Source organism: Mustelus asterias, chromosome 20, assembly GCF_964213995.1.
Source record: "Mustelus asterias chromosome 20, sMusAst1.hap1.1, whole genome shotgun sequence".
NCBI lineage: Eukaryota > Metazoa > Chordata > Chondrichthyes > Carcharhiniformes > Triakidae > Mustelus > Mustelus asterias.
Window position 1 is genome coordinate 22,208,506 of NC_135820.1, and position 288,358 is coordinate 22,496,863.

The 288,358-nt window shown below is 46.8% G+C and overlaps 1 protein-coding gene across 1 annotated transcript; it reads left to right on the forward strand.

Moving 5' to 3' along the window:
• Positions 1-89,793: 89,793 nt before the first annotated feature.
• LOC144508237 (endothelin-3-like) lies at positions 89,794-215,116 on the forward strand. Its single transcript, XM_078236051.1, has 4 exons — positions 89,794-89,929; positions 102,388-102,595; positions 153,036-153,188; positions 211,875-215,116. Exons 1-4 carry the CDS (start codon positions 89,794-89,796, stop codon positions 211,903-211,905), a joined length of 528 nt encoding a protein of 175 aa, XP_078092177.1. The 3' UTR covers positions 211,906-215,116.
• The last annotated feature ends 73,242 nt before the right edge of the window (positions 215,117-288,358 follow it).

Below are 288,358 nucleotides of genomic sequence, written 5' to 3' on the forward strand. Positions count from 1 at the left end.
GTTGGGAGATGTTTGGATTGTGAATGGGTTGAGTGATGTTTGGAATGTGATGGGGTTGGTGATATTTGGATTGTGAATGGGTTGAGTGATGTTTCGATTGTGAATGGCTTGGGTGATGTTTGGATTCTGAATGCGTTGGGTGATGTTTGGGTTGTGAATGGGTTGGGTGATGTTTGTATTGTGAATGGGTTGGGTGACATTTGGATTGTGAATGGGTTGGGTGATGTTTGGATTGTGAATGGGTTGGGTGATGTTTCGATTGTGAATGGGTTGGGTGATGTTTGGGTTGTGAATGGGTTGGGTAACATTTGGATTGTGAATGGGCTGGATGATGTTTTGATTGTGAATGGGTTGGGTGATGTTTGGATTGCGAATGGGTTGGGTGATGTTTGGATTCTGAATGGGTTCCGTGATGTTTCGATTGTGAATGGGTTGGTTGATGTTTGTATTGTGAATGGGTTGGGTGACATTTGGATTGTGAATGGGTTGGGTGATGTTTGGATTGTGAATGGGTTGGGTGATGTTTCGATTGTGAATGGGTTGATTGATGTTTGGATTGTGAATGGGTTGGGCGATGATTGCTTTGTGAATGGGTTGGGTGATGTTTCGATTGTGAATGGGTTGAGTGATGTTTGTATTGTGAATGGGTTGGGTGACATTTGGATTGTGAATGGGTTGGGTGATGTTTGGATTGTGAATGGGTTGGGTGATGTTTCGATTGTGAATGGGTTGGGTGATGTTTGGGTTGCGAATGGGTTGGGTGATGTTTGGATTCTGAATGGGTTGGGTGATGTTTCGATTGTGAATGGGTTGAGTGATGTTTGGATTGTGAATGGGTTCGGTGATGTTTCGATTGTGCATGGGTTAATTGATGTTTGGATTGCGAATAGTTTGGGTGATGTTTGGGTTGTAAATGGGTTGGGTGACATTTGGATTGTGAATAGGTTGTGTGACGTTTGGATTCTGAATGGGTTGTGTGATGTTTCGATTGTGAATGGGTTGAGTGATGTTTGGAGTGTGAATGGGTTGGGTGATGTTTCGATTGTGAATGTGTTGGGTGACGTTTGGATTCTGAATGTGTTGGGTGATGTTTGGATTCTGAATGGGTTGGGTGATGTTTGGATTCTGAATGGGTTGGGTGATGTTTGGATTGTGAATGGGTTGGGTGATGTTTGGATTGTGAATGGGTTGGGTGATGTTTGGATTGCGAATGGGTTGGGTGATGTTTGGATTCTGAATGGGTTCGGTGATGTTTGGATTCTGAATGGGTTGGGTGATGTTTGGATTGTGAATGGGTTGGGTGATGTTTGGATTGTGAATGGGTTGGGTGATGTTTGGATTGTGAATGGGTTGGGTGATGTTTGGATTGTGAATGGGTTGGGTGATGTTTGGATTGTGAATGGGTTGGGTGATGTTTCGATTGTGCATGGGTTGGTTGATGTTTGGATTGCGAATAGGTTGGGTGATGTTTGGGTTGTAAATGGGTTGGGTGACGTTTGGATTGCGAGTAGGTTGGGTGACGATTGGATTGTGAATGGGTTGGTTGATGTTTGGATTGCGAATGGGTTGAGTGATGTTTGGGTTGTGAATGGGTTGGTGGTGTTTTGAATGTGAATGGGTTGGGCGATGATTGGTTTCTGAATGGGTTGGGTGATATTTGGGTTGTGAATGGGTTGGGTGATGTTTGGGTTGTGAATGGGTTGGGTGACATTTGGATTGTGAATGGGTTGGATGATGTTTGGATTGTGAATGGGTTGGGTGATGTTTCGATTGTGAATGGGTTGAGTGATGTTTGGATTGTGAATGGGTTGGGCGATGATTGCTTTGTGAATAGGTTGTGTGATGTTTGGATTGTGAAAGGATTGGGTGATGTTTTGATTGCGAATGGGTTGAGTGATGTTTGGAATGTGATGGGGTTGGTGATATTTGCATTGTGAATGCGTTGGGTGATGTTTATTTGGATTGTGAATGGGTTGGGTGATGTTTGGATTGTGAATGGGTTGAGTGATGTTTTGATTGTGAATGGGTTGGGTGATTTTTGGATTGTGAATGGGTTGGGAGATGTTTGGATTGTGAATGGGTTGAGTGATGTTTGGATTGTGAATGGGTTGAGTGATGTTTGGTTTGTGAATGGGTTGGGCGATGTTTGGATTGTGAATGGGTTGGTGATATTTCGATTGTGAATGGGTTGAGTGATGTTTGGATTGTGAATGGGTTGGGTGATGTTTGGGTTGTGAATGGGTTGGGTAACATTTGGATTGTGAATGGGTTGGGTGATGTTTTGATTGTGAATGGGTTGGGTGATGTTTGGATTGCGAATGGGTTGGGTGATGTTTGGATTCTGAATGGGTTGGGTGATGTTTCGATTGTGAATGGGTTGAGTGATGTTTGGATTGTGAATGGGTTGGGTGATGTTTCGATTGTGAATGGGTTGGGTGATGTTTGGATTCTGAATGGGTTGGGTGATTTTTGGATTGTGAATGGGTTGGGTGATGTTTGGATTGTGAATGGGTCGAGTGATGTTTGGATTGTGAATGGGTTGGGTGATGTTTGGATTGTGAATGGTTTGGGTAATGTTTGGATTGTGAATGGTTTGGGTGACGTTTCGATTGTGAATGGGTTGGGTGATGTTTCGATTGTGAATGGGTTGGGTGATGTTTGGATTGTGAATGGGTTGGGCGATGATTGCTTTGTGAATAGGTTGTGTGATGTTTGGATTGTGAAAGGATTGGGTGATGTTTTGATTGCGAATGGGTTGAGTGATGTTTGGAATGTGATGGGGTTGGTGATATTTGGATTGTGAATGGGTTGAGTGATGTTTCGATTGTGAATGGCTTGGGTGATGTTTGGATTCTGAATGCGTTGGGTGATGTTTGGGTTGTGAATGGGTTGGGTGATGTTTGTACTGTGAATGGGTTGGGTGACATTTGGATTGTGAATGGGTTGGGTGATGTTTGGATTGTGAATGGGTTGGGTGATGTTTCGATTGTGAATGGGTTGGGCGATGTTTGGATTGTTAATGGGTTGGTGATATTTCGATTGTGAATGGGTTGAGTGATGTTTGGATTGTGAATGGGTTGGGTGATGTTTGGGTTGTGAATGGGTTGGGTAACATTTGGATTGTGAATGGGTTGGGTGATGTTTCGATTGTGCATGGGTTGGTTGATGTTTGGATTGCGAATAGGTTGGGTGATGTTTGGGTTGTAAATGGGTTGGGTGACGTTTGGATTGCGAGTAGGTTGGGTGACGATTGGATTGTGAATGGGTTGGTTGATGTTTGGATTGCGAATGGGTTGAGTGATGTTTGGGTTGTGAATGGGTTGGTGGTGTTTTGAATGTGAATGGGTTGGGCGATGATTGGTTTCTGAATGGGTTGGGTGATATTTGGGTTGTGAATGGGTTGGGTGATGTTTGTGTTGTGAATGGGTTGGGTGACATTTGGATTGTGAATGGGTTGGATGATGTTTGGATTGTGAATGGGTTGGGTGATGTTTCGATTGTGAATGGGTTGAGTGATGTTTGGATTGTGAATGGGTTGGGCGATGATTGCTTTGTGAATAGGTTGTGTGCTGTTTGGATTGTGAAAGGATTGGGTGATGTTTTGATTGCGAATGGGTTGAGTGATGTTTGGAATGTGATGGGGTTGGTGATATTTGGATTGTGAATGGGTTGGGTGATGTTTCGATTGTGAATGGGTTGATTGATGTTTGGATTGTGAATGGGTTGGGCGATGATTGCTTTGTGAATAGGTTGTGTGATGTTTGGATTGTGAAAGGATTGGGTGATGTTTTGATTGCGAATGGGTTGAGTGATGTTTGGATCGTGAATGGGTTGGGTGATGTTTGGATTGTGAATGGGTTGGGTGATGTTTTGATTGTGAATGGGTTGGGTGATTTTTGGATTGTGAATGGGTTGGGTGATGTTTGGATTGTGAATGGGTTGAGTGATGTTTGGATTGTGAATGGGTTGGGTGATGTTTGGATCGTGAATGGGTTGGGTGATGTTTGGATTGTGAATGGGTTGAGTGATGTTTGGATTGTGAATGGGTTGAGTGATGTTTGGTTTGTGAATGGGTTGGGCGATGTTTGGATTGTTAATGGGTTGGTGATATTTCGATTGTGAATGGGTTGAGTGATGTTTGGATTGTGAATGGGTTGGGTGATGTTTGGGTTGTGAATGGGTTCGGTAACATTTGGATTATGAATGGGTTGGGTGATGTTTTGATTGTGAATGGGTTGGGTGATGTTTGGATTGCGAATGGGTTGGGTGATGTTTGGATTCTGAATGGGTTGGGTGATGTTTCGATTGTGAATGGGTTGAGTGATGTTTGGATTGTGAATGGGTTGGGTGATGTTTCGATTGTGCATAGGTTGGTTGATGCTTGGATTGCGAATAGGTTGGGTGATGTTTGGGTTGTAAATGGCTTGGGTGACGTTTGGATTGTGAATGGGTTGGGTGATGTTCTGATTGTGAATGGGTTGGGCGATGATTGGTTTCTGAGTGGGTTGAGTGATGTTTGGGTTGTGAATGGGTTGGGTGACGTTTGGATTGTGAATGGGTTGGGTGATGTTTTGATTGTGAATGGGTTGGGTGATGTTTTGATTGCGAATGGGTTGAGTGATGTTTGTAATGTGATGGGGCTGGTGATATTTGGATTGTGAATGGGTTGAGTGATGTTTGGATCGTGAATGGGTTGGGTGATGTTTGGATTGTGAATGGGTTGGGTGATGTTTTGATTGTGAATGGGTTGGGTGATGTTTGGATTGTGAATGGGTTGGGTGATGTTTGGATTGTAAATGGGTTGGGTGACGTTTGGATCGTGAATGGGTTGGGTGATGTTTGGATTGCGAATGGGTTGAGTGATGTTTGAATTGTGAATGGGTTGAGTGATGTTTGGTTTGTGAATGGGTTGGGCGGTGTTTGGATTGTTAATGGCTTGGTGATATTTCGATTGTGAATGGGTTGAGCGATGTTTGGATTGTGAATGGGTTCGGTGATGTTTGAGTTGTGAATGGGTTGGGTAACATTTGGATTATGAATGGGTTGGGTGATGTTTTGATTTTGAATGGGTTGGGTGATATTTGGATTGCGAATGGGTTGGGTGATGTTTGGATTCTGAATGGGTGGGGTGATGTTTCGATTGTGAATGGGTTGAGTGATGTTTGGAGTGTGAATGGGTTGGGTGATGTTTCGATTGTGAATGGGTTGGGTGACGTTTGGATTCTGAATGGGTTGGGTGATGTTTGGATTGTGAATGGGTTGGGTGATGTTTGGATTGTGAATGGGTTGGGTGATGTTTGGATTGTGAATGGGTTGGGTGATGTTTGGATTGCGAATGGGTTGGGTGATGTTTGGATTCTGAATGGGTGGGGTGATGTTTCGATTGTGAATGGGTTGAGTGATGTTTGGATTGTGAATGGGTTGGGTGATGTTTCGATTGTGAATGGGTTGGGTGATGTTTGGATTGTGAATGGGTTGGGTGATGTTTGGATTGTGAATGGGTTGGGTGATGTTTGGATTGTGAATGGGTTGGGTGATGTTTGGATTGTGAATGGGTTCGGTGATGTTTGGATTGTGAATGGGTTGGGTGATGTTTGTATTGTGAATCGTTTGGGTGACGTTTCGATTGTGAATGGGTTGGGTGATGTTTCGATTGTGAATGGGTTGGGTGATGTTTGGATTGTGAATGGGTTGGGCGATGATTGCTTTGTGAATAGGTTGTGTGATGTTTGGATTGTGAAAGGATTGGGTGATGTTTTGATTGCGAATGGGTTGAGTGATGTTTGGAATGTGATGGGGTTGGTGATATTTGGATTGTGAATGGGTTGAGTGATGTTTCGATTGTGAATGGCTTGGGTGATGTTTGGATTCTGAATGCGTTGGGTGATGTTTGGGTTGTGAATGGGTTGGGTGATGTTTGTATTGTGAATGGGTTGGGTGACATTTGGATTGTGAATGGGTTGGGTGATGTTTGGATTGTGAATGGGTTGGGTGATGTTTCGATTGTGAATGGGTTGGGCGATGTTTGGATTGTTAATGGGTTGGTGATATTTCGATTGTGAATGGGTTGAGTGATGTTTGGATTGTGAATGGGTTGGGTGATGTTTGGGTTGTGAATGGGTTGGGTAACATTTGGGTTGTGAATGGGTTGGGTGATGTTTCGATTGTGCATGGGTTGGTTGATGTTTGGATTGCGAATAGGTTGGGTGATGTTTGGGTTGTAAATGGGTTGGGTGACGTTTGGATTGCGAGTAGGTTGGGTGACGATTGGATTGTGAATGGGTTGGTTGATGTTTGGATTGCGAATGGGTTGAGTGATGTTTGGGTTGTGAATGGGTTGGTGGTGTTTTGAATGTGAATGGGTTGGGCGATGATTGGTTTCTGACTGGGTTGGGTGATATTTGGGTTGTGAATGGGTTGGGTGATGTTTGTGTTGTGAATGGGTTGGGTGACATTTGAATTGTGAATGGGTTGGATGATGTTTGGATTGTGAATGGGTTGGGTGATGTTTCGATTGTGAATGGGTTGATTGATGTTTGGATTGTGAATTGGTTGGGCGATGATTGCTTTGTGAATAGGTTGTGTGATGTTTGGATTGTGAAAGGATTGGGTGATGTTTTGATTGCGAATGGGTTGAGTGATGTTTGGAATGTGATGGGGTTGGAGTTATTTGGATTGTGAATGGGTTGTTTGATGTTTCGATTGTGAATGGGCTGATTGATGTTTGGATTGTGAATGGGTTGGGCGATGATTGCTTTGTGAATAGGTTGTGTGATGTTTGGATTGTGAAAGGATTGGGTGATGTTTTGATTGCGAATGGGTTGAGTGATGATTGTAATGTGATGGGGTTGGTGATATTTGGATCGTGAATGGGTTGAGTGATGTTTGGATCGTGAATGGGTTGGGTGATGTTTGGATTGTGAATGGGTTGGGTGATGTTTTGATTGTGAATGGGTTGGGTGATTTTTGGATTGTGAATGGGTTGGGTGATGTTTGGATTGTGAATGGGTTGAGTGATGTTTGGATTGTGAATGGGTTGGGTGATGTTTGGATCGTGAATGGGTTGGGTGATGTTTGGATTGTGAATGGGTTGAGTGATGTTTGGATTGTGAATGGGTTGAGTGATGTTTGGTTTGTGAATGGGTTGGGCGATGTTTGGATTGTTAATGGGTTGGTGATATTTCGATTGTGAATGGGTTGAGTGATGTTTGGATTGTGAATGGGTTGGGTGATGTTTGGGTTGTGAATGGGTTGGGTAACATTTGGATTATGAATGGGTTGGGTGATGTTTTGATTGTGAATGGGTTGGGTGATGTTTGGATTGCGAATGGGTTGGGTGATGTTTGGATTCTGAATGGGTTGGGTGATGTTTCGATTGTGAATGGGTTGAGTGATGTTTGGATTGTGAATGGGTTGGGTGATGTTTCGATTGTGCATAGGTTGGTTGATGTTTGGATTGCGAATAGGTTGGGTGATGTTTGGGTTGTAAATGGCTTGGGTGACGTTTGGATTGTGAATGGGTTGGGTCATGTTTTGATTGTGAATGGGTTGGGTGATGATTGGTTTCTGAGTGGGTTGAGTGATGTTTGGGTTGTGAATGGGTTGGGTGACGTTTGGATTGTGAATGGGTTGGGTGATGTTTTGATTGTGAATGGGTTGGGTGATGTTTTGATTGCGAATGGGTTGAGTGATGTTTGTAATGTGCTGGGGCTGGTGATATTTGGATTGTGAATGGGTTGAGTGATGTTTGGATCGTGAATGGGTTGGGTGATGTTTGGATTGTGAATGGGTTTGGTGATGTTTTGATTGTGAATGCGTTGGGTGATGTTTGGATTGTGAATGGGTTGGGTGATGTTTGGATTGTGAATGGGTTGAGTGATGTTTGGATTGTAAATGGGTTGGGTGACGTTTGGATCGTGAATGGGTTGGGTGATGTTTGGATTGCGAATGGGTTGAGTGATGTTTGGTTTGTGAATGGGTTGGGCGGTGTTTGGATTGTTAATGGCTTGGTGATATTTCGATTGTGAATGGGTTGAGCGATGTTTGGATTGTGAATGGGTTCGGTGATGTTTGGGTTGTGAATGGGTTGGGTAACATTTGGATTATGAATGGGTTGGGTGATGTTTTGATTGGAATGGGTTGGGTGATGTTTGGATTGCGAATGGGTTGGGTGATGTTTGGATTGTGAATGGGTTGGGTGATGTTTGGATTGCGAATGGGTTGGGTGATGTTTGGATTCTGAATGGGTGGGGTGATGTTTCGATTGTGAATGGGTTGGGTGACGTTTGGATTGTGAATGGGTTGAGTGATGTTTGGATCGTGAATGGGTTGGGTGATGTTTGGATTGTGAATGGGTTGGGTGATGTTTGTATTGTGAATGGGTTGGGTGATGTTTGGATTGTGAATGGGTTGGGTGATGTTTGGATTGTGAATGGGTTGGGTGATGTTTGGATTGTGAATGGGTTGGGTGATGTTTGGATTGTGAATGGGTTGAGTGATGTTTGGATTGTGAATTGGTTGGGTGATGTTTGGATTGTGAATGGGTTGGGTGATGTTTCGATTGTGAATGGGTTGAGTGATGTTTGGATTGTGAATTGGTTGGGCGATGATTGCTTTGTGAATAGGTTGTGTGATGTTTGGATTGTGAATGGGTGGGTGATGTTTTGATTGCGAATGGGTTGAGTGATGATTGTAATGTGATGGGGTTGGTGATATTTGGATCGTGAATGGGTTGAGTGATGTTTGGATCGTGAATGGGTTGGGTGATGTTTGGATTGTGAATGGGTTGGGTGATGTTTTGATTGTGAATGGGTTGGGTGATTTTTGGATTGTGAATGGGTTGGGTGATGTTTGGATTGTGAATGGGTTGAGTGATGTTTGGATTGTGAATGGGTTGGGTGATGTTTGGATCGTGAATGCGTTGGGTGATGTTTGGATTGTGAATGGGTTGAGTGATGTTTGGATTGTGAATGGGTTGAGTGATGTTTGGTTTGTGAATGGGTTGGGCGATGTTTGGATTGTTAATGGGTTGGTGATATTTCGATTGTGAATGGGTTGAGTGATGTTTGGATTGTGAATGGGTTGGGTGATGTTTGGGTTGTGAATGGGTTGGGTAACATTTGGATTATGAATGGGTTGGGTGATGTTTTGATTGTGAATGGGTTGGGTGATGTTTGGATTGCGAATGGGTTGGGTGATGTTTGGATTCTGAATGGGTTGGGTGATGTTTCGATTGTGAATGGGTTGAGTGATGTTTGGATTGTGAATGGGTTGGGTGATGTTTCGATTGTGCATAGGTTGGTTGATGTTTGGATTGCGAATAGGTTGGGTGATGTTTGGGTTGTAAATGGCTTGGGTGACGTTTGGATTGTGAATGGGTTGGGTCATGTTTTGATTGTGAATGGGTTGGGTGATGTTTTGATTGTGAATGGGTTGGGTGATGTTTTGATTGCGAATGGGTTGAGTGATGTTTGTAATGTGATGGGGCTGGTGATATTTGGATTGTGAATGGGTTGAGTGATGTTTGGATCGTGAATGGGTTGGGTGATGTTTGGATTGTGAATGGGTTGGGTGATGTTTGGATTGTGAATGGGTTGGGTGATGTTTGGATTGTGAATGGGTTGAGTGATGTTTGGATTGTGAATGCGTTGAGTGATGTTTGGATTGTAAATGGGTTGGGTGATGTTTGGATTGTGAATGGGTTGAGTGATGTTTGGATTGTGAATGGGTTGAGTGATGTTTGGATTGTGAATGGGTTGGGTGATGTTTGGATTGTGAATGGGTTGAGTGATGTTTGGATTGTGAATGGGTTGGGTGACGTTTGGATCGTGAATGGGTTGGGTGATGTTTGGATTGCGAATGGGTTGAGTGATGTTTGAATTGTGAATGGGTTGAGTGATGTTTGGTTTGTGAATGGGTTGGGCGGTGTTTGGATTGTTAATGGCTTGGTGATATTTCGATTGTGAATGGGTTGAGCGATGTTTGGATTGTGAATGGGTTCGGTGATGTTTGGGTTGTGAATGGGTTGGGTAACATTTGGATTGTGAATGGGTTGGGTGATGTTTTGATTGTGAATGGGTTGGGTGATGTTTGGATTGCGAATGGGTTGGGTGATGTTTGGATTCTGAATGGGTTGGGTGATGTTTCGATTGTGAATGGGTTGAGTGATGTTTGGATTGTGAATGGGTTGGGTGATGTTTCGATTGTGAATGGGTTGGGTGATGTTTGGATTCTGAATGGGTTGGGTGATTTTTGGATTGTGAATGGGTTGGGTGATGTTTGGATTGTGAATGGGTCGAGTGATGTTTGGATTGTGAATGGGTTGGGTGATGTTTGGATTGTGAATGGTTTGGGTAATGTTTGGATTGTGAATGGTTTGGGTGACGTTTCGATTGTGAATGGGTTGGGTGATGTTTCGATTGTGAATGGGTTGGGTGATGTTTGGATTGTGAATGGGTTGGGCGATGATTGCTTTGTGAATAGGTTGTGTGATGTTTGGATTGTGAAAGGATTGGGTGATGTTTTGATTGCGAATGGGTTGAGTGATGTTTGGAATGTGATGGGGTTGGTGATATTTGGATTGTGAATGGGTTGAGTGATGTTTCGATTGTGAATGGCTTGGGTGATGTTTGGATTCTGAATGCGTTGGGTGATGTTTGGGTTGTGAATGGGTTGGGTGATGTTTGTACTGTGAATGGGTTGGGTGACATTTGGATTGTGAATGGGTTGGGTGATGTTTGGATTGTGAATGGGTTGGGTGATGTTTCGATTGTGAATGGGTTGGGCGATGTTTGGATTGTTAATGGGTTGGTGATATTTCGATTGTGAATGGGTTGAGTGATGTTTGGATTGTGAATGGGTTGGGTGATGTTTGGGTTGTGAATGGGTTGGGTAACATTTGGATTGTGAATGGGTTGGGTGATGTTTCGATTGTGCATGGGTTGGTTGATGTTTGGATTGCGAATAGGTTGGGTGATGTTTGGGTTGTAAATGGGTTGGGTGACGTTTGGATTGCGAGTAGGTTGGGTGACGATTGGATTGTGAATGGGTTGGTTGATGTTTGGATTGCGAATGGGTTGAGTGATGTTTGGGTTGTGAATGGGTTGGTGGTGTTTTGAATGTGAATGGGTTGGGCGATGATTGGTTTCTGAATGGGTTGGGTGATATTTGGGTTGTGAATGGGTTGGGTGATGTTTGTGTTGTGAATGGGTTGGGTGACATTTGGATTGTGAATGGGTTGGATGATGTTTGGATTGTGAATGGGTTGGGTGATGTTTCGATTGTGAATGGGTTGAGTGATGTTTGGATTGTGAATGGGTTGGGCGATGATTGCTTTGTGAATAGGTTGTGTGCTGTTTGGATTGTGAAAGGATTGGGTGATGTTTTGATTGCGAATGGGTTGAGTGATGTTTGGAATGTGATGGGGTTGGTGATATTTGGATTGTGAATGGGTTGGGTGATGTTTCGATTGTGAATGGGTTGATTGATGTTTGGATTGTGAATGGGTTGGGCGATGATTGCTTTGTGAATAGGTTGTGTGATGTTTGGATTGTGAAAGGATTGGGTGATGTTTTGATTGCGAATGGGTTGAGTGATGTTTGGATCGTGAATGGGTTGGGTGATGTTTGGATTGTGAATGGGTTGGGTGATGTTTTGATTGTGAATGGGTTGGGTGATTTTTGGATTGTGAATGGGTTGGGTGATGTTTGGATTGTGAATGGGTTGAATGATGTTTGGATTGTGAATGGGTTGGGTGATGTTTGGATCGTGAATGGGTTGGGTGATGTTTGGATTGTGAATGGGTTGAGTGATGTTTGGATTGTGAATGGGTTGAGTGATGTTTGGTTTGTGAATGGGTTGGGCGATGTTTGGATTGTTAATGGGTTGGTGATATTTCGATTGTGAATGGGTTGAGTGATGTTTGGATTGTGAATGGGTTGGGTGATGTTTGGGTTGTGAATGGGTTGGGTAACATTTGGATTATGAATGGGTTGGGTGATGTTTTGATTGTGAATGGGTTGGGTGATGTTTGGATTGCGAATGGGTTGGGTGATGTTTGGATTCTGAATGGGTTGGGTGATGTTTCGATTGTGAATGGGTTGAGTGATGTTTGGATTATGAATGGGTTGGGTGATGTTTCGATTGTGCATAGGTTGGTTGATGTTTGGATTGCGAATAGGTTGGGTGATGTTTGGGTTGTAAATGGCTTGGGTGACGTTTGGATTGTGAATGGGTTGGGTCATGTTTTGATTGTGAATGGGTTGGGTGATGATTGGTTTCTGAGTGGGTTGAGTGATGTTTGGGTTGTGAATGGGTTGGGTGACGTTTGGATTGTGAATGGGTTGGGTGATGTTTTGATTGTGAATGGGTTGGGTGATGTTTTGATTGCGAATGGGTTGAGTGATGTTTGTAATGTGCTGGGGCTGGTGATATTTGGATTGTGAATGGGTTGAGTGATGTTTGGATCGTGAATGGGTTGGGTGATGTTTGGATTGTGAATGGGTTTGGTGATGTTTTGATTGTGAATGCGTTGGGTGATGTTTGGATTGTGAATGGGTTGGGTGATGTTTGGATTGTGAATGGGTTGAGTGATGTTTGGATTGTAAATGGGTTGGGTGACGTTTGGATCGTGAATGGGTTGGGTGATGTTTGGATTGCGAATGGGTTGAGTGATGTTTGGTTTGTGAATGGGTTGGGCGGTGTTTGGATTGTTAATGGCTTGGTGATATTTCGATTGTGAATGGGTTGAGCGATGTTTGGATTGTGAATGGGTTCGGTGATGTTTGGGTTGTGAATGGGTTGGGTAACATTTGGATTATGAATGGGTTGGGTGATGTTTTGATTGGAATGGGTTGGGTGATGTTTGGATTGCGAATGGGTTGGGTGATGTTTGGATTGTGAATGGGTTGGGTGATGTTTGGATTGCGAATGGGTTGGGTGATGTTTGGATTCTGAATGGGTGGGGTGATGTTTCGATTGTGAATGGGTTGGGTGACGTTTGGATTGTGAATGGGTTGAGTGATGTTTGGATCGTGAATGGGTTGGGTGATGTTTGGATTGTGAATGGGTTGGGTGATGTTTGTATTGTGAATGGGTTGGGTGATGTTTGGATTGTGAATGGGTTGGGTGATGTTTGGATTGTGAATGGGTTGGGTGATGTTTGGATTGTGAATGGGTTGGGTGATGTTTGGATTGTGAATGGGTTGAGTGATGTTTGGATTGTGAATTGGTTGGGTGATGTTTAGATTGTGAATGGGTTGGGTGATGTTTCGATTGTGAATGGGTTGAGTGATGTTTGGATTGTGAATTGGTTGGGCGATGATTGCTTTGTGAATAGGTTGTGTGATGTTTGGATTGTGAATGGGTGGGTGATGTTTTGATTGCGAATGGGTTGAGTGATGATTGTAATGTGATGGGGTTGGTGATATTTGGATCGTGAATGGGTTGAGTGATGTTTGGATCGTGAATGGGTTGGGTGATGTTTGGATTGTGAATGGGTTGGGTGATGTTTTGATTGTGAATGGGTTGGGTGATTTTTGGATTGTGAATGGGTTGGGTGATGTTTGGATTGTGAATGGGTTGAGTGATGTTTGGATTGTGAATGGGTTGGGTGATGTTTGGATCGTGAATGGGTTGGGTGATGTTTGGATTGTGAATGGGTTGAGTGATGTTTGGATTGTGAATGGGTTGAGTGATGTTTGGTTTGTGAATGGGTTGGGCGATGTTTGGATTGTTAATGGGTTGGTGATATTTCGATTGTGAATGGGTTGAGTGATGTTTGGATTGTGAATGGGTTGGGTGATGTTTGGGTTGTGAATGGGTTGGGTAACATTTGGATTATGAATGGGTTGGGTGATGTTTTGATTGTGAATGGGTTGGGTGATGTTTGGATTGCGAATGGGTTGGGTGATGTTTGGATTCTGAATGGGTTGGGTGATGTTTCGATTGTGAATGGGTTGAGTGATGTTTGGATTGTGAATGGGTTGGGTGATGTTTCGATTGTGCATAGGTTGGTTGATGTTTGGATTGCGAATAGGTTGGGTGATGTTTGGGTTGTAAATGGCTTGGGTGACGTTTGGATTGTGAATGGGTTGGGTCATGTTTTGATTGTGAATGGGTTGGGTGATGTTTTGATTGTGAATGGGTTGGGTGATGTTTTGATTGCGAATGGGTTGAGTGATGTTTGTAATGTGATGGGGCTGGTGATATTTGGATTGTGAATGGGTTGAGTGATGTTTGGATCGTGAATGGGTTGGGTGATGTTTGGATTGTGAATGGGTTGGGTGATGTTTGGATTGTGAATGGGTTGGGTGATGTTTGGATTGTGAATGGGTTGAGTGATGTTTGGATTGTGAATGCGTTGAGTGATGTTTGGATTGTAAATGGGTTGGGTGATGTTTGGATTGTGAATGGGTTGAGTGATGTTTGGATTGTGAATGGGTTGAGTGATGTTTGGATTGTGAATGGGTTGGGTGATGTTTGGATTGTGAATGGGTTGAGTGATGTTTGGATTGTGAATGGGTTGGGTGACGTTTGGATCGTGAATGGGTTGGGTGATGTTTGGATTGCGAATGGGTTGAGTGATGTTTGAATTGTGAATGGGTTGAGTGATGTTTGGTTTGTGAATGGGTTGGGCGGTGTTTGGATTGTTAATGGCTTGGTGATATTTCGATTGTGAATGGGTTGAGCGATGTTTGGATTGTGAATGGGTTCGGTGATGTTTGGGTTGTGAATGGGTTGGGTAACATTTGGATTATGAATGGGTTGGGTGATGTTTTGATTTTGAATGGGTTGGGTGATGTTTGGATTGCGAATGGGTTGGGTGATGTTTGGATTGTGAATGGGTTGGGTGATGTTTGGATTGCGAATGGGTTGGGTGATGTTTGGATTCTGAATGGGTGGGGTGATGTTTCGATTGTGAATGGGTTGGGTGATGTTTGGATTGTGAATGGGTTGGGTGATGTTTCGATTGTGAATGGGTTGGGTGATGTTTGGATTGTGAATGGGTTGGGTGATGTTTGGATTGTGAATGGGTTGGGTGATGTTTGGATTGTGAATGGGTTGGGTGATGTTTGGATTGTGAATGGGTTGGGTGATGTTTGGATTGTGAATGGGTTGGGTGATGTTTCGATTGTGCATGGGTTGGTTGATGTTTGGATTGCGAATAGGTTGGGTGATGTTTGGGTTATAAATGGGTTGGTTGATGTTTGGATTGCGAATGGGTTGAGTGATGTTTGGGTTGTGAATGGGTTGGGTGATGTTTGTAATGTGAATGGGTTGGGTGACATTTGTATTGTGAATGGGTTGGGTGATGTTTGGATTGTGAATGGGTTGGGTGATGTTTCGATTGTGAATGGGTTGAGTGATGTTTGAATTGTGAATGGGTTGGGCGATGATTCCTTTGTGAATAGGTTGTGTGATGTTTGGATTGTGAAAGGATTGGGTGATGTTTGGATTGCGAATGGGTTGAGTGATGTTTGGAATGTGATGGGGTTGGTGATATTTGGATTGTGAATGGGTTGGGTGATGTTTGGATTGTGAATGGGTTGGGTGATGTTTGGATTGTGAATGGTTTGGGTGATGTTTTGATTGTGAATGGGTTGGGTGATTTTTGGATTGTGAATGGGTTGGGTGATGTTTGGATTGTGAATGGGTTGAGTGATGTTTGGATTGTGAATGGGTTGGGTGATGTTTGGATTGTGAATGGGTTGGGTGATGTTTGGATTGTGAATGGGTTGGGTGATGTTTTGATTGTTAATGGGTTGGGTGATTTTTGGATTGTGAATGGGTTGGGTGATGTTTGGTTTGTGAATGGGTTAGTGATATTTCGATTGTGAATGGCATGAGTGATGTTTGGATTTTGAATGGGTTGGGTGATGTTTGAGTTGTGAATGGGTTGGGTAACATTTGGATTGTGAATGGGTTGGGTGATGTTTGGATTGTGAATGGGTTGGGTGATGTTTGGATTCTGAATGGGTTGGGTGATGTTTCGATTGTGAATGGGTTGAGTGATGTTTGGATTGTGAATGGGTTGGGTAATGTTTCGATTGTGAATGGGTTGGGTGATGTTTGGATTCTGAATGCGTTGGGTGACGTTTGGATTGTGAATGGGTTGGGTGGTGTTTGGATTGTGAATGGGTTGGGTGATGTTTGGATTGTGAATGGGTTGTGTGATGTTTGGATTGTGAATGGGTTGGGTGATTTTTGGATTGTGAATGGGTTGGGTGATGTTTGGATTGTGAATGGTTTGAGTGATGTTTGGATTGTGAATGGGTTGAGTGATGTTTGGTTTGTGACTGGGTTGGGCGGTGTTTGGATTGTTAATGGGTTGGTGATATTTCGATTGTGAATGGGTTGAGCGATGTTTGGATTGTGAATGGGTTCGGTGATGTTTGGGTTGTGAATGGGTTGGGTAACATTTGGATTATGAATGGGTTGGGTGATGTTTTGAATTTGAATGGGTTGGGTGATGTTTGGATTGCGAATGGGTTGGGTGATGTTTGGATTCTGAATGGGTTGGGTGATGTTTGGATTGTGAATGGGTTGAGTGATGTTTGGAGTGTGAATGGGTTGGGTGATGTTTCGATTGTGAATGGGTTGGGTGACGTTTGGATTCTGAATGGGTTGGGTGATGTTTGGATTGTGAATGGGTTGGGTGATGTTTGGATTGTGATGGGTTGGGTGATGTTTGGATTGTGAATGGGTTGGGTGATGTTTGGATTGCGAATGGGTTGGGTGATGTTTGGATTCTGAATGGGTTGGGTGATGTTTCGATTGTGAATGGGTTGGGTGATGTTTGGATTGTGAATGGGTTGGGTGATGTTTCGATTGTGAATGGGTTGGGTGATGTTTGGATTGTGAATGGGTTGGGTGATGTTTGGATTGTGAATGGGTTGGGTGATGTTTGGATTGTGAATGGGTTGGGTGATGTTTGGATTGTGAATGGGTTGGGTGATGTTTGGATTGTGAATCGTTTGGGTGACGTTTCGATTGTGAATGCGTTGGGTGATGTTTCGATTGTGAATGGGTTGGGTGATGTTTGGATTGTGAATGGGTTGGGTGATGTTTCGATTGTGAATGGGTTGGGTGATGTTTGGATTGTGAATGGGTTGGGTGATGTTTGGATTGTGAATGGGTTGGGTGATGTTTGGATTGTGAATGGGTTGGGTGACGTTTGGATTGCGAATGGGTTGGTTGATGTTTGGATTGCGAATGGGTTGAGTGATGTTTGGGTTGTGAATGGGTTGGTGATGTTTTGATTGTGAATGGGTTGGGCGATGATTGGTTTCTGAATGGGTTGGGTGATATTTGAGTTGTGAATGGGTTGGGTGATGTTTGGATTGTGAATGGGTTGGGTGATGTTTCGATTGTGAATGGGTTGAGTGATGTTTGGATTGTGAATGGGTTGAGTGATGTTTGGTTTGTGAATGGGTTGGGCGATGTTTGGATTGTGAATGGGTTAGTGATATTTCGATTGTGAATGGCTTGAGTGATGTTTGGATTGTGAATGGGTTGGGTGATGTTTGAGTTGTGAATGGGTTGGGTAACATTTGGATTGTGAATGGGTTGGGTGATGTTTTGATTGTGAATGGGTTGGGTGATGTTTGGATTGTGAATAGGTTGGGTGATGTTTGGATTCTGAATGGGTTGGGTGATGTTTTGATTGTGAATGGGTTGGGTGATTTTTGGATTGTGAATGGGTTGGGTGATGTTTGGATTGTGAATGGGTTGAGTGATGTTTGGATTGTGAATGGGTTGGGTGATGTTTTGATTGTGAATGGGTTGGGTGATTTTTGGATTGTGAATGGGTTGGGTGATGTTTGGATTGTGAATGGGTTGAGTGATGTTTGGATTGTGAATGGGTTGAGTGATGTTTTGATTGCGAATGGGTTGAGTGATGTTTGGAATGTGATGGGGTTGGTGATATTTGGATTGTGAATGGGTTGGGTGATGTTTGGATTGTGAATTGGTTGGGTGATGTTTGGATTGTGAATGGGTTGGGTGATGTTTTGATTGTGAATGGGTTGGGTGATTTTTGGATTGTGAATGGGTTGGGTGATGTTTGGATTGTGAATGGGTTGAGTGATGTTTGGATTGTGAATGGGTTGAGTGATGTTTGGTTTGTGAATGGGTTGGGCGATGTTTGGATTGTGAATGGGTTAGTGATATTTCGATTGTGAATGGCTTGAGTGATGTTTGGATTGTGAATGGGTTGGGTGATGTTTGAGTTGTGAATGGGTTGGGTAACATTTGGATTGTGAATGGGTTGGGTGATGTTTTGATTGTGAATGGGTTGGGTGATGTTTGGATTGTGAAAGGATTGGGTGATGTTTTGATTGCGAATGGGTTGAGTGATGTTTGGAATGTGATGGGGTTGGTGATATTTGGATTGTGAATGGGTTGGGTGATGTTTGGATTGTGAATGGGTTGGGTGATGTTTGGATTGTGAATGGGTTGGGTGATGTTTTGATTGTGAATGGGTTGGGTGATTTTTGGATTGTGAATAGGTTGGGTGATGTTTGGATTGTGAATGGGTTGAGTGATGTTTGGATTGTGAATGGGTTGAGTGATGTTTGGTTTGTGAATGGGTTGGGCGATGTTTGGATTGTGAATGGGTTAGTGATATTTCGATTGTGAATGGCTTGAGTGATGTTTGGATTGTGAATGGGTTGGGTGATGTTTGAGTTGTGAATGGGTTGGGTAACATTTGGATTGTGAATGGGTTGGGTGATGTTTTGATTGTGAATGGGTTGGGTGATGTTTGGATTGTGAATGGGTTGGGTGATGTTTGGATTCTGAATGGGTTGGGTGATGTTTCGATTGTGAATGGGTTGAGTGATGTTTGGATTGTGAATGGGTTGGGTGATGTTTCGATTGTGAATGGGTTGGGTGATGTTTGGATTCTGAATGCGTTGGGTGATGTTTCGATTGTGAATGGGTTGGGTGATGTTTGGATTGTGAATGGGTTGGGTGATGTTTTGATTGTGAATGGGTTGGGTGATTTTTGGATTGTGAATGGGTTGTGTGATGTTTGGATTGTGAATGGGTTGAGTGATGTTTGGTTTGTGAATGGGTTGGGCGATGTGTGGATTGTTAATGGGTTGGTGATATTTCGATTGTGAATGGGTTGAGTGATGTTTGGATTGTGAATGGGTTGGGTGATGTTTGGATTGTGAATGGGTTGGTTGATGTTTGGATTGTGAATGGTTTGGTTGATGTTTGGATTGCGAATGCGTTGGGTGATGTTTGGATTGCGAATGGGTTGGGTGATGTTTGGTTTGTGAATGGGTTGGTTGATGTTTGGATTCTGAATGGGTTGGGTCATGTTTGGATTGTGAATGGGTTGGGTGATGTTTGCATTGTGAATGGGTTGTGTGGTGTTTGGATTGTGAATGGGTTGGGTGATGTTTGGATTGTGAATGGGTTGGGTGATGTTTGGATTGTGAATGGGTTGGGTGATTTTTGGATTGTGAATGGGTTGGGTGATGTTTGGATTGTGAATGGGTTGAGTGATGTTTGGATTGTGAATGGGTTGAGTGATGTTTGGTTTGTGAATGGGTTGGGCGATGTGTGGATTGTTAATGGGTTGGTGATATTTCGATTGTGAATGGGTTGAGTGATGTTTGGATTGTGAATGGGTTGGGTGATGTTTGGGTTGTGAATGGGTTGGGTAACATTTGGATTGTGAATGGGTTGGGTGATGTTTTGATTGTGAATGGGTTGGGTGATGTTTGGATTGTGAATGGGTTGGGTGATGTTTGGATTCTGAATGGGTTGGGTGATGTTTGGATTCTGAATGGGTTGAGTGATGTTTAGATTGTGAATGGGTTGGGTGATGTTTCGATTGTGAATGGGTTGGGTGATGTTTGGATTGTGAATGGGTTGGGTGATGTTTGGATTGTGAATGGGTTGAGTGATGTTTGGATTCTAAATAGGTTGAGTGATGTTTGGATTGTGAATGGGTTGGGTGATGTTTGGATTGTGAATGGGTTGGGTGATGTTTGGATTCTAAATGGGTTGAGTGATATTTGGAATGTGAATGGGTTCGGGTCATGTTTGGATTGTGAATGGGTTGGGTGATGTTTGCATTGTGAATGGGTTGTGTGGTGTTTCGATTGTAAATGCGTTGGGTGATGTTTGGATTGTGAATGGGTTGGGTGATGTTTCGATTGTGAATGGGTTGGTTGATGTTTGGATTGTGAATGGGTTGGTTGATGTTTGGATTGTGAATGGTTTGGTTGATGTTTGGATTGCGAATGCGTTGGGTGATGTTTGGATTACGAATGGGTTGGGTGATGTTTGGTTTGTGAATGGGTTGGTTGATGTTTGGATTGTGAATGGGTTGGGTCATGTTTCGATTGTGAATGGGGTGGGTGATGTTTGCATTGTGAATGGGTTGGTTGATGTTTGGATTGTGAATGCTTTGGTTGATGTTTGGATTGCGAATGCGTTGGGTGATGTTTGGATTGCGAATGGGTTGGGTGATGTTTGGATTGTGAATGGGTTGGGTGATGTTTGCATTGTGAATGGGTTGGTTGATGTTTGGATTGTGAATGGGTTGGGTGATGTTTGGATTGTGAATGGGTTGGGTGATGTTTGGATTGTGAATGGGTTGGGTGATGTTTGGGTTGTGAATGGGTTGGGTAACATTTGGATTGTGAATGGGTTGGGTGATGTTTTGATTGTGAATGGGTTGGGTGATGTTTGGATTGTGAATGGGTTGGGTGATGTTTGGATTCTGAATGGGTTGAGTGATGTTTAGATTGTGAATGGGTTGGGTGATGTTTCGATTGTGAATGGGTTGGGTGATGTTTGGATTGTGAATGGGTTGGGTGATGTTTGGATTGTGAATGGGTTGGGTGATGTTTGGATTCTGAATGGGTTGAGTGATGTTTAGATTGTGAATGGGTTGGGTGATGTTTCGATTGTGAATTGGTTGGGTGATGTTTGGATTGTGAATGGGTTGGGTGATGTTTCGATTGTGAATAGGTTGGGTGATGTTTCGATTGTGAATGGGTTGGGTGACGTTTATTTGGATTGTCAATGGGGTGAGTGTTGTTTATTAGTCATCTGTTTTTCCTTGCTCATCCGATTCTCTTTTCAGAGTCCAACTGGATGAGAGGGATCATGGCCAAGGGAAGTACATGTGCACAGAATGTGGCATCTGCTGTAAGAAACCCAGCACCTTGAAGATCCACTTTCAGACTCATACCAACATTCGGCCCTATCATTGCAAACTGTGTGATCAATCCTTCAAAACAAAAGGTATGGACAAACACCGAGAGGCAGAGGGCAGCACTGAGATAAAATTCTCCATCTCTCAATTGGGAGAAGGTGACTCCTGAGCCTGAGGGAAGCTCAGGAAGAGAAACTGAGAGACAGAGTGCGAGCGAAAGAGAGAGAGAGAGACTCATGAAGACAGAATAAGAGTGTGTGATATAGAGAGAGAGAGAGAGACTGAGAAAGAGACCGATGGCGAGAGAGAGAGATAAACTCAAGATTTTGAAGACAGAGAGAGACAGATAGAGACTCACAGTTAGAAATAGAGATAGAGAGAGAGAAAGAAAACGAATCACTGAGATGGAAGGTGTGCAATTGAAGGACAGAGATACACAGTAAGACTCAGAGGAAGGAAATGAGAATGACAGAGTGTGAGAGAGAAGGACAGAGAAAATGGACATTAGAGAGAGACAGAGTGACTCAGTGAGAGAGGGGAAGAGAGACAGGGAGAGTTGGAGCAAACCCATCCTTGGGAGGGATCACTTTTTCTATGAGCTGGAACTTAGTCAGGGTTAGGGCCAGGGCCAGTGTCACGGCCTGAGTCAGGGCCCGCGTCACTGTCAAGGTGTGGATCAGGATCCAGGTCAGTGTTAGGGTCAGGGTCACGTGCAGGTCAAGGTCATGACAAGTGTCAAGTTCATGGGCAGGGTCAGTTTCAGGGCCATGGTCAGAGTCACAGGCAGTGTCAGAGCACCCAACTACCCCAGTCATTACCACCCCCACTGCACCCTGAGCACCCAACTACCCAACTCAATACCGCACCCACTTCCCCCCCCCCCAAACATCCAATTACCCCAATCAACACCATCCCACCTTCACCTCCGAGCAGTCAACTACCTCACCCTGACTTGACTACATTCCTGACCAAGAATGTCCCCTGATTTAGAATCATAGAATCCTTACAGTGCCATGCGGCTCATTGGGTCTGCACCAACCCCCTGCCAGAGCACACTACCCAGGCCCGCCTTAACCTCGTCATCCCACACATTTACACTGCTAATCCCCCTAACCTATACATCTTGGGACACTACGGGCAATTTAGCATGGCCAATCCACCTAACCTGCACATCTATGGACTGTGGGAGGAAACTGGAACACCTGAAGGAAACCCACGAAGACACAGGAAGAACATGCAAACACCACACAGACCCAAAGCCAGAATTGAACACGGGTCCCTGGCGCTGTGAGGCAGCAGCGCTAACCACATTGCCACCGTGCAGCCCAGTGATTCAGAGATTGAGAAAGTGAGAGATTGAGTGCAGTCTAATTGAGTTGTAATTGAAAAGTGAATGTGTGGCAGGGTAACTATCTGTGCAACAAATTGTTAACTTGATTAAATCTGTCATTCTCTCAGGGAATCTCACAAAGCACACCAAGTCCAAGATACACAGTAAAAAGCATACGAAGCCACATGCCTGCACAAGTTCAGAGAGGCAGGAGCTGGCTGAAAAAGGTACAGTATGTGCTGACACATTTCAAACAGATGAGCAAAGTGTGCTAGATAATTATTGATGGCAAGAGTTAGTTTATGTTCTTTAAGTGGAAAGGTTCATGTATCGACATGTTTGAATTAACATTGACTTAGAGACGGGACAAAATCTTTTCTTTTGTACAAAAAACATAGAAACTCGGAGCAGGAGCAATCAATTCGGCCCATCGAGCCTGCTCTGCCATTCAATACAATCGTGGCTAATCCTCCATCTCAACACCATATCCCTGCTCTCTCCCCGTACCCTTCAGAGTCTAGAAATCTATTACCTTCTTAAATATATTCAGTGACTTGACCTCCACACATTCTGTGGTAGAGAATTCCACAGATTCACCACCCTCTGAGTGAAGAAGGTAGTATGTGCTGACATATTTCAAAGCGATGATCCAAGTGTGGTGGATAATTATTGATGGCAAGAGTTAGTCCTAATTGGCCTATCCTGACACTGTGGCCCTTTGCTCTAGACCCCCAGTTAGAGGAAACAACATCTCTGTACCCCATCTGCCCAGCCCTGCCAGAAGTTTGTACACAGGACAAGGCCCCTCATGGTAGGCTCACCTAGAAGATGAAGATGCATGGTATCCACGGTGACTTGGCCACTTGGATTCAGAATTGCTTGCCCATAGAAGTCAGAGAGTAGTGTTGGAAAAGTGCTTTTCTGAATGGAGGTCCATTTTCTGCAGGGATCCGTACGTACTGGGACCTCTGCTGTTTGTGATATATATAAATGACTTGGATGAAAACGTAGATGGGTGGGTTAGTAAGTTTGCAGATGACACAAAGATAGGTGGTGTTGTGGATAGTGTAGAAAGTTGTCAAAGGATACAGCGGGATATTTGCAGGTATGGGCGGAGAAATGCAGATGGAGTTTAATCCGAGCAAGTGTGAGGTGCTGCACTTTGGGAGATCAAATTTTAACGGTAAGTATACAGTTAATGGCAGAACCCTGAATAGCACTGATGTACAGAGGGATCTTTGGGTTCAAGCCCATAGCTTCCTGAAAGTGGCCACACAAGTAGATAGGGTGGTAAAGAAGGCGTATGGCATGCTTGACTTTATTGGTTGGGGCACTGAGTACAAGAGTCAAGGTGTCATGTTGCAGCTTTATAAAACTTTGGTTAGGCCACACTTAGAGTATTGCGTTCAAATCTGGTTGCCACATTACAGGAAGGATGTGGAGGCTTTGGAGTGAATGCAGAAATGGTTTACCAGGATGCTGCCTGGATTAGAGGGTATGAGTTATCAGGAGAGGCTGGACAAACGAGGGTTGTTTTCTCTAGAGAGGTGGAGGCTGAGGGGAGACCTGACGTACGTCTATGAAATTATGAGAGATAGGGTTTACAGTCAGAATCTTTTTCCCAGAGTTGAAATGTCTAATACCAGGGGACACGCACTTAAGGTGAGAGGGTAAAGTCCAAAGGAGATGTGAGGGGCAAGTTACAGAGAGGTAGGTGTCTGGAATGCACTGCCAGGGGTGGTGGTGGAGGCAGATATGATGGGGTGTTTAAGGGGCTTTTAGAGAAGCACCTGAATATGCAAGGAATAGAGGGATATGGACCAAGGGCAGGCAGAAAGAATTAGTTTGCTTTGGCGTCATGTTCGGCACAACACGATGGGCTGAAGAGCCTGTTCCTGTGCTGTACTGTTCTATGTTCAATGAGTTCTCCTCTCATCTTTCTAAACTCCGGAGAATACTGGCTCAATCGACCCAATCTCGCTTCATACTACTATCTTGCCATCGCAGGAATCAGTCTGATAAACCTTTGGTGCACTCCCTTTGTGGCAAGTATATCTTTTCTTGGGTAAGGAGACCAAAACAGCACACAATATTCCAAGTGTGGTCTCACCAAGGCCCTGTACAGCTGCAATAAGATATCATTGCTCCTGTATTCAAGTCCTTTTGCAATGAAGGCCAATGTACCGTGTGGAATTTTCCCTCCAAAAAGCTAAGTGACATAACGGCGAGAATAACAGAGCGATCTGCACCAGCCCTCCTGGCGCGCTCTGCATCGTAATCATCTCACACTTGAAACACGTCATTATGGAGTCCCCAGGCGTGTGACTCGCCTGAACTGGCCACAGCTGTGAACCGTTAACCAGGAGAGCTGCATTTAAAATGCTCCCTCTACACTCACAGCCAGTCACACCAGGAGGATGGCAGTGTGTAGACCAGCCCCATGTTTCATGGAGGGAGACCTGGAATGGCTTCTGGATGCCGTGGAGGAGACACAGGCATTCCTGTACCCCCGAGAGGGCAGACAGCCAGGAGCAAGGACACCAATGCGGACTGGAATACAGTGGATACGGCAGTCAGTGCAGCAGTGGAAGGCATTAGCAGGCAAGCTTTGGGGTCATTATCTAGTGAGCCCCACACAGCTGCTGATGCACATCAGGTGGAGGGGGAATGTCCAAGGGATTGGGCAGGATGAGGTCTCCTGGAGCCAAGGAGTCAGCTGGCTGCATGTGGCAGAGTGGGCTCAGTGCTCGGGCACTTACACAGAGCATAAGGGTGGCTGTGAGAAGGTCTTCATTGAGGAACCCTTGCAGTATAAACATGCATGCACCCAGCTGGACAAGGTATGGAGCAACTAGCTTCCTGACATGGTTCAGTTGGATGGTAGAAAAGCAACCTCTTGACGCTCATGCCCATTGTAAGGAGCACTGCAGAGTTTATGTAGTGTGGAGAGCTGAGTTAACACCTCCCTTGATTGGAGCAACAGCTGCCAGAGCTGATTCTTGCGACTGTTAAATGGGGCTTGGGATGGAATATCAGCAATAAACCACAGAGCCTGTCCAGGTGTCCACTCATCAGGTGAGTCAAGGAGCAGTGGTCCGAAAGTTTGTGCTACCATACAATCCTGTTGGACTTTAACCTGGTGTTGTGAGACTTCTTACTGTGCTTACCCCAGTCCAACACCGGCATCTCCACATCACAGCAGGCAGATGGCAGGCTAACCAGTACAACATCAATAGGATTTGAACTGGACCTCATATGAAATGCCTCGGAGGTCTTTCAGCAGTCAGAGAGAATGCTTGTCACATGGCAGACATATTTAAAATGTCAGTATTCACGGGGGAGGTGCCGGATGATTGGAGGGTGGCTCATGTTGTTCCGTTGTTTAAAAAAGGTTCCAAAAGAAATCCGGGAAATTATAGGCCAGTAAGTTTGACGTCGGTGGTGGGCAAGTTATTGGAAGGTGTGATAAGGGATAGGATCTACAAATATTTGGATAGACAGGGACTTAATAGGGAGAGTCAACATGGCTTTGTGCATGGTAGGTCATGTTTGACCAATCTATTAGAGTTTTTCGAGGAGGTTACCAGGAAAGTGGATGAAGGGAAGGCAGTGGATGTTGTCTATCTGGATTTCAGCAAGGCCGTTGACAAGGTCCCTCATGGGAGGTTAGTTAGGAAGGTTCAGTCGCTGGGTATACATAGGGAGGTAGTAAATTGGATTAGACACTGGCTCAATGGAAGAAATGATGTTGAGATGCCGGTGTTGGACTGGGGTGAACACAGTAAGAAGTCTCACAACACCAGGTTAAAGTCCAACAGGTTTATTTGGTAGCAAACACCATGATATTTGTTGGTATTTGCTACCAAATAAACCTGTTGGACTTTAACCTGGTGTTGTGAGACTCCTTTCAATGGAAGAAGCCAGAGAGTGGTTGTGGAGGATTGCTTCTCTGAGTGGAGGCCTGTGACTAGTGGTGTGCTGCAGGGATCGGTGTTGGGTCCATTGTTGTTTGTCATCTATATCAATGATCTGGATGATAATGTGGTAAATTGGATCAGCAAATTTGCTGATGATACAAAGATTGGAGGTGTAGTGGACAGTGAGGAAGGTTTTCAAAGCTTGCAGAGGGATTTGGACCAACTAGAAAAATGGGCTGAAAAATGGCAAATGGAATTTAACGCAGACAAGTGTGAGATATTGCACTTTGGAAGGACAAACCAAAGTTGAACATACAGGGTAAATGGTAAGACTCTGAAGAGTGCAGTTGAACAGAGGGATCTAGGAATACAGGTACAGAATTCCCTAAAACTGAGCTCACAGGTGGATAGGGTCGTAAAGAGTGCCTTTGGTACATTGGCCTTTATAAATCAGAGTATCGAGTATAAAAGTTGGAGTGTTATGGTAAGGTTATATAAGGCATTGGTGAGGCCGAATTTGGAGTATTGTGTACAGTTTTGGTCACCTAGTTACAGGAAGGATGTAAATAAGGTTGAAAGAGTGCAGAGAAGGTTCACAAGGATGTTGCCGGGACTTGAGAAGCTGAGTTACAGAGAGAGATTGAATAGGTTGGGACTTTATTCCCTGGAGCGTAGAAGAATGAGGGGAGATTTGATAGAGGTGTATAAGATTTTGATGGGTATAGATAGTGAATGCAAGCAGGCTTTTTGCACTGAGGCTAGGGGAGAAAAAAACCAGAGGGCATGGGTTAAGGGTGAAAGGAGAAAAGTTTAAAGGGAATATTAGGGGGGGCTTCTTCATGCAGAGAGTGGTGGGAGTGTGGAATGAGCTGCCGGATAAAGTGGTAAATGCGGGGTCACTTTTAACATTTAAGAAAAACTTGGACGGGTTCATGGATGAGAGGGGTGTGGAGGGATATGGTCCAAGTGCAGGTCAGTGGGACTAGGCATAAAATGGTTCGGCACAGACAAGAAGGGCCAAAAGGCCTGTTTCTGAGCTGTCATTTTCTATGGTTCTATGAGCTCCAACCCAGCGGCGGCCCTGATCTGACCCCCCATCCCGCACCAAGGCAGCGGCTGACCCACCCTCTTGCACCCTGGAAGTTGGTGCACTGCTGTACTCACCTCCTCGCTCACCCTCGCAACTGTTGCACCGGAACCACATGGGCGGCATGGTGGCACTTTGGTTGGCATTGCTGCTTCACAGTGCCAGGGACCCCGGTTCAATTCCCAGCTTGGGTCACTGTCTGTGTGGAGTTTGCATGTTCTCCCTATGTCTGCGTGGGTTTCCTCCCACATTCTGAAAGATGTGCTGGTTAGGTACATTGACCCAATGGACTGTGGTGACAAGGGGAATTTCACAGTAACTTCATTGCAGTGTTAACGTAAGCCTTACTTGTGATTAATAATAATAATAAGCACCCCTGTGATGCCCCTCCGGAGATGTGGGAACATCCTGGGAGGGGGATGATCGCATACTGAACTTGCTTCTCAGATTGATTGGCCAAAGATGTGCGGGTTAGGTTGATTGGCCATGCTAAAATTGCCCCTTCGTGTCCTGAAATGCATAGGTTAGAGGGATTAGCGGGTAAATATGTTGGGATATGGGGTTAGGGCATGGGTGGGATTGTAGTTGGTTCAGACTCGATGGGCCAAATGGCCTCTTTCTGCACTGTAGGGTTTCTATGATTCTATGATTGAAATCAACTCAATCTCATGCTAATCAGCCTCGCCCCCTTTCTGGCCATGATATGGTGTACGGCAGTAGAAAGGGACTCGGACAATTGCAAACTGTTTGGCGCCGGGCGCAGAACCGGTTTTTAGGCTCACATGCTATTTTCTCAGACTGGTGCGGTCTGCTCCAGGCACAGCGAGGCTGGAAAATCACCCCCACCATTTGCTGTACCTGCATGCTTGCTTTCAGTGCCTGCTGTACAAGGCCACTCAGGTCCCTTTGTACATTAACATTTCCCAATCTAATAATACTCTGCCATTCTGTTTCTCTGCCCAAAGTGGATAGCTTCACACTTACCAATGTTGTACTGCACCTGCCGTGTACTTGTCCACTTGCTCATGGGCGGAACTTTCCCGGAATTTTCTCTGGTCCCACTGCAATGAACAGAAATTTGGCTGAGCACCAAATTTCCTGTCCTCACTTGCAGCAGCGGCGAGAAGTGAACAGCCGTAAAATTCCAGCTAAGGTGTCTAAATCACCTTGAAGCCTCTAAACATTCTCCTCACCACTCACATTTCCACCAACACACCCACTCTCATTCCATACACTGTTACGACAGAGAGGCTAATCCCCTTTACCTTGTGTCGTAATCTGCTACAATTATTTGGGAAGGTGTTAATTGTTCCTAATCATTAACGTAAAGGCCTGATACTCGCCTTAAATGAATAATTAGCAAGGTATTTTATTTACATAACCAGGAACTTTAAACAAGTAACATTCAACTGAAATGCTGTTCAGATAATACGAGGAACATTCATTACTAAAGTAGTAATAACAGAATTTTAGTCACGCTCAAAACAAATATACAACCAGGTCTGATAGCCTTCGGAAGCTCTGAAGTTCTTCAGTAATTGTCTGCTGTCTGATTTGGTACTTTTCGTTGGTTAGAGGGTTATTTATCTCAGGATCTGTTTGAAGCTGGCAGAGTCAACAACTAACTGCTCCAGTTGATTGAACTGCCCTTCACTGCTTCAAGTGGTCTGGCCCTGCTACCGTGCAAAGGGACCTGGAGGTCCTTGTGCATGAGACGCAAAAGCCCAGTCTGCAGGTACAACAGGTGATCAAGAAGGCAAATGGGATGTTGGCCTATATTGCGAAGGGCATAGAATATAAAAGCAGGGATGTCTTGATGCACCTGTACAGGGCATTGGTGAGGCCGCAGCTGGAATACTGTGTGCAGTATTGGTCCCCTTATATGAGGAAGGATATATTGGCATTGGAGGGAGTGCAGAGAAGGTTCACCAGGTTGATACCGGAGATGAGGGGTTTGGATTATGAGGAGAGGCTGAGGAGATTGGGTTTGTACTCGTTGGAGTTTAGAAGGATGAGGGGGGATCTTATGGAGACTTATAAGATAATGCGGGGGCTGGATAGGGTGGAGGCGGAGAGATTCTTTCCACTTAGTAAGGGAGTTAAAACTAGAGGACACAGCCTCAAAATAAAGGGGGGTCGGTTTAAGACAGAGTTGAGGAGGAACTTCTTCTCCCAGAGGGTGGTGAATCTCTGGAATTCTCTGCCCACTGAGGTGGTGGAGGCTACCTCGCTGAATATGTTTAAAGCGCGGATGGATGGATTAGGGGGGTAAGGGAATTAGGGGTTATGGGGATCAGGCGGGTAAGTGGTACTGATCCACGTCAGATCAGCCATGATCTTATTGAATGGCGGGGCAGGCTCGAGGGGCTAGATGGCCTACTCCTGCTCCTATTTCTTATGTTCTTATGTTCTTATGTTCTGGTTGACCTCCCGGCTCAACCCCTGGTAGAACTGAACTCAAGGCAGTTGAGTTCCTCTGTTATAACCTTTATGACCCGTCAACATTCCGATACTCAGATTGACCTGAGGTTGGCAACAACCATAAATTCAAATCTGATAGGTTCCTTTTAGCTGAGTGTTTTCTTCAAACTCATAGGCTAACAAAAATGCAAATACCCGCAGAGCCGGTTACCAAGGCAACCCTGATGCTTGGTCCTTTTGAAACAAATGTTGCAACCTGGAGTCTGTGTGTATCCTGCATTTTAGTACAGGACTCAAAAAAGGGACCATGCACTATCTTCATTCTCAATAAAACATTCTCATCCTCTCATTCCACACACACACCAACCCATTCCACACACACACACACACACACTTACATATACACACACACACATATACACTCTTATCACATGCACTCATTACACGCACACACATTCTCATTACACACACACACACACACACACACACACACTCTCATTCCACACAAACATACTCGTTCTACACACACACTTTTTCCACACACTTATTCCACACACTCATTCCACACACACAGACACACACATTCCACACACACACACACACACTGACATATACACACACATACATATACACTCTCATCACATGCACTCATTACATGCACACATAGAACATAGAACATAGAACATTACAGCGCAGAACAGGCCCTTCGGCCCACGATGTTGCACCGACCAGTTAAAAAAAAAAACTGTGACCCTCCAACCTAAACCAATTTCTTTTCGTCCATGAACCTATCTACGGATCTCTTAAACGCCCCCAAACTAGGCGCATTTACTACTGATGCTGGCAGGGCATTCCAATCCCTCACCACCCTCTGGGTAAAGAACCTACCCCTGACATCGGTTCTATAACTACCCCCCCTCAATTTAAAGCCATGCCCCCTCGTGCTGGATTTCTCCATCAGAGGAAAAAGGCTATCACTATCCACCCTATCTAAACCTCTAATCATCTTATATGTTTCAATAAGATCCCCTCTTAGCCGCCGCCTTTCCAGCGAAAACAATCCCAAATCCCTCAGCCTCTCCTCATAGGATCTCCCCTCCATACCAGGCAACATCCTGGTAAACCTCCTCTGCACCCTCTCCAAAGCCTCCACATCCTTCCTGTAATGTGGGGACCAGAACTGCACACAGTACTCCAAGTGCGGCCGCACCAGAGTTGTGTACAGTTGCAACATAACGCTACGACTCCTAAATTCAATCCCCCTACCAATAAACGCCAAGACACCATATGCCTTCTTAACAACCTTATCTACTTGATTCCCAACTTTCAGGGATCTATGCACACATACACCTAGATCCCTCTGCTCCTCCACACTATTCAAAGTCCTCCCGTTAGCCCTATACTCAACACATCTGTTATTCCTACCAAAGTGAATTACCTCACACTTCTCCGCATTAAACTCCATCCGCCACCTCTCGGCCCAACTTTGCAACCTGTCTAAGTCTTCCTGCAAACTACGACACCCTTCCTCACTGTCTACCACACCACCGACTTTGGTGTCATCAGCAAATTTGCTAATCCACCCAACTATACCCTCATCCAGATCATTAATAAATATTACAAACAGCAGTGGCCCCAAAACAGATCCCTGAGGTACACCACTTGTAACCGCACTCCATGATGAATATTTACTATCAACCACCACCCTCTGTTTCCTATCCGCTAGCCAATTCCTGATCCAATTTCCTAGATCACCCCCAATCCCATACATCTGCATTTTCTGCAGAAGCCTACCATGGTGAACCTTATCAAACGCCTTACTAAAATCCATATATACCACGTCCACTGCCTTGCCCCCATCCACCTCCTTGGTCACTTTCTCAAAAACTCAATAAGGTTAGTAAGGCACGACCTACCTGCCACAAAACCATGCTGACTATCACCTATCAATTCATTACTCTCCAAATAACTATAAATCCTATCCCTTATAATTTTTTCCAACATCTTGCCGACAACAGAAGTGAGACTCACCGGTCTATAATTCCCGGGGAAGTCTCTGTTCCCCTTCTTAAACAATGGGACAACATTCGCTAACCTCCAATCTTCTGGTACTATACCAGAGGCCAACGACGACCTGAAGATCAGAGCCAGAGGCTCTGCAATCACTTCTCTTGCCTCCCAGAGAATCCTTGGATAAATCCCATCCGGACCAGGGGATTTATCTATTTTCAGACCCTCCAGAATATCCTGCACATCCTCCTTATCAACTGTAATACTGTCTATTCTACTCCCTTGCAACCCAGTGTCCTCCTCAGCTATATTCATGTCCCCTTGCGTGAACACCGAAGAGAAATATTGGTTCAATGCTTCACCAATCTCCTCCGGTTCCACACATAACTTCCCTCTGCCATCTATAACTGGCCCTAAACTTGCCCTAACCAACCTTCTGTTCTTGACATACCTATAGAACGCCTTAGGATTCTCTTTAACCCTATCCGCCAAAGTCTTCTCATGTCCCCTTTTAGCCCTTCTAAGCTCGCTCTTCAACTCCCTCTTAGCCAATCTAAAGCTTTCTAGTGCACTACCCGAGTGCTCACGTCTCATCCGAACATAAGCCTCCTTTTTCTTTTTAACCAACAAAGAAACTTTTTTGGTGCACCACGGTTCCCTAGCCCTACCAATTCCTCCTTGCCTGACAGGGACATACCTATCACAGACTCGCAGTAGCTGCTCCTTGAAAAAACTCCACATGTCGGACGTTCCCAGTCCCTGTAATCTCCTAGTCCAACCTATGTTTCCTAATTCTCTCCTAATAGCCTCATAATTACCCTTCCCCCAGCTAAACCCACTGGCCCGAGGTTCATGCCTATCCCTTTCCATCACTAAGGTGAACGTAACCGAATTGTGGTCACTATCACCAAAATGCACACCAACTTCCAAGTCTAGCACCTGGTCTGGCTCATTTCCCAGCACCAGATCCAATATAGCCTCACCTCTAGTTGGCCTGTCTACATACTGAGTCAAAAAAACTTCCTGCACGCTTTGAACAAAAACTGACCCCTCTAACGAGCTAGAGCTATAACAATTCCAGTCAATATTAGTCAAGTTAAAATCCCCCATAACAATTGCCCTATTACTTTCACTCCTAAGCAGGATTGACTCCGCAATCCTTTCCTCAACCTCTCTAGAACTTTTAGGAGGTCTATAAAAGACTCCCAACAGGGTGACCTCTCCTCTCCTATTTCTAATCTCCGCCCATACTACCTCAACAGATAAGTCCTCATCAAACCTCCTCTCTGACACTGTGATACAATCTCTGACCAATAATGCTACCCCTCCCCCTCTTCTACCTCCTTCCCTACTTCGACTAAAACATTTGAACCCCGGGACCTGCAGCATCCATTCCTGCCCCTGCTCTATCCATGTCTCTGAAATAGCCACAACATCGAAGTCCCAGGTACTGATCCACGCTGCAAGTTCACCCACTTTATTGCGAATACTCCTGGCATTGAAGTATACACATTTCAAACCCTGCTCCACCCCACCTCTGCAATGCCGTGCATTGCAGTCCCCATCCATGCATCCCTCACTTTCAGCCCCACTACTCAGGATCCCTCCCCCCCCCCGAATCAGTTTAAACCTCCCTGCATGGCCTTAGCAAATTTACCCCCCAGGATATTGGTCCCCTTCTGATTAAGGTGTAGACCATCCTTCTCATAGAGGTCACACCTTCCCCAGTACGAGCCCCAATTGCTTAAGTACCTGAACCCCTCCCTCCTGCACCATCCCCTCAGCCATGAATTCAAACCTTCCCTCTCCCTATTCCTCTCTAAACTATCCCGTGGTACAGGCAAGAGTCCAGAGATAACCACTCTGTCAGTCTTGGCCTTTAGTTTCCACCCCAACTCCATAAATCCCTGCCTAATATCCCCTTCCCCTATCCTCCCTATGTCGTGTGTCCCCACATGTACAATAACTTGTGGTTTATCTCCCTCCCCCCTAAGAGTCCTGAATACCCTGTCAGACACATCCCGGACCCCAGCCCCTGGTAGGCAACACACCAACCCTGAGTCCCTACCTTTAGTTCCGACCCTCCTATCTGTCCCCTTAATTGTGGAGTCCCCAATCACAAGGCCCAGTCTTTTACAGCCCCTAACCACCTGAGCTTTCTCACTCGGCTCACCCCCAGAGATCTGCTCTCTATGCTCAGTTGATTCCTCCTCAACTGTAGCCTCCAGCACCGAAAACCTATTATGGAGGGGAACCGCCCAGGGGATTGTCTTCCCGATTGCTTCTTACCCCTCCTCCTGGCATTGACCCAAGCCTCATTTCTAGGAGTTACTATTTCTCTATAACTCCTATCAACTTCCACCTCCGCCTCCCGAATTATGCGGAGTTCCTCTACCTCCCCCTCCAGCTCCTTTACACGCTCCTCCAGAAGCTGCAATCTAATGCACTTCTTACAACTAAAATCTCCTGAAACACTACTGGATTTCCTCACCACATACATCCCACAGGAGATGCAGCATACTGCCTGAACTGCCATCCCTGAAGCCATTACCAGCAAGAAAAAAAGAAAACAAAAAACTTCCCCACACTTATAATTAGGTTAGAGGAGGATGGAAGGGTGGGATCCTCTACCAGTGTAGAGGATCGGGTATCTCCTCTGCACCAATTTATAGGGCTAGGGGCCCGAGAGAAAAAAAAACTACTACTGAGGGGGAACCACCCAGGTAACTGACTTTTAAAGTTAAAATAAAAACCCTTCCCAGACTCCTTTGCTGCCCACTTCTAGTTTTCACTTTAAACTTGAAAAACTGCTGTTAAAGTAAAGGCCAAAAAAATACACACACTCGCTGACTAATTAAATAAATAAACAATTCAATTAATCCAATTAATCTCTTACCAGCACTGCTGCTTTTCAATCACCCCTCTCATTACACACAGACACACACTCTCATTCCACACAAACATTCTTGTTCTGCACACACACTCATTCCACACACACACACTCGCTACACACGCTCATTCCACACACACACACTCGCTACACACACTCGCTACAGACACACACAAATGCACACATTCCACACACACACACTCTCATTCCACACACACACACACACACATATACACTCTCATTCCACACACACACACCAACCCATTCCACACACACACACACTTACATATACACACACACACATATACACTCTTATCACATGCACTCATTACACGCACACACATTCTCATTACACACACACACACTCTCTCATTCCACACAAACATACTCGTTCTACACACACACATTTTTCCACACACTCATTCCACACACTCATTCCACACACACAGACACACACATTCCACACACACACGCACTCATTACACGCACACACACACACTCATTCCACACACACACACTCACATATACACTCTCATTCCACGCACACTCTCATTCCACACACACGCACACACACACACACACATATACACTCTCATCACATGCACTCATTACATGCACACACATTCTCATTACACACAGACACACACTCTCATTCCACACAAACATTCTTGTTCTGCACACACACTCATTCCACACACACACACTCGCTACACACGCTCATTCCACACACACACACTCGCTACACACACTCGCTACAGACACACACAAATGCACACATTCCACACACACACACTCTCATTCCACACACACACACACACACATATACACTCTCATTCCACACACACACACCAACCCATTCCACACACACACACACTTACATATACACACACACACATATACACTCTTATCACATGCACTCATTACACGCACACACATTCTCATTACACACACACACACTCTCTCATTCCACACAAACATACTCGTTCTACACACACACATTTTTCCACACACTCATTCCACACACTCATTCCACACACACAGACACACACATTCCACACACACACGCACTCATTACACGCACACACACACACTCATTCCACACACACACACTCACATATACACTCTCATTCCACGCACACTCTCATTCCACACACACGCACACACACACACACACATATACACTCTCATCACATGCACTCATTACATGCACACACATTCTCATTACACACAGACACACACTCTCATTCCACACAAACATTCTTGTTCTGCACACACACTCATTCCACACACACACACTCGCTACACACGCTCATTCCACACACACACACTCGCTACACACACTCGCTACAGACACACACAAATGCACACATTCCACACACACACACTCTCATTCCACACACACACACACACACACACATATACACTCTCATTCCACACACACACACCAACCCATTCCACACACACACACACTTACATATACACACACACACATATACACTCTTATCACATGCACTCATTACACGCACACACATTCTCATTACACACACACACACTCTCTCATTCCACACAAACATACTCGTTCTACACACACACATTTTTCCACACACTCATTCCACACACTCATTCCACACACACAGACACACACATTCCACACACACACGCACTCATTACACGCACACACACACACTCATTCCACACACACACACTCACATATACACTCTCATTCCACGCACACTCTCATTCCACACACACGCACACACACACACACACATATACACTCTCATCACATGCACTCATTACATGCACACACATTCTCATTACACACAGACACACACTCTCATTCCACACAAACATTCTTGTTCTGCACACACACTCATTCCACACACACACACTCGCTACACACGCTCATTCCACACACACACACTCGCTACACACACTCGCTACAGACACACACAAATGCACACATTCCACACACACACACTCTCATTCCACACACACACACACACACACATATACACTCTCATTCCACACACACACACCAACCCATTCCACACACACACACACTTACATATACACACACACACATATACACTCTTATCACATGCACTCATTACACGCACACACATTCTCATTACACACACACACACTCTCTCATTCCACACAAACATACTCGTTCTACACACACACATTTTTCCACACACTCATTCCACACACTCATTCCACACACACAGACACACACATTCCACACACACACGCACTCATTACACGCACACACACACACTCATTCCACACACACACACTCACATATACACTCTCATTCCACGCACACTCTCATTCCACACACACGCACACACACACACACACATATACACTCTCATCACATGCACTCATTACATGCACACACATTCTCATTACACACAGACACACACTCTCATTCCACACAAACATTCTTGTTCTGCACACACACTCATTCCACACACACACACTCGCTACACACGCTCATTCCACACACACACACTCGCTACACACACTCGCTACAGACACACACAAATGCACACATTCCACACACACACACTCTCATTCCACACACACACACACACACATATACACTCTCATTCCACACACACACACCAACCCATTCCACACACACACACACTTACATATACACACACACACATATACACTCTTATCACATGCACTCATTACACGCACACACATTCTCATTACACACACACACACTCTCTCATTCCACACAAACATACTCGTTCTACACACACACATTTTTCCACACACTCATTCCACACACTCATTCCACACACACAGACACACACATTCCACACACACACGCACTCATTACACGCACACACACACACTCATTCCACACACACACACTCACATATACACTCTCATTCCACGCACACTCTCATTCCACACACACGCACACACACACACACACATATACACTCTCATCACATGCACTCATTACATGCACACACATTCTCATTACACACAGACACACACTCTCATTCCACACAAACATTCTTGTTCTGCACACACACTCATTCCACACACACACACTCGCTACACACGCTCATTCCACACACACACACTCGCTACACACACTCGCTACAGACACACACAAATGCACACATTCCACACACACACAATCTCATTCCACACACACACACACACACATATACACTCTCATTCCACACACACACACCAACCCATTCCACACACACACACACTTACATACATATACACACACACACATATACACTCTTATCACATGCACTCATTACACGCACACACATTCTCATTACACACACACACACTCTCTCATTCCACACAAACATACTCGTTCTACACACACACATTTTTCCACACACTCATTCCACACACACAGACACACACATTCCACACACACACGCACTCATTACACGCACACACACACACTCATTCCACACACACACACTCACATATACACTCTCATTCCACGCACACTCTCATTCCACACACACGCACACACACACACACACACATATACACTCTCATCACATGCACTCATTACATGCACACACATTCTCATTACACACAGACACACACTCTCATTCCACACAAACATTCTTGTTCTGCACACACACTCATTCCACACACACACACTCGCTACACACGCTCATTCCACACACACACACTCGCTACACACACTCGCTACAGACACACACAAATGCACACATTCCACACACACACACTCTCATTCCACACACACACACACACACATATACACTCTCATTCCACACACACACACCAACCCATTCCACACACACACACACTTACATATACACACACACTCTTATCACATGCACTCATTACACGCACACACATTCTCATTACACACACACACACTCTCTCATTCCACACAAACATACTCGTTCTACACACACACATTTTTCCACACACTCATTCCACACACTCATTCCACACACACAGACACACACATTCCACACACACACGCACTCATTACACGCACACACACACACTCATTCCACACACACACACTCACATATACACTCTCATTCCATGCACACTCTCATTCCACACACACGCACACACACACACACACATATACACTCTCATCACATGCACTCATTACATGCACACACATTCTCATTACACACAGACACACACTCTCATTCCACACAAACATTCTTGTTCTGCACACACACTCATTCCACACACACACACTCGCTACACACGCTCATTCCACACACACACACTCGCTACACACACTCGCTACAGACACACACAAATGCACACATTCCACACACACACACTCTCATTCCACACACACACACACACACATATACACTCTCATTCCACACACACACACCAACCCATTCCACACACACACACACTTACATATACACACACACACATATACACTCTTATCACATGCACTCATTACACGCACACACATTCTCATTACACACACACACACTCTCTCATTCCACACAAACATACTCGTTCTACACACACACATTTTTCCACACACTCATTCCACACACTCATTCCACACACACAGACACACACATTCCACACACACACGCACTCATTACACGCACACACACACACTCATTCCACACACACACACTCACATATACACTCTCATTCCACGCACACTCTCATTCCACACACACGCACACACACACACACACATATACACTCTCATCACATGCACTCATTACATGCACACACATTCTCATTCCACACAGACACACACTCTCATTCCACACAAACATTCTTGTTCTGCACACACACTCATTCCACACACACACACTCGCTACACACGCTCATTCCACACACACACACTCGCTACACACACTCGCTACAGACACACACAAATGCACACATTCCACACACACACACTCTCATTCCACACACACACACACACACATATACACTCTCATTCCACACACACACACCAACCCATTCCACACACACACACACTTACATACATATACACACACACACATATACACTCTTATCACATGCACTCATTACACGCACACACATTCTCATTACACACACACACACTCTCTCATTCCACACAAACATACTCGTTCTACACACACACATTTTTCCACACACTCATTCCACACACTCATTCCACACACACAGACACACACATTCCACACACACACGCACTCATTACACGCACACACACACACTCATTCCACACACACACACTCACATATACACTCTCATTCCACGCACACTCTCATTCCACACACACGCACACACACACACACACATATACACTCTCATCACATGCACTCATTACATGCACACACATTCTCATTACACACAGACACACACTCTCATTCCACACAAACATTCTTGTTCTGCACACACACTCATTCCACACACACACACTCGCTACACACGCTCATTCCACACACACACACTCGCTACACACACTCGCTACAGACACACACAAATGCACACATTCCACACACACACACTCTCATTCCACACACACACACACACACATATACACTCTCATTCCACACACACACACCAACCCATTCCACACACACACACACTTACATATACACACACACACATATACACTCTTATCACATGCACTCATTACACGCACACACATTCTCATTACACACACACACACTCTCTCATTCCACACAAACATACTCGTTCTACACACACACATTTTTCCACACACTCATTCCACACACTCATTCCACACACACAGACACACACATTCCACACACACACGCACTCGTTACACGCACACACACACTCATTCCACACACACACACTCACATATACACTCTCATTCCACGCACACTCTCATTCCACACACACACACACACACACACACACACATATACACTCTCATCACATGCACTCATTACACGTGCTCACATTCTCATTACACACACACACACTCTCTCATTCCACACACAAACAAACACGCACACACACACTCCAGACACACACACTCCAGACACACACACACTCCAGACACACACACACTCATTACACACACACACATTATACACACATACACACACTCATTCCACACACACATGAACACACACACACTCATTCCACACACACACTCACTCTCATTACATACACACACACAAATACCCATCTCTCACACACACACACACACACACATATACACTCTCATCACATGCACTCATTACACGTGCTCACATTCTCATTACACACACACACACACACTCTCTCATTCACAAACAAATATGCACACACACACACTCCAGACACACACACACTCATTACACACACACACTCATTACACACACACACATTATACACACATACACACACTCATTCCACACACACATGAACACACACAAACGCACACATTCCACACACACACACTCTCATTCCACACACACACACACACACATATACACTCTCATCACATGCACTTATTACACGTGCTCACATTCTCATTACACGCACACACACACACTCCCATTACACACACACACACAAATACCCATCTCTCACACAGACACACACACACATACACACTCTCATCACATGCACTCATTACACGTGCTCACATTCTCATTACACACACACACTCTCTCATTCCACACACAAACAAACACGCACACACACACACTCCAGACACACACACACTCCAGACACACACACACTCCAGACACACACACACTCATTACACACACACACATTATACACACATACACACACTCATTCCACACACACACACACACACACTCACTCTCATTACATACACACACACAAATACCCATCTCTCTCACACACACACACACACACATATACACTCTCATCACATGCACTCATTACACGTGCTCACATTCTCATTACACACACACACACACACTCTCTCTCATTCACAAATACGCACACACACACACTCCAGACACACACACTCATTACACACACACACACATTACACACACACACATTATACACACATACACACACTCATTCCACACACACATGAACACACACAAACGCACACATTCCACACACACACACACACACTCTCATTCCACACACACACACTCTCTCATTCCACACACACACACTCTCATTCTACACACACTCTCATTACACACACACACACTCATTCCACACTCACACACACTCATTATACAGACACACACTCATTCCACACAAACATGAACACACGCACACTCATTCCACACACACGCACACGCTCATTCCACACACACACACACACGCTCATTCCAGACACACATACGCACACACACACTCATTATTCACACGCACACACACACACACACATTATGCACGCACACACACCCACTCATTACACACGCACACATGCACACACACAAACATGCCACACACATTCATTCCACACACAGGCTTATTATACACACACACACTCATTTCATACACACACACACACACACACACACACACACACACACTCATTATACACACACACACACTCATTCCACACAAACATGAACACACACACTCATTCCACACACACGCACACGCACTCATTACACACATACACACACCCACACTCATTATACACACACACACACACACTCATTCCACACACACACACACACACTCATTACACACACACACACACACTCATTATACACACACACACACACTCATTCCACACACACACACAGACACTCATTGCACATGTGCACATGCACACACACAAACATGCCCCACACACACGCACACACACACACACACACTCATTACGCACACACATGCACACACACTCTCATTATACACACCACACACTCTCATTCCACACGCACACACACACTCATTACACACACACACACACTCATTCCACACACACACACACACACACTCATTCCACATAAACATGAACACACACACACTCATTACACACACACACACGCTCATTCCACACACACCCACACACACACAGACACTCATTGCACATGCACACACTCATTACACACACACACACTCATTGCATGCACACACACACGCTCATGACACACACACACACGCACGTAAACACACTCTCATTCCAAACATTCACATGTGCGCACGCACACGTGCACGCACACGCACACTCACATACACACACACACCCATTTCCCACACACAGACACACACACTCATTACACACACACACACACACATTCCCCACACACGCACTCATTTCCCACACACACACTCACTCCACACACACACACTCACTCCACACACACACTCATTACACACACACACTCATTACACACACACACTCATTACACACACATGCACAAACACACACATGCATAAACACACTCTCATTCCAAACATACTCACGCGTGCATACACGCGCGCACACACACACATGCACACACACATGCACACACACGCGCGTGCACACGCACACACACACACTCTCATTCCAAACATTCACACGTGTGCCTCCACACACACACACACACTCCCATAAAGACACACACACACTCACATATATACACACACACACACATTCCACACTCACACACATTCCACTCACACACCCATTCCCCCCACACACACACTCATTCCACACACACATTCATTCCACACACACACACACTCATTCCACACACACATTCATTCCACACACACACTCATTCCACACACACATTCATTCCACACACACACACACTCATTCCACACACACACACACACACACACTCATTCCACACACACACACTCATTCCACACACACACACACGCACACACTCATTCCACACACACATTCATTCCACACACGCACACACTCATTCCACACACACACACACACTCATTCCACACACACATTCATTCCACACACGCACACACTCATTCCACACACACACACACTCATTCCACACACACACACACACACACACTCATTCCACACACACACACACTCATTCCACACACACACACACACTCATTCCACACACACACACACACACACACTCATTCCACACACACACGCACACACTCATTCCACACACACACTCATTCCACACACACACACACTCATTCCACACACACACACACACACTCATTCCACACACACACGCACACACTCATTCCACACACACACACACTCATTCCACACACACACACACACACACACACTCATTCCACACACACACACGCACACACTCATTCCACACACACACACACTCATTCCACACACACACACACTCATTCCACACACACACACACACACTCATTCCACACACACATTCATTCCACACACACACACTCATTCCACACACACACACACACTCATTCCACACACACACACACACACACACACACTCATTCCACACACACACACGCACACACTCATTCCACACACACGCACACACTCATTCCACACACACACACACGCACACACTCATTCCACACACACACACACACACTCATTCCACACACACACACACACGCACACACTCATTCCACACACACATTCATTCCACACACACACGCACACACTCATTCCACACACACACACACACTCATTCCACACACACACACACACACACACACACACACACTCATTCCACACACACACACGCACACACTCATTCCACACACACACACACTCATTCCACACACACACACACTCATTCCACACACACACACGCACACACTCATTCCACACACACACACACACTCATTCCACACACACACACACTCATTCCACACACACACACACGCACACACTCATTCCACACACACACACTCATTCCACACACACACACACACTCATTCCACACACACACACGCACACACTCATTCCACACACACACTCATTCCACACACACACACACACACACTCATTCCACACACACATTCATTCCACACACACACAGACTCATTCCACACACACACACACACTCATTCCACACACACACACATACACTCATTCCACACACACACACGCACACACTCATTCCACACACACACACACTCATTCCACACACACACACTCATTCCACACACACACACACACGCACACACTCATTCCACACACACATTCATTCCACACACGCACACACTCATTCCACACACACACACACACTCATTCCACACACACACACACACACTCATTCCACACACACACACACTCATTCCACACACACGCACACTCATTCCACACACACACACACACACTCATTCCACACACACACACGCACACACTCATTCCACACACACACACACACTCATTCCACACACACACACACTCATTCCACACACACACACGCACACACTCATTCCACACACACACACTCATTCCACACACACACACACACACTCATTCCACACACACACACGCACACACTCATTCCACACACACACACACACACTCATTCCACACACACACACACTCATTCCACACACACACACACACACACACACTCATTCCACACACACACTCATTCCACACACACACACGCACACACTCATTCCACACACACATTCATTCCACACACACATTCCACACACGTACGCACGCACACACACACTCCACAAACACACACACACACTCATTACACACACATACTCATTCCACACACACACACACACCCTCATTCCACACACACACACGCCAACACTCATTCCACACACACACACGCACACACTCATTCCACACACACATTCATTCCACACACACACAGTCATTCTACACACACATTCCACACACGCACGCACACACACACTCCACAAGCACACACACACACACACTCATTACACACACACACACACTCATTACACACACACACAACACTCTACACACACATACTCATTCCACACACACACACACACTCTCATTCCCCACACACACAAACACACACACTCATTATACACACACATGCACACCTACACATACACACTCATTCCATACACACACACACTCTGTCATTCCACACAGACACTCATTCCACACACACACACACATACTCATTATACACACACACACACACACACACATACTCATTACACACATACTCATTACACACACACTCATTACACACACACTCATTACACACACACACTTGCACAAACACACCCTCAATCCAAACACTCACACACATGCATACACATGCACACACACACACACACACATTACACACGCACACTCTCATTACACACACACGCACTCATTACACACACATGCACTCATCACACACACACTCATTGCACACTCTCATTCCAAAGACTCATACGTGTGCATACACACACGCACACACACGCTCACTCACTCACACACACACACACTCATTACACACACACAGTCACTCCACACACTCATTACACACACACACACACACACGCTCGCACACATTCATTACACACACACTCATTCCAACACACACACACACACTCTCATTCCACACACACACTCTCATTCCATACACACACTCTCATTCCACACACACGCACACCCATTATACACACAAACACTCATTACACACACATGCGCGCACACACACAAACATTCCACACACACATTCATTCCACACACACACGCGCACACGCAGTCATTCCACACAAACACACACTCGCATTCTACACACATACACACACGCACTCATTCCACTCACACTCATTATGTATGCACACACACACACACGCACTCACACACTCATCACACACACACATACTCTGTCATTCCACACAGACATACTTGTTCTACACACACACACACATTCGTTCCACGCACTCATTCCACACACACACCACACACATATACACTCTCATCACGTGCACTCATTACACGCACACACATTCTCATTACACACATGCACACACACACTCATTACACACTCATTCCAAACACTCACACGCATGCATACACTTACGCACACACATGCTCACTCACATACACACACACATACTCATTACACACGCACACTCTCTCTCATTCCACACAGACATACTCGTTCCACACAAACACACACACACTTGTTCCACGCACACAGACACACACAAACGCACACATTCCACACACACACACTCTCATTCCACACACACACACTCTCATTCCACACACACACACACTCTCATTCCACACACACACACACACTCTCATTCCACACACACACACACTCTCATTCCACACACACATATACACTCTCATCACGTGCACTCATTACACGCGCTCACATTCTCATACACGCACCCACACACTCTCATCACACACACACACATACTCATTACACACACACTCTCTCATTCCACACACAAACAAACATGCACGCACACACTCCAGACACACACACTCATTACACACACATACATACACACATTATATACACACACACACTCATTCCACACACACTCATTCCACACACACACTCCCTTCACACACACACACTCCCTCCACACACACGCACACACACACTCATTCCACACACACTCATTCCACACACACACTCCCTTCACACACACACACTCCCTCCACACACACGCACACACACACTCATTCCACACACACTCATTCCACACACACACTCCCTTCACACACACACACTCCCTCCACACACACGCACACACACACTCATTACACACACACACTCATTACACACACGCACACTCATTACGCACACACACTCATTGCACACACTCATCACACACACACCCATTACACACACTCTTTACACACACACACTCATTACACACACACACTCATTACACACACACACTCATTACACACACACACTCATTCCACACTCATACACATTCCACTCACACACCCATTCCCTCCACACACACACTCATTCCACACACACACACACTCATTCCATATACACACATACACACACATTCATTCCACACACACACACTCATTCCACACTCACACATTCATTCCACACACACACACATACACACATTCCACGCACGCACGCACACACTCATTCCACACACACACACACACACACACAGTCATTCTACACACACACTCTCATTCTACACACACATTCCACACACGCACGCACACTCCACGCACATACACACACTCATTACACACACACACTCATTACACACACACACTCTCATTCCCCACACACACAAACACACACACTCATTATACACACACACACTCATTCCACACACACTCATTCCACACACACACACACACACACTCTCATTCCACACTCACTTTTATTCTACACTCACACATACACACACACACCCTGCCACACACACACCCCCTGCCACACACACACACACACACTCTCACACACACTCTCCCGTTCCACACACACACGCACGCACACACACGTGTGCACACACTCACTCTTCCGTTCCACACACACATACGCATGCAGACACTGACACAAAACATACACAGAATGAATATTTGGCTGAGCACTAAATTACTCCATTCTCGCTGGCAGTGGGATCGGGGCATGCGAGACTGGAGAATTCCAGCCGAGGCCTAACTAGATCTTTGTAGAACAGAGGTTAACTTCCACCTGTCTGTATTCCAGCCCTTGACATACTGATCCAGCAATGAGCAATTCAGGATCTCACAGAGTAGGCAACCATATTATAATTGAATTTTACATTCAGTTTGAGGGTGAGAGGAGTGGGTCCGAGACTATGTTTTTAAACTTGTATTAGGGCAATTATGAGGGCATGAAAGCAGAGCTAGCTAAAGTGAACTGGGAAATGTGCTTAAAAGGATAGGTCAATAGAGATGCAGTGGCATATATTTAGAGGGATATTTCAGAACACAGAATAGATACATTAAAGTGATAAAGAAAAAGTCTAAGGGACTGGCCCACCATGCATGGTAACTAGAAAAGTTAAAGACAGTATCAGACTTGCAGAAAAAACATATAATTGTGCAAGACAGGTGGACGGTCAGAAGATTGGATATACAGAAAAGCAAAGGATGGCTAGAAGATCAATAATGAGGAAAAACATAGAGTATGAGAGAAAGATGGCCAAAAATAGTTAGAGTTTTTATAAATACTTAAAGAGAAATCAACACCATGAGAGTTGGTCCCATAGAAATTGAGTCCAGGGAATTAATAAAGGAAAACATGGAATAGCAGCTGAATTAAACAGCTATTTGCACCTGTCTTCACTATAGAGGACACAACATACAGGACAGAAACAGCTCAATACCAGGAAATGGAAGGGAGGGACTCAGGAAATCATAATCACCAGGAAAGTGGTACTCAGCAAATTGTTAGAGTTGCAGCTGACAAGAGCCAGGGTCTGGATGGATTTCATCCGAGAGCCCTAAAAGAAGTGGCCGGTGGGATAATTGATGTATTGGTTTTAATTTTCCAAAACTCCAGTCAGTTAGGAAGGTGGAAAAGGTGACTCCTTTATTCAAAAAGGGAGTCAGAAAGCAGGAAACTAGAGGCCTGTTGAGGGAGCTGCGGATAGTGAGGAGGATTGTCAGAGGATACAGCAGGATATAGATAGGCTGGAAAATTGGGCGGAGAAATGGCAGATGATTCTCCCATTCCGCTGCACTAATGTTTTATTGCAGAGGGCCGGGAGAATCGCGCAGTGGGCGATTCATGAGATTTGCGCATGCATTCCCACCCTGATAACATTTCCCAGAGCTGGATTTCTGGTGACGTCTGCTCTGTGCCGGAAATCGGTGGGGAATTGCGGATGCAATTTAAACACTTATTTAAATATATTTTAAGTGTGATTAGTGGGCCCAGGACTGAAGTCTCCAGGCCCGCTCGCCTTTCACTCCAGCAGGGTTTACACTTGCTGGGAACTAGCGGCCCAACCCCACTGGAGTGAAGAGGGGTCAATAATGGCCCCCAGATGGTTGGGCAGGAGGGGTGCCCCCTGCAATGCCAGCCTGTGCCCCTGGCACTGCCTAAGGGTCAAGGTGCCAATGCCCAGGGGGCACCTTGGCACTGCCCATTGGGCATGGGGCAGTGCCAAGGGGCAGGGCATATTGGGACGTGGCCTGGGGGGCCTGATGTGGATTAGGGACTAGGGGTGATCGGTGGGAGGGGGGGGGGGCGGTCCTGCTATCACTCTGCATAGGGATCGGTAAGGGAAGGAAGGAGACCAGTGATTGGGGTGGGCTGGGGATGGGGGGTCAGCCATTGGCAGGGCTGGGGGGGGGGGTGGGGGTGGGGGGGGGGGTCGGGATGGTGGGGTGCCAGGTGGGTTGGGACTGCGGGATAGGGGGGTAACTGTCGGTGAGGGGGGGTTGCTGGAGATCGCGGCAGGTCGGGGGCGGTGGTTGGGGCTGGGTCCGGGAATGGTTGGGGCGTCCAGCGATTGGGCCATGGAGGGGTCAGAGGGCCAGCATTGCGGGGCTGGCCAGCAATCGGGACGCCATCAGTACAGGGCCACTGCACATGTGCTGATCTTGGCACTGACAGGCCTTATATGGTTGCCTTCATCGGTCAGGGCACAGAGTATAAAAATTGGCAAGTCATATTTCAGCCACATTTGGAATATTGCATACAATTCTGGTTGCCGGTTTACCAAGAGGATGTGGAGGCTTTGGAAAAGGTACAGGAAAGGTTTACCATGATGTTGCTTGGTTTGGAGCGTATTAGCTATGAGGAGAGATCGGTCAACTTGGTTTGTTTTCACTGGAGCGTGCCTGTTCAGCATTCCCGGCTTCTGACCATTTAGAAAATATTTTGCTCTACCTTCCTTACATAGAATCATAGAAACCCTAGAGTGGAGGAAGAGGCCATTTGGCCCATCGAGTCTGCACCGACCACAATCCCACCCAGGCCCTACCCCCATATCCCTACATATTTTACCCGTTAATCCCTCCAACCTACACATCTCAGGACACGAAGGGCAATTTTAGCATGGCCAATCAACCTAACCCGCACATCTTTGGACTGCGGGAGGAAACCGGAGCACCCGGAGGAAACCCACGCAGGCACTAGGAGAATGTGCAAACTCCACACAGACAGTGACCCGAGCCGGGAGTCGAACCCAGGTCCCTGAAGCTGTGAAGCAGCAGTGCTAACCACTGTGCTACCGTGCCGCCCAAACTCCAAAAAGATGACCTCACACAATCTCACAGCAAACTCCATCTTCTGCAGTTTGATCCATGCAATATATCAATGTCTGTTTGCAAATTGCTCAACGCTCTGAACTACTTGCTGTGCTACTGAACTTTATGGCACCAACTCCTATTGACAAATGTGGTTAAAAATCTTCAGGTCTGTGCAACTATCCAGCAGAAATCATTAGTCACAGTCAGAAATTCAGGGAATTAGTTCTTTGTATCCTCTCCTATCTCCCAGCTGCCATTCACCAAACAATTTCCTTCAAAGTGAAGATGTTACATGTAGTCTCTCCTAGACTGGGTCAGAGGGGGACAGACAGACTGGGTCAGATTGAGACAGATGGGGATAGACAGATGGTGACGGACAGACTGAGGCAGGCTGGGCCAGACTAGCAGTGACAGTGAGCTGTGGATGCTCTTGCCTGCTCTCACTGCCGCACAATATTGGGGTGTGGTTGGATTGGTTGTTTGTTTTGTTGACGGGATGATTGTTAACTGTTTTCATCAATTTCTCTAGATCAAGGGAATGAGCAATTCTCAAAGTGGACTCAGTCTCAGGCAGCTTCTCTGGCTCTACGATCCAGCGGCCGACACTCCCAGCTCCTCACTGAATCCATTCCTCTTTTAACTGGAGGGTTTCTCCTTAATCAACCCAGAGCAGCTCCTGTTAGCTCGGATGGCTCCTGCACTTCAATATCAGTAATCTCTTCCCCTCTGGATACATTCCAAAACCTATCCAATTCCTCATCCTGTAAACTGCCAGTGTCGGAAGGTCCAGCCCGGATGCTGCCAGTGTCGGAAGGTCCAGCCCGGATGCTGCCAGTGTCGGAAGGTCCAGCCCGGATGCTGCCAGTGTCGGAAGGTCCAGCCCGGATGCTGCCAGTGTCGGAAGGTCCAGCCCGGATGCTGCCAGTGTCGGAAGGTCCAGCCCGGATGCTGCCAGTGTCGGAAGGTCCAGCCCGGATGCTGCCAGTGTCGGAAGGTCCAGCCCGGACGCTGCCAGTGTCGGAAGGTCCAGCTGTCTCACTCTACCCTCAGATCTCTGTGCGGTCACTTCCTCAAATCTCAAGCCTATCTCAGTTTCAGGAATTCTCATTGGCCAATGTTGGTGTGACCGAGGGAAGCAGCTCAAACAACTCCACTCTCTGTGTGTTGCCAGTTCCTGACCAATCAAATAATGAAGCCTTGCCTGATTTCCAAACCTTGTTGACTTCTAATATTACAAACACCAAAGTTCCACAAACTCTGCCCTCAGCAACGAATAGAAGTCCTGTCAGCCTGTTGTCTGGTGGCTGTGTCTTATCCACTGCTGCCGCAGTCTTGTCACTAACAATGGAAGCACAGAGGAGATCTAGTGGGTTAATCAAAGACCAAGCCCAAAAATCAAAAGAAACTCTTCCAAGCCAGTCTTCACATGAGAAAGAGGTGAGTTTGTACAGTGTGTGGTGTTGATCAACAGTGCAGACACTGTAACTCAGTGCACCTCAGGGTTAGAATGTTCTGGATTTAAGAGCAGAAACTTGACAGATTCGGGGCTGATGCTCTATTGCGGTACTGGGGGAGTATTACACTGTCAGACATACCACCTTTTGGATAGATTTCTGCTCAGGCTGCTCTCTTAGGTGGACATAACAGATCCTGTGAGACTAACTGAAAGATAAATAGAAGTGTTCTTCCCTAGGTCCTGGTCAGAGAATCTCGCACCAAATGGAGACCATTTGGCCCATCATATCTCTGCTAGCTCTTTGACAAAGCTGTTCAGTTAGTCCCACTCCAGTGCTCAGTCTCCTATTACTCTGTAATTTTATTCCCTTTGTGGATTAACAAACCCTTCCTAAAGTTCATAATTCATTTGAATTAAAAACTTCTCCTCAACTCCAGAGGGACTCTTAAATTAATTATTTTAAACCAATATTGCTAAAACACGTTATCCCCATATCTGATTATTCATTGAGATCTTGCTGTGCTTAAATTAGCTGCTCAGTTTCCTATGTTAAACGGAGATGACTGATCAAACATATGTCATCTTAATTGGCTGCAAAGTAGGTTGGGATTTCCTTCACTGCTACCCCAGTCTCCAGGAACATTTTGAAAGTCTCCAAAAGGGTTTGCAACAATGATCAGTCTTTGCTCATTCCTCCGAATATTGGCATCTTGCAAACCTCAGACTGAGCTGCCAATCTAAATGATTACAGAGTGCTGCCCGCCACCAGCAAAGATGGGTTGTTGAATAGCTGCATGCCTGAGCAGTATGACAAACCCGGCTGATGTTAACTGTGAGGATATGGATTTCATGATGGTGGTGCGTAGTTTTGTTGACAAACAGTATAAGGGGGCACATGTGATACCTAGTGAGAACAGTAGCTAGCCTAGTCATAGTATAACACTTATTAAAGACTATTTATTACAATACAGAAAAGATGCATTTGGACAATTATGTATATGACTAGGAAATAGTAGTTTAAGTAAGAATTACCCTTTTGATCCAAAGTACATTTCCAAGATCTAAACTTTTTCAGTACTTCCCTCTGCCCAAACAATATCCAATCCATAGATCTATAAGTAAAGGCCAGTTTATAGTTACCACACAATACAATTGAATATTTATTCTGGGGAATGTCTCTTCTTGGTTCAGTGAAGATATGGGTTTTAACTGCCTCCACAAAAGTACTCTGCAGGGTCAAAGGTAGGGTTCTGAAGACTGTGGAGGAACAGAGAGATCTTGGGGTTCATATCTCAGATCTCTAAAGGTTGCCACTCAAGTGGATAGAGCTGTGAAGAAGGCCTATAGTGTGTTAGCTTTTATTAACAGGGGGTTGGAGTTTAAGAGCCGTGGGGTTATGCTGCAACTGTACAGGACCTTGGTGAGACCACATTTGGAATATTGTGTGCAGTTCTGGTCACCTCACTATAAGAAGGATGTGGAAGCGCTGGAAAGAGTGCAGAGGAGATTTACCAGGATGCTGCCTGGTTTGGAGGGTAGGCCTTATGAGGAAAGGTTGAGGGAGCTAGGGCTGTTCTCTCTGGAGCGGAGGAGGCTGAGGGGAGACCTAATAGAGGTTTATAAAATGATGAAGGGGATAGATAGAGTGAACGTTCAAAGACTATTTCCTCGGGTGGATGGAGCTATTACAAGGGGGCATAACTATAGGGTTCATGGTGGGAGATATAGGATGGATATCAGAGGTAGGTTCTTTACGCAGAGAGTGGTTGGGGTGTGGAATGGACTGCCTGCTGTGATAGTGGAGTCAGACACTTTAGGAATATTTAAGCGGTTATTGGATAAGCACATGGAGCACACCAGGATGATAGGGAGTGGGATAGCTTGATCTTGGTTTCAGATAAAGCTCGGCACAACATCGTGGGCCGAAGGGCCTGTCCTGTGCTGTACTGTTCTATGTTCTATGCTTGCTTCTGGTCTGCTAACCAGCACTGGCTTACAAGTTGCTAACTGGACTCTGCACCTCTGGCTGCCTCTCTGCTACTGCAAAACTAGTGCCAATTATGTCACTGTTTCCCTTTGAAGATACTCTGTGTATTTGCCTGTCTGTCCCCTCGGCTTCTGTTAATTCTGACATTAGCAGATCTTCCCTGAATGGTACAATCATCTCCCTAAAGCATTTCCTATTAGCAGAATGATGTATTTTTTTTCAGTCTGTCTACACCTGCTAATTTCATTACTGGGATTCACATTCTGTGAAATACCTTTTGAAATGCTGTTGGTTTCCAACTTGCTGGCATTTTCATGAGAGTAGGGAGCCCAAAATGGTGAGACGTTAGCACAAGTTGGCAGTGGCACGGTGACACAGTGGTCAGCACTTCTGCCTCACAGCGCCAGGAACCCGGGTTGAATTCTGGCCTTGGGTCACTGTCTGTGTGGAGTTTGCATGTTCTCCCCATGTCTACGTGGGTTTCCTCCCACACTCCAAAGATGTGCTGGTTAGGTGGATTAGCCATGGGAAATGTGTGAGGATACAGGGATAGGTTGGGAGAGGGCCTGAGTAAGATAGTCTGTCAGAGAGCTGGTGCAGATACATTGGGCCGAATGGCCTCGTTTGCATTATAGGGATTCTATGAAGTTCAAACTAACCTACACACATATGTATCTTTGAAATGGAGCTAGATTGTGGTTGGAACCAGGTGCTAGGATTCATTCAACAATTGATTCTGACCTAGAAAAAACAATGCATGGGACAGAGAGCACTGGAGACTAATGAAGAAAACTATCTCAGTCAATAATACATATTCCAAAACCCAAACATAATATTTGCAATTTACAACTCAAAGCTGTGATGAGATTTTTGTGATATTTGCTGTATTTTTGATTCACAGTCAGTGCTTCTGACCACGGGGATGGAGCCAGCAGTGAACACTGGGATGGTTCGATTACTACAGTTACCTGCAGGTCATTCACTGAGTTCTTCTCCTGCTTACAGTGCTCACCTCCAGACCAGTGGATTCCAGTATAAAGTGATGTCAAGCTTTGAGACGGTGCAGCCTCATGTTCTGCTCCTGCCTGCAGGAGAGTCCCCTGTAATCCTACACTGGCCATTCACAGTGCCGACAGTCCCTGCTGTCCCCGGCGAGTCTGCACTTCCTGCTGTCCCCGGCGAGTCCGCAGTTCCTGCTGTCCCCGGCGAGTCCGCACTTCCTGCTGTCCCCAGTGAGTCCACAGTTCCTGCTGTCCCCAGTGAGTCCGCACTTCCTGCTGTCCCCAGTGAGTCCGCACTTCCCGCTGTCCCCAGTGAGTCCACAGTTCCCGCTGTCCCCGGTGAGTCCGCACTTCCTGCTGTCCCCAGCGAGTCCGCACTTCCTGCTGTCCCCGGTGAGTCCGCACTTCCCGCTGTCCCCGGTGAGTCCGCACTTCCCGCTGTCCCCAGCGAGTCTGCACTTCCTGCTGTCCCCGGTGAGTCCGCACTTCCCTCTGTCCCCAGCGAGTCCGCAGTTCCTGCTGTCCCCAGCGAGTCCGCAGTTCCTGCTGTCCGCAGCGAGTCCGCAGTTCCTGCTGTCCCCAGTGAGTCCGCACTTCCCTCTGTCCCCAGCGAGTCCGCAGTTTCTGCTGTCCCCAGTGAGTCCGCAGTTCCCGCTGTCCCCAGCGAGTCCACAGTTCCCGCTGTCCCCAGTGAGTCCACAGTTCCTGCTGTCCCCAGTGAGTCCACACTTCCTGCTGTCCCCAGCGAGTCCGCAGTTCCCGCTGTCCCCAGCGAGTCCGCAGTTCCTGCTGTCCCCAGTGAGTCCACAGTTCCTGCTGTCCCCAGTGAGTCCGCAGTTCCTGCTGTCCCCGGCGAGTCCGCAGTTCCTGCTGTCCCCGGCGAGTCCGCAGTTCCTGCTGTCCCCGGCGAGTCCGCAGTTCCTGCTGTCCCCGGCGAGTCCGCAGTTCCTGCTGTCCCCAGTGAGTCCGCAGTTCCTGCTGTCCCCAGTGAGTCCGCAGTTCCTGCTGTCCCCAGCGAGTCCGCAGTTCCTGCTGTCCCCAGCGAGTCCGCAGTTCCTGCTGTCCCCAGCGAGTCCGCAGTTCCTGCTGTCCCCAGCGAGTCCGCAGTTCCTGCTGTCCCCAGCGAGTCCGCAGTTCCTGCTGTCCCCAGTGAGTCCGCAGTTCCTGCTGTCCCCAGTGAGTCCGCAGTTCCTGCTGTCCCCAGTGAGTCCGCAGTTCCTGCTGTCCCCAGTGAGTCCGCAGTTCCTGCTGTCCCCAGTGAGTCCGCAGTTCCTGCTGTCCCCAGTGAGTCCGCAGTTCCTGCTGTCCCCAGTGAGTCCGCAGTTCCTGCTGTCCCCGGCGAGTCCGCAGTTCCTGCTGTCCCCAGTGAGTCCGCAGTTCCTGCTGTCCCCAGTGAGTCCGCAGTTCCTGCTGTCCCCAGCGAGTCCGCAGTTCCTGCTGTCCCCAGCGAGTCCGCAGTTCCTGCTGTCCCCAGCGAGTCCGCAGTTCCTGCTGTCCCCGGCGAGTCCACAGTTCCTGCTGTCCCCAGTGAGTCCGTACTTCTCGCTGTCCCCGGCGAGTCCGCACTTCCCGCTGTCCCCAGCAAGTCCGCACTTCCCGCTGTCCCCAGCGAGTCCGCAGTTCCTGCTGTCCCCAGCGAGTCCGCACTTCCCGCTGTCCCCAGCGAGTCCGCAGTTCCTGCTGTCCCCAGCGAGTCCGCACTTCCCGCTGTCCCCAGCGAGTCCGCACTTCCTGCTGTCCCCAGTGAGTCCGCACTTCCTGCTGTCCCCGGTGAGTCTGCAGTTCCTGCTGTCCCAGGCGAGTCCGCACTTCCTGCTGTCCCCGGCGAGTCCGCACTTCCTGCTGTCCCCGGCGAGTCCGCAGTTCCTGCTGTCCCCATCGAGTCCGCAGTTCCCGCTGTCCCCAGCGAGTCCGCAGTTCCCGCTGTCCCCGGTGAGTCTGCAGTTCCTGCCGTCCCCGGTGACTCTGCAGTTCCTGCTGTCCCCGGCGAGTCTGCAGTTCCTGCTGTCCCCAGTGAGTCCGCAGTTCCCCCTGTCCCCAGCGAGTCTGCAGTTCCCGCTATTCCCACAGTGAAAATTAGCTTACAGGAGCCATGTGTGTCCTTAACTGCTTCTGATGTTGCTGAAGGTCGGGATTGCATCTTTCGAGAGATCCTTGCTACAGAGAATGCTTGGAGTACACATTGTACCAATTTTGCTCTGGGAAACATTAGCCTGGACAGTACTGAGACTGCTGTCAAAGTTCCTACTGCAGAACAGAAACTTTCGGAATTTCTGGAGAGTCATAAGCAGAACTCCCAGCAGCAAATGGACCTTGTGACTGGTTCCTGCAGTCAGCTCTCTCCCCTGCCTTCACCTTCCTGGGGCTCCATGTCGGAGGACAGAGCTTGGTTTTGGAACAATCTGTCCCACTGCATCGATGGGAAGAAGTGTGAGGGGATTTCTGGAAGCCAGGATCTTCCCAATGCTGCACCTCTAAACAGTCAGCGTCGGGTCAACTCTCTGGACGTGACAATGAGACAGCAGCGAGAGGAGAATGATGACAGCAGCAGTGATGAGGACAGACTCATCATAGAGACGGAATAGATGTAAGAGATATGAGTGGCTTCTCAGGATGTGAATGGACATCGATGCCTAATATTAGGATGTATAGAGACTGCAACTTGTAACTGAAGGAATATTTTGCCATACTGATGGTAAAGCTCTTTAAACCTGTTATGTAAATCAACTACTGCATGTGATCATTTTATGTAGCCACTTGGTGAGATGTTTTTTCCAGTTTTTGTGGAGTGAAGGCAATGGAAATGGAAAAGGTCAGTGTTTTCACTTTATACATTTCAAATATTATAGAGGGTTTATGTTTCTCATACGCCTCATGTGGAGAGTGGACTCAGTATTCAGCTGTAATTATAACCACTGCTCAAGTCCCTTAACTTCAGAACAGAGTTCCACTAACTCCCAACAACACACAACAACCTCTCACTACATCAAGCTAATATTCCTAATGAAAGTGACAACTGTCTGGGATTGGAGCTGATTGGAAATCCCAGGGTGGGTACAGTATGAAAGAGATAGGTAATCTCTATACTGAAAAACCCAAAGCTCTCAGGGTATTTACAGATGCGTTTGGTAAGTACCATGCAAACCCAATCCTAGAGGGAAACCTGGGAAGCTATCACAACTTTTTTCTATTTGTATTTTGCTACAAGAAGATACATGAACTGAAGTTGAGCAAAAAATTCCAGTAACAATTTTGCAGTCCTTAAATAATAAATTAAAACATTTATTAAGAAAAGAAAATGTAGACACACAATATTACATTTACACAGTTAGATTAGCCTTGCAGAACAGTCTCCCCAAAAGATTTCTATTTGGTTAGACTGACAATTAAACAGTCTTTAGGCAACAGTCCTTACAGATATTTAACCTATTTTTAAAATCTAGTAATATTACCACAAGGCACAACCCACTGTTGCTGTCAGGAAGATATGCCAAAGGTTCAAACTATCCCACTCTGCTGTGGAAAATTCCAAGAACTTTAAAACAAAACCCTGCTTTCTGAAATAAATGGATAGACACTTTTCTGCGTTGGCTTTTTTTCACTTGCTTCTATTCACCGCTCTGTCCGAGCCCAGAGCACACACCAGGAGGCCTTACACGGCCAGTCCCCAACACAGCCCCCAACCCCTCTAAATTTGTGTTTATTCTCTTTTGTCTTTTCCATTGTCCTTATCCTTCTTTGAAATTTACCTTTCCCAGGATATAAAAATCTTTAATGTCCTCCTTATGGCCATCACTTTCGGGTAAAACAAAATCTTAATAATCTTACACTTTTTATTTACGACATTTTCCCAGTTGTAAATGCTGTTTACTTCCATTTGAAATTTCACAATTAAACACAACTTTCGTTATCTCCCAATGCAAATTTTTAATGTCTTATTTTCCTGCAGAACATCCAACTCAGCCCTATGCATTTCAAAGCTGTGATTCTCCCATCCCGACCCGCTAATTTTTGGCAGGTCAGGCCAGGAGAATCGTGTGTGCGCCAATTTGCGGGATTTGTGCATGCACTCCCAATGCGTACGCATCTCCCAGTGACAGATATCCGGCACGGTTGGGACCACACTGGAAACCGGCGGTAACAGCAGATAAGTAATTTTAATCTTATGAATATTATTTGAATGTGATTATCGGGCCCGGGACTGAAGTCTCGGGTCTGATAATATCTCAGACCCCACCAGTACAATTTCACTCCGGCGGGGTTCAGAGTAGCTCCCCACATTCGGGGAACTAGCGGCATCACCCCGTTGGAGTGAAGGGGGGCAATCAGGGGCCCCACAGGGAGTTGGACGACAGGGGAGGGGTGGTGCCCCCTGGGCATGTGCACCCTGGCAGTGCCAGCCTGTGCCCCCAGCAGTGCCCAAAGGGCAAAGTGCCCATGCCCATGGGGGCACCTCGGCACTGCCCACTAGGCATCGGGCAGTGCCAAGGAGATGCCGCCCGGGGGAAGTGCCTAGGGGGTGGAGCCTAGAGGGCAGGGCTTAGGTGGGATCAGTGGGGGTGGGTGGCCCCGCTGCCACTCTGCATGGGGATCAGTCAGGACTGGAGGGAGGCCAGTGATCGGGGTGGCTGGGGGGGTGTCTGCCGGCGGGAGTCTGCCGGGGTGAGGGAGGGTCTGCCTCCTGCGAGGGGGGGGTCTGCAGGGGTGGGGGGTGGAGGGGGATCGTCACTAGTGGAGGTGGTGCTGGAGATCGGGGTGCTGTTGGGGACCATGATCAGGCCCTGGGGGGGGGAGGGGCAGCGCAGCGGGGGTCCCGGGCTGGCCAGCTCAATTGCTGGCCAGCAAATGGGAGGCTGACAGTTCGGGGCCACTGCGCATGCGCAGAGTTCTGGTACTGTCAAACTCCAGCGTGAATAACCTTGCCCCCGAGCTTTTAATGATATTCATAATTGTGACCTCTGCATTGCATAGACTGTGGGAGATTTGAGTCTGAACTCCCACTGAAAAAACAATCATGATTTACACCAGTTTTCCCACGAACGTTTTTGGGAGAATTGCCCCCACATGTCTGCCTTTCACACCAAGACCCTTTGAGCTTCTAAACCTTGCAACCCAACTGTCTTTGTTTGAATTAAATTAGTCACGGGCACGCATACATCAGGTATACACACACACACTCTCTCACACTCTCTCTCACACTCTCTCTCACACACTCTCTCACATACACTCTCTCACACACTCTCTCACACTCTCTCTCACTCTCTCTCACTCTCTCACACATCACTTACGCACTCACACATACATATACAAAGGTATACACATACAAACGCACACACATACACACACACCACATACGTATACACATCCAAATACGCATACATATGCACACATACAACACACATCACATACAAACACACACAGGCACACACATCACATACACACAGACATATACATGCACACATATATCACATACATACACATGCAGGCTCACACATACATACACACAAACACAGTCATACAGATGCACACGCACACACAAACATAACACACATGCAGGCACACACCACAAATGTACACAAAGATCACACACACATACACACACACACACATACAAGCAAACAGACATACACATGCATACATACACACACATCACATACATACACCAACACATATATACACATGCATACACAAACACCCCATACGTACACATGCAGGCACACACATCACATGCATACAAACCAAGATCACATACACACACGCACACACATACACATCACATTCATACACACACAGATCACACACATACATACATGCACATACACACATTACATACATACACACATCTATCATATATATACACACACACACACACACACACAGATCCCATACATAGGGATCACATACACACACACCCAGAATCCCCACAGCCCTGACTCACAGAATACCACTGTAGACCTCAGAAATGTTAAAACAATGTTTTCTTCACATTATTCAGGCTTATCGTACAAGTATGTCAATGCACAGAGTGTGCATTGACATACTTGTACGATAAGCCTGCAGATTCCAATAAATATTTGGGAATATGATGTTGTGGTGATAACAGAGATCTGTCTGGCTCAAAAAGGGGCAGGACTGGGTGTCAAATATTCCTGGATACAGGGTGTTCCAGAAAGAGAGGGAAGGAAATAAAGTGGGGGCGGGGGTGGTGGTGGAATGGTGGATGCTCAAGGACAGAATCAATTTTGTTAGACTAAACAATGAACTAAGGCACTGTTACACTAATAGTGGGAAAGATATACAGGACCAAATTTGCAAGGAAATTATTGAGAGATGCAAGATTATAGAATAGTGAAAATGTCTGACATAGATTAGCATAGTAATAGTGTAAAGGACAGAGAGGGTGAAGAGTTTCTACAGTGTGGTCAGGATAATTTTCTACATCAGTATCTTTCCAGGCCAACAAGGAAGGAGATATCACTGGGAGGTAGTAAATTGGATTAGACACTGGCTCAATGGAAGAAGCCAGAGAGTGGTTGTGGAGGATTGCTTCTCTGAGTGGAGGCCTGTGACTAGTGGTGTGCCGCAGGGATCGGTGTTGGATCCATTGTTGTTTGTCATCTATATCAATGATCTGGATGATAATGTGGTAAATTGGATCAGCAAATTTGCTGATGATACAAAGATTGGAGGTGTAGTGGACAGTGAGGAAGGTTTTCAAAGCTTGCAGAGGGATTTGGACCAACTAGAAAAATGGGCTGAAAAATGGCAAATGGAATTTAACGCAGACAAGTGTGAGATATTGCACATTGGAAGGACAAACCAAAGAAGAACGTACAGGGTAAATGGTAGGACTCTGAAGAGTGCAGTTGAACAGAGGGATCTGGGAATACAGGTACAGAATTCCCTAAAAGTGACGTCACAGGTGGATAGGGTCATAAAGAGTGCCTTTGGTACATTGGCCTTTATAAATCGGAGTATCGAGTATAAAAGTTGGAGTGTTATGGTAAGGTTATATAAGGCATTGGTGAGGCCGAATTTGGAGTATTGTGTACAGTTTTGGTCACCTAGTTACAGGAAGGATATAAATAAGGTTGAAAGAGTGCAGAGAAGGTTCACACGGATGTTGCCGGGACTTGAGAAGCTGAGTTACAGAGAGAGATTGAATAGGTTGGGACTTTATTCCCTGGAGCATAGAAGATTGAGGGGAGATTTGATAGAGGTGTATAAGATTTTGATGGGTATAGATAGAGCAAGCAGACTTTTTCCGCTGAGGCTAGGGGAGAAAAAAACCAGAGGGCATGGGTTAAGGATGAAAGGAGAAAAGTTTAAAGGGAATATTAGCGGGGGCTTCTTCATGCAGAGAGTGGTGGGAGTGTGGAATGAGCTGCTCGATAAAGTGGTAAAATTTTAACTTTTTAAAATTTTTAACATTTAAGAAAAACTTGGACGGGTTCATGGATGAGAGGGTGTGGAGGGATATGGTCCAAGTGCAGGTCAGTGGGACTAGGCAAAAAATGGTTCGGCACAGACAAGAAGGGCCAAAAGGCCTGTTTCTGAGCTGTAATTTTCTATGGTTCTATGGATCTGGTTCTGGGAATGAGGTGGATCAAGTGCCATTGGGAGAACATTTAGGAAACAGCGACCATTGTATCATAAGGTTTAGGTTCACTGTGGAAAAAACAAGCAACAATCCAGAATAAAAATCTTTTTTGGGGGAGTGACAATGTCAGTCGGGTGAAATTGAATCCAGAAATTGTGGCGGGGGGGGGGGGGGGTTGGAGAGCACACAGTTAAACACTACTGTTGCTGATCAGCTGAAAGGTGTGGGGAACCAGTCGCACATTCCCAAGATAATCCCTCTGGCCCCATAAAGAGGTCAGTGGGGTGACAGGAAACTCAGCATTTGGTAAGGGCTGTAAAGGGGCTGAGGAGCATGAGCATTGGGTATCCACTGGCATCACAGAGTTAGAAGTGGCCACCTATCCACCAGAACCAATAGCAATGGGGGTCATCTATCAGAATTTGGGCTCAGTGCGAGGTCACCCCTGCCACAGGAAGGATGGAGCCCCAAAAAACAGGTACCGAATGGAAAAGAGGTGTAGAGAGATCACAGAGGTCAAAACTTCAACACAGGATCTGCTGATCAAGATGAAACTCACTGGAGATGACAGGGACCCAGTGCCAACAGACTACAACTCTCCCAGGTGGTTGGGCGCTGGCATCTGTGCTGTCATTACCAAAGACATTTCACCTCATCACATGAGCCACCGTGACCTGCCAGTGGCCATCAAACTCACTGTATGGATTAGCTGTGGACCTGACAGGCAGCTTGTAAATGGCAGCACATCACAGTATCTCCATGCTCACTGATGCCCCCTTGGTCAGATTTGGGCACCACATTCATTTAATGGTGGGCACAGCCTTGCAGAAGCAGAGGGCATCGGGATTCACTGCCATTGCTGGATTCCCACAGGTGAAGGGCACATTGATTGCAGCCATCTGGCCATCAAGGTACCAGTGACCAGCCATTTAGATCCATCAACAGGCAGGGTATCCATTCCCTCAATGCCCAACTTGTCTGTGACCACAGCAAGACCTTCCACCATCTATGTGATAACTTTGCTAACAGCTGCCATGACCCCTTTAGCCACCACTAGTCCAGGCTGCCCCAGACCCTCACTCCAACTCCCCAAGAGATGCAACCGACTCTTGTAGGGGAACCCCAGACAGAATTCGTTACAAAGCCATCTTCACAATTGGACAAGGATTGAGAAGGCTATGCATCTTCTGAACTTGCATTCCCAGTACCTTCGTACAAGACTCTTGGTCAGTGGGATGTTCTGCCATGCTCTCCGTAACATGGCTCCCTGGAAGGCTCTGCACCTGGACGACTGTGAAACCATGGAAGGAGATAGCTTATTGGAGGAAGAGTAGGAGATGGGAGTGGAGGGAAAATTGGAGGTGGAGAGAGATGACAGTGAACAAGGAGGCAGTAACTGCACAAACAGATGGACAGGACATGCAGAGCTGATAGGAATGTCAAGAATCCCAGAATGTTCACCCAGCCTCTCTTAGTTAGATTGACATGGGAGGGAGATTGTGATCCTGTGCTGAATTCAAGCCTCGTTCTCGAGGATCCTGTTATTGCTCTCATTCCTTCAGTTCACTTTCCCATCATGGAGGCAAAGAGTTCCAAACATCGGGATGAAAATATCATTATTTATACAATTTACAGAGAGGAAAAGATTTGTCACAGACAGAAAGAATACACAACAGTGCCACACTCAGAACTTGTCCATTTATACACAGTTCACCCCTCAGGACCTCAAAGGAAGTGAAGGCAGCTTACTCACATCAGGGTATGTGGCTGAACATAGGACATAGGAGCAAGAGTAGGCCATTCGGCCCTTCAGGTCTGCTCCATCATTCAATAAGATTTTGGTTGATATAACTGTGGTCTCAACTCCGCTTTGTCATCTGCCCCCTTGACCTTTGTCTAAGTCTGCCTTGAATAAATTCTGGGACCCAGCCTCCATTGCTTTCAGGGGAACAAAATTCAAAATAGTAACCACCTTTTCGAATCATAGAATGTACAGAATGGAGACAGGCCTTTTGGCGCAAACTGGTCCATGCTGACCAAAATGCCCATCTTAGCTAACTCCATTTGCCTTCATTTGATCCATATTCCTCTAAACCTTTCTTATCCATATATCTGTTCAAATGCCTTTTAAATGTTGTCAATGTCCCTGCCTCAACCACTCCCTCCAGCAGCTCATTCCACATAGGTACCACCCTCTGTGTAAAAAAAGTTGCTCCTCAGGTTCCCATTAATTCTTTCTCCTCTTAACTTAAACTTTTCCCCTCTAGTTCCCGATTCCCCAACCCTGGGAAAAAGACTGAGTGCATTCACCCTATCCATGCCTCTCATGATCTTATACACCTTTTCTTGAGAGAAAAAAATTCTCCTCATCTCTGTCTCAGTTTGTAGATCCTTATTCTTATAATGCATCCCCCACCTCTAGTCCCCACATCAAGAGGAAACATTCTCCCAGTATCCACTATCATACCCATTGGACATGAAATAAACCAAAACTGTGTCCTTTAACTTTGACTCCTTTTGGCTGTTTTTAAAATGGATCTCAAGTTAGCTACATGTCAACTGATCACAAGATTGACCACAGTTTTTGGAAAGTTCCAAAGCAGTTAATAGAACAAAATAATGTCTCCCTCAGCCTGTGGAATTTCATACTTCATTGTACTTGGAATTAACAGGGCCAGGGGACTTATCAACTTTCAGTTTATTCAAAATTGCTAGTACATCTTCCCTCCGAACATCTACTTCCTCCAGCCTTTCAGCCTGTGACACCCTCTCTTCCTGGCAGGGACGTACCTATCAAGGACACGCAGTATTTGTTCCTTGAAAAGGTTCCATTTATCATTAGTGCCTTTGCCTGACAATTTTTGTTCCCATCCTATGCTTCCTAATTCCCGCCTGATTGCATCATAATTACCTCTCCCCCAATTGTAAACTATGCCCTGCCGCATGGCCCTCTCCCTCTCCATTGCAATAACAAAAGACACCGAATTGTGGTCACTATCTCCAAAGTGCTCTCCCACAACCAAATCCAACACTTGGCCCGGTTCATTTCCCATTACCGAATCCAATGTGGCCCCACCTCTTGTCGGCTTATCCACATATTGTGTTAGGAACCCCTCCTGCACACACTGCACAAAAACTGCCCCATCCGAACTATTTGACCTATAAAGGTTCCAATCAATATTTGGAAGGTTAAAGTCCCCCATGACAACTACCCTGTGACCTCCACACCTATCCATAATCTGCTTAGCAATTTCTTGCTCCACATCTCTATTACTATTTGGGGGCCTATAGTAAACTCCTAACAACGTGACCGCTCCTTTCCTATTTCTAACCTCAGCCCATACGCAGAGGGACCTGGGTGTGCAAGTCCACAGATCCTTGAAGGTGACGTCACAGGTGGAGAAGGTGGTGAAGAAGGCATATGGCATGCTTGCCTTTATAGGATGGGGCATAGAGTATAAAAGTTGGGGTCTGATGTTGCAGATGTATAGAACGTTGGTTCGGCCGCATTTGGAATACTGCGTCCAGTTCTGGTCGCCACACTACCAGAAGGACGTGGAGGCTTTGGAGAGAGTACAGAGGAGGTTTACCAGGATGTTGCCTGGTATGGAGGGGCTTAGTTATGAGGAGAGATTGGGTAAACTGGGGTTGTTCTCCCTGGAAAGACGGAGGATGAGGGGAGACTTAATAGAGGTGTATAAAATTATGAAAGACATAGATAGGGTGAACAGTGGGAAGCTTTTCCCCAGGTCGGTGGTGACGTTCACGAGGGGTCATAGGTTCAAGGTGAAGGGGGGGAGGTTTAACACAGATATCAGAAGGACATATTTTACACAGAGGGTGGTGGGGGCCTGGAATGCGCTGCCAGGCAAGGTGTTGGAGGCGGACACACTGGGAACGTTTAAGACTTATCTAGACAGCCATATGAACGGAGTGGGAAAGGAGGGATACAAAAGAATGGTCTAGTTTGGACCAGGGAGCGGCGCGGGCTTGGAGGGCCGAAGGGCCTGTTCCTGTGCTGTATTGTTCTTTGTTGTTCTTTATATTACCTCTGTAGGCAGATCCCCTTCGAAATGCCTTTCTGCAGCCGTTACACTCTCCTTGATTAACAGTGCCACTCCTCCACCTCTTTTACCAGCTACCCTACACTTACTGAAACATCTATACCCCGGAACTTCCAACAACCATTCCTGTCCTTGTTCTACCCATGTCTCCGTAATGGCCACAACATCGTAGTCCTAAGTGCCAATCCCACGCCCCAAGTTCACCTACCTTATTTCGGATGCTCCTTGCATTGAAGTAGACACACTTCAACCCACCTTCTTGTCTGCTGGTACCCACCTTTGACCATGATACCCTTTCCCGGCTTGGGTCACTGTCTGTGTGGAGTTTGCACATTCTCCTCGTGTCTGCGTGGGTTTCCTCCGGGCGCTCCGGTTTCCTCCCACAGTCCAAAGATGTGCGGGTTAGGTTGATTGGCCATGCTAAAATTGTCCCTTAGTGTCCTGAGATGCGTAGGTTAGAGGAATTAGCGGGTAAATATGTCGGGATAGGGGGATAGGGCCTGGGTGGGATTGTGGTCGGTGCAGACTCGATGGGCCAAATGGCCTCTTTCTGCGCTGTAGGGTTTCTATGATTTCTATGATTTCCCAGTACCTCACTACACTCACTGACCTCCGGACTACAACTCCTTTTCCCATCCCCCTGACAAATTAGTTTAAACCCCCCCCGAAGAGCCGTAGCAAATTTCCCTCCCAGGATATTGGTGCCCCTCTGGTTCAGGTGCACCCCATCCTGTTGGTACAGGTCCCACCTTCCCCAGAAAGTGTTCCAATTATCCACATAGCTGAAACCCTCCCTCCTACACCATCCCTGCATCCATGTGTTTAACTGCACTCTCTCCCTGTTCCTCGACTCGCTATCCCGTGGCACCGGCAACATACCAGTGATGACAACCTGTTTTGTCCTGGCTCTCAGCTTCCACCCTAGCTCCCTGAATTCCTGTTTTAAATCCCCGTCCCCTCTCTTACCTATGTCTTTGGTGCCGACATGCACCACGACTTGTGACTGTTCCCCCTCCCCCTTTAGAATCCTGAAGACACGGTCGGAGATGTCACGGACCCTGGCATCCGGGAGGCAACATACCATCCGTGAGTCTCTCTTGTTGCCACAGAACCTCCCATCTATCCCTGTAACAAACAAGTCCCCAATAACTATAGCTCTACCGCTCTCCCCCTTTCCCTTCTGAGCCACAGGGACGGACTCAGCTCTGGTGATCTGGTCACTGCGGCTTACCACTAGTAGGTCGCCCCCCTCACCTGTATCCAAAGTGGAATACTTGTTGCTAAGGGGAACGACCACAGGGGATCCCCGCACCGACTGCTTCCTCCCAGCCCTTCTCACCGTCACCCATCTATTTTCATTCCCTGGAGCAACTATATCCCTGAAGCTTGTGTCTATGGCCCTCTCTGCCTCCCTGATGACCCTAAGCTCATCCAACTCCAGCTCCAGCTCCCTAACGCGGTCCTGGAGGAGCTGCAGATGGGTGCACCTCCCACAGGTGTAATCAGCAGGGACTGATTGTTGCAGCCCACTACCGGCGTGCGCGCCTTTTGCATTCAGAGGTTTCTGGGCACGCACTTTAAGGCCTCACAGAACGAAGTGCAACCCAAGGGAACTTGGCATCTGTGCCGTTTCAAAGCGCCGGCACTCCCTACCACCGAGTGCCACTTTTAAAAAAAACTCAGACTTTGTACTTTGCAGGCCGTTTACAAAGTGCCGTCAATTCCGTTGTCTGGTTTTTTTGCACAAGTGTTTCTCACACTTTGATACATATATAGAAAAGCCGTAATAAATATATATATATGTATCTGCCAGAGTCACCACCGGCCAGGCAACTCTGTCCGTTTTCCTTAGTCACTGACCACTTCCCTCGGTATGCACAAACATTCCCAACCAAGGATCAGAGAGCCATAACGGTTGCCAGAACTCTGTGGGAGAAATACTTCATTCACTACGGCCTACCAACTCGCATACATTCAGACCAGGGTCGGGATTTTGAAAGCCAGTTGGTGAGAGAGATGTTGACCATGTTGGGTGTGAGGAAATCAAGAACTTCACCATACCACCCACAAGGTGACCCTCAACCAGAGAGGTTCAATAGAACCCTGTTGAACATGCTAGGAACTCTTGAGCCCAGTCAAAAGTCCAAATGGAGTCAGCACATTGCACATCTGGTCCACGCGTACAACTGTACCCCAAATGAAGTTACCGGGTATTCGCCCTACTTTTTAATGTTCGGGAGGGAAGCCAGACTTCCTGTGGACGTTTGCTTTGGCGTGTCAGCGGATGGGACCTCAACAACTTCCCACTTGCAGTATGTGTCTAAGATGAAGAAAGAGCTGCAAGCAGCCTATCAGTTGGCCCAAGCCACTTCCGCTAAAATGAACCAAAGTAACAAAGAGAGGTATGACCAGAGAGTGCGCTACCATTGCTTGAAGCCTGGGAATAGAGTCCTCATTCGAAACCTTGGCCTGAAAGGGAAACAGAAGCTTGCTGATCGGTGGAGTGCAAATCCTTATGTGGTTGAGAACCAAATGTCTGATCATCCTGTTTATCGTCTAAAGCCTGCAGATGGTTCGGGACCCATTAAGGTCATGCACCGAAATCATATTTTGCCCCTGGGACAAGAGGTCCAATTGAGCACTGAGGTTGACTCAAAGCCTACTCCCTCTCCAAGAGCCCTCAGGTGCAGAAAAGCAAAAGAAAGGAATCAAACTCTTGAGGTTCACAAAGATGACTCCGCAGCTGATGTGCCCCTGGGAGATCAAAACTCTTCAGACTCAGAGTGATGTGTGATTGATTCACACGGGAGGCTAGGACGTACCCGGGAATAAAGGCTTTTATTCACAACAAGATTGGAGCACACTACTTAACAATATTATCCCAGACTAAGGGCTACTAGGAAGTAGCAGTGACCTTTATACTCCTGTAAGAAGGCGGAGCCAAACAGAGTGTACCACATAAACAATAATAACAGGTGGAACACCCAAACCCTAACCCCAACAGTAACAAGAGTAACATATGTACAAGTACCCATAGTCATTCACCCCTCCTTTAAAAACAAAGGCCGGTGGGGTAAGGAGACAATACGAACTGTCCACATGTTCACAAGTTCAGCCGTATCGGGGGTCCGCACCGTCTCTGCGACCTCCGCAGCACTGGCTCCAGTGCCGGTTCTGGTGACCGTGGTGACGACCCTCTCTCCGAGGTGGTGTCCACTGACTCCTCCAGTTCCTCACACGCCTGTCGACCTCGAGGTGGTGACAATCTCCTGGACTCAGGCAAGCTGTACTTGGGAGTAAGAGGATTAAGTTGAGGTCCCGATGCTGCCCGCGCCGTGTCAGGAGGGGAGAGAATGGGCAAAGGAATCCTAACCAGGGGTGCAGGAGTGACGGGGGTTTCCAGGTCCCCTGCAGGCGCTAGATCTCGGATAGAGACAGTGTCCTCTCGCCAGTCAGGATATGCTACATAGGCATATAGAGGGTTGGCGTGGAGGAGATGGACCTGTTCAACCAAAGGGTCGGACTTGCGGGTCCGAACATGCCGCCACAGGAGGACAGGTCCTGAGTACGTCAACCAAGACGGCAGTGAGGTCCCAGAGGAAGACTTCCTAGGGAAGGTAAACATCCGCTCATGTGGGGTAGCGTTGGTTGCCGTACACAGGAGGGACCGGATTGAATGGAGCGCATCAGAAAGTACCTCTTACCAACGGGTGACTGGAAGACCCCTAGACCTTAGTGCCAGTAAAACAGCCTTCCAGACTGTAGCGTTTTCTCTCTCAACCTGTCCGTTGTAACTCGTAGTCCTACTTGAGGCAATTCCCTTAGAGAGCAGGTATTGCCTCAAGTCGTCGCTCATAAACGACGAACCCCTATCACTGTGGATATAACTGGGGTAGCCGAACAGGGTAAAGAGACTCCGCAGGGCTTTGATGACCGTGGCAGAGGACATGTCAGAACAGGAGATGGCAAAAGGGAATCGGGAGTATTCGTCAATCACGTTGAGGAAATACACATTCCGATCTGTCGAAGGAAGGGGCCCCTTGAAGTCGACACTCAGTCGTTCAAAAGGGCGAGTGGCCTTAATGAGGTGTGCCCTGCCAGGCCGGTAGAAGTGCGGCTTGCACTCTGCACAAACCTGGCAGCTTCGAGTTATCGACCTGACATCCTCTATGGAGTAGGGCAGATTCCAAGCCTTTACAAAATGGAAAAACCGAGTGATCCCCGGATGGCAGAGATCATTGTGGAGGGCCTGTAACCGGTTCTCCTGCACACTGGCACATGTTCCACGCGACAGGGCATCTGAGGGCTCATTGAGCTTCCCCGGACGGTACATGATATCATAGTTGTAGGTGGAGAGTTCGATTCTCCACCTCAAGATTTTATCATTCTTAATTTTTCCCTTTAACGTGTTGTTGAACATGAAGGCCACGGACCGCTGGTCCGTGAGCAGGGTAAACCGTTTGCCAGCCAAATAATGGCGCCAATGCCGTACGGCCTCCACAATGGCCTGAGCCTCTTTCTCCACAGAGGAGTGCTGAATTTCAGGGCCTTGGAGAGTGCGAGAGAAAAAGGCGACGGGCCTGCCCGCCTGGTTAAGTGTGGCGGCCAGGGCGAAATCAGATGCATCACTCTCCACTTGAAAAGGGATGGACTCATCAACAGCGTGCATCGTGGCTTTCGTGATGTCAGCTTTTATCGGCGAGCCTCTGCTGTCAGGGGAAAAGAGGTAGATTTTATGAGCGGACGGGCTTTGTCCGCGTAATTGGGGACCCACTGTGCATAGTACGAGAAGAAGCCTAAACATCTTCTCAGTGCTTTGATGCTAGTGGGTAGGGGGAGTTCAAGGAGGGGATGCATGCAGTCTGGATCGGGGCCGATGACCCCGTTTTCCACCACGTATCCGAGGATTGCTAGGCGGTGCTTGCTAAATACGCACTTCTCCTTGTTATAGGTCAGGTTCAGGAGAGACGCAGTGCGTAAAAACTTCTGGAGGTTTGCGTCGTGGTCCTGCTGGTCATGGCCGCAGATAGTGACATTGTCCAGGTACGGGAAGGTAGCCCATAGCCCGTTTTGGTCCACTATTCGGTCCATCTCACGCTGGAAGACCGAGACCCCATTAGTGACGCCGAAAGGAACTCTTAAAAAGTGGTAGAGATGGCCATCCGCCTCAAAGGCCATGTATTTGTAGTCCTCTGGGCGAATGGGGAGCTGGTGGTAGGCTGACTTCAAGTCGATGGCGGAGAACACCTGGTACTGCGCAATCTGGTTGACCATGTCAGATATGCGCGGGAGAGGGTACGCGTCCAGCTGTGTGTACCTATTAATGGTCTGACTATAGTCTATGACCATCCGGGGCTTGTCTCCAGTCTTAACCACCACGACCTGCGCTCTCCATGGGCTAGTGCTAGGTTGAATGACCCCTTCCGTGAGGAGCCGCTGAACTTCAGATCGAATAAAGATCCGATCCTCAGCGCTGTAATGCCTGCTCTTAGTCGCGATGGACTTGCAGCCTGGCACGAGATTTTCGAATAGGGAAAGCGGGGTAATTCTGAGTGTTGAGAGGCCGCATGTGGAGCGCGCTGGACAATTTGGAGGCTGCTGTTCTCCCACTGAAAGTGGAGGTAGTGGCCCATCGTACTGCAGGGTCACACTCCTCAGATGGACCATAAAGTCTAGCCCCAGGAGTACCGGAGCGCAAAGGTGCGGTAACACGAGGAGCCTGAAGTTCTCGTAGACTGTGCCCCGCACCGTTAAGGTTACCACACAGCTCCCAAGAACGAGGACAGATCGGGACCTCGACGCCATGGAGATTGTCTGCCTGACAGTTTGCACACGGAGAGCGCACCGTTTTACTGTATCCGGATGGATGAAGCTCTCCGTGCTCCCGCTGTCAAACAGGCAATGCGCCAGGCGCCCGTTTACCTCTATGTCCATCATGGACTTGTCAAGTCTGTGAGGCTTGGCCTGGTCCAGGATGATTGACGCCACTGTTGGATCCCGAGCGTAACTGCAGGCAGCTGAGATAGCCGATGACGAGGACCCCTGCTGGTCTTCTGCGGCCGGTGTCGACCAAAGTGGCTGCGCCCATGAATCGCACGTGGTCGATGATGTTGAAAACGGCGGCACCCGCAGGTCGCACGTGGCTTGCGTCGTCATCATAGGAAATGGCGGCGCCCGTGGATCGCACGTGGCTGAAGACATCGACGAGGCCGGAGACGAGGAGATGGATCCTGGGGAGTCGCACGCAGCACTGCTGGGCTTGGAAGGGGTCTTTGCTCGGCACACTTTTGCAGAGTGCCCTTTCTTTCCACAGGCGGAGCAAAACACCATCCTGGCTGGACATCTCTGGCGAGGATGCTTCGTCAATCCGCATGAATAGCACTGTGGGCCTCCAGGGGCTGCCGCAGCCGTCAGGTCTGAAGTTGGGAGCATTATCGCGCAGTTCCGAGGAGCCGCCGAGTACAGTTGAGGCGGTGGCTGTGCTTGCCACGCTGTTCCCACGTGGTTGGTGGGGTAGGTTTCAAGACTTCTGGAGGCCGTTTCCATTGCATCGGCCAATTCTACCGTCTTAGCCAGGTCCAGGTTACCCTGCTCTAGCAGCCGCAGGCGAATATAGGATGAGTCGATTCCCGCCACGAACGCGTCCCGAATAAGGTCGTTGGTGTATTGAGTAGCCGACACCTCCTTGCAGTTGCAGGCTCTGGCTAGCTGTTGAAGTTTGCGCAGGTACTGTCCCGTAGTTTCGGCGGGCTGCCGCCGTCGAGTGGCTAATAGATGACGAGCATGAATTTCGTTTGGCTGTTTATTATACAGCTTCTTGAGTAATTTGATAGCATCTTTGTAATTTTGGGAATCGCGAATTGTTGCATACACAGTCTCGCTCACCCTGGCGTGGAGGACCCGCAATCTGTCGGCGTCGGACTGGACAGCTGTCGAGGCCTCAACGTAATCCTCGAAGCACTTCAACCAATGGTCGAAAGTATTCGATGCCCCAGCGGCACGGGGATCCAAGGTTAGCCGATTGGACTTTAGCATCCGCTCCATTTTTTTTTCGAACAAAATTTTCAGTATTTTGTTGTGAATAAAATTGATGCGCGATTGATTCATACGGGAGGCTAGGACGTACCCGGGAATAAAGGCTTTTATTCACAACAAGATTGGAGCACACTACTTAACAATATGGTGGGTGGAGATAAGGAATAGTAGGGGGAGAAAGACACTGGTAGGCGTGGTCTATAGGCCCCCAAATAATAACTTAGAGGTGGGGAGGGCTATAAACAAGCAAAATAATGGATGCGTGCAAAAGTGGAACGGCAATAATCATGGGGGATTTTAACCTACATATTGATTGGTCGACTCAAATTGGACGTGGAGGGCTTGAGGAAGAGTTCTTGGAATGCTGTCGGGATTGTTTCATTGAACAGTATGTTACAGAACCTACGAGAGAGCGAGCTATCTTGGATCTGGTTCTGTGCAATGAGACAGGTAGGATTAAGGATCTTCTTGTGAAGGATCCTCTTGGGATGAGTGATCATAATATGGTGGAATTTCTGATACAGATGGAGGGTGAGAAAGTAGGGTCCCAAACCAGTGTCCTCTGCTTGAACAGAGGGGAGTACGATAGGATGAGGGTGGAATTGGCGAATGTAGACTGGGCGAGCAGACTGGTAGGTAGGACAGCTGAGGAACAGTGGAGGATTTTTAAGGAGATTTTTTTAAGTACTCAGCAAAAATATATTCCGGTGATAAAGAAGGACTGTAAGAAAAAGGATAACCGGACATGGATAACGAAGGAAATAAAGGAGAGTATTAAAATAAAATCAGATGCGTACAGAGTGGCCAAAAATAGTGGAGAATTAGTGGATTGGGAAAGCTTTAAAGAAAAACAAAGAACGACTAAGAAAGCGATTAAGAAAGGAAAGATAGATTATGAAACTAAACTAGCTCAAAATATAAAAAATGATAGTAAAAGTTTTTACAAGTATATAAAAAGGAATAGAGTGGCTAGAGTGAATGTTGGACCCTTGGAAGATGAGAGGGGGGATTTAATAGTGGAAAATGAGGAAATGGCTGAGACTTTAAATAAGTTCTTTGTGTCGGTCTTCACGGTGGAAGACACAAATAGTTTGCCGAATATTAGAGATCGAGAGTTGGTGGGAGGGGAGGTCCTTAATACAATTACTGTTACTAAGGAGGTGGTGCTTGGTAGACTAATAGGACTGAAGGTAGACAAGTCCCCGGGCCCGGATGGAATGCATCCCAGGGTACTGAAAGGAATGGCTGAGGTAATAGCAGATGCGTTAGTAGTAATTTATCAAAATTCGCTGGACTCTGGGGTAGTGCCGGCTGACTGGAAAACAGCTACTGTTACGCCGCTGTTTAAAAAAGGAAGTAGACAAAAGGCGGGTAACTACAGGCCGGTTAGCTTAACGTCCGTAGTTGGAAAGATGCTAGAGTCCATTATTAAAGAGGAAATAACAGAGCACCTGAATAAGAATGGTTCGATCAGGCAGACGCAGCATGGATTCATGAAGGGAAAGTCGTGTTTGACGAATCTACTGGACTTTTATGAAGATGTCACTAGTGTGGTTGACAGAGGGGAACCGGTGGATGTGGTGTTTTTAGATTTCCAGAAGGCGTTCGATAAGGTGCCTCACAAAAGGTTGCTGCAGAAGATTGGGGTACACGGAGTGAGGGGTAAGGTGTTGGCATGGATTGGGGATTGGCTATCTAACAGGAAGCAGAGAGTTGGGATAAATGGGTGCTTTTCTGGTTGGCAGTTGGTGACCAGTGGCGTGCCGCAGGGATCGGTGCTGGGGCCTCAATTGTTTACCATTTACACAGATGATCTGGAGGAGGGGACTGAATGTAGGGTATTCAAGTTTGCTGATGACACGAAGGTGAGTGGGAAAGCGAATTGCGTGGAGGACGCGGAAAGTCTGCAGAGAGATTTGGATAGGCTGAGCGAGTGGGCGAGGATCTGGCAGATGGAATATAACGTTAGCAAATGTGAGGTTATCCACTTTGGAAGAAATAATAGTAAATTGGAATATTATTTAAATAGAGAAAAATTACATTGTGCGACTGTGCAGAGGGACCTGGGGGTCCTTGTGCACGAATTGCAAAAACTCAGTCTGCAGGTGCAGCAGGTGATCAAGAAGGCGAATGGAATGTTGGCCTTTATCGCGAGGGGGATAGAATATAAAAGCAGGGAGGTCTTGCTGTAACTGTACAGGGCACTGGTGAGGCCGCAACTGGAGTACTGTGTGCAGTTTTGGTCCCCTTATTTGTGAAAGGATATATTGGCCTTGGAGGGAGTGCAGAGAAGGTTCACCAGGTTGATACCGGAGATGAGGGGTGTAGCTTATGAGGAGAGATTAAACAGATTGGGTCTGTACTCGTTGGAGTTTAGAAGGATGAGGGGTGATCTTATAGAGACATCTAAGATAATGAAGGGGCTGGATAGGGTAGAGGTGGAGAGATTCTTTCCACTTAGAAGGGAAACCAGAACTAGAGGGCACAGCCTCAAAATAAGGGGGGGCCGGTTCAGGACAGAGTTGAGGGGGAACTTCTTCTCTCAGAGGGTAGTGAATCTCTGGAATTCTCTGCCCATTGAAGTGGTGGAGGCTTCCTCGTTGAATATGTTTAAATCACGGGTAGATAGTTTTCTGATTGATAAGGGAATTAGAGGTTATGGGGAGCAGGCGGGTAAGTGGAACTGATTCGCTTCAGATCAGCCATGATCTTGTTGAATGGCGGGGCAGGCTCGAAGGGCCAGATGGCCTACTCCTGCTCCTATTTCTTATGTTCTTATGTTATCCCAGACTAAGGGCTACTAGGAAGTAGCAGTGACCTTTATACTCCTGTAAGAAGGCGGAGCCGAACAGAGTGTACCACATAAACAATAATAACAGGTGGAACACCCAAACCCTAACCCCAACAGTAACAAGAGTAACATATGTACAAGTACCCATAGTGGTAACCATCTATGGTCCACCACACAGAGTATGGACATTACCCAGAGGACTTGATCATTGACAATCCGGAGGGAATCTGTGAACAACCGGAACAGGATGTCATGCGCATAGAGTCCAATCCTCCCACAAATGCTACAGAAGTGACAGAAGTCGCAGCGAGCTCAGAACCTTCAGAAGGGCTACCTGTTGTGATAGAAGAGGTAGTAACTGAGCAAAGGGAAGTAGAATCAGACCGTTCTGTTGAGGGCACTTACACTACAGACACATCTAACATAGCCAATCCAGAACCAGAGATAAGGAGATCACAGAGAGAGAGAAAGCCAGCAGACCATTTCCATTATACAAAGCTGGGAGAGCCGTGCGCAAAGTCTGTAGTAGTAGGACATACAAGTGTTCACTCAGCTACACCACCCACTACGCATTTTCCTGAACACTGCAATAGTTGTCATACCTGGTGGTGTAACTCCTTTGCTCAGTGCTTGTCATGTATAAATAAGGTACCACTCTTTTCACCCACTATTATACCAGTCATCACACTATAAGGTACATGGTGTAATTGGTTAACTGGGTCCTATGTCATGTAGCTCAGCATGGGGGCATGCTGTATTTTTGGTGGGGAGAGAATGTAAGGGACTGAGGAAAATTTGTGGGGAAGACATTTACCAGTGTTCTTTGTCCCTTGTGGGTTTCAGTGTCCTGTTTGCCAGGCGGGTGCTGTGAACAGGATGCTGTTTGTTGAGTGATGTGGGCTGGGCCAATGGGATTGCTCTGGGGGCGGGAGGAAAAAAAGGCACCAGGAAGTGAAGCAGCTGCAGAGCTGAGGAGGGAGTGTGCAGAAGAGGGACAGCCACGTTTTTGGAGAGAAGCTTTTCAGAGGCAGTAAAAACTCAGTTTGAAGTGAATCTTTCTCAGGTAGAACTGCTTGGTTTTTCATGACTGCCGAGGAGGACAGCCTTCAGCGCACAGGATCTGCGTTACTACACAGATAGCTCGCGGCACCTCTGCCTCGTGTGCTTGCTCCACCATCTTCCCTCTCGTAGACCCGTCTGGACTGTGTGTGTGCCGGGGTTATGTGAGTACTATCAGACAGGAACGGTAACAGAATGTGGTTTTCTTCAGATGTGCACCAACGGATGGGCCCCAACGTTTAAAATTCAAAGTGCTTGGTGATATTCTGAACATTTCTCAGGTTGAAACTGTTCATTGGAAAATCTTCAGTTGGGATTCTTTACTTGTTTATATCTGCTAATTATATTTGTTATTAAATTTTTTTGTTATTCCATTTACCTTGTTGTTCCAAACCTTTTCTCATTATAAGGTTTATCTCAATAACATTTTTGGAGGCACCGCGCTAAACATACTCAAATCCTTTTCATGCAAGCCTGTACTGGCATTTATGGGTAAACAGGAAATTTAGCCAGCTCACCATCAACTGCTAGGAATTCAGGATCCTGTAAATCGAACAGTTAAATAGCAGCCCCATATAGTGATCAGCAGGGGGTTACATATATAGTAGATCCATTTAAAAGTCTGATGGAAGCAGGGAAGAAGCTGTTCTCGAGTCAGTTGGTACGTGACCTCAGACTTTTGTATCTTTTTCCTGATGGAAGAAAGTGGAAGGGAGTATGGTCGGCATGCGTGGGGTCCTTGATTATGCTGGCTGCTTTTACGAGACAGCAGGAAGTGTAGATGGAGTCAATGGATGGGAGACTTGTTAGGTGGATGATGTATGTGAGATGCATGCTGAATGTAAAAAGTGTAGAGAGGAAATGATAAAAGAAATTAAAGGATACAATATAAGAGACTGGTAACCAACGTAAGAGGGAATCCAAAATTAGTAAAAGAGCAGAAAATGAGGAGTGAGGGCAATTAGAGAGATCAAATAGGAGGTGGAGGGCATGACTGAGGTTTGAAGTTTATACTTTGCATCTGTACTTACCAAGGAAGAAAATGTTACTCAAATCACATTAAAAATGAGCTACTGGAGACACTAGATAGGATGACAATTGATAAAGAGAATGTATTGGATAGGTTGCTTGTACTTAAAGTTAATAAGGCATCGGGACCCTGGGTGGGATGCAGTTAAGGATAATTAGGGAAATGAGGGTGGAAATTGCAGCAGTCTTGACCATAACTTTCCCATTAAATTTTCACAATTGGATGCCAGAGGACTGTCAAATTGCAAATATTACAAACCGCTTCACAAAATGGTGGAAGGACAACTAGCGGTCAATCAGTTAAACTGGTGTGGGGAAGATTTCACAAACAATAATCCAGTCACTTGCTGCAGGAATTTGTTCAATTTGTCCTTTGTTAACTTGATTGAGGTTTTGGTGAGGGTGATAGGGAGGGTTAATGAGGGTGACAGGGAGGGTTAATGAGGGTGACAGGGAGGGTTAATGAGGGTGACAGGGAGGGTTAATGAGGGTGACAGGGAGGGTTAATGAGGGTGACAGGGAGGGTTAATGAGGGTGATAGGGAGGGTTAATGAGGGTGATAGGGAGAGTTAATGAGGGTGCCAGGGAGGGTTAATGAGGGTGACAGGGAGGTTTAATGAGGGTGATAGGGAGGGTTAATGAGGGTGATAGGGAGAGTTAATGAGGGTGACAGGGAGGGTTAATGAGGGTGACGGGGAGGGTTAATGAGGGTGATAGGGAGGGTTAATGAGGGTGATAGAACAAAGAACAAAGAACAATACAGCACAGGAACAGGCCCTTCAGCCCTCCAAGCCCGTGCCGCTCCCTGGTCCAAACTAGACCATTCTTTTGTATCCCTCCATTCCCACTCCATTCATGTGGCTATCTAGATAAGTCTTAAACGTTCCCAGTGTGTCCGCCTCCACCACCTTGCCTGGCAGCGCATTCCAGGCATATGTCCTTCTGATATCTTTGTTAAACCTCCCCCCTTCACCTTGAACCTATGACCCCTCGTGAACGTCACCACCGACCTGGGGAAAAGCTTCCCACCGTTCACCCTATCTATGCCTTTCATAATTTTATACACCTCTATTAAGTCTCCCCTCATCCTCCGTCTTTCCAGGGAGAACAACCCCAGTTTACCCAATCTCTCCTCATAACTAAGCCCTTCCATACCAGGCAACATCCTGGTAAACCTCCTCTGTACTCTCTCCAAAGCCTCCACGTCCTTCTGGTAGTGTGGCGACCAGAACTGGACGCAGTATTCCAAATGCGGCCGAACCAACGTTCTATACATCTGCAACATCAGACCCCAACTTTTATACTCTATGCCCCGTCCTATAAAGGCAAGCATGCCATATGCCTTCTTCACCACCTTCTCCACCTGTGACGTCACCTTCAAGGATCTGTGGACTTGCACACCCAGGTCCCTCTGCGTATCTACACCCTTTATGGTTCTGCCATTTATCGTATAGCTCCTCCCTACATTATTTCTACCAAAATGCATCACTTCGCATTCATCAGGATTGAACTCCATCTGCCATTTCTTTGCCCAAATTTCCAGCCTATCTATATCCTTCTTAGCTTCTGACAATGCTCCTCACTATCTGCAAGCCCTGCCAATTTTGTGTCGTCTGCAAACTTACTGATCACCCCAGTTACACCTTCTTCCAGATCGTTTATATAAATCACAAACAGCAGAGTTCCCAATACAGAGCCTTGCGGAACACCACTAGTCACAGGCCTCCAGCCGGAAAAAGACCCTTCCACTACCACCCTCTGTCTTCTGTGACCAAGCCAGTTCTCCACCCATCTAGCCACCTCCCCCTTTATCCCATGAGATCCAACCTTTTTCACCAGCCTACCATGAGAGACTTTGTCAAACGCTTTACTAAAGTCCATATAGACGACATCCACGGCCCTTCCCTCGTCAACCATTCTGGTCACTTCTTCAAAAAACTCCACCAGGTTAGTGAGGCATGACCTCCCTCTCACAAAACCATGCTGACTATCGTTAATGAGTTTATTCCTTTCTAAATGCGCATACATCCTATCTCTAAGAATCTTCTCCAACAACTTCCCCACCACGGACGTCAAGCTCACCGGCCTATAATTACCCGGGTTATCCTTCCTACCCCTCTTAAATAACGGGACCACATTAGCTATCCTCCAATCCTCTGGGACCTCACCTGCGTCTGTGACGAGACAAAGATTTGTGTCAGATGCCCAGCGATTTCATCTCTCGTCTCCCTGAGCAGCCTTGGATAGATTCCATCAGGCCCTGGGGATTTGTCAGTCTTTATATTCTCTAACAAACCTAACACGTCCTCCCTTGTAATGGAGATTTTCTCCAACGGTTCAACACTCCCTTCCGAGACACTCCCAGTCAACACATCCCTCTCCTTTGTGAATACCGACGCAAAGTATTCATTTAGGATCTCCCCTACTTCTTTGGGCTCCAAGCATAATTCCCCACTTTTGTCCCTGATTGGGAGGGTGACGGGGAGGGTTAATGAGGGTGACAGGGCGGGTTAATGAGGGTGACAGGGAGGGTTAATGAGGGTGACAGGGATGGTTAATGAGGGTGACAGGGAGGGTTAATGAGGGTGATAGGGAGCGTTAATGAAGGTGATAGGGAGGGTTAATGAGGGTGATAGGGAGGGTTAATGAGGGTGACAGGGAGGTTTAATGAAGGTGACAGGGAGGGTTAATGAGGGTGACAGGGAGGGTTAATGAGGGTGACAGGGAGGGTTAATGAGGGTGACAGGGATGGTTAATGAGGGTGACAGGGAGGGTTAATGAGGGTGATAGGGAGCGTTAATGAAGGTGATAGGGAGGGTTAATGAGGGTGACAGGGAGGGTTAATGAGGGTGACAGGGAGGGTTAATGAGGGTGACAGGGATGGTTAATGAGGGTGACAGGGAGGGTTAATGAGGGTGATAGGGAGCGTTAATGAAGGTGATAGGGAGGGTTAATGAGGGTGATAGGAAGGGTTAATGAGGGTGACAGGGAGGTTTAATGAGGGTGACAGGGAGGGTTAATGAGGGTGACAGGGAGGGTTAATGAGGGTGACAGGGAGGGTTAATGAGGATGACAGGGAGGGTTAATGAGGGTGACAGGGAGGGTTAGTGAGGGTGGCAGGGAGGGTTAGTGAGGGTGACGGGGAGGGTTAGTGAGGGTGACGGGGAGGGTTAATGAGGGTGACGGGGAGGGTTAATGAGGGTGACAGGGAAGGTTAATGAGGGTGAGAGGGAAGGTTAATGAGGGTGAGAGGGAAGATTAATGAGGGTGATACAGAGGGTTAATGAGGGAGTACTTAAGGGAGTGGCACTGGAAATAGTAGATTCATTTGTGTTTATTTTCCAAAATTCTTTGGACTGGTTCCTCCAGATTGGAGGGTAGCTGATGTAAGAAGTAGTAGTGATTTTGAAGCTGTTGTGATTTCTGGGCTGAAGAAGGAATTCAGGGTTGGAAGTCAGTCTTCGGGGGATTTCAAATATATTGGGCTGGAAATTGGACAGATTGAGTCAGGGGTCACTTTACATCTGCAAACTTATTTGGAGAGTGTCAGCCCAATAGCAATTAGTTACAGTAAGGCTTCACAAAAGGACATGTTGGTTTCTAAGACAGAAAAAGAGGAACTCTGAAGTTTGATTGGGCAACTGATTTGGCTAGGCAGACAGACCAGATCCGGCGCTAGTTTTGATGTCCTAGAGTTGAGTACAAAAATGAATAATCCTACGGTGGAAGACATCATGAGAGCAAACAAAATGTTGGTCAAATTAAAAATGCAGTGTGGTGGGTTTTCAAGTGCAGGAGGTTTTATAATCTTTCTTTTGGGGGAAAATGTTAAATGTTGTCCACTGTATGGGAAACAAAGAAAATGAAGAGAGTGGTAAAGAGCATATTGGCCACTGAGACACTAAGTCTTGTAGAGGCAGTGGATATGGCCTTTTTCATATCCCAGATATTGACAGAAATTTTGGGGTGAGGGGATTTGGGTAAAATGCCTATTGAGTGTCACATTGACAATAATTCTCTTTGGGAAAATGTGCACTCCACAAAAGAATGTAAATGAGAAAAGGTTGAGGATAGACACAGCCAGCTTAAAGCAAATATAGGACAACAGTGAAATATCAAAAACAAAGTGGGTTGATAGTAGTTATCAATTGTCTGATTGCTTTACAAAAAGAGGGGCTAGTTCAAATAAACTTTTGGACATTATCAAGGAAGGTTGTATCTTTCTATGAATGTATGTTTTTTTCTCTTCAAGAGATGTATATGAAAAAAGGGGCAAGGGGAGATAGAGTGTGTTTTGTGTGGAAACAATATCAATTTTTTTTAAAGAAGGGGAGACTGTCAGGAATGAGTTAACAGTTACCTTCTACTTAAGTACTAAATTGGATGTTAATCATTTAATAGAAGTGTATATAAAGAAGTTACAGGTGGCACTAGTTGTTGATGTGAATGTGGAGTTGAATTGGAGAATAAAGGGAGTTTATGAAGAAGCAGTACTTGCATTTCGTTTACTGGACTGCAACTGAGAGGCTCAAACATCCCACTCCCTGCTTTCTCTCCATACCCCTTGATTCCTTCAGCCACAAGGCCACATCCAGCTCCCTCTTGAACATATCTAACACACTGGCCTCAACAGCTTTCTGTGGTAGAGAATTCCATAGGTTCACAACTCTCTGAGTGAATAAATTCTTTCTCATCTCTGTCCTGAATGGCTTACCCCTTATTCTTAGACTGTGACCCCTAGTTCTGCACTTCCCCAACATTGGGAAAATTCTTCCCGCATCTAGCCTGTCCAGTCCCATCAGGATTTTATATGTTTCTATGAGATCCATAAGACCATAAGACCATAAAATATAGGAACAGAATTAGGCCACTCGGCCTATCGAGTTTGCTCCGCCATTCAATCATGGCTGATTTTTTTCTCATCCCCATTCTCCTGCCTTTTCCCTATGACCCCTCATCCTCTTATTAATCAAGAACCTCTCTATCTCTGTCTTAAAGACACTCCTGGCCTCCACAGCCTTCTGTGGCAAAGAGTTCCACAGATTCACCACTCCCTGGCTGAAGAAATTCCTCCTCATCTCTGTTTTAAAGGATCGTCCCTTTAGCCTGAGGTTGTGCCCTCTGGTTCTAGTTTTTCTAGTGGAAACATCCTCTCCACATCCACTCTACCCAGGCCTCGCAGTATCCTGTAAGCTTCAATAAGATCCCCCTTCATCCTTTTAAACTCCAACGAGTACAGACCCAGAGACCTCAACCGTTCCTCATACGACAAGCTCTTCATTCCAGGGATTATTCTTGTGAACCTCCTCTGGACCCTTTCCAAGGCCAGCACATCCTTCTTTAGATGTGGGGCCCAAAACTGTTCACAATTCTCCAAATGGGGTCTGACCAGAGCCTTATACAGCCTCAGAAGTACATCCCTGCTCTTGTATTCTAGCCCTCTCTACATGAATGCTAACATTGCATTTGCCTTCCGAACTGTCAACTGAACCTGCACATTAACCTGAAGAGAATCTTGTACAGTGACTCCCACAAAGTCCCTTTGTGTTTCTGATTTCCTAAGCATTTTCCCATTTAGAAAATAGTCTATGCCTCCATTCTTCCTTTCAAAGTGTATAACCTCACACTTTTCCGCATTGTATTCCATCTGCCACGTCTTTGCCCACTTTCCTAACCTGTCCAAGTCCTTCTGCAGCCCCCCTGCTTCCTCAATACTACCTGTCCCTCTACATATCTTTGTAGTGGGACAGGTAGTATTTACATATCCCCTATCATTCTTCTAAATTCCAATGAGTACAAGTCTAGTCGATCCAGTCTCTCTTCAAATGTCAGTCCTGCCATTCAATAGCATATTGAATTCAATATTTAATCACCCTCAATAGCAAGAATTTCCTTCCTTAGACTAGGAGACCAAAACTACACACAATACTCAAGGTGTGTAGCCCTGTATACCAAAGCCCTGTATAACTGCAGCAAGACATGCTTACTCCTATACTCAAATCCTCTTGCTATGAAGGCCAACATGCCATTAGCTTTCCTCATTGCCTGCTGTACCTGCATGCCAAACTTCAGTGACTGTTCCACCATGACACCCGTTCAGACAATAATCTTCCTTCCTGTCTTTACCATCAAAGTAGATAACCTCACATTTATCCACGTTATATTGCATTTCCCACTCAACCAGCCTGTCCAAGTCACTCTGCAGCCTCTTAGCATCCTCCTCACAGCACACACTGCTATCAGCTTAGTGTCATCAGCAAATTTGAAGACATTACATTCAATTCCTTTGTCCAAATCATTAATGTATATTGTGAATAGCTGTGGTCCTACACTGAACCCTGTGATACTTCACTAGTCACTGCCTGCCATTCTGAAAAGGACCCGTTTATTGCCACTCTCTTCTCCCTGTCTGTAAATCACTTCTCTATCCACGTCAATACATTACCCCCAATACCATGAGCTTTAATTTTGCTCACTAATCTCTTGTGTGGGACGTTGTTAAAAGCCTTTTGAAAATCCAGATTCACAACATCCACCGATTCACCCTTGTCCACTCTACTGGTCACATCCTCAAAAAATTCCAGAAGATTTGTCAAGCATAATTTCCCTTTAGTGAATCCATGCTGACTTGGACTGATCCTGTCACCACTTTCCAAATGCTCAGTTATTACTTCCTGCATGGAAAAGCCTGGTGAGCTGGTGAGCCTAATGTCTGTAGTGGGTAAGTTGTTAGAAGGTATTCTGAGAGATAGGATCTACAGGCATTTTGTGAGGCAAAGACTGATTGGGAACAGTCAACATGGCTTTGTGAGTAGAAAATAATTTCTCATAAAGTTGATTAAGTTTTTTGAAGGGGTAACCAAGAAAGTAGATGAGGGCTGTACAGTGACATTGTCTACATGGATTTTAGCAAGGCCTTTGACAAGGTACCGCATGGTAGGTTATTACATAAGATTAAATCTCATGGGATCCAGGGTGAAGTAGCCAATTGGATACAAAATTGCTTGATGACAGAAGACACAGGGTGGTTGTAGAGAGTTGTTTTTCAAACTGGAGGCCTGTGACCAGCGGGGTGCCTCAGGGATCGGTGCTGGGTCCACTGTTATTTGTCATTTATGTGAATGATTTTGATGGGAATTTAGGAGGCATCGTCAGTAAGTTTGCAGATGACACGAAGGCTGGTGGCATAGTGGAAAATGAAGATGTTATCTAGGATTGTAACGGGATCTTAATCAATTGGGCTAATGGGCTGATGAATGGCAGGTGGAGTTTAATTTAGGTAAATGCGAGGTGATGCATTTTGGTCAATCGAACCAGGGCAGGACTTACTCAGTTAACGGTAGGGCGTTGGGGAGAATTACAGAATAAAGAGATCTAGGGGTATAGGTTCATAGCTCCTTGAAAGTGGAGTCATAGTTGGACAGGGTGGTGAAGAAGGCATTCAGCATGCTTGGTTTCATTAATCAGAGCATTGAATGCAAGAGTTGGGATGTCTTGTTGAAGTTGTACAAGACATTGGTAAGGCCACACTTGGAATACTGTGCACAGTTCTGGTCACCCTATTATAGAAAGGATATTATTAAACTAGAAAGAATGCAGAAAATATTTACTAGGATGTTACTGGGACTTGATGGTTTGAGTTATAAGTAGAGGTTGGACAGACTGGGACTTTTTTCCCTCAAGCATAGGAGACTTGGTGATCTTACAGAGATCTATAAAATGATAAGATCAACATCTTTTCCCAATGGTAGGGGAGTCTAAAATTAGAGGGCATAGGTTTAAGGTGAGAGGGGAGAGATACAAAATGGTCCAGAGGGGCAATTTTTTCACACAGAGGGTTGTGAGTTGTGAGGTAGTAGTAGAGGCAGGCACAATTATGACTTTTAAAAAGCATTTAGACAGATACATGGGTAAGATTGATATGGAGGGATATGGGCCAAATGCCAGCAAATGGGACTAGCTTAATGATAAAAACTACGTGGCATGGACAAGTTAGGCCGAAGGGCCTATTTCCATGCTGTAAACCTCTATGACTCTAATAATTGATTCCAGCATTTCCCCACCACCGATGTCAGGCCAACGGGCCTATAATTCCCAGTTTTCTCTCTCCCTCCACATGCATCAATCGCTGAGAGTAAGCGCACAGGTACAGCAGGCAGTAAAGAAGGCAAATGGCCTTGATAGTGAACAGATTTGAGTATAGGGATAGGGATGTTTTGCTGCAATTGTATAGGAAGTTGATGAGGCCACACCTCGAGTACTATGTGCAGTTTTGGTGTTCTTATCTGAGGAAGGATGTCCTTGCTATAAAGGGAATACAGTGAAGGTTTACCAGGCTGATTCCTGGGATGGCAGGTCTGTCATATGAGGATAGACTAAGTTGGTTTGGTTTATATTCACTGGAGTTTCAAAGAGTGAGAGGGGATCTCATAGAAACCTATAAAACTCTAACAGGGTAGATTCAGAAAGAATGTTCCGGGCAGTCTAGAACTAGGGGTCATAGTTTGGAAGATAAGGGGCAATCCTTTTAAAACTGAGGTGAGGAGAAATTTCTTCACCCAGATGGTGGTGAATGTGTGGAATTCACTACCACATAATATAGTTGAGGACAAAGTATTGTGTGATTTCAAGAAAAAAATAGATATAGCTCTTAGCGCTAAAGGGATCAAGGGATATGGGGGGAAGGGGGAATCAGGATATTGAATTTGATGATCAGCCATGATCAAGTTGAATGGTGGAGCAGGCTCGAAGGGCCGAATGGCCTACTCCTGCTTCTTGTTTCTATGTGACAGGAAGAGATTAATGAGGATGATACAGTGGGTTAATGAGGGTGACATGGAGGGTCTGAGGATTTCACTTGGGTCTGGGTGTATTTTGTTTATTCATTCGTGGGACATGGGCATCACTGGCTGGCTAGCATTTATTGCCCATCCCTAGTTGCCCTTGAGAAGGGCTTCTTGAGGCAGCTCACCACCACCCATGTGCTGTGTGTTGACCCACAATTCCAAGATTTTGACCCAGCCATTGCGAAGGAACTGCGATATATTTCCAAGTCAGGATGGTGAGTGACTTGGAGGGGACCTTGCAGGTGGTGGTGTTCTTATGTATCTGCTGCCCTTGTCCTTCTAGATGGAAGTGGTCATGGGTTTGGAAGGTGCTGTCTAAGGATCTTTGGTGAATTGCTGTAGTACATCTTGTGGACAGTACACACTGCAGATACTGAGCGTCGGTGATGGAGGGAGTGGATGTTTGTGGATGTGGTGCCAATCAAGCTGCTCTGTCCTGGATGGTGTTGAGCTTCTTGAGTGTTGTTAGAGCTACACCCATCCAGGCAAGTGGGGAGTATTCCATCACACACCTGACTTGTGCCTTGTAGATGGTGAATAGACTTTGGGGAGTCAGGAGGTGGGTTGCTCGCTGCAGTATTCCTAGCCTCTGACCTGCTCTTGTAGCCACTGCCTGAGGGTATCTCTCAGGTCTGGGGGTATATTTCTGCCTCTGTGTGTCTCCTCAGGTCTCGGGGCAATCCCATGGCCTTGGGAATATCTCCTGGGTCTGGACATATCCCCCTGGAGACTGGATGTATCTCCCTGGACACTGGGGCATCTCCATCTCCCTGAGGTCCCTTCTGGGGTATCTCTCGGGTTTCTGTGTATCTCCCCAGATCTGGTAGTAACCCCGTGGATTCGGAAATATCTCCCTGGGTCTGGGGTTATCTCCCCAGCGGCCTGGTGGGTTCTTGACCTGGGGCTAGGATATCTCACCGGGTCTGGTGGTTCTCCCCTTGTCTCCCTGTGAAACCCACTGTGTTTGGGGGTTTCTCCCTTTGTATTGTGGTATCTCCTGGATCTGTGAATATCTCCTGGATCTGGGGATATGTCTTCTGTCTGGGGGCTTGGTTTGGTGGTACCTCCCCTGGTCAGGGGGTATCTCCCCAGGTCTAGGTGTATCGCTCTGGGGTTTGGGGGAAAAACTTAGTTTTAAGGGTATCTCCCGGATCTGGGCATTTTTCCCTGGGTTGGGGCTTCCACTTCTGGAGGTGTCGGCCCCGGGATCTAGGGGTGTCGGCCCTGGGGTCTGGGGGTGTGAGCTCCAGAGTCTGGGGGTGTCGGTCTTGGGGTTTGAACCCCGAGGTCTAGGGGTGTCGGCCCCGGGGTCTAGCGGTGTGTGTTTGGGGGTGTGAGCCCCGGGGCCTGGGGGTGTGAGCCCCGGGGTCTGGGGATGTGAGCCCCAGGGTCTGGGGATGTCGGTCTCGGGGTGTGAGTCTAGTGGTGTGAGCTCCGGGATCTGGGGGTGTCGGTCGGGGGTGTGAGTCTGGGGGTGTGAGCTCCGGGGTCTGGGGGTGTGAGCCCCAGGGTCGGGGTATTGGTCCTGGGGTCTTGGGGTATCATCTGGGGTCTGGGGGTATCTTCCCATGTTTAGAGGCTTTTCCTGGCTCTGGGGTCTCTCTCCAACTCTGGGGGTCTCTCCCCAGCTCTGGGGGTCTCTCCGCACCTCTGGGGTCTCTTTCCGGCTCTGGGGCTCTCTCTCCGGCTCTGGGGGTCTCTCTCCAGCTCTGGGGGTCTTCGGCTCTGGGGTCTCTCCCCGTCTCTGGGGGTCTCTCCCTCGCCTTGGGGGATCTCTCCCGGTCCTGGGGGGTCTGTCCCTGGCTCTTGGGGTCTGTCCCCGGCTCTGGGGGTCTCTCCCCGGCCTTGGGGGATCTCTTCCTGTCCTGGGGGGTCTCTCCCCGGCCTTGGGGGGTCTCTCCCCGGCTCTGGGGGTCTCTCCCCGGCCCTGGAGGGTCTCTCCCCGGCTCGGATTGGGCCGGGGGGGGGGGGGGGGGTGGTCTCTCTGGAACCCTCCCCGCTCAGCTCCGGCTTTGGGGGCGGCGCCTCCTGAATGTTTAGGAAGAGAAACTGGAGACGGAGCAAAGACAGAGAGAGCGAGACTGAGATCCGCATCGGGACCAGGACCATCTCTCCGCCCATGTGGATTCTGCTGCTGCTGCTGCTGCTCGGGGCTCTTCCACGGGCCGGTAAGGAGCGGGATTCTCCAGAGATAGGAGTCCTCCCGGGATAGGGACAGGAATTCCCCGGGACAGGGAATCCCCCCGGGACAGGGAATCCCCCCGGGACAGGAACCCCCCGGGACAGGCAATCCCCCCGGGATAGGAATCCCCCCGGGACAGGAATCCCCCCGGAATGGGCAATCTCCCCTGGATAGGGAATCCCCCCGGGACAGGAACCCCCCCGGGACAGGCAATCCCCCCGGGATAGGAATCCCCCCGGGATAGGCAATCCCCCCGGGACAGGGAATCCCCCCGGGACAGGGAATCCCCCCGGGACAGGGAATCCCTCCAGGACAGGGAACCCCCCCCCCCCCCCGGGACAGGGAATCCCCCCGGGATGGGCAATCTCCCCTGGATAGGGAATCCCCCCCGGGATAGACAATCCCCCGGGACAGGGAACCCCTCTCCCCCGGGACAGTGACCCCCCGGGACAGGGAACCCCCCCCCCCCCCCCGGATAGGCAATCTCCCCGGGGCAGGAACCCCCCCCCCCCATAACAGGGAACCCCCCGGGATAGACAAGCCCGCCGGGACAGGAATTTCCCCGGGATCGGGATAGGGACAGGGGGGAAATGGTGTGAGAGAATTATGCTTCTGATAGAGCGAGAGAAAAAAGGAAAAACGAGAGAGTGAAAGGGACAGGAGTGAGCGAGATGGCGGCAGGGGGCGAGGGGCGGGGGGCTGCGGTAGGGGAATGAGATTGAGTTGAATCAATGACTGGGGAATGTTCACTGTCCAGACAGAGTGTCGGAGCGAATGGGAGAGAGGAAGAGAGAATGGAGAGATAGAGCAAGAGAGATCTGAAGCCGGAATGGGAGGCAAAGGAAAGTTGCAAGCGATCGAGAGAGAGGAGGAAGAGAAATAAGGAATGAGAGTGCAAGAGGGGAAAGGGATTGAGAGGAAAAATGTGGTGAGAAAATGTGGAAAGGGCTAAGTGAGATAGTGAGTGAGAAAACAAGAGCGAAAGGAGGACGGTGAGAGAGTGAGTGAGCAAAGATCTCATTAAATGATAGAGGAATGTGTCTGTCACCGCCCTTCTCTGCACTTTACTGCCCTGGACACTTTGCATTTCAGTATACAGCCAATTCTCTTTTTAAAATGACTGTTGAATCTGCTTCCACCACTTTTTCAGACAGAACATTCCAGAATATGTTACCCGTCTGATTCTTTTCCTATTTCAATAACACTGAAAATACCCCCTCCAGTGAAATCTTCATCATTTTGAACACCTTGATCAGATTTCCCCTGAACCACTGCTGTACTTTCTATACAGCATTTATAAAACCAAACAGCCCTGTGCATTCTAAATAATCCTCAAATTATCCCAACAACTTCAAACGTACACCCCCCCCCCCCCCCCCCACCTCTCTGTTCCCGAGCCCTCGTTAAACTTCTCCGAATCATTCATATTCCCACAGGGAGAGTGAGCATAAACAGAAAACGTGCGTTGTTTTTTGATGGTGGCAGGGTACATTGACAGAGTGGACAGTGAAGTATTTGAGATCTTGGGCTTCATAAACAAAGGTAGTGAGTATGTTGAATCTTTATAGAGCAGGTCCCAGTGTATTGGTTCCAGTTCTGGTCACCGCACTTTAGGAAGGACGTAGAATCATAGAAATAGAATCATAGAAATAGAATCATAGAAACCCTCCAGTGCAGAAGGAGGCCATTCGGCCCATCGAGTCTACACCGACCACAATCCCACCCAGGCCCTACCCCCACATATTTTACCCGCTAATCCCTCTAACCGACACATCCCAGGACTCGAAGGGGCAATTTTTTAACCTGGCCAATCAACCTAACCCGCACATCTTTGGACGTGAGGGCCATTGAGAGGCTGCAGAGGAGATTTAACAGACTGGCTCCAGGGATGAGGGATTTTAGCTCTAAGGTTAGGCTGGAGAAGCTGGGGTTGTTCTCTTTGGAGCAAAGGAGATTGAGGAGAGATTTAAACGAGGTGGACAAGATTAGAACAGGTTTGGTTCAGGTAGACAAGGAAAAGCTATTCCTATTGGCTGATGGTACAAGGACAAGGGAGCACAGGGTTAAGGTTTTGGATCAGAGATACAGGGGGGAATGTGAATAAGTGATATTGAACTGGAACTCACTGCCCACCAGAGAGTGGAAACAATGGCCGCGATTCTCCCAAAAGTGCTGAATTGACAGGAAAACTGTTCTAAATGCCGACTGTTTTGTCAGTTCAGCTTCTCACCTGAATCTCCGCACTCTGTGCACTGCAGAGGTCCCAATTGTGAATAGAACATAGAACATTACAGCGCAGTACAGACCCTTTGGCCCTCGATGTTGCGCCGACCAGTGAAACCAATCTAAAGCCCATCTAACCTACACTATTCCAATATCATCCATATGTTTATCCAATAACCATTTGAATGCTCTTAATGTTGATGAGTCCACTACTGCTGCAGGCAGGGCATTCCATGCCCTTACTACTCTCTGAGTAAAGAACCTACCTCTGACATCTGTCCTATATCTATCACCCCTCAATTTAAAGCTATGTCCCCTCGTGCTGGCCAACACCATCCGAGGAAAAAGGCTCTCACTATCCACCCTATCTAATCCTCTGATCATCTTGTATGCCTCTATTAAGTCACCTCTTAACCTTCTCTCTAACGAAAACAACCTCAAGCCCCTCAGTCTTTCCTCATACGATTTTCCCACCATACCAGGCAACATCCTGGTAAACCTCCTCTGCACCCTTTCCAACACTTCCACATCCTTCCTATAATGCGGCGACCAGAACTGTACGCAATACTCCAAGTGTGGCCGCACCAGAGTTTTGTACAGTTGCAACATGACCTCCTGGCTCCGAAACTCAATCCCTCTATCAATAAAAGCTAACACACCGTACGCCTTCTTAACAACCCTATCAACCTGGGTGCCAACTTTCAGGGATCTATGCACATGGACACCCAGAACCCTCTGTTCATCCACACTACCAAGTATCTTACCATTAGCCCAGTACTCTGCATTCCTGTTACTCCTTCCAAAGTGAATCACTTCGCACTTTTCCGCATTAAACTCCATTTGCCACCTCTCAGCCCAGTTCTGCAGCTTATCTATGTCCCTCTGTAACCTGCCACTTCCCTCCGCACTCTCTACAACTCCACCTACTTTAGTGTCATCCGCAAATTTACTAACCCATCCTTCTACGCCCTCATCCAGGTCATTAATAAAAATGACAAACAGCAGTGGCCCCAAAACAGATCCTTGCGGTACACCACTAGTAACTGAACTCCAGGATGAATATTTCCCATCAACTACCACCCTCTGTTTTCTTCCAGCTAGCCAATTCCTGATCCAAACCACTAAATCACCTTCAATCCCATGTGTCCGTATTTTCTGCAAAAGCTTACCATGGGGAACCTTATCAAACGCTTTGCTGAAATCCATATACACCACATCAACCGCTTTACCCTCATCCACCTCTTTGGTCACCTTCTCAAAGAACTCAATAAGGTTTGTGAGGCACGACCTACCCTTCACAAAACTGTGCTGTCTATCCCTAATCAAATTATTCCTTTCCAGGTGATTATAAATCCTATCTCTTGTAATCCTTTCCAATACTTTGCCCACAACAGAAGTAAGGCTCACCGGTCTATAATTACCATGGTTGTCCTGACTCCCCTTTTTGAACAAGGGGACAACATTTGCTATCCTCCAGTCTTCTGGCACTGTTCCAGTAGACAATGACGACCCAAAGATCAAAGCCAAAGGCTTGCAATCTCCTCTCTAGCCTCCCAGAGAATCCTAGGATAAATCCCATCTGGCCCAGGGGACTTATCTATTTTTACCCTTTTCAGAATTGCTAACACCTCCTCCTTATGAACTTCTATCCCATCCAGTCCAACAGCCTGCATCTCAGTACTCCCCTCAACAACACTGTCCCTCTCCAGTGTGAATACTGACGAAAAATATTCATTTAGTGCCTCTCCTATCTCTTCAGACTCCACACACAACTTCCCACTCCTGTCCTTGACTGGCCCTAATCTTACCCTCGTCATTCTTTTACTCCTGACATACCTGTAGAAAGCTTTAGGGTTTTCCTTGATCCTACCTGCCAAAGACTTCTCATGTCCCCTCCTGGCTCTTCTTAACTCTTTCTTTAGGTCCTTCCTGGCTAACTCGTAACTCTCAAGCTCCCTAACTGAGCCTTCACGTCTCATCTTTACATAAGTCTCCTTCTTATGAATCTCATTAAAAACCCAGGGGAGCGGGGCCTATTCACGCTGGAGTTTGACAGTTCTGGAACTCTGCGCATGCGCAGTTGTCCTGATCTGTCAGACTCCCCGTTTGCTGGCTAGCCCAGGACCACCGCAGTGCTGCCCCTTCAGCCCCTCCCATGGCCCGATCGCAGCCCCCACAGCAATTCCCGGGCCAGCCCTGATGCCCCCCCCCCTCCCGGAGCGCCACGATGCACAGCCCACCCCGCTCAACTGTGGCGATCCCCCCACCCCCCTCATCCCAGCAGACCCACCCCCTGCTGACCCCCCCCCCCCCCCAGGGTCAGATGCTGCCCCGGGAGGCAGGTCCCCCCCCCTCTCCGCAGACCACCCTGCCCTCAGCCCGCTCCAATCACTGCCCTCCCTCCAGCCCAGACCAATCCTGTCAGCAGAGTGGTAGCGGGAACTCCCATCTCCACCGATTGCCGCAAGGCCTTGCCCATAATAGGCCCCACCCCCATTAGCACTGCCCAATGCCTGGTGGGCAGTGTCAAGGTTGCCCAGGCTGGCACTGCCAGGGTGCCTATGCCCAGGGGGCACCATCCCCCGTCGCCCGACCCCCTGGGGGCCCCAATTGCCACCCTTTCATTCTGGTGGGGTCTACAGATAGTTCCCCGAACATGGGGAGCTAGCCTGAACCCTGCTGGAATGACGTACTCTTGGCGGGGTTGGAGATTCGATCGGGACGTGAAAGTTCCTGATAATGACCTGCTAAGTATATTTAAAATACATTTGAAAAAGATTCAAATTACTTACCTGCCTCCCCGCCGGTTTCCAGTGTGGTCTGACCGGGGACTGTTCGCCAGCTCTGGGAGATGCGCATGCATTCCTGGCGCATGCTCAAATCCCGGTACAAGGCCGGCGATGCGTATCTCCCACCACAACCTGCCAGAAAAGTTGCAGGTTTCGATGGAAGAATCGCGGCCAATGATTTCAAAGGAAATTAGACGAGCATCAGTAGGAAATTAAGTTGCAGGGTTGGGGAAATCGAGCAGTGCAGTGGGTCTGACTGGATTTCTCTGCTGGCTAGAGTCGATGGGCTGAATGGCCTTCCATGCTCAAATAGAACTATGGTTCCTCATACTCCATGCCTAAATGGATCAATTCACACTTCTCTGCATTAAATTGGATCTGTCTGCCCAATCGATCCCTTTATTGTACCTCAATTACACCTTCTATACACAAATCTAAAAATTAATCCTCATACTGACCCCTGGAAACCAGCACTGTGTGCATCATTCACTGGATACTTCATTCACTGGATAATTCATTCACTGGCTACTTCCTTTACTGGATAATTCCTTTCCTGGATGTTTCGTTCACTGGATACCTCATTCATGCAATATCTCATTCACTTCATACTTCATTCACTGTATTTTTGTTTCACTGGATGTTTCATTCACTGGTTACTTTCCTCACTGGATACTTCATTCACTAGATACATGATTCTCTGGATACTTTCTTCATTGTATACATCCTTCACTGGATGTTTCACTCACTGGATACTTTCTTCCCTAGATAATTTATTCACCGTATGCTTCATTCACTAGATACATCCTTCAATGGATACCTTCCTCACTGGATTCTTCATTCACTGGATACTTCATTTACTAGAGACTTAGTTCCCTGGATACTTTCTTCATTGGATATGTGCTTCACTGGATGCTTCCTTCACTGGATGCTTCCTTCGCTGGATGCTTCCTTCACTGGATGCTTCCTTCACTGGATGCTTCCTTCACTGGATACTTCATTCACTAGATGCTTCCTTCACTGGATATTTCCTTCACTGGATATTTCCTTCACTGGATATTTCCTTCACTGGATATTTCCTTCACTGGATGCTTCCTTCACTGGATGCTTCCTTCACTGGATGCTTCCTTCACTGGATGCTTCTTTCTCTGGAGACACAATTCCCTGGATACTTCATTGTTTGGCTACATCCTTCACTGGATACTTCCTTCACTAGATACTTGATTCCCTGGATACATCCTTCACTGGATGCTTAATTCACTGGGTGCTTTAATTACTGCAAAATTCCTTCACTGGTTACTTGATTCACTGGATCCTTGATTCACTGGATTCTTCTTTCGCTGGATGCTTCACTCACTGAATTCAGAGCTAGAAATTATCAATGCGAAATTTTCAGGTGACACTAAAATAGATGGGACAGTAAGTGACAATGAAATATGAAATAAGAAATTTACAAATGGAGATGGAGTTTGGCAGATGGAGTTTAACATGAATAAGTGCAAAGTTATCCATTTTGGTAGGAAAAATACACAAGCAAATTATTATCTAAATGGAGATAAGCTTTAGACTGCTTCAGTGCAAAGGGATCTGGGTGTCCTGGGTGAATCACAGAAATCTATTAGGCAGGTACAGCAGGTAATAAGGAAGGCAAATGGACAAATAGATTCTTGACATGCCTTGTTCAAGGAATAGGGGCGGCACGGTAGCACAGTGGTTAGCACTGCTGCTTCACAGCTCCAGGGTCCCGGGTTCGATTCCCGGCTCGGGTCACTGTCTGTGTGGAGTTTGCACATTCTCCTCGTGTCTGCGTGGGTTTCCTCCGGGTGCTCCGGTTTCCTCCCACAGTCCAAAGATGTGCGGGTTAGGTTGATTGGCCAGGTTAAAAAAAAAAAAAATTGCCCCTTAGAGTCCTGGGATGCGTAGGTTAGAGGGATTAGTGGGTAAAATATGTGGGGGTAGGGCCTGGGTGGGATTGTGGTCGGTGCAGACTCGATGGGCCGAATGGCCTCCTTCTGCACTGTAGGGTTTCTATGATTCTATGATTTAGAACATAAAAGTAGTGACGTGTTGCTGCTACTGCAGAATTAGTGGGACTGCACTTAGAATATTGTGTCCAGTTTTAGTCCCCTTACTTGAGGAGTTGTAACTTGTAGTTGCATTGGAGGTGGTTCAGAGGAGGTTCATTATGTTGATTCCAGAGATGAGGAGGTTTGTCTTACAAAGTGAGATTGGGCAGTTTAGACCTATACTCCCTGTAGTTTAGAAGAATGAGAGGAGATCTAATTGAGATGTACAGGATGCTAAGGGGGATTGACAAAGTAGATGTGAAGAGGATACTTCTTCTTGTAGGGCAGTCCAGAACAACAGGTCATAGTTTTAGGATAAGGGGTGGCTGATTTAAAGTTTATTTATTAGTCACAAGTAGGCTTACATTGACACGGCAATGAAAATCATTCATTGGACTTTTCCTTTACTGGATGCTTCCCTCACTGGCTGCGTCCTTAACTGGATTCTTCCTTCACTGCATGCTCTCTTCACTGATTACTTCCTTCACTGGATACTTTGCTCTCTGAATACTTCATTCACCAAGGACACAATTCCCTGGATACTTCATTGATTGGCTACATCCTTCACTGGATACTTCCTTCACTGGATACTTCCTTCACTGGATACTTCCTTCACTGGATACTTCCTTCAAACAGAGATGAGGAGAAATTACTGCTCTTAAAAGGGTCTGTGGAATTCACTACCCCAGAGTGTGGTGGATGTTGGGACATTAAGTAAATTTAAGGAAGAGGTGGACAGATTTTTAATTAGTAAGGGTTTGAAAGGCTATGGTGAGTAGACAGGAAAGTGCATTTGAGGCCGATATGAGATAAGCCATGATTGTATTAAATGGCTGAGGGGTTGAATTGCCTACTCCTGCTCCTAGTTCTTACTTGATTCACTGGATGCTTCATTCACTGGATGCTTCATTCACTGGATACTTCATTCACTGGATACTTCATTCACTGGATACTTCATTCACTGGATGCTTCATTCATTGGATGCTTCATTCACTGGACGCTTTATTCACTGGATGCTTCATTCATTGGATGCTTCATTCACTGGATACTTCATTCACTGGATGCTTCATTCACTGGATGCTTCATTCACTGGACGCTTCATTCATTGGATGCTTCATTCACTGGATGCTTCATTCACTGGATACTTCATTCACTGGATGCTTCATTCACTGGATGCTTCATTCACTGGATACTTCATTCACTGGATACTTCATTCACTGGACGCTTCATTCACTGGATGCTTCATTCACTGGACGCTTCATTCACTGGATGCTTCATTCACTGGATGCTTCATTCACTGGATGCTTCATTCACTGGATGCTTCATTCACTGGATGCTTCATTCACTGGATGCTTCATTCACTGGATGCTTCATTCATTGGATGTTTTATTCACTGGACACTTCATTCACTGGATGCTTCATTCATTGGATGTTTTATTCACTGGACACTTCATTCACTGGATGCTTCATTCACTGGATACTTCATTCACTGGATGCTTCATTCACTGGATGCTTCATTCATTGGATGTTTCATTCACTGGATACTTCATTCACTGGATACTTCATTCACTGGATACTTCATTCACTGGATGCTTCATTCACTGGATGCTTCATTTGCTGGATGCATCTATTGCTGGATACTTAAGTCACTGGATATTTCTTTCATTTAATACTCTTTCAGTGGATACTTTCTCCCCTTGATACTTCGTTCATTGGATGCTTAATTCACTGCATACTTGCATACTTGGTGGCACGGTAGCACAGTGGTTAGCACTGCAGCTTCACAGCTCCAGGGACCTGGGTTTGATTCCCGGCTTGAGTCACTGTCTGTGTGGAGTTTGCACATTCTCCTTGTGTCTGCGTGGGTTTCCTCCGGGTGCTCCGGTTTCCTCCCACAGTCCAAAGATGTGCGGGTTAGGTTGATTGGCCATGCTAAAATTGCCCCTTAGTGTCCTGAGATGTGGAGGTTAGAGGGATTAGCGGGTAAATATGTAGGGATATGGGGGTAGGGCCTGGGTGGGATTGTGGTCGGTGCAGACTCGATGATTCTATGATACTTCATTCACTAGATTGCTAATTCACTGGATACTAACTTCAATGGGTACTTCATTTTCTTGATACTTAACTCACAGGATGCTTCCTTCATTGCATGCTTTATTCACTGGAAGTTTCATTGATTGAATACTTCATTCACTGTATATTTCCTTCACTGGATGTTTTGTTGATTGGATGCTTTACTCACGAGATACTCTCTTCACTGGATATTCCCTTCACTGGGTACTTCTTTCATTGGATATTTCATTCACAATCAGTCATTGTTACTTTCTGCTTTCTTTCTTTTAGCCAGGTTTGTATCTAATCCCACAAATTATTATGTAGACCTTTGTCAAATAGCTTTAGAAATCATAAACACAAGATTGTTGGATGAAATATACACCACCACAAATAGCCTTGAGACGAAACATCCCGAAGCCTTGCTCATCATGGCCGGGGAGTTCAACCAGGCCAAGTTCAAGAGTGTCCGACCAACACATCTTCTGTCTCACCAGAGACCCAAACATCCTCGACCACTGCCAAGCAGAATCAAATATGTCTAGCTCTCTATCGCCCATCCGCACTTTGACAAATCAGACACAAGGCTGTGCGCCTGCTCCTGGCTTACAAGCAGAGAAAGGGGTGGGAGATAGAGAGAGGGAGGGTGAGAGAGTGAGTGAGAGAAAGGGGGAGAGAGAGAGGGAAGGAGAGTGGGGGAGGGAGAGACAGAGAAAGGCGGGACGAATAGAGAGACATAGGGAGCAACGGAAGTTGAGGGGAGACCTGATAGAAGTCTACAAGATTATGAGAGGCATGGACAGAGTGGATAGTCAGAAGCTTTTTCCCAGGGTGGAAGAGTCAATTACTAGGGGGCATAGGTTTAAGGTGCGAGGGGCAAGGTTTAAAGGAGATGTACGAGGCAGAGTTTTTACACAGAGAGTAGTGGGTGCCTGGACCTCGTTGCCGGGGGAGGTAGTGGAAGCGGATATGGTAGTGACTTTTAAGGGGCGTCTTGACAAGTACATGAATAGGATGGGAATAGAGGGATATGATCCCCGGAAGGGTAGGGGGTTTTAGTTAAGTCAGGCAGCATGGTCGGTGCAGGCCTGGAGGGCCGAAGGGCCTGTTCATGTGCTGTAATTTTCTTTGTTCTTTGAGAGAGAGAAAGACAAGAGAGAGAGAAAGAGAGGGAGGGTGAAAAAGAGAGAGAGAGACAAAGTGAGATGGAGAGAGACAAAGAACAAAGAACAGTACAGCACAGGAAACAGGCCCTTCGGCCCTCCAAGCCTGTGCCGCTCCTTGGTCCAACTAGACCAATCGTTTGTATCCCTCCATTCCCAGGCTGCTCATGTGACTATCCAGGTAAGTCTTAAACGATGTCAGCGTGCCTGCCTCCACCACCCTACTTGGCAGCGCATTCCAGGCCCCCACCACCCTCTGTGTAAAAAACATCCCTCTGATATCTGAGTTATACTTTGCCCCTCTCACCTTGAGCCCGTGACCCCTCGTGATCGTCACCTCCGACCTGGGAAAAAGCTTCCCACTGTTCACCCTATCTATCCCCTTCATAATCTTGTACACCTCTATTAGATCTCCCCTCATTCTCCGTCTTTCCAGGGAGGACAACCCCAGTTTACCCAATCTCTCCTCATAGCTAAGACCCTCCATACCAGGCAACATCCTGGTAAACCTTCTCTGCACTCTCTCTAACGCCTCCATGTTAGACATGTATTGTAAGAAAATTAGCAAGAACTTTTATCAATTAGACAAAGAGAAAAGGGAGAGGGAGAAAGACAGAGAGAAAGAGAGGGAAGAGAGAGATGGAGAGAGAGAGAAAAAGAGACAGAGCCTAAAAGGGAAAATAAGAGCACAGAGAGAGAGAGAGAAAGAAGGAACAGAAAAGCAGAAAGAGAGAGAATATAGATGACAGAAACAGAGAGACAAGAATAAAGAAGAAAATGGAAGAGAGTAACAACAAAGAGAAAGGGTGATCACTGTATTCCTCCAGTTCTTGCCCCTCCACTAAAGTCAGAGAATGAGGATGATTGAGAGAAAGGAAGGACCAAAGCAAGAGAGAGAGAAATGAATAATGAAATAATAAACTGAAAGAAGGAGGTAAGAGTTTGAGATTGGAGCAAAGCAGCTGTGTGAGAGAGGGAAAGTGAGAATTAGAGAGATAGAAAGAAACGCAGAATGAATGAGTGAGTGAGAGTCAGAGAGAAAAGCAGAATGCTACAGTCAGTAAAAGAGATAAGAGAAAATCGAACAAGATACAAAGAGGAAGAGGGGTTGAGAGGGGGAGAGGGATCAATGAGGGAATAAGGGAATTTTGGGTGATTGGACTGGGATGCAGTGAAGCAGCATCTTGTGTATGGGTTTAGTACAGGCATTTACTGAACCAGTAGGTGAGAGAGATAGTATTTAGTGAATAGAGTGAGGGGTAATGAATGAATGATGCAGTGAGGGGATTTAGTGAATGGATGAAGAATCATAGAATCCCTACAGTGCAGGAAGAGGCCATTTGGCCCATCGAACCTGCACTGACATCAATCCCACCCACGCCCTATATCTGTAACACCATGTATTTATCCTGCTATCCCCTTGACACTAAGGGACAATTTACAATGGCCAATCCACTTATCCTGCACATCTTTGGTGTGAGGGAGGAAACCCACGCAGACACGGGGAGAATGTACAAACTGCATGCCTCCTTTTTAAAATTCTCTTGCTTGCTTTCAGCTCTGTTCACTGCCTCGTCCCTCCCTATGACTGTACCTTCCTCCAGCCCTTGACCCCTCTGACATCACTGTATTCCTCCAGTTCTTGCCCCTTGCATACGCCTGGTAAACACTGCACCAATGGTGGCTGTGGTTTCAGAGGGGGGCATTTAGTGGATCTCTCTCACTGTCTCCATCATCCCTTCATCCTTGCTGTGCTTCCTTCTCTCCCGCTCTCTCTTGCAATTGCTCCATTATTTCTTTATCTTTGCTTCCCAACTCTTCCTCTCACTCACTCTATCATTCTTTTATCCTCAGTTCTTTCTGCGCTCTCTCAGTTTCTCTCTCACTCATTCCATCATCCCTTTATCCTCACTGTGCTCTCCTCTCTCTCGCTCTTTCTCAGTCTCTCCATCATCCCTTTATCTTCACTGTATTCTCCTCTCTCTTAGATCACAGTGGATCTATTATTGATGGAATCAGGAGGTTATTTACTGAATGGATTTTGAGGTTATTTAGTGGGCTGGGATGATGTTTGTTGATTCATTCTTGGTGTGTTACACAGCTGATGCTTCCTGTCTAAGTGGTTGACCCCCACCCCATGGTTTGTCTTTGCAGGAGTCCGTGGTGGAGGGCCCTTCCGGCATGCCCAAGTTACGGAGGCAGTTCCACATGCACCTGCTCATCCAGGGATTAACGCTTTGGAAGTCGCTGATTTGGTAGTGCCAGCCAGGCCACGGGTTAAACGTTGCTCCTGCTACTCGTTCAAGGACAAGGAATGTGTGTACTACTGTCACCTGGATGTCATCTGGATGAATTCGCCACAGTAAGTGGATCAGCTTGAGCTGATTGTGTGCAGGTTTTCCTGCACACAATCCTTTCCATTGATCATGAGTTGTAAGATTCCAGCCAGTTGATGGCTATTGTCAGCCCACCCTCTTTGCTACTTTAATGTGACTCCCGCCCCAATTACATGGATACCTCCATGGATACAATGTTGATAAATGTGAAATCATCCATTTTGGTAGGAATAACAGCAAAATGGACTATTATCATGATTATTTGTTTCTTGTTTGTAATTGATAAAAGTTCTTGCTAATTTTCTTACAATACATGTTAACTATATTCTTAAATGAACTTTGTTTGATAAAAGCTCCCGAGTGGGTCACTTGAATCATGCCTGAAGTGAAACATCTCATGCTTATCCTCGCCAAATTCAAGATGCAAAACGTATAATCCGGATGGGCCCCATAGAACACCTTGGAGTTTCTGACTTGAACCATAACTTTTTGGAAAAACAGTGATATACAGAGGAGAGTCAGAAGAAAACCTATAAACTCAACAACTCCCGGACTCCAACTGCCAATCGCTTTACCTCAATTGGCCCGATGGATCCTGAGATCCCCGAAAACCCCCTCCACAAAGGGGCATGTCACCACCCACCTTCAATTTTTTAAATGATGTTTTCCCATACAATAAAGCTATTTACAATATTACACAGTAAAGGGGGGAAAGGGGGAAAGTTATCACAGTGTCTCAACAAGCAAGTTTTTCTAATTCGCTCAGAGCATCACAATTCTTTAATGGGTGCTTCAACAGTCAATGTAGTTTAAACAACATCAAGAAGGTTTCCTGTTTGCAAAGGTGCTCTCGTGCTGGCAACCTCAATTCCCACCACAATGTTACTCAACTCCTCCTCAGGGTGGTTGGATTCAGTTGCACTTGTAAGAGCTGGAGCCACACTAACAGGCATAGCTGGGACAGACTGCTCACTTGATCTGTACGCATTTCTCTTCTCCTCAGGCGGTCCACATGCTTCTTCATTCTTCAATAACTCCAAAAGTTGTCTATTCCTGTTTGGTGCAAGAGTAGAAAGGGAACTGTAGCCAAACCATGGCTTACAAGGGAAATTAGAGATATTATTAGATTCAAGGAAGAAGCATACAAATTGGCAAGAAAAAGCAATAAACACAAGGATTGAGAGTAATTTAAAATTCAGCAAAGGAGGACCAAAGGATTGATTCAGAAGGGTGAAATAGAGCATGAACGTAAGCTAGTGGGGAACATGAAAACTGATTATAAAAGTTTCTACAGGTATGTAAAGAGAAAAAAATTGACAAAAATGAATGGAAGTTGCTGTTACTAGGGGGCATAACTATAAGGTTTGTGGTGGAAGATATAGGAGGGATGTATGAGGTAGGTTCTTTACTCAGAGAGTGGTTGGGGTGTGGAATGGACTGCCTGCTGTGATAGTGGAGTCGGACACTTTAGGAACTTTCAAGCAGTTATTGGATAGGCACATGGAGCACACCAGAATGATAGGGAGTGGGATAGCTTGATCTTGGTTTCGGAAAAGGTTCGGCACAACATCGTGGGCTGAAGGGCCTGTACTGTGCTGTACTGTTCTATGTTCTATGGAAGCCCTTTACAGTTAGAAATGGGAGATATCATAACGGGGAACAAAGAAATGGCTAAGGAACTAAATTCATAATTTGCTTCTGTCTTCACAAAGGAAGATATGAATAATGTCCAAAATGTTGGGAAATACAGGGCTTAGTGAAAGGGAGAAACTGAAGGAAATCAGCATTAATAGAGAAATGGTTTTGGGGAAATTGATGAGATTGAAGGTGGATATATCTCCAGATCCTGATAATCTTCATCCTAGAGTGCTTAGGAAAGTGGCCCCAGAAATAGTAGATTCATTGGCAGTCATTTTCCAAAATACTTTGGACTCTGGATTGGTCCCTACAGGTTGGAGGGTAGCTAATACAGAGAACTATTCAAAAAGGAAGGTGGAGAGAAAACAGTGATTGGCACATTGAGCCCCATAATTCTCTCCTCACGGTTCAGTGCTGGGACCTTTGCTGTTTGTAATATATATAAATGATTTGGGAGAAAAAGTAGCTGGTACGATTATTATGTTTGCGGACACAAAGATTGGTGGAATTGTGGATAGCGATGAGGACCATCAGAGGATACAGCAGGATATAGATCGATTGGAAACTTGGGCGGTGAGAAGGCAGATGGCGCTTAATCCGGACAAATGTGAGGTAATGCATTTTGGAAGGTCTAATATAGATAGGAAATATACAGTAAATGGCAGAACCCTTGAGAGTATTGCTAGGCAGAGGAATCTGGGTGTACAGGTACACAGGTTACTGAAAGTGGCAACACAGGTGGAGTAGATAGCTAAGAAGGCATACAGCATGCTTGCCTTTATCGGCTGGGGCATTGAGAGTTTAAAAATTGGCAAGTCATGTTGCAGCTTTATAGAACCTTAGTTAAGCCACACTTGGAATATAGTGTTCAATTCTGATCACCACACTACCAGAAGGATGTGGAGGCTTTGGAGAGGGTACAGAAAAGATTTACTAGGATGTTGCCTGGTATGAAGGGCATTAGCTATGAGGAGAGGTTGTAAAAACTTGGTTTGCTCTCACTGGAATGACGGAGGTTGAGGGGCGACCTGATAGAAGTCTACAAGATTATGAGGGGCATGGACAGAGTGGATAGTTAGAAGCTTTTCCTGGGGCCAGGAGGCATAGGTTTAAGGTGCAAGGGGCAAGGTTTTAAAGGAGATGTACAAGGAAAGTTTTTTACACAGAGGATGATAGGTGCCTGGAACTCGCTGCCTGAGGAGGTAGTGGAAGCAGATACGATAGTGACTTTTAAGGGGCATCTTGACAAATACATGAATAGGATGGGAATAGAGGGATTTGGTCCCCTGAAGCGTAAGGGATTTTAGTTCAGTCAGGCAGCATGGTCGGTGCAGGCTTGGAGGGCCGAAGGGCCTGTTCCTGTGCCGTAATTTTTTTTGTTCTTTGGAACTATAGACCAGTGAGCCTAATGTTAGTAGTAGGGAAGTTGCTAGAATTTATTATTAAGGATTTCATACCACATCATTTGGAAGGCAGTGGTATAATCAGACAAAGTCAACAGTTTTATGGGTCAAAAAGTTTTATGGAAGGGAATTCATCCTTGAGAAATCTATTGCAATTCTCTGAGCATGGAACTAGTAGAGTTGACCAGGGAGAACCAGTGGATATGATTTATTTAGACTCTTAGAAGGCTTTGACAAGGTCTCACATAGCGATTACTATGTGAAGTTAAAGTCTGTGGAAGTGAGGGTCGTGTCTTGAGATGGATAGAAAGCTGGTTAGCAGACAGGAAGCCAAGAGTTGGAATAAGTAGATCTTTTTCCGATTGGTAGGCAGTGACTACTAGGGTACCGCAGGGATCTGTGCTGGGACCCTCACTGTTCACATTATATATTAATGATTTAGATGAGGAAGCTGAATGCATTATCTCCAAATTTGCAGATGATACAAAGTTGGGTGGGAGGGTGAACCGCGAGAAGGATGCAGAAATGCTTCAGCGTGATTTGGACAGGCTTGGCAGATGGAATATAATATGGATAAATGTGAGGTTATTCACTTTGGTAGCCAAACTAGGAAAGCAGATTATTTGAATGGATGGACACAGCGAGACCTTGGTGTCCTCGTGCATCAGTTATTGAAAGTAAGTGTGCAGGTACAGCAGGAAGTAAAGAAGGCAAATGGTATGTTGACCTTCGTTGTGAAAGGATTAGGGATGTTTTATTGCAATTGTATAGGGCATTGGTGAGGCCGCACCTGGAGTGTTGTGTGTAGTTTTGGTGTCGTTATCTGAGGAAGGATTTCCTTACTATAGAGGGAGTGCAGTGAAGGTTTACCAGGCTGATTCCTGGAATGGCAGGTCTGTCATATGAGGAGAGTCTATGTTGGTTAGAATTATATTCATTGGAGTTTAGAAGTGTGAGAGGGGATCTCATAGAAACTTATAAAATTCCAACAGGGTTAGACAGGATAGATTCAGAAAGCATGTTCCCGATGGGGAATCCAGAACTAAGAGTTATGGTTTGAGAATAATGGGTAAACCTTTTGCGACTGAGGTGAGGAGAAGTTTCTTCACCCAGAGAATGGGTGAACTACAGAGAACCACAGAGTATAGTTGAGGCTAAAACATTGTGTGATTTCAAGAAGAAATTAGATATAGCTCTTGGGGCTAAAGTATTCAAGGGATGGGGGGATCAAGATATTGAATTTGATGATCGGACATGGTCAAAATGAATGGCAGAACAGGCTTGAAGGGCCGAATGGCCTACTTCTATTTTCTGTGTATGTTTCTCTTCCCTTCTATGTCAGTTATACATGACACTGGACCTGCTTTGGCAACAGCCATCCCAGGGATCCAATTCAGACCAGATTTGAAATTTCTTATGTAAACCTAATTGTTTTTTGCTGAAAACCCCTCTCAACCTGGAGTCATGATATCGCTTCTGTACATTCTGTTTGCCTCCACCCTCCCTGTCAAATTTGGAAATATTAGATTGAGTCTTGTCCAAAGATGTCTTCCCATGAGTAATTCAGCAAGACTAACTTCTGGTGTAGCACGAGGAACTGTTCTGTACATTAATAGAAAATGGGCCAGTTGAAGTTGTAAAGGTGCAGAGGACTGTTTTTCATGGTAGACCTCTTAGCCAGTGATGCGCGACAATCAAGCACGAGGTACAAGGCTTCAGCGATTGAAGGCTTTTATTGACAAACAATGGAACTATCTAACACGAGTACACCAATCCAGACTGGAGGGGTCCCGCCTGAGCAGAGGGTCTTATACCTCTCCCCAGGAGGCGGGGCCCGACCGGGATGTGCCATAACAGCATCCACCACAGGTATATTAATCCCACAGTGTAAACACCCTAACCCAACAACAACATTATAACAACCCCCACAGTGGCAACACCCTAACCCAACAGTAACATTGGAATAACCCCACAGTGGTAACCAACGATGGTTCACCACATTCACCCCTCCTTTGAAAACAAAGGCCGGCGGGGTGCGAAAACAGATTACATATATACAAAATTTACAAGTCCAGACGGTCTGGAGGACCGCACCGTCACTGTGATCTCCTCAACACTGGTTGCGACACCGGAGCAGGTGCTTGCGGTGGCGTTCTCTCCAAAACAGCGTCCGGCTGTCCCCTCGAGGACTCACGGGCCGGTTGACCCTGGTGAAGCGGTGGTGCAGGGGACCCTGGTACCTTCTGTGGTGGCGCCTATCTCCGAGTCTCAGGCAAGCTGTACATGGGAGTATAACTGTTATGCACTGGTCCCGGTGCTGACCGCGCCACGTCTGGGGAAGAAAGAAGTGAAAGGGGGTTCGTGACAGGGGGTATAGGAGCGACAGGAGTTGCTACGTCCCCTGCGGGCGCCAGGTCTCGAATCGAGACTGTGTCCTCTCGCCTGTCAGGATATGCCACATAGGCATACTGAGGGTTGGCGTGGAGGAGTTGGACTGGTTCGACCAAGGGGTCGGACTTGCGGGCCCTCACATGTCGCCGCAGAAGGACGGGTCCTGGGTACATCAACCAGGCTGGTAAGGAGATCCCCGAGGACGACTTCCGAGGGAATGAGAACATCCTCTCGTGGGGAGTAGCATTGGTTGCCGTACACAGGAGGGAGCGAATGGAATGAAGCGCATTTGGAAGGACCTCCTGCCACCGGGAGACTGGAAGGCCCCTGGACTTCAGCGCCAATAGGACAGCCTTCCAGACTGTAGCATTCTCTCTCTCCACCTGTCCGTTACCCCTAGGGTTGTAGCTCGTGGTTCTACTAGAGGCAATCCCGTATGAGAGCAGGAATTGCCTCAAGTCGTTACTCATGAACGACGAGCCCCTGTCGCTATGTATGTAGCAGGGGTACCCGAACAGGGTAAAAAGATCACTGAATGCCTTAATCACTGTGGCAGTCGACGTGTCCGCACAGGGGACAACAAACGGGAACCGGGAGTATTCATCTATGATATTGAGAAAATACACATTCCGGTCCGTTGAGGGAAGGGGGCCCTTAAAATCCACACTCAGCCTCTCGAAGGGGCGAGTGGCCTTGACCAATTGTGCCCGGTCAGGTCGATAAAAGTGCGGTTTGCATTCCGCGCAAATCCGACAGCTTCTCGTTACAGACCTGACATCCTCCACCGAGTAGGGCAGGTTACGGGCTTTTATGAAGTGGTAGAGCCGAGTGACCCCAGGATGGCACAGGTCATTATGGAGGGCGTTCAAGCGGTCCTCCTGCATGATAGCGCATGTTCCGCGTGAGAGGGCATCCGAGGGCTCATTGAGTTTCCCTGGACGATACATAATATCGTAATTATAGGTGGAGAGCTCAATTCTCCACCGCAAGATCTTATCATTCTTGATCTTGCCCCTCTGCGTATTACTGAACATAAACGCCACGGATCGTTGATCCGTGATCAGGGTGAACCGCTTCCCCGCCAGGTAATGGCGCCAGTGTCTGATGGCCTCCACAATGGCCTGAGCCTCCTTCTCCACCGCTGAATGCCGAATTTCGGGACCTTGAAGGGTGCGGGAAAAAAACGCGACGGGCCTGCCTGCCTGGTTTAGTGTGGCGGCCAGGGCGAACTCCGATGCATCACTTTCCACCTGAAAAGGGATGGATTCATCCACCGCGTGCATCGTGGCTTTCGCAATGTCGCTTTTCAAAGCCTTGAAGGCCAATTGGGCCTCCGGCGTGAGTGGGAAAGTCGTGGACTTGATGAGCGGACGGGCTTTGTCCGCGTAGTTGGGGACCCACTGCGCATAATAAGAAAAGAAGCCGAGGCATCTCCTCAGTGCTTTTGCGCTAGCGGGCAAGGGAAGTTCAGTAAGGGGGCGCATACGGTCTGGATCAGGGCCGATGACCCCATTTTCCACCACGTATCCAAGGATAGCTAACCTGCGCGTACGGAATACACACTTCTCCCTGTTATAGGTCAGATTCAGGCGAGATGCAGTGCGCAGAAAGTTCTGGAGGTTCGTGTCATGGTCCTGCTGGTCATGGCCGCAGATGGTGACGTTATCCAGGTACGGAAAGGTAGCCCGCAACCCGTTCTGGTCCACCATTCGGTCCATAGCACGCTGGAAGACCGAGACCCCATTGGTGACACCAAATGGAACCCTAAGAAACTGATATAGACGACCATCCGCCTCAAAAGCCGTGTATTGTCGGTCCTCTGGGCGGATGGGGAGTTGGTGGTAGGCGGACTTAAGGTCTATGGTGGAGAACACCCGGTACTGCGCAATCTGATTGACCATATCAGATATGCGCGGGAGAGGATACGCATCCAGCTGCGTATAACGGTTAATGGTCTGACTGTAGTCGATGACCATCCGGGGTTTGCTCCCGCTTTTAACCACCACGATCTGCGCTCTCCACGGACTAGCACTGTGCTGTATGATCCCTTCTTTGAGGAGCCGCTGAACCTCAGATCTGATAAAGATCCGGTCTTCAGCGCTGTAACGCCTACTTTTAGTAGCGATGGGCTTGCAGCCTGGTACCAGATTCTTAAATAAAGAAGGTGTGGTGATCTTTAGTGTGGAAAGATTGCATGCGGGGCGCTTTGGGCAATTTGGAGGCTGCGGCTGATTCCCTACTGCCAGCGAAGGGAGTGGCCCACCGTACTGTAGGATCACACTCTTCATGTGGACCATAAAGTTTAGACCGAGGAGAATTGGCGCGCAAAGGTGCGGCAACACAAGGAGCCTGTATCGCTCGTAAATTGTGCCCTGCACCTCTAGGGTTACCATACAACGTCCTTGGATCGGTACAGACCGGGACCGTGATGCCATAGAAATTGTCTGTTTGGCAGGTAGAACCCGGAGTCCACACCTTTTTGCAGTGTCAGGGTGAATAAAACTCTCGGTGCTCCCACTGTCAAACAGACAATACACAGTACGACCATTTACCTTGATGTTCATCATCGAACAGTCAAGCCTGTGATGCTTTGTCTGGTCCAGAGAGATCGACGCCACCGTTGGCCCTTGGGCGTCACTGCATGCAGCCGAGGTTGATACTGAGGACCCCTGCTGGTCGCTCCTGGTCGTCGTCGACCATGTTGGCCGCCCCCATGAATCGCACGTGGGTGAGGGTGCCAAGCGTAGCGACTCCTGGTGGTCATCCTCCTCCTCCGTCAGCCACGATGGCGCCGTCCTGGATTCGCACGTGGTCGGGCCTCGCGGGTACTGCGCCAAGCTTTTCGACGCCGCCTCCAGCATCTCAGCCATCTCCATCGCTTGGGTCAAGTTGAGGTTCCCTTTCTCCAATAGCTTAAGCCGGATGTACGAGGACCCTACCCCTGCTACAAACGCATCTCGGGCGAGGTCGTACATGTACTGCTCAGCCGACACAGCTTTGCAGTCGCAGCCCCTGGCAAGCTGCAAGAGCTCATTGGCGTAGTCCTCCATGGTTTCGCCCGACTGCCAACGTCGCGTAGCGAGGAGGTAACGAGCGTGAATCTCGTTGGGTGGTCTCGTGTATCGTTTTTTTAAGAGCTCGATGGCCCTCGGGTAAGTGGTGGCCGCACGAATCGCGAGGTAGACCGTGTCGCTTACCCTCGCGTGGAGGACCTGGAGTCTGTCGTCGTCCGTAGTAACTGCTGCAGAGGCCGCCAGGTAGTCCTCGAAACACTTCAGCCAGTGGTCGAAGGTGTTAGAGGCACCGACCGCACGTGGGTCCAGCGTCAGACGCTCTGGTTTCAGCATTTGCTCCATACTCTCTTTACTGTCGAGAGTTTTATGTTTGTCAATAAAATTGATGCGCGACAATCAAGCACGAGGTACAAGGCTTCAGCGATTGAAGGCTTTTATTGACAAACAATGGAACTATCTAACACGAGTACACCAATCCAGACTGGAGGGGTCCCGCCTGAGCAGAGGGTCTTATACCTCTCCCCAGGAGGCGGGGCCCGACCGGGATGTGCCATAACAGCATCCACCACAGGTATATTAATCCCACAGTGTAAACACCCTAACCCAACAACAACATTATAACAACCCCCACAGTGGCAACACCCTAACCCAACAGTAACATTGGAATAACCCCACAGTGGTAACCAACGATGGTTCACCACAGCCAGCTAACCTGTTTCAGTGGCAAAGGACTGTCCTAACATGCTGAATCCCATTAGTTTGCATGAATTGTTGAAACTACTCGCTCGTGAATGCAGTCCCATTGTCAGAGACCAGCACTTCAGGCACCACATGTCTACTCTATGTATGATATGCTTTGTCTGTATAGCGTGCAAAAAACAATGCTTTTCACAGTATACCAATACATGTGACAATAAATCAAATGAAATCCGAGGCTGGGGGTGGGTTGGGTGTGGGCTGTATCCGAGACAGAGGGAGGGCTGTATCTGAGGCTGGGGGAGGGCTGTATCTGAGGCTGGGGGAGGGCTGTATCTGAGGCTGGAGGAGGGCTGTATCTGAGGCTGGAGGAGGGCTGTATCCGAGACAGAGGGAGGGCTGTATCTGAGGCTGGGGGAGGGCTGTATCTGAGGCTGGGGGAGGGCTGTATCTGAGGCTGGGGGAGGGCTGTATCTGAGGCTGGAGGAGGGCTGTATCTGAGGCTGGAGGAGGGCTGTATCTGAGGCTGGAGGAGGGCTGTATCTGAGGCTGGAGGAGGGCTGTATCTGAGGCTGGGGGAGGGCTGTATCTGAGGCTGGAGGAGGGCTGTATCTGAGGCTGGAGGAGGGCTGTATCTGAGGCTGGAGGAGGGCTGTATCTGAGGCTGGAGGAGGGCTGTATCCGAGACAGAGGGAGGGCTGTATCTGAGGCTGGGGGAGGGCTGTATCTGAGGCTGGAGGAGGGCTGTATCCGAGACAGAGGGAGGGCTGTATCTGAGGCTGGAGGAGGGCTGTATCTGAGACTGGAGGAGGGCTGTATCTGAGGCTGGGGGAGGGCTGTATCTGAGGCTGGGGGAGGGCTGTATCTGAGGCTGGAGGAGGGCTGTATCCGAGACAGAGGGAGGGCTGTATCTGAGGCTGGGGGAGGGCTATATCTGAGGCTGGAGGAGGGCTGTATCCGAGACAGAGGGAGGGCTGTATCTGAGGCTGGGGGAGGGCTGTATCTGAGGCTGGGGGAGGGCTGTATCCGAGGCTGGGGGAGGGCTGTATCTGAAGCTGGAGGAGGGCTGTATCGGAGGCTGGAGGAGGGCTGTATCTGAGGCTGGGGGAGGGCTGTATCTGAGGCTGGAGGAGGGCTATATCTGAGGCTGGAGGAGGGCTGTATCCGAGACAGAGGGAGGGCTGTATCTGAGGCTGGAGGAGGGCTATATCTGAGGCTGGAGGAGGGCTGTATCTGAAGCTGGAGGAGGGCTGTATCTGAGGCTGGAGGAGGGCTGTATCTGAAGCTGGAGGAGGGCTGTATCGGAGGCTGGAGGAGGGCTGTATCTGAGGCTGGAGGAGGGCTGTATCTGAGGCTGGGGGAGGGCTGTATCTGAAGCTGGAGGAGGGCTGTATCGGAGGCTGGAGGAGGGCTGTATCTGAGGCTGGAGGAGGGCTGTATCTGAGGTTGGGGGAGGGCTGTATCCGAGACAGAGGGAGGGCTGTATCGGAGGCTGGGGGAGGGCTGTATCGGAGGCTGGAGGAGGGCTGTATCTGAGGCTGGGGGAGGGCTGTATCTGAGGTTGGGGGAGGGCTGTATCGGAGGTTGGGGGAGGGCTGTATCGGAGGCTGGAGGAGGGCTGTATCTGAGGCTGGAGGAGGGCTGTATCGGAGGCTGGAGGAGGGCTGTATCTGAGGCTGGGGGAGGGCTGTATCGGAGGCTGGAGGAGGGCTGTATCGGAGGTTGGGGGAGGGCTGTATCTGAGGTTGGGGGAGGGCTGTATCTGAGTAAAAAGCAAGTCTGTGTGCCTCTGGCCAATCACACAGCAATCCAAACAGGGCTAAAACAGTAATTGAATCTTTCAATTTCCCAGCTAAGAACTGGATTGGGTTTACATCGGGAATTTTAACAATTACCATGTGCATCTGGCAGGGTACCTCCATCTAACCAAACACCAACAATGACAGTTATTGTTCTCTCTGTTCTGGCAACAAAAAACTCACTCCATGTCCTACACAGATACAATCTGCCAGAAGTAAGCCTATCTGTGACTGAGAATCTCTCACCCCCACTGCCTCATTCAATCCAGTGGCCCTCACACTCACTATTCGTCATTGGTCCCTAACTCACCATCAATCTATTTAACCGTCACACACACACACTCTCTCTCTCTCTCTCATTCTATCTCTCTCTGTCACTCACTCCATCTCTCTCATTCTATCCCTCTGCCCCACTTCTCTCTCTCTCTCTACTTCTCTCTCTTATTCTACACCTCTGCCCCCTCCCTCTCTCTCTCTTTCTTTCTCTCTCATATTCTATCCCTCTGGCCCCCTCTCTTATTTTATCCCTCTATCCCTCTCACTCCACCTCATTCTAATTCTATCCCTGTATGTCATTCACTCTCTCTCATTCTATCTTTCTGCCCCCCTCTCTCATTCTTTTTCTCTGTCCCACTCTCTATCTCTCGGACACTCTCATTCTATCCCTCTGCCCACTCACTTTTTGTCTCCTTCATTCTTTCCTTCAGCCCCACTGACTCTCTCATTCTATCTACTCCATTGTTTCTCTCTCTCTCTCATTCAATCCCTTAGCCCCATTCACAGAGTCATAGGGCGGTATTTTACGACCATCATAAAGTGGCTGCGACATAAAGCAAATAGTGCGATTGGTGCCAGTTTTCACGACTGGCGCCATTTTACGAGCGCAGGATTTCTGGCGCAGTCAGCCTTTCGCCGGAAATGGGAGAGAGGCTGATTCATTTATTTAAATTTATTAAAATGATGTTTTGAATGTGTTTAGCGAGCTCAGCACTCAATCGTCCAGGCCTGCCTGCCTTTATGGTCTCACTGGGAGAGGTTCTCACCGGTGAGGAATAAATGGGGAGCACTCGACTTGGCCTCACTGGTGGAACTGGAGGCCATTGAGGCCTCCTGGGGAGGCCAAGGGCAAGGCAGTGCCCTGGCATCTTGGCAATGCCAGCCTGGCACCTGGGCAATACCCATTAGGTAGTGCCAGGGGGTGGGACAATTGGGGGCAGAGCCAATGGTGAGGGGCCAATGGGGTGGGGCTAATGGGGAGAGGAGGCCCACTGCCACTCTGCAGCAATCGGTGGGGGGAGGGCAGCGGGATTGTGATCGGTGGGGGAAGGGAGGGAGAGGGATGTGTTGACTGGGAGTGTCTCGGAGGGGAGTGTTGACCCGTTAGAGAAAATCTTCATTACAAGGGAGGAAATGTTATGTTTTTTAGGGAATATAAAGACTGACAAATCCCCAGAGCCTGATGGAATCTATCCCAGGCTGCTCAGGGAGATGAGAGATGAAATCGCTGGGCCCCTGACACAAATCTTTGTCTCGTCACTGGACACAGGTGAGGTCCCAGAGGATTGGAGGACAGGAAGGATAACCCGGGTAATTATAGGCCGGTGAGCTTGACATCAGTGGTAGGGAAGTTGTTGGAGAGGATTAACATAGAACATAGAACATAGAACAGTACAGCACAGAACAGGCCCTTCGGCCCACGTTGTTGTGCCGAGCTTTGTCTGAAACCCAGATCAAGCTATTTCCTCCCTATCATCCCAAAGTACTCCATGTGCCTATCCAATAGCTTCTTAAATGTTCCTAAAGTTTCTGACTCCACTATCACTGCAGGCAGTCCATTCCACACCACAACCACTCTCTGAGTTAAAAAACCTACCTCGGACATCCTTCCTATATCTCCCACCATGAACCCTATAGTTATGCCCCCTAGTTACCACTCCATTCACCCAAGGAAATAGTCTTTGAACGTTCACTCTATCTATCCCCCTCATCATCTTATAAACCTCTATCAAGTCTCCTCTCAACCTCCTCCGCTCCAAAGAGAAAAGCTCAAGTTCCCTCAACCTTTCCTCATAAGACCTACCCTCCAAACCAGGCAGCATCCTGGTAAATCTCCTTTGCACTCTTTCCAATGTCTCCACATCCTTCTTATAGTGAGGTGACCAGAACTGCACACAATGTTCCAAATGTGGTCTCACCAAGGTCCTGTACAGTTGCATCATAACCCCACGGCTCTTAAACTCAAACCCCCTGTTAATGAACGCCAACACACTATAGGCCTTCTTCACGGCTCTATCCACTTGAGTGGCAACCTTCAGAGATCTATGGATATGAACCCCAAGATCTCTCTGTTCCTCCACATTCTTCAGAACCCTACCTTTGACCCTGTAATCCACATTTAAATTTGTCCTACCAAAATGAATCACCTCGCATTTGTCAGGGTTAAACTCCATTTGCCATTTTTCAGCCCAGCTCTGCATCCTATCTATATCTCTTTGCAGCCTACAACAGCCCTCCATCTCATCCACTACTCCACCAATCTTGGTGTCAACAGCAAATTTACTGATCCACCCTTCAGCCCCCTCCTCCAAGTCATTTATAAAAATGACAAATAGCAGAGGACCAAGCACTGATCCCTGTGGCACTCTGCTGGTAACCGGTTTCCAGTCCGAAAATTTTCCATCCACCACCACCCTCTGTCTTCTGTTAGATAGCCAGTTACTTATCCAATCGGCCAAACTTCCCTCTATCCCACACATCCTTACTTTCTTCATAAGCCGACCATGGGGGACTTTATCAAACGCCTTACTAAAATCCATGTATATGACATCAACTGCACTACCTTCATCTACACACTTAGTTACCTCCTCAAAAAATTCTATCAAATTTGTGAGGCAAGACTTGCCCTTCACAAACCCGTGCTGACTATCCCGGATTAAGCTGCATCTTTCTAAATGGTCGTAAATCCTATCCCTGAGGACCTTTTCCATCAACTTACCGACCACCGAAGAAAGACTAACCGGCCTATAATTACCAGGGTCATTTCTATTTCCTTTCTTAAACAGAGGAACCACATTCGCCACTCTCCAGTCCTCTGGCACCACCCCCGTGGACAGTGAGGACGCAAAGATCAATGCCAAAGGCTCTGCTATCTCATCCCTTGCCTCCCAAAGACTCCTAGGATATATTTCATCAGGCCCAGGGGACTTATCAACTTTCAGTTTATTCAAAATTGCTAGTACATCTTCCCTCCGAACATCTACTTCCTCCAGCCTATCAGCCTGTGACACCCTCTCTTCCTCAAAAACATGGCCCCTCTCCTTGGTGAACACCGAAGAAAAGTATTCATTCATCACCTCTCCTATCTCTTCTGACTCCATGCACAAATTCCCACTGCCGTCCTTGACCGGCCCCAACCTCACCCTGGTCATTCTTTTATTCCTCACATAAGAGTAAAAAGCCTTGGGGTTTTCCTTGATCCGACCCGCCAAGGACTTCTCATGCCCCCTCCTAGCTCTCCTAAGCCCCTTTTTCAGCTCATTTCTTGCTAACTTGTAACCCACCATCGAGCCAACTGAACCTTGTTTTCTCAACCTTACATATGCTTCCTTCTTCCTCTTGACAAGACATTCCACCTCTCTGGTGAACCATGGTTCCCTCACTCGGCCATTTCCTCTCTGCCTGGCAGGGACACGCAGGATTCTTAGAGATAGGATGTATGCGCATTTAGAAAGGAATAAACTCATTAACGATAGTCAGCATGGTTTTGTGAGAGGGAGGTCATGCCTCACTAACCTGGTGGAGTTTTTTTGAAGAAGTGACTAGAATGGTTGACGAGGGAAGGGCCGTGGATGTCATCTATATGGACTTCAGTAAAACGTTTGACAAAGTCCCTCATGGTAGGCTGGTGCAAAAGGTTGGATCTCATGGGATAAAGGGGGAGGTGGCTAGATGGGTGGAGAACTGGCTTGGTCACAGAAGACAGAGGGTGGTAGTGGAAGGGTCTTTTTCCGGCTGGATGCCTGTGACTAGTGGTGTTCCGCAGGGCTCTGTATTGGGACCTCTGCTGTTTGTGATTTATATAAACGATCTGGAAGAAGGTGTAACTGGGGTGATCAGTAAGTTTGCGGACGACACGAAAATGGCTGGACTTGCAGATAGTGAGGAACATTGTCAGAGGCTACAGAAGGATATAGATAGGCTGGAAATTTGGGCAAAGAAATGGCAGATGGAGTTCAATCCAGATAAATGCGAAGTGATGCATTTTGGTAGAACTAACGTAGGGGGGAGCTATACGATAAATGGCAGAACCATAAAAGGTGTAGAAAGGGAGAGGGACCTGGGTGTGCAAGTCCACAGATCCTTGAAGGTGACGTCACAGGTGGAGAAGGTAGTGAATAAGGCATATGGCATGCTTGCCTTTATAGGACGGGGCATAGAGTATAAAAGTTGGGGTCTGATGTTGCAGTTGTATAGAACGTTGGTTCGGCCGCATCTGGAATACTGCGCCCAGTTCTGGTCGCCACACTACCAGAAGGACGTGGAGGCTTTAGAGAGAGTGCAGAGGAGGTTTACCAGGATGTTGCCTGGTATGAAACGGCTTAGTTATGAGGAGAGATTGGGTAAATTTGGGTTGTTCTCACTGGAAAGACGGAGGATGAGGGGTGACCTAATAGAGGTGTATAAAATTATGAAAGGCATAGATAGGGTGAACGGTGGGAAGCTTTTCCCCAGATCATGGTGACATTCACGAGGGGTCATAGGTTCAAGGTGAGGGGGGAGGTTTAACACGGATATCAGAAGGACGTATTTTACACAGAGGGTGGTGGGGGCCTGGAATGCACTGCCGGGCAAGGTGGTGGAGGCGGACACACTGGGAACGTTTAAGACTTATCTAGACAGCCATATGAACGGAGTGGGAATGGAGGGATACAAAAGAATGGTCTAGTTTGGACCAGGGAGCGGCGCGGGCTTGGAGGGCCGAAGGGCCTGTTCCTGCGCTGTATTGTTCTTTATTCTTTGAGAGGGGGCCTGATGCCACTCTGCAGCGATCAGTTGGGGGAGAGCAGCGGGTCCGTGACTGGTGGGGAAAGAGAGCCCGTGATCAGTCTGGGCGTTGGGAGGGGTCAGCGGGGGTTGCATTTTGGGCCACGGGCCCCCACAATTGCAGGGGGGTGAGCTGCTTCAGGCTGCCTGCAGTATTGGAGGCCTGACAGCCCTCTCTTTGTCTGTCAGACCCTTGCTACTGCTAATGCACATATGCAGCAACAGAGGCCTGCACTACCTCCCTCTGCAGGGTTTCGGGCTTGTTAAGCCCCGCCCACAGCCTACTGCAATGAGCAACAGACTTGGTCAAAATATTGCAGCCAGAGTGCATATGGGGAGGCCTGAAAACGCATCCAAAAAATGGATTTGAAACTCTACCAGTTCCATGCCCACCCGGTACTTAGAAATAAAATGGTAAAATTCCAGTCATAGAGTCATACAGTGCAGAAAAGACCCTTCGGCCCCTCGAGTCTGCACTGATAATAACTGTAAGAAGTTTAACAACACCAGGTTAAAGTCCAACAGGTTTATTTGGTAGCAAAAGCCACACAAGCTTTCGAGGCTCTGAGCCCCTTCTTCAGGTGAGTGGGAATTCTGTTCACAAACAGAACTTATAAGACACAGACTCAATTTACATGAATAATGGTTGGAATGCGAATACTTACAACTAATCCAGTCTTTAAGAAACAAAACAATGGGAGTGGAGAGAGCATCAAGACAGGCTAAAAAGATGTGTATTGTCTCCAGACAAGACAGCCAGTGAAACTCTGCAGGTCCACGCAACTGTGGGATAATAACTACCACTAAAGGCATGCTAATCCCATTTTCCAGCACTTGTCTCATATCCTTGAAATTTATGCTGTTTCAAGTGCTCATCCAAATACTTTTTAAAGGTTGTAAGGTTTTCAGCTTCCACCACCTTCCCAGGCAGTGCATTCCAGATTCTCACCACTCTCTGAGTGAAAAAATGTTTCTCAAATCCTCTCTCAATGTCCTGCGCCTTGCCCTAAAACTACGTCCCTCATGATTGAACCCTCAACCAAGAGGAACAGTTGCTTCCTATTTACTATCCAAACCCCTCATAATCTTACACCCCTTAGTCTTCTCTGTTCCAAAGAAAACAATCCAAGCCTATCCAGTCTCTCCTTATAGCTGAAATGCTCCATCCCAGACACCATCCCGGTGAATCTCCTCTGCACCCTTTCCAGTGCGATGACATTCTTTCTACAGTGAGGTGACCAGACCTGCACACAGTACTCCAGCTGTGGCGTAACCAACGCTCTGTACAGCTCCAACATTATCTCCTTGCTCTTACATTCTCTGCCAGGACTGATAAAAGCAAGTGCCTTATTAACTATCCTGTTCATCTGCTCTGCCTCCTTCGGGGATCTGTGAATAAGTGCCCCAAAATCCATTTGTTCCTCTAAGCTTCCTAGTGTCCTGCCATTCATTGAATACTCCCTTGTCTTGTTACTTCTTCCAAAGTGCATCACCACGCACTTATCTGGGCTAAATACCATTTGCCACTGCTCTGCCCATCTGAGCAACCCATCTATATCTTCCTGTAACCTACGACCTTGTTCTTCACTATTAACCACCCTACCAATCTTAGTGTCATCTGCAAACTTGCTTAACATTCCCCCACATTATCATTCATATAATTTATGTATGTAACAAATAAGGGACTCAGCACTGAACCATGCAGACACTGGCCTCCAGTCACTCGAACAGCCTTTGTGTCCTATTACGAAGCCAGTTTCAGATTTACCTTGCCTAGGGACCTTTGCCAAAGACTTTGCTAAAATCCATATGAACTATAGAACATAGAACATTACAGCGCAGTACAGGCCCTTCGGCCCTTGATGTTGCGCCGACCAGTGAAACCAATCTAAAGCCCATCTAACCTACACTATTCCAATATCATCCATATGTTTATCCAATAACCATTTGAATGCTCTTAATGTTGATGAGTCCACTACTGCTGCAGGCAGGGCATTCCATGCCCTTACTACTCTCTGAGTAAAGAACCTACCTCTGACATCTGTCCTATATCTATCACCCCTCAATTTAAAGCTATGTCCCCTCGTGCTGGCCAACACCATCCGAGAAAAAAGGCTCTCACTATCCACCCTATCTATATCCTCTGATCATCTTGTATGCCTCTATTAACCTTCTCTCTAACGAAAACAACCTCAAGTCCCTCAGCCTTTCCTCATACGATCTTCCCACCATACCAGGCAACATCCTGGTAAATCTCCTCTGCACCCTTTCCAACACTTCCACATCTTTCCTGAAATACGGCGACCAGAACTGTATGCAATACTCCAATTCAGCCGCACCAGAGTTTTGTACAGTTGCAGCATGGCCCCATGGCTCCGAAATTCAATCCCTCTACCAATAAAAGCTAACACACCGTATGCCTTCTTAACAACCCTATCAACCTGGGTGCCAACTTTCAGGGATCTATGCACATGGACACCCAGATCCCTCTGTTCATCCACACTACCAAGTATCTTACCATTAGCCCAGTACTCTGTATTCCTGTTACTCCTTCCAAAGTGAATCACCTCACACTTTTCCGCATTAAACTCCATTTGCCACATCTCAGCCCAGCTCTGCAGCTTATCTATGTCCCTCTGTAAACTGCCACTTCCCTCCGCACTCTCTACAACTCCACTGACTTTAGTTTCATCTGCAAATTTACTAATCCATCCTTCTACGCCCTCATCCAAGTCATTTATAAACATGACAAACAGCAGTGGCCCCAAAACAGATCCTTGCAGTACACCACTAGTAACTGAACTCCGGGATGAATATTTCCCATCAACCACCACCCTCTGTTTTCTTCCAGCTAGCCAATTCCTGATCCAAACCACTAAATCACCCTCAATCCCATGTGTCCGTATTTTCTGCAAAAGCTTACCATGGAGAACCTTATCAAACGCTTTGCTGAAATCCATATACACCACATCAACCGCTTTACCCTCATCCACCTCTTTGGTCACCTTCTCAAAGAACTCAATAAGGTTTAGAACCATAGAACCATAGAAAATTACAGCTCTGAAACAGGCCTTTTGGCCCCTCTTGTCTGTGCCGAACCATTTTATGCCTAGTCCCACTGACCTGCACTTGGACCATATCCCTCCACACCCCTCTCATCATTTGTGAGGCACGACCTACCCTTCACAAAACCGTGCTGACTATCCCTAATCAAATTATTCCTTTCTAGATGATTATAAATCCTATCTCTTGTAATCCTTTCCAAAACTTTGCCCACAACAGAAGTAAGGCTCACCGGTCTATAATTACCATGGTTGTCCCTACTCCCCTTCTTGAACAAGGGGACGACATTTGCTATCCTCCAGTCTTCTGGCACTGTTCCTGTAGACAATGACGACCCAAAGATCAAAGCCAAAGGCTCTGCAATCTCCTTTCTAGCCTCCCAGAGAATCCTAGGATAAATCCCATCTGGCCCAGGGGACTTATCTATTTTTACCCTTTCCAGAATTGCTAACACCTCCTCCTTATGAACCTCAATCCCGTCCAGTCCAACAGCCTGCATCTCAGTACTCCCCTCGACAACACTGTCCCTCCCCTGTGTGAATACCGACAAAAAATATTCTTTTAGTGCCTCTGCTACCTCTTCAGACCCCATGCATAACTTCCCACTACTGTCCTTGACTGGCCCTAATCTTACCCTAGTCATTCTTTTACTCCTGACATACCTTTAGAAAGCTTTAGGGTTTTCCTTGATCCTACCTGCCAAAGACTTCTCATGTCCCCTCCTGGCTCTTCTTAACTCTTTCTTTAGGTCTTCCTGGCTAACTTGTAACTCTCAAGCGCCCTAACTGAGCCTTCATGTCTCATCTTAACATAAGTCTCCTTCTTCCTCTTCACAAGAGATTCAACCTCCTTAGTAAACCACGGTTCCCTCACACGTCTGCTTCCTCCCTGCCTGACAGGTACATATTTATTGAGGACGCGTAGTAGCTATTCCTTGAACAAGCTCCACATTACAACTGTGCCCATCCCCTGCAGTTTCCTTCCCCAACCTATGCCAGCTAAATCTCGCCTAATCGCATCATAATTTCCTTTCCCCCAGCTATAACTCTTGCCCTTCGGTATATACCTATCCCTTTCCATTGCTAAGGTAAACGTAATCGAATTGTGGTCACTGTCACCAAAGTGCTCACCTACCTCCAAATCTAACACCTGGCCTGGTTCATTACCCAGTACCAAATCCAATGTGGCCTCGCCTCTTGTTGGTCTATCTACATACTGTGTCAGGAAGCCTTCCTGCACACATTGGACAAAAACTGACCCCTCTAAAGTACTCAAACTATAGCTTTTCCAGTCAATATTTGTAAAGTTAAAGTCCCCCATAACAACTACCCTGTTACTTTCGCTTCTATCCAGAATCATCTTTGCAATCTTTTCCTCTACATCTCTGGAACTTTTCGGAGGTCTATAAAAAACTCCCAACAGGGTGACCTCTCCTTCCCTGTTTCTAACCTCAGCCCAAACTACCTCAGTAGACTAATCGTCATCAAATATCCTTCCTGCCACCGTAATACTGTCCTTGACTAACAATGCCACACCTCCCCCTCTTTTAACACCTTCTCTGCACTTACTGAAACATCTAAACCCTGGAACCTGCAACAACCATTCCTGTCCCTGCTCTATCCATGTCTCCGAGATGGCCACAACATCGAAATCCCAGGTACCAACTCATGCTGCAAGCTCACCCACCTTATTCTGGATGCTCCTGGCGTTGAAGTATCCACACTTCAAACCACCTTCCTGCCTGCCAGTACACTCCTGCGACCCTGAAACCTCATCCATGACCTCACTACTCTCAACCTCCTGTACACTGGAGCTACAATTCAGGTACCCACCCCCCTGCTGAATTAGTTTAAACCCTCCCGAAGAGCATTAGCAAATTTCCCCCCCAAGATATTGGTACTCCTCTGGTTCAGGTGCAGACCATCCTGTTTGTAGAGGTCCCACCTACCCCAGAAAGAGCCCCAATTGTCCAGGTATCTGAATCCCTCCCTCCTGCACCATCTCTGTAACCACGTGTTCAACTGCTCTCTCTCCCTATTCCTCTCCTCACTATCACATGGCATGGGTAACAAACCAGAGATAACAACTTTGCTTGTTCTAGCCCTAAGCTTCCACCCTAACTCCCTGAATTTCTGCCTTACATCCCCACCCCTTTTCCTACCTGTGTCTTGAGTGCCTATGTGAACCACAACTTGGGGCTGGTCCCCCTCCCCCTTAAGGATTTCGAAAACACGATCCAAGACATCGCGGACTCTGGCTCCTGGGAGGCAACACACCAACCGCGAGTCTCTCTCGTTCCCGCAGAATCTCCTATCCGTCCCTTTAACTATGGAGTCCCCAATGACTAATCCTCTACACCTCTCCCCCCTTCCCTTCTGAGCAACAAGGACAGTCTCTGAGCCAGTGACCTGTACACCATGGCTTACCCCTGCTAAGTCCCCCCCCCCCCCCCCAACAGCATCCAAAAGTGTACTATCCCCAATTTCTACTACATTTTTTGTTTCTCCCCCTGCTTGAATGGCTCCCTGTACCCTGGTGCTGTGGTCAGTTTGCTCATCCTCCCTTTCCCTCCCCTTCTGAGCTGCCGGGCCGGACTCTGCGCCGGAGGCACGGCCACTGTTGCTTCCCCCAGGTAGGCTGCTCCCTCCAACAGCACTCAAACAGGAGTACTTATTTTTAAGGGGCACAGCCACTGGGGTACTCTCTAGTACCTGACCTTTCCCCTTCCTAACTGTGACCCACGTGTCTTCCTCCCGTGACCCCGGTGTGACCACCTGCCTGTAACTCCTATCTATCAGCTCCTCATTTTCCCTGACCAGATGAAGGTCATCGAGCCGCAGCTCCAGTACCGTAACGCGGTCCCTTAGGAGCTGCAGTTCAATGCAACTGGCACAGATATGGACGTCCGGGAGGCTAGCTGACTCCAGGAACTCCCACATCCGACACCGAGAACAACAAACTGGACTTTCACTCATAATTCCCCTTTCTTCAAGTACACTGGTAAAACTACGAGATGAACCTAACATGCCTCGCCCGTTTCCGCCCACGCCCGTTGAGCCAAAGCCCTTCAGCCTTCACTCTGCTCCCTCTCACTCCGCCGCCCGCTCACAACGCTGCCCGCTGGATAGAGTGTTCTGCTTTTTAAACCACTTATTAAAAAAGTTGGGGTTTTTTTCTTCCCAGGTCACCCCGCGCCTGGGCTACTTCCGCTTTCCCCTTAAACTCGTAAAAAAGAAACCCTGCGAAAAAGTAATGAAAATAAAGTTAATCCCTTACACTTTTCACTGCAGCCACAAATTGCTCCTCTCTCCCTTGCTCCAGTTGAACAAATCTTCTACATTTCTAAACTATATCAACTGCACTTCCCTCATCCTCACACTCAATCATATTTTCAAAAACTTGCATCAAATCTTTTTAAGCATGACTCCCTCTGACAAAGCCACACTGATTATCCCTAATAAAGCCATGCCTTTCCAAGTATATATTAATTCTCTCCTTCGGAATTTTCTCCAATAGTTTCCCTACCACTGATGTGAGTCTCAACAATCTGTAATTTCTTAGTTCATTTCCACAACCCTTCTTGAAAAGTGCAACCACATTAGCCATTCTCCAGTCCTCTAGCACTTCCTCCGTGGCCAGAGAGGAATTAAAAATTTGTGTCAGCGCCCCTACAATTTCCTGCTTTGCCTCCTACAGCAGCCTGAGATGCAATTCATCTGGGTCTGGGAATTTGTCCATTTTTAAACCTGTAAAAACCTCCAATTCCTCCTCATTTCCTATGTGAAACTGTTCAAGGTCCTCACAGTCCCTTTTCCTGAATTCTGTACCTATGTACTTCTTATCCTGAGTGAAGACCGATGAGAAGTATTCATTTAACACCCTTCCAATGTCCTGCAGCTTCACACACAGACTGCCCCCTTGGTCCCTAATGGGCCATCCTCTATCCCTGGTTAACCTCTTCCTCTTAATTTATAGGATATTTTAAGATTCACCCTAATCTAGTTCACACATCCTATTTCATGCCCCCTTTTCGCTCTTCTCAATAATTTCTAACTTTCCTCTTGCACTTCCTATATTTCTCTCTGGCCGCAGCTGAATTGTTCCCTTTGGACTTGCCGAAAGTCTTTCTTCCTTATCCAGTCAGATGGAGTTTCCACTCCATCTGACGAAGGAGCAGCGCTCTGAAAGCTAGTGGTATTTGCTACCAAATAAACCTGTTGGACTTTAACCTGGTGTTGTTAAAACTCTTACCAAGGAAAGCAACCCAAGCCTAACCAGTCTCTCCTCATAGCTGAAACACTTCAGCCCAAGTAACATCCTGGTGCATCTCCTTTGAACCCTCTCGAGTGCAAATATATCCTTCCTATAATGTGGTGACCAGAACAGCACACAAAACTCTAGCTGTGGCCTCATGAGCATTTTATAAAGCTCCATCATAATCTCCCTGCTCTTATATTCTACGCCTCAGATAATAAAGGCAAGTATCCCATATGCCTTCCTAATCACCTTATCCACCTGTCCTGCTACCTGGTCATTGTGTACAGAAAGGTCAGGGGCATCTATAAAAGCAATGCAAGTAACTTGTCACACCACAGTCTCTCATTACTGTTGAGTAGTGGAGAACAGAGCTCTGTGAATGCTTGTAGGTGGAACTCTGCCCAGCATTGACCTCTGAATGTGATTGAAATTTAGGATGATTATAAGATGTTGGGTCTGGAATAGTTAAGTTTTGAATATTTGAAAATAGATAGTATGGTAGGCTGCCTGAGGGATTTTAAATCCTTCAGTAAAGCAGCATGTTCCTCAGTGTGCAGATAGTGCCTTGGGTTTAGCAATGTTGTGACAGTACATTTATACTGTTAGTCTATGCTGATTTAACTTTCTAGCAAACCTTGTTCCTTTCAGTTATTGACATCGAGTGTGTTTCAGTGGACCACCCATTGTGTTTACTTTATTTTGGTATAGTACTGTTAGAAATTTGTTTCCAAAATATAGATGAATTTTAAACTTATTTTTCCACCTGTCTTTTCCAATCAGTCATTTATACATTGCTAGAAATCAAACCCTGTCATTTACATTCAGACCGTGGCACTGTTAGCTCGTAGAACAGAAAGACTGCAGATTAACAGTTGTAAATGGAAGCTAAATGGCTTAACTTCTAAAAATAAGCTGTGGGTCTTCCATTCGACAATAGATGTGACTGGTGAGTAACAGGAGAGTGAGTTTATCATGGGCCATCCACTGGTGAAAAGGTTCTAAATGCTTTGAATTCCCACATAGCAGACTGGATTTAATGCAGTCTATCGTGGTGGGACCATTGTGGCTGGGCCCACTTATTCACAGGAGAGGGTCAGTCTTCCTGCAAGCGGAGAGCATTCCCAGGATAAGTTGGAGGGTAAAAGGGGTTGATGTGGGATTCCCAACCACCAGCGATGGGATGTCAATCAGGATCATTAATGAGCCAACTGACACCCTTTATCCGTGAGGACACTGCAATTTAGCCACAGGATACACATGGCTTTCCCATCCGTTTAGACGGCCACCAGAAAATTCTGTATCTGTACAGAGGACCCAATATTGGGAAGGGTGGAGAAAGTGGGGGAGTTGGGCTCTGAAAGCCATGCCCCGGCCCTTGCTTCTGATCCTTCTGCCCTCCATCTCTCTAGACCCTGATGTGCATTCACTCAGCTTTGGTCTGGAGTTCCACAGCTGGGTTTCTGATAGGTGCGCTGCCATCTGCAACCACTGCTCGCACTGGCGCTCGCGGGACAAGTAGCTGCCGGCCTCTGATTGGCCAGAAGCCCGCAGTGGGAGAACTTTCACTGCCAACCACGGGGAGGTCTACCAGTGGCAACCCGAGGGGCACTTGGTCCCATTTGGTCACCCCCACATTACTGACCGGGCTGCAACCCGGTCATCATATACACCACAGTATTCCATTACCTCTTACATTTACAGTTAAAGCGCCTGAATCATCCTAAGGAATCTCACAGTGGAGCAATCTGACAGAGATGGACAATCCTGAGTAGTGGGGCTGAAAGTGAGGGATGCATGGAGGGATCCTGAGTAGTGGGGCTGAAAGTGAGGGATGCATGGATGGGGACTGCAATGCACGGCATTGCAGAGGTGGGGTGGAGCAGGGTTTGAAATGTGTATACTTCAATGCCAGGAGTATTCGCAATAAAGTGGGTGAACTTGCAGCGTGGATCAGTACCTGGGACTTCGATGTTGTGGCTATTTCAGAGACATGGATAGAGCAGGGGCAGGAATGGATGCTGCAGGTCCCGGGGTTCAAATGTTTTAGTCGAAGTAGGGAAGGAGGTAGAAGAGGGGGAGGGGTAGCATTATTGGTCAGAGATTGTATCACAGTGTCAGAGAGGAGGTTTGATGAGGACTTATCTGTTGAGGTAGTATGGGCGGAGATTAGAAATAGGAGAGGAGAGGTCACCCTGTTGGGAGTCTTTTATAGACCTCCTAAAAGTTCTAGAGAGGTTGAGGAAAGGATTGCGGAGTCAATCCTGCTTAGGAGTGAAAGTAATAGGGCAATTGTTATGGGGGATTTTAACTTGACTAATATTGACTGGAATTGTTATAGCTCTAGCTCGTTAGAGGGGTCAGTTTTTGTTCAAAGCGTGCAGGAAGGTTTTTTGACTCAGTATGTAGACAGGCCAACTAGAGGTGAGGCTATATTGGATCTGGTGCTGGGAAATGAGCCAGACCAGGTGCTAGACTTGGAAGTTGGTGTGCATTTTGGTGATAGTGACCACAATTCGGTTACGTTCACCTTAGTGATGGAAAGGGATAGGCATGAACCTCGGGCCAGTGGTTTTAGCTGGGGGAAGGGTAATTATGAGGCTATTAGGAGAGAATTAGGAAACATAGGTTGGACTAGGAGATTACAGGGACTGGGAACGTCCGACATGTGGAGTTTTTTCAAGGAGCAGCTACTGCGAGTCTGTGATAGGTATGTCCCTGTCAGGCAAGGAGGAATTGGTAGGGCTAGGGAACCGTGGTGCACCAAAAAAGTTTCTTTGTTGGTTAAAAAGAAAAAGGAGGCTTATGTTCGGATGAGACGTGAGCACTCGGGTAGTGCACTAGAAAGCTTTAGATTGGCTAAGAGGGAGTTGAAGAGCGAGCTTAGAAGGGCTAAAAGGGGACATGAGAAGACTTTGGCGGATAGGGTTAAAGAGAACCCTAAGGCGTTCTATAGGTATGTCAAGAACAGAAGGTTGGTTAGGGCAAGTTTAGGGCCAGTTATAGAACATAGAACATAGAAAGTCACAGCACAAACAGGCCCTTCGGCCCACAAGTTGCGCCGATCACATCCCCACCTCTAGGCCTATCTATAGCCCTCAATCCCATTAAATCCCATGTACTCATCCAGAAGTCTCTTAAAAGACCCCAACGAGTTTGCCTCCACCACCACCGACGTCAGCCGATTCCACTCACCCACCACCCTCTGAGTGAAAAACTTACCCCTGACATCCCCCCTGTACCTACCCCCCAGCACCTTAAACCTGTGTCCTCTCGTAGCAACCATTTCAGCCCTTGGAAATAGCCTCTGAGAGTCCACCCTATCCAGACCCCTCAACATCTTGTAAACCTCTATCAGGTCACCTCTCATCCTTCGTCTCTCCAGGGAGAAGAGACCAAGCTCCCTCAACCTATCCTCATAAGGCATGCCCCCCAATCCAGGCAACATCCTTGTAAATCTCCTCTGCACCCTTTCAATGGCTTCAACATCTTTCCTGTAATGAGGTGACCAGAACTGCGCGCAGTACTCCAAGTGGGGTCTAACCAGGGTCCTATAAAGCTGCAGCATTATCTCCCGACTCCTAAACTCAATCCCTCGATTAATGAAGGCTAGTACGCCATACGCCTTCTTGACCGCATCCTCCACCTGCGAGGCCGATTTAAGAGTCCTATGGACCCGGACCCCAAGGTCCTTCTGATCCTCTACACTGCTAAGAATGGTACCCTTCATTTTATACTGCTGCTCCATCCCATTGGATCTGCCAAAATGGATCACTACACACTTATCCGGGTTGAAGTCCATCTGCCACTTCTCCGCCCAGTCTTGCATTCTATCTATGTCTCGCTGCAACTTCTGACATCCCTCCAAACTATCCACAACACCACCTACCTTGGTGTCGTCAGCAAACTTACCAACCCATCCCTCCACTTCCTCATCCAGGTCATTTATGAAAATGACAAACAGCAAGGGTCCCTTATAGATGGCAGAGGGAAGTTATGTGTGGAACCGGAGGAGATTGGTGAAGCATTGAACCAATATTTCTCTTCGGTGTTCACGCAAGGGGACATGAATATAGCTGAGGAGGACACTGGGTTGCAAGGGAGTAGAATAGACAGTATTACAGTTGATAAGGAGGATGTGCAGGATATTCTGGAGGGTCTGAAAATAGATAAATCCCCTGGTCCGGATGGGATTTATCCAAGGATTCTCTGGGAGGCAAGAGAAGTGATTGCAGAGCCTCTGGCTCTGATCTTCAGGTCGTCGTTGGCCTCTGGTATAGTACCAGAAGATTGGAGGTTAGCGAATGTTGTCCCATTGTTTAAGAAGGGGAACAGAGACTTCCCCGGGAATTATAGACCGGTGAGTCTCACTTCTGTTGTCGGCAAGATGTTGGAAAAAATTATAAGGGATAGGATTTATAGTTATTTGGAGAGTAATGAATTGATAGGTGATAGTCAGCATGGTTTTGTGGCAGGTAGGTCGTGCCTTACTAACCTTATTGAGTTTTTTGAGAAAGTGACCAAGGAGGTGGATGGGGGCAAGGCAGTGGACGTGGTATATATGGATTTTAGTAAGGCGTTTGATAAGGTTCACCATGGTAGGCTTCTGCAGAAAATGCAGATGTATGGGATTGGGGGTGATCTAGGAAATTGGATCAGGAATTGGCTAGCGGATAGGAAACAGAGGGTGGTGGTTGATAGTAAATATTCATCATGGAGTGCGGTTACAAGTGGTGTACCTCAGGGATCTGTTTTGGGGCCACTGCTGTTTGTAATATTTATTAATGATCTGGATGAGGGTATAGTTGGGTGGATTAGCAAATTTGCTGATGACACCAAAGTCGGTGGTGTGGTAGACAGTGAGGAAGGGTGTCGTAGTTTGCAGGAAGACTTAGACAGGTTGCAAAGTTGGGCCGAGAGGTGGCGGATGGAGTTTAATGCGGAGAAGTGTGAGGTAATTCACTTTGGTAGGAATAACAGATGTGTTGAGTATAGGGCTAACGGGAGGACTTTGAATAGTGTGGAGGAGCAGAGGGATCTAGGTGTATGTGTGCATAGATCCCTGAAAGTTGGGAATCAAGTAGATAAGGTTGTTAAGAAGGCATATGGTGTCTTGGCGTTTATTGGTAGGGGGATTGAATTTAGGAGTCGTAGCGTTATGTTGCAACTGTACACAACTCTGGTGCGGCCGCACTTGGAGTACTGTGTGCAGTTCTGGTCCCCACATTACAGGAAGGATGTGGAGGCTTTGGAGAGGGTGCAGAGGAGGTTTACCAGGATGTTGCCTGGTATGGAGGGGAGATCCTATGAGGAGAGGCTGAGGGATTTGGGATTGTTTTCGCTGGAAAGGCGGCGGCTAAGAGGGGATCTTATTGAAACATATAAGATGATTAGAGGTTTAGATAGGGTGGATAGTGATAGCCTTTTTCCTCTGATGGAGAAATCCAGCACGAGGGGGCATGGCTTTAAATTGAGGGGGGGTAGTTATAGAACCGATGTCAGGGGTAGGTTCTTTACCCAGAGGGTGGTGAGGGATTGGAATGCCCTGCCAGCATCAGTAGTAAATGCGCCTAGTTTGGGGGCGTTTAAGAGATCCGTAGATAGGTTCATGGACGAAAAGAAATTGGTTTAGGTTGGAGGGTCACAGTTTTTTTTTTAACTGGTCGGTGCAACATCGTGGGCCGAAGGGCCTGTTCTGCGCTGTAATGTTCTATGTTCTATGTTCTAATCGGCCAAAGAAGGAGATAAAAGAAGGTCTAACTCAAATCTTGGTCAAAATGTGCATCTTAAGGATGGTCTTTAAAAAAGGTGGAGAGGTAGAGAGATTTGGAGACAAAACTTCAGAGTGCGGGATCTGGGCACATCCACCAACATCAGGGTGAAGTGAGGGTGGATGTACAACAGGCCAGAGTGAGAGGAAGGCAGCATTGGGTGAGAGGAGAGTGTAGGGCTGATAACATAGAGGGAGGAAGCAGCAAGGCATTAAAGACATTTAAATATGGGGATGGTCATTTCAGATTGGCAGATTTGGAGTCTTTGTGGGCCAACAAGGACATGTGGGGGAGAAGGGCCTCGTGTAGGAGAGGAGCCAGGAATACAGGGCCAAACTTTGCACATTTTAACACCAATTGAGGACTTGTAGAATTAACTCAAGAGCTTCATTTCTGTGGAAGGCTCATCCTAAAGGAAAACAGGCAACTTAATTGCCTTTGGCAATGGGAATTATTCAAAAAGGAAATGGGGAGAGTGCAGGTCCAACATGTTCCCTATAGGAAGAAATGTAGGAGGAATAAGTTCAGGGAACCCTGGATGTCCAGGACAATTCAGGACTGGATAAGGAAGAAGGCGGTAGCACAGTTGTTAGCACTGCTGCCTAACAGTGCCAGGGACCTGGCTTCAATTCCAGCATCGGGTGACTGTCGTGGCATTTGCATGTTCTCCCTGTGTCTGCGTGGGTTTCCTCTGGGTGCTCCGGTTTTCTCCCACAGTCCAAAGATGTGGGCAAATGAATTGGCCATGCTAAATTGCCCATTAGTGTCCCAAGATGCGTAGGTTAAGTGGATGAGCCATGGTAAGTGTGCAGAGTTACAGGGGTAAGGCAGGGTAAAGGCCTAGGTAAAATACTTTGTAAGAGATTCAGTGCAGACTCGATGAGCCAAATGGCCTCTTCTTCACTGTAGGGATTCTATGATTCGATGAACTTGCTTTTAGCAAGTCCAAAGGGAGCAATTCAGCTGTGGACCTAGAGGAATATTGGAAGTGCAAAAGGAAACCTAAGAAAGCAATTATTAGAAGAGTAAAAAGGGGGTATGAAAAATGACTTGCAAACAGAATTAGGGAGAATCCTAAAATATTCCATAAATACATTATCCAGGGAAAGCATATAGAGGGTGGCCCATTAGGGAGCAATCTGTGTCTGAAGCCGCAGGACATTGAAAGGGTGTTAAATGAATACTTCTCATCAGTCTTCACTCTGGAAAAGGGGAACATAGGTACAGAATTCAGGAAAAGGGACTGTGAGGACTTTGAACAGTTTGACGTTGGAAATGGGGAGGTATTGGAGGCTCTGACGGACCTAAAAATGGACAAGCCCCCTGTCCTGGTTGAATTGCATCCCAAGCTGCTGTGGGAGGTGAGGCAGAAAGTTGCAGGGGTCTGACACAAATTTTTAATTCCTCCCTGGCCACCGGGGAAGTTCCAGAGGACTGGAGGACGGCTAATGTAGTTCCACTTTTCAAGAAGGGTGGTAGAGATAAACCAGGAAATTACAGACCGGTGATTCTCACATCAGTGATATGGAAACTATTGGAGAAAATTCTGAAGGAGAGAATTAATCTCTACTTGGAATGGCATGGGTTTATTAGGGATAATCAGCATGTCTTTGTCAGCTGGAACGAGGGACATCATGCCAAACAAATCTGATATAATGTTTTGAAAATGTGATCAGTCTGGATGCGGGAAGTTCTGTTGATGTAGTTTATCTGGATTTTAGCAAAGCTTTTGACAAGGTCCCACGTAGGACATGGATTGAGGTGATTGAAGCACATGGAATTCAGCAAAACTTAGTGAGATGAATCCGAAATTGGCTTAGTAATAGGACGCAAAGGGTGGTGGTTGAAGACTGTTTGAGTGACTGGAGGCCGGTGTCCAGTGGAGTATCAGAAGGTTTAGTGCTGAGTCCCTTATTACTTGTTATATACATAAGTGATATAGATAATGCAGGGGAATGCTAAGCAAGTTTGTGGATGACAGCAAGATTGGTCAGCTGGTTTATAGTGAAGAAGTTCATGGGTTACAGGAAGATATAGATGGGTTGGTGAAATGGGCAGAGCAGTGGCAGATGGTGCTTAACACTGATAAGTGTGAGGTGAGGCACATGGAAGAAGTAACAAGAACAGAGGAATCTTGGGGTACTTATTCACAGATCCCTGAAGGCGGCAGAGCAGATGAATAGGATAGTTAAGAAGGCACATGGGACACTTGCTTTCATCAGTTGTAGCATAGAGTACAAGAGCCGGAAAAGTATGTTGGAGTTGTATCAAACTTTGGTTAGGCAATAGCTGGAGTACTGTGTGCAGTTCTGGTCACCTCACTGTAGGAAGGATGTGATTGACCAGATGGGGTACAGAGGAGATTCACCACAGGATGTTGTCTGGGATGGAGCATTTGAGCTACAAGGTCAGACTGGATAGGTTTGAATTGTTTTCTTTAGAGCAGAGAAGGCTCAGTAGGGATGATTGAGGTGTATAAGATTATGAGAGGTATGGACAGGGTGAGTCGGAAGCAGCTGTTCCCCTTGGTTGTGGGGTCAATCATGAGGGAGCATAGCTTCGGGGTAAGTGGCAGGAGATTCGGAGGGGATTTGAGAAAAAGTGTTTTCACTCAGAGTGTGGTGAGAATCTGGAATTCACTGCCTGGGAAGATAGTGGAGGCCAGAAACCTTTAAGAAGTATTTTGATTTGATTTGATTTATTATTGTCACATGTATTAGTATACAGTGAAAAGTATTGTTTCTTGCGCGCTATACAGACAAAGCACACCGTATATCGAGAAGGAAAGGAGAGGATGCAGAATGTAGTGTTACAGTCATAGCTGGGGTGTAGAGAAAGAACAAACTAGTACAAGGTAGGTCCATTCAAAAGTCTGACGGCAACAGGGAAGAAGTTGTTCTTGAGTCGGTTGGTACATGTCCTCAGACTTTTGTATCTTTTTTCTGACGGAAGAAGGTGGAAGAAAGTATGTCCACAGTGCATGGGTCTTTAATTATGCTGACTGCTTTTCCGAGGCAGCGCAAAGTGTAGACAGAGTCAATGGATGGGAGGCTGGTTTGCGTGATGGACTGGGCTTCATTGTAGTTTTTTGCGGTTTTGGACAGAGCAAGAACCATACAAAGCTGTGATACAACCGGAAAGAATACTTTTTATGGTCCATGTGTAAAAGTTAGTGAGATTCGTAGCACATGTGCCAAATTTCCTTAGCTTCCTGAGAAAGTAGAGGCATTGGTGGGCTTTCTTAACTATAGCGTCGACATGGGGGACCAGGGTAGGTTGTTTGCGATCTGGACACCTGGAAACATGAAGCTCTTGACCATTTCCACTTTGTTACTGTTAATTTAGACAGAAGCTTGTCCTCTGCTACACTTCCTGAAGTCCTTTGTTTGTTGACATTGAGGGAGAGATTATTGTTGTCGCACCGGTTCACCAGATTCTCTAACTCGTTCCTATACTCTGAGTCATCATTGTTTGAGATCTATGGTGGTGTCATCAGCAAACTTGAAAATCAAGTTGGAGGGAATCTGGCCACACAGTCATAGGTGTATAAGAAGTATAATAAGGGGCTGAGAACACAGCCTTGTGGAGCACCGGTGTTGAGGATGATCATGGAGGAAATGTTTTGCCTACCCTTACTAATTGCAGTCTGTGGGTTAGGAAGCCCGGTCACAGAGGGAGGAAGGAGGAACCAAGCCCGAGGCCACGGAGTTTGGAGGTGAGTTCTGTAGGAATAAAGGTGTTGAAGGCTAAGCTGTAGTCAATAAATAAGAGTCTGACATGGGTGTCTTTGTTATCCAGGTGTTCTAAGGTTGAGTGTAGGGCCAGGGAGATGACATTTGCTGTGGACCTGTTGTGGTGATAGATTAGTGGACCAAGGCAATCTGGGAGGCTGGAATTGATTCGTGCCACGACTAACCTTTCGAAGTACTTCATAATGATGGATGTCAGAGCCACCGAACGATAGTCATTAAGGCATGCTGCCTGACTTTTCCTTGGTACCGGGACGATGGTCGTCTTCTTGAAGCAGATAGGGACATCAGATTGGTGTAAAGAGAGGTTGAAGGTGTCTGCGAATACCCCTGCCAACTGGTCTGTGCTCGTCCGGGTACCCCATCCGGGCCAGTCACTTTCCATGGGTTGACTTTCGAGAAAGCTGCTCTGTCATCTGCGATGGTGACCTTGGATACAGGTTTGGCCGAGGCTTCCAGGGTGGAGAGCATGTTCTCGCTGACCTTTTAATCAAAACGGGCATAGAATGGATTGAGTTCATCGGGGAGGGGTGCCTTCGTCTTGAAATGTATGTAGTAATTTGAATGAGCACTTGAAACATCGTAACATTCAAGTGCAGGAAAATGGGATTTGTGCGATTTTAGTGGTAATTATTGTTGGTGCGGACTCAATGGGCCAAAGGGCCTTTTCTGCACTGTATGACTCTAAGGGGGCAATTTCCCGTTCTGCCCGCCACGGGAATCGTAGCTGGTGGGGGGATGACCACGCAAACGTCTGTTGACCTTGTGTGGGATTTTCCGGTTTGGGGTGAGCACGGCTGGAAAATCTCACACTATGACTCTCGTCTCTTGAAATAATATTTTACATACAATTTGCTTGTTGTTCTTGCATGTGAACTTTCTGTGATTCTTGTACAAGGACATCCAAATCCCTCAGAAAACCACAATTTCTCACTGTTCATAAAGGATTTTGGGGGTGATCTTACGAGAAAAATTATAAGTGCTAAACGAGTGGTAAAACTAGAGTTTCAGACTCATTTTTTCAGCAAGAGAAAAAATTCAATCTTATGACACTTAGTTGAAAAAAAAGAGCCACAATCTGATTCTCACCAGCGGGGGGAGGGGTTAGGGACTAAGTTCAACTGGCAAGTTGATTGATTAGCTTGAAGGGTGCCAAACTCCCAGTGTAACGTAAGCGTTCCTGCCAGCAACCCTACCCCCGCCGTGGGGGACGTAGGCACCTCCTGCCCCTCCACAGACATCGGCACCCCTCACGGATATCCTCCCCCCCCCCCCCCCCATGTAATGCCCTCCCCATGGACATAGCCCTGCCCCAACACGCCACCCCTGCAGAGTTCCTCCCGTTCACCCCCCTTCGCCCAATCACCCGCCTGATAACCACCAATGCAGATCTCCCCTCTCACCCCCCTCTCTCCAGTTGCAGAGTTCTCCTCTCACCCCCCCCTCCCGATTACCCCGTTCACACCCATCCACCCCAATCACCACAGTTGCAGAATCCTCCCCCACCCCCAACATCAGTACCCCTGCAAAGCTCCTCTTGCCTCTCCCACTTATTACAACGAAGCAGCCAATCTCATTGGAATAACACCATCCAAACTGCCTGCAGCTCAACTCCCTTTACAAGGGAGAACTCCATGTAAGTTCTAACGGTGGACACACAGGCAGTCATGCCAGGAAGATGGCATCTCGGGCAGCATGGTGGCACAGTGTTTAGCACTGCTGCCTCACAGCACCAGGGATAGAGGTTCGATTCCCGCTTGGGTCACTGTCTGTGTGGAGTCTGACGTTCTATCCTTGTCTCTGTGGGTTTCCTCCAGGTGCTCCAGTTTTCTCCCACAGTCTGAAAGGCATGCTGGTTAGTTGCATTGGCCATGCTAAATACTCCCTCCGTGTACCCGAACAGGTGCCGGAGTGACTAGGGGATTTTCACAGTAACTTCATTGCAGTGTTAATGTAAGCCTACTTGTGACACTAATAAATAATAAACAAAGTGCTGGGCCGTCCCCTAGACATGGTGGAGGAGACGAGCGTCAAGCCAGGGGTCGGGAAGGCAGAGCAGCCTGAGAGGCAGTGGTGGTGGCAGTCAGTGCCCATGCACTGGAACATAGGACCCAATACCAGTGCTGCAAGGTGATTAGTGACCTAATGCCGGCAGCAAGTGTGAGTGTCAATCTTGACATTGGTCCCATGTGTCACATCTGCAATGTCCAGCTTTCCCCCCACCACCCCCCCCTCACCACCCACCCGACACCTCGTGGCCTTCTAGCCCTTGATTGCTAGCACCTGTCTCCAGCCTCTATGGCAACTCCCCCCACTCCCTCATAACCCTTGCCCACTGAGACCCAGCCCTGACATACCCCAAACAACCATTCCCATACCCACACTCCTGAAAGAACCCCCCCGCCCCACCAGACAACCTGTGCCCTTCCAGCCATCAGGCTTTCAATGACTCCTTCAGTCCCCGCAGGAGAAGATGGCCCATGGCCGCCGGGAGTGGGGTGAGATACCTGACCTGAGAATCTTTACTCCCTTTGAGGAGAGAACCCTGGATTTGGTGGGTGAGGAGGACAGGACCGTGGCTGACAGCCAGGTCGGGCTGCAACATAGAAGTGAGCATCCGTCAATCCTTCATTCGTCTGACCTATCCCAGGTATCTGTTCCCTCCTTGCACTCAACCTTGTGTCCTTTGTTGCAGGAAACAACACCAATGCCCCCAGGCTGTTCGGCATCGCCATCCTCCCCCTGCTGCTCCTGCCAAAACAACCCATGGCAGCTTGGAGGAAACCTCAGAGGAAGGGCCTGAGGAAACCTCTGAGGCCAGCACCAGTCAGTCAACATAGGCTTCCACCACACAATCCACCAGTGCAATCACTGCAGTGGAACAGGTTAGTGGTGAGGCTTCGGGGTCACTGTCTGGTGCGCAGGATACAGCCTTTCATGTACATCGGCTGGAGGCAGGAATGTCTGAGGCCTATGGCAAGCAGAGGCCTGCCAGAGATGAGGATTCAGCTGGCTCCAGGCCAGATGCTGGGTCTCTCCAGGCCAGATGCTGGGTCTCTGCTGGGTCTCTCCAGGCCAGATGCTGGTTCTCCCTCAGCTGTTGGAGATGCAGCAGCAGAGTCGGAGAATGCAGGAAGGGATATCAGCAACACTGTAGCAACTGCGAGGCTGTTGGGAGGAGTCCCCCAGCCTTCAGGTGCAGGAGGTGATGCCAGTATTGCATGGTACCCAGGCCAACAAAGCAAGAGTGGTATCCGCAGTGGAAAACCTGGAGAAGAAAATGGTCACCGTGGGTGGCAGGCTCCAAGTCATGGCCAAGTCACAGCAAGTCATGGTCACCTGTGGACCACAGCTGAAGGCCTCGTACACTTCTCGAGTCACAGCAGTCCATGGCTCGGGGTGCAGGAGCAACGGGCCATGGCTGAGACACAGCAGGCTATGGCTATGGGCCTCGAGAGAGTGGCCCACTCACAGCGGGACATGGCTGCGGGGCCGCAGAGCTTGGTCCAGTCTCAGGGGGAATTTGCTGTGGGCATCAAGAGCCTTGCTCAGACTCCGAAGGCCATCGCCGAGGGCTCACACACTGTGGGGTGAATGCAGTTGGGCCTCCAGGACTGGCAGGGCCAGGTGACGGACGCTAGGGCTTCTGGAGCTCCGTCCAACTTCTCTGCTGTCCAATGGAGTGACCCAGGTGTCCATTGGCACCCAGAGGTAGGAGGAAGGGCTGGAGCCCAAGCTGGTGTCTTCCACCCGGGAGACTCCGACATGACTTTCTGACTCCCCCTTCATGACACTGGTGTATCTCAAGGAGAGCAGGATAAACAGGGTGGCATGGATAAAGTCATCTGAACTCTTCAGGTACCGGCCCTCAAATGGACGCCCGCCATGAGCATCCCGGTGGAGCACGGAATGCAGCTAACTGTCTCCACCTCTGATGTACCTCCTGGGGGGACAGGTCGACGTAGCGCGAGGCCACGCAAGAAGTTGTAGGGTCACCAAGAGGGAACATGTGAAGGACTGCACGAGTTAGGTTTTGGGAATTAGACAGTATCGACGATCACATCCACCTGTCATATAGCACTGTTAAGTATCAACACTTCACGTTATTGCGCTGTTGCTTTCAGCAATAAATGTTATTGCATCCCACAGCTGTGCCTAATATGTCTGTGATTATCCTCCAACAAGGATGACTGCATCCCGACCTGACTCAGGGAGGCACCGAATGTCGTTCTGCGCGGGGGAGGCCCTATGGCCCTCCGATAATGTGATCCCCATATCCAAACACCTATGGTATACCAGTGACTACTATAGCAATCCAAGTGCTCAGACAAACAATGCCAGCTGTGGGTGCCCTGCGGGGCCACTGGGTCACACAAGCTGCCATGGCATTCCCAGAACCCAGCGGACCCTGGGCAAGCCCACCCCTGCCCTCCGAAGCCCTGTAGCGGAAGGTTGTGTCCCTGACCCCCACTTAGATATGAGCCCAGATGCCATTGTGCATGCAGAGATCAAGTAGGAGTCAGAATTGTTTTGCACCAGGGCAGCATCACAGTGTGCTACAGAGCAAGTCATAATCACCCTACCGCCTGGACCAATAACTTACTAACAGAGGCCAACCAGGCCCATCACCCTGGTGGTACCATGGCACGGAAGAGTGAAAAGGGTTGGAGGGGGTATTTGGACCTGTAGCACCACGTGCCCTGTAGTCCAAGAACCTTGTGGTGATAAGGGCCTCCTTCGCCGCGCTACCCTGCTGGACCCTGGTTGCCGCCTGTCTTCCATCCCCTGGTTCCTCCTCGGCCTCTTCCTCCTCGCTGTCCTGTTCCTCTTCTTCCACATCCTCCTGGGCTGCCTCCTTCACTGGGGCAAGCAGCTGGCTGCCCTCCTCGTCCTTCTCCTCGAAGTCTCCCCACTGCTGCGCCAGGTTGTGGAGTGTACAGCAGACCACCACAATGCCGTTAGGGGGCAGTACTGGAAGGCCCTGTCAGAGCGGTCCAGGCAGTGGAACCACATCTTTAGGTGTCCAATGCACCATTCCACAATGAGCTGGTTGGTTGCGTGGGCCTCATTATAACGGATATCCGCTTCGGTCTGTGGCCTCTGCACTGGCATCATCAGCCAGGTCCTAAGCGGGTGTCTCTTTTCTCCCAGGAGCCATCCCAGCAGCTTGGGCTGGCGTTCAAAGACTTTGGGGATCTCAGAGCTCCTGAGGATGAAGCTATCATGCATACTGCCTATGTGTGGTGCACATAAGTGCATGACATGCATCGTGTGATTGCACACCAACTGAACGTTCAGGGAGTGGAAACCCTTCCTGTTCACAAACTGTGGTGCCGGCATTGTGGGGACCACAGGGTGATGTGCGTATGATTGATAGACCCCCTGCACGTTTGGCATCCCAACAATGGCAGCAAATCCAGCAGCCTGGGCTTCCTGCCGGACCTGGTCCAGATTGAAGTTTATGTAGTGGCCAGCCCGGGCGTACAGGGTATCCGTTACCTCAGGGACACACTTGTGCACCGAGGACTGGGAGATCTCACAAAGATCTCCGCTGGCAGCCTGCAAGGACTCGGTGGCATAAAAATTGAGGGCTGCTGTGACCCTCACCGTCACTGGGAGTTGGTGTCCCCTGTGTCCCGAAGTGCCATCACAGGATGGACTCTCATAGAGGGCAGCACTGGCATATGTTGTGTGAGAAGCTATGTTAACACCTGTGCTCCCTTGCTTGGAGCAATAGGTCTGAGACCTGCTTGTTGTTTCTATCAGTAGGGTTACAGGGATGGAATATCAGCAGTCAGCCAGATAGCCTGTGAAACTGACAGATAGAAAGGCACCATGGCGACTGCACAGGTGTTGGTGTCTGCACTAATAAAGAGTGCCCTCGGGGGATTGCTCAGCCAGCACTGAGCCCCGAGCTTTGCACCCCACCCCAACCCGAGCTCCCCATCCCCAAGATCTGCCCCCGAGCTCTGCTCCCGTCCCATACCCCCAAACTTAGAAACATAGAAAAACTACAGCACAAAACAGGCCCTTCGGCCCCACAAGTTGTGCCGAACATATCCCTACCTTTTAGGCCTACCTATAACCCTCCATCCTATTAAGTCCCATGTACTCATCCAGGAGTCTCTTAAAAGACCCTATTGAGTTCGCCTCCACCACCACTGACGGCAGCCGATTCCACTCGCCCACCACCCTCTGTGTGAAAAACTTCCCCCTAACATCTCCCCTGTACCTACCCCCCAGCACCTTAAACCTGTGTCCTCTCGTAGCAGCCATTTCCACCCTGGGAAAAAGCCTCTGAGAGTCCACCCGATCTATGCCTCTCAACATCTTATATACCTCTAAAAGGTCTCCTCTCATCCTACGTCTCTCCAAGGAGAAAAGACCGAGCTCCCTCAGCCTATCCTCATAAGGCATGCCACTCAATCCAGGCAACATCCTTGTAAATCTCCTCTGCATCCTTTCAATCTTTTCCACATCCTTCCTGTAATGAGGCGACCAGAACTGAGCACAGTACTCCAAGTGGGGTCTGACGAGGGTCTTATATAACTGCATCATTATCTCCCGACTCCTAAACTCAATCCCTCAAGTGATAAAGGCCAGCACACCATACGCCTTCTTAACCATCTCCTCCACCTGCGGGGCCGATTTTAGAGTCCTATGGACCCAGACCCCAACTTGTGCAACTCCTCCAACCCTGAGCTGTGTACCCCCCCAACTGCTGCTGCCCCCCATCGCCTCACTGCTGGCCCCAGTGAATTCCAAGCCCTGAGCTCGGAAGCTCATGATCGGTGTCATCCCCCCACCCCACTCTCAGGCTCCCCCCACTCCAATACGCAACATGGCCACTTCAGTGACCCGCACCCAGCCCCAGCCCTGCAAGACGGAGGCCAGTGCTCAGAGCGACTTATCTCCTCGCTTCCCTTCGATACTGCTGTACCTGCGAGAATACCGCATTAATGATATTGAGATGCATTGCTAATGCACACAAATTGATGTCTCGCCCGTACTGGATGCACTCCTCATTGCGCCCCGGAAAGCAATGTGGCAAGATAGGAACCGGTGGGAAAATGGGCATAATTCCTGTTCTTTCCCTCTTTCGTGAAAAACCGGCTGGATGAGGTTGTTAGATCACCCCCTTTGTTTTTATTTCTTCCTACCAAAGTAGATGATTTCATATTTCCCCACATGGTACATTACCTGCTATCGCCTTATCCATTCAGTTTACGTGTTCAGATCCCTTTACTGTCTTGTTGCATTGGTCTCACAGCTTCATTTCCCATCTTGTTATATATCATCAGTAAAACTTGATGTATCACACTCACTCCCCTCATCTACATCATTGCAAATAGCTGAGGGCCTAATTCCAATTCCCTGTGGCATTCCACTAGATACATGCCGTCATCCCAGAGATTACCTATTTCTTCATGTTCTCTGTTTTCTGTTCTGCAACAAAACCACATTTCATAATGTTACATTGTGCTCAGGGCTCTCATATTTCTAGATGGAGACATCATGGTAATGTCACTGGACTCTGCATAGTCCAGAAGCCCAGGCTCATGCTTGGGACATGGGTTCAAATCCCACCATGGCAGTCCAGGGGAATGTAAATTGCATATGTTTTTAAAAATCTGTAATTAAAAGCTAATCTCACAAATGGTGACCACGAAGCTCTCATTGATCAGCACAAATTTGCAATTCACCAAGAATCCTTAGACAGCATCTTCCAAACTCATGACCACTTCCATCGAGAAGGACAAGGACGGCAGATACATGGGAACACCGCCACCTGCAAGTCTCCCTCCAAGCGACTCACCATCCTGACTTGGAAATATATTGCCGTTCCTTTGCAGTTGCTGGATCAAAATCCTAGAGTTCTCTCCCTAACAGCATTGTGGGTCAACCCACAGCACATGGACTGCAGCGATTCAAGACGGCAGCTCACCACTACCTTCTCAAGGGCAACAAGTGATGGGCAATAAATGCTGGCCAGCCAGAGACGCCCATGTCCCATGAATGATTAAAAAAAAACAACTAACTGCTTCATTCATGTCCTTTAGGGAAGGAAATCAGCCATTCCTACCAACTCTGCCCTACATGTGACTTTAGTCTGATGCTGTTGACTTTTAAGAGCAATTAGCAATGGGAAACAACTGCCAGCCCATATCCCACAAATGCTTCAAAAAACTTCTGCAGTGGAGTTGGAAAATGTGCGTCAAAAAATCAAGCCCGGATCTGCTGCCGTCTATGTCAGCATTCTTCCTGAGTTCCTCAAATATCTTGTCCCACATGCCTGCTGGTGGTTAGCTCAATTCCTAATATGGGCTATCTGTGAAGGAAGACTGCCTAAATCCTGGTGCATGTCCAATGTGATCAGCCTTCCCAAAGCAGATAAAGTCCCAAACTTACCTTTAAGGTACCAAACAATATCTCCGCTCTCTGTGTGCTACAAGGTGTTAGAGCATCTCATCTCACAGCAGATAGAGCCAGAGGTGGAGAAAATATTGAAAGCTGAATAAGCTAGCTTTTGGCTAAGGTGATGCATATGCCATCATCTACTGGACTGCAGAATACTCTGCACCAGTGCTTTTCTTAACCACTTTCATTGAAAATGGCTGTGAAATTAACCTCAAAACAGGCACTGTCTTTCTCAATATCACTGCAGCATACTACATGGTGTGGCACACTGGTCTTGTTGTCAAAATCTCAAGAGTCCTCCCTCTGTGGGTTACTGTTACCATCAAACTATTACTCTGAGATAGACGGTACAGGCTGCACATGGGTGATGAGAAAAGTGCCTGGATGAATCAGTCCAATGGGCTTCCCTAAGGATCTGTTGTAACCCCAACCGTTTTCAATTTTTATATCAACCATCTGCCTCCAATCCTGTCTCAAAAATTGATCGATGCTTACGATATCTCTCAGGCTTGGACATTTTCTAAACTATTGCCAACACTAAAAAACAATGTAGAAAGCTGGCAAACTACTGTAAGACATGATGCCTTCAACCCATCAGAACAAAGAACGGTACCTCACAGGAACAGGCCCTTCAGCCCATCAAACCTGCGCGAACACATGATGCCTTTCTAACCAAAGACCTTTTGCCTCTTTGTGGTCCGTATCCCTCTATTTGTTGCCTATTCACATATCTGTCAAAATGCGTCTTTAACAAAAACAGCAACAAAAAAAATTAGCAACAAAACAGTAAGTATATTCGACCTCCCCATGCTAGTGCCAAGCAGGAACTCAACGGACAACACTGTCTATCTTGGTATCTCCACATCATATCTTGGTATTACCCTTGATCGAATACCAACATTCAAAAAACATCTAAACAAGACAGTGGCAAAAGTCAAAATGCGAAATAATCTCAACAAACTGGCTGGCTCTTCATGCGGTGCCAATGTTCAAACCTTAAGGACCTCAGCTCTGACCATCATCTACTCGACTGCAGAATATTGTGCACCAGTATGGTACAACTCATCCCATTCCAGTCTTGTAGATACCCAGCTCAACACAACAATATGTATAATCTTGGATACCCGCTGATCAACTCAACTCCCCTAACTCACAGCCTGGCAACATCCTGTCCCCTCACATAACTAGGGAGATTGCAACAAGAAAGCTCCTAGATGATTTACATCAACCTAAGCCGCCGCTATACCAATCCACCTGCTGTTCACCTTCAATCATGGCAACCTGTATGGCTAAGACCACAGTGCCAAGGAATAACAGCAGTTGCCATGTGGCCAGAGGAATGGAACCAACACACCACCATTAAAAAACACTTTCTCATCACAGATCCCATAGCCCGTCCATGTGGCTTCAACCTGCCACACCAACACTGGGCATTCTTCAACCATTTCAGTACTGGTCAAAGACATTGTGCAGCAAATCGGCACAAATGGGGTCTTGCAAGAACCTGGACTGCAGCTGTGGTGCACCTCAATCAATGACTCACATCATTGAAGATTGCCCCCTGACAAACTTCAGCAACTTTTACAGATGCACCATAGACAACTTGGTATGGCTCCTGCTCTGCCCAAGACCGCAAGGAACTACAAAAGGTTGTGAATGTAGCCCAGTCCATTACGCAAACTAGCCTCCCATCCATTGACTCTGTCTACACTTCCCGCTGCCTCGGCAAAGCAAATAATTAAGGACCCCACGCACCCCGAACATTCTCTCTCCCACCTTCTTCCGTTGGGAAAAAGATACAAAAGTCTGAGGTCACGTACCAACCGACCCAAGAATAGCTTCTTCCCTGCTGCTGTCAGACTTTTGAATAGACTTACCTTGCATTAAGTTGATCTTTCTCTCCACCCTAACTATGACTGTAACACTACATTCTGCACTCTCTTGTTTTCTTCTCTATGAACGGTATGCTTTGTCTGTATAGCACGCAAGAAACAATAGTTTTCACTGTATGTTAATACATGTGACAATAATAAATCAAATCAAAATCAAAGGAATCAGAGAGCTCCTTTTAGCCACTGTGGAAGCTATTGTTTGACTTGGTGATTACTGCAAATGGTAATTATAAACACTCCAATGTTCACATATGTGTACAATAACTTGAATTAGACTTTGTAACGTACTTCCTTACTCTGACACACCTATTAACTTCCTGTTCCCCAGTCTAATGCTATCTACGTCTCCCAGTATTCTATTCACCGTATATTCCTCTCTGATATTATCCCTAGGATCCTGCACCCCTCCCTGGTTAGTTTAAACCTTCCCCAATAACACTAACACCCCGTGAAGAACTCAGTCTCAGTTTAGTTCAGCTGTAACCCATCCATCCTGTATCATTCCCATCTCTCCCAGGGGCCATCTCAATGTCCCAAGAATCTAATTTCCTCTCTTCTCATAAGGATCCCACTCAGAATCAGAGTTGGACTTTTCTGTTTCAGAATCTGTCCATTGAATGAAACATTTTGCATTTTTTGAACATTTGATACAATCATTTTATCATGCAAAATATTTTTATTGCTGAGACAAGAGACATGTTGCCAATGTTTTCATCTTCTACTCATCAGGACAGATGCAAGAATACCAAATTTCAAACAATCATAACAATTTATACTAAGGGTGCTGATTGGTTAGCAAGTAAACCTTGATTGGCCAAGCTGTTGCTATGAAGAAAGCAATAGGCTCCACAAGTTCCTGGATAATTCAAATTTGGTACGAGACTTGAACAGATTCCTCTTGTTTGCAGAGGATGAATTGCTGTATATGATGGATATCACTTTGAGCAAGTATAAATGAACCACAATAAGAGTTTGACTGAAAAGCATGGACTTGTCAGGGATGGTCAGCATATGCTGTTTAAGGAACAAATTTGATTGAATTCTTTGAGGAAGTGACAAGAAGGGTTGATGAAGGTAATGCAGTGGATGTTGTGTACATGGATTTTAACAAGGCGTTTAACAAAGTCCAACATGGCAGACTGGTCATAAAGCCCATGGGATACAGGGTAATATGACAACTTGGATAAAAAGTAGGCTTAGTAACAGGAAACAAGAGGTAATTGTTGATGGATGCCGTTGCGAATAGAAAGTTGTTTCAAGTGGTGCCCCGCAGAGCTCGGTGTTGGAACCCTTACTGTTTGTATTATATCTTAACGATTTGGACGTGAACATGGGGGCACAAATGGGAAACACAAAGATTGGCTGAGGGTGGATAGTGTAGAGGATAGCTATAATCTCTAAAATTGATGGGTTGGTGGAGTGGGCGGTAAAGTGGCAGATTGATTTTAACATAGAGGAGTGTGAGATAATGCATTTATGGAGGTCAGACAATAAAAAAGAATATGCAATAAATGGGAATATAATAAGAGCGGTAGATGAAGTGAGAGATCTTGGTGTACAAGTACACAGGTCCCTAAAGGCAGCAGTTCAGGTAGACAAGTTGGAAAGAAGGCACATGGAATACTGTCCTTCATTAGCAGAGGTATAAAATATGAAAGTAAGAATATAATTTTGGAATTGTATAAAACACTGGTGAGGCCATAACTGGAGTATTGTGTGCAGTTCTAGTCACCACATTACAGCAAGGAGTAATTGTTCTGGAGAGAGTGCAGAGTAGATTTACAAGAATGTTGCCAGGGCTCGATAAGTGTAGCTATGAGGAGCAATTGGATAGGTTGGCGTTATTTTCCTTGGAAGAAAGAAGGCTGAGGGGTGACTTGATTGAGGTGTACAAAATTATGAGGGGAAGAGATAGAGTGGACCGGATGAAGTTGTTTCCCTTGGTGGAAAGTTCGAGAAATAGGGGACATAGATATGGGGGGAAGGGGAGATCAGAATATTGAATTTGATGATCAGCCATCATCAAACTGATGGCTCAAAGGGCTGGATGGCCTACTTCTGCTTCTCTCTTTCTATGTTTCTATCTGTCAGTCATCACCACTGGTCTCCATGGCTGATTTCCACCACCACCACCGCCCCCCCCTCCCCCCCCCCCCCCCGCACCCTATGCATGGACCAGCCGATTTCTCACACATCTCCCACACAGGCCATTCGATCCTACTTGCTCCGCATGGGCCAATTGCTCTCTCCCCGTGCATGGGCCAATCCCGCCCCCCCACCCCCCTCCCCACCCTGCATGGACTGACCAATCACCGGTTGCAGAACATGAAGCCTTAACTCCCCAATCCTATTTGCAGAGAGCGCAGCGTTCCCCCCCCCCCCCCCCCCCCCCCGCCGGCCACCTTCACCTTACACCCTGCACCCTTCAGGCTCCACACCCTCCTAGTAGGGGAGGCACCTCAATGGCCTCCAATCATACCGATGCAGCCATCATGACAGGTCCCCATTGATGGGGACCATATACGATCCTTGACGGTGAAAACCTTCACCAGCGAGGCCGTAAAGGCGAGTAAGCCCAAACGATAGCATCCCAGACTCACTTGTAATATTTAAAATCTATTTTCAGGCACAAGGCTGATCTCGCCAGATATCTGATGCCAATAAGATCACAAGAGGCAAGAGATCAGGTGCAAACCTGATTTTCTGGCTCTCTTGCAGTCTTACCTGTTCGCCCTGTCCTTAGACCGGTGGGGCGAGGATGTAAGATTGCCTCCATGATGTGTATCAGAGAATGAAGACCAGGATTTTCAATTAGAACATAGAACATAGAACAGTACAGCACAGAACAGGCCCTTCGGCCCACCATGTTGTGCCGAGCTTTATCTGAAACCAAGATCAAGCTATCCCACTCCCTATCATCCTGGTGTGCTCCATGTGCCTATCCAATAACCGCTTAAATGTTCCTAAAGTGTCTGACTCCACTATCACTGCAGGCAGTCCATTTCACACCCCAACCACTCTCTGCGTAAAGAACCTACCTCTGATATCCGTCCTGTATCTCCCACCATGAACCCTATAGTTATGCCCCCTTGTAATAGCTCCATCCACCCGAGGAAATAGTCTTTGAACGTTCACTCTATCTATCCCCTTCATCATTTTATAAACCTCTATTAAGTCTCCCCTCAGCCTCCTCTGCTCCAGAGAGAACAGCCCTAGCTCCCTCAACCTTTCCTCATATGACCTACCCTCCAAACCAGGCAGCATCCTGGTAAATCTCCTCTGCACTCTTTCCAGTGCTTCCACATCCTTCTTATAGTGAGGTGACCAGAACTGCACACAATATTCCAAATGTGGTCTCACCAAGGTCCTGTACAGTTGCAGCATAACCCCACGGCTCTTAAACTCCAACCCCCTGTTAATAAAAGCTAACACACTATAGGCCTTCTTCACAGCTCTATCCACTTGACTGGCAACCTTTAGAGATCTGTGGATATGGACCCCAAGATCTCTCTGTTCCTCCACAGTCTTCAGAACCCTACCTTTGACCCTGTAATCCACATTTAAATTTGTCCTACCAAAATGAATCACCTCACATTTATCAGGGTTAAACTCCATTTGCCATTTTTCAGCCCAGCTTTGCATCCTATCTATGTCTCTTTGCAGCCTACAACAGCCCTCCACCTCATCCACTACTCCACCAATCTTGGTGTCATCAGCAAATTTACTGATCCACCCTTCAGCCCCCTCCTCTAAGTCATTAATAAAAATCACAAAGAGCAGAGGACCAAGCACTGATCCCTGCGGCACACCGCTAGCAACCTGCCTCCAATCCGAAAATTTTCCATCAACCACCACCCTCTGTCTTCGGTCAGACAGCCAGTTACCTATCCAATCGGCCAACTTTCCCTCTATCCCACACCTCCTCACTTTCATCATAAGCCGACCATGGGGGACCTTATCAAACGCCTTACTAAAATCCATGTATATGACATCAACTGCCCTACCTTCATCAACACACTTAGTTACCTCCTCAAAAAATTCAATCAAATTTGTGAGGCACGACTTGCCCTTCACGAATCCGTGCTGACTATCTCGGATTAATCCGCATCTTTCTAAATGGTCGTAAATCCCATCCCTAAGGACCCTTTCCATCAATTTACTAACCACCGAAGTAAGACTAACCGGTCTATAATTACCAGGGTCATTTCTATTCCCTTTCTTAAACAGAGGAACAACATTCGCCATTCTCCAGTCCTCTGGCACCATCCCCGTGGACAGCGAGGACCCAAAGATCAACGACAAAGGCTCTGCAATCTCATCCCTTGCCTCCCACAGAATCCTAGGATACATTTCATCAGGCCCAGGGGACTTATCGACCTTCAGTTTATTCAAAACTGCCAAGACATCCTCCCTCCGAACATCTATTTCCTCCAGCCTATTAGCCTGTAACACCTTCTCTTCCTCAAAAACATGGCCCCTCTCCTTGGTGAACACTGAAGAAAAGTATTCATTCATCACCTCGCCTATCTCTACTGACTCCATACACAAGTTCCCACTACTGTCCTTGACCGGCCCTAACCTCACCCTGGTCATTCTTTTATTCCTCACATAAGAGTAAAAAGCCTTGGGGTTTTCCTTGATCCGACCCGCCAAGGACTTCTCATGTCCCCTCCTAGCTCTCCTAAGCCCCTTTTTCAGCTCATTCCTTGCTAACTTGTAACCCTCAATCGAGCCATCTGAACCTTGTTTCCTCATCCCTACATAAGCTTCCCTCTTCCTTTTCACAAGACATTCCACCTCTTTTGTGAACCATGGTTCCCTCACTCGGCCATTTCCTCCCTGCCTGACAGGAACATACCTATCAAGGACATCCAGTATTTGTTCCTTGAAAAAGTTCCACTTTTCATTAGTTCCTTTCTCTGACAGTTTCTGTTCCCAACTTATGCCCCCTAATTCTTGCCTAATCGCATCATAATTACCCCTCCCCCAATTGTAAACCTTGCCCTGCCGTACGGCCCTATCCCTCTCCATTGCAATTATAAAAGACACCGAATTGTGGTCACTATCTCCAAATTGCTCTCCCACAACCAAATCTAACACTTGGCCTGGTTCATTTCCCAGTACCAAATCCAATGTGGCCTCACCTCTAGTCGGCCCATCCACATATTGTGTCAGGAAACCCTCCCGCACACACTGCACAAAAACTGCCCCATCCAAACTATTTGACCTACAAAGGTTCCAATCAATATTTGGAAAGTTAAAGTCCCCCATGACAATTACCCTGTGACCCCCACACATATCCATAATCTGCTTAGCAATTTCTTCCTCCACATCTCTATTACTATTTGGGGGCCTATAGTAAACTCCTAGCAACGTGACCGCTCCTTTCCTATTTCTAACTTCAGCCCATATTACCTCAGTGTGCAGATCCCCCACGAAGTGCCTTTCCGCAGCCGTTAAACTATCCTTGATTAACAATGCCACTCCTCCACCTCTTTTACCAGCTTCCCTACACTTAGTGAAACATCTATACCCCGGAACGTCCAACAACCATTCCTGTCCTTGTTCTACCCACGTCTCCGTAATGGCCACAACATCGTAGTCCCAAGTACCAATCCACGCCCCAAGTTCATCTATCTTGTTCCGGATGCTCCTTGCATTGAAGTAGACACACTTCAACCCACCTTCCTGTCTACCAGTACCCACCCTTGACCCTGATACCTTCCCCAATACCTCACCACCCTCACTGACTTCTGGACTACAACTCCCTTTCCCACTCCCCTGACAAATTAGTTTAAACCCCCCTGAAGAGCCGTAACAAATTTCCCTCCGAGGATATTGGTGCCCCTCTGGTTCAGGTGCACCCCGTCCTGTTTGTACAGGTCCCACCTTCCCCAGAACGTGTTCCAATTATCCACGTATCTGAAACCCTCCCTCCTACACCATCCCTGCAACCACATATTTAACTGCACTCTCTCCCTGTTCCTCAACTCGCTATCACGTGGTACCGGCAACGTACCAGAGATGACCACATGTTTCGTCTTGGCTCTCAGCTTCCAGCCCAGCTCCAGAAATTCCTGCTTTAAATCCCCGTCCCTTCTCTTACCTATGTCATTGGTACCAATGTGCACCACGACTTGTGACTGTTTCCCCTCCCCCTTCAGAATCTGGAAAACACGGTCTGAGACATCACGGACCTTGGCATCCGGTAGGCAACATACCATCCGTGAGTCTCTTTTGCTGCCACAGAACCTCCTATCTATCCCTCTAACTAACGAGTCCCCAATAACTATCGCCCTCCCGCTCTCCCCCTTTCCCTCCGAGAAAAGAAAGATGACAAGGTATTAGGATGAAAAATGCTGGAAAATCTCAGCAGGTCTGACAGCATCTGCGGAGAGATGCAGCTGATCCTTCGTCAGAAATCCAGCTTATCGAAACGTTGGCTCTACTCTCTCTCCACATGCTGTCAGACCAGTTGAGATTTTCCTGCATTTTTCTGTTTTTGTTTCAGATTCCAGCATCTGCAGTATTTTGTGTTTATCAAGGTATTGGGAGGCTAAGTTTAAGGGACTCGTGTGCTTGTTCAGTACTTGAAGCAGCAATGAGTATATATGATTTTGGGTATCTCAGGGAGAGATTGAGTTGGGTGTGAAGTATCAAGTGATTGCTGGAGAACTAACTAGGAGCAAAACCATTTCTGCATGTGCCAATCACAAGCAAGGAGCCTTTAAGTCAAGCTAGTGGTAACTCTTCATTGGATTTATGAGTCTGTAAATATATTGATCAGTAAACAAATATTGCGAAATTGAACCATCTTCTTGTGTTTGGATTGAGATCATGCCACCCTTTTTTGCTGGTGTCATGTTGTTCATTTTTATATCTTCATGACTATTTTATCAGCAGACTCCTGTGAATTTGTTCAGGAACATTCCTCCATAAATTCTAAACAAAGTTCAGATCTATCAAGCCAGGTTTCACTCTGGGATCTGATTTGTTCAATATTAACAGCAGCTGTGATCGCAATAGGGGGATGGGTAGGAGACATAATGAGCAGAGGGAGAGGGAAGGAGGGTAGATGGTGAATGAAGAGGAAGAGGAGGAGAGCAAAAGGGGGACACGGAGGAGCTGGACAGGAGGAGGAGTGGAGGGAAGAGAATAGAGATGGAGTTATTTGAAGACAGGTGATGTTAACTGAGGATTTAAAACCTTTTGTACAGTGACCTATCTACATCTTCGATCCAGCCATTTTGGGGATTTTGTTGTTTGCTCAGAGTTCAGCATGTTGGTATCGCGAATATATTCTTCATCCTTAATGCTGTGTTATCTTAATTCCAGACGGATTGTCCCATATGGACTAACGAATGTGCAAAGACATAAACGCTCAAACAACAAGGAAGCAATTGATTCTTTGGGTGCACCAAGAGTTCGATGTGTCTGTACAGAGGAGAGTGACGAAGATTGTGGACGATTCTGCAGGCATAACAGAAGGTGCACAGAGATCGACAGAACCCAGAGTATAAATGTTTGTGAAAGTGGGTGGAAATAGAATAGCCAAATGCATTTTTGTTGTTAAAAGATTAGTTTAAATCCTGATCGACTGCGGTTTGTCTGGGCAGGGATCCACTCTGAATCTGTTCCGATAGGGATCTACTCTGAATCTGTCTGACAGGGATCCACTCAAAATATCTCCTGGCAGGGATCCATTCTGAATCTATCCTGACAGGGATCCACCCTGAATCTTTCCTAACAGGGATCCACTCTGAATCTCTCCTGGCAGGATCCACTCACAGACTGACCAATAGTAACTTGTGCAACAATACTATCTCAGACGAATGGTGGGATCATTGATAGCCAGCCAGCTATCCAGTGGGAAAGCAGATCATAGAAATCATTGAAACCCTACAGTGCAGAAGGAGGCCATTCGGCCCATCGAGTCTGCACCGACCACAATCCCACCCAGGCCCCACATATTTTACCCGCTAATCCCTCTAACCTACGCATCTCAGGGGCAATTTTAACCTGGCCAATCAACCTAACCCGCACATCTTTGGACTGTGGGAGGAAACCGGAGCCCCCGGAGGAAACCCACGCAAACACGAGGAGAATGTGCAAACTCCACACAGACAGTGACCCAAGCCGGGAATCGAACTCTGGACCCTGGAGCTGTGAAGCAGCAGTGCTAACCACTGTGCTACCGTGCTGCCCTGTGTGAGATGTGATGAGGAATGGGTTTAAGGTGCTCAGGGGCTCTTTTTGTAGCTTTTGATACGTTATTTTTAATCAAAAAAGCCAATTGAATCCAATCAGAGTCCCCACATGAGGGTCAAACTAATCCAAGCTGACGAGACAAGAATATACATCCCATCTTGGGCTCAACAAAATCCAAGCTGACAGGATGAGGCACTGCACCCCCTCCCAGGCTTGATCTAATGCTTCATCTAAGCCAAAAGGCTCAGATCGCTTGAAAAAATTGCACCAAGTAAAGCCTCAGTTTGACCTCATTGGCTATCATAGAAACATAGAAAAATGACAGCACAAACAGGCCCTTCGGCCCACAAGTTGTGCCGAACACATCCCTACCTTCTAGACCTACCTATAACCCTCCATCCTATTAAGTCCCATGTACTCATCCAGGAGTCTCTTAAAAGACCCTATTGAGTTTGCCTCCACCACCACTGACGGCAGCCGATTCCACTCGCCCACCACCCTCAGTGTGAAAAACTTCCCCCTAACATCTCCCCTGTACCTACCCCCCAGCACCTTAAACCTGTGTCCTCTCGTAGCAGCCATTTCCACCCTGGGAAAAAGCCTCTGAGAGTCCACCCGATCTATGCCTCTCAACATCTTATATACCTCTAAAAGGTCTCCTCTCATCCTACGTCTCTCCAAGGAGAAAAGACTGAGCTCCCTCAGCCTATCCTCATAAGGCATGCCACTCAATCCAGGCAACATCCTTGTAAATCTCCTCTGCACCCTTTCAATCTTTTCCACATCCTTCCTATAGTGAGGCGACCAGAACTGAGCACAGTACTCCAAGTGGGGTCTGACGAGGGTCTTATATAGCTGCATCATTATCCCCGGACTCCTAAACTCAATCCCTCGATTGATAAAGGCCAGCACACCATACGCCTTCTTGACCACCTCCTCCACCTGCGGGGCCGATTTTAGAGTCCTATGGACCCGGACCCCAAGGTCCTTCTGATCCTCTACAGTACTAAGAGTCTTTCCCTTTATATTGTACTCCTTCATCCCATTTGACCTACCAAAATGGACCACTACGCATTTATCTGGGTTGAAGTCCATCTGCCACATGTCCGCCCAGTCTTGCATCCTATCTATGTCCCTCTGTAACTTCTGACATCCCCCAGACTATCCACAACCCCACCAACCTTTGTGTCGTCGGCAAACGTACCAGCCCATCCCTCCGCTTCCTCATCCAGGTCATTTATGAAAATGACAAACAGCAAGGGTCCCAGAACAGATCCCTGGGGCACACCACTGGTGACCGACCTCCATTTAGAAAAAGACCCCTCCATACCCACTCTGCCTCCTTTGGGCAAGCCAGTTCTGGATCCACCGGGCAGCAGCCCCTTGGATCCCATGCCCTCTCACTTTTTCTAGAAGCCTTGCATGGGGGACCTTATCGAACGCCTTGCTAAAATCCATATAAACCACATCTACCGCCTTTCCTTTGTCAATGTGTTTAGTCACATTTTCGAAGAACTCCACCAGGCTCGTAAGGCATGATCTGCCCTTGACAAAGCCATGCTGAGTATTCTTGAGCATACTAAACCTCTCTAAATGCTCATATATCCTGTCCCTCAGAATCTTCTCCATCAGTTTACCAACCACTGAGGTTAGACTCACCGGTCGATAATTACCTGGGCTATCCCTAATCCCCTTCTTGAAAATAGGAACCACATCCGCAATCCTCTAATCCTCCGGCACCTCTCCCGTCTCCATCGACGATGCAAAGATCATCGCCAGAGGCTCTGCAATCTCTTCCCTCGCCTCCCACAGTAACCTGGGGTACATCCCATCCGGACCCGGCGACTTATCTATCTTGATGCCATTCAAAGATTCCAGCACAACCTCTTTCTTAAAGTCCACATACTCAATCCTTTCAGTCCACCGCACACCCGCAGTACATCTACCCAGGTCCTTCTCCTCTGTGAAAACTGAGGCAAAACATTCGTTGAGCACCTCTGCCATTTCTACTGGTTCCGTACAGACTTTCCCGCCTTCACCTTTTATAGGCCCTATTCCGTCACGTCTCATCCTTTTACTCTTCACATATTTATAGAACGCCTTAGGGTTCTTCTTAATCCTACCTGCCAGGGCCTTCTCGTGACTCCTTCTGGCTCTCCTAATTTCCTTCTTTAGTCCCTTCCTACAAGCCGTATACTCTTTTAAATCCCTATCTTCGCCAAGCCCTCTGAGCCTTTAGTACGCTATCCTGATTGCTTATTCCAGTCTAGCTCAGGGAAACCATGATCACAGGCGTCAGCACAGCCCCAGTGCAGTGGGCTAGCTTCGTCCCTGCCTGATTATGGTTTCACCCTGCCAGGTAAGTATCAGTGCTCAGTGCTGCTGGACAAGAACTTGGACTGAAGGAGAAGCATAGAATGGAATAAAGAAGCAAATTGAGGTCCATTTGTTATGAACAACAGGGTTCCAATGATATGGGTGGAACTAAGAAAGACGTTTACTGAGGGAGGGTGAACAATTAAAGGCTAAATCAAAAAGCAGAACCATAAAATCAATATTCTCTGGATGATTTCCTGAGCTGTGAACATTCCTCTGGAATTAAACAATAATCATGTTGTTTTATAGAAGATTTTTCCAAATCCACATCATGCACGGGGTAAATAAGATTAGAGAGTTGAATGTCTGGTTTGAAAATGGTGTTTCATTCCTAACGGGTGGAGGCATGTGAAGATCCCACTATCAGAAAAATCAGAACGACAGTGAATTTTGTCCTTGTCCAAGGTAAATTATTTGCACTTTTGCAAACTCATTCTTGGGAAGGGTTATTAAGAGACCTGCTGGCTGTAATTGTTTAAAAAGGACTATGTGATCTTTCCAACTGTGTTTGAAATCAATACATTCTCCAGGTAAAGCACACAGTCTCAGGAAAGTGACTGGAGCATGTTTTAATCTGAATGGCAGCACCCGACACTGCTGTAGCCCATTTGGTGTCACAAAAGCCGATATTTTCTTATCTCATACTGATAAATGTACTTCGAGTAAAAAGGTAAAGTATCCTTTCAATAAATCCATCTTAGTCAGGAGCAAAGCACTGGAAACCCTGTCTATACAATCTTTGAGATGAGGGATTGTGCTGGAGTCTGTTTTTGTTACTGCATTAATCTGTTGTAATCCACACAGCCTGTTCCTCTGGAGTTAAACAATAATCATGTTGTTTTATAGAAGATTTTTCCAAATGCACATCATGTTTGGCTAACACTGGTACTCCCTGGTTATCCCATTTAACTACCAGAATATCTCAGAATCAGCGAACTGCATAGCAGGAGGTTTAATTGATGAACTGTCAAAATCTCCTTCTGCCTCACTCTCCTTACCACCTTACATAGCTGCTCCTTCTTACTCGCCTCCCGACAATGGTATTGTTTTAGGATACAGTCAAATCTTTTTTCCACAATCTGGGATGTCTATCAGATGATTTACTTTACCAACTCTTTTAATTAGCATGAATGGACTACTTTCTCTAAAGGTAAGAAGACAAACATTCCATTTGTCATTTATATTAATGATTTGGATGAGAATATAGGAGGCATGGTTAGTAAGTTTGCAGATGACACCAAGATTGGTGGCATAGTGGACAGTGAACAAAGTTATCATCGATTGCAATGGGATTTTGATCAATTGGGCCAGTGGGCTGACGAATGGCAGATGGAGTTTAATTTACATAAATACGAGGTGATGCATTTTGGTAGATTGAACCAGAGCAGGACTTACTCAGTTAATGCTAGGACGTTGGGGAGAGTTACAGGACAAAGAGATCTAGGGGTACATGTTCATAGCTCCTTGAAAGTGGAGTCACAGGTGGCCAGAGTGGTGAAGAAGGCATTCGGCATGCTTGGTTTCATCGGTCAGAACATTGAATACAGGAATTGGGACGTCTTGTTGAAGTTGTACAAGACATTGGTAAGGCCACACTTGGAATACTGTGTACAGTTCTGGTCACCCTATTATAGAAAGGATATTATTAAACTAGAAAGAGTGCAGAAAAGATTTACTAGGATGCTACCGGGACTTGATGGTTTGGGTTATAAGGAGAGGCTGGATAGACTGGGACTTTTTTCTCTGGAGCGTAGGAGGCTGAGGGGTGATTTTACAGAGGTCTATAAAATAATGGGGGGCTCAGATCAGCTAGATAGTCAATATCTTTTTCCAAAGGTAGGGGAGTCTAAAACTAGATGGCATAGGTTTAAGGTGAGAGGGTAGAGACACAAAAGTGTCCAGAGGGGCATTTTTTCACACAGAGGGTGGTGAGTATCTGGAACAAGCTGCCAGAGGTAGTAGTAGAGGCGGGTACAATTTTATCTTTTAAAAAGCATTTAGATAGTTATATGGGTATGATGGGTATAGAGGGATATGGGCCAAATGCAGGCAATTGGGATTAGCTTAGGGGTTTAAAAAAAAGGGTGGCATGGACAAGTTGGGCCGAAGGGCCTGTTTCCATGCTGTAAACCTCTATGACTCTATGACTCCATCCTCTTATTGAAGTGTTCAGGTCTCAGCTTGCTGATCTGCCATGACCATTGTTTTGCAAAACAGATCACTGGCCTATTTCTCTCTTCCTTTTTAATCTTTTTGGCCCTCCATGGACTGTTTTTATTTCAGTGAATCTGTCTTTGGCCCTCTTACCTAGCTGCAGAGTCACTTGAAGTTATGTGAGGTTACTTGTAGCTGAATTTCCAGGAAGTTATTCTTCAGATGAACTTGAATTTAGGGCGAGCTGAGTGAGGTGGGGTGGGAGGGAATCCATCTCTCTGTTAGGATATTACTGTTAGTTACCTTGCCTGCTAATGGCTTGCAACTAATTCAATGGCTTTTGAACAAAGAACAAAGAAAATTACAGCACAGGAATGGGGCCTTCGGCCCTCCAAACCTGCACCAACTATGCTGCCCGACTGAACTAAAAACCCCTGCTCTTCTGGGGACCATGTCCCTCTATTCCCAACCTATTCATGTATTTGTCCAGATGTCCCTTAAAAGTCACTATTGTATCCGCTTCCACTACCTCCCCAGGCACCCACCACCCTCTGTGTAAAAAACTTGCCTTGTACATCTACTTTAAACCTTGCCCCTCGCACCTTAAACCTATGCCCCCTAGTAACTGACTCTTTCACCCTGGGAAAAAGCTTCTGACTATCCACTCTGTCCATGCCCCTCATAATCTTGTAGACTTCTATCAGGTCATCCCTCAACCTCCGTCGTTCCAGTGAGAACAAACCAAGTTTCTCAAAGCTCTCCTCATAGCTAATGCCCTCCATACATAGAAATCATAGGAACCATAGAAACCCTACAGTACAGAAAGAGGCCATTCGGCCCATCGAGTCTGCACCGACCACAATCCCACCAGACCCTACTCCCACATCCCTACATATTTTACCCACTAATCCCCCCAACCTACGCATCTCAGGACACCAAGGGGCAATTTTAACATGGCCAATCAACCTAACCCACACATCTTTGGACTGTGGGTGGAAACCGGAGCACCCGGAGGAAACCCACGCAGACACGAGGAGAATGTGCAGACTCCACACAGACATACCTGACAACATTTTGGTACATCTTGTCTGTACCCTCCCCAAAGCCTCCACATCCTTCTGGTAGTGTGGCGACCAGAATTAAACACTATATTCCAAGTGTGGCCTAACTAAGGTTCTATAAAGCTGCAACATGACTTGCCAATTTTTAAACTCAGTGCCTTGGCCAATGAAGGCAAGCATGCCATATGCCTTCTTGACTACCTTTGCCACCTGCATTGCCACTTTCAGTAAGCTGTGTACCTGTACACCCAGATCCCTCTGCCTTTCAATACCCTTAAGGGTTCTGCCATTTACTGTATATTTCCTATCTGTATTAGACCTTCCAAAATGCATTACCTCACATTTGTCCGGATTAAACTCCATCTGCCATCTCTCCGCCCAAGTCTCCAACTGATCTATATCCTGCTGTATCCTTTGATGCTCCTCAATGCTATCCACAAATCCACCAACCTTTGTGTCACCCGCAAGCTTACTAATTAATCCAGTTACATTTTCCTCCAAATCATTTATATATATTACAAACAGCAAAGGTCCCAGCACTGATCCCTGAGGAACACTACTTGTCACAGCCCTCCAATTGGTCTGCAAGAAGCTAGTTGCTGGTTTTTAAATGCATATAACCTAAATGGTACCCTCAACATGTGATTCCACAAGCTCAAAGTACTTTTTCCAAACAAAGGCTGGCATTTATGTTGATTCCAATCATCCGGTGTTGTTGACACCTTGAGATTTACCCAGCCTAGTTTGGAACCACAGTATAAAATGGAAGGTTGCTAGGAGCCATTCAAATCCATGTTGCACATATTAACTTCTGATGTTCCCTTCTGTCCAAAGTCAAAAGGGCAACAGTCTGGCCACAATGCTGTTGTTCTGTCATGTTGATCCATCCTTAAACAAAGGGATGTGTAAATTCCCCAGATGGAGGTGAATGTACGTATTTGAATAAGTATTCACTCTGTCTGAAGCCAAAATGCCAAAGGTCACATGATTTTCAGTGGGCATTTTAATAATCTGAAGCAAATGTTCAAGAATGGATGAAGATAAGGAATGGCGTTTTGATGAAGAATTCAATTACATAAGGAGTTGAATAACAGTGAAGAATTTTGTTACAGTGTGGAATAGCATTGTAACCAGGATTGAGCTAAAGTTGAAGAATGTAGTTAGGTGTGGAACGGGATAGGCAGAGGAACGTGGTTACAGTGAAAAATTGGTTACAGTGAGGAACTGGTTACAGCGAGGAATCGGTTACGGCGAGGACGAGGTTACGGTGAGGAATTGGGTACAGCGAGGAATTGGGTACGGCGAGGAATTGGTTACGGCGAGGAATTGGTTACGGTGAGGAATTGGGTACGGCGAGGAATTGGGTACGGTGAGGGATCGGTTATGGTGAGGAATCGGGTACTGCGAGGAATTGGTTACAGCGAGGAAATGGGTACGGTGAGGAATTGGGTATGGCGAGGAATTGGTTGTTGTGAGGAATTGGTTACTGTGAGGAATTAGTTGTGGTGAGGAATTGGTTACGGTGAGGAATTGGGTACGGCGAGGAATTGGGTACGACGAGGCATTGGGTATGGTGAGGAATTGGGTACGGTGAGGAATCGGGTACGGCAAGGAATTGGGTACGGTGAGGAATTGGTTACAGCGATGAATTGGTTATGGTGAGGAATTAGGTACGGCGAGGAATTGGTTACGGTGAAGAATTGGGTACGGCGAGGAATTGGCTACGGCGAGGAATTGATTACGGTGAGGAATTGGTTACGGTGAGGAATTGGGTACGGTGAGGAATTGGGTACGGTGAGGAATCGGTTATGGCGAGGAATCGGGTACTGCGAGGAATTGGGTACGGTGAGGAAATGGGTACGGTGAGGAATTGGGTGCGGTGAGGAATTGGTTGTTTTGAGGAATTGGCTACTGTGAGGAATTAGTTGTGGTGAGGAATTGGTTACGGTGAGGAATTGGTTACAGCGAGGAATCAGGTACGGCGAGGAATTGGGTATGGTGAGGAATCGGTTATGGCGAGGAATCGGGTACTGCGAGGAATTGGTTACAGCGAGGAAATGGGTACGGTGAGGAATTGGGTACGGTGAGGAATTGGTTGTTTTGAGGAATTGGTTACTGTGAGGAATTAGTTGTGGTGAGGAATTGGTTACGGTGAGGAATTGGGTATGGCGAGGCATTGGGTATGGTGAGGAATTGGGTACATAGAAAATCATAGAAATCATAGAAACCCTACAGTGCAGAAGGAGGCCATTCAGCCCATCGAGTCTGCACCGACCACAATCCCACCCAGGCCCTACCCCCACATATTTACCCACTAATCCCTCTAACCTACGCATCTCAGGACTCTAAGGGGCAATTTTTAACCTGGCCAATCAACCTAACCCGCACATCTTTGGACTGTGGGAGGAAACCGGAGCACCCGGAGGAAACCCACGCAAACACGAAGAGAATGTGCAAACTCCACACAGACAGTGACCCAAGCCGGGAATCGAACCCAGGTGAGGAATCGGGTACGGTGAGGAATTGGTTACGGCGAGGAATTGGGTACGGTGAGGAATTGGTTACAGCGATGAATTGGTTATGGTGAGGAATTAGGTACGGCGAGGAATTGGTTACGGTGAAGAATTGGGTACGGCGAGGAATTGGCTACGGCGAGGAATTGGTTACGGTGAAGAATTGGGTACGGCGAGGAATTGGCTACAGCGAGGAATTGGTTACGGTGAGGAATTGGTTACGGTGAGGAATTGGTTATGGTGAGGAATTGGGTACGGTGAGGAATTGGGTACGGTGAGGAATTGGGTATGGTGAGGAATTGGGTTCGATGAGGAATTGGGTACGGCGAGGAATTGGGTACGGCGAGGAATTGGGTACGGTGAGGAATCGGTTATGGCGAGGAATCGGGTACAAAGAACAAAGAGAACAAAGAACAGTTCAGCACAGGAAACAGGCCCTTCGGCTCTCCAAGCCTGTGCCACTCCTTGGTCCAACTAGACCAATCGTTTGTATCCCGCCATTCCCAGGCTGCTCATGTGACTATCCAGGTAAGTCTTAAACGATGTCAGCGTGCCTGCCTCCACCACCCTACTTGGCAGCGCATTCCAGGCCCCCACCACCCTCTGTGTAAAAAACATCCCTCTGATGTCTGAGTTATACTTCGCCCCTCTCAGCTTGAGCCCGTGACCCCTCGTGATCGTCACCTCCGACCTGGGAAAAAGCTTCCCACTGTTCACCCTATCTATACCCTTCATAATCTTGTATACCTCTATTAGATCTCCCCTCATTCTCCGTCTTTCCAAGGAGAACAACCCCAGTCTACCCAATCTCTCCTCATAGCTAAGACCCTCCATACCAGGCAACATCCTGGTAAACCTTCTCTGCACTCTCTCCAATGCCTCCACATCCTTCTGGTAGTGCGGCGACCAGAACTGGACGCAGTACTCCAAATGTGGCCTAACCAGCGTTCTACACAGCTGCATCATCAGACTCCAGCTTTTATAGAACATAGAACATAGAACATTACAGCGCAGAACAGGCCCTTCGGCCAACGATGTTGCACCGACCAGTTAAAAAAAAAAAAAACTGTGACCCTCCAACCTAAACCAATTTCTTTTCGTCCATGAACCTATCTACGGATCTCTTAAACGCCCCCAAACTAGGCGCATTTACTACTGATGCTGGCAGGGCATTCCAATCCCTCACCACCCTCTGGGTAAAGAACCTACCCCTGACATCGGTTCTATAACAACCCCCCCTCAATTTAAAGCCATGCCCCCTCGTGCTGGATTTCTCCATCAGAGGAAAAAGGCTATCACTATCCACCCTATCTAAACCTCTAATCATCTTATATGTTTCAATAAGATCCCCTCTTAGCCGCCGCCTTTCCAGCGAAAACAATCCCAAATCCCTCAGCCTCTCCTCATAGGATCTCCCCTCCATACCAGGCAACATCCTGGTAAACCTCCTCTGCACCCTCTCCAAAGCCTCCACATCCTTCCTGTAATGTGGGGACCAGAACTGCACACAGTACTCCAAGTGCGGCCGCACCAGAGTTGTGTACAGTTGCAACATAACGCTACGACTCCTAAATTCAATCCCCCTACCAATAAACGCCAAGACACCATATGCCTTCTTAACAACCTTATCTACTTGATTCCCAACTTTCAGGGATCTATGCACACATACACCTAGATCCCTCTGCTCCTCCACACTATTCAAAGTCCTCCCGTTAGCCCTATACTCAACACATATACTCTATACCCCGTCCTCTAAAGGCAAGCATACCATATGCCTTCTTCACCACCTTCTCCACCTGTGTTGCCACCTTCAAGGATTTGTGGACTTGCACACCTAGGTCCCTCTGTGTTTCTATACTCCTGATGACTCTGCCATTTATTGTATAACTCCTCCCTACATTATTTCTTCCAAAATGCATCACTTTGCATTTATCCGGATTAAATTCCATCTGCCACCTCTCCGCCCAATTTTCCAGCCTATCTATATCCTGCTGTATTGCCCGACAATGCTCTTCGCGATCCGCAATTCCAGCCATCTTCGTGTCATCTGCAAACTTGCTGATTACACCAGTTACACCTTCTTCCAAATCATTTATATATATCACAAATAGCAGAGGTCCCAGTACAGAGCCCTGCGGAACACCACTGGTCACAGACCTCCAGCCGGAAAAAGACCCTTCGACCACTACCCTCTGTCTCCTATGGCCAAGCCAGTTCTCCACCCATCTAGCCACTTCTCCTTGTATCCCATGAGCCTTAACCTTCTTAACCAACCTGCCATGTGGGACTTTGTCAAATGCCTTACTGAAATCCATATAGACGACATCCACGGCCCTTCCTTCGTCAACCGTTTTTGTCACTTCCTCAAAAAACTCCACCAAATTTGTAAGGCACGAGCTCCCTCTTACAAAACCATGCTGTCTGTCACTACTGCGAGGAATTGGTTACAGCGAGGAAATGGGTACGGTGAGGAATTGGGTATGGTGAGGAATTGGTTGTTGTGAGGAACTGGTTACTGTGAGGAATTAGTTGTGGTGAGGAATTGGTTACGGTGAGGAATTGGGTACGGCGAGGAATTGGGTATGGCGAGGCATTGGGTATGGTGAGGAATTGGGTACGGTGAGGAATCGGGTACGGTGAGGAATTGGTTACGGCGAGGAATTGGGTACGGTGAGGAATTGGTTACAGCGATGAATTGGTTATAGTGAGGAATTAGGTACGGCGAGGAATTGGTTACGGTGAAGAATTGGGTACGGCGAGGAATTGGCTATGGTGAGGAATTGGTTACGGTGAGGAATTGGTTACGGTGAGGAATTGTGTACAGTGAGGAATTGGTTATGGTGAGGAATTGGTTATGGTGAGGAATTGGGTATGGTGAGGAATTGGGTATGGTGAGGAATTGGGTATGGTGAGGAATTGGTTACGGTGAGGAATTGGTTACGGTGAGGAAGTGGTTACGGCGAGGAATTGGGTACGGCGAGGAATTGGTTACGTCGAGGAATTGGTTACGGTGAGGAATTGGTTACGGCGAAGAATTGGGTACGGCGAGGAATTGGGTACGGTGAGGAATTGGGTACGGCGAAGAATTGGGTACTGTGAGGAATTGGGTACGGTGAGGAATTGGGTACGGTGAGGAATTGGGTACGGCGAAGAATTGGGTACTGTGAGGAATTGGGTATGGTGAGGAATTGGTTATGGTGAGGAATTGGTTATGGTGAGGCATTGGTTACGGTGAGGAATTGGGTACGGTGAGGATTTGGGTACGGTGAAGAATTGGGTACGGTGAGGAATTGGGTACGGTGAGGAATTGGGTACGGTGAGGAATTGGGTACGGTGAAGAATTGGGTACTGTGAGGAATTGGGTACGGTGAGGAATTGGTTATGGTGAGGAATTGGTTACGGTGAGGAATTGGGTACGGTGAGGATTTGGGTACGGTGAAGAATTGGGTACGGTGAGGAATTGGGTACGGTGAGGAATTGGTTACGGCGATGAATTGGGTACGGTGAGGAATTGGTTACGGTGAAGAATTGGGTACGGTGAGGAATTGGGTATGGTGAGGAATTGGTTATTCTAAGGAATTGGTTATGATGAGGAATTGATTAAGGTGAGGAATCGGTTAAGGCGAGGAATCGGTTAAGGCGAGTAATCGGGTACGGCGAGGAATCGGTTACTGTGAGGAATTGGTTACGGCGAGGAATTGGTAATGGTGAGGAATTGGGTGCGGTGAGGAATTGGGTACGGTGAGGAATTGGTTACGGCGAGGAATTGGTTACGGTGAGGAATTGGGTACGGCGAGGAATTGGGTACGGTGAGGGATCGGTTATGGTGAGGAATCGGGTACTGCGAGGAATTGGTTACAGCGAGGAAATGGGTACGGTGAGGAATTGGGTATGGCGAGGAATTGGTTGTTGTGAGGAATTGGTTACTGTGAGGAATTAGTTGTGGTGAGGAATTGGTTACGGTGAGGAATTGGGTACGGCGAGGAATTGGGTACGACGAGGCATTGGGTATGGTGAGGAATTGGGTACGGTGAGGAATCGGGTACGGCAAGGAATTGGGTACGGTGAGGAATTGGTTACAGCGATGAATTGGTTATGGTGAGGAATTAGGTACGGCGAGGAATTGGTTACGGTGAAGAATTGGGTACGGCGAGGAATTGGCTACGGCGAGGAATTGATTACGGTGAGGAATTGGTTACGGTGAGGAATTGGGTACGGTGAGGAATTGGGTACGGTGAGGAATCGGTTATGGCGAGGAATCGGGTACTGCGAGGAATTGGGTACGGTGAGGAAATGGGTACGGTGAGGAATTGGGTGCGGTGAGGAATTGGTTGTTTTGAGGAATTGGCTACTGTGAGGAATTAGTTGTGGTGAGGAATTGGTTACGGTGAGGAATTGGTTACAGCGAGGAATCAGGTACGGCGAGGAATTGGGTATGGTGAGGAATCGGTTATGGCGAGGAATCGGGTACTGCGAGGAATTGGGTACGGTGAGGAATTGGTTGTTTTGAGGAATTGGTTACTGTGAGGAATTAGTTGTGGTGAGGAATTGGTTACGGTGAGGAATTGGGTATGGCGAGGCATTGGGTATGGTGAGGAATTGGGTACATAGAAAATCATAGAAATCATAGAAACCCTACAGTGCAGAAGGAGGCCATTCAGCCCATCGAGTCTGCACCGACCACAATCCCACCCAGGCCCTATCCCCACATATTTACCCACTAATCCCTCTAACCTACGCATCTCAGGACTCTAAGGGGCAATTTTTAACCTGGCCAATCAACCTAACCCGCACATCTTTGGACTGTGGGAGGAAACCGGAGCACCCGGAGGAAACCCACGCAAACACGAAGAGAATGTGCAAACTCCACACAGACAGTGACCCAAGCCGGGAATCGAACCCAGGTGAGGAATCGGGTACGGTGAGGAATTGGTTACGGCGAGGAATTGGGTACGGTGAGGAATTGGTTACAGTGATGAATTGGTTATGGTGAGGAATTAGGTACGGCGAGGAATTGGTTACGGTTAAGAATTGGGTACGGCGAGGAATTGGCTACGGCGAGGAATTGGTTACGGTGAAGAATTGGGTACGGCGAGGAATTGGCTACGGCGAGGAATTGGTTACGGTGAGGAATTGGTTATGGTGAGGAATTGGGTACGGTGAGGAATTGGGTACGGTGAGGAATTGGGTATGGTGAGGAATTGGTTATTCTAAGGAATTGGTTATGATGAGGAATTGATTAAGGTGAGGAATCGGTTAAGGCGAGGAATCGGTTAAGGCGAGTAATCGGGTACGGCGAGGAATCGGTTACTGTGAGGAATTGGTTACGGCGAGGAATTGGTAATGGTGAGGAATTGGGTGCGGTGAGGAATTGGGTACGGTGAGGAATTGGTTATTGTGAGGAATTGGTTCTGGTGAGGAATTGGTTATGGTGAGGAATTGGTTATTGTGAGGAATTGGTTACAGTGAGGAATTGGTTACGGTGAGGAATTGGTTGCGGTGAGGAATTGGTTGCGGTGAGGAATTGGTTACAGTGAGGAATTTGTTGCGGTGAGGAATTGGTTACGGTGAGGAATTGGTTATGGTGAGGAATTGGTTATGGTGAGGAATTGGTTGCGGTGAGGAATTGATTATGGTGAGGAATTGATTACGGTGAGTAATTGGTTACGGTGAGAAATTGGTTACGGCGTGGAATTGAGTATGGTGAGGAATTTGTTGCGGTGAGGAATTGGGTACGGTGAGTAATTGGTTACGGTGAGGAATTGGTTACGGTGAGGAATTTGTTGCGGTGAGGAATTGGTTACGGTGAGGAATTTGTTGCGGTGAGGAATTGGTTACGGTGAGGAATTGGTTACGGTGAGGAATTGGTTATGGTGAGGAATTGGTTGCGGTGAGGAATTGATTATGGTGAGGAATTGATTATGGTGAGTAATTGATTACGGTGAAGAATTGGTTACGGTGAGAAATTGGTTACGGCATGGAATTGGGTATGGTGAGGAATATGTTGCGGTGAGGAATTGGTTACGGTGAGGAATTGGGTACGGTGAGGAATTTGTTGTGGTGAGGAATTGATTACGGCGAGGAAGTGGTTACGGCGAGGAATTGGTTACGGCGAGGAATTGGTTACGGTGAGGAATTGGTTACGGTGAAGAATTCGGTACGGTGAGGAATTGGGTACGGTGAGGAATTGGGTACGGTGAAGAATTGGGTACTGTGAGGAATTGGGTACGATGAGGAATTGGGTACGGTGAGGAATTGGGTACGGCGAAGAATTGGGTACTGTGAGGAATTGGGTACGGTGAAGAATTGGTTATGGAGAGGAATTGGTTATGGTGAGGAATTGGTTACGGTGAGGAATTGGGTACGGTGAGGATTTGGGTACGGTGAAGAATTGGGTACGGTGAGGAATTGGGTACGGTGAGGAATTGGGTACGGTGAGGAATTGGGTACGGTGAAGAATTGGGTACTGTGAGGAATTGGGTACGGTGAGGAATTGGTTATGGTGAGGAATTGGTTACGGTGAGGAATTGGGTACGGAGAGGATTTGGGTACGGTGAAGAATTGGTTACGGTGAGGAATTGGGTACGGTGAGGAATTGGTTACGGCGATGAATTGGGTACGGTGAGGAATTGGTTACGGTGAAGAATTGGGTACGGTGAGGAATTGGGTATGGTGAGGAATTGGTTATTCTAAGGAATTGGTTATGATGAGGAATTGATTAAGGTGAGGAATCGGTTAAGGCGAGGAATCGGTTAAGGCGAGTAATCGGGTACGGCGAGGAATCGGTTACTGTGAGGAATTGGTTACGGCGAGAAATTGGTAATGGTGAGGAATTGGGTGCGGTGAGGAATTGGGTACGGTGAGGAATTGGTTATTGTGAGGAATTGGTTCTGGTGAGGAATTGGTTATGGTGAGGAATTGGTTATGGTGAGGAATTGGTTACGGTGAGGAATTGGTTACGGTGAGGAATTGGTTACGGTGAGGAATTGGTTACGGTGAGGACTTGGTTACGGTGAGGAATTTGTTGCGGTGAGGAATTGGGTACGGTGAGGAATTGGGTACTGTGAGGAATTGGGTATGGTGAGGAATTGGTTATGGTGAGGAATTGGTTATGGTGAGGCATTGGTTACGGTGAGGAATTGGGTACGGTGAGGATTTGGGTACGGTGAAGAATTGGGTACGGTGAGGAATTGGGTACGGTGAGGAATTGGGTACGGTGAGGAATTGGGTACGGTGAAGAATTGGGTACTGTGAGGAATTGGGTACGGTGAGGAATTGGTTATGGTGCGGAATTGGTTACGGTGAGGAATTGGGTACGGTGAGGATTTGGGTACGGTGAAGAATTGGGTACGGTGAGGAATTGGGTACGGTGAGGAATTGGTTACGGCGATGAATTGGGTACGGTGAGGAATTGGTTACGGTGAAGAATTGGGTACGGTGAGGAATTGGGTATGGTGAGGAATTGGTTATTCTAAGGAATTGGTTATGATGAGGAATTGATTAAGGTGAGGAATCGGTTAAGGCGAGGAATCGGTTAAGGCGAGTAATCGGGTACGGCGAGGAATCGGTTACTGTGAGGAATTGGTTACGGCGAGGAATTGGTAATGGTGAGGAATTGGGTGCGGTGAGGAATTGGGTACGGTGAGGAATTGGTTACGGCGAGGAATTGGTTACGGTGAGGAATTGGGTACGGCGAGGAATTGGGTACGGTGAGGGATCGGTTATGGTGAGGAATCGGGTACTGCGAGGAATTGGTTACAGCGAGGAAATGGGTACGGTGAGGAATTGGGTATGGCGAGGAATTGGTTACGGTGAGGAATTGGTTACGGTGAAGAATTCGGTACGGTGAGGAATTGGGTACGGTGAGGAATTGGGTACGGTGAAGAATTGGGTACTGTGAGGAATTGGGTACGATGAGGAATTGGGTACGGTGAGGAATTGGGTACGGCGAAGAATTGGGTACTGTGAGGAATTGGGTACGGTGAAGAATTGGTTATGGAGAGGAATTGGTTATGGTGAGGAATTGGTTACGGTGAGGAATTGGGTACGGTGAGGATTTGGGTACGGTGAAGAATTGGGTACGGTGAGGAATTGGGTACGGTGAGGAATTGGGTACGGTGAGGAATTGGGTACGGTGAAGAATTGGGTACTGTGAGGAATTGGGTACGGTGAGGAATTGGTTATGGTGAGGAATTGGTTACGGTGAGGAATTGGGTACGGAGAGGATTTGGGTACGGTGAAGAATTGGTTACGGTGAGGAATTGGGTACGGTGAGGAATTGGTTACGGCGATGAATTGGGTACGGTGAGGAATTGGTTACGGTGAAGAATTGGGTACGGTGAGGAATTGGGTATGGTGAGGAATTGGTTATTCTAAGGAATTGGTTATGATGAGGAATTGATTAAGGTGAGGAATCGGTTAAGGCGAGGAATCGGTTAAGGCGAGTAATCGGGTACGGCGAGGAATCGGTTACTGTGAGGAATTGGTTACGGCGAGAAATTGGTAATGGTGAGGAATTGGGTGCGGTGAGGAATTGGGTACGGTGAGGAATTGGTTATTGTGAGGAATTGGTTCTGGTGAGGAATTGGTTATGGTGAGGAATTGGTTACGGTGAGGAATTGGTTACGGTGAGGAATTGGTTACGGTGAGGAATTGGTTACGGTGAGGAATTGGTTACGGTGAGGAATTTGTTGCGGTGAGGAATTGGGTACGGTGAGGAATTGGGTACTGTGAGGAATTGGGTATGGTGAGGAATTGGTTATGGTGAGGAATTGGTTATGGTGAGGCATTGGTTACGGTGAGGAATTGGGTACGGTGAGGATTTGGGTACGGTGAAGAATTGGGTACGGTGAGGAATTGGGTACGGTGAGGAATTGGGTACGGTGAGGAATTGGGTACGGTGAAGAATTGGGTACTGTGAGGAATTGGGTACGGTGAGGAATTGGTTATGGTGAGGAATTGGTTACGGTGAGGAATTGGGTACGGTGAGGATTTGGGTACGGTGAAGAATTGGGTACGGTGAGGAATTGGGTACGGTGAGGAATTGGTTACGGCGATGAATTGGGTACGGTGAGGAATTGGTTACGGTGAAGAATTGGGTACGGTGAGGAATTGGGTATGGTGAGGAATTGGTTATTCTAAGGAATTGGTTATGATGAGGAATTGATTAAGGTGAGGAATCGGTTAAGGCGAGGAATCGGTTAAGGCGAGTAATCGGGTACGGCGAGGAATCGGTTACTGTGAGGAATTGGTTACGGCGAGGAATTGGTAATGGTGAGGAATTGGGTGCGGTGAGGAATTGGGTACGGTGAGGAATTGGTTACGGCGAGGAATTGGTTACGGTGAGGAATTGGGTACGGCGAGGAATTGGGTACGGTGAGGGATCGGTTATGGTGAGGAATCGGGTACTGCGAGGAATTGGTTACAGCGAGGAAATGGGTACGGTGAGGAATTGGGTATGGCGAGGAATTGGTTGTTGTGAGGAATTGGTTACTGTGAGGAATTAGTTGTGGTGAGGAATTGGTTACGGTGAGGAATTGGGTACGGCGAGGAATTGGGTACGACGAGGCATTGGGTATGGTGAGGAATTGGGTACGGTGAGGAATCGGGTACGGCAAGGAATTGGGTACGGTGAGGAATTGGTTACAGCGATGAATTGGTTATGGTGAGGAATTAGGTACGGCGAGGAATTGGTTACGGTGAAGAATTGGGTACGGCGAGGAATTGGCTACGGCGAGGAATTGATTACGGTGAGGAATTGGTTACGGTGAGGAATTGGGTACGGTGAGGAATTGGGTACGGTGAGGAATCGGTTATGGCGAGGAATCGGGTACTGCGAGGAATTGGGTACGGTGAGGAAATGGGTACGGTGAGGAATTGGGTGCGGTGAGGAATTGGTTGTTTTGAGGAATTGGCTACTGTGAGGAATTAGTTGTGGTGAGGAATTGGTTACGGTGAGGAATTGGTTACAGCGAGGAATCAGGTACGGCGAGGAATTGGGTATGGTGAGGAATCGGTTATGGCGAGGAATCGGGTACTGCGAGGAATTGGGTACGGTGAGGAATTGGTTGTTTTGAGGAATTGGTTACTGTGAGGAATTAGTTGTGGTGAGGAATTGGTTACGGTGAGGAATTGGGTATGGCGAGGCATTGGGTATGGTGAGGAATTGGGTACATAGAAAATCATAGAAATCATAGAAACCCTACAGTGCAGAAGGAGGCCATTCAGCCCATCGAGTCTGCACCGACCACAATCCCACCCAGGCCCTACCCCCACATATTTACCCACTAATCCCTCTAACCTACGCATCTCAGGACTCTAAGGGGCAATTTTTAACCTGGCCAATCAACCTAACCCGCACATCTTTGGACTGTGGGAGGAAACCGGAGCACCCGGAGGAAACCCACGCAAACACGAAGAGAATGTGCAAACTCCACACAGACAGTGACCCAAGCCGGGAATCGAACCCAGGTGAGGAATCGGGTACGGTGAGGAATTGGTTACGGCGAGGAATTGGGTACGGTGAGGAATTGGTTACAGCGATGAATTGGTTATGGTGAGGAATTAGGTACGGCGAGGAATTGGTTACGGTTAAGAATTGGGTACGGCGAGGAATTGGCTACGGCGAGGAATTGGTTACGGTGAAGAATTGGGTACGGCGAGGAATTGGCTACGGCGAGGAATTGGTTACGGTGAGGAATTGGTTATGGTGAGGAATTGGGTACGGTGAGGAATTGGGTACGGTGAGGAATTGGGTATGGTGAGGAATTGGTTATTCTAAGGAATTGGTTATGATGAGGAATTGATTAAGGTGAGGAATCGGTTAAGGCGAGGAATCGGTTAAGGCGAGTAATCGGGTACGGCGAGGAATCGGTTACTGTGAGGAATTGGTTACGGCGAGGAATTGGTAATGGTGAGGAATTGGGTGCGGTGAGGAATTGGGTACGGTGAGGAATTGGTTATTGTGAGGAATTGGTTCTGGTGAGGAATTGGTTATGGTGAGGAATTGGTTATTGTGAGGAATTGGTTACAGTGAGGAATTGGTTACGGTGAGGAATTGGTTGCGGTGAGGAATTGGTTGCGGTGAGGAATTGGTTACAGTGAGGAATTTGTTGCGGTGAGGAATTGGTTACGGTGAGGAATTGGTTATGGTGAGGAATTGGTTATGGTGAGGAATTGGTTGCGGTGAGGAATTGATTATGGTGAGGAATTGATTACGGTGAGTAATTGGTTACGGTGAGAAATTGGTTACGGCGTGGAATTGAGTATGGTGAGGAATTTGTTGCGGTGAGGAATTGGGTACGGTGAGTAATTGGTTACGGTGAGGAATTGGTTACGGTGAGGAATTTGTTGCGGTGAGGAATTGGTTACGGTGAGGAATTTGTTGCGGTGAGGAATTGGTTACGGTGAGGAATTGGTTACGGTGAGGAATTGGTTATGGTGAGGAATTGGTTGCGGTGAGGAATTGATTATGGTGAGGAATTGATTATGGTGAGTAATTGATTACGGTGAAGAATTGGTTACGGTGAGAAATTGGTTACGGCATGGAATTGGGTATGGTGAGGAATATGTTGCGGTGAGGAATTGGTTACGGTGAGGAATTGGGTACGGTGAGGAATTTGTTGTGGTGAGGAATTGATTACGGCGAGGAAGTGGTTACGGCGAGGAATTGGTTACGGCGAGGAATTGGTTACGGTGAGGAATTGGTTACGGTGAAGAATTCGGTACGGTGAGGAATTGGGTACGGTGAGGAATTGGGTACGGTGAAGAATTGGGTACTGTGAGGAATTGGGTACGATGAGGAATTGGGTACGGTGAGGAATTGGGTACGGCGAAGAATTGGGTACTGTGAGGAATTGGGTACGGTGAAGAATTGGTTATGGAGAGGAATTGGTTATGGTGAGGAATTGGTTACGGTGAGGAATTGGGTACGGTGAGGATTTGGGTACGGTGAAGAATTGGGTACGGTGAGGAATTGGGTACGGTGAGGAATTGGGTACGGTGAGGAATTGGGTACGGTGAAGAATTGGGTACTGTGAGGAATTGGGTACGGTGAGGAATTGGTTATGGTGAGGAATTGGTTACGGTGAGGAATTGGGTACGGAGAGGATTTGGGTACGGTGAAGAATTGGTTACGGTGAGGAATTGGGTACGGTGAGGAATTGGTTACGGCGATGAATTGGGTACGGTGAGGAATTGGTTACGGTGAAGAATTGGGTACGGTGAGGAATTGGGTATGGTGAGGAATTGGTTATTCTAAGGAATTGGTTATGATGAGGAATTGATTAAGGTGAGGAATCGGTTAAGGCGAGGAATCGGTTAAGGCGAGTAATCGGGTACGGCGAGGAATCGGTTACTGTGAGGAATTGGTTACGGCGAGAAATTGGTAATGGTGAGGAATTGGGTGCGGTGAGGAATTGGGTACGGTGAGGAATTGGTTATTGTGAGGAATTGGTTCTGGTGAGGAATTGGTTATGGTGAGGAATTGGTTATGGTGAGGAATTGGTTACGGTGAGGAATTGGTTACGGTGAGGAATTGGTTACGGTGAGGAATTGGTTACGGTGAGGACTTGGTTACGGTGAGGAATTTGTTGCGGTGAGGAATTGGGTACGGTGAGGAATTGGTTACGGTGAGGAATTGGTTACGGTGAGGAATTTGTTGCGGTGAGGAATTGGTTACGGTGAGGAATTTGTTGCGGTGAGGAATTGGTTATGGTGAGGAATTGGTTATGGTGAGGAATTGGTTACGGTGAGGAATTGGTTATGGTGAGGAATTGGTTGCGGTGAGGAATTGATTATGGTGAGGAATTGGTTACGGTGAGATATTGGTTACGGCGTGGAATTGGGTATGGTGAGGAATTTGTTGCGGTCAGGAATTGGTTACGGTGAGGAATTGGGTACGGTGAGGAATTGGTTATGGCGAGGAATTGGTTACGGTGAGGAATTGGTTACGGCGAGGACTTGGTTACGGCGAGGAATCGGTTATGGCGAGGAATTGGGTATGGCGAGGAATTGGTTACGGCGAGGAATTGGGTACGGCAAGGAATTGGTTACGGCGATGAATTGGTTATGGAGAGGAATTGGGTATGGTGAGGAATTGGGTACGGCGAGGAATTAGTTACGGCGAAGCATTAGTTAAGGCGAGGAATTGGGTACGGCAAGGAACCGGTTAAGGTGAGGAATCGGGTACAGCGAGGAATCGGTTACTGTGAGGAATTGGTTACGGTGAGGAATTGGTTACGGTGAGGAATTGGTTACGGTGAGGAATTGGTTACGGTGAGGAATTGGTTACAGTGAGGAATTGGTTACAGTGAGGAATTGGTTCCGGTGAGGAATTGGGTACGGCCAGGAATTGGGTACGGCGAGGCATTGGTTACAGTGAGGAATTGGTTACGGTGAGGAATTGGGTACGGCGAGGCATTGGGTACGGCGAGGAATTGGTTACGGTGAGGAATTGGGTACGGTGAGGAATTGGGTACGGTGAGGAATTGGGTACGGCGAGGAATTGGTTACGGTGAGGAATTGGGTACGGTGAGGAATTGGGTACGGTGAGGAATTGATTACGGTGAGGAATTGGGTACGGTGAGGAACTGGGTACTGTGAGGAATTGGTTACGGTGAGGAATTGGTTACGGTGAGGAATTGGTTACGGCGAGGAATTGGGTACGGCGAGGAATTGGTTACGGTGAGGAATTGGTTACGGTGATGAACTGGGTACGGTGAGGAATTGGGTACAGTGAGGAATTGGTTACGGCGATGAATTGGGTACGGTGAGGAATTGGTTACGGCGAAGAATTGGGTACGGTGAGGAATTGGTTATTGTGAGGAATTGATTAAGGCGAGTAATCGGGTACGGCGAGGAATCGGTTACTGTGAGGAATTGGTTACGGCGAGGAATTGGTAATGGTGAGGAATTGGGTGCGGTGAGGAATTGGGTACGGTGGGGAATTGGTTATTGTGAGGAATTGGTTCTGGTGAGGAATTGGTTATTGTGAGGAATTGGTTATTGTGAGGAATTGGTTATTTTGAGGAATTGGTTACGGTGAGGAATTGGTTACGGTGAGGGATTGGTTATGGTGAGGAATTGGTTACGGTGAGGAATTTGTTGCCGTGAGGAATTGGTTACGGTGAGGAATTGGTTATGGTGAGGAACTGATTACGGTGAGTAATTGATTACGGTGAAGAATTGGTTACGGTGAGGAATTAGTTACGGCGTGGAATTGGGTATGGTGAGGAAATTGTTGCGGTGAGGAATTGGTTACGGTGAGGAATTGGGTACGGTGAGGAATTTGTTACGGCGATGAATTGGTTATGGCGAGGAATTGGTTACGGTGAGGAATTGGGTATGGTGAGGAATTGGGTACGGTGAGGAATTGGTTACGGTGAAGCATTAGTTAAGGCGAGGAATTGGGTACGGCGAGGAACCGGTTAAGGCGAGGAATCGGGTACAGCGAGGAATCGTGTACGGCGAGGAATCGGTTACTGTGAGGAATTGGTTACGGTGAGGAATTGGTTACAGTGAGGAATTGGTTCCGGCGAGGAATTGGGTACGGCCAGGAATTGTGTACGGCCAGGAATTGGGTACGGCAAGGAATTGGGTACGGCAAGGAATTGGGTACGGCGAGGCATTGGTTACGGCGAGGAATTGGGTACGGCGAGGCATTGGTTACGGCGAGGAATTGGTTACGGTGAGGAATTGGGTACGGCGAGGCATTGGGTACGGCGAGGAATTGGTCACCGTGAGGAATTGGGTACGGTGAGGAACTGGGTACGGTGAGGAATTGTGTACAGTGAGGAATTGGTTACGGCGATGAATTGGGTACAGTGAGGAATTGGTTACGGCGAAGAATTGGGTACGGTGACGAATTGGTTATTGTGAGGAATTGGTTATGGTGAGGAATTGATTAAGGCGAGTAATCGCGTTCGGCGAGGAATCGGTTACTGTGAGGAATTGGTTACGGCGAGGAACTGGGTACGGTGAGGAATTGTGTACAGTGAGGAATTGGTTACGGCGATGAATTGGGTACAGTGAGGAATTGGTTACGGCGAAGAATTGGGTACGGTGACGAATTGGTTATTGTGAGGAATTGGTTATGGTGAGGAATTGATTAAGGCGAGTAATCGCGTTCGGCGAGGAATCGGTTACTGTGAGGAATTGTTTACAGCGAGGAATTGGTAATGGTGAGGAATTTGGTGCGGTGAGGAATTGGGTACGGTGAGGAATTGGTTATTGTGAAGAATTGGTTATGGTGAGGAATTGGTTATGGTGAGGAATTGTTTATTGTGAGGAATTGGTTATGGTGAGGAATTGGTTGCGGTGAGGAATTGATTATGGTGAGGAATTGATTACGGTGAGTAATTGATTACGGTGAAGAATTGGTTACGGTGAGAAATTGGTTACGGCGTGGAATTGGGTATGGTGAGGAATTTGTTGTGGTGAGGAATTGGGTACGGTGAGGAATTGATTACGGTGAGGAATTTGTTGCGGTGAGGAATTTGTTGCGGTGAGGAATTGGTTACGGTGAGGAATTTGTTGCGGTGAGGAATTGGTTACGGTGAGGAATTGGTTACGGTGAGGAATTGGTTACGGTGAGGAATTGGTTGCGGTGAGGAATTGATTATGGTGAGGAATTGATTACGGTGAGTAATTGATTACGGTGAAGAATTGGTTACGGTGAGAAATTGGTTACGGCGTGGAATTGGGTATGGTGAGGAATTTGTTGTGGTGAGGAATTGGTTACGGCGAGGAATTGGTTACAGCGAGGAATTGGTTACGGCGAGGAATTGGTTACGGCGAGGAATTGGTTACGGTGAGGAATTGGTTACGGCGAGGAATTGGTTACGGCGAGGAATCGGTTATGGCGAGGAATTGGGTATGGCGAGGAATTGGGTATGGCGAGGAATTGGTTACGGCAAGGAATTGGGTACGGAAAGGCATTGGTTACGGCGATGAATTGGTTATGGCGAGGAATTGGGTATGGTGAGGAATTGGGTACGGCGAGGAATTAGTTACGGCGAAGCATTAGTTAAGGCGAGGAATTGGGTACGGCGAGGAACCGGTTAAGGCGAGGAATCGGGTACAGCGAGGAATCGGTTACTGTGAGGAATTGGTTACGGTGAGGAATTGGTTACGGTGAGGAATTGGTTACGGTGAGGAATTGGTTACAGTGAGGAATTGGTTCCGGTGAGGAATTGGGTACGGCGAGGAATTGGGTACGGCGAGGCATTGGTTACGGCGAGGAATTGGTTACGGCGAGGAATTGGTTACGGCGAGGAATTGGTTACGGTGAGGAATTGGGTACGGTGAGGAATGGGGTACGGTGAGGAATTGGGTACGGTGAGGAATTGATTACGGTGAGGAATTGGGTACGGTGAGGAACTGGGTACTGTGAGGAATTGGTTACGGTGAGGAATTGGTTACGGCGAGGAATTGGGTACGGCGAGGAACCGGTTAAGGCGAGGAATCGGGTACAGCGAGGAATCGTGTACGGCGAGGAATTGGTTACAGTGAGGAATTGGTTATGGTGAGGAATTGGTTACGGCGAGGAATTGGTTACGGCGACGAATTGGGTACAGCGAGGCATTGGGTACGGCGAGGAATTGGTTATGGTGAGGAATTGGGTACGGTGAGGAATTGGGTACGGTGAGGAATTGATTACGGTGAGGAATTGGGTATGGTGAGGAATTGGGTACGGCGCGGAATTGGTTACGGCGAAGCATTGGTTACGGCGAGGAATTGGGTACGGCGAGGAACCGGTTAAGGCGAGGAATTGGTTATGGCGAGGAATTGGTTACGGTGAGGAATTGGTTACGGCAAGGAATTGGTTACGGCAAGGAATTGGTTACTGCGATGAATTGGTTACGGCGAGGAATTGGTTACGGTGAGGAATTGGGTATGGTGAGGAATTGGTTACGGTGAAGCATTGGTTACAGCGAGGAATTGCATACGGCGAGGAATTGCGTACGGCGAGGAATCGGGTACGACGACGAATTGGTTCCGGTGAGGAATGGGGTACGGCGAGGAATCGGTTACGGTGAGAAATTGGTTCCGGTGAGGAATTGGGTACGGCGAGGAATTGGGTACGGTGAGGCATTGGTTACGGCGAGGAATTGGGTACGGCGAGGAATTGGGTACGGTGAGGAATTGGTTACGGTGAGGAATTGGGTACGGTGAGGAACTGGGTACGGTGAGGAATTGGTTATGGTGAGGAATTGGTTACGGTGAGAAATTTGGTACGGCGAGGAATTGGGTACGGCGAGGAATTGGGTACGGTGAGGTATTGGGTACGGCGAGGAATTGGGTACGGTGAGGAATTGGTTACGGCGAAGCATTGGTTACGGCGAGGAATTGGGTACGGCGAGGAATTGGGTACGGCGAGGAATCGGTTAAGGCGAGGACTCGGGTACGGCGAGGAAACGTGTACGGCGAGGAATTGGTTCCGGTGAGGAATTGGTTACGGTGAGAAATTGGTTCCGGCGAGGAATTGGTAAGGGTGAGGAATTGGGTGCGGTGAGGAATTGGTTATTGTGAGGAATTGGTTATGGCAAGGAATTGGTTACGCTGAGGAATTGGGTATGGTGAGGAATTGGGTACGGCGATGAATTGGTTACGGCGAAGCATTGGTTACGGCGAGGAATTGGGTACGGCGAGGAACCGGTTAAGGTGAGGAATCGGGTACAGCGAGGAATCGTGTACGGCGAGGAATCGGTTACTGTGAGGAATTGGTTAAGGTGAGGAATTGGTTACAGCAAGGAATTGGTTCCGGTGAGGAATTGGGTACGGCCAGGAATTGGGTACGGCCAGAAAATGGGTACGGCGAGGCATTGGTTACGGCGAGGAATTGGGTACGGCGAGGCATTGGTTACGGTGAGGAATTGGTTACGGTGAGGAATTGGGTACGGCGAGGCATTGGGTACGGCGAGGAATTGGTTACGGTGAGGAATTGGGTACGGTGAGGAATTGGGTACGGCGTGGAACTGGGTACGGCGAGGCATTGGTTATGGCGAGGAATTGGTTACGGTGAGGAATTGGGTACGGTGAGGAATTGGTTACGGTGAGGAATTGGTTACGGTGAGGAACTGGGTATGGTGAGGAATTGGGTACAGTGAGGAATTGGTTACGGCGATGAATTGGGTAGGGTGAGGAATTGGTTACAGCGAAGAATTGGGTACGGTGAGGAATTGGTTATTGTGAGGAATTGGTTATGGTGAGGAATTGATTAAGGCGAGGAATCGGTTAAGGCGAGTAATCGGGTACAGCGAGGAATCGGTTACTGTGAGGAATTGGTTACGGCGAGGAATTGGTAATGGTGAGGAATTGGTGCGGTGAGGAATTGTGTACGGTGAGGAATTCGTTATTGTGAGGAATTGGTTCTGGTGAGGAATTGGTTATCGTGAGGAATTGGTTACGGCGAGGAATTGGGTACGGCGAGGAACCGGTTAAGGCGAGGAATCGGGTACAGCGAGGAATCGTGTACGGCGAGGAATTGGTTACAGTGAGGAATTGGTTATGGTGAGGAATTGGTTACGGCGAGGAATTGGTTACGGCGACGAATTGGGTACAGCGAGGCATTGGGTACGGCGAGGAATTGGTTATGGTGAGGAATTGGGTACGGTGAGGAATTGGGTACGGTGAGGAATTGATTACGGTGAGGAATTGGGTATGGTGAGGAATTGGGTACGGCGCGGAATTGGTTACGGCGAAGCATTGGTTACGGCGAGGAATTGGGTACGGCGAGGAACCGGTTAAGGCGAGGAATTGGTTATGGCGAGGAATTGGTTACGGTGAGGAATTGGTTACGGCAAGGAATTGGTTACGGCAAGGAATTGGTTACTGCGATGAATTGGTTACGGCGAGGAATTGGTTACGGTGAGGAATTGGGTATGGTGAGGAATTGGTTACGGTGAAGCATTGGTTACAGCGAGGAATTGCATACGGCGAGGAATTGCGTACGGCGAGGAATCGGGTACGACGACGAATTGGTTCCGGTGAGGAATGGGGTACGGCGAGGAATCGGTTACGGTGAGAAATTGGTTCCGGTGAGGAATTGGGTACGGCGAGGAATTGGGTACGGTGAGGCATTGGTTACGGCGAGGAATTGGGTACGGCGAGGAATTGGGTACGGTGAGGAATTGGTTACGGTGAGGAATTGGGTACGGTGAGGAACTGGGTACGGTGAGGAATTGGTTATGGTGAGGAATTGGTTACGGTGAGAAATTTGGTACGGCGAGGAATTGGGTACGGCGAGGAATTGGGTACGGTGAGGTATTGGGTACGGCGAGGAATTGGGTACGGTGAGGAATTGGTTACGGCGAAGCATTGGTTACGGCGAGGAATTGGGTACGGCGAGGAATTGGGTACGGCGAGGAATCGGTTAAGGCGAGGACTCGGGTACGGCGAGGAAACGTGTACGGCGAGGAATTGGTTCCGGTGAGGAATTGGTTACGGTGAGAAATTGGTTCCGGCGAGGAATTGGTAAGGGTGAGGAATTGGGTGCGGTGAGGAATTGGTTATTGTGAGGAATTGGTTATGGCAAGGAATTGGTTACGCTGAGGAATTGGGTATGGTGAGGAATTGGGTACGGCGATGAATTGGTTACGGCGAAGCATTGGTTACGGCGAGGAATTGGGTACGGCGAGGAACCGGTTAAGGTGAGGAATCGGGTACAGCGAGGAATCGTGTACGGCGAGGAATCGGTTACTGTGAGGAATTGGTTAAGGTGAGGAATTGGTTACAGCAAGGAATTGGTTCCGGTGAGGAATTGGGTACGGCCAGGAATTGGGTACGGCCAGAAAATGGGTACGGCGAGGCATTGGTTACGGCGAGGAATTGGGTACGGCGAGGCATTGGTTACGGTGAGGAATTGGTTACGGTGAGGAATTGGGTACGGCGAGGCATTGGGTACGGCGAGGAATTGGTTACGGTGAGGAATTGGGTACGGTGAGGAATTGGGTACGGCGTGGAACTGGGTACATAGAACATAGAACATAGAACATTACAGCGCAGAACAGGCCCTTCGGCCCACGATGTTGCACCGACCAGTTAAAAAAAAAAACTGTGACCCTCCAACCTAAACCAATTTCTTTTCGTCCATGAACCTATCTACGGATCTCTTAAACGCCCCCAAACTAGGCGCATTTACTACTGATGCTGGCAGGGCATTCCAATCCCTCACCACCCTCTGGGTAAAGAACCTACCCCTGACATCGGTTCTATAACTACCCCCCCTCAATTTAAAGCCATGCCCCCTCGTGCTGGATTTCTCCATCAGAGGAAAAAGGCTATCACTATCCACCCTATCTAAACCTCTAATCATCTTATATGTTTCAATAAGATCCCCTCTTAGCCGCCGCCTTTCCAGCGAAAACAATCCCAAATCCCTCAGCCTCTCCTCATAGGATCTCCCCTCCATACCAGGCAACATCCTGGTAAACCTCCTCTGCACCCTCTCCAAAGCCTCCACATCCTTCCTGTAATGTGGGGACCAGAACTGCACACAGTACTCCAAGTGCGGCCGCACCAGAGTTGTGTACAGTTGCAACATAACGCTACGACTCCTAAATTCAATCCCCCTACCAATAAACGCCAAGACACCATATGCCTTCTTAACAACCTTATCTACTTGATTCCCAACTTTCAGGGATCTATGCACACATACACCTAGATCCCTCTGCTCCTCCACACTATTCAAAGTCCTCCCGTTAGCCCTATACTCAACACATCTGTTATTCCTACCAAAGTGAATTACCTCACACTTCTCCGCATTAAACTCCATCCGCCACCTCTCGGCCCAACTTTGCAACCTGTCTAAGTCTTCCTGCAGACTACGACACCCTTCCTCACTGTCTACCACACCACCGACTTTGGTGTCATCAGCAAATTTGCTAATCCACCCAACTATACCCTCATCCAGATCATTAATAAATATTACAAACAGCAGTGGCCCCAAAACAGATCCCTGAGGTACACCACTTGTAACCGCACTCCATGATGAATATTTACTATCAACCACCACCCTCTGTTTCCTATCCGCTAGCCAATTCCTGATCCAATTTCCTAGATCACCCCCAATCCCATACATCTGCATTTTCTGCAGAAGCCTACCATGGTGAACCTTATCAAACGCCTTACTAAAATCCATATATACCACGTCCACTGCCTTGCCCCCATCCACCTCCTTGGTCACTTTCTCAAAAAACTCAATAAGGTTAGTAAGGCACGACCTACCTGCCACAAAACCATGCTGACTATCACCTATCAATTCATTACTCTCCAAATAACTATAAATCCTATCCCTTATAATTTTTTCCAACATCTTGCCGACAACAGAAGTGAGACTCACCGGTCTATAATTCCCGGGGAAGTCTCTGTTCCCCTTCTTAAACAATGGGACAACATTCGCTAACCTCCAATCTTCTGGTACTATACCAGAGGCCAACGACGACCTGAAGATCAGAGCCAGAGGCTCTGCAATCACTTCTCTTGCCTCCCAGAGAATCCTTGGATAAATCCCATCCGGACCAGGGGATTTATCTATTTTCAGACCCTCCAGAATATCCTGCACATCCTCCTTATCAACTGTAATACTGTCTATTCTACTCCCTTGCAACCCAGTGTCCTCCTCAGCTATATTCATGTCCCCTTGCGTGAACACCGAAGAGAAATATTGGTTCAATGCTTCACCAATCTCCTCCGGTTCCACACATAACTTCCCTCTGCCATCTATAACTGGCCCTAAACTTGCCCTAACCAACCTTCTGTTCTTGACATACCTATAGAACGCCTTAGGATTCTCTTTAACCCTATCCGCCAAAGTCTTCTCATGTCCCCTTTTAGCCCTTCTAAGCTCGCTCTTCAACTCCCTCTTAGCCAATCTAAAGCTTTCTAGTGCACTACCCGAGTGCTCACGTCTCATCCGAACATAAGCCTCCTTTTTCTTTTTAACCAACAAAGAAACTTTTTTGGTGCACCACGGTTCCCTAGCCCTACCAATTCCTCCTTGCCTGACAGGGACATACCTATCACAGACTCGCAGTAGCTGCTCCTTGAAAAAACTCCACATGTCGGACGTTCCCAGTCCCTGTAATCTCCTAGTCCAACCTATGTTTCCTAATTCTCTCCTAATAGCCTCATAATTACCCTTCCCCCAGCTAAAACCACTGGCCCGAGGTTCATGCCTATCCCTTTCCATCACTAAGGTGAACGTAACCGAATTGTGGTCACTATCACCAAAATGCACACCAACTTCCAAGTCTAGCACCTGGTCTGGCTCATTTCCCAGCACCAGATCCAATATAGCCTCACCTCTAGTTGGCCTGTCTACATACTGAGTCAAAAAACCTTCCTGCACGCTTTGAACAAAAACTGACCCCTCTAACGAGCTAGAGCTATAACAATTCCAGTCAATATTAGTCAAGTTAAAATCCCCCATAACAATTGCCCTATTACTTTCACTCCTAAGCAGGATTGACTCCGCAATCCTTTCCTCAACCTCTCTAGAACTTTTAGGAGGTCTATAAAAGACTCCCAACAGGGTGACCTCTCCTCTCCTATTTCTAATCTCCGCCCATACTACCTCAACAGATAAGTCCTCATCAAACCTCCTCTCTGACACTGTGATACAATCTCTGACCAATAATGCTACCCCTCCCCCTCTTCTACCTCCTTCCCTACTTCGACTAAAACATTTGAACCCCGGGACCTGCAGCATCCATTCCTGCCCCTGCTCTATCCATGTCTCTGAAATAGCCACAACATCGAAGTCCCAGGTACTGATCCACGCTGCAAGTTCACCCACTTTATTGCGAATACTCCTGGCATTGAAGTATACACATTTCAAACCCTGCTCCACCCCACCTCTGCAATGCCGTGCATTGCAGTCCCCATCCATGCATCCCTCACTTTCAGCCCCACTACTCAGGATCCCTCCCCCCCCCCGAATCAGTTTAAACCTCCCTGCATGGCCTTAGCAAATTTACCCCCCAGGATATTGGTCCCCTTCTGATTAAGGTGTAGACCATCCTTCTCATAGAGGTCACACCTTCCCCAGTACGAGCCCCAATTGCTTAAGTACCTGAACCCCTCCCTCCTGCACCATCCCCTCAGCCATGAATTCAAACCTTCCCTCTCCCTATTCCTCTCTAAACTATCCCGTGGTACAGGCAAGAGTCCAGAGATAACCACTCTGTCAGTCTTGGCCTTTAGTTTCCACCCCAACTCCATAAATCCCTGCCTAATATCCCCTTCCCCTATCCTCCCTATGTCGTGTGTCCCCACATGTACAATAACTTGTGGTTTATCTCCCTCCCCCCTAAGAGTCCTGAATACCCTGTCAGACACATCCCGGACCCCAGCCCCTGGTAGGCAACACACCAACCCTGAGTCCCTACCTTTAGTTCCGACCCTCCTATCTGTCCCCTTAATTGTGGAGTCCCCAATCACAAGGCCCAGTCTTTTACAGCCCCTAACCACCTGAGCTTTCTCACTCGGCTCACCCCCAGAGATCTGCTCTCTATGCTCAGTTGATTCCTCCTCAACTGTAGCCTCCAGCACCGAAAACCTATTATGGAGGGGAACCGCCCCAGGGGATTGTCTTCCCGATTGCTTCTTACCCCTCCTCCTGGCATTGACCCAAGCCTCATTTCTAGGAGTTACTATTTCTCTATAACTCCTATCAACTTCCACCTCCGCCTCCCGAATTATGCGGAGTTCCTCTACCTCCCCCTCCAGCTCCTTTACACGCTCCTCCAGAAGCTGCAATCTAATGCACTTCTTACAACTAAAATCTCCTGAAACACTACTGGATTTCCTCACCACATACATCCCACAGGAGATGCAGCATACTGCCTGAACTGCCATCCCTGAAGCCATTACCAGCAAGAAAAAAAGAAAACAAAAAACTTCCCCACACTTCCCCAACTGTCACTCTCCACTGCAGCCCGAGCAGCACTCCCTCACTGAGACAGCAACTGTCACTCTCTACTGCAGCCCGAGCAGCACTCCCACAGTGAGACACCAACTGTCACACTCTACTGCAGCCCGAGCAGCACTCCCTCACTGAGACACCAACTGTCACACTCACAACTAAAATCTCCTGAAACACTACTGGATTTCCTCACCACATACATCCCACAGGAGATGCAGCATACTGCCTGAACTGCCATCCCTGAAGCCATTACCAGCAAGAAAAAAAGAAAACAAAAAACTTCCCCACACTTCCCCAACTGTCACTGGGTACGGCGAGGCATTGGTTATGGCGAGGAATTGGTTACGGTGAGGAATTGGGTACGGTGAGGAATTGGTTACGGTGAGGAATTGGTTACGGTGAGGAACTGGGTATGGTGAGGAATTGGGTACAGTGAGGAATTGGTTACGGCGATGAATTGGGTAGGGTGAGGAATTGGTTACAGCGAAGAATTGGGTACGGTGAGGAATTGGTTATTGTGAGGAATTGGTTATGGTGAGGAATTGATTAAGGCGAGGAATCGGTTAAGGCGAGTAATCGGGTACAGCGAGGAATCGGTTACTGTGAGGAATTGGTTACGGCGAGGAATTGGTAATGGTGAGGAATTGGTGCGGTGAGGAATTGTGTACGGTGAGGAATTCGTTATTGTGAGGAATTGGTTCTGGTGAGGAATTGGTTATCGTGAGGAATTGGTTATTGTGAGGAATTGGTTATTGTGAGGAATTGGTTATTGTGAGGAATTGGTTACAGTGAGGAATTGGTTACGGTGAGGGATTGGGTACGGTGAGGAATTGGTTACGGTGAGGAATTTGTTGCGGTGAGGAATTGGTTACGGTGAGGAATTTGTTGCGGTGAGGAATTGGTTACGGTGAGGAATTTGTTGCGGTGAGGAATTGGTTACGGTGAGGAATTGGTTATGGTGAGGAATTAGAACATAGAACATAGAACATTACAGCGCAGAACAGGCCCTTCGGCCCACGATGTTGCACCGACCAGTTAAAAAAAATCTGTGACCCTCCAACCTAAACCAATTTCTTTTCGTCCATGAACCTATCTACGGATCTCTTAAACGCCCCCAAACTAGGCGCATTTACTACTGATGCTGGCAGGGCATTCCAATCCCTCACCACCCTCTGGGTAAAGAACCTACCCCTGACATCGGTTCTATAACTACCCCCCCTCAATTTAAAGCCATGCCCCCTCGTGCTGGATTTCTCCATCAGAGGAAAAAGGCTATCACTATCCACCCTATCTAAACCTCTAATCATCTTATATGTTTCAATAAGATCCCCTCTTAGCCGCCGCCTTTCCAGCGAAAACAATCCCAAATCCCTCAGCCTCTCCTCATAGGATCTCCCCTCCATACCAGGCAACATCCTGGTAAACCTCCTCTGCACCCTCTCCAAAGCCTCCACATCCTTCCTGTAATGTGGGGACCAGAACTGCACACAGTACTCCAAGTGCGGCCGCACCAGAGTTGTGTACAGTTGCAACATAACGCTACGACTCCTAAATTCAATCCCCCTACCAATAAACGCCAAGACACCATATGCCTTCTTAACAACCTTATCTACTTGATTCCCAACTTTCAGGGATCTATGCACACATACACCTAGATCCCTCTGCTCCTCCACACTATTCAAAGTCCTCCCGTTAGCCCTATACTCAACACATCTGTTATTCCTACCAAAGTGAATTACCTCACACTTCTCCGCATTAAACTCCATCCGCCACCTCTCGGCCCAACTTTGCAACCTGTCTAAGTCTTCCTGCAAACTACGACACCCTTCCTCACTGTCTACCACACCACCGACTTTGGTGTCATCAGCAAATTTGCTAATCCACCCAACTATACCCTCATCCAGATCATTAATAAATATTACAAACAGCAGTGGCCCCAAAACAGATCCCTGAGGTACACCACTTGTAACCGCACTCCATGATGAATATTTACTATCAACCACCACCCTCTGTTTCCTATCCGCTAGCCAATTCCTGATCCAATTTCCTAGATCACCCCCAATCCCATACATCTGCATTTTCTGCAGAAGCCTACCATGGTGAACCTTATCAAACGCCTTACTAAAATCCATATATACCACGTCCACTGCCTTGCCCCCATCCACCTCCTTGGTCACTTTCTCAAAAAACTCAATAAGGTTAGTAAGGCACGACCTACCTGCCACAAAACCATGCTGACTATCACCTATCAATTCATTACTCTCCAAATAACTATAAATCCTATCCCTTATAATTTTTTCCAACATCTTGCCGACAACAGAAGTGAGACTCACCGGTCTATAATTCCCGGGGAAGTCTCTGTTCCCCTTCTTAAACAATGGGACAACATTCGCTAACCTCCAATCTTCTGGTACTATACCAGAGGCCAACGACGACCTGAAGATCAGAGCCAGAGGCTCTGCAATCACTTCTCTTGCCTCCCAGAGAATCCTTGGATAAATCCCATCCGGACCAGGGGATTTATCTATTTTCAGACCCTCCAGAATATCCTGCACATCCTCCTTATCAACTGTAATACTGTCTATTCTACTCCCTTGCAACCCAGTGTCCTCCTCAGCTATATTCATGTCCCCTTGCGTGAACACCGAAGAGAAATATTGGTTCAATGCTTCACCAATCTCCTCCGGTTCCACACATAACTTCCCTCTGCCATCTATAACTGGCCCTAAACTTGCCCTAACCAACCTTCTGTTCTTGACATACCTATAGAACGCCTTAGGATTCTCTTTAACCCTATCCGCCAAAGTCTTCTCATGTCCCCTTTTAGCCCTTCTAAGCTCGCTCTTCAACTCCCTCTTAGCCAATCTAAAGCTTTCTAGTGCACTACCCGAGTGCTCACGTCTCATCCGAACATAAGCCTCCTTTTTCTTTTTAACCAACAAAGAAACTTTTTTGGTGCACCACGGTTCCCTAGCCCTACCAATTCCTCCTTGCCTGACAGGGACATACCTATCACAGACTCGCAGTAGCTGCTCCTTGAAAAAACTCCACATGTCGGACGTTCCCAGTCCCTGTAATCTCCTAGTCCAACCTATGTTTCCTAATTCTCTCCTAATAGCCTCATAATTACCCTTCCCCCAGCTAAAACCACTGGCCCGAGGTTCATGCCTATCCCTTTCCATCACTAAGGTGAACGTAACCGAATTGTGGTCACTATCACCAAAATGCACACCAACTTCCAAGTCTAGCACCTGGTCTGGCTCATTTCCCAGCACCAGATCCAATATAGCCTCACCTCTAGTTGGCCTGTCTACATACTGAGTCAAAAAACCTTCCTGCACGCTTTGAACAAAAACTGACCCCTCTAACGAGCTAGAGCTATAACAATTCCAGTCAATATTAGTCAAGTTAAAATCCCCCATAACAATTGCCCTATTACTTTCACTCCTAAGCAGGATTGACTCCGCAATCCTTTCCTCAACCTCTCTAGAACTTTTAGGAGGTCTATAAAAGACTCCCAACAGGGTGACCTCTCCTCTCCTATTTCTAATCTCCGCCCATACTACCTCAACAGATAAGTCCTCATCAAACCTCCTCTCTGACACTGTGATACAATCTCTGACCAATAATGCTACCCCTCCCCCTCTTCTACCTCCTTCCCTACTTCGACTAAAACATTTGAACCCCGGGACCTGCAGCATCCATTCCTGCCCCTGCTCTATCCATGTCTCTGAAATAGCCACAACATCGAAGTCCCAGGTACTGATCCACGCTGCAAGTTCACCCACTTTATTGCGAATACTCCTGGCATTGAAGTATACACATTTCAAACCCTGCTCCACCCCACCTCTGCAATGCCGTGCATTGCAGTCCCCATCCATGCATCCCTCACTTTCAGCCCCACTACTCAGGATCCCTCCCCCCCCCGAATCAGTTTAAACATCCCTGCATGGCCTTAGCAAATTTGCCCCCCAGGATATTGGTCCCCTTCTGATTAAGGTGTAGACCATCCTTCTCATAGAGGTCACACCTTCCCCAGTACGAGCCCCAATTGCTTAAGTACCTGAATTGGTTGCGGTGAGGAATTGATTACGGTGAGGAATTGATTACGGTGAGTAATTGATTACGGTGAAGAATTGGTTACGGTGAGGAATTGGTTCCGGCGAGGAATTAGGTACGGCGAGGAATTGGGTACGGCGAGGAATTGGGTACGGTGAGGAATTGGGTACGGCGAGGAATTGGGTACGGCAGGCATTGGTTACGGCGAGGAATTGGTTACGGTGAGGAATTGGGTACGGTGAGGAATTGGTTATTGTGAGGAATTGGTTATGGTGAGGAATTGATTAAGGCGAGGAATCGGTTAAGGCGAGTAATCGGGTACGGCGAGGAATCGGTTACTGTGAGGAATTGGTTACGGCGAGGATTTGGTAATGGTGAGGAATTGGGTGCGGTGAGGAATTGGGTACGGTGAGGAATTGGTTATTGTGAGGAATTGGTTATTGTGAGGAATTGGTTACGGCGAGGAATTGGTTACGGTGAGGAATTGGGTATGGTGAGGAATTGGGTAGGGCGAGGAATTGGTTACGGCGAAGCATTGGTTACGGCGAGGAATTGGGTACGGCGAGGAACCGGTTAAGGTGAGGAATCGGATACAGCGAGGAATCGTGTACGGCGAGGAATCGGTTACTGTGAGGAATTGGTTACGGTGAGGAATTGGTTACGGTGAGGAATTGGTTACAGCGAGGAATTGGTTCCAGCCAGGAATTGGGTACGGCGAGGAATTGGGTACGGCGAGGAATTGGGTACGGCGAGGCATTGGTTACGGCGAGGAATTGGTTATGGTGAGGAATTGGGTATGGCGAGGCATTGGGTACGGCGAGGAATTGTTTACGGTGAGGAATTGGGTACGGTGAGGAATTGATTACGGTGAGGAATTGGGTACGGTGAGGAACTGGGTACTGTGAGGAACTGGTTACGGTGAGGAATTGGTTACGGCGAGGAATTGGGTACAGCGAGGAATTGGGTACGGCGAGGAATTGGGTACGGCGAGGCATTGGGTACGGCGAGGCATTGGTTACAGCGAGGAATTGGTTATGGTGAGGAATTGGGTATGGTGAGGAATTGGTTACGGTGAGGAATTGGTTACGGTGAGGAATTGGTTACGGTGAGGAACTGGGTATGGTGAGGAATTGGGTACAGTGAGGAATTGGTTACGGCGATGAATTGGGTAGGGTGAGGAATTGGTTACGGCGAAGAATTGGGTACGGTGAGGAATTGGTTATTGTGAGGAATTGGTTATGGTGAGGAATCGATTAAGGCGAGGAATCGGTTAAGGCGAGTAATCGGGTACGGCGAGGAATCGGGTACGGCGAGGAATCGGTTACTGTGAGGAATTGGTTACGGCGAGGAATTGGTAATGGTGAGGAATTGGGTGAGGTGAGGAATTGGGTACGGTGAGGAATTGGTTATTGTGAGGAATTGGTTCTGGTGAGGAATTGGTTATGGTGAGGAATTGGTTATTGTGAGGAATTGGTTATTGTGAGGAATAGGTTATTGTGAGGAATTGGTTACAGTGAGGAATTGGTTATTGTGAGGAATTGGTTATTGTGAGGAATTGGTTACAGTGAGGAATTGGTTACGGTGAGGGATTGGGTACGGTGAGGAATTGGTTACGGTGAGGAATTTGTTGCGGTGAGGAATTGGTTACGTGAGGAATTTGTTGCGGTGAGGAATTGGTTATGGTGAGGAATTTGTTGCGGTGAGGAATTCGTTACGGTGAGGAATTGGTTATGGTGAGGAATTGGTTGCGGTGAGGAATTGATTACGGTGAGGAATTCATTACGGTGAGTAATTGAATCCGGTGAAGAATTGGTTACGGTGAGGAATTGGTTACGGCGTGGAATTGGGTATGGTGAGGAATTTGTTGCGGTGAGGAATTGGTTACGGTGAGGAATTGGGTACGGTGAGGAATTTGTTGCGGTGAGGAATTGTTTACGGTGAGGAATTGGTTACGGCGAGGAATTTGTTATGGCGAGGAATTGGTTATGGTGAGGAATTAGGTACGGCGAGGAATTGGGTACGGCGAGGCATTGGGTACGGCGCGGAATTGGTTACGGGGAGCAATTGGGTACGGTGAGCAATTGATTACGGTGAGGAACTGGGTACGGTGAGGAACTGGTTACGGTGAGGAATTGGTTACGGTGAGGAATTGGTTACGGTGAGAAATTGGTTCCGGCGAGGAATTAGGTACGGCGAGGAATTGGGTACGGCGAGGAATTGGGTACGGCGAGGCATTGGGTACGGCGAGGAATTGGGTACGGCGAGGCATTGGTTACGGCGAGGAATTGGTTACGGTGAGGAATTGGTTACAGCGAGGAATTGGTTCCGGCCAGGAATTGGGTACGGCCAGGAATTGGGTACGGCCAGGAATTGGGTACGGCGAGGCATTGGTTACGGCGAGGAATTGGGTACGGCGAGGCATTGGTTACGGCGAGGAATTGGTTACGGTGAGGAATTGGGTATGGCGAGGCTTTGGGTACAGCGAGGAATTGGTTACGGTGAGGAATTGGGTACGGTGAGGAATTGGGTACGGTGAGGAATTGATTACGGTGAGGAATTGGGTACGGTGAGGAACTGGGTACTGTGAGGAATTGGTTACGGTGAGGAATTGGTTACGGCGATGAATTGGGTAGGGTGAGGAATTGGTTACGGCGAAGAATTGGGTACGGTGAGGAATTGGTTATTGTGAGGAATTGATTAGGGCGAGGAATCGGTTAAGGCGAGTAATCGGGTACGGCGAGGAATCGGTTACCGTGAGGAATTGGTTACGGCGAGGAATTGGTAATGGTGAGGAATTGGGTGCGGTGAGGAATTGGGTACGGTGAGGAATTGGTTATTGTGAGGAATTGGTTATTGTGAGGAATTGGTACTGGTGAGGAATTGGTTATTGTGATGAATTGGTTATTGTGAGGAATTGGTTATTGTGAGGAATTGGTTATTGTGAGGAATTGGTTACAGTGAGGAATTGGTTACGGTGAGGGATTGGGTACGGTGAGGAATTGGTTACGGTGAGGAATTTGTTGCGGTGAGGAATTGGTTACGTGTGGAATTTGTTGCGGTGAGGAATTGGTTACGATGAGGAATTTGTTGCGGTGAGGAATTGGTTACGGTGAGGAATTGGTTACGGTGAGGAATTGGTTGCGGTGAGGAATTGATTACGGTGAGGAATTGATTACGGTGAGTAATTGATTACGGTGAAGAATTGGTTACGGTGAGGAATTGGGTACGGTGAGGAATTTGTTGCGGTGAGGAATTGTTTACGGTGAGGAATTGGTTACGGCGAGGAATTTGTAATGGCGAGGAATTGGTTATGGTGAGGAATTGGTTACGGCGAGGAATTGGTTACGGCGAGGAATTGGTTATGGCGAGGAATTGGTTACGGTGCGGAATTGGGTATGGTGAGGAATTGGGTACGTTGAGGAATTGGGTACGGCGAGGAATTGGTTACGGTGAAGCATTGGTTAGGGCGAGGAATTGTGTGTGGCGAGGAATCGGTTAAGGCGAGGAATCGGGTACAGCGAGGAATCGTGTACGGCGTGGAATCGGTTACTGTGAGGAATTGGTTACGGTGAGGAATTGGGTACGGCGAGGAATTGGGTACGGCGAGGAATTGGATACGGCGAGGCATTGGGTACGGCGAGGAATTGGTTACGGTGAGGAATTGGGTACGGTGAGGAATTGGGTACGGTGAGGAATTGATTACGGTGAGGAATTGGGTACGGTGAGGAATTGGTTAAGGTGAGGAATTGGTTACGGTGTGAAATTGGGTACGGCGAGGAATTGGGTACGGTGAGGAATTGGGTACTGCGAGGAATTGGGTACGGCGAGGCATTGGTTACGGTGAGGAACTGGGTACGGTGAGGAATTGGTTACGGCGAAGCATTGGTTACGGCGAGGAATTGGGTACGGCGAGGAATCGGTTAAGGCGAGGACTCGGGTATGGCGAGGAATCGTGTATGGCGAGGAATCGTGTACGGCGAGGAATTGGTTACGGCGAGGAATTGGGTACGGCGAGGAATTGGTTACGGCGAGGAATTGGGTACGGCGAGGAATTGGGTACGGCGAGGAATTGGTTACGGCGAGGAATTGGGTACGGCGAGGAATTGGGTACGGCGCGGAATTGGTTACGGGGAGCAATTGGGTACGGTGAGCAATTGATTACGGTGAGGAACTGGGTACGGTGAGGAACTGGTTACGGTGAGGAATTGGTTACGGTGAGGAATTGGTTACGGTGAGAAATTGGTTCCGGCGAGGAATTAGGTACGGCGAGGAATTGGGTACGGCGAGGAATTGGGTACGGCGAGGCATTGGGTACGGCGAGGAATTGGGTACGGCGAGGCATTGGTTACGGCGAGGAATTGGTTACGGTGAGGAATTGGTTACAGCGAGGAATTGGTTCCGGCCAGGAATTGGGTACGGCCAGGAATTGGGTACGGCCAGGAATTGGGTACGGCGAGGCATTGGTTACGGCGAGGAATTGGGTACGGCGAGGCATTGGTTACGGCGAGGAATTGGTTACGGTGAGGAATTGGGTATGGCGAGGCTTTGGGTACAGCGAGGAATTGGTTACGGTGAGGAATTGGGTACGGTGAGGAATTGGGTACGGTGAGGAATTGATTATGGTGAGGAATTGGGTACGGTGAGGAACTGGGTACTGTGAGGAATTGGTTACGGTGAGGAATTGGTTACGGCGATGAATTGGGTAGGGTGAGGAATTGGTTACGGCGAAGAATTGGGTACGGTGAGGAATTGGTTATTGTGAGGAATTGATTAAGGCGAGGAATCGGTTAAGGCGAGTAATCGGGTACGGCGAGGAATCGGTTACCGTGAGGAATTGGTTACGGCGAGGAATTGGTAATGGTGAGGAATTGGGTGCGGTGAGGAATTGGGTACGGTGAGGAATTGGTTATTGTGAGGAATTGGTTATTGTGAGGAATTGGTACTGGTGAGGAATTGGTTATTGTGATGAATTGGTTATTGTGAGGAATTGGTTATTGTGAGGAATTGGTTATTGTGAGGAATTGGTTACAGTGAGGAATTGGTTACGGTGAGGGATTGGGTACGGTGAGGAATTGGTTACGGTGAGGAATTTGTTGCGGTGAGGAATTGGTTACGTGTGGAATTTGTTGCGGTGAGGAATTGGTTACGATGAGGAATTTGTTGCGGTGAGGAATTGGTTACGGTGAGGAATTGGTTACGGTGAGGAATTGGTTGCGGTGAGGAATTGATTACGGTGAGGAATTGATTACGGTGAGTAATTGATTACGGTGAAGAATTGGTTACGGTGAGGAATTGGGTACGGTGAGGAATTTGTTGCGGTGAGGAATTGTTTACGGTGAGGAATTGGTTACGGCGAGGAATTTGTAATGGCGAGGAATTGGTTATGGTGAGGAATTGGTTACGGCGAGGAATTGGTTACGGCGAGGAATTGGTTATGGCGAGGAATTGGTTACGGTGCGGAATTGGGTATGGTGAGGAATTGGGTACGTTGAGGAATTGGGTACGGCGAGGAATTGGTTACGGTGAAGCATTGGTTAGGGCGAGGAATTGTGTACGGCGAGGAATCGGTTAAGGCGAGGAATCGGGTACAGCGAGGAATCGTGTACGGCGTGGAATCGGTTACTGTGAGGAATTGGTTACGGTGAGGAATTGGGTACGGCGAGGAATTGGGTACGGCGAGGAATTGGGTACGGTGAGGCATTGGTTACGGCGAGGAATTGGATACGGCGAGGCATTGGGTACGGCGAGGAATTGGTTACGGTGAGGAATTGGGTACGGTGAGGAATTGGGTACGGTGAGGAATTGATTACGGTGAGGAATTGGGTACGGTGAGGAATTGGTTAAGGTGAGGAATTGGTTACGGTGTGAAATTGGGTACGGCGAGGAATTGGGTACGGTGAGGAATTGGGTACTGCGAGGAATTGGGTACGGCGAGGCATTGGTTACGGTGATGAACTGGGTACGGTGAGGAATTGGTTACGGCGAAGCATTGGTTACGGCGAGGAATTGGGTACGGCGAGGAATCGGTTAAGGCGAGGACTCGGGTATGGCGAGGAATCGTGTATGGCGAGGAATCGTGTACGGCGAGGAATTGGTTACGGCGAGGAATTGGGTACGGCGAGGAATTGGTTACGGCGAGGAATTGGGTACGGCGAGGAATTGGGTACGGCGAGGAATTGGTTACGGCGAGGAATTGGGTACGGCGAGGAATTGGTTACGGCGAGGAATTGGGTACGGCGAGGAATTGGGTACGTCGAGGAATTGGTTATGGTGAGGAATTGGGTATGGTGAGGAATTGGGTACGGCGAGGAATTGGGTACGGTGAGGAATTGGTTACGGTGAGGAATTGGTTACGGCGAGGAATTAGGTACGGCGAGGAATTGGGTACGGCGAGGAATTAGGTACGGCGAGGAATTAGGTACGGCGAGGAATTGGTTACGGTGAGGAATTGGGTATGGTGAGGAATTGGGTACGGCGAGGAATTGGGTACGGTGAGGAATTGGTTACGGTGAGGAATTGGGTATGGTGAGGAATTGGGTACGGCGAGGAATTAGGTACGGCGAGGAGTTGGTTACGGTGAGGAATTGGGTATGGTACGGCGAGGAATTGGGTACGGTGAGGAATTGGTTACGGTGAGGAATTGGTTACGGCGAGGAATTAGGTACGGCGAGGAATTGGGTACGGCGAGGAATTGGTTACGGCGAGGAATTGGTTATGGTGAGGAATTGGGTATGGTGAGGAATTGGTTACGGTGAGGAATTGGGTACGGTGAGGAATTGGTTACGGTGAGGAATTGGTTACGGCGAGGAATTAGGTACGGCGAGGAATTGGGTACGGCGAGGAATTGGTTACGGCGAGGAATTGGTTACGGTGAGGAATTGGGTACGGCGAGGAATTGGGTACGGTGAGGAATTGGGTACGGTGAGGAATTGGTTACGGTGAGGAATTGGTTACGGCGAGGAATTAGGTACGGCGAGGAATTGGGTACGGCGAGGAATTGGTTACGGCGAGGAATTGGTTACGTTGAGGAATTGGGTATGGTGAGGAATTGGGTACGGCGAGGAATTGGTTACGGTGAAGCATTGGTTAGGGCGAGGAATTGCGTACAGCGAGGAATCGGTTAAGGCGAGGAATCGGGTACAGCGAGGAATCGTGTACGGCGAGGAATCGGTTACTGTGAGGAATTGGTTACGGTGAGGAATTGGGTACGGCGAGGAATTGGGTACGGTGAGGCATTGGTTACGGCGAGGAATTGGATACGGCGAGGCATTGGGTACGGCGAGGAATTGGTTACGGTGAGGAATTGGGTACGGTGAGGAATTGGTTAAGGTGAGGAATTGGTTACGGTGTGAAATTGGGTACGGCGAGGAATTGGGTACGGCGAGGAATTGGGTACGGTGAGGAATTGGGTACTGCGAGGAATTGGGTACGGCGAGGCATTGGTTACGGTGAGGAACTGGGTACGGTGAGGAATTGGTTACGGCGAAGCATTGGTTACGGCGAGGAATTGGGTACGGCGAGGAATCGGTTAAGGCGAGGAATCGGGTACGGCGAGGAATCGTGTACGGCGAGGAATTGGTTACGGTGAGGAATTGGTCCGGCGAGGAATTGGGTACGGTGAGAAATTGGTTACGGCGAGGCATTGGGTACGGCGAGGAATTGGTACGGCGAGGCATTGGTTACGGCGAGGAATTGGTTACGGTGAGGAATTGGGTACGGCGAGGCATTGGGTACGCCGAGGAATTGGTTACGGTGAGCAATTGGGTACGGTGAGGAATTGATTACGGTGAGGAACTGGGTACGGTGAGGAATTGGTTACGGTGAGAAATTGGTTCCGGCGAGGAATTGGGTACGGCGAGGAATTGGGTACGGTGAGGAATTGGGTACTGTGAGGAATTGGGTACGGTGAGGAATTGGTTACGGTGAGGAATTGGGTACGGCGAGGCATTGGGTACGGCGAGGAATTGGTTAAGGTGAGGAATTGGGTACGGCGAGGCATTGGGTACGGCGAGGCATTGGGTACGGCGAGGAATTGGTTACGGTGAGGAATTGGTTACGGTGAGAAATTGGTTCCGGCGAGGAATTGGGTACGGCGAGGAATTGGGTACGGTGAGGAATTGGCTCCGGCGAGGAATTGGGTACGGCGAGGCATTGGGTACGGCGAGGCATTGGTTACGGCGAGGAATTGGTTCTGGTGAGGAATTGATTACGGTGAGGAATTGGGTACGGTGAGGAACTGGGTACGGTGAGGAATTGGTTATGGTGAGGAATTGGTTACGGTGTGAAATTGGGTACGGCGAGGAATTGGGTACGGCGAGGAATTGGGTACGGTGAGGAACTGGGTACAGTGAGGAATTGGTTACGGCGAAGCATTGGTTACGGCGAGGAATTGGGTACGGCGAGGAATCGGTTAAGGCGAGGACTCGGGTACGGCGAGGAATTGGTTACGGTGAGGAATTGGTTACGGTGAGAAATTGGTTCCGGCGAGGAATTGGGTACGGCGAGGAATTGGGTACGGCGAGGCATTGGTTACGGCGAGGAATTGGTTACGGTGAGGAATTGGGTACGGCGCGGCATTGGGTACGGCGAGGAATTGGTTACCGTGAGCAATTGGGTACGGTGACGAATTGATTACGGTGAGGAACTGGGTACGGTGAGGAATTGGTTACGGTGAGGAATTGGTTATGGTGAGAAATTGGTTCCGGCGAGGAATCGGGTACGGCGAGGAATTGGTTACGGTGAGGAATTGGTTATGGTGAGAAATTGGTTCCGGCGAGGAATCGGGTACGGTGAGGAATTGGGTACGGCGAGGAATTGGTTACGGCGAGGAATTGGGTATGGTGAGGAATTGGTTATGGTGAGGAATTGGGTACGGTGAGGAACTGGGTACGGTGAGGAACTGGGTACAGTGAGGAACTGGGTACAGTGAGGAATTGGGTACAGTGAGGAATTGGTTATGGTGAGGAATTGGGTACGGTGAGGAACTGGGTACGGTGAGGAACTGGGTACAGTGAGGAACTGGGTACAGTGAGGAATTGGGTACAGTGAGGAATTGGGTACAGTGAGGAATTGGGTACGGCTAAGATGAGGAATTTGTTACGGTGAGGAACTGGTTTCACTGACAATGGTATTGAGTGAAATTGTGTGAACTTTGTTTAAATTTTGTTAAGTTTAAAGTTTATTTATTAGTGTCACAAGTAGGCTTACTTGTAAACTGCAATTAAGTTCTTGTGAATATCCCCTAGTCGCCACATTCTAGTGCCTGTTTGCGACACTGAGGGTCTGTTTCGCATTGTCAATGCACCTAACCAGCATGTCTTTCAGACGTGGAAACCAGAGCATAGAATCAGTGCAGATGAAGGCCATTCATCCCATTGAGTCTGCACTGACAACAGTTCCACCTAGACACTATCCCCAACCCCACATATTTACCCCGCTGGTCCCTTTAACTTATGCATCCCGGGAGACTAAGGGGTAAATTAGCATGGCCAAGCACATAACCCACAAATCTTTTGGACTGTGGGAGAAAACCAGAGCACCCAGAGGAAACCCCTGCATACACCTGTAGAACGTGCGGGAATAGAACCCCGGTCCCTGGCACTGTGTGAGGCAGTGGTGCTAACCACTGTGCCACCGTGCTACTGTGCCACCATGAGTGGAGGGGCTAATGAGGGGAGGGGGCCCGCTGCCACTCTGCAGGGATCAGTGGGGGAAGGGAGAGAGAGGGGGCCCACTGCCTTTTCTGTCAGACCCCTGCTACTGCTAATGCACATGTGCAGAATCAGAGGTCTGCACATGCGCACTACCTCCCTCTGCAGGCTTTTGGGCTCATTAAGCCCCACCCACAGGCTTCTGCAGCGAGTAACAGACTTGCTCAAAATTCTGTAAAGTGTGTATGGATGGGGGCCTGAAAACACACAGTTTCAAGTTCACCCAGCACTTAGGAAAAAAATGGTAAAATCGCCCCCTTCAAGCGGGTAACAAATGGCAATACAAGCGGCCAAGATGATTCAGTAGGTATACGGCATGCTTGCCTTCATCAGCCGGGGCATTGAATACAAGAGTTGGGAAATTATGTTGCAACTATATAAAACCTTGGTTAGAACACATTTGGAGTATTGCATGCAGTTTTGGACACCACACTACCAGAAGGACGTGGAAGCTTTGGAGAGAGTGCAAAGAAGGTTCACCAGGATGTTGCCTGGTTTTGACGGTGTTGACTGAGAGGTTGAAAAGTTTGTTTCCAGTGGAAAGTAGGAGGCTGAGGGGAGACCTGATAGTGGCCTACAAAATTAAGAGAGGCATAGACAGGGGAGGATATTCAGAAGCTGTTTCCTAGGGTGCAAGTGCCAATTACAAGGGGGCACAGGTTCAAGGTGAGAGGGGGAAAGTTTAAGGGAGATGTGCGGGGCAAGTTTTTCATGCAGAGAGTGGTGGGTGCCTGGAATGCGCTGCCAGAGGAGGTGGTGGAAGCCGGCACATTAACACCATTTAAGAGGCATCTGGATGGGTTCATGAATAGGAGGGAATAAAGGGATTGGGCCAAAAAAGGGAGTAAGGAGAAGGTTGTTTTTAGTTTAGTTAGGGCATCATGATCAGCACGGGCTTGGAGGGTCGAAGGGCCTGTTCCTGTGCTGTACTTTTCTTTGTTCTTTGCAACAGCGACCTTGGCGGGGCCGGGAGGAGGGGGGTTGGTTTTTGTGGGGGCTGGACATATGCTGCACATTCTGCAACCGGCGATTGTGTGCTCCATGTGCAAGGGGTGGGAGGGTGAGGGAGGGGGGGGGGGGGGGATGTTGGTGGGGGGGGGGGGGGTTGGTGCGGGTGGGCATCTGTCATGAATCCTTGCAGTAACAGGGGTGGAGGGATTGGACTGCCTGTGTGGGAGAAGGGTGATTGCTCCACGTGGAGGGGGAGTGGAATCGGCCGCGGAAGCCCACAGTAGTTGGAGGGGAGGGGGCGATCGGCCACAGAGGTCAGCAGTAGCTGGGGTCTGCTGTAAATATCAGCACACGGAGATCCGAGCATGCACAATGGTACCATCTACTGCTATCTGCCAGCTTTCAGCGAGCTTAGGCCCCTCCACTGCTGGCAGGAACCAAACTTTGCTTCATTTTTTTTCACAGAGTAAGATTCCACATTTAACACCCAAAAATACAATGTGATTCTCTCCTGTTTTCAAGCTCGGTTGGAAATTAGAACTGTTTTGGTTAGATCACCCCTGCATGTCTTCAAGAAGAAGCTCGGTGTAGCTCTTCAGGCTAAAGGGATTGAAGGATAGGTGGAGGGCATCATCATAGATCATAGAAACCCTACAGTACAGAAAGAGGCCATTCGGCCCATCGAGTCTGCACCGAGCACAATCCCACCCAGGCCCTACCCCCATATCCGTACATATTTGCCACTAATCCCTCTAACCTACACATCTCAGGACACTAAGGGCAATTTTTTAGCATGGCCAATCAACCTAACCCGCACATCTTTGGACTGTGGGAGGAAACCGGAGCACCCGGAGGAAACCCACGCAGACACGAGGAGAATGTGCAAACTCCACACAGACAGTGACCCAAGCCGGGAATCGAACCCAGGTCCCTGGAGCTGTGAAGCAGCAGTGCTAACCACTGTGCTACTGTGCAGGATGAGACTATGAAGTTGGATACCAGCCATGATAATAATGAATGGCGGAATAGGCTAAAAGGACCAAATAGCCTACCCCTACTGCTATTTTCTATCTTTAAGTGAGAAATTGGTTAAGGTGAGATGTTAATTGGTTAATCTTAATTGGTTAAGATGAGGAATTCAGTTACGGTGAGGAACGTGATCACAATAAGAAACACAGTTCCTGTTAAGTCCCAGACCAGAAACTCCAAAGTGTATTATGAAGTTAGCCTGGACCCTAAGTTTTATATTTAATTTTTGGTATTAGTGTGGGCATAAGGTGTTTCACTCCAGGTATGATTCAAGTGACTCACTAGGAAACTTTTATCAAACAAACGTTATTTATCAACACAGTTATAGTATAACAAAAAAACTAGCATAACTTTTACCAATTAAATCACTTAAATATGACAAAAAATAATTCTTAACAGCTAGCTATCTCTATTGTTCCAGTTTAGCTGTATCCCCACATTAACATAAATCCCTTCTTTAGAACCAGTTAGCAAGAAAACTTAATATGCTTCCATGACTACTCAATTTCGGCTCTTTTAACACCTCTGGAGAGTGATCCAGTGACACCTGACTTCTAATTCTCATGTACCAACTTCCAGAGAAAGTTCCACCCTCAAATAGTAGAATCTCAGAGAAAAAAGGCTAATTTCCTGGCAGACTCCATTCTCCACTTCAGACAAAGCAAGTGATACATAGAAAGCAAACTCTCTCTAAAGATCCCAAAATGCAGCCTGCCTTGAGTTCTCTGTGAAAGCATGGCTGTACCCAGTCATGTAACCTTAGCTGTCAATCAACCTAGTCAATTGGAGACTATGAGGAGAGGTTAAGTAAATTAGGATTGTTAGCACTGGAAATATGGAGGCTGAGGGGAGACCTGATAGTGGTCTACAAAATTAAGAGAGGCATAGACAGGGGTAGATAGTCAGAGGCTTTTTCCCAGGGTGGAAATATCAATTTGAAGGGGGAACAGGTTCAAAGTGAGAAGGGGTAAGTTTAAGAGATGCTTTGGGGGGTTATGAGTTGGGGGTTGTGTATCGGGGGGTGAGTCAGATGTAATCGGTTGTGGGATATGGTTCAGGGTTATGAGTCCAGGGGGTTATTGGTCAGGGTTAAGGGTCAGGGGTTATGTGCCAGGGCATGGTTCGGGCAGTATGGGTTGGGGGAATATGTCGGGGATTATGGGTCCGGGAATGGGTTGGGGGTTAAGGGTCAAGGGTTATGTGTTGGGATTATGGATCGGGAGTATGGCTTGGGGGGGACCTGGGTTGGGTCTGGGTAAGGGTCTGGCATTATAAGTCAGGGGCTATGGGTCAGGGTGTATGTGTCGGGGGATATGGGTTGAGGTATTATGAGTCGGGGGTATTCGTCAGGCATATGAGTCGGGGGCGCGTTGGTCGAAGAGTATAGATCCTCGAGTATAGGATCTCTGTCTCCAATACCAACTCGGGCGGTGAATTCAAAGCACCCACTAACTCTGCATGAGTTCTTCCTCATGTCCCCACTACACCTTCTGCCACTTATCTTGAATCTGTGTTCCCTGGTTCTGGAATTCTCTGCCAAGGGAAATAACTTCAAACTGTCCGCTCTATCTCTTCCCTTCATAATTCTGTACATCTCAATCTACAGCCTAGTCTGGGGAAAGGGACAAGGACCCACTCTGCGGCCCAAGGCATTTGTCTGCCGTGGAGTTTAGTGGGATCAGTGGAGGTGATGGAAATAGATTGGGAACAAAGGGAAAAATTTGGGGGAATTTATGTTTTATTCCCAAAGGTCTGGGCCAAACATAAGAGAGACTGTGAGTATCTAAAAATTCAACCAATTAAAATACTGGAGTCACAGCACCCAGTAGCATCCTAGTAAATCTTTTCTGCACTCTTTCTAGTTTAATAATATCCTTTGCATAATAAAGTAACTAGAATTGCACACAGTATTCCAAGGATATTATTAAACTAGAAAGAGTGCAGAGAAGATTTACTAGGATGCTACTGGGACTTGATGGATTGAGTTATAAAGAGAGGCTGGATAGACTGGGACTTTTTTCTCTGGAGCATAGGAAGCTGAGGGGTGATCTTATAGAGGTCTATAAAATAATGAGGGGCATAGATCAGCTAGATAGTCAATATCTTTTCCCGAAGGTAAGGGAGTCTAAAACTAGATGGCATAGGTTTAAGGTGAGAGGGGAGAGATACAAAAGTGTCCAGAGGGGCAATTTTTTATCACAGAGGGTGGTGAGTGTCTGGAACAAGCTGCCAGAAGTAGTAGTAGAGGCGGGTACAATTTTGTCTTTTAAAAAGCATTTAGATAGTTACATGGGTACGATGGGTATAGAGGGATATGGGCCAAATGCGGGCAATTGGGATTAGCTTAGGGGTTTTTAAAAAATAAGGGCGGCATGGACAAGTTGGGCCGAAGGACCTGTTTCCATGCTATAAACCTCTATGACTCTATGAGTCTATGACCCAAGACATAAGCTTATGATAGTAATAATGGGTTTTGGACAATACCCCTCAATCAAGAATCCAAATCCAAATTTGCATTTACAGTGGCAGTACACCTGGACCCAAGTACCACAGGAATCTGACAACAGGTGTATTGCTAAAGTCAGAAAGGAAACCATGGTTGAAGCCAAAGAGGTGAAAATAATACAATGCCTGGTCAGGAGTTGGTTGATAAGCAAGTGCCAGATCTTTTTAAAGAAATTACTTATGTGGGTAAGGTTTACTTGTCTACCAAGGGGAGTTGGTAAAGAAGCTAAGATCATAAGAGATATAGGAGAAGTCAATCTTTAGTGATGAGAGATGGGGAGATATGTAATTCAGAAGGAGTATTGCCAGAAATGTTGTTGTATGTGGAATTTATGGTGAAAAAAATTAATGTTCCATAGTATAAGATAAGGTTGGAGAGTCTGGTGAAAAGTGGTGGTAGGAGTAATAGAGAAATGATCTTTTCCAAGGATACAGTTTATTTTGGGTGAGAATATAGCTGGATCACAGGTGGAAGATGGCCAGTGGAAAAACTGCTATGGCCAGTGGAAAATCAGGTTTATTTGGTAGCAAATACCATAAGCTTTCGGAGCACTGCTCCTTCGTCAGATGGAGTGGAAATCTGCTCTCAAACAGTGCTACCAAATAAACCTGTTGGACTTTAACCTGGTGTTGTGAGACTTCTTACTGTGTTCACCCCAGTCCAACACCGGCATCTCCACATCAGTGGAAAATCAAACAGCTGAGGTGTTGCAGGAGGAATATCCTGGGATTTTTTCAGACTGTGTGGTAACAAGATCACAAAGCCACAGGTTGAGACAGGAGAAGAAATCAAAGAGTAAAGGAAGGAGCCAGAAGTTCAGTTATCAGAAACCATTTTTGACCAGATGGTTGAGAAAGAACAAGAATAGGTGGAGGACAAAGCGGATATCTATTGTTCAAGAAAGTTGGTAGAATTACAACAGAAAGATTTGTTGGCCATAATAGATGTGTCTACTAGGTATCCAGAGGCCATTAGAGTCATAGATTCATAGAGGTTTACAGCATGGAAACAGGCCCTTCGGCCCAACTTGTCCATGTTGCCCTTTTTTTAAACCACTAAGCTAGTCACAATTGCCCACATTTGGCCCATATCCCTCTATACCCATTCTGTTACGTAATATTTCAGCTAAATGGATTGTTGAGGTGTTACTTGAATTTTTTACCAGATATGAACTACCCACAAAAATACAATCAGATCAATAATCAAATTTTATGTTGAAGTTATTCAGGGAAGTTATGGATAACATGGGAGTAAAGCTATTTAAATCAACTGCGTACCATCCAGAATCTCGGGCAGCGTTGGAATGGTGGCATCAAACTTTAAAGACACTGTTGAGGGCCTATAGTCAAGATTATCCAGAGGATTGAGATAAAGGAATTCCATTTGTACATTTTGCAATTAGGAATGCACCGAATGAGTCAACTATATTCAGCCCCTTTGAATTAATTTTTGGTCATGAGATAAGAGGACAATTTAAATTAATCAAGAAATTGGTGAGTCAGCATTCGGATCATTGTTGGACTATGTGTCAAACTTTAGGGAGATTAACTAGGGCTAGTGAGGTGACTAGACTGCATTTAAAAGTGGCACAACGTGTGATGAAATAAAGAAGTGGATAAGAAATCAAGTATTTGTAGTTTTGTTAGTGGGTTGAAGTATTTATACCAATGGTATGTGAACCATTAAAAAACAAGGTTTTAGTGGGCCTTATCAAATCAAAAGAAAATTGAGTGAGGTGAATTATTTGATAAGAACTGCAGATAGAAGAAAAACTCAAGTGTGTCTCATGTGAATATGCACAAATGATATTTTGATACAGAAGGAAAGCAGAAGTAAAATATGTTAGTTGTTGCAACTCAGTGAAGAAACAAAGCCAGATGATTCTGAATTTAACATTCCTTAAATTAGATTGGATAATGAGGAAGTTATCAGAAATTGGAATATATTGTTGAGTTACCTTCTGGACGAAAATCAGAATGACCTGAAAATGACTCAAGTGGATAGAGCCGTGAAGAAGGCCTATAGTGTGTTGGCGTTCATTAACAGGGGGTTTGAGTTTAAGAGCCGTGGAGTTATGCTGCAACTGTACAGGACCTTGGTGAGACCACATTTGGAATATTGTGTGCAGTTCTGGTCACCTCACTATAAGAAGGATGTGGAGACACTGGAAAGAGTGCAAAGGAGATTTACCAAGATGCTGCCTGGTTTGGAGGGTAGGTCTTATGAGGAAAGGTTGAGGGAACTTGGGCTTTTCTCTTTGGAGCGGAGGAGGTTGAAAGGAGACTTGATAGAGGTTTATAAGATGATGAGGGGGATAGATAGAGTGAACATTCAAAGACTATTTCCTTGGGTGAATGGAGTGGTAACTAGGGGGCATAACTATAGGGTTCATGGTGGGAGATATAGGAAGGATGTCCGAGGTAGGTTTTTTACTCAGAGAGTGGTTGGGGTTTGGAATGGACTGCCTGCAGTGATAGTGGAGTCAGAAACTTTAGGAACATTTAAGAAGCTATTGGATAGGCACATGGAGTACTTTGGGATGATAGGGAGGAAATAGCTTGATTTGGGTTTCAGACAAAGCTCAGCACAACATCGTGGGCCGAAGGGCCTGTTCTGTGCTGTACTGTTCTATGTTCTATGTTATTACAATCACATGGAAAGATATGTGGGAATAAAATGAGAAGTACTAAGGTAATTGTGCATGAGGTAGCTATAGAAAATGGTGTTCCTGGCGGCACGGTAGCACAGTGGTTAGCACTGCTGCTTCACAGCTCCAGGGTCCCGGGTTCGATTCCCGGCTCGGGTCACTGTCTGTGTGGAGTTTGCACATTCTCCTCGTGTCTGCGTGGGTTTCCTCCGGGTGCTCCGGTTTCCTCCCACAGTCCAAAGATGTGCGGGTTAGGTTGATTGGCCAGGTTAAAAAATTGCCCCTTAGAGTCCTGGGATGTGTAGGTTAGAGGGATTAGCGGGTAAAATATGTGGGGGTAGGGCCTGGGTGGGATTGTGGTCGGTGCAGACTCGATGGGCCGAATGGCACTGTAGGGTTTCTATGATTTCTATGATTTCCAATTGATCAATATTCGTAAAGACTTAATCCACTCAAGTTGGCTCAGGTTTAGAAGGAGAAGCTGACATTTGTTCAGTCTGAGATGCAGCAGCCGAAAGTCTCAATCAAACACTATGAAGCTGGTGGATAGTTCCAAATCTTAGATACTGAAGACACCAATGGAGGCAAATGAATGCAATATAAAACTTGTGAAGGCAGAAAAGGGTAACAAATTACTGGACAATTATGTGAATAAGGAAAGTGAGCAGGTCCAGAGACAGATGCAAGAATAGTTGACTCATTTGGAGTCTGTTCCTGAGTTGATGAAATCAACTGAACATAAATTGCAGGACTGTCAACAATAGCTTGTCATCTATTTGTTCTATCGAAAAGAAATTGGTTTAGGTTGGAGGGTCACAGTTTTTTTTTTAACTGGTCGGTGCAACATCGTGGGCCGAAGGGCCTGTTCTGCGCTGTAATGTTCTATGTTCTATGTTCTATCTATGAGAGGAAAAATGTAGATCAATCAGCAATCATGTGTGATTGCAAGATGGAGATTGAAGAGCAGAAGTATTGTACTACTGAAGACAAAAGAATAGGACAATGATGTGTAGTGACACTGTTGATGAAACTGTAGCATCATCAAAGTGAACAGTTGGAATAATGAATCCATACAGCTTGCACAGACATGGATACCCAGAGAAACATTATTGTTCTTAGCTGAATTTCGAGTAAATTAATATGGTTTTTTCAATAGCATAACTGCCACAATGATCCCTAAAACCAAAATTACAACAAACATTCACACCAAAGAAGCTAATCTGCTATATACCTTCGCCAAATAATATACAGAATATTAGAATCATAGGATAATAGAATCCCTACAGTGCAGAAGTAGGCCATTCGGCTCACTGAACCAACACCAACAACAATCTCACCCAGATTCAGTCCCCGCAACCCCACACATTTACCCTCTTGTCCCTCTGACACTAAGAGGCAATGTAGCATGGCTAACCCACACATCTTTGGAGTGTGGGAGGAAACCGGAGCACCCAGAGGAAACCCATGCAGACACAGGGAGAATGTGCAAACTCCACATAGATAGTCACCTGAGGCCGGAATTGAACCTGGGTCCCTGGCACTGTGAGAGAATGGTTAACTAACAGAAAGCAAAGAATGGGGATAAATAGGTGTTTTTCTGGTTGGTGATCAGTGACTAGTGATGTGCCTCAGGGATCAATGTTGGGACTGCAATTGGTTACAATTTCCATAGATGATTTGGAGTTGGGGACCAAGTGTAGTGCGTTAAAGTTTGCAGAAGACACTAAAATGAGTGGCAGAGCAAAGCGTGCAGAGGACACTGAACGTTTGCAAAGGAACAGCCCGGGAAATTACCGACCGGTGAGTCTAACCTCAGTGGTTGGTAAGTTGATGGAGAGGATCCTGAGAGACAGGATTTATGATCATCTAGAGAAGTTTAGTATGATCAAAAGTAGTCAGCACGGCTTTGTCAGGGGCAGGTCGTGCCTTACGAGCCTGGTTGAGTTCTTTGAAAATGTGACCAAGCACATTGACGAAGGAAGAGCGGTGGATGTGGTCTATATGGACTTCAGCAAAGCGTTCGATAAGGTCCCCCATGCAAGACTTCTTGAGAAAGTGAGAGGGCATGGGATCCAAGGGGCTGTTGCCTTGTGGATCCAGAACTGGCTTGCCTGCAGAAGGCAGAGAGTGGCTGTGGAGGGGTCTTTCTCTGCATGGAGGTCAGTGACCAGTGGAGTGCCCCAGGGATCTGTTCTGGGACCCTTGCTGTTTGTCATTTTCATAAATGACCTGGATGAGGAAGTGGAGGGATGGGTTGGTAAGTTTGCTGACGACACCAAGGTAGGTGGTGTTGTGGATAGTTTGGAGGGATGTCAGAAGTTGCAGCGAGACATAGATAGAATGCAAGACTGGGCGGAGAAGTGGCAGATGGACTTCAACCCGGATAAGTGTGTAGTGATCCATTTTGGCAGATCCAATGGGATGGAGCAGCAGTATAAAATGAAGGGTGCCATTCTTAGCAGTGTAGAGGATCAGAAGGACCTTGGGGTCCGGGTCCATAGGACTCTTAAATCGGCCTCGCAGGTGGAGGATGCGGTCAAGAAGGCGTATGGCGTACTAGCCTTCATTAATCGAGGGATTGAGTTTAGGAGTCGGGAGATAATGCTGCAGCTTTATAGGACCCTGGTTAGACCCCACTTGGAGTACTGCGCGCAGTTCTGGTCACCTCATTACAGGAAAGATGTTGAAGCCATTGAAAGGGTGCAGAGGAGATTTACAAGGATGTTGCCTGGATTGGGGGGCATGCCTTATGAGGATAGGTTGAGGGAGCTTGGTCTCTTCTCCCTGGAGAGACGAAGGATGAGAGGTGACCTGATAGAGGTTTACAAGATGTTGAGGGGTCTGGATAGGGTGGACTCTCAGAGGCTATTTCCAAGGGCTGAAATGGTTGCTACGAGAGGACACAGGTTTAAGGTGCTGGGGGGTAGGTACAGGGGGGATGTCAGGGGTAAGTTTTTCACTCAGAGGGTGGTGGGTGAGTGGAATCGGCTGACGTCGGTGGTGGTGGAGGCAAACTCGTTGGGGTCTTTTAAGAGACTTCTGGATGAGTACATGGGATTTAATGGGATTGAGGGCTATAGATAGGCCTAGAGGTGGGGATGTGATCGGCGCAACTTGTGGGCCGAAGGGCCTGTTTGTGCTGTGGCTTTCTATGTTCTATGTTCTAAAGGGTTATAGATAGTTTAAATGAGTGGGCAAGAGTCTGCCAGATGGAGTACAATGTTGGTAAATGTGAGGTCATCCTTTTTGGTAGGAATAACAGCAGAATGAACTATTATTTAAATAGTAAAAAATTGCAGCATGCTGCTCTGCAGAGGGACCTGCGTGTCCTTGTGCAAGAATCAATGATTTGCAGGTGCAATAGGAAGGCAAATGGAATTTTGTCCTTCATTGCTTGAGGGATGGAGTTTAAAAGCAGGGAAGTTATGTTGCAGCTGTATAGGGTGCTAGTGAGGCCACACCTGGAGTACTGTGTACAGTTTTGGTCTCCTTACTTGAGAAAGGATATACTCGCACTGGAGAGGGTGCAGAGGAGATTATTAGGTTGATTCCAGAGTTGAGAGGGTTGGCTTATGAGGAAAGACTAAGTAGATTGGGACTATACTCATTGGAATTTAGAAAATTTAGGAGTGATCTCATAGAAACATATAAACTTTTGAAGGGAATAGGTAAGGTAGAAGTGGGGAGGTTGTTTCCACTGGCGGGTGAATCCAGAACTAGGGATCATAGCCTCAAAATAAGGGGGAGCAGATTGAGGACTGAGTTGAGGAGGAACTTCTTCACCCAAAGTGTTGCGAATTTGTGGAATTCCCTGCCCAGTGAAGCAGTTGAGGCTACCTGATTGAATGTTTTTAAAGCAAAGATAGATAGATTTTTGAACAGTAAAGGAATTAAGGGTTATAGTGAGCGGGTGAGTAAGTGGAGCTGAGTCCATGAAGTGATCAGCCATGATCTTATTGAATGGCGGAGCAGGCTCGAGGGGCCAAATGGCCTTACTCCTGCTCCTAGTTCTTATGTTCTTCAATGTAGTCAATTGTTTCATTACGCTTGTCCAATATTTTATCCACTTTATTTGGTCCAGATCTACCCTCACCCCATTGGGTTAACTCCAATTAATGATTTTTTCTGGATTATGCCTTGTCATTTTCCATAGCAAGCCTGAACCTTATAATAAAATGATCACTGTTTCCTAAATGTTTCCATCATGTGGCCCATCTTATTCCTCAGATACAGAAATACTTCCTTCCTCTGAAGAAGAGACGTATGGACTTGAAATGTCCATACGTGTTATGGAATGTCTGTTTCTGTCTCCACAGACCTGCTTAGTCTTTCCTGAATTTTCTGTTTTTATTTCATATTTCCAGCATCTGCAATATTTTGCTTTGATACCTCCTTCTTTGTTGGACTCGAAACATACTGATCAAGCAAATTCTCCCGAACACACTCTCTGCCCTTTCCACTATTACTTCCCCAACCTACATAGAATAATTGAAGCCCCTATTACAACTATTCTACAGGTTTTTTTTGCATTCTCTGTTCCTCTCTACCTTTTCAACTAGTTGCTGGCCTATAGAATATATCTGATAGTGTAGTGGCACCTCTGTTGTTTCTTATTTCTAACCAAAGAAACTCTGTCCTTCACACCCTCTCTCTGCAGCTGTTGGACTTGTGTAAGCTCTTCTTACGCAAGTCCAACAGATTTATTTGGAATCACAGCACTCTGAAAGCTCATGATTTCAAATAAACCTGTTGGATTTTAACCTGATGTTGTGAGACTTCTTACTGTGCCCACCTCAGTCCAATGCTGGCATCTCCACATCATGATTACACAATACTGTCAGCCCTCCTCCTCTAGACTAGCGGAGATAATTATGGCTGGGATTCTCTGGCCATTGCCACTGCCAGTGAGAATAGAGAAATTGGCACTCAGCCAAATCTTGGTGAACTGGAGAATCCAGCCCTATATGTTTACATGGAAATGGAATGAGACTTTTATTGTTTTACAATTTTGGTTAAAATTTTTGTCTCTTCTCACAGCCTTCCTGACAAGACAAAGAACTTGAGCTGACAGAAGGTCCAGTTTTTTTGCCCCCATTGAGACACAGAGGAAATGAGACACTTTGCAACAGGAAGTTGTGTGGCAATGGACTGTGATTGATGGAGATAGCAACGAAGATTGTGTTTGATGCGGAGAGACTGTGGAGTGACACTTCCTCTGTATTCCTTTCAGCTGAGATTCTCAGCTTGCTGTAGACAGAGGCAATGTGGAACAATGTGCCTCATCTCTCAGTTTACATTTACAACTTGCATATTACACAGCTCGGTTATACACTTACCATCTGAAAGACCCCAGCGGACTAACACTTGAACCTGTATTCTAGTGTGTGTATTATTTCACAACCCAGCACCCTGCAAGTCTGTGTCTGCAATCATTGAAGGGCTAAAAGCTTTTCTTGTGGGTGGTGTAAAGTGTTAATTCTTTGGTGTTAGGTGTAGTTGGATATTGTTTTTGCCAATCATATGGCTAACACACAGTGATAGTACAGCTCTTCCAATGCCAATGTATGTGCCAATACAATCCACCTTGTCAGTTACCCAGTGTAGGGTTTACTATTGGGTTCCTGCACATTTTGTGCATTGATGAACCATAACTGGACAGAAACTGCTGGAACGAAACATCAGTGAATGCTGAGAGAGCAGGTGTGTGCAAGACTGCATGTTGGAGGGAGTATGGCAGGGCAGTGGGGAGAGGAATATGAAAGGGGGAGAAGGCATTGAGTATGGGCAGGAGGGTAAGATGAATGTGTAAGGGATAGAATAGAGAGGGGATATATGTATGTGTGTGTGATGGGGGCAGAAAGTAGATGAGTGGAGGTCAGTGACCATCGTCTTTGTGATGGCTACAATGGGTTGGAAACCACTTTGAATCATTGATAGCTTCAATGTGGTCCATAAAGAGAGAGAGAGAGAGACCACTGGGCTCATTGTGTCTACATTGGCTCTACAAACGAGCACCATGACTTGGTGACTTTCCCTGTACCCCTGCACATTGATTATTTGAAAAGAAACATCTAAAGCCCTCTTGAATAACTCAATTGCACTTATCTCCACCACACTTCCAGACAGTGCATTCCAGACCCAACCATTCGCTGTGTGAAAAACTTCTCACATCACATTTGCTTCTTTTTCAAAATCACTTTGAATCTGCACCCTCATGTTCTTGATCCTTTCACGAGGGGGAGAAGTTTCTCCCTATCTACCTGTCCATACCCCCTCATGATTTTGAACATCTTTACCAAATCTCCTCTTAGCCCCCTTCTCTCCAAGGGGAACAACCTCTTCAATCTATCCTCATAACTGAAGTTTCTCATCCCTGGAACCATTCTTGTAAATCTCTTCTGCACTCTCTCCAATGGCTTCATATCCTTCCTGTAGTGTGGTGCCCAGAACTAAACACAAAGATAACCAGCGTCTTGAATAAGTTCAGAATAAACTCCTTGCTCTTGTACTCTATGCCTCTATGAATAAAGCCCAGAATACTATATGCTTTATTAACTGCTGTCCTGCGACTTTCAATCATAGAACCCTACAGCACAGAAAGAGGCCATTCGGCCCATTGAGTCTGCACCGACCACAATCCCACCCAGGCCCTACCCCCATATTCCTACATATTTACCCACTAATCCCTCTAACCTATGCATCCCAGGACACCAAGGGGCAATTTTAGCATGGCCAATCAACCTAACCAGCACATCTTTGGACTGTGGGAGGAAACCGGAGCACCCGGAGGAAACCCACGCAGACACGAGGAGAATGTGCAAACTCCACACAGACAGTGACCCAAGCCGGGAATCAAACCCAGGTCCCTGGAGCTGTGAAGCAGCAGTGCTAACCATTGTGCTACCGTGCCGCCCAATGATCTATGTACATATAGAAAATGAAAACTAGGAGCAGGAGTAAGCTATTTGACCCTTTGAACCTGCTCTGCCATTCAGTATGATCATGGCCGATCCTCTATCTCAATGCCTTATTCCTGCTTTCTCCCCATAGTCCTTGATGCCATTAAAATTAAACATTTATCTGAAAGTATGCACCCAGGTTCCTCTGCTCCTGCACCCCTTTAGGAACTTTACCCCTTATTTTATATTCTATCTCAATGTTCTTTCTAGTAAAATAAATCACTTCACACTTCTCCCCATTGAATGTCATCTCCCATCTATCTGCCCACTGCACCAACTTGCACATTTCCTTATGAAGATCTACACTGTCCTCTTCACAATTTACAATGTTTCCAAGGTTTGTATCATTACAAACTTTGAAATTGCCCCCTGCACACCAAGATTTAGATCATTAATATATATCAGGAAAAGCAACGGTCCCAATACTGACCCCTGGGGAACAACACTACAAACCTTCCTCCAGCTTGAAAAATATCCATTCACTGTTACTCTCCATTTTCTGTATTCAACCAATTTTGTATCTGCATTGGTACTGTCTCTTTTATTCTCTGAGCTATAACTTTTCTCACAGGTTTATTGTGTGGCACTGTATCAAATGTCTTCTGAAATTCCATGTACACCACATCAACAACACGACCCTCATTGTCCCTTTCTGTTACCTCCTCAAAAAATTCCAGTAAGTTAGTTAAACATGATTTCTCCTTCTCCCTGCTAGTTCTTCCTAATAAAACATTTACTGTGGCTAAACCCATCTAACCTACACATCTCTAGACACTAAGGGGCAATTTAGCATGGCAAATCCACCTAACTGGTGCATCTTTGGACTACCAGAGCACCCGGAGGAATCCTATGCAGACATGGGGAGAATGTACAAACTCCACACAGTCAGCCAAGGTCAGTATCAAGCCCATGTCCCTGGATTTTGCATTTCTGCCTTCAATAGATTTCCACCACTGGGTTTTCCTGCCCTTATCAGAGTCTGTGGTAAATTAATTGAGGTGAATTGCAATGGTTAATCAACAATGTCGTTTTCTTGTATTATGTGACTATCAGGATGGTAGATAGTGAACTCAATAGAGCTCACTATTTCTTTGAGTCAAAAATCTCATGTTCATATCTATAAACAGTAATTTAATATTATTTAATCCTTACATTCACATTCCTCTCGTTAACCAGCATGTCATTACTCAGAATGTATCAAAGCTTAATATATTCCTGCTGTGTACCATGTGTCAATATTCCCTATAATAATCATTATTTTTCCATTTCTTGTTGGAACAGAGAGGGCCCTGTGCTCAGCACGTTTTGCAATTATGGTAATGTAGGGGAAAAACCTCCTGTTGGTTGTGAAACTAATCACAGGCACAGTAGGAAGCCATTCAATTACAATTATGGCTAATCTTTTGCCCACCGTGGCTACATATTTATTCATACCATTGGCTACCAAAAGTCTCAGTTTGGAAATGTTAATTAAACCAAATCACAGCAATGGTGACTGCAAGGACATTCCTTCCAGACTGCTTCACTTTGATGCTAACCACAAGGACACATTTCCCAGACCACTTCACACCAATTCTGACAGCAAGGACATTTTTCCCAGACTGCTTTACTTTAATGCTAACTGCAAGGACACTTTTCCCAGACTGCTTCACTTTGATGCTAACCACAAGGACGCTTTTCCCAGACCACTTCACACCAATGCTAACTGCAAGAACACTTTTCCCAGACTGCTTCACTTTGATGCTAACCGCGAGGACACTTTTCCCAGACCACTTCACACCAATGCTGACTGCAAAGACATTTTTCCCAGACTGATTCACGGCGATGCACACTGCAAGGACACTCTTCCAAAGCTGCTTCACAGCGACACTCACTCCAAGGACACTTTTCCCAGACTGCTTCAAGGCAATAGTGACTGAAAGGATATTTTTCCCAGACCATTTCACTGCAATGCTGACTTCAAGGTCGTTATTCCCAGATCGCTTAACGGTGATGCTGACTGTAAGAACATTTTTCCCAAACAACTTCACTGCGGTGCCAACTGCAAAGTCACACTTCCCAGAATCCTTTACTGCAATGCTGACTGCAATGACACTCCTTCCAGACCACCTCACGGTGATGCTGACTGCAATGACACTCTTCTCAGATGGCTTTATGGAAATGTTAACCTCAATATCATTCTTCTAAGACTGCTTGGACTGATGCTGATTGGAAGTGCACTTTTCCCAGGCTGCTTCATGGCAATGCTGACTGCAAGGACATTCTTCCCAGAATCCTTCAGTGTCAATGCTGACTACAACAAAACTTCTTCCAGACTGCTTCATGATGATGCTAACTGCAAGGACGTTCTTCCCAGAACGCTTTACGGCAATGCTGTCTGCAAGGTCATTATTCCCAGACTCCTTCACTGTGATACTGACTGTAAGTGCACTTTTCACAGCTTGCTCCATGGCGATGCTGACTGCAAGGAAATTCTTCACAGAATGCTTCACATCAATGCTGACAGCAAGGACACTCTTCCCATGATTGTGGGTATTCCATAGAACACACTTTTCTGGATATTTTACAGATCACGATATTGTGGGTTTTCCATAGATTACACTGATGGAGGTATTCTATAGATCACAACAGTGAGGCTATATTGCAGATCACATTATTGTGGGTATTCTATAGATCATGGTATTCAGTGTTAACAATATATCACACTGCTGAACTATTCTATCGATCACACTATCCAGGGTATTCTACAGATCACAATACTGGAGGTGTTCTATGAATCACATGAGTAGGCGTATTTCTTAAATCATATGACCAGGTGTATTTTACAGATTCCACCACTGGAAGTATTCTGTAGATTGCACTGTTAGTTGTATTTTATAGGTCACACAATTGGGGGCAGTCTACGGATCACATTGTTAGGATTATTTAATACACCACACTATTGGGGTAATCTAAAGATCTCACTATTGGGGGTATTCTATAGATCACACTATTGTGGGTATTCTATAGATCACACTATTGGGGGTATTCTATAGATCACACTATTGGGGGTATTCTATAGATCAGGATATTGGGGGATTTTATAGATCACACTATTGGGGGTATTCTATAGGTCACACTATTGGGGTATTCTATAGATCACACTATTGGGGATATTCTATAGATCAGGATATTGGGGGATTTTATAGATCACACTATTGGGCGATTCTATAGATCACAGTATTGGGGAGATTCTACTGATTCTATTGGTAGTATTCTACACATCATACAATTGAGGGTATGCTATCGATCACAATATTGGGATATTCTATATATCACACTATTGGGCAATTCCATTGATCACAGTATTGAGGGTATTCTGTCGATCACACTATTTGGGGTATGCTATAGATCACACTATTGAGGGATTCTATAGATCACAATATAGGAGGATTCTATACATCACACTGTTGATGTATTCCATAGATCACACTATTGGGGGTATTCTATCAATCAAACTATTGGGCTATTCTATAGATCACAATACTGGGGTATGCTATAAACTTCAATATTGGGGTATTCTATTGATCACATAATTGGGGGGATTCTTTGGGTCACAATATTGGAGGTATTCTACAGAGCACACTGTGAAGGGTATGCTATAAATCACACTATTTGGGGGATTCTATAAATCACATTGTTGAAGTATTCTATAGATCACACTATTGGGGGGGCTGTTCTATAGTTCACACTATTGGGCAATTCCATCGATCACACTATTGAGGGTATTCAGTAGATCACACTATTGAAGGATTGAACCAATTGTTCTTTGTTCTGTGAGGTATTCAAAAGATCAAACTATTGGGCTAGTCTATCAATCACAATATAGATCACACTGTTGAGGGTATGCTATTGGTCACATTATTTGGGGGATTATATAGATCACAATATGGGGGTTTCAATAGTTCACACTGTTGAGGTATTCTATAGATCACACTTTTGGGGTAATCTATAGATCACACTATTGGGGGTATTCTATAGATCAAATTATTGGTGGGATTCTATAGCTCACACTATTGGGGTAATCTATAGATCACATTATTGGGGGCATTCTATAGATCACGCTGTTGGTGGCATTCTATAACTCACACTATTGGGGTAATCTATAGATCACACTATTGGGGGCATTCTATAGATCACACTATTGGTGGTATTCTATAGCTCACACTATTGGGGTAATCTATAGATCACACTATTGGGGGTATTCTATAGATCACACTATTGGTGGTATTCTATAGCTCACACTATTGGGGTAATCTATAGATCACACTATTGGGGGTAATCTATCGATCACACTATTGGGGGTAATCTATAGGTGAGACTTGTGGGGGTATTCTACAGTTCAAATTATTGGGGGTATTCTATAGATCACATTATTGGGAATATTCTATAGATCACACTATTGGTGGTATTCTATAGCTCACACTATTGGGGGTAATCTATAGATCACACTATTGGGGGCATTCTATAGATCACACTCTTTAGGGTATGCTATAGATCACACTATTGATTGTATGTTTTATATCACATTATTGTGGGTATTCTATAGATCACACTATTGGGGGATTCCATAGATTACACTATTGGGGTATTGTATGCTTCACACTATTGAAGGATCACAGTCAAGGGGGATTCTGTAGATCACAATATGGGGTTTCTATAGATCACACTGTTGGTGTATTCTATAGATAACAATATTGGGCAATTCTATAGATCACACTACTGGTTGTATTCTATAGGTCACACTATTTGGGATATGCCATAGATTGTAGATCACATCATTGGGAGGATTCTATGGGTTACAATATTTGAAGTATTCTATAGATCACACTATTGAAGGCATGCTATAGATCACACTATGGAGGTTTCTATAGATCACAATATGGAGGTTTCCATAGATCACACTGTTGATGTATTCTATAGATCACACTATTGGGGATATTCTATAGATCACACCATTGACGGCATGCTATAGATCACAACATTGGGGGGATTCTATAGATCACTCTATTGGGGATATTCTATACATCATACTATTGGGGAGATTCTATAGATCACAAGATTGGAGGTATTCTATAGATCACAATATGGAGGTTTCCATAGATCACACTGTTGAGGTATTCTATAGATCACACTATTGGGGGTATTCTATAGATCACACTATTGGGGAGATTCTATAGATCACAACATTGGGGGGATTCTATAGATCACTCTATTGGGGATATTCTGTACATCATACTATTGGGGGTATGCTATACATCATACTATTGGGGAGATTCCATAGATCACAATATTGGAGGTATTCTATAGATTACACTGTTGAGGGTATGCTACAGATCACTCTATTATAGATTTATATTAGGGGCATTCTTTAGATTGCACTATTAGGAGTATTCCATAGACCACACGATTGGGGGATGCGATAGATCACAATATTCGGGGTATTCTATGGATCACACCAGTGAGGCTATATTCCAGATCAACTATTGCAGGTATTCTATAGATCATGGTATTCAGAGTTTACAATATATCACACTGCTGGACTATTCTATAGATCGCATTATCCAGGGTATTCTATAGATTACAATACTGGAAGTGTTCTATAAATCACACAACTAGGTGTATTTTAGAGATTTCACCACTGGAAGTATTCTGTAGATTGCACCGTTAGGTGTATTTTATAGGTCACACAATTGGTCCATGGATCACATTGTTAGGATTATTTAATACATCACACTATTGGGGGTTATCTGAAGATCTCACTATTGGGGTATTCTATAGAGCACACGGTTGAGGGGATTCTATAGATTGCACTAGTGGGGGTATGCTATCGATTGCAATTAGAGTCATAAGTCATAGAAGTTTACAGCATGGAAACAGGCCCTTCGGCCCAACTTGTCCCTGCCGCCTTTTTTAAAAAAAACCTCTAAGCTAATCCCAATTGCCCGCATTTGGCCCATATCCCTCTATACCCATCGCACTCATGTAACTATCTAAATGCTTTTTAAAAGATAAAATTGTACCCGCCTCTACTACTACCTCTGGCAGCTTGTTCCAGACACTCACCACCCTCTGTGTGAAAAAATTGCCCCTCTGGACACTTTTGTATCTCTCCCCTCTCACCTTAAACCTATGCCCTCTAGTTATAGACTCCCCTATATTTGGGAAAATATATTGACTATCTACCTTGTCTATGCCCCTCATTATTTTATAGACCTCTATAAGATCACCCCTCAGCCTCCTACGCTCCAGAGAAAAAAGTCCCAGTCTATTCAGCCTCCTTATACCTCAATCCATCAAGTCCCGGGAGCATCCTAGTAAATCTTTTCTGCACTCTTTCTAGTTTAATAATATCCTTTCTATAATAGGGTGACCAGAATTGCTCACAGTATTCCAAGTGTGGCCTTACCAATGTCTTGTACAACTTTAACAAGACGTTCCAACTCCTGTATTCAATGTTCTGACCGATGAAACCAAGCATGCTGAATGCCTTTTTCACCACTCTGTCCACCTGTGACTCCACTTTCAAGGAGCTATGAACATGTACCCGTAGATGTACCTCTTTGTTCTGTAACTCTCCCCAACGCCCTACCATTAACTAAGTCCTGCCCTGGTTCAATCTACCAAAATGCATCACCTCGCATTTGTCTAAATTAAACTCCATCTGCCATTCGTCAGCCCACTGGCCCAATTAATCAAGATCAATTCTGGGGTGTTCTATAGATCACACTATACGAGGTGTTCTATAGATTGCCATATTGATGTATTCTATAGATCACACTGTTGGAGGTATTCTATAGATCACACTATTGGGGGTATTCTATAGATCTCACTATTGGGGTTATGCTATAGGTCACAGTATTGGAGTATTCTATAGATCACACTATTGGGGGGATGCTATAGATTGCACCATTGGGGATAATCTATAGATCACACTATTGGGGGTATTGTATAGATCACATTATTGGGAGTAACATATAGAGCATACTATTGGGGGTATTCTATAGATCACATTATTGGGAGTATTCTATAGATCACATTATTGGGAGTATTCTATAGATCACATTATTGGGGTTATTCTATAGATTACATTATTGGCGGTAATCTACAGGTGACACTTGTGGGGGTATTCTATAGATCACACTATTGGTGTTATCCTATAGATGACACTATTGGGGGTAATCTAGAGATCACACTATTAGGAGGTATTGTATAGATCACACTATTGGGAGTATTCTATAGATCACATTATTGGGGGTATTCTATAAATCACACTATTGGGGTATTGTATTGATCACACTATTAGGAGTATTGTATACACATTATTGGGGGTATTCTATAGATCACACTATTAGGGGTATTCTAATACCCCTAATAGATTACATTATTGGTGGTATTCTATAGATCTCACTATTGGGGTTATCCTATTGATGACACTATTGGGGTAATCTATAGGTCATGCTATTTGGGGATATTCTATAGATCACTCTATTGGGGGTATTATATAGATCACACTATTGGGGGTATTATATAGATCACACTATTGGGAGTATTCTATACCCCTAATAGATTACATTATTGGGGGTATTCTATAGATCACACTATTGGGGTTATCCTATTGATGGCACTATTGGGGTAATCTATAGATCACACTATTGGAGGTAATCTATAGATCACGCTATTGGGGATATTCTATAGATCACATTATTGGGGATATTCTATAGATCACACTATTGGAGGTAATCTATAGATCACGCTATTGGGGATATTCTATAGATCACACTATTGGGGGTAATCTATAGATCATGTTATTGAGGATGTTCTGGAGATCACACGATTTGGGGCATTCTATAGATGATGCTACGGGGGGTAATCTATTGATCACATTATTGGGAGTATTCTGTAGATCCACTATTGGGGGTTGTCTGTAGATCACACTGTTGGGCGTTGTCTATAGATCACACTATGTGGGGTATATAGGGTTTTCTCAACGCAAATCTAAAGGAGTTGGTTTCCCCAGCAGAACTGAGAGTGATTTGATTCCTGCTTCATTGTCTATCTCCCCTTTATAAGGCAGACACTGGGAAGGGGCTGTAGAACTATTGTCCTGATTGGGACTCGAGTGTTTGCACCACAGCAGTGGTGGGCTTCTAGAAATTATCGTCTTGTCTGATTTGTTTTTTTACCTGGGGGAAAGAAGAGGGAAAGTAGTTGCTGAGGAGAGACTGCTCTTTATTGCCTGCCTGCAACTTGAACTGCTGAGCCCAAACCTTCATTGATTGCAGCTGGAGCAGTCGGTGTGCACTGCTGCTGCTGGGTGGAGAGAGGGAGGCTGAGACTGAGACTGCAACTGCCTGAGGCCTCACAAGCTGCAAGGAGGGAGAGGAGCTAAAGGACTGAATCTGGGCTTGCTGCCCCCAGCTAAATATCCACAGAGGCTGAACAAAGGCATGAAGGTTGCTGCTTCTTGGAAGAAGGGAGAAGATTTTTCTTTTTTCAACTATCTACTGACTAGGCCAAGTTACAGCTTTGGATATTTTAGCCTGGCCCCCTCTTGTCTGAAGACCTCAAGTCTGCCCACCTGCTGACCAAGGAATACTCTACAGGTCCCCCCCCTGCCCTGCCCCAACCTCTTCACCTGACATACATGGGGCATGATGGCCCAGTGGTTAGCACTGCTGCCTCACAGCGCCAGGGACCCAGGTTCAATTCCAGTCTCAGGTCATTGTCTGTGCGTAATCTGTACTTTCTCCTCGTGTCTGTGCGGGTTTCCTCCGGGTGTTCCAGTCTGAAAGACGTGCTGGTTAGGTGCATTGGCCATGCTAAATTCTCCCTCAATGTACCCGAACAGGCGACTGGGTGAGTGTGGCGACTAGGGGATTTTCACAGTAACTTCATTGCAGTGTTAATGTAAGCCCACTTGTGGCACTAATAAATAAACTTTAAGCTTTGGAGCACCTGCCTGCCTGGTTTTTGGATCATCATCCTCTCTCCTGTGCTTCCTGTCCTTCCTGTCCTTCACTCTTGTGCCTCCTGCCCTTCCTTGCCCCTCCCTCCTGTGCTTCCTGCCCTTCCTTGCCCCTCCCTCCTGTGCCTCCTGCACTTCCTCCCCCCTCGCTCCTGTGCCTCCTGCCCTTCCTCCCCCCTCGCTCCTGTGCATCCCGCCCTTCCTTGCCCCTCCCTCCTGTGCCTCCTGCCCTTCCTCCCCCCTCGTTCCTGTGCCTCCTGCCCTTCCTTGCCCCTCCCTCCTGTGCCTCCTGCCCTTCCTTCCCCCTCCCTCCTGCCCTTCCTTGCCCCTCCCTCCTGTGCCTCCTGCCCTTCTTTGCCCCTCCCTCCCGTGCCTCCTACCCTTCCTTGCCCCTCCCTCCTGTGCCTCCTGCCCTTCCTCCCCCTCGCTCCTGTGCCTCCTGCCCTTCCTTGCCCCTCCCTCCTGTGCCTCCTGCCCTTCCTTGCCCCTCCTGTGCCTCCTGCCCTTCCTTGCCCCTCCTGTGCCTCCTGCCCTTCCTCCCCCTCACTCCTGTGCCTCCTGCCCTTCCCCCTCCCTTCTATGCTTCCTGCCCTTCCTTTCCCCTCCCCTCTCTCCTGTTCTGCTCAGCAGCAGTGGTAACACCTGGGAGAGAGAGCTTTTATCTTTTCTGCTCTCCCCCGATATTGGAAAAACATCGATCACCTGGGGTGTGTGTAGCACTGCCCAAATAGTGGCATCACCATCTTTGCCAGTGGCAAGGTCTTCCAGGATGAATTATGTGACAGTGGCATATTCCCAGCTCCCATTGCCTTGTCACCATTCTAGAAACGTCTAGGGGTGAAGTACTACACCCATCACAAACTGACCATTGAGGCTTGCGTCAAGGCAATGGCCGGGCTTGTTGGTCCCTTGGCCGTTGTCACAGCCTTGAAAATGTACGACAAAGCCATGTTTTTCTAAAGGCCGATGGGTGGTCCACCCAACCCGTTTGAAGGGGCTCATGGTGGGCAGGACCTTCCTGGTGATGGATTCGCTCAAGGCCACCGCCCAGAGGATCATTTATCCAATATTCTGCCTTTCATCCCTGTTGAGCTCCTCCTCCCTCACCTCCATCAACTTGGGGAGGTTAGGTCTGGAGTGGTGCTGATCCCGCTGGGCCTAAGGGAAGCCTCCCTCCATCACATCTACTCCTTCCGACGCCAGGAGGAGTGCCTGGAGGGAGGTTTCGACATCCCCCAAGAGGGGGATGTCGAAACTGCGTCTTCTGGTCTGCGGACAGTGTGCAATGCCATGCCTGTAAGGCAGTGGGACATATCCGCAAAACTTGCCCCATATCCAAGGTCACCGACAACACCAGGGCAGCAACAGCCGGCTCTGCTACACACATTCCTCCATTGTCACTCCAACTGCCTCCCCATGAGGGGAGGTCACACTGGCAGTAACCACAACCTTAGCTGGGGGTGGGGAGGGTAGGGGGGTGGGGAGAGCGTTCGTGCGGTCGGAAGGCATAGAGAAGGGTGAAACCCATACCCAGCATGCCTGAAACACCGACCACCGCCTCGGGAATACGAACACCTCCAGGCCCATTACCATTGTGCAAACTGGGCCTGTGGATGCCTCAGCATTGAGTGCTGGGCCCGGCGTCATCCCTGCACGGTCCCTGGATCCGGCGAGCTGGTAGTCATGTTAAAAATAGACCCAAATCTAGGGGGTGGAGCATTGAGAAGGGGGTCAGAGCGGGGAGGAGGAGGGGGGGCGGAGTGCAGATTTCCCTGCCCGGGTGCCCCCCAAGAAAAGGCGCTTTCCCTCGAAGGGAGGGCGGGACACCATGGCTTATAGAGTTGCTAACATGCCCCCACCACCCCCCATCCCCATCACCACCCAGTGACCTTACCTCCTCCAAAATCCCATGCTCTGCCCCCGGGGGCAAAAGTCAAAAAAATGAAACACTTTGTAATCTCACATCGCAATTGCCGGAACAGAGTCCAGCTGTCCCTCAACTGCTGGTCGATCTGATGCTGCTGGTCTGGTCTGTGCATGCTTACTCATAGGTGGTGCCAGATTCGGGCAGTAATGAGCAGCACTGGCTACAAAGTTTCCTCGCTGGACTCTTCAGGGAGTCTTGAGGGCGCCTTGCATCCCCTGCTCCCTCTGAGCACTAAAGTGTGGTTTTGGTGATGGTAGCGCCATACTTTTGACTTGAAAGTGTCCATAACTTTATGGTGGGACAATTGAGGAACAGTGGAGGACCTTCAAAGCGATCTTTCACAGTGCTCAGCAAAAGTATATACCAGTGACAAGGAAGGACTGTAGAAAAAGAGATAATCCGCCATGGATATCTAAGGAAATAAAGGAGGGTATCCAATTGAAAGAAAATGCGTCCAAAGTGGCAAAGACTAGTGGGAACCTAGAGGATTGGGAAATCTTTAAAGGTCAGCAGAAAGCCACGAAAAAAGCTATAAAGAAAGGTAAGATGGATTATGAGAGTAAACTAGCTCAGAATATAAAAACAGATAGCAAAAGTTTCCACAAATATATAAAATGAAACAGAGTGGCGAAAGTAAACATTGGTCCTTTAGAGGATGAGAAGGAGGATGTAATAACTGGAAATGGCTGAGGCATTGAACAGGTATTTTGTGTCAGTCTTCACAGTGGAAGACACAAATAACATGCCAAAAATTGATGACAGGAAGACTATGGCAGGTGAGAACCTAGAAACTATCATGATCACGAAAGAAGTAGTGTTGGGCAAGTTAATGGGGCTAAAGGTAGACAAGTCTCCTGGTCCTGATGGAATGCATCCCAGGGTACTAAAAAAGATGGCGGGGGAAATAGCAAATGCACTAGTGATAATTTACCAAAATTCGCTGGACTCTGGTGTGGTTCCTGCAGATGGGAAAAGAGCAAATGTGAACCCACTATTTAAAAAAGGAGGTAGACAAAAGACGGGTAACTATAGGCCGGTTAGCTTAACTTCTGTAGTAGGGAAAATGCTTGAATCTATCATCAAGGAAGAAATAGCGAGACATCTGGATATAAATTGTCCCATTGGTAAGACGCAGTTTGGGTTCATGAAGGGCAGGTCATGTTTGACTAATTTGGTGGAATTCTTTGAGAACATTACATGTGCAGTGGACAATGGGGAACCTGTGGACGTGGTGGATCTGGATTTCCAGAAGGCATTTGACAAGGTGCCACACCAAAGACTGCGACATAAGATAAAGGTGCAGTGTTACGGGTAATGTATTAGCATGGATAGAGGATTGATTAACTAACAGAAAGTAAAGAGTGGGGGTAAATGGGTGTTTTTCTGGTTGGCGATCAGTGATTAGTGGTGTGCCTCAGGGATCAGTGTTGGGACCGCAATTGTTTACAATTTGCATAGATGATTTGGAGTTGGGGACCAAGTGTATTGTGTCAAAATTCACAGATGACACTTAGATGGGTGGCAGAGCAAAGTGTGCAGAGGACACTGAAAGTCTGCAAAGGGATATAGATAATCTAAGTGAGTGGGCGAGGGTCTGGCAGATTGATTACAATGTTGGTAAATGTGAGGTCATCCATTTTGGTAGGAATAACAGCAAAATGGACTATTATTTAAATGGTAAAAAATTGCAGCATGCTGCTGTGCAGAAGGACCTGGGTGTCCTTGTGCAGGAATCTCAAGGAGTTGGTTTGCAGGTGCAGTAGGTAATTAAGAAGGCAAATGGAATTTTGTCCTTCATTGCGAGAGGGATGGAGTTTAAAAACGAGATTATGTTGCAGCTGTATAAGATGCTGGTGAGGCCACACCTGGAGTACTGTGTACAGTTTTGGTCTCCTTACTTGAGAAAGGATATACTGGTACTGGAGGGGGTGCCGAGGAGATTCACGAGGTTGATTCCGGAGTTGAGACTGGGGTTATACAACAGGTTACACCTGAGTAGACTGGGGTTATACTCATTGGAATTCAGAAGAATGAGAGGAGATCTTATAGAAACATAAGATTATGAAGGGAATAGATAAGATAGAAGCAGGGAAGTTGTTTCCACTGGCGGGTGAAACTAGAACTAGGGGGCATAGCCTCAAAATAAGGGGAAGCAGATTTAGGACTGAGTTGAGGAGGAACTTCTTTACACAAAGGGTTGTGAATCTGTGGAATTCCCTGCCCAGTGAAGCAGTTGAGGCTACCTCATTGAATGTTTTTAAGGCAAGGATAGATACATTTTTGAACAGTAAAGGAATTAAGGGTTATGGTGAGCGGGCGGGTAAGTGGAGCTGAGTCCACGAAAAGATCAGCCATGATCTTATTGAATGGCGGAGCAGGCTCGAGGGGCCAGGCTCGAGGGGCCAGAGGGGCCTGCTCCTAGTTCTTATGTTAAATAGAATATAGAACATAGAACAGTACAGCACAGTACAGGCCCTTCGGCCCTCGATGTTGTGCTGAGCTTTGTCCGAAACCAAGATCAAGCTATCCCATTCCCTATCATTCTGGTGTGCTCCATGTGCCTATCCAATAACCGCTGGAAAGTTCCTAAAGTGTCCGACTCCACGATCATAGCAGGCAGTCCATTCCACACCCCAACCACTCTCTGAGTAAAGAACCTCGGACATCCCTCCTATATCTCCCACAATGAACCTTCTAGTTATGCCTCCTAGTAACGGCTACATCCATCCGAGGAAATAGTCTCTGAACGTCCACTCTATCTATCCCCCTCATCATCTTATAAACCTCTATTAAGTTGCCTCTCATCCTCCTCCGCTCTAAAGAGAAAAGCCCTAGCTCCCTCAGCCTTTCCTCATTAGACCTATCCTCCAAACCAGACAGCATCCTGGTAAATCTCCTTTGCACTCTTTCCAATGCTTCCACATCCTTCTTATAGTGAGGTGGCCAGAACTGCACACAATATTCCAAATGTGGTCTCACCAAGGTCCTGTACAATTGCAGCATAACCCCACGGCTCTTAAACTCCAACCCCCTGTTAATAAACGCTAACACACGGCTCTATCCACTTCAGTGGCAACCTTCAGAGATCTGTGGATATGGACCCCAAGATCTCTCTGTTCCTCCACATTCTTCAGAACCCTGCCGTTGACCCTGTAATCCGCATTTAAATTTGTCCTCCCAAAATGAATCACCTCGCACTTATCAGGGTTAAACTCCATCTGCCATTTTTCAGCTCAGCTCTGCATCCTATCAATGTCTCTTTGCAGTCTACAACAGCCCTCCACCTCATCCACTACTCCACCAATCTTGGTGTCATCAGCAAATTTACTGACCCACCCTTCAGCCCCCTCCTCCAAATCATTGATAAAAATCACAAATAGCAGAGGACCCAGCACTGATCCCTGTGGTACACCGCTGGTAACTGGTCTCCAGTCTGAAAAATTTCCATCCACCACTACCCTCTGTCTTCTATGAGATACAGTAAGAGTTTTAACAACACCAGGTTAAAGTCCAACAGGTTTATTTGGTAGCAAATGGCATTTGCTACCAAATAAACCTGTTGGACTTTAACCTGGTGTTGTTAAAACTCTTACTGTGTTTACCCCAGTCCAACGCCGGCATCTCCACTTCAATGAGATAGCCAGTTACTTATCCAATCGGCCAAATTTCCCTCTATCCCACACCTCCTTACTTTCTTCATGAGCCGACCATGGGGAACTTTATCAAACGCCTTACTAAAATCCATGTATATGACATCAACTGCTCTATCTTCATCTGCACACTTAGTTACCTCCTCAAAGAATTCAATCAAATTTGTGAGGCAAGACTTCCCCTTCACGAATCCGTGTTGACTATCCCGGATTAAGCTGCATCTTTCCAAATGGTCATAAATCCTATCCCTCAAGACCTTTTCCATTAACTTACCGACCACCGAAGACTAACCGGCCTATAATTGCCAGGGTCATTCCTATTTCCTTTCTTGAACAAAGGAACAACATTCGCCACTCTCCAGTCCTCTGGCACTATCCCCGTGGACAGTGAAGACCCAAAGATCAAAGCCAAAGGCTCAGCAATCTCATCCCTTGCCTCCCAAAGAATCCTAGGATATATCCCATCTGGCCCAGGGGACTTATCGACTCACAGGTTTTTCAAAATTGCTAATACATCTTCCCTCAGAACATCTACCTCCTCCAGCCTATCAGCCTGTATCTCACACTCATCCTCAAAAACATGGCCCCTCTCGTTGGTGAACACTGAAGAAAAGTATTCATTCATCGCCACTCCTATCTCTTCTGACTCCATGCACAAGTTCCTACTGCTGTCCTTGACCAGTCCTAACCTCACCCTGGTCATTCTTTTATTTTTCACATAAGAGTAAAAAGTTGTAACATGTTCTTATGTTCTTATAACCAGCCTCATCATCAACGGAGGCAGAGAGGCACAGCATAGATTCCAGAACTTCTCGGTCCTCCGGGATGGGAAGTATATGGTAAGCAATTTGGGGGAATCTGCATTCCAAAGCTCTAAAGCACAACAGAGTCTCAGCTAGATATTGAAATGACAAGGACGGACTTTCGTTCTAGCCATCGTCTAGTTGACCGTAACCAGTATGGTACAACTCATTCCATACCAATCTTACAGACACCCAGATCAAAATAACAATGTGTATCATCTCAGGTATCCTCTGATAAACTCCCCTGGCTCCCAGTCCTGAGCAACATTCCGCCTCCTCACATAAGGAGGGAGATTGCAACAAGAAAGCTCGCCAAAGCTAGTGTAGTAATGTAATCAAGGCCTAGTTTTAAGGCTGATTAAATTGGATATCCTAAATTAAAGAATTGGGCATATTAAAATCAAACACAGTCAAACCTCAGGCAGGCCAATTGTACAATACACAAACATGTCTGGGCCTGACCCATCAACCACCCATCAAAGGTCGTTGCACTCTACTGATACTTAGCAGGAGATCATCGCGCCCCATTGAAATGCACCGGCCTACTGTTAGAAGCCCGGATCAGGCCAGACTTTCTGTCACCGAGAGTTCCTGCAGTTACCTTATCTGACAACAGGTTACATGTAAGCAACAGCATGGAGATGGACACCTGGGGGGCGGACCCCGGTGCCCTGTCAGGCAGACATCAAGAAACCCACTGGGTATTGGAACCCCCTCCTGGGACCTCATTGGCTGGAAGCCAGAGAAGTTTCTGGAAAGGCAAGCAGGCTGGGGGAAGAAAGGTACGCATCTCAGATACACCAGTAGCGAAGACCCGACGAGGGAGGCGACCGTGACCATTCGGAAGATTGCCCAGAGAAGGAAGGAAGAAGCGGCCATCGAGACTCACCTTCGTGACGACAGACCAGAGGGACTCAGAATCGAGCCTGCAGTTCAACCAAACCATCTTTGTGGGTAATATACTTGAATCTGCTGGGGTATCCTCTTGTTTTATGTGGGTAATTTAAGGGTTAATAGTATTATTATCAATAAGCTTATTGAACCTTTACTTGTGTTTGTCCTTTGTCCATCTTGCAAATAAGGGCACCGGGGTAAAACCTTGGAGTAAGCAAACTGGTTGAAAGTATCTGAGAATTAACAGGTACAACATTAGTATTCCATCAACATCATTATGTGAGCCTCCATTCTCCGAATAGGGGAGTTGGTACTCTATGAGGCTCACAGGGAGATCTTATTGATGATCCCCCGTAGTCAATACAACATCCCTCCCCCCTCAAGTCCATATCTTCCCCGGCACCCCCTCCACGGAAGGCTCTTTTTCGCCACTTGACGGTCGGCCTGGGGTTGATGGGAGGCAGGACCAGATCAGGGGGTGTGAAGTGGGTTCGAGACATTCACTTCTGAAGGGAGTGCTGTCAATCTTTCGACTCTTCTTGAATTCTCGCTTTAGTGGGGGTGCTGGTCTCTATTTCGGAGTCCGATTCCTCGTCACCCAGAGTGGCAGGTGTAGGATCGACTTCTAGTCGTGGGTTGACGCTGGCAGTTGTGATAATACTGTCTGATGATAAGCCTTTAAGAAATGTATTTTAATCATGTTTCTTTGCAGGATGTTTCTAGTAGGCCCTGTGGAAGTTGTCGGCACTGTGATGTCTGTGACTGGTGCCCTTTATTGCTGTTGAAGCAGTATAATTGATATCATGTTGATTTTAATCTGGCCTAATGCAGTATTCTGGGGTTTTATGGGTCTTTGGGGGTTGTAAGTGGAACTTGATTACAGGATGATTGACGGGTCAGACGATATGCCTGGGAACAGTTTTTTTCCACAGAAAAGTCTAGTTTTGGTTTCATTTTCTCAGTTGCCGCTAGAAGCTGGTGGAGGAAGGCAGTATCTCTGCCTCTGTCTCTCTCCAGAGGTGTGCTGAAAGTTCCAGGGGAGTTGGTACTCTGAGGCCCACAGGTTCCAGGCCCAATTGGAAAGCCTCAGAGTTTTAATCCAACATCCAAAGGACCAATTCACAGCAGGAGTTAAAAAACTGAAAACCCAGCATCACATGAGCATACTTGTTTCTGTGCCAAGTCTAAAGAGGGGTGCGTGTCTGTGGGATGGTGTTTGACTTGGAACAAGATAGAAAACTAACTGTTAAGCTTTATACTGTGTTATGTTTAAATCTTGTTATTGGTAAAAGCTATGCTAATTTCTGTTTGTTAAGTTTTTAACAGTGTTCTTAAATAAACTTTATTTGTTAAAAGCTCACACTCAGGGCCTGCCAGGCCACTCCTATGGATGTAGGGAGGCTGAGGGGGTGTTTGGTTCTCTTGGCATGACTCACACTGTCTGAACAAGTCAGTAATATCTGCGTCAAGGCCGAGCCACCACACGTAGCTCCTGGCTAGCATTTTCATTTCTGAAATCCCAGGGCTGTTGTGTGATCGCATAAGTATTGGACATCTCCCTGGGTGAGGGGTAACTATGTGGGAACCCCAGAGGCTGATGCTATTCTCAACACTGAGCTCAGTTTTCTTTGTCCAGTAGTTTCATTTCATCTGAGGGCTGTTCTCTGAAAATCCCATATGTAGTATCATATGTTTAAATTTAGATAGGACTAGGTCCTTTTGTATCCAGGCCTTGCTTTGCCTTACAGACAATGGCAAGATGTCCAAAAAACTGAGGGTCATCATGACCTCTTATGCAGCTGGTAATGAAGCTGGACTTCCGGGCAACAGCAGACAACTCAGTGCATAAGTGTTAGTTATCCAGGTCCCAGGACGGTGCTCTAGGGAGTATTCATAAGCTGCCAGTAACAAGGCCCAATGCTGTAACTGGGTGGAGGCAATGGGGAGTATTGCCTTGACTTCTTTAAAAAGTCCCAGCACTGGTTTATGATTAGTAACTATGATGAAGCGTCTACTGTAGACGTATCCATGGAAATTTTTAATGCCAAAGACAACTGCCGACCCCTTTTTCTCAATCTGGGAGTTACCTCCATTCAGCATCTAAGAGGGTCCTAGATGCATCTGTCCCATCTTTCCAATGGTGTGCCGTAATGTCCTAACCCCTGTAAGGGGAGGCATCATATGTCAGGACGAGGTCCTACTTTGGGCCAAAATGGGCCAATAAATTAGAGGACAAAGGTTTCTGTTTAGCTCTGTTGAAAGCCTCTAGCTGCGGTGCCCCCAGGACCACCTCTGATGTTTCCATAGTAGGGTATGCAAGGGAGCCAGTAAAGAATCCATATTTGGAATAAACGTCCCATAATCATTCACTAACCCCAGGAAGGATTTCAATTCTGTGGGGTTCCTTGGAGTTGCTGTCTCCTTAATGGTCCTCGCCTTGTCCTCCACCAAATGAAGGTCTTTGCCTTCTACCCGATAGATCACGGCACTTACTTAGAAGACACATTTTTCCCTTCTCATGCATGCCCCAATGTCCAAAAATCGCCACGAGACCGCTTCCAGATTTGCTAGATGTTCACATTCCAAAGTTTCTGTGACCAAGACATTGTTCAGATACACCACTAGCTAAGGTTACCCTTGGAGTATATTCTCCATGCCAAATGGCACATGCAGACAGGACCCCAGAGGACAGCCCAGTGTACTCATTTAAGCCTTTGTACATATTCATTGTTATGTACTTTTGAGAAGGCTCATCCAATTCAAGTTGGAGGTACACATGGTTCATGTCCAACTTTGAAAATATTTGACCCCCAGTTAACCTGGCGTGCAGGTCTTTGATCCGGGGCATGGGGTATCTGTCAAGCTTAGAAACTTTACTGACCGTAAGCTTATTGCCTCCACAAAGTTGGATCGACTTATCTGTTTTAAGGACAGGAACAACAGGTGCGGCCCACTCTGCAAACTATACGGGTTTTATGATGCCCAGCTTTTCCAGACATTCCAGCTCTGACTCTACACTTTCCAATAGGGAAAATGGAACTGGTCTCGCTCATAAATATTCAGGCATAGCATCAGGGTCAATGTAAATCTTAGCTTTGGATCCCCTTAGTTTTCCAAGCCCTTCCTGGAAAACTTCAGGGTACTTATTGATGACTTTGTACAGTGCCATTCCCCCCCCCCCCCCCCCCACCCCCCCCCACTCCCGTGTCCAGCCTGAAGATCTTCAGCCAGTTCAGTCTGATGTGTTGGAGCCAATCTCTCCCCATAAGGTTAGGCCCTTGTCTCCATATGATGATGAGTGGAAGTCAAGCTGCCTGTAAGTCACTAGGGTCGCCGTGGTTGCCCTTTATCTGCAATGGTTCCTGCCCCCCCACTCCCCCATGTAGGTGGCCAGCCTGGACTTCGTGCTTTCTAAGTTCAGGAGAGGAATACCAGCCCGGAAATGATTATAAGTCTGCTGCCCAATAACAGAAGACCACAGCCTCTGTATTGACTTCCATTTATAATGGGTGCCCATTTATGAACAACTCCACCATTATGGGGGCAATCTTTGTTGTGGAAATGTGATTTAACTGCATTGTCCCTGTTCCCGGTTGTGGGCCTTTCTGCAAGGAATGGTCCGGTACAGGCCTTGGCCATTTTTGAAATAGCACATGTTTTGACTGCTCCTATCTCTTAGCCTGGATTGTGGTCTTCTTCAGCACTTGCAATAGTCTGCTGTCTGGCTTCTACAAATTTTTGGAATATGCTTCCTAGGTGGCTGAAGGCTGTCCCTGCCTTTCTTTAACCACCTGGTGATGTGACTTGGGCTCCACTGCTATCTAACCCTGTGCTGTACCTGTCCTGGGAGTGTTTGATGGTAAGAAATTTACCAACACCAGGTTAAAGTCCAACAGGTTTATTTGGTAGCAAATGCCACTAGCTTTCGGAGCGCTGCCCCTTCGTCAGGTGGAAAGCTAGTGGCATTTGCTACCAAATAAATCTGTTGGAATTTAACCTGGTATTGTTAAACTTCTTATTGTGTTTACTCCAGTCCAACACCGGCATCTCCACATCATGACTACCAGTGTTTGATGGGACAGTGTGGAGGGAGCTTTACTCTGTGTCTAACCCCGTGCTGTACTTGTCCTGTGAGTGTTTGATGGGGACAGTATAGAGGGAGATTTACTCTGTATCTAACACTGTGTTGTACCTGTCTGGGAGAGTTTGATGGGGACAGTGTAGAGGGATTCTGTAATATTTAATCCCCCCAGTATTATTGGCCCGAAAAAAGCATGCACTCTGCATATTGGGCCCGGTTTTCGATGCTTGCATCATAGGTTTCAAGATTACCAAGAAGAGGCATTAATGGAGGATTACTTATCTTGATGGTAAAGTTTGTCCAGAGAGAAGAATAAACTCTCTCTACTCCTCATCACCAATGTAACAATCTTACCGAGGCTAGTCTTTCCTCACCAACACACTACATTTATAACGTGCTCAAAGTGCCGCTCAGTGGCTACAGTGTACAGTTCAGCCCTAAGTCTATTGAGTGGAGCCAGCTGGTTTTAAACCCCCCCCCCCTCCCGCTGCTCATTCCCTGTTGGGCAAGTCTCCACTCACTTAATAGGGGAGCTCACAATCAACGAGGTCCACAGGAGATCTATTGATGATCCCTGTTGCCGTCCCAACAGTTCACATCAACCCAAGCCTGCCACTATTAAAGGATCTGACCAATCCAACTGCTGCTTGCCTCCCGTTACACCAGCCTAATGGAAAAAATGTAACCAACATTGAAAACCACTCTGTCATCAAAGATCCCACAGCCCGCTTACCCAGCTTCAACCTGCCACACCAACACTGGTCAATCCGCAACCATTTCTTCAGCACAGTGTTAGAACAGAGTAAAGCTCCCCTCGACACTGTTCCCATGTTCCTGTCTCCCAGGACAGGAACTGCACAGAGTTAGATGCAGCATAAAGTTATTTCTACACTGTCCCCATCAATATTCACAGATACAGCACGGGTTCAATTTAGAATAATGTTCCCACTACATCATAGAAGGATGGAATCATACAGTGCAGAAGGCTCAGAGTCTGCTCCTCCATGTGAGACAGTAAGAAGTCTCACAACACCAGGTTAAAGTCCAACAGGTTTATTTGGTAGCAAATACCATAAGCTTTCGGAGCGCTGCTCCTTCGTCAGATGGAGTGGAAATGTGCTCTCCATGTGAGATACAGCTGATCTACTTACTTAACCCCATTTACCAGCACTTGGCCCATAGCCTTGAATGTTATAATGTGAAAAGTGCTGAATCAGATGTTTTTGAAAGGATGTGAGGCAACTCACCTCTACCACCCTCCCAGGCAGCGCATTCCAGACTGTTACCACCTTCTAGGTAAGATAGTTTTTCCTCACATTCCCCCTAAACCTTCTGCTCCTCAACTTGAACCTTTGCCCCCTCATGACTGACCCCTCAAATAAGGGGAACAGCTGCTCCTTATCCACTCTGTCCATGTCTCTCATAATCTTGTACATCTCAATCAGATCTTCCCTCAGTCTTCTTTGCTCCAACAAAAACAACCCAAGTCTATCCAACATTTCTTCATAACTTAAATGTTCCATCCCAGGCAGCATCCTGGTGAATCTCCTTTGCACCCTCTCCAGTGCAATCACAATCTTTCTATAATATGGTGACCAGACTGCTCACAGTACTCTGGCTGTGTCAGCAAAGTTCTAAACAACTCCAACATGACTTCACTGCTTTTGTAAGCAGTGCCTCAATTGATAAAGGTAAGTGTCCCATATGCCTTTTTCACCACCTTACTAAAATTCCCTTCCATCTTCAGCGATCTATGGACAAACACGCCAAGGTCCCTTTGTCCCACAGAATTTCCTAGTGTCATGCCATTCATTGAATACTTCCTTCTCAAATTACTCCTTCCAAAGTGTTTCACCTCACACTTTTCATCTGCCACTTATCTGCCCATTTAACCATCTGGTCGATATCTTCTTGTAGCCCAAGACACTGGGCTTCCAGTCACTAAAGCAGCCGTCTGTCATCACCCACTGTCTTCTACAACTGAGCCAATTTCAAATCCACTTTATCAAATTACCCTGTATCTCATGTGTATTTGCCTCTTCATATCTCTCCCATCTGGGACCTTGTCAAAGGCTTTGCTGAAATCGAGATAAACTATTAACGGCACTTCCCTCATCCACACAACTGAAACTTCCTCAAAAAAACTCCCCATAAAACACTTCCAAGTCAGGTACAGGACAGGGTTAGATACAAACTAAAGTTCCCTCTGCAATGTCTTCATCAAACACTCCCTGGACAGGTAAAGCACGGGGTTAGATTTAAAGTATAGCTCCCTCTACACTATCTCCATCAAAAAATCCAGGACAGGTACAGCATGTGATTAGGTACAGAGCAAATCTGCCCCTACACTGAACCTAGCAGACACTCCCAGGACAGGAACTGCATAGTGTTAGATAAAGAGTAAAGCACCATCTACACTGTCCCCATCAAACACTCCCAGGATAGCTGCAGCATGGTATAGAGTAAAGCTCCACCACACTGTTCCGAGGACAGATAAAGCAATGAGTTAGATTGGGAATAAATCTCCCATTATACTGTCCCCGTCAAACACCCCCATAACAGGTACAGCACACAGTTAGATATAGAATAAAGTTCCCTCTAAACTGTCCCCATGAAACACTCCCAAGACAGGTACAGTACAGGGTTAGATACAGAATAAAGCTTCCTCTGCACTGTCCCCATGAAACACTCCCAGCTCAGATATAGCAAGGGATTAAACAGAGAATAAATGTCCCTCTACATTATCCCCATCTAACACTCCATGACGGGTACAGTACAGGGCTAGAAACTGAGTAAATCTCCATCAACACTGTCCCTATCAAAAACACCCATGAAGGGTACAGCATGGGATTAGACACAGAGTAAAGCTCTTTCTACAATGTCAACATCAAACACTAGGGGTGGGATTTTCTGGCCGCACTTGCTCCGAAACCGGAAAATCCCACCCAAGGTCAACGGATATTTCCATGGTCTGCCCCTCACCCTCTATGATTCCCATGGTAGGTGGAACAGGAAAATTCGCCCCTCGGAGTACAGATAAAGCATGGAGTTAGATTACAGATTAAGTCTCCCTCGACACTGTCTCCATTAAACAATCCCAATAAAGTTACAGCACGGGGATAGATACAGAGTAAAGCTCCCTCTACACTATCCTCATCAAACACTCCCAGGAAAGTTACAGCACGGGGATAGATTCAGAGTAAAGCTCCCTCTACACTGTCCCCATCAAACACTCCCAGGACAGGTACTGCATGGAGTTAAATACAGAGTAAAGCTCCCTCTACACTGTTACATCAAACACTCCCACAACAGGTATAACACCTCTGTCCAGAAGTGTTAAAAATTTAAAAATCCAGCATCACGTGAGCATCCTTATTTTTGGGCGAACTAAGTCTGAAGAAGGGTGTATGTCTATGGGGTTGCTTTACATTGGAACAACAGAGATAGCTAGCTGTTAAGCATTACACTGTGTCATGTTTAAATCTTGTAATTGGTAAAAGTTATGCTAAGTTCTTTTTGCTATATTCTCATAAAGTCATAGAGTCATAGAGGTTTACAGCATGGAAACAGGTCCTTCAGCCGAAATTGTCCATCCCGCCCCTTTTTTAATCCCGAAACTAGTCCCAATTGCCCGCATTTGGCCCATATCCCTCTATACCCATCTTACCCATGTAACTGTCTAAAAGCTTTTTAAAAGACAAGATTGTACCCACTTCTACTACTACCCCTGGCACTTTGTTCCAGACACTCACCACCCTCTGTGTAAAAAAATTGCCTCTCTGGACCATTTTGTACCTCTCCCCTCTCACCTTAAACCTATGCCCTCTAGTTATAGTTTCTCCTACCTTTGGGAAAATAAATTGACTATCTAGCTGATCTATGCCCCTCATTATTTAATAGACCTCTATAAAATCACCCCTAAGTCTCCTACGCTCCAGAGAAAAAAGTCCCAGTGTATCCAGCCTCTCCTTATAACTCAAATTCATTGATTCATTTTAGAAACATAGAAAAACTACAGCACGATTTGGTAGGACAAATTTGAATGCGGATTACAGGGTCAACAGTCGGGTTCTGAGGAATGTGGAGGAACAGAGAGATCTTGGGGTCCATATCCACAGATCTCTGAAAGTTGCCACTCAGGTGGATAGAGCCGAGAAGAAGGCCTATTGTCATAGAAATCATAGAAACCCTACAGTACAGAAAGAGGCCATTCGGCCCATCGAGTCTGCACCGACCACAATCCCACCCAGGCCCTACCCCCATATCTACCCACTAATCCCTCCAACCTACGCATCTCAGGACACTAAGGGCAATTTTTAGCATGGCCAATCAACCTAACCCGCACATCTTTGGACTGCCTCTGTGTGTTAGCGTTTATTAACAGGGGGTTTGAGTTTAAGAGCCATGGGGTTATGCTGCAACTGTACAGGACCTTGGTGAGACCACATTTGGAATATTGTGTGCAGTTCTGGCCACCTCACTATAAGAAGGATGTGGAAGCATTGGAGAGAGTGCAAAGGAGATTTACCAGGATGCTGCCTGGTTTGGAGGGTAGGTCTTATGAGGAAAGGTTGAGGGAGCTAGGGCTTTTCTCTTTAGAGCGGAGGAGGTTGAGAGGCGACTTAATAGAGGTTTATAAGATGATGAGGGGGATAGATAGAGTGGACGTTCAGAGACTATTTCCTCGGGTGGATGTAGCTGTTACTAGGGGGCATAACTATGAAGGCGGCAAGGTAGCACAGTGGTTAGCACTGCTGCTTCACAGCTCCAGGGACCTGAGTTCGATTCCCGGCTCGGGTCACTGTCTGTGTGGAGTTTGCACATTCTTCTCGTGTCTGCGTGGGTTTCCTCCGGGTGCTCCGGTTTCCTCCCCCAGTCCAAAGATGTGCGGGTTAGGTTGATTGGCCATGCTAAAATTGCCCTTAGTGTGCTGGGATGCGTAGGTTAGAGTGATTAGTGGGTAAATATGTAGGGATATGGGGGTAGGGCCTGGGTGGGATTGTGGTCGGTGTAGACTTGATGGGCCGAATGGCCTCTTTGTGCTGTAGGGTTTCTAAGATTCTAAGATTCTAAGGTTCATGGTGGGAGATATAGGAGGGATGTCCGAGGTAGGTTCTTTACTCAGAGAATGGTTGGGGTGTGGAATGGACTGCCTGCTGTGATAGTGGAGTCGGACACTTTAGGAACTTTCAAGCGGTTATTGGATAGGCACATGGAGCACACCAGAATGATAGGGAGTGGGATAGCTTGATCTTGGTTTCGGACAAAGCTCGGCACAACATCTAGGGCCGAAGGGCCTGTACTGTGCTGTACTGTTCTATGTTCAAACCATCTAGTCCTGGTAGCATCCTAGTAAATATTTTCTGCACTCTTTCTAGTTTAATAATATACTTTCTCTAATAGGATGACCAGAACACAGTATTCAAGTGTGGCCTTACCAATGTCTTGTACAACTTCAACAAGACGTCCCAACTCCTGTACTCAATGTTCTGACCAATGAAACCAAGCATGCCGAATGCCTTCTTCACCACTCTGTCCACTTGTGACTCCACTTTCAAAGAGCTATGAACCTGTACCCCTAGATCTATTTGTTCTATAACTCTCCCCAACGCCCTACCATTAACTGAGTAAGCCCTGCCCTGGTTCGATCGACCGAAATACATCACCTCACATTTATCTACATTAAACTCCATCTGCCATTCGTCAGCACACTGGCTCAATTGATCAAGATCCTGTTGCAATCCAATCCTAGATAACCTTCGTCATTGTCCACTATGCCACCAATCTTGGTGTCATCTGCAAACTTACCACTGCCACTAAATTCTCATCAAATCATTAATATAAATGACAAATAACAGTGGACCCAGCACTGATCCCTGAGGCACACCGCTGGTCACAAGCCTCCAGTTTGAAAAACAACCCTCTCCAGCCACCCTCTGTCTTCTGTCATCAAGCCAATTTTGTATCCATTTGGCTACCTCACCCTGGATCCTGTGAGATTTAACCTTATGTAACAACTGACCATGTGGTACCTTGTCAAAGGCCTTGCTAAAGTCCATGTAGAAAACATCAACTGCACTGCCCTCATCTACCTGCTGGTTACCCCTTCAAAAAACTCAATCAAATTTGAACACAGTTTATTCTAACTGTGTTCTTAATAAACTTTGTTTTCTAAAATCTTCCTAGTGGTCTCTTAAATCATACCTGGAGTGAAATACCTCATGCTCACCCATGCCAAAATCAAATGTAAAACTGAGGGTCTAGGCTAACTTCACAAAACACCTTGGAGTTTCTGGCCTGTGTCTTAACATTAGATACAGAATGAATCTCCATCTACAGTGTCCCCCATCAAACACTCCCAGGACAGGCGCAGCATGGGGTTAGATACATAAACATATCATAAAATCCCTACCATACAGAAGGATGCCATTCGGCCCATCGAGCCTGTACCATCAACAATCCCACCCAGGCCCTATCCCCATGACTTTCTTAATGCTCTGACACTAAGGGGCAATTTAGCATGGCGAAGGAAACACAGGGAGAATATACAAATTCCACACAGGCAGACAGTCACCTGGGGCCTTGCCCTCCTCCCCATTTCTCCTCTGTCCCTTCCTCACTCGCTGTACTGCTATCCCTTTGTCCAAAACCCTCTCCAACCACTTTCTACTGGATACACTTCTACAAAATGTTACCCCCAATTCCAGTCTCCAGATCCCATTGCTGTTTGCTAAAACTATTCATGTTTCCAGGCTCATCCAGGAATGCATCAAGAACGTTTGCCTTTTCTGCACTGCAATCTATCTTCCTCGAGTTCTCTTTGCTGTCCTTTTGCTTAAAGGTGCTAAAGAAATTAAAGTGGTTTATTTTCCTTGAGTTTCCCCTCTATCCCACTCTCCCCCCCCTCAGAGCTCAACTTCTTCATTCAATCTGGTCACGCAAACTCCGCTCCTGACCTCAGGTTAGCCCATATTGTGAAGGGTTTCTTTGCTCAGCTACATTCTCTCTCTCTTTCCTTCAAATCTGCCCTTATCAGCAACTGCCTGTTTCAAAAACCCACCCTTTGCCTTACTGCTGCCACATTCACAACCTCTGTTTTCTCTTGAAATTCCCTGAATGTGTTGTCACGTCCAAGTTCAGTGCCGTCTTTCCCAAAACTCCATGTTTGATTCCTTCCAATCAGGTTTCCGCCTCGGCTTCTTATCAAATTCAGAAATAAAAAGCTGTGTGGCTGTGATAAAGGAAGAGTACTGTGTACAGTTTTGGTCTCCTTACTTGAGAAAGGATATACTGGCACTGGAGGGGGTGCAGAGGAGATTCACTAAGTTGATTCCAGATTTGAGAGGGTTGGCTTATGAGGAGAGACTGAATAGACTGAGGGTGTACTCTTTGGAATTCAGAAGAATGAGGGGAGATCTTATAGAAACGTATAAGATTATGAAGGGAAAAGATAAGATATAAGCAGGGAAGTTGTTTCCTCTGGTGGGTGAAACTTGAACTGGGGGGCATAGCCTCAAGATAAGAGGGAGCAGATTTAGGACTGAGGGTTGTGAATCTGTGGAATTCCCTGCCCACTGAAGCGGTTGAGGCTATCTCATTGAATGTTTTTAAGGCAAGGATAGAGAAATTTTTGAACAGTAAAGGAATTAAGGGTTATAGTGAGCGGGCGGGAGCTGAGTCCACGAAAAGATCAGCCATGATCTTATTGAAGGGCGGAGCAGGCTTGAGGGGCCAGATGGCCAGGGGGACCAATATCCTGGCGGGAAGGTTGGCTAAGGCTACGGGGGAGAGTTTAAACTAGATAGGTTGGGGGGAGGGGATCAAGACGAGGTGACTGGGAGCGAGGAACTTAGCTTGCAAACAGAGAAGGGTTATAGACGGTGTAAGAGGGAGGATGGACGGGGGATAGAGAAGGGGAGAGCTCAGACCAAAGGTTTGAGATGTGTTTACTTTAATGCCAGGAGTATAGTGAATAAAGGGGATGATCTCAGAGCGTGGATCGATGCCTGGAAGTGTGATGTGGTGGCCATTATGGAGACTTGGATGTCTCAGGGACAGGACTGGATACTACAGGTGCCGGGATTCAGATGTTTCAGGAAGGACAGGGAGGGAGGCATGAGAGGGGGTGGAGTGGCACTGCTGACCAGGGATAGTGTCACAGCTGTAGAGAAGGTGTATGCTGTGGAGGTATTGTCTACAGAGTCTCTGTGGGTGGAAGTTCGGAGTGGGAAGGGGTCGATCACTTTGCTGGGAGTTTTCTATAGGCCGCCCAATAGTGACAGGGAGGTGGAGGAGCAGATAGGGAAACAGATCCTGGAGATTTGCAATAATAGCAGAGTTGTTGTGATGGGAGACTTTAATTTCCCAAACATAGATTGGAATATCCCTAGGGTAAGAGGATTGGATGGGGAGGAGTTTGTTTGGTGTGTTCAGGAGGGTTTCCTGACACAGCATGTGGACAAGCCTACAAGAGGAGAGGCTGTACTTGATCTGATACTGACCAATGAGCCTGGACAGGTGTCAGATCTCTCAGTGGGAGAGCATCTTGGGGATAGCGATCATAACTCTATCTCCTTTCTGCTTGCATTGGAAAAAGAGAGGATCAGGCAAGCTAGGAAAGCGTTTATATGGAGTAAGGGGAAATATGAAGACATAAGGCAGCAAATTAGAGGAGTAAATTGGAAGGAGATGTTCTTGGGGAAATCTACTGAAGAGAGGTGGCAGTTTTTCAAGGAATGTCTGTCTAGGTTTCTACAGGACAATGTTCTGAGCAGACAGAGAGGAGTTGGTAGGTTAAAGGAACCGTGGTGCACGAAAGCTGTGCGGGACCTTGTCGAGAAGAAAAGGAAAGCGTACAAAAGGTTCAGAGAGCTTGGCGAAGATAGGGATCTAGATGAGTATACGGCTTGTAGGAAGGGACTAAAGAAATTAGGAGAGCCAGAAGGGATCACAAGAAGGCCTTGGCAAGTAGAATTAAGGAAAACCCTAAGGCGTTCTATAAATATGTGAAGAGTAAAAGGATGAGACGTGAAGGAATAGGGCCTATAAAAGGTGAAGGCGGGAAAATCTGTACGGAATCAGTAGAAATGGCAGAGGTGCTTAATGAGTATTTTGCCTCGGTTTTCACAGAGGAGAAGGACATGGGTGGATGTACTGTGGGCTTGTGGTGGACTGAAAAGATTGAATATGTGGACTTTAACAAAGAGGTTGTGCTGGAATCTTTGAATGGCATCAAGATAGATAAGTCGCCGGGTCCGGATGGGATGTACCCCAGGTTACTGTGGGAGGCGAGGGAAGAGATTGCAGAGCCTCTGACGATGATCTTTGCGTCGTCGATGGAGACGGGAGAGGTGCCGGAGGATTGGAGGATTGCGGATGTGGTTCCTATTTTCAAGAAGGGGAATAGGGATAGCCCAGGAAATTACCGACCGGTGAGTCTAACCTCAGTGGTTGGTAAGCTGATGGAGAAGATCCTGAGGGACAAGATTTATGAGCATTTAGAGGGGTTTAGTATGCTCAAGAATACTCAGCATGGCTTTGTCAAAGGCAAATCGTGCCTTACGAGCCTGGTGGAGTTCTTCAAAAATGTGACTAAACACATTGATGAAGGGAAGGCGGTAGATGTGGTTTATATGGATTTTAGCAAGGCGTTCGATAAGGTCCCCCATGCAAGGCTTCTCGAAAAAGTGAGAGGGCATGGGATCCAAGGGGTTGCTGCCCTGTGGATCCAGAACTGGCTTGCCCAAAGGAGGCAGAGAGTGTGTATAGATGGGACTTTTTCTAATTGGAGGTCGGTCACCAGTGGTGTGCCCCAGGGATCTGTTCTGGGACCCTTGCTGTTTGTTATTTTCATAAATGACCTGGATGAGGAAGTGGAGGGATGGGTTGGTAAGTTTGCCGACGACACGAAGGTTGGTGGGGTTGTGGATAGTCTGGAGGGATGTCAGAAGTTACAGAGGGACATAGATAGGATGCAAGACTGGGTGGAGAAGTGGCAGATGGACTTCAACCCAGATAAATGCGTAGTGGTCCATTTTGGCAGGTCAAATGGGATGAAGGAGTACAATATAAAGGGAAAGACTCTTAGTACTGTGGAGGATCAGAAGGACCTTGGGGTCCGGGTCCATAGGACTCTAAAATTGGCCCCGCAGGTGGAGGAGGTGGTTAAGAAGGCATATGGTGTGCTGGCCTTTATCACTCGAGGGATTGAGCTTAGGAGTCCGGGGATAATGATGCAGCTATATAAGACCCTCGTCAGACCCCACTTGGAGTATTGTGCTCAGTTCTGGTCGCCTCACTGTAGGAAGGATGTGGAAAAGATTGAAAGGGTGCAGAGGAGATTTACAAGGATGTTGCCTGGATTGAGTGGCATGCCTTATGAGGATAGGCTGAGGGAGCTCGGTCTTTTCTCCTTGGAGAGACGTAGGATGAGAGGAGACCTTTTAGAGGTATATAAGATGTTGAGAGGTATAGATCGGGTGGACTCTCAGAGGCTTTTTCCCAGGGAGGAAATGTCTGCTACGAGAGGACACAGGTTTAAGGTGCTGGGGGGTAGGTACAGGGGAAATGTTAGGGGGAAGTTTTTCACTCAGAGGATGGTGGGCGAGTGGAATTGGCTGCCGTCAGTGGTGGTGGAGGCAAACTCAATAGGGTCTTTTAAGAGACTCCTGGATGAGTACATGGGACTTAATAGGATGGAGGGTTATAGGTAGGCCTAAAAGGTAGGGATATGTTCGGCACAACTTGTGGGGCCGAAGGGCCTGTTTTGTGCTGTAGTTTTCTATGTTTCTATGGCCTACTCCTGCTCCTAGTTCTTATGTTCTTATTTTGATGTTCTCCTCCTGTTCCTTCTTAATCTGTCTACATGGTGAACCACACCATCCTCCACCCATGTCCAACTCTCACCATTCTGTTCTTTCTAACCATAGCACAGAATTAGGAGCAACGTCCCCTGTTCCCAGTCCTACATCCGGTCTGCACCAAGGATTGCACTACTCTCCGCACGTCTTGCCCTCTCTCAACACTTCTTCTTCCTCATCATTCCTCTTCACCCCCATGATTTCCAACATAACTTAATGCCTCTCTTTTCCTCTCTCTCCCCTAAGTCCTTTCCCTCCCCAAGCCTCTTGCCTCTCATTTCCCCTCCTTATGATCCCTCCTTTTCTGTGCTTCCCTCACCTCTGTTTTATCTATCTAATCTCACACCCTTCTTCTCTCTTTCTTGTTCACAAGTACGAGATCCAAAGATTTGGCAGGAAATCTGTCTGCTGTCTACAGGAGTAAGGTGTGATTGAGACATGTTCACAGGTTTGTTTTCTTCACTTTTTCTCAGTATCCTGCCAGGATGGTGAGTAGATGAGAAGCAGTGAGTGCTGCTGTAGCACATTCCATTTGTATTTACAAAGAGCTCTCAGCCAATCAGCTGACTCATCTGTCACTGACAAACTGCTCATCTCTTCATTAATCCTCAAGCTTTCAACTTGTTCTTGAAGTTCATAATGCAAGCAGCTGCTGACAGAGTTAACACCCCAGGGAACAGACAAAGCCTACTTGCTGACAGCTAACACTGTTCAGACCTGTTCAAAGATAAAGTAACTTTCATTTCAACAGATTACTCAATTAAACTGTCAACTTTGTCTCCAACAAGAGCTGATGGGTGGCTCCTTGCCATCAAACTGTGTCCAAAGGACATGGTAGAAAATATCGCAGCTGAAAATATTCCTCCACAAAACAGATGTTTAAAAAAATTAAACCGATCATTGCAAAGCAGCACATCCAATCAGCATGAAATAGCTCCAACATTGAAGAAACAATAGCTACACTCTGGAGCATCTTACTGGGATCAATCATTTATACCGTGAGATTGATACAACAAGGTATAAATCATTAACATTGTCCAAACAATAGCAAAACAAACAGAAGTTTTCAATCAACAGTGTTGAAATAAAACTACCAAAACACCACACACACCAAGAGAATGAACAGACCAAAATACCACACACACCAAGCGAATCAAATTCCCAAAAACACAACCCACCCAGGGAATGAAACTACCAAAACACAACACACAACCAGAGAATGAACGGACCAAAACACCACACACCAGAGAATGAATGGATCAAAACACCACACACCAGAGAATGAATGGATCAAAACACCACACACCAGAGAATGAATGGATCAAAACACCACACACCAGAGAATGAATGGATCAAAACACCACACACCAGAGAATGAATGGATCAAAACACCACACACCAGAGAATGAAACTACCAAAACACCACACAACAGAGAATGAAACTACCAAAACACCACACACCAGAGAATGAAACTACCAAAACACTACCCACCCAGGGAATGAAACTACCAAAACACACCACACAACCAGAGAATGAATGGATCAAAACACCACACACCAGAGAATGAAACTACCAAAACACCACACAACAGAGAATGAAACTACCAAAACACCACACAACAGAGAATGAAACTACCAAAACACCACACAACAGAGAATGAAACTACCAAAACACTACCCACCCAGGGAATGAAACTACCAAAACACACCACACACCAGAGAATGAATGGATCAAAACACCACACACCAGAGAATGAAACTACCAAAACACCAGACAACAGAGAATGAAACTACCAAAACACCACACAACAGAGAATGAAACTACCAAAACACCACACAACAGAGAATGAAACTACCAAAACACCACACAACAGAGAATGAAACTACCAAAACACTACCCACCCAGAGAATGAAACTACCAAAACACCACACAACCAGAGAATGAATGGATCAAAACACCACACACCAGAGAATGAAACTACCAAAACACCACACAACAGAGAATGAAACTACCAAAACACCACACAACAGAGAATGAAACTACCAAAACACCACACAACAGAGAATGAAACTACCAAAACACTACCCACCCAGAGAATGAAACTACCAAAACACCACACAACCAGAGAATGAATGGATCAAAACACCACACACCAGAGAATGAAACTACCAAAACACCACACAACAGAGAATGAAACTACCAAAACACCACACAACAGAGAATGAAACTACCAAAACACCACACAACAGAGAATGAAACTACCAAAACACCACACAACAGAGAATGAAACTACCAAAACACCACACAACAGAGAATGAAACTACCAAAACACCACACAACAGAGAATGAAACTACCAAAACACCACACAACAGAGAATGAAACTATCAAAACACCACACATCCAGAGAATGAAACTACCAAAACACCACACAACAGAGAATGAAACTACCAAAACACCACACACCAGAGAATGAAACTACCAAAACACCACACAACAGAGAATGAAACTACCAAAACACCACACAACAGAGAATGAAACTACCAAAACACCACACAACAGAGAATGAAACTACCAAAACACCACACAACAGAGAATGAAACTACCAAAACACCACACAACAGAGAATGAAACTACCAAAACACCACACAACAGAGAATGAAACTAACAAAACACCACACACCCAGAGAATGAAACTACCAAAACACCACACAACAGAGAATGAAACTACCAAAACACCACACAACAGAGAATGAAACTACCAAAACACCACACAACAGAGAATGAAACTAACAAAACACTACCCACCCAGAGAATGAAACTACCAAAACACCACACAACAGAGAATGAAACTAACAAAACACTACCCACCCAGAGAATGAAACTACCAAAACACCACACCCAGAGAATGAAACTACCAAAACACCACACAACAGAGAATGAAACTACCAAAACACCACACACCAGAGAATGAAACTACCAAAACACCACACAACAGAGAATGAAACTACCAAAACACCACACAACAGAGAATGAAACTACCAAAACACCACACACCAGAGAATGAAACTACCAAAACACCACACCCAGAGAATGAAACTAACAAAACACTACCCACCCAGAGAATGAAACTACCAAAACACCACACAACAGAGAATGAAACTACCAAAACACCACACAACAGAGAATGAAACTACCAAAACACCACACAACAGAGAATGAAACTACCAAAACACCACACAACAGAGAATGAAACTAACAAAACACTACCCACCCAGAGAATGAAACTACCAAAACACCACACCCAGAGAATGAAACTACCAAAACACCACACAACAGAGAATGAAACTACCAAAACACCACACACCCAGAGAATGAAACTACCAAAACACCACACAACAGAGAATGAAACTACCAAACACCACACAACAGAGAATGAAACTACCAAAACACCACACAACAGAGAATGAAACTACCAAAACACCACACACCAGAGAATGAAACTACCAAAACACCACACCCAGAGAATGAAACTAACAAAACACTACCCACCCAGAGAATGAAACTACCAAAACACCACACAACAGAGAATGAAACTACCAAAACACCACACAACAGAGAATGAAACTACCAAAACACCACACAACAGAGAATGAAACTACCAAAACACCACACAACAGAGAATGAAACTACCAAAACACCACACAACAGAGAATGAAACTACCAAAACACCACACAACAGAGAATGAAACTACCAAAACACCACACAACAGAGAATGAAACTACCAAAACACCACACAACAGAGAATGAAACTACCAAAACACCACACAACAGAGAATGAAACTACCAAAACACCACACCAGAGAATGAAACTACCAAAACACCACACAACAGAGAATGAAACTAACAAAACACCACACAACAGAGAATGAAACTACCAAAACACCACACCAGAGAATGAAACTACCAAAACACCACACAACAGAGAATGAAACTACCAAAACACCACACAACAGAGAATGAAACTACCAAAACACCACACATCCGGAGAATGAACGGACCAAAACACCACACAACAGAGAATGAAACTAACAAAACACTACCCACCCAGAGAATGAAACTACCAAAACACCACACAACAGAGAATGAAACTACCAAAACACCACACAACAGAGAATGAAACTACCAAAACACCACACAACAGAGAATGAAACTACCAAAACACCACACAACAGAGAATGAAACTACCAAAACACCACACACCAGAGAATGAAACTACCAAAACACCACACACCAGAGAATGAAACTAACAAAACACCACACAACAGAGAATGAAACTACCAAAACACCACACACCCAGAGAATGAAACTACCAAAACACCACACACCAGAGAATGAAACTACCAAAACACCACACACAAGAGAATGAAACTACCGAAACACCACACAACAGAGAATGAAACTACCAAAACACCACACAACAGAGAATGAAACTACCAAAACACCACACACCAGAGAATGAAACTACCAAAACACCACACAACAGAGAATGAAACTACCAAAACACCACACAACAGAGAATGAACGGACCAAAACACCACACAACAGAGAATGAACGGACCAAAACACCACACAACAGAGAATGAAACTACCAAAACACCACACAACAGAGAATGAAACTACCAAAACACCACACAACAGAGAATGAAACTACCAAAACACCACACAACAGAGAATGAAACTACCAAAACACCACACAACAGAGAATGAAACTAACAAAACACCACACAACAGAGAATGAAACTACCAAAACACCACACAACAGAGAATGAAACTTACAAAACACTACCCACCCAGAGAATGAAACTACCAAAACACCACACAACAGAGAATGAAACTACCAAAACACCACACAACAGAGAATGAAACTAACAAAACACTACCCACCCAGAGAATGAAACTACCAAAACACCACACAACAGAGAATGAAACTACCAAAACACCACACAACAGAGAATGAAACTACCAAAACACCACACAACAGAGAATGAAACTACCAAAACACCACACAACAGAGAATGAAACTACCAAAACACCACACAACAGAGAATGAAACTACCAAAACACCACACAACAGAGAATGAAACTACCAAAACACCACACAACAGAGAATGAAACTACCAAAACACCACACAACAGAGAATGAAACTACCAAAACACCACACAACAGAGAATGAAACTAACAAAACACTACCCACCCAGAGAATGAAACTACCAAAACACCACACAACAGAGAATGAAACTACCAAAACACCACACAACAGAGAATGAAACTACCAAAACACCACACAACAGAGAATGAAACTACCAAAACACCACACAACAGAGAATGAAACTATCAAAACACCACACAACAGAGAATGAAACTACCAAAACACCACACAACAGAGAATGAAACTAACAAAACACTACCCACCCAGAGAATGAAACTACCAAAACACCACACAACAGAGAATGAAACTACCAAAACACCACACAACAGAGAATGAAACTACCAAAACACCACACAACAGAGAATGAAACTACCAAAACACCACACAACAGAGAATGAAACTACTAAAACACCACACAACAGAGAATGAAACTACCAAAACACCACACAACAGAGAATGAAACTAACAAAACACCACACAACAGAGAATGAAACTAACAAAACACTACCCACCCAGAGAATGAAACTACCAAAAAACAATCCACCCAGAGAATAAAACAAACAAAACACCACACAACAAGCGAATCAAATTCACAAAAACACAACCCAGAGTGTATCAAATCTGCACAGTGCATCACAGAGACAGTGGGTGGAATTTTATGAGATTTTGGTGTGTACATTTATCTCACTCTGTGATGCACTGTGCAGATTCGACTCACTCTCTCTGTGATACACTTTATAGATTTGATTCACTGTCTCTGTGATACAATGTGTAGATTTGATTCACTGTCTCTGTGATACACTGTGTAGATTTGATTCACTGTCTCTGTGATACACAGTGTAGATTTGATTCACTGTCTCTGTGATACACAGTGTAGATTTGATTCACTGTCTCTGTGATACACTGTGTAGATTTGATTCACTGTCTCTGTGATACACTGTGTAGATTTGATTCACTGTCTCTGTGATACACAGTGTAGATTTGATTCACTGTCTCTGTGATACAATGTGTAGATTTGATTCACTGTCTCTGTGATACACTGTGTCGATTTGATTCACTGTCTCTGTGATACACTGTGTAGATTTGATTCACTGTCTCTGTGATACACTGTGTAGATTTGATTCACTGTCTCTGTGATACACAGTGTAGATTTGATTCACTGTCTCTGTGATACACTGTGTAGATTTGATTCACTGTCTCTGTGATACACTGTGTAGATTTGATTCACTGTCTCTGTGATACACAGTGTAGATTTGATTCACTGTCTCTGTGATACAATGTGTAGATTTGATTCACTGTCTCTGTGATACACTGTGTCGATTTGATTCACTGTCTCTGTGATACACTGTGTAGATTTGATTCACTGTCTCTGTGATACACTGTATAGATTTGATTCACTGTCTCTGTGATACAATGTGTAGATTTGATTCACTGTCTCTGTGATACACTGTGTCGATTTGATTCACTGTCTCTGTGATACACTGTATAGATTTGATTCACTGTCTCTGTGATACACTGTGTAGATTTGATTCACTGTCTCTGTGATACACTGTGTAGATTTGATTCACTGTCTCTGTGATACACTGTGTCGATTTGATTCACTGTCTCTGTGATACACTGTATAGATTTGATTCACTGTCTCTGTGATACACTGTATAGATTTGATTCACTGTCTCTGTGATACACAGTGTAGATTTGATTCACTGTCTCTGTGATACACTGTGTAGATTTGATTCACTGTCTCTGTGATACACTGTGTAGATTTGATTCACTGTCTCTGTGATACACTGTGTACATTTGATTCACTGTCTCTGTGATACACAGTGTAGATCTGATTCACTGTCTCTGTGATACAATGTGTAGATTTGATTCACTGTCTCTGTGATACACAGTGTAGATTTGATTCACTGTCTCTGTGATACACTGTATAGATTTGATTCACTGTCTCTGTGATATACAGTGTAGATTTGATTCACTGTCTCTGTGATACACTGTATAGATTTGATTCACTGTCTCTGTGATACACTGTGTACATTTGGCTCTCTCTCTGTGATACACAGTGTAGATTGGATGCAGTCTCTCTGTGATACACAGAGTAGATTTGATTCACACTGGGATGCACTGTGCAGATTTGATTCACTCTATCTGTGATACACTTTGAGATTTCATTCACTCTTTCTGTGATACACTATGTAGATTGGATTCACTATCTCTGTGATGCGATATGTAGATTTGATTCACTCACTCATGAGTGATACATTCTGCAAAATGTGAGGCAATGAGTACATGTGATACACTCATGCTGTGTAAATTTGATTCACTCGCTCCATGATACATTGTGTAGATTGGATTCATTCTCTCTGTGATATATTGTGTAAATTTGGTTCACTCTCTCTGTCTTACATTGTGTAGATTGGATTCATTCCAACCGTGATACACTGTGTAGATTGGATTCGCTCAGTCTGTGATGCACTGTGTAGGTTTAGAACATAGAACATAGAAAGTACAGCACAGAACAGGCCCTTCAGCCCACGATGTTGTGCCGAGCTTTATCTGAAACCAAGATCAAGCTATCCCACTCCCTATCATCCTGGTGTGCTCCATGTGCCTATCCAATAACCGCTTAAATGTTCCTAAAGTGTCTGACTCCACTATCACTGCAGGCAGTCCATTCCACACCCCAACCACTCTCTGTGGAAAGAACCTACCTCTGATATCCTTCCTATATCTCCCACCACGAACCCTATAGTTATGCCCCCTTGTAATAGCTCCATCCACCCGAGGTAATAGTCTTTGAACGTTCATTCTATCTATCCCCGTCATCATTTTATAAACCTCTATTAAGTCTCCCCTCAGCCTCCTCCGCTCCAGAGAGAACAGCCCTAGCTCCCTCAACCTTTCCTCATAACAGCCCTAGCTCCCTCAACCTTTCCTACCCTCCAAACCAGGCAGCATCCTGGTAAATCTCCTCTGCACTCTTTCCAGCGCTTCCACATCCTTCTTATAGTGAGATGACCAGAACTGCACACAATATTCCAAACGTGGTCTCACCAAGGTCCTGTACAGTTGCAGCATAACCCTCTCTCTGTAATACACTGTGGTTCACTCTCTCTGTAATACACTGTGTAGATTGGATACATTCCATCCGTGATACATTGTGTAGATTAGATTCATCTGTCTGTGATGCTCTGTGCATATTTCATTCACTCTCTTTGTGATACACTGTGTAGATTTGATTCACTCTCTCTCTAATAAACTGTCTAGATTTGATTCACGCTCTCTGTGTTGCACTGTGTAGGTTATATTTACTCTCTCTGTGATACGCAGTGTAGATTTGATTCACTCTCTCTGTAATACACTGTGCCTATTGGATTCACTCTGCGATACACTGTGTAGATTTGACTCACTCTCTCTGCGAGGCACTGAGTCCATGTGATTCACAGTCTCTGTGATAGACTGTGTAGATTGGATTCACTCTCTCCATGATGCAATTTGTAGATTTGATTCACTCTCTCTATGATACCCTGTGTAGATTGGATTCACTCTGTCTGTGATACACTGTACATTTGATTCACTCTCCCTTTGATACACTGTGCAGATTTGGCTCACTCTCTCTGTGATACATTGTGTAGATTGGATTCACTCTCTGTGTGATACATTGTGTAAATTTGGCTCACTCTCGGTGATATAGAGTGTAAATTTGGTTCATTTTCTCAGCGATACATTACAGATTTGAACAAAGAACAATACAGCACAGGAACAGGCCCTTCGGCCCTCCAAGCCCGCGCTGCTCCCTGGTCCAAACTAGGCCATTCTTTTGTATCCCTCCATTCCCATTCCATTCATGTGGCTATCTAGATAAGTCTTAAACGTTCCCAGTGTGTCCGCCTCGACCACCTTGCCCGGCAGTGCATTCCAGGCCCCCACCACCCTCTGTGCAAAATACGTCCTTCTGATATCCGTGTTAAACCTCCCCCCCCTCACCTTGAACCTATGGCCCCTCGTGAACGTCACCACCGACCTGGGAAAAAGCTTCCCACCGTTCACCCTAACTATGCCTTTCATAATTTTATACAGCTCTATTAGGTCACCCCTCATCCTCCGTCTTTCCAGTGAGAACAATCCCAGTTTACCCAATCTCTCCTCATAACTAAGCCCTTCCATACCAGGCAACATCCTGGTAAACCTCCTCTGCACTCTCTCTAAAGCCTCCACGTCCTTCTGGTAGTGTGGCGACCAGAACTGGGTGCAGTATTCCAAATGCGGCCGAACCAACGTTCTATACAACTGCAACATCAGACCCCAACTTTTATACTCTATACTTTATACTCTACCGTCCTATAAAGGCAAGCATGCCATATGCCTTATTCACCACCTTCTCCACCTGTGACGTCACCTTCAGGGATCTGTGGATTTGCACACCCAGGTCCCTCTGCGTATCTACCCCCTTTATGGTTCTGCCATTTATCGTATAGCTTCCCCCTACGTTAGTTTTACCAAAATGCATCACTTCGCATTTATCTGGATTGAACTCCATCTGCCATTTCTTTGCCCAAATTTCCAGCCTATCTATATCCTTGATTCATTCTCTCTGTGATACGCTGTGTGATGCACCATTGATTCACGCAAAGACTAAATGTTGCAAAACAACAGGCTTTTATTAACAAGAACAGAAGCACTCCCAAACCGATGGCTAACCCGGACTGAGGCAAAAGGGGCAGAGAGCAGCCACCTTTATACCCCGAGGAGGGCGGAGCCCCGGATTGAGGCAGCAGGGGCGTGCCCAGGCATATCCCATATACAGATAGTATTACAGTGGTTCACCACACTGTGTAGGTTTGATTCACACTGGGATGCACTGCGCAGATTTGATTCACTCTATCTGTGATACACTTTGAGATTTCATTCACTCTTTCTGTGATACACTATGTAGATTGGATTCACTATCTCTGTGATGCGATATGTAGATTTGATTCACTCACTCTGTGATACGTTGTGTAAATTTGGTTCACTTTCTCTGTGATACACTGTGGACATTTGATAGACTCTCTCTGTGATACACTGTGCAGATTTGGTTCACTGTCTCTGTGATATGCTGTATAGATTGGATTCACTGTCTCTGTGATACACTATGTAGATCTGATTCATTCTCTCTGTGATACAATGTGTAGATTTGATTCACTGTCTCTGTGATACACTGTATAGATTGGATTCACTCCCTCTGTGATACACTATGTAGATTTGGCTCACTCTCTCTGTGATACACTGTGGAGATTGGATTCATTCCATCCGTGTTACGCTGTGCAGATTGGATTCACTCTCTCTGTGATACACTGTGTAGATTGGATTCACTCCCTCTGTGATACACTATGTAGGTTTGATTCACTCTCTCTGTGACACAATGTGTAGATTTGGTTCACTGTCTCTGTAATACACTGTATAGATTGGATTCACTCCCTCTGTGATACACTATGTAGGTTTGATTCACTCTCTCTGTGACACAATGTGTAGATTTGGTTCACTGTCTCTGTAATACACTGTATAGATTGGATTCACTCCCTCTGTGATACACTATGTAGGTTTGATTCACTCTTTCCGTGATACATTGTGTAGATTGGATTCACTCGCTCTGTGATACACTGTGTAGATTGGATTCATTCCATCCGTGGTACACTGTGTAGATTGGATTCGCTCTCTCTGTGATACACTGTGTAGGTTTGGTTCACTCTCTCTGTGATACACTGTGTAGATTGGATACATTCCATCTGTGATACATTGTGTAGATTGGATTCATCTGTCTGTGATGCTCTGTGCATATTTCATTCACTCTCTCCGTGTTACACTGTGTAGATTTTATTCACTCTCTCCGTGATACACTTTGTAGATTGGATTCACTCTCTCTATGATACCCTGTGTAGATTGGATTCACTCTCTCTATGATACACTGTGTAGATTGGATTCACTCTCTCTGTGATACACTGTGCAGATTTGGCTCACTCTCTCTGTGATACATTGTGCAGATTGGATTCACTGGCTCTGTGACACACTATGTAGATTGGATTCACTCTCTGTGTGATACATTGTGTAAATTTGATTCACACTGTGATGCACTCTGCAGATTTGATTCACTCTCTTTGTGGTACACTGTGTAGAATTGATTCACTCTCTTTGTGGTACACTGTGTAGAATTGATTCACTCTCTCTGTGATACAATGTGTAGATTTGGTTCACTCTCTCTGTGATATAGAGTGTAGATTTGGTTCATTTTCTCAGCGATACATTGTATAGATTTGATTCATTCTCTCTATGATACGCTGTGTAGGTTTCATTTACACTGGGATGCACTGCGCAGATTTGATTCACTCTATCTGTGATACACTTTGAATAGGGCGGCACGGTAGCACAGTGGTTAGCACTGCTACTTCACAGCTCCAGGGTCCTGGGTTCGATTCCCGGCTCGGGTCACTGTCTGTGTGGAGTTTGCACATTCTCCTCGTGTTTGCGTGGGTTTCCTCCGGGTGCTCCGGTTTCCTCCCACAGTCCAAAGATGTGCGGGTTAGGTTGATTGGCCAGGTTAAAAATTGCCCCTTAGAGTCCTGGGATGCATAGGTTAGAGGGATTAGCGGGTAAATATGTGGGGTAGGGCCTGGGTGGAATTGTGGTCGGTGCAGACTCGATGGGCCGAATGGCCTCCTTCTGCACTGTAGGGTTTCTATGATTCTATGATTCTAAATTTCATTCACTCTTTCTGTGATACACTATGTAGATTGGATTCACTCAGAGGGTGGTGGGTGCGTGGAATCGGCTGCCGGTAGTGGTGGTGGAAGCAGATTCGATTGAGTCTTTTAAGAGACTTTTGGATAGGTTCATGGAGGTTAGTAAGATGAGCCTAGAAGATAAGGAAATTGTTCGGCGCAACTTGTGGGCCGAAGGGCCTGTTTGTGCTGTAGCTTTTCTATGTTTCTATATTCTAATGTATAGATTTGGTTCCCTCTCTCTGTGATATAGAGTGTAGATTTGGTTCATTTTCACAGCAAGACACTGTATAGATTTGATTCATTCTCTCTGTGATACGCTGTGTAGATTGGATTCACTCCCTGTGATCCACTATGTAGTTTGGATTCACTCTCTGATATACTACAGAGAGAGATTTGATTCACTCTCTCTGTCATATACCTCTCTGGAGCGGAGGAGGCTGAGGGGAGACTTAATAGAGGTGTATAAAATGATGAAGGGGATAGATAGAGTGAACGTTCAAAGACTATTTCCTCGGGTGGATGGAGCTATTACAAGGGGGCATAACTATAGGGTTCGTGGTGGGAGATACAGGACGGATATCAGAGGTAGGTTCTTTACGCAGAGTGGTTGGGGTGTGGAATGGACTGCCTCCAGTGTTAGTGGAGTCAGACACTTTAGAAACATTTAAGCGGTTATTGGATAGGCACATGGAGCACACCAGGATGATAGGGAGTGGGATAGCTTGATCTTGGTTTCAGATAAAGCTCGGCACAACATCGTGGGCCGAAGGGCCTGTTCTGTGCTGTACTGTTCTATGTTCTATGTTCTATGTGTAGATTGGATTCACTGCCTCTGTGATACACTGTGTAGATTGGATTCATTCTCTCCGTGCTACATGGTGTAAATTTGGTTCACTCTCTCTGTGATACAATGTGTAGGTTAGATTCACTCTCTCTGTGATACACTGTGTAGATTGGATTTGTTCTCTCTGTGATACACTGTGTAGATTGGATTTGTTCTCTCTGTGATACACTGTGTAGATTTGATTCACTCTCTCTGTAATACACTGTGTTGACTTGATTCACTCTCTCTGTAATACACTGTGTTGACTTGATTCACTCTCTCTGTAATACACTGTGTTGACTTGATTCACTCTCTCTGTAATACACTGTGTTGACTTGATTCACTCTCTCTGCGAGACACTGAGTACATGTGATTCACAGTCTCTGTGATACACTGTGTAGATTTGATTCACTCTCTCTGTGATACACTGTGTAGATTGGATTCACTGCCTCTGTGATACACTGTGTGCATTTGATTCACTCTCTCTTTGATACACTGTGCAGATTGGGTTCACTCTCTGTGTGATACACTGTGTAGATTTGATTCACACTGCGATGCACTGTGTAGATTTGATGAACGCTCTGTGATATACTGTGTAGAATTTATTCACTCTTTCTATGATACATGGTGTAGATTTGGTTTACTCTCTGTTACACTGTGTAGATTGGCTTCACTGTCGCTGTGATACACTGTGCAGATTCGATTCACTGTTTCTGTAATAAACGGTGCAGATTGGATTCACTCTCTCAGAGATACACTGTGTAGATTGGATTCACTCACTCTGTGATACACTGTGTAGATTTGATCAACTCTGTGAAACACTGTAGATTGGAATTGCACTCTCTTTGATACAGTGTAGATTTAATTATCTCTTTCTGTGATACGCAGTGTAGATTGGATTCACTCTCTCTGTGATCATAGAAACCCTACAGCACAGAAAGAGGCCATTTGGCCCATCGAGTCTGCACTGACCACAATTCCACCCAGGCCCTACCCGCATATCCCTACATATTTACCCACTAATCCCTCTAACCTACGCATCTCAGGACACTAAGGGCAACTTTTTAGCATGGCCAATCAACCTAACCCGCACATCTGATACACAGTGTAGATTGGATTCATGCTCTCTGTGATACACTGTGTCGATTTGATTCACTCCATGATACACTGAGTATATTTGATTGATTATCTCTGATACTCTGTGTAGATTTGGTACACTCACTCTATGATACACTGTTTATTCACTCTGTCTTTGATACACTGCAGATTTCAACACTCTGTGATACACTGTGTGATGCGCTATCAATAAGGCGAAAGACTACCGATATGCCAATATAAGTGTATATTCACAACAGAATCAGGAGCAGATCCCAACAAATAACCAACCTGGACTGAACAAGAGGGAGGAGACAGCCACCTTTATACTAGGTGCCGAAGGGAGGAACCAAACTGGAAGGGGATGTGTCCAGGTATGACAAGCACACACAACGGTGGTCCATATAGGACAAAGGCACAACTGAGGTCCACCACACTGTGTAAATTGGATTCACCCTCTGTGTGACACACAATGTAAATTGAATTCTCAATCTCTCTGGTATGATGTCTAGATTTGATTCACTCACTCTGTGATATATTGCGTAGATTTCGTTACTGTCTCTGTGATATGCTGCGTAGATTGGAATCATTCTCTCTGTGATACACTGTGGATATTTGACTCCCTCTCTCTGTGATACACTGTGTAGATTTCATTCACTCTCTCTGATATGCACTGTGTAAATTTGATTCACTCTGCCCATGATATACTATGTAGATTTGACTCATTCTCTCTGTGATACACTCTGTGGATTTGATTCACTCTCTCTGTGATACTCTGTGTAAATTTGGTTCACACTCTCTGTGATACATTGTGTAGATTTGATTCACTCTATCTGTAATTCACTGTGCAAATTTGATTCACGCTCTCTTGTGAGATGTGGGAGATCCGTGACGCTTCCAGCGTCTCAGACGACTATGTCTGCAGGAAATGCACGCAATTGCAGCTCCTTACAGACCGCTTGGAAAGCTTGGAGCAGCAGTTGAATGCACTTAGGAGCATGAAGGAGGTGGAAAACATCATAGATAGGAGCTTTAGAGACGTGGTCACACCGAAGGTGCAGGCATATAGGTGGGTGACCGCCAGAAGGGGCAGGCAGTCAGTGCAGGAGTCCCCTGTGGTCATCCCCCTCTATAACAAGTTTACCGTTTTGGATACTCTTGGGGCAGATGGGCTATCAGAAGATACCAGCATCAGCAGCCAAAGCACTGGTACCACGGCTGGCTCTGTTGTTAAGCAGGGAGGGACAAAGAGGACTAGAGCAATAGTTAGAACATAGAACAGTACAGCACAGAACAGGCCCTTCGGCCCATGTTGTTGTGCCGAGCTTTGTCTGAAATCCAGATCAAGCTATTTCCTCCCTATCATCCCGAAGTACTCCATGTGCCTATCCAATAGCTTCTTAAATGTTCCTAAAGTTTCTGACTCCACTATCACTGCAGGCAGTCCATTCCACACCCCAATCACTCTCTGAGTAAAAGACCTATCTCGGACATCCTTCCTATATCTCCCACCATGAACCCTATAGTTATGCCCCCTAGTTACCACTCCATTCACCCGAGGAAATAGTCTTTGAACGTTCACTCTATCTATCCCCCTCATCATCTTATAAACCTCTATCAAGTCTCCTCTCAACCTCCTCCGCTCCAAAGAGAAAAGCCCAAGTTCCCTCAACCTTCCCTCATAAGGCCTACCCTCCAAACCAGGCAGCATCCTGGTAAATCTCCTTTGCACTTTTTCCAGTGTCTCCACATCCTTCTTATAGTGAGGTGACCAGAACTGCACACAATATTCCAAATGTGGTCTCACCAAGGTCCTGTACAGTTGCAGCATAACCCCACGGCTCTTAAACTCAAACCCCCTGTTAATGAACGCCAACACACTATAGGCCTTCTTCACGGCTCCATCCACTTGAGTGGCAACCTTCAGAGATCTGTGGATATGGACCCCAAGATCTCTCTGTTCCTCCACATTCGTCAGAACCCTACCTTTGACCCTGTAATCCACATTTAAATTTATCCTACCAAAATGAATCACCTCGCATTTGTCAGGGTTAAACTCCATTTGCCATTTTTCAGCCCAGCTCTGCATCCTATCTATATCTCTTTGCAGCCTACAACAGCCCTCCACCTCATCCACTACTCCACCAATCTTGGTGTCATCAGCAAATTTACTGATCCACCCTTCAGCCCCCTCCTCCAAGTCATTTATAAAAATGACAAATAGCAGAGGACAAAGCACTGATCCCTGTGGCACTCTGCTGGTAACCGGTTTCCAGTCCGAAAATTTTCCATCCACCACCACCCTCTGTCTTCTGTTAGATAGCCAGTTACCTATCCAATCGGCCAAACTTCCCTCTATCTCACACATCCTTACTTTCTTCATAAGCCGATCATGGGGGACTTTATCAAACGCCTTACTAAAATCCATGTATATGACATCAACTGCACTACCTTCATCTACATACTTAGTTACCTCCTCACAAAATTCTATCAAATTTGTGAGGCGAGACTTGCCCTTCACAAATCCGTGCTGACTATCCCGGATTAAGCTGCATCTTTCTAAATGGTCGTAAATCCTATCCCTGAGGATCTTTTCCATCAACTTACCGACCACCAAAGTATGACTAACCGACTTCTCATGTCCCCTCCTAGCTCTCCTAAGCCCCTTTTTCAGCTCATTTCTTGCTAACTTGTAACCCTCCATCGAGCCAACTGAACCTTGTTTTCTCAACCTTACATATGCTTCCTCCTTCCTCTTGACAAGACATTCCACCTCTTTTGTGAACCATGGTTCCCTCACTCGGCCATTTCCTCTCTGCCTGGCAGGGACATACCAATCAAGGTGTCATCAGCAAATTTACTGATCCACCCTTACTGATCCATCCGGCACGGTAGCACAGTGGTTAGCACTGCTGCTTCACAGCTCCAGGGTCCCGGGTTCGATTCCCGGCTTGGGTCACTGTCTGTGTGGAGTTTGCACATTCTCCTCGTGTCTGCGTGGGTTTCCTCCGGGTGCTCTGGTTTCCTCCCACAGTCCAAAGATGTGCGGGTTAGGTTGATTGGCCAGGTTAAAAAATTGCCCCTTAAAGTCCTGGGATGAGTAGGTTAGAGGGATTAGTGGGTAAAATATGTGGGGGTAGGGCCTGGGTGGGATTGTGGTCGGTGCAGACTTGATGGGCCGAATGGCCTCCTTCTGCACTGTAGGGTTTCTATGATTTCTATGATGATTTTCTATGAAGGACACGCGGTATTTGTTCCTTGAAAAAGTTCCACTTTTCATTAGTGCCTTTCCCTGACAATTTTTGTTCCCATCCTATGCTTCCTAATTCCTGCCTGATTGCATCATAATTACCTCTCCCCCAATTGTAAACTATGCCCTGCCGCATGGCCCTCTCCCTCCCAATGCAATAACAAAAGACACCGAATTGTGGTCACTATCTCCAAAGTGCTCTCCCACAACCAAATCCAACACTTGGCCGGATTCATTTCCCATTACCAAATCCAATGTGGCCCCACCTCTTGTCGGCTTATCCACATATTGTGTCAGGAACCCCTCCTGCGCACACTGCACAAAAACTGCCCCATCTGAACTATTCGACCTATAAAGGCTCCAATCAATATTTGGAAAGTTAAAGTCCCCCATGACAACTACCCTGTGACCCCCACACCTATCCATAATCTGCTTAGCAATTTCTTGCTCCACATCTCTATTACTATTTGGGGGCCTATAATAAACTCCTAACAACGTGACCGCTCCTTTCCTATTCCTAACCTCAGCCCATATTACCTCTGTAGGCAGATCCCCTTCGAAATGCCTTTCTGCAGCCGCTATACTCTCCTTGATTAACAGTGCCACTCCTCCACCTCTTTTACCAGCTACCCTACACTTACTGAAACATCTATACCCCGGAGCTTCCAACAACCATTCCTGTCCTTGTTCTACCCATGTCTCCGTAATGGCCACAACATCGTAGTCCCAAGTGCCAATCCACGCCCCAAGTTCACCTACCTTATTTCGGATGCTCCTTGCATTGAAGTAGACACACTTCAACCCACCTTCTTGTCTGCTGGTACCCACCTTTGACCATGATACCCTTCCCAGTACCTCTCTACACTCACTGACCTCCGGACTACAACTCCTTTTCCCATCCCCCTGACAAATTAGTTTAAACCCCCCCGAAGAGCTGGAGCAAATTTCCCTCCCAGGATATTGGTGCCCCACTGGTTCAGGTGCACCCCATCCTGTTGGTACAGGTCCCACCTTCCCCAGAAAGTGTTCCAATTATCCACAGAGCTGAAACCCTCCCTCCTACACCATCCCTGCATCCATGTGTTTAACTGCACTCTCTCCCTGTTCCTCAACTCGCTATCCCGTGGCACCGGCAACATACCAGTGATGACAACCTGTTTTGTCCTGGCTCTCAGCTTCCACCCAAGCTCCCTGAATTCCTGTTTTAAATCCCCGTCCCCTCTCTTACCTATGTCTTTGGTGCCGACGTGTACCACGACTTGTGACTGTTCCCCCTCCCCCTTTAGAATCCTGAAGACACGGTTGGAGATGTCATGGACTCTGGCATCTATAACCTAGTTATAGGGGATTCTATAGTTAGGGGTACAGATAGGCATTTCTGTGGACATGAAAGAGACTCCAGGATGGTATGTTGCCTTCCTGGTGTCAGGGTCCAGGATGTCTCTGAACGGACAGGAAACATTCTGAAGGGAGAGGGTGAACAGCCAGAGGTCGTGGTACATATTGGTACGAACGACATAGGCAGGAAGAGTGATGTGTCCTGCAGCAGCAGTTTAGGGAGTTAGGTAGAAAGTTAAAAAGCAGGACATCTAGGGTTGTAATCTCAGGATTACTCCCTGTGCCACATATTAGTGAGGCTAGGAATAGGAAGATAGTGCAGCTCAACATGTGGCTAAACAGCTGGTGTAGGAGGGAGGGTTTCAGATATCTGAACCATTGGGGTCTCTTCTGGGGCAGATGGGACCTGTACAAGAAGGACGGGTTGTATCTAAACTGGAGGGGCACAAATATTCTGGCCGAGAGGTTTGCCAGTGTCACACGGGAGGATTTAAACTAGTTTGGCAGGGGGGTGGGACCCAAAGCAAAGGTGAATTAGCTGAAGGGGAACCAGAGAGTAGGGCCAGTAAGACTCAGAGAAACAGCAGGCAGGGTGGGGTTGCAAATCAGAGAGGGTCTGGTGGACTGAAGTGCATTTGTTTCAATGCGAGAAGTGTAACAGGTAAGGCAGATGAACTTAGAGCTTGGATTAGCACTAAGAACTATGATGTTGTTGCCATTACAGAGACTTGGTTAAGGGAAGGACAGGATTGGCAGCTTAACATTCCAGGATACAAATGTTTCAGGCGGGATAGAGGGGGATGTAAAAGGGTTGGGGGAGTTCCACTACTGGTTAAGGGGAATATCACAGCTGTACTGCGGGAGGGCACCGGAGGGCTCATACAGCGAGGCAATATGGGTAGAGCTCAGGAATAGGAAAGGTATAGTCACAATGTTGGGGGTTTACTATAGGCCACCCAACTGCCAGCGGGAGATTGAGGAACAGATGTGTAGGCAGATTTTGACAAAGTGTAAAAGTAACAGGGTTGTTGTGGTGGGAGATTTTAATTTCCCCTATATTGACTGGGACTCACTTAATGCTAGGGGCGTGGATGGGGCAGAGTTTGTCAGGAACATCCAGAAGGGCTTCCTGAAACAGTATGTAGATAGTCCAACTCGGGAAGGGGCCATACTGGACCTGGTATTGGGGAATGAGCCTGGCCAGGTGGTTGATGTTTCAGTAGGGGGACAGTTCAGGAACAGTGACCACAATTTAATAAGCTTTCAGGTACTGATGGATAAAGATCAGTGTAGTCCTCAAGTAAAGGTGGTAAATTGGGGGAAGGCTAATTACAACAATATTAGGCAGGAACTGAAGAATGTAGATTGGGGCAGATGTTTGAGGGCAAATCAACGTCTGGCATCTGGGAGGCTTTCAAGTGTAAGTTGGTAGGGATTCAGGACCAGCACATTCCTGTAAGGATGAAGGATAAGTATGGCAAGTTTTGGGAACCTTGGATATCGAGAGATATTGTGAGCCTAGTCAAAGAGAAAAAGGAAGCATTTGTCAAAGCTGGGAACACACAAAGAAATTGTGGAATACAAGGAAAGTAGAAAGAAACTTAAGCAAGGTAAAGAAGGGCTAAAAGGGGTCATGAAAAAACATTGGCCAGCAGGATTAAGGAAAATCCCAAGGCTTTGTATACATATATAAAGAGCAAGAGGGTAGCCAGCGAGAGGGTAGGCCCACTCAAGGACAAGGGAGGGAATCTATGCGTGGAACCAGAGGAAATGGGTGAGGTATTAAATGAGTACTTTGTGTTAATATTCACCAAAGAGATGGACTTGGTGGATCATGGGCCTGGGAAAGGGTGTGTAGATAGTTTGAGTCATGTTGAGATCAAAAAGGTAGTGGTATTGGGGTTCTTGAGAAACATTAAGGTAGACAAGTCTCCAGGGCCTGATGGGATATACCCCAGAATCCTGAGAGAGGCAAGGGAGGAAATTGCTGGGGCCTTGAGAGAAATCTTTGTATTCTCACTGGCTACAGGGGAGGTCATGATGTGGTGATGCCGGCGTTGGACTGGGGTAAGCACAGTAAGAAGTCTCACAACACCAGGTTAAAGTCCAACAGGTTTATTTGGTAGCAAATACCATAAACTTTCGGAGCGCTGCTCCTTCGTCAGATGGAGTGGTCTCTGTTCTCCAACAGTGCACAGACACAGAAATCAAGTTACAGAATACTGATTAGAATGCGAATCCTACAACGAGCCAGATCTTAAAGGTACAGACAATGTGGGTGGAGGGAGCATTAAACACAGGGTAAAGAGATGTGTATTGTCTCCAGACAGAACAGCTAGTGAGATTCTGCAAGTCCAGGAGGCAAGCTGTGGGGGTTACTGATAATGTGACATAAATCCAACATCCCGGTTTAGGCCGTCCTCATGTGTGCGGAACTTGGCTATCAGTTTCTGCTCAGCGACTCTGCGCTGTCGTGTGTCGTGAAGGCCGCCTTGGAGAACGCTTACCTGAAGATCCAAGGCTGAATGCCCGTGACTGCTGAAGTGCTCCCCCACAGGAAGAGAACAGTCTTGCTGGTGATTGTCGAGCGGTGTTCATTCATCCGTTGTTGTAGTGTCTGCATGGTTTCCCCAATGTACCATGCCTCGGGACATCCTTTCCTGCAGCGTATCAGGTAGACAATGTTGGCCGAGTTGCAAGAGTAGGTACCGTGTACCTGGTAGATGGTGTTCTCACGTGAGATGATGGCATCCGTGTCGATGATCCGGCACGTCTTGCGGAGGTTGCTGTGGCAGGGTTGTGTGGTGTCGTGGTCACTGTTCTCCTGAAGGCTGCTGCCCTCTTTGACCGGCATTCTAATCAGTATTCTGCAACTTGATTTTGTGTCTGTTTGCACTGTTTGAGAGCACATTTTCACTCCATCTGACGAAGGGGCAGCGCTCCGAAAGCTTATGGTATTTGCTACCAAATAAACCTGTTGGACTTTAACTTGGTGTTGTGAGACTTCTTACTGTGTTCATCCCAGTCCAACGCCGGCATCTCCACATCATGACTACCATCGACACCGCAAACTGCCGGCTCCAAGTGGAGAGGATCTCCAAGAAGATCGCGCATATCGACACAGACATCAAGTTTCTACAAACATGCAAGAATACCGAAAGGACTACGGATCACGAACCCACTCAGGTCAACCTTTAACACGGACTACGCTGAGAGACTGTGCCATCGCACCTCTCTCACCCTCCTCAAACACCTCATACACCAACTCTACAGCAAACGCCGCAGCTTGGAAACCAAGATCGAATCCATATTCTCAACTTGCGCTCGGGACGCAGACCAGCTGTGAAACTCTGCCGAGCAGACGAGACAAAGGAACTACACCATCTACATGCACACCAAGAACAGGAAACTCGAGAAACTCGGCATCACCACCAGCAGCAACCAAGCCTCCCCCGGTACCACAGTAGAAAACAGTACCACTGCTGGAAAGTCCATTGTCAACTTATCGGACTACACACTTCAGCCAGATGAAATCGAAGTTCTCAGCCGAGGGCTCAACTTTTGTGCCACTACCAAAATAGACCCCATCAGTCTCAGACACAGGGCCTGACACAGCCAAGTCTCAGACACAGAGGAATTCATCAGGCGAATGAGGCTGCGGGAGTTCGTCCACAAACCCCAAGAGGCTAACAGCGAACACAATGAGACAGCCAATGAACCGGAACAGCAGACAGAGAGATCCGCAGTGCAACCGAAGAGGAAAGAGTCGAATTGGACTCCTCCGGAAGGCCGCTGCCCTCGACTTGACATGTATGCCCAAGCCATCAGGAGGTGCGTCAACACCAAATTCATCAGCCGCACTCACAAGACAGCCCCGAACATCACCCAAGCACAACGCAACGCCATCCATGCTCTCAAGACCAACCACAACATTGTCATCAAACCAGCAGACAAAGGAGGGGCCATCAGCATCCTGAACAGAACGGATTACTGCAAAGAAGTGTATCGACAACTGAACAACGAGGAACACTACAGACAGTTACCCACAGATCCGACCAAAGAACACACCCGTCAACTCAACACTCTGATCAAAACCTTTGATCCGGACCTTCAAAACACCCTCCGTGCTCTCATCCCACGTACTCCACGCGTTGGAGATCTCTACTGCCTCCCAAAGATACACAAGGCAAACACACCGGGCCGTCCCATCGTTTCAGGCAATGGAACCCTGTGCGAGAACCTCTCCGGCTATGTCGAGGGCATCTTGAAACCCATTGTACAAAGAACCCCCAGCTTTTGTCGCGACACTACAGACTTCCTACAGAAACTCAGCACACATGGAGCAGTTGAACCAGGAGCACTCCTCGTCACAATGGATGTCTCGGCACTCGACACCAGCATCTCCCACGATGATGGCATTGCTGCAACGGCCTCAGTGCTCAATGCCGTCAACTGCCAGTTTCCAGATGCAATTTTACAACTCATCCGCTTCATCCTGGACCACAATGTCTTCACGTTCAACACCCAGTTCTTCATCCAGACACATGGAACAGCCATGGGGACCAAATTCGCACTTCAATATGCCAACATATTCATGCACAGGTTCGAACAAGACTTCTTCACTGCACAGGACCTTCAACCGATGCTATACACTAGATACATCGATGATATTTTCTTCCTTTGGAGTCATGGTGAGCAATCACTGAAACAACTATATGATGACATCAACAAGTTCCATCCCACCATCAGACTCACCATGGACTACTCTCCGGAATCGGTTGCATTCTTGGACACACGCATCTCCATTAAGGACGGTCACCTCAGCACCTCACTGTACTGCAAGCCCACGGATAACCTCATGATGCTCCACTTCTCCAGCTTCCACCCTAAACACGTTAAAGAAGCCATCCCCTACGGACAAGCCCTCCGAATACACAGGATCTGCTCGGATGAGGAGGATCGCAACAGACACCTCCAGACGCTGAAAGATGCCCTCATAAGAACAGGATATGGCGCTCGACTCATCGATCAACAGTTCCGACGCGCCACAGCGAAAAACCGCACCGACCTCCTCAGAAGACAAACACGGGACACGGTGGACAGAGTACCCTTCGTCGTCCAGTACTTCCCCGGAGCGGAGAAGCTACGGCATCTCCTCCGGAGCCTTCAACATGTCATTGATGAAGACGAACATCTCGCCAAGGCCATCCCCACACCCCCACTTCTTGCCTTCAAACAATCACGCAACCTCAAACAGACCATTGTCCGTAGCAAACTACCCAGCCTTCAGGAGAACAGTGACCACGACACCACACAACCCTGCCACAGCAACCTCTGCAAGACGTGCCGGATCATCGACACAGATGCCATCACCTCACGTGAGAACACCATCTACCAGGTACACGGTACCTACTCTTGCAACTCGGCCAATATTGTCTACCTGATACGCTGCAGGAAAGGATGTCCCGAGGCATGGTACATTGGGGAAACCATGCAGACACTACGACAACGGATGAATGAACACCGCTCGACAATCACCAGGCAAGACTGTTCTCTTCCTGTGGGGGAGCACTTCAGCAGTCACGGGCATTCAGCCTTGGATCTTCAGGTAAGCGTTCTCCAAGGCGGCCTTCACGACACACGACAGCGCAGAGTCGCTGAGCAGAAACTGACAGCCAAGTTCAGCACACATGAGGACGGCCTAAACCGGGATGTTGGATTTATGTCACATTATCAGTAACCCCCACAGCTTGCCTCCTGGGCTTGCAGAATCTCACTAGCTGTTCTGTCTGGAGGCAATACACATCTCTTTAACCTGTGTTTAATGTTCCCTCCACCCACATTGTCTGTACCTTTAAGACCTGGCTGGCTGTAGGATTCGCATTCTAATCAGTATTCTGCAACTTGATTTTGTGTCTGTTTGCACTGTTTGAGAGCACATTTCCACTCCATCTGACGAAGGAGCAGTGCTCCGAAAGCTTATGGTATTTGTTACCAAATAAACCTGTTGGACTTTAACCTGCTGTTGTGAGACTTCTCACAGGGGAGGTCTCAGAGGATTGGAGAATAGCCAATGTTGTTCCTTTGTTTAAGAAGGGTAGCAAGAATAATCCAGGTAATTACAGGCCGGTGAGTCTTATATCAGTGGTAGGGAAATTATTGGAGAGGATTCTTCGAGACAGGATTTATTCCCACTTGGAAATAAGTGGACGCATTAGTGAGAGGCAACATGGTTTTGTGAAGGGGAGGTCATGTCTCATGAACTTGATCGAGTTTTTCGAGGAAGTGACGAAGATGATTGATGAGGGTTGGGCAGTGGATGTTGTATACATAGTCTTCAGTAAGGCCTTTGACAAGGTCCCTCATGGCAGACTGGTGCAGAAGGTGAAGTTGCATGGGATCAGAGGTGAGCTGGCAAGGTGGATACAAAAATGGCTCGGTCAAAGAAGGCAAGACTGTTCTCTTCCACCGCACTTCAGCGGTCACGGGCATTCGGCCTCTGATCTTCGGGTAAACGTTCTCCAAGGCAGCCTTCATGACACACGACAGCGCAGAGTCGCTGAGCAGAGACTGATAGCCAGGTTCCGCACACATGAGGACGGCCTAAAGCGGGATCTTGGGTTCATGTCACACTATCGGTAACCCCCACAGCTTGTCTGGACTTGCAGAATCTCACTGGCTGTCCTGTCTGGAGACAATACATATTTCTTTAACCTGTGCCTAATGCTCTCTCCACTCACATTGTCTTTAAGACTTGACTAGCTGTAAAGATTCGCATTCTAATCAGTATTCTGTAACTTGTGTTTGTGTCTCTGTATGCCTTGTTTGTGAGCAGCGCTCCGAAAGCTAATGGCATTTGCTACCAAATGAACCTGTTGGACTTTAACCTGGTGTTGTTAAAACTCTTACTGTATTTACCCCAGTCCAACGCCGGCATCTCCACATCGGTCAAAGAAGACAGAGGGTAGCAGTGGAAGGGTGCGTTTCTGAATGGAGGGCTGTAACAAGTGGTGTTCCTCAGGGATCAGTGCTGGGATCTTTGCTGTTTGTAATATATATAAATGATTTGGAGGAAAATGTAACTGGATTGATTAGTAAGTTTGCAGATGACACAAGGGCTGGTGGATTTGCGGATAGCGATGAGGACCATCAGAGGATACAGCAGGATATAGATCGGTTGGAGACTTGGGCGGAGAGATGGCAGATGGAGTTTAATCTGGACAAATGTGAGGTAATGCATTTTGGAAGGTCTAATACAGATAGGAAATATACAGTAAATGGCAGAACCCTTAAGAGTATTGATAGGCAAAGGGATCTGGATGTGCAGGTACACAGGTCACTGAAAGTGACAATGCAGGTGGAGAAGGTAGTCAAGAAGGCATACGGCATGCTTGCCTTCATTGGCCGGGGTATTGAGTTTAAAAATTGGCAAGTCATGTTGCAGCTTTATAGAACCTTAGTTAGGCCGCACTTGGAAAATAGTGTTCAATTCTCGTCGCCATACTACCAGAAGGATGTGGAGGCTTTGGAGAGGGTACAGAAAAGATTTACCAGGATGTTGCCTGGTATGGAGGGCATTAGCTATGAGGAGAGGTTGAAGAAACTTGGTTTTTTCTCAATGGAGCGACGGAGGTTGAGGGGAGACCTGATAGAAGTCTACAAGATTATGAGAGGCATGGACAGAGTGGATGGTCAGAAGCTTTTTCCCAGGGTGGAAGAGTCAATTACTAGGGGGCATAGGTTTAAAGGAGATGTACAAGGCAGATCTTTTACACAGAGAGTAGTGGGTGCCTGGAACTCGTTGCCGGGGGAGGTAGTGGAAGCGGATGCAGTAGTGACTTTTAAGGGGCGTCTTGACAAGTACATGAATAGGATGGGAATAGAGGATTATGGTCCCTGGAAGGGTAGGGTGTTTTAGTTCAGTTGGGCAGCATTGTCGGTGCAGGCTTGGAGGGCCGAAGGGCCTGTTCCTGTGCTGTAATTTCCTTTGTTCTTTCTTTGTTCTTTGTTCTCTGTGATACACATGTAAATTGGAATTGCTCTCTGATGCACTGATACATTGTGTAGATTTGATTCACTCTCTCTTTAATTCACTGTGCAGATTTGATTCAAGCTCTCTGTGTTGCACTAGATAGATATTTACTGTCTCTGTGATACACTGTGTAGACTTGATTCATTCTGTGATACACTGTGTAGATTGAATTCACTCACTCTGTGATACGCTGTGTAGATTGGATTCACTCTGTGATACACTGTGCAGATTGAATTCACTCACTCTGTGATACGCTGTGTAGATTGGATTCACTCTCCCTGTCACATACTATATAGATTGGATGCACTCACTCTGTGATACACAGTGTAGATTGGATTCTCTCTCTGTGATTCACTGCGTATAATTGATTCACTCTCACTCTGATACACTGTGTAGATTGGATTCATTCTGTCTGTGATATACTCTGGATTTGATTCACTCTTCCAGTGATGCGCTGTGTAGATTTGATTCTCTCTGTGGTGCACTGAGCAGATTGAGATCGCTCTGTCTTTGATACACTGTGTAGATTTGATTCACTCTCTATGTGGTACACTGTTTAGATGTGGTTCATTCTCCTTGTGATGCACTGAGCAGATTGGATTCCCACTCTCGGTGATACACTGTTTAGATTAGACTCACACTCTCAGTGATACACTGCGTAGATTGGATTCACTCTCTCTTTATTACACTGTGTAGATTTGATTCACTGTCTGTGTGATGCACTGTATAGATTTGATTCAGTCTCTCTGCGGTACACTGTACAGATTGGATTCATTCTGTCTGTGATTCACTCTGTGGAGTTGATTCACTCTCCCTGTGATACACAGTGTAGATTTGACTCACTCTCTCTTAGATACGATGTATAGATTTGATTCTCTGTGATACACAGTTTAGATTTGATTCACTCTCTCTGTGATACACTGAGCAGATTGGATTCATTCTCTCTTTGATACGCTGTGTAGATGTGATTCTCTCTATAATGGCACAGGCGCTCCAGCTTCTGAAGAGGTAGGTTCAGAGCTTCCAACAACTCTCGAACTCAGATCGGTATTGGGGGAGGAGGAGACCGGGGGTGGGGGGGGGGGAGGGGTGGGGGGGGTTGGTGTGTGAAGGGAGGCAGGTCAGATCATTCACTGGTGGGGGAGGGGGGAGAAGGGAGGCATCACAGAGACAGTGAATCACATATTCAGTGTGTCACAGAGACAGTGAATCCAATCAACACAGTGTATCAGTGAGAGAGTGAATCAAATTCACTCGGGTGAATTTGGGCGGCACGGTAGCACAGTGGTTCACACTGCTGCTTCACAGCTCCAGGGACCTGGGTTTGATTCCTGGCTTGGGTCACTGTCTGTGTTGGAGTTTGCACATTCTCCTCGTGTCTGTGTGGGTTTCCTCCGGGTGCTCCGGTTTCCTCCCAAAGTCCAAAGATGTGCAGGTTAGGTTGATTGGCCATGCTAAATTGCCCCTTAGAGTCCCAAGATGCGTAGGTTAGAGGGATTAGTGGGTAAAATATGTAGGGATATGGGGGTAGGGCCTGGGTGGGATTGTGGTCGGTGCAGACTCGATGGGCCGAACGGCCTCTTTCTGTACTGTAGGGTTTCTATGATTCTATGAACACACTGTGTTGATTGGATTCTCTCTCTATGATACACTATGTAGATTGGATTCACTCTCGCTTTCGTACACTGTGGAGATTGGATTCACTCTCTCTGTGATACGCTGAGTAGATTTGATTAAATCTCTCTGTGATACGCTGAGTAGATTTGATTAAATCTCTCTGTGATACGCTGAGTAGATTTGATTAAATCTCTCTGTGATACGCTGAGTAGATTTGATTAAATCTCTCTGTGATACACTGTGTAGATTTGATTAAATCTCTCTGTGACACACTGTGTAGATTTGATTAAATCTCTCTGTGATACGCTGTGTAGATTTGATTAAATCTCTCTGTGATACACTGTGTAGATTTGATTAAATCTCTCTGTGACACACTGTGTAGATTTGATTAAATCTCTCTGTGATACGCTGTGTAGATTTGATTAAATCTCTCTGTGATACACTGTGTAGATTTGATTAAATCTCTCTGTGACACACTGTGTAGATTTGATCAAATCTCTCTGTGATACACTGTGTTGATTGGATTCACTCTCCCTATGTTACACTGTGTAGATTTGATTAAATCTCTCTGTGATACACTGTGTAGATTTGATTAAATCTCTCTGTGACACACTGTGTAGATTTGATTAAATCTCTCTGTGATACGCTGTGTAGATTTGATTAAATCTCTCTGTGATAGACTGTGTAGATTTGATTAAATCTCTCTGTGACACACTGTGTAGATTTGATTAAATCTCTCTGTGATACGCTGTGTAGATTTGATTAAATCTCTCTGTGATACACTGTGTAGATTTGATCAAATCTCTCTGTGATACACTGTGTTGATTGGATTCACTCTCCCTATGTTACACTGTGCAGATTTGATTAAATCTCTCTGTGATACACTGTGTAGATTTGATTAAATCTCTCTGTGATACGCTGTGTAGATTTGATTAAATCTCTCTGTGATACACTGTGTAGATTTGATTAAATCTCTCTGTGATACGCTGTGTAGATTTGATTAAATCTCTCTGTGATACACTGTGTAGATTTGATTAAATCTCTCTGTGACACACTGTGTAGATTTGATCAAATCTCTCTGTGATACGCTGTGTAGATTTGATTAAATCTCTCTGTGATACACTGTGTAGATTTGATTAAATCTCTCTGTGACACACTGTGTAGATTTGATTAAATCTCTCTGTGATACACTGTGTAGATTTGATTAAATCTCTCTGTGATACGCTGTGTAGATTTGATTAAATCTCTCTGTGATACACTGTGTAGATTTGATTAAATCTCTCTGTGATACACTGTGTAGATTTGATTAAATCTCTCTGTGACACACTGTGTAGATTTGATTAAATCTCTCTGTGATACACTGTGTAGATTTGATTAAATCTCTCTGTGATACGCTGTGTAGATTTGATTAAATCTCTCTGTGATACACTGTGTCGATTTGATTAAATCTCTCTGTGATACACTGTGTAGATTTGATTAAATCTCTCTGTGACACACTGTGTAGATTTGATTAAATCTCTCTGTGATACGCTGTGTAGATTTGATTAAATCTCTCTGTGATACACTGTGTAGATTTGATTAAATCTCTCTGTGATACACTGTGTAGATTTGATTAAATCTCTCTGTGACACACTGTGTAGATTTGATTAAATCTCTCTGTGATACGCTGTGTAGATTTGATTAAATCTCTCTGTGATACGCTGTGTAGATTTGATTAAATCTCTCTGTGACACACTGTGTAGATTTGATTAAATCTCTCTGTGACACACTGTGTAGATTTGATTAAATCTCTCTGTGACACACTGTGTAGATTTGATTAAATCTCTCTGTGATACGCTGTGTTGATTGGATTCACTGTCTCTGTGATGCCTCCCTTCTCCCCCCTCCCCCACCAGTGAATGATCTGACCTGCCTTCACACCCGCCCCCCCCCCCCCCCCTCTCCCCCCACCACCCCCTCCTCCCCCAATACCGATCTGAGTTAGAGAGTTGTTGGAAGCTCTGAACCTACCTCTTCAGAAGCTGGAGCGCCTGAAACAGGTCTTTGCCGAACAGACCGAATGTGGCCGGGCGAACGCGATGGTAAAGGAGGCAATGCTGGTAAAGTTGGGCAGGCAGCCCATTAATTCAATTTAAATGCATGCAAATTGCATGCATGGATCGCGTGCACGGGCGCGGATCGCGCTAATGGCCTCACGCCTGACTTTACCAAGCTTTCGTACCCGAAAACGGGCGCGACACAATGGTAAAATCGGGCCCACTGTATAGATTGGATTCACTTTCTCTATGTTGCACTGTGTAGATTGTATACACTCTCGCTGTGATACATTGTGTAGATTGGATTCACCCTGTAGATAGGATTGAGAGTCACTTTGATATGCTGTGCAGATTTGATTCACTCTCTCTGTGATACAATGTGCAGATTGGATTCACTCTCTCTGTGATCCATTGTGCAGATTGGATTCAGTGTCTCTGTGATACACTGTGCAGGTTGGATTGTTTCTGTCTCTGATAGACTGTGTGGATTTGATTCATTCTCTCTATGATACACATTGTAGATTTGATTCACCCTCTGTGTGATACACTGTGTAGATTTGATTCACCCTCTCAAAGAACAAAGAACAATACAGCACAGGAACAGGTCATTTGGCCCTCCAAGCCCGCACCGCTCCCTGGTCCAAACTACTCCATTCATGTGGTTATCTAGATAAGTCTTAAACATTCCCAGTGTGTCCGCCTCCACCACCTTGCCCGGTAGCGCATTCCAGGCCCCCACCGCCCTCTGTGTAAAATATGTCCTTCTGATATCCGTGTTAAACCTCCCCCCCCCCTCACCTTGAACCTATGACCCCTCGTGAACGTCACCACCGACCTGGGAAAAAGCTCCCACCACCGTTCACCCTATCTATGCCTTTCATAATTTTATACACCTCTATTAGGTCACCCCTCATCCTCCGTCTTTCCAGTGAGAACAACCCCAGTTTACCCAATCTCTCCTCATAACTGAGCCCCTCCATACCAGGCAACATCCTGATAAACCTCCTCTGCACTCACTCTAAAGCCTCCATGTCCTTCTGGTAGTGTGGTGACCAGAACTGGGCGCAGTATTCCAAATGCGGCCGAACCATCGTTCTATACATCTGCAACATCAGACCCCAACTTTCCATGGTACACTGTGTAGTTTGGTTTATCCTGTCTGTAACACACTGTGTAGATTTGATTCACTCCCTCTCTGATACACTGTGTAGATTGGATTCACTCTCTCTATGTCACACTGTGTAGATTGGAGTGACTCTTGCTGTGATACAGTGTGTAGATTGGATTCACTCTCCCTGTGATACAGTGTGTAGATTGGATTCACTCTCTCTATGTTACACTGTGTAGATTGGATACACTCCCTCTCTGATACGCAGTGTAGATTTGATTAATTTCTCTGTGATACACTGTGTAGATTAGATTCACTCTCTCTGTGACACACTGGAAGATGTGAGACGCTGTGTAGATTTGGTTCACTCATTCTCTTACACTGTGTAGATTTGATTTACTCTGTCTGTGATACGCTTTGTAGATTTGGCTCACTCTCTGTGTGATACACTGTGCAGATTGGATTCACTGTCTGTGATACATGTGCAGATTTGGTTCACTCTCTCTCTCTCTGATTCACTGTGCAATTTTGGTTCACTGGTTTTGTGACACATTGTGCAGATTGGATTCACTCTCTCTGTGATTCACTGTGTAGTTTTGATTCACTCTGTGATTCACTGTGTAGATTTGGTTCACCCTCTCTTTGATACACTGCAGATTGGATTCACTCTCTCTCCGATACAAAGAACAAAGAACAATACAGCACAGGAACAGGCCCTTCAGCCCTCCAAGCCCGTGCCGCTCCCTGGTCCAAACTAGACCATTCTTTTGTATCCCTCCATTCCCACTCCGTTCATATAGCTGTCTAGATAAGTCTTAAATGTTCCCAGTGTGTCCGCCTCCACCACCTTGCCTGACAGCGCATTCCCGGCCCCCACCACCCTCTGTGTAAAATATGTCCGTCTGATATCTGTGTTAAACCTCCCCCGCTTCACCTTGAACCTATGACCCCTCGTGAACGTCACCACCGACCTGGGGAAAAACTTCCCACCGTTCACCCTATCTATGCCTTTCATAATTTTATACACCTCTATTAAGTCTCCCCTCATCCTCCGTCTTTCCAGGGAGAACAACCCCAGTTTACCCAATCTCTCCTCATAACTAAGCCCTTCCATACCAGGCAACATCCTGGTAAACCTCCTCTGTACTCTCTCCAAAGCTTCCACGTCCTTCTGGTAGTGTGGCGACCAGAACTGGACGCAGTATTCCAATTGCGGCTGAACCAACGTTCTATACATCTGCAACATCAGACCCCAACTTTTATACTCTATGCCCCGTCCTATAAAGGCAAGCATGCCATATGCCTTCTTCACCACCTTCTCCACCTGTGACGTCACCTTCAAGGATCTGTGGACTTGCACACCCAGGTCCCTCTGCGTATCTACACCCTTTATGGTTCTGCCATTTATCGTACAGCTCCTCCCTACATTATTTCTACCAAAATGCATCACTTCGCATTGATCAGGATTGAACTCCATCTGCCATTTCTTTGCCCAAATTTCCAGCCTATCTATATCCTTCTGTAGCTTCTGACAATGCTCCTCACTATCTGCAAGCCCTGCCAATTTTGTGTCGTCCGCAAACTTACTGATCACCCCAGTTACACCTTCTTCCAGATTGTTTATATAAATCACAAACGGCAGAGGTCCCAATACAGAGCCCTGCGGAACACCACTAGTCACAGGCCTCCAGCCGGAAAAAGACCCTTCCACTACCACCCTCTGTCTTCTGTGACCAAGCCAGTTCTCCACCCATCTAGCCACCTCCCCCTTTATCCCATGAGATCCAACCTTTTTCACCAGCCTACCATGAGGGACTTTGTCAAACGCTTTACTAAAGTCCATATAGATGACATCCACGGCCCTTCCCTCGTCAACCGTTCTGGTCACTTCTTCAAAAAGCTCCACCAGGTTAGTGAGGCATGACCTCCCTCTCACAAAACCATGCTGACTATCGTTAATGAGTATATTCCTTTCTAAATGCGCTTACATCCTATCTCTAAGAATCTTCTCCAACAACTTCCCCACCACGGACGTCAAGCTCACTGGCCTATAATTACCCGGGTTATCCTTCCTACCCTTCTTAAATAACGGGACTACATTAGCTATCCTCCAAACCTCTGGGACCTCACCCGCGTCCAGTGACGAGACAAAGATTTGCGTCAGAGGCCCAACGATTTCATCTCTCGTCTCCCTGAGCAGCCTTGGATAGATTCCATCAGGCCCTGGGGATTTGTCAGTCTTTATATTCTCTAACAAACCTAACACTTCCTCCCTTGTAATGGAGATTTTCTCCAACGGTTCAACACTCCCCTCCGAGACACTCCCAGTCAACACATCCCTCTCCTTTGTGAATACCGATGCAAAGTATTCATTTAGGATCTCCCCTACTTCTTTGGGCTCCAAGCATAATTCCCCACTTTTGTCCCTGAGAGGTATGATTTTTTCCCTGACGTACGAATAAAATGCCTTGGGATTCTCCTTAATCCTGTCTGCCAAGGACATTTCGTGACCCCTTTTTGCCCTTCTAATTCCCCGTTTGAGTTCTTTCTTACTTTCTTTGTACTCCTCCAGAGCTCCCTCCGTTTTTAGCTGCCTGGACCTAACATACGCCTCTCTTTTCTTTTTGACCAGTCCCTCAATTTCCCTGGTTAGCCACGGTTCTCGAATCCTACCCTTCCTATCCTTCTTTTTTACAGGCACATGCCTGTCCTGCAGCCCTAACAACTGTTCCTTAAAAAGCTCCCACATGCCAGATGTGGATTTACCCTCAAACAGCCTCTCCCAATCAAGAGCTGCCAATTTCTGCCTAATCCCATTAAAGTTAGCCTTCCCCCAATCCAACACCTTACCCTTGGGACACCACTCATCCTTTTCCATCACTATCCTAAAGTTAACAGAATTGTGGTCACTATTTGCTACATGTTCCCCTACCGAAACTTTGAAGACCTGACCGGGCTCATTCCCCAGTACTAGGTCCAGTATAGCCCCCTCTCTAGTCGGGCTATCTACATATTGTTCCAAAGAACCCTCCTGTATGCATTTTACAAATTCCTCCCCATTCAGAGTCCCAGCTCTCAGCGAATTCCAGTATATACCAGGGAAATTGAAGTCTCCCACGACAACAACCCTATTTTTCCTGCACCTATCCAGTATCTCCTGACATATCCATTCTTCCACTTCCCTTGGGCTGTTGGGGGGCCTGTAGTACACCCCCAACATAGTGACTGCGCCTTTCCTGTTTCTAAGCTCCACCCAGAGTGACTCGTTACACGACCCCTCTGAATTGTCCTCTCTCTGCACCGCTGTAATATGCTCTCCAACTAATATTGCTACTCCCCCACCTCTTTTGGCCCCCCCTCTGTCTCGACTAAAACACTTGTACCCCGGAATATTCAGCTGCCAGTCCTGTCCCTCTTTCAACCAAGTCTCTGTCACCGCAACCACATCCAAATTCCTCGTGAGCATTAAGGCCCTAAGTTCGTCTGTCTTACCTGCTACACTCCTTGCATTGAAGTATAAGCACTCCAGACCTCCAGGCCCAGTGAGGTCATCCTCCCCCAGAGTGCTTTTCTTCTTTGCCAGCCTTGTCCCAGCCCCAAGCTCGTCCCCAGCCTCTACACTTGTAGACCTAATATTTTGATCCCCACCCCCCTGCCATACTAGTTTAAACACCCCCTGAACTGCACAAGCAAAACTCCCAGCCAGGATATTCGTGCCCTTCCAACTTAGTTGTGACCTGTCCTTCTTCTACAGGTGCCATCCTCTCCTGAAAACTTCCCATTGATCTAGGAAAATGAAGCCCTCCTTCCTGGACCAGTCCTTTAGCCAAGCACTCAATTGTACTAACTCCCTATTCCTTGCCTCACTGGCACGAGGCATTGGGAGCAGCCCAGAGATGGCCACCCTGGAGGCCCTACTTTTTAGTCTATTTCCCAACTCCCTGAATTGCTCTCGTAGGATACCCCTACTCTTCCTATCTACGTCATTTGCACCAATGTGTACAATGACATCCGTTTCTTTATCTCCCCCTTTTAAGATGCCTCCTATCCGCTCGGTGACATCCATTACCCCAGCACCAGGTAGGCAGACTACCATCCTGGAGTCCCGTTCGCACCCACAGAATCGCCTGTCCGTGCCTCTAACCGACACATCCCCCACCACTATTGCTCTCCTAACCCCTCTCTTTCCTTTCCGGGCCACAGAGCCTGACTCTGTGCGAGTGACCTGGTCACTGTGGCTTACCCCTGGAGAGTCATCCTTCTCCACACTATCCAAAAGAATATACTTGTTTTGGAGTGGGACAAACACAGGTGACCCCTCCACTAATTGCTCACTCCCCTCCCCTCTCACACCTGTCGCCGAGCCCTTCCTATTATGAGAGACAGCCACTGGAGTACTCTCTGGTACGTTACCCTTCTGACCTTTACTCCTCCTAACTGTGACCCACGTGTCTTCCTCCCGATGCCCCGGTGTAACTAGTTCCCTATAACTCATGTCAATTATTCACTCATTCTCCCTGACTAGAGCAAGGTCAGCAATGTGCAGCTCCAGTTCCGTGACACGGTCCCTCAGGAGCTGCAGTTCCACGCACCTGGCTCAAATGTGGTCCTCCGGGAGGCTAGGTGTTTCCAGGAACTCCCACATCCCACACCGGAAGCACCGAACTGGCCTATCACTCATAGTTACCCTTATCCTATATAGGTTTGGATAAAAATAACTTACCCTGCCTCGCTCTTTCTGCCTAAGCCCTGTGAGCCAAAGCCCTGACAGCTTTCACTCAGCTTCCTACTCACTCCCTGCCCGCTGTATACTGCAGCCTACCTTTTATACTTTGCGCGCTTAAAAAACCTTTCCCAGACTCCTTAGCAGCCCACTTCCGGTTTTCACTTTAAACTTAAGAAAAATACTACTACAAAAGTAAAGGCCAAAAAAAAACACACACACTAACTGACTAATTAAATAAATAAATAATTCAATCAATCAATCTCTCACCAGTGTGTAGATTTAATTCAATCTCTGTGTTACGCTATGTAGACTGGATTCACTCTCTCTGTGACACACTGCCGATTTGATTGACTCCCTCTGTGACACACTGTGTCGACCTGATTTACTATCTGTGGGATACACTGTGCAGATTAGATTCACTCTCTCTGTGATGCGCTGTGTAGATTTGATTTACCCTCTCTCTGATACACTGTGCAGATTGGATTCACTCCCTGTGTGATACACTGTGTAGATTCGATTCACTCTCCCTGCAATACACTGTGTAGATTTGATGCACTGTCTCAGTGATACGCTGTATAGATTTGATTCGCTCTCTGATACAGGGTGTAGATTTGATTCACTCTGTGTTATACACTGTGTAGATTGGATTCACTCTCTCCGTGATACGCTATGTAGACTGGATTCATTTCTTCTATGATATGCTGCGTGGATTAGATTCTCTCTCTCTGTGATACGCTGTGTAAATTTGATTCATTCTCTCTGTGATGCACAATGTAGATTGTTTTCACTCTCTCTGTATGCACTGTGTAGATTGGATTCACTCTGTCTGTGAAACAAGGTGCAAGATTTGCCTATCCTTTTCCATTGCTAAGGTAAACGTAATCGAATTGTGGTCACTGTCACCAAAGTGCTCACTTACCTCCAAATCTAACACCTGGCCTGGTTTATTATCCAGTACCAAGTCCAATGTGGCCTTGCCTCTTGTTGGTCTATCTACATACTGCGTCAGGAAGCCTTCCTGCACACATTGGACAAAAACTGACACCTCTAAAGTACTCGAACTATAGCTTTTCCAGTGAATATTTGTAAAGTTAAAGTCCCCCAGTACAACTACCCTGTTACTTTCGCTCCTATCCAGAATCATCTTTCCAATCCTTTCCTCTACATCTCTGGAACTTTTCGGAGGTCTATAAAAAACTCCCAACAGGGTGACCTCTCCTTTCCTGTTTCTAACCTCAGCCCAAACTACCTCAGTAGATGAGTCCTCATCAAATGTCCTTTCTGCCACCATAATACTGTCCTTGACTAACAATGCCACACCTCCCCCTCTTTTACCACCTTCCCTGCACTTACTGAAACATCTAAACCCTGGAACCTGCAACAACCATTCCTGTCCCTGCTCTATCCATGTCTCCAAGATGGCCACAACATCAAAATCCCAGGTACCAACCCATGCTGCAAGCTCACCCACCTTATTCCGGATGCTCCTGGCGTTGAAGTATACACACTTCAAACCGCCTGCCTGCCTGCCAGTACACTCCTGCGACCCTGAAACCTCATCCATGACCTCACTACTCTCAACCTCCTGTACACCGGAGCTACAATTCAGGTACCCAGCCCCCTGCTGAATTAGTTTAAACCCTCCCAAAGAGCAATAGCAAATTTCCCCCCGCAAGATATTGGTACCCCTCTGGTTCAAGTGCAGACCATCCTGTTTGTAGAGGTCCCACCTACCCAGAAAGAGCCCCAATTGTCCAGGTATCTGAAACCCTCCCTCCTGCACCATCTCTGTAACCACGTGTTCAACTGCTCTCTCTCCCTATTCCTCTCCTCACTATCACATGGCATGGGTAACAAACCAGAGATAACAACTTTGCTTGTTCTAGCCCTAAGCTTCCACCCTAACTCCCTGAATTTCTGCCTTACATCCCCATCCCTTTTCCTGCCTATGTCTTGAGTGCCTATGTGAACCACAACTTGGGGCTGGTCCCCCTCCCCCTTAAGGATTTTGAAAACACGATCCGAGACATCATGGACTCTGGTTCCTGGGAGACAACACACCAACCGCGAGTCTCTCTCGTTCCCGCAGAATCTCCTATCCGTCCCTTTAACTATGGAGTCCCCAATGACTAATCCTCTACTCCTCTCCCCCCTTCCCTTCTGAGCCACAAGGACAGACTCTGAGCCAGTGACCTGTACACCATGGCTTACCCCTGCTAAGTCGTCCCCCCAACAGCATCCAAAAGTGTACTATCCCCAATTTCTACTACATTTTTTGTTTCTCCCCCCTGCTTGAATGGCTCCCTGTACCCTGGTGCTGTGGTCAGTTTGCTCATCCTCCCTTTCCCTCCCCTTCTGAGCTGCCGGGCCGGACTCTGCGCCGGAGGCACGGCCACTGTTGCTTCCCCCAGGTAGGCTGCTCCCTCCAACAGCACTCAAACAGGAGTACATATTTTTAAGGGGCACAGCCACTGGGATACTCTTTAGTACCTGACCTTTCCCCTTCCCATTCCTAACCGTGACCCACTTGTCCGTCTCCCGTGGCCCCGATGTGACCACCTGCCTGTAACTCCTATCTATCACCTCCTCATTCTCCCTCACTAAACGAAGGTCATTGAGCTGCAGTTCCAGTTCCCTATCGTGGTCCCTTGGAAGCTGCAGCTCGACGCACCTGGCGCAGATATGGACGTCCGGGAGGCTAGCTGACTCCAGGAGCATTTGAATTGAATTAATGGGTTGTCCACCCAACTTTACCTGCATTTCCCCCGCGTTCGCGTTCGCCCGTCCAGATCCAGTGTGAAACAGACCTGTTCGGCAAAGGTCTGTTTCGGGTGCTCCAGCTTCTGAAGAGGTAAGTTCAGAGCTTCCAACAACTCTCTAACTCAGATCAGTGGTGGGGGGTGGTGGGGGAGGGAGACGGGCCAGATCATTCTCTGGGGAGGGGGGAGGCCAGATGATTCTCTGGTTGGGCGGGGGGGGGGGGGGGGGAGGAGGGCCAGATGGTTCTCTGGTAGGGGGGAGGGGAGGAGGAGGGCCAGATGGCTCTCTGGTGGGGGAGAAGGGGGTGAGCCACTGGGGGGTAGGCCCGAACATTCTCTGGGGGGCGGAGGGAAGAGGGAGGCCTGATCATTCTCTGGTGCGGGAGGGGAGGCCCAATCATCCTCTGGTGCGGGGGAAGGCCCGATCATTCTCTGGTGCGGGGGAGCGGAGGCCCAATCATTCCCTTGTGGGGGAGGAGGAGGGAGGCCCGATCATTCACTGGTGGGGGTGCAGAGGAGGGAGGCCTGATAATTCTCTGGTGGGGAGGGAGGCCCGATCGTTCTCTGGTGGGGGGGCGATCATTCTCTGGTGGAATGGGGGGAAGGAGGGAGGCTCCATCGTTCTCTGGTGGGGGTGAAGGAGGAGGGAGGCGGGTCAGATGTATCTCTGGTGGAGTGGGGTGGGGGGGGGGGGGGGTCGGTGTAGATTTGGTTCACTCTCTGTGTGATACACCATGCAGATTGGATTCACTGTCTCTGTGATACGCTGTATGGATTTGATTTGCTCTCTGATACAGGGTGTAGATTTGTTTCACTCTTTCTATGATACGCTGTGTAGATTTTGTTCTCTCTGTGATGCACTGTGTAGATTTGATTCACTCTCCTGAATACGGTGTAGATTTTGTTCTCTCTGTGATACACTGTGTAGATTTGATTCACTGTCTCTGTGATACACTGTGTACATTTGATTCGCTCTGTGATACAGGGTGTAGATTTGTTTCATTCTTTCTGTGATACGCTGTGCAGGTTTCATTCTCTCTATGATGCACTGTGCAGATTGGATTCACTCTCTCTGTGATACACTGTGTAGATTCTATTCACTCTCTGTATGGTACACCGTAGATTTGATTCACTCTGTGATACGCTGTGTAAATTTGATTCACTCTCTGTTATATACTGTGTAGATTGGATTCACTCTCTCGATGTTACAATGTGTAGATTTGATTCACTCTCTCTGTGGTGCACTGCGTAGATTGGATTCACTCACTCTGTGATGCACTGTGCAGATTGGATTCGCTCACTCTGTGATACGCTGTGTAAATTTGATTCACTCTCTGTTATATACTGTGTAGATTGGATTCACTCTCTCGATGTTACAATGTGTAGATTTGATTCACTCTCTCTGTGGTACACTGCGTAGATTGGATTCACTCACTCTGTGATACGCTGTGTAAATATGATTCATTCTCTCTGTGATGCACAATGTAGATTGTTTTCATTCTCTCTGTATGCACTGTGTAGATTGTATTCACTCTGTCTATGAAACAAGGTGTAAGTCGGATTCCGTCCCTCTGAGTTGATTGGATTCACTCTCCCTGTGACACACTGTGTAGATTTAATTCACTGCCTCTGTAATACGCTGTATAGATTGGATTCACTCTCTGTGCTACACTGTGTAGATTTGATTCACTCTGTCTCTGATACACTGGGCGGGATTGATTCACACTGCCTGTGATATGCGATGTAGATTTGATTCACTCTCTCTGTGATGCACTGTGCAGATTGAATTCATTCTCTGTGTTACGCTGTGTAGATTTGATTCACTCTCTCTGTGATACACTGTGTAGATTTGATTCCCTCTCTCTGTGATACACTGTGTGGATTAGATTCTCTCTCTCTGTAATGCACTGTCTGGATTAGATTCTCTCTCTCTGTAATGCACTGTGTAGATTAGATTTACACTCTCTGTGATACACTGCCTAGGTTGGATTAACTCTCTCTTTGATACACTGTGTAGATTTGATGCACTCTGTCTATGATACACTGTGTGAATTTATTCACTCTCTCTGGGATACGCTGTGTAGATTTGGTTCACTCTCTGTGTACACTGTGTAGATTGTATTCACTCTCTCTGTGACATGCTGTGTAGATTTAATTCACTGCTTCTGTGATACGCTGTGTAGATTGGATTCACTCTCTGTGTTACTCTGTGTCGATTGGATCCACGATCTCTGTGATACGCTGTGTAGATTGGATTCACTCTCTGTGTTACTCTGTGTAGATTGGACTCACTCTCTCTATGATACGCTGTGTAGATTGGATTCACTCTCTGTGTTACTCTGTGTAGATTGGACTCACTCTCTCTATGATACGCTGTGTAGATTGAATTCACTCTCTGTGTTACTCTGCGTAGATAGGATTCACTATCTCTGTGATCCACTGTGTAGATTGAGTTCACTCTGTGATACACGGTTTAGATTTGATTCACTCTCTCTGTGATGTGCTGTGTATATTTGATTCTGTCTGTGAGACACGGTTTAGCTTTGATTCGCTCACTCTATGATGCACTGTGTGGATTGGATTCACTCTCTCTATGTCAGACAAAGAACAAAGAACAAAGAACAATACAGCACAGGAACAGGCCCTTCGGCCCTCCAAGCCCGCGCCGCTCCCCGGTCCAGGATTGAATCCTGAATCCAGGATCCCCGCCCAATTTTCCAGCCTATCTACATACTAATATCCTATCCACCGAGCTGTCCCTCACAGCTACGATGCTTTGTTCATCACAACCTATTAACTCACCCCCACCACCCCCATTCCAGACCATGTGATCTCCAGGGAGAGGCGAAAACCCAGAGTGAAAACCCCAGGGCCAATATGGGGAAAAAAAAAATCTGGGAAATTCCTCTCCGACCCCCTGTGGCGATCGAAACGAGTCCAGGAGATCACACTGGCCCTGATCAGAAAAAGCTTCCCAATCCTATTCATTTCCACTTCTGCTTTATGAACACCATCTGAATTCCCTGCCCCCGAGACAGGTTCCCAACTATCCGCAGTCTCGCTCTGTACTGGCACCAGCAAGATGATCATAGAATGAAGCCTTGAAACGAGAAACAAAGAACAATTAGCCCGCGCCGCTCCCTGGTCCAAACTAGACCACTCTTTTGTATCCCTCCATTCCCACTCCGTTCATATAGCTGTCTAGATAAGTCTTAAACGTTCCCAGTGTGTCCGCCTCCACCACCTTGCCCGGCAACACATTCCAGGCCCCCACGACCCTCTGTGTAAAATATGTCCTTCTGATATCTGTGTTAAACCTCCCCCCCTTCACCTTGAACCTATGACCCCTCGTGAACGTCACCACCGACCCGGGGAAAAGCTTCCCACCGTTCACCCTATCTATGCTTTTCATAATTTTATACACCTCTATTAAGTCTCCCCTCATCCTCCGTCTTTCCAAGGAGAACAACCCCAGTTTACCCAATCTCTCCTCATAACCAACCCCCTCCATACCAGGCAACATCCTGGTAAACCTCCTCTGTACTCTCTCCAAAGCCTCCACGTCCTTCTGGTAGTGTGGTGACCAGAACTGGACGCAGTATTCCAAATGCGGCTGAACCAACGTTCTATACATCTGCAACATCAGACCCCAACTTTTATACTCTATGCCCCGTCCTATAAAGGCAAGCATGCCATATGCCTTCTTCACCACCTTCTCCACCTGTGACGTCACCTTCAAGGATCTGTGGACTTGCACACCCAGGGCCCTCTGCGTCTCTACACCCTTTATGGTTCTTCCATTTATCGTGTAGCTCCTCCCTACATTATTCCCACCAAAATGCATCACTTCGCATTTATCAGGATTGAACTCCATCTGCCATTTCTTTGCCCAAATTTCCAGCCTATCTATATCCTTCTGTAGCCTCTGTCAATGTTCCTCACTATCTGCAAGTCCTGCCAGTTTTGTGTCGTCCGCAAACTTACTGATCACCCCAGTTACTCCTTCTTCCAGATCATTTATATCAATCACAAACAGCAGAGGTCCCAATACAGAGCCCTGCGGAACACCACTAGTCACAGGCCTCCAGCCGGAAAAAGACCCTTCCACTACCACCCTCTGTCTTCTATGACCAAGCCAGTTCTCCACCCATCTAGCCACCTCCCCCTTTATCCCATGAGATCCAACCTTTTTCACTAGCCTACCATGAGGGACTTTGTCAAACGCTTTACTAAAGTCCATATAGACAACATCCACGGCCCTTCCTTCGTCAACCATTCTGGTCACTTCTTCAAAAAACACCACCAGGTTAGTGAGGCATGACCTCCCTCTCACAAAACCATGCTGACTATCGTGAATGAGTTTATTCCTTTCTAAATGCGCATACATCCTATCTCTAAGAATCTTCTCCAACAACTTCCCCACCACGGACGTCAAGCTCACCGGCCTATAATTACCCGGGTTATCCTTCCTACCCTTCTTAAATAACGGGACCACATTAGCTATCCTCCAATCCTCTGGGACCTCACCTGCGTCCAGTGACGAGACAAAGATTTGCGTCAGAGGCCCAACGATTTCACCTCTCGTC

Excerpts from the sequence above, each read along its gene's own strand:
- LOC144508237 (XM_078236051.1), top strand. The coding sequence starts at position 89,794 with ATGTTTAGGAAGAGAAACTGGAGACGGAGCAAAGACAGAGAGAGCGAG. Across the intron at positions 102,596-153,035 it reads ATCTGGATGAATTCGCCACA|ACGGATTGTCCCATATGGAC; the intron begins GTAAGTGGATCA and ends TCTTAATTCCAG. Across the intron at positions 153,189-211,874 it reads TTCTGCAGGCATAACAGAAG|CCTTCCTGACAAGACAAAGA; the intron begins GTGCACAGAGAT and ends CTCTTCTCACAG.